General features: G+C 42.5%; 4 protein-coding genes across 9 annotated transcripts; 2 read left to right on the top strand and 2 right to left on the bottom strand.

Moving 5' to 3' along the window:
- The first annotated feature begins 32,871 nt into the window (after positions 1-32,871).
- On the top strand, positions 32,872-98,622 carry gmpr (guanosine monophosphate reductase). Of its 2 annotated transcripts, XM_083982553.1 has the most exons (10): positions 32,872-32,882; positions 92,208-92,544; positions 94,887-95,006; positions 95,496-95,579; positions 95,715-95,888; positions 95,989-96,070; positions 96,702-96,808; positions 97,314-97,356; positions 97,480-97,639; positions 97,728-98,622. In XM_083982553.1, the coding sequence occupies exons 2-10, from the start codon at positions 92,458-92,460 to the stop codon at positions 97,906-97,908; spliced, it is 1,038 nt and encodes a 345-aa protein (XP_083838679.1). In that variant the 5' UTR covers positions 32,872-32,882; positions 92,208-92,457; the 3' UTR covers positions 97,909-98,622. The 2 variants fall into 2 exon arrangements, with proteins under 2 accessions (XP_083838679.1, XP_083838678.1); XM_083982552.1 differs by lacking the exon at positions 32,872-32,882 and having other exon boundaries at positions 92,122-92,544.
- mylipa (myosin regulatory light chain interacting protein a) lies at positions 68,551-85,905 on the top strand. Its single transcript, XM_083982754.1, has 7 exons — positions 68,551-68,809; positions 70,107-70,297; positions 79,443-79,628; positions 81,128-81,325; positions 81,470-81,634; positions 82,753-83,176; positions 84,176-85,905. Exons 1-7 carry the CDS (start codon positions 68,723-68,725, stop codon positions 84,368-84,370), a joined length of 1,446 nt encoding a protein of 481 aa, XP_083838880.1. The 5' UTR covers positions 68,551-68,722; the 3' UTR covers positions 84,371-85,905.
- A 279-nt stretch (positions 98,623-98,901) lies between the features above and the next one.
- Positions 98,902-197,501, bottom strand: atxn1a (ataxin 1a). 5 transcript variants are annotated; one of them, XM_083982547.1, is made up of 6 exons: positions 197,399-197,501; positions 173,201-173,389; positions 157,347-157,399; positions 133,671-133,786; positions 110,804-113,197; positions 98,902-107,053 (listed from the first exon to the last, which is right to left on the bottom strand). In XM_083982547.1, exons 5-6 carry the CDS (start codon positions 112,667-112,669, stop codon positions 106,463-106,465), a joined length of 2,457 nt encoding a protein of 818 aa, XP_083838673.1. In that variant the 5' UTR covers positions 112,670-113,197; positions 133,671-133,786; positions 157,347-157,399; positions 173,201-173,389; positions 197,399-197,501; the 3' UTR covers positions 98,902-106,462. The 5 variants fall into 5 exon arrangements, with proteins under 5 accessions (XP_083838673.1, XP_083838672.1, XP_083838674.1 ...); XM_083982546.1 differs by lacking the exon at positions 157,347-157,399; XM_083982548.1 differs by lacking the exon at positions 173,201-173,389 and having other exon boundaries at positions 157,351-157,399; positions 197,399-197,455.
- A 19,056-nt stretch (positions 197,502-216,557) lies between these two features.
- fam8a1a (family with sequence similarity 8 member A1a) lies at positions 216,558-219,942 on the bottom strand. Its single transcript, XM_083981590.1, has 5 exons — positions 219,415-219,942; positions 218,995-219,115; positions 218,611-218,734; positions 217,831-217,970; positions 216,558-217,561 (listed from the first exon to the last, which is right to left on the bottom strand). The coding sequence occupies exons 1-5, from the start codon at positions 219,836-219,838 to the stop codon at positions 217,417-217,419; spliced, it is 954 nt and encodes a 317-aa protein (XP_083837716.1). The 5' UTR covers positions 219,839-219,942; the 3' UTR covers positions 216,558-217,416.
- Positions 219,943-228,941: the final 8,999 nt, after the last annotated feature.

Raw genomic sequence — 228,941 nt, forward strand, 5'->3', positions numbered from 1 at the left:
GTGAGGCCTGTGGCTCGTCCAGAGAAACCAGTATGTTGTTTCTTGTCAAATGTATCACTGTTGAATATGAGTTATTCATTTCCTGTGGTGATGTTTTAACAACTGTACAAATAACACAAATACAAATGAACGCTTCGCTGTAATCTGGGTGAACTAAGGACAAATTTCAAAATGCTGCAGTGAAATTATTATCTACAGGTAAAAGATTTAACCAGGCTGCACCATGACATCGTCCAGCTCCATAGGAGGCAGCAGCAGCAACAGCAGCAGCAGCAGCAGTGGAGGGTGCAGGATATTAGAACTGCTTTTCTGTTCATTTAACACAGGGCTTATCACTCCATTCACTCTCCACACATTGTACATGCAAACTATTGGAGTGCCCTGTATTTCCTCATAACCTTAATTAAAGTGCACTCGATTGAGTGTCACGCATCAACACCAGCCATTTACTATTCACAGAGAACACATGGACACATCCACTCTCAGCCTTCAAATGTCATTTACTCTCAGAAGAACACTGGTATTGCTTTTCCTTATTTTTCAGTTGGAAAAAAAAAACATTTAACTATAATAATAATTATATACATTGTAAAATATTCTCTTAGGTCCTGCAGACCCTCTCTCCACTGTTGAATCCATCCATCCATCCGCTCCCTCGCTGCGTTGGCTTTCCATTTGTAAAGAGCTCAGTCAGGACTGTAAATCAAGAGTGAGCACAGAGGGACTGTTAACATGCTCAAAGCCCTAAATCCTGCTCATATTTCACTCCTTAACTCGTTCCTGAAATGCTTAGATGAAAATTAAACAATGCTGAGGGAGAAACATTTATTACCAACAAGTCAGAAACTGTAGGCAGGGGAAAAGAAAGGAATGAGTAATGCTGTCACATTGCACAAACGTCAACATTTCTGTACAAAAAGAAAAGAAATGAAAGGATCTGGATATAGTTAAACCTTCTGAGGGTCGTCCAGTGCATAGCACACAGTCCAAACGTTGATTTGGTCCTAAGGAGAAGTTCACCCACCCAAATATTACTGGTAAAAGGAACCCCACCACTGCCAGGTGACTGAATGCTGTGTTTTTCGAAGCCAAGGGAAGTATGACCTGATAGTACACATTTAAAATACTGGCAGAATCTTGCACAGTCAAATAAATGCAAGAAGCTTTGGGGATTCAGCTTAAAGTCATGTTAAATTCATCCATGTGGCCCCAGCAGGTCATTTTATCAAGTGCCTCATGCTAACTGCTCAGAGTTTACTGCATTAAAGGATCAGTTCACCCAAATTCTGGATAATCAAGGTGGATTTTAGCAGCCCAGGTTTTGAAATTTCAAAATAAAAGCTCTGTTTTATTTGGTTGATTGGTTTCCGGGGAAAAATGGACACAATAGAAATCACACATGGATGTGTCAAAACCTAGGGAACTATCTGCACAACTAGAGCTAAGTGAGGTGTTTGATTAAAAAAACAGGGGGGGTAACAGATCATTTAACCAAAAACAAAAACAAAAAAGTCAGACCAAATTAGACATACATCTATCTGATGTTAATAAACTCATTTCAAACCTGGCAGAGCTGCTGATAGCCTCTTCATTTTGGCAAAGATTTGGTGGCTCAAAGATCCAGTCATATATTTCTCTTCTGCAGAGTGAATGCTAACATGTTAGCACGGAGCACGACAGGCAGGGGATACATGGATAATTAAGTGTATTCTTGTTTATGTCCCTGTTGCTCGACGTGCACAAACACAGAAACAGAATATTAGAGCATCCTCTGAATAATGCCAAACTATTAATGTGCATGTGAGGTCGTTCAATGGTATTATGCTAAAGGGAACTCAAACCTATTTTACAGGATTCAATTAGAATTGAAAGCTCAGTGGTGTTTTAAGGCAAGGTCATGTGGCAGTTAGTGCAACCTCTTACACGCACTCGTTTTTCAGTATGAAAGGAATTTGAGAAGGGAGCCAATGTTGAAATGTATCTGAGTTGGATTTGGCAGCTCTATATGTTTGTGTGTTTGTGTTTGAACCCGGTCTGACTCTCCTCAGACCTTCTGCCTGCTCTCCTCACAGTCTTTGCTGGTCTGCTCCTCTTGCTCCACCCTGTCCACCAACACCATGTCTGGGTGCACCTCCTCTTCATCAAGGGTCACCACCACTGGCGGTCGTCTCCGCCTCCCTCCTCCCCCTGGTCCTCCAACACCTCCCCCTCCTCCTCCTCCTCCTCCTCCCCCTCCCCCTTGCTCAGTCTCCTCCTCATCATCATCCTCGTCATCCTCCCCAGCCTCCGTGTCCTGGCTGGCTGAGTCAGTGCAGGTGGATGAGAGGGAGGAAAGCTTGTGGCGAAGCTCAGCCTGGGTGGGAACCTGGAGACTGATCTCTGTGGTGAAGGACTCAACATCGGGACCTGAGGGAAGGATAGCTCCATGTCAAATCTTACAAATCTTCCAAACTGAGATTTTTTTTTACCCAATAATCCCATTTTCCAGACAAGTCTTTTCTATAGAACATATTACATGGAAATCAGCACAGACCAAAACTGCAAATAGGACACGTCAAACACAAGAGCTCAAATACACAGTGAGAACCATACAGGACTAACAATAACCATAATAAACACAGTAAGGAAAGCAAATGGCTACCTACACAAAACACGTGTATGTGAATGAAATCCATGGCAACTAGCGAGAAAAACACCCAAACTTATGAAAACCATGTCTTTTATCTTAATAAATACACTTTGATTCAAGGTTACAACTTCATATTTTGTCCATATTCCAACTAAAACCATTTTCTCTCAGTGGTATGATTGTTTTAAAGGTAGGTTTTGCCATATGTATATACAGGCAACATGTACAATTGTGATTTTTTTTTATATATATCTTTTTTTTTATTTTTCAATACCTCATAAATCAGAAATGTTGCTTTTTTTCACACAGCGAGTTGGAAAAAAGTCCTTAATCATGAGTATAATATATGAACATTTTAATGATCTTGAAGACACAGTGGACAGTAGAATTTTTAGAAAGCTGTAATTTGGCAAATATGCAGCTGAAGGCCAAACATTTTAGAGGTTAAGGAAGATTAATAACATCTTCTAATAGTGAATAATTCAAGCATGTCCATGAATAGTTGCTTTTTTTTTTCTTTTACAACACCCAGCCATTGGAGCCACTAAAGATAGATAGATACAAGCAAAAAATGCTGCACGCTAGTTTTTGGGTAGAATATTATTTACATGAAGTAAACAAATCAAAGTTAGTCAGACGAACGTCCTCTGTTGATTTGACACTGAATGACCCTTTGTTTTAAAAAAGGTATACTCTAGAGAGAGATAGGATGGTAGGTAGGTGGATAAATAATTCTGCTGTTGTTCTGCCAGATCCACGCTGCACTAGTGTTAATGGTTTATACAAGTCCACAGGGAATAGTATCCTGTTCTCTTAAAAACCCCAAACAAATTCTATTATTTATCATTATTCATTATTTATTTGCTATCTCAGCCAGACGACTGCAAAGGGAAGCAGAGGTCTTTGGGTGTCCATGTTCTTGTAATTTTTTCACAGCTTTTGTTTCAAATTTGCGCAAATGTTGTCCAAGCTCAGGAAATATAGAGATGTTCATGAAAGGTGTGTTCTGTTACTTATAGGCAAAGATGAGCTGTCAGTGAGATGCTGCTGGTCTTTCACTGCAACGAGACGTTTCCCCAAACAGATGTGGACAGATGGGGCTGCTGCGTCCCGTCTGAACTTTATGCTTGTCAGTCGTCTGAGTCGTACAGTATATTCCTGCTTCAGCTCATTCTTTGATGCGACTGGAAGTAGTTATATTAGCTCTGTAATGCTGTGTGTGTGTTTGGTGTGTCTGGTAGTGTGTGTGTCTGCTACCTGTGACAGGAGAAGCAGCACTGTTGTCCTCTCCCCCAGAGTGCAGAAACACATCCAGGGCCTCGTGGTCGGACATGTCCATCAGATCCATCTGCTCCAGCATGTCCACGTTCACCTCCATCGACGACATGCTTCCTATTGGCTCTGGATACAACATGAGACCGAGAGTTATTACCCTCACATGAGACTGAAGCATTCAGAGGGCGGCAGCAAGGGGCTGAGTCCAGGTAGAGACGCACTGCTTTTTGTTTTGTTTTTTCACTCCAAAAATTGCCAAGCAGAAGCAAATGGGCGCATTGAAGCTGGATGGCATTTGAAATGGATATAAGCTCATGTAAATGGAACATTTTGTTTGCCTTATGGTCCCAAGCATTACCACAAAGAATGGATTGGCAGGTGTCACTGTGTGTAGGAAGCTGCGTATGAAGGCGATAAGCAACACCTACAATATCATTAAAGGATAGGTTCTCATTTATTTAGGCTTATGGTAATATCTCCATGCCCACATGTACACAGAAAGAGGAATTAGTCACTGTGCCGTCAAAAAGAAGTTGATACTATAATGTGATTAATATGACTTTGTCCCTTTCACTTACATTGATGTTGCATCTACAGTAAACATTATCTCTTTAGATGTACACAGAGGCAGGGTGAGCAGTGCTTTAAGACGGACATGAAAAAAACATGAACCCATCCTTTAAGTGGCTGAGATACAAAGAGTCGACTAGAAGAGAAGTCAAGTTGAAAAATAATGGAAAAACCCTTCAGTGGTGAATGATGTTAAATAATGACCCACCTGTCAAATTTCAGGCCTTGGTTTCTGTAAAACACCTTAAAATCCTTTTAATCTACAATAGAACGAAAGGATGAGCTAGGAACCCAACACTGGTCCACTGAAGGTACGTTAGGTGAGACTGGAACATTTAGAATCAATGACAATACAATACACACAACAGGCGACGACCAGACAGACTGAACTTAAACAAATGTTATATTCAGCATGACAGCGATTGTATTGTGTTTGATTCTAAATTATCTCCATAACTTTTCTGATGTGTAATGGAACAAAGTAAAAAAACAACAAAAAAAAAACGAACTCAACACAACTAATGTCGAATGTAGCTGAACTAACATTGATACTGGAAATTAAAGTACAAAATCATTGAAAGCTGGAAACTAACAGGTCAACTACCACAGTCCTGGATTCACCACCTTGCAGGAGTGTAACCCACACCCACACCCACACCCACTCCCACCCTGTTCACTATCATTAGATGTGCTGCATGCGTCACAAACAGCCAGTCAGTGCACTGTGGGGATGGAGGGAGGGGGAGAGCAGAGGGGATGGGTGGGTGGGTGTTTGGTTGGAGTGGGGGGGGGTGGAGGGGGTTAGATTTGCGAGCACAGGAGGAGGAAGAAGGGAAATGATTGGCCGGAGCGAGTCAGTGAGAAAAGATGCCATTGGCTACCATACCTCAAGGAAATGAGGAGAGCAGAGGAGGGCGGCACAGGGAGGGAGAGCAGAAGAGAGAAAGAGTGAAGAGAGAGAGAGAGGAGAGAGAGAAAGAAGGGGAATATTATTTCCCATGGAGACCACCCCCAAAAATCTCCCTGTCCTTACACTGACAACACACATCATCACAGAGATCATCACACACACACACACACACACACACACACACACACACACACACACACACACACACACACACACACACACACACACACACACACACACACACACACACACACACACACACACACACACTCTGTAGACACACAAATGAGTGTTATAGCTTAAGATGAATCGACTTTGGCAAATTCATCTCGACATCCAACAAATGTATTGTACACACATATAAACACATTCTAAATACATTAACACAACAAAACCTGAACGTATGAAATGCAAATACACCAACACCACCAGCGGGGATGTTGTGTATTTAACTTACACGCATACAAAAATCGCTCCTGCACACACTCTCTCCTCCTTCTCTCTCTTCCTCTGTGGAGACAGCAGTGGTGTTTTCTGTGACACTTTTTTTTTGGGAGGGGGAGAAACCAGGGTCTAATGCTCACTAATGACTCCTCAGTATGCAGCCTCTGCTCCTGTGCATTTCCATATCTCGCCTGTCAGCTATGCAATTACCACCAACACAGCAGCTATTCAGCCTCATAAAACATAGGATGGAGGATGTTGACTCAAGTTTTCAGCCCCAAATGGAGCAGTGTTTCCAGCACGTGAACAAAAATAAACAAATTTGCACTCACACACACACACACACACACATATATGTATTCACACAACACTGCGGTTGTGTTGTGAAAGTCTTGGTCCAGAAAGCCCTGCATTGAGCACATTATTTCCATGTGACTGGCTGCAACATGTTCTTCTTTTAGCCCCACTCTGACCTTGCCTAAAAGGTTCCCCTGCTGGGAAGGACTGTTTTTGCCTGCAGTGAGATTGCGGTGTGTGTGTGTGTATACCCTTGAGACTGGCTTTTGAAGACTCAGTGGCTTATGACATCCACAGCCCTTTCTCTCTCTTTTCCTGGTCTCATCGGTTTACTCTCTGTCTTTTCTCACTGTCCCCTGCTCTACTCTGTTCTCCTCACTGGCGCCGCCCTACTGTACAGATTTGCGGCTGCATGACTCAAGCTGTACTGTGTTACTCAGGTCTCTCACAGTAGCTCTTACCTTCATACAATAATGCAAACCTTTGATGTAAATGAATGTGCACCCTCTTAGAGCAATTTTGACTAATCTGTCTGCTGTGGATTTTTTGTCCCGCAGCCCACGCAGTCTCTGTTCTGTGAATCACATCGTTTGATATGTGCAGCCTAAATGTAAACATCTCCGCCGTCTTTTCTTTCCCGCCATGAATGAATGAATGCTGGACACGCATGATTCTGACAAGTGTCTGGATAATGAACTGTGGAAATGTTCTCCCGCCGCACCTCACTCAGTGCTCCGGTGATTGTTTCTGTCGTGGAAGTTCATTATACAAAAACACTGATTGATGAAAAGCCATTTTCTACGGTGGCCCTGAGAGCTCAACACACCCCTGCTTAAGAAAACAGGGGTAAATCACAAAACGTGCTGCAAATTTAGAAAAACATCTTCATCAGTTTGACAACACAGGGGACACAGGGTTTCCTAGGGGACGCTAAGGAGTGATGAAGCTGACTGGGGGCTTGTTCTTTGATGCCCAGTTGTGACTTTTGAAGATAAAAGTCTTGAATAACAAGTAAATCCCTGCATGTTCATCACTTTTTTTTGCCTTTAAAGTAATTTTTCACTTAATTCTGATAGAAGGAGAGAGAGAGAGAAGCAGGAAAGAGAGGATGTTATTGAGCAAAAGTCCATAGGTTGGATTTGAACCCAGGCCACTGAAGGTTAGGATTACGCCGTCATGGTTATCCCACACCCCCATGCTTGCGTGTACTGGAAACGCTTCCATTGTGTCGTTGGACTGAATTCCCAGGACCTTTTGTTCATCTGTGTGTGAACTTACTGCATTGAGCTCTCAGGGCCACCGTAATTTTCAGTGACAGTGAAGTCTCCTGCATTCTCTCCCCCTCCTGTCTTTTAAATCTCTTTCCTTTCGATCCGTCTCCTCTTCCTCAGTGCGCTACTATCCTCTCTAATAAGCCATTTCCAGAGGATTAAGTGAGCAGGATAGATGAGTGTAAGGAGAAGAAAAATCACATTAGAGTCCAATACATCTTGCAATGCAGGGTATATCTCTTATGCAGTCCCTCACTCCAGCTCATCCTTTGGGTATTTCAGCACAGACTTTTGGCAGCAATACATGAGGTAAACTGGAGCAGGAATCTATTACAGTCCCAGTGGAAAACTACATATGTATGGCGTGGTGGCATTTTTCAAAGTAATGGTTCTGCTTGTGTGTATTTAGTGACAGACTCTCGGAGTGTGGAGCCTCGCCGCAGAAAGCTATTACTGCTCAATCTTGTGATATGCAGCTGAAGTATGAAGGTTTTGGATGATGGTATCAGGAGTCTGGAATTAATTCATTTGAATGCCGGATGGCTTTGCATTCACCCTTGAATAGGTTAAGATACCATTGCCTAAACCTCAACCCCTCTACATTTTTTTTTTCCTCTGCAGGCGTCAGATCACAGGAACTGCTAAATCTCAAGCTGTTTGAATCTGATCACAGAGCGCAGCAGCGTCTGCTGTGAGGAACATCTCCCGCTCCTCCCTCTCACCTCTCCTCTCGGCGATCTGCAGGTAGCCAGTAGACAGGTATTGCTCCATGTCTTGCTGGAAGGCCTCCTCAAAGAACTTCTGCCTGTCTTTCAGCTTGACCTGGGGGGGCGGGACCGCTCCCTGCTCCGCCCCCGGGACTCTCTGTGGGTGCTCCCCATCCAGCTCCACTGTAAAGCACAAAAACATATAAAATAAAACATTAAAGCATGATTATGCAACCATCTGCTGTGGCTACAAGGGATATTCATGAGATCAGAATCAAAATACTTTATTGATCCATAGCGTGAAATTGTTACAGTAGGCTACTCCATTCTGTTATATACATAGTTTATATATACACACTACTATTTACATGGCCTAACAGTCAGTTTGAACAAATTGAATAATGTACAGAATTGTTGGTTATTGCACATTGCAGATGAAAAGAGATACAGAGAAATAAAGATAGATAAAGATAAAAGGTGAAACATAGTACAAGAGCAAGTAGAACAGTATAGTCAGTCTGCTGACATAGTTACGTCTATTTTACAGCATTATTTATCTAGTTGTGGATGTGTGTGGTCTTATCTGACCAAGAAAGGCTGTGACAGCAAAAGCGTTTTATGTCTTATGAATTCATCTTTTCTAAAAAAGTAGATTGTTTTTCTTCTGCCAAAAGTTACCAATTGTTTCTCTATATTGACACTTGGTCGCTTCAGAGCTCAGACCTCCATAAAAACTGAACAACAAGTGCACTTTAATAGAGAAGTTGTAATTAATGAAGCCCAAGCTCAATCTACATTTACCGAAAGGAGCCAAATGCTGATTCCACCAACTGCAGCATCATGATCTTGACATTAACGACGGATAGACGGAGGCCAAACTCCTACTCCACAGAACAGGGCCGATCTTTTCTGGAGCGAAACCATGTTGAGCTCAGCGCTCACACAGTCACATATTCTGCAATTCACTTGGCATTCAACAGCTCAGTGCTGTCTGTCTCTTGTGGGTTGCACAGGAGGAACCACGCTCGGTGAAGTCGTACAACCCCCTCTGCTGCTAACACTTCAGTAAACCATGCCTCATCTCCTGCTGTCAGGATCCTCAAGTCGTGCTGTGGCTTAAAGAGGCGGTGACGACGGATAGAAAAAACACTTGACTGCTGTGTTTGTTTTATTCTTTTTAGAAGGTCAGTCAGTAATTATCTGGTCACTGAGTTGTTTAAAAACGGGCTATTAGACACTGACTGTTTGGCTTTGCATTGTTAAATGGTGATTCTTAGATGGGACTGGCCTTGACAAAGCAGATACTGGATTTTAATTGGTTGAGACAGGACTCTGAGGTTGACTGACTGATTGGTCTCATCACTGCACTTACCCCTGACCTGGCAGTTTGAAGTCTGTAATGACAGGTCAGGAGAGGGGCGGAGCATATTCAAAAGACGGGGTGATAGAAAGCACGACCCTATAGTTAGTGTGTGTGTGTGTGTGTGTGTGTGTGTGTGTGTGTGTGTGTGTGTGTGTGTGTGTGTGTGTGTGTGTGTGTGTGTGTGTGTGTGTGTGTGTGTGTGTGTGTGTGCGTGCGTCTGCACAGCTGCAGCCTGAAGTCTTGGACAAGCTGTCTCTTCAGTTATCTCATCTCCCTCTGATAGACGACAGCATTATATAAAAACCACGGGCTGACACTGAGAGCCGGACCACCACAAACAAAACGTCTGACGTGACCCGCATCTTTGATCCTGGTTTAATAGGGACCAAAAAAACCAAAATATATATATTTATATAAAACATCCAATTTAGGGAATGATGGTTTAAAAAGATGCCTTGTCAATGTGATTCACTTTATTTTCTCTCAACAAAATGAGTCACGAATGTCACATCCTCTCTTCTTCAGTTTAAAGTTTATTGAAAGGCTGTAAAGAATTGCTCTGGAGGACTGTGGGTTTCTGCAACACTGACGTCAATTTGCAGTATTTCATGTAACTCGGTTATTTCCGTGCGAGCTGCACACTGTTCAGGTTTGACGTATATTTACTACTGCTCAAAAAATAAATGCATTTTCTGGTCTCGATAATCAAAACAATGATTAAAGAACGTCAGTTTACAGACCGCAGGGCAGAGCCACACACACACATACACATACAGTACACACACATGGGTTGCATTTACATCATAGGGTATATTGTGCTTGCTTGTCTTAGACAGCTCTGCACCATTGTCTGCTTCTCCTCTATGTACACCAGCCCCCCCCCCCAAAAAAAAAAAAATCAATACGCTGCTGGAGGAGTGTTAACTCCACTGGAGGATCAGAGAGAGTGGGCTCCCTCACACAGACCACAGGCCTGATAAAACAGACTGGGCCCTGAAGGGGCTTGCAGCAGATGGGCACGCACACACACTCACCAAGAACGGAACAATGAGGTCCCAACAGAGCTCACTCATGATGAACATCACACCAGCAGCCCTTGGTGACATGGAAAAGAACCCCCCCCCCCCCCCCCCCCATCTCAACCCTCTCTCTCTGCCATTCCTCACTCAGTGTCCAATTTATCGCCTTAATCTGACCTCCCAGCTTTTTCTCCATCACTCCCTCATCTTTACCCCCCCCTGACTCGGCCCCTCCCTCGCTGTGGGCTGGTGGGTGTGTGTTTATGTGGATGTCTTGTGTGTAGACTGCTCTATTAGATTAGAGGCCTCGGGGAAGCTCTGTTCAGGTTGTGCAGCATTGTACGGGGTTAGTAACAGGGGATGGAGATGGAGTAAGGGAGCGAGAGGGCAGTGGGCTTAGTTATAATTAGGGCTCTTGGACGGACAGCATTAACCACAGAACTGGATGCTGTCTTTGTCTGTAATTTAATTCTTAATCCATTATTAGCCTGTGCTGTCTATTTGTTTGGACTGCGTACTGAATGTGTGTCCATCTGCCTGTCTGTCTGCCTCCCTGTGCAAACCTGCCCTTCCTTTCTCCATAGAGAATTTTCAGATTCATCGTTGTAAAAGTTGCCATGAAAGTCATAATAATTTCCAAATACTGTATGTAAATAAATCCTAAAAGCAAAATGCCTCTTCATGTCAGTATTCCCCTTTGAGACTCAAATAAATAGGTTTCATAATGAGCACTTTTATCTCTTCTTTAAGACATAAAACCTGTCATATAAATTTCCCCTCTTATAAGCTACGTCTTCCACTTCTAATACCTCCCCCCAGCCTTCCTTCTCTTCGTCTTTTCTTCATCATCATCTACGTTACTGTAGCTACGGGGGGCTATTTTTAGCTCTGGCTCATATTTAGCCTGCAGGATTAAGTTTGTGCTGATGACTTAAGTATAAGAAGCACAAGTCATTAAGTCCAACGATTTCTACCCTCACAGGCCTCACGCTGCTTTACACTCATGCTTTCAGATTTCACGTGAGTGAGTTGTAAAGACGCTGCACTTACACACAGCCTCACAAAACAAGCCTATTACACACTTGTATGGCATGATTCATTCTGTGCAACTACAAACGTGTACTCACACACACAGGCACCCATATACACATCTGGTGGTTTCAGAGAAGCAAAAGCTATTGCATTATTAGTCACGAAGATGACGTCAAATCGCACTCGAGTAGAAAAGATGTTATGATCCAAAAGTGAACCGCCTCTTCTAAAAAGAGAGGAATTTCCTTCATGAGAAAAAGACGCATGAATGACAGTCACTAAGGCTCTGGCAGTAAATTTCCTGTCATAGCTGCACTTTCAAAATGAAACCTAAATATTTTCAACTGAAAACATTTTACAGGATCAACATAACAGTGTACTACCTGAGTTTGTACTTGGTGCATCTGTTCCTGCAATCATCATGTAGTCCATAAAAGTCTGACTGTCCTCATACAATTTTTTGTTTTGTTTTTCAGACGCTCAGCAGATGACAGTGTTGTGCTGTCTTCTCTCCTCCTCACCTCTCCACAGTGTGACCCCAGACCCCCGGGGAAATAAAAAGAACATAAATAACATTAAACAATCTTGTCCTGCTTGTTCAGACGGCTATTTGTGCAGACGGATCAATATGAAATGAGACTCTTAATGTAATTACACTCATATCTGTTTTCAGCAGCAGAGAAGCGTCTGATAGGTGGAGGAAGCAGAACCCACAGGAAAGGGGCTGGTATGTGTTTGTGCGTGTGTGTGTGTGTGTGGCAGCATGCATTGATGTGTGGGTGATCATGCACCTGTGTGTGCAATTTTCCAGCTTCATATACAGACATAATAAACAAAGAGAGTAGCATTTACCTGCTTTTGAACTTTTGCTTTTAGCCGTCATTAAATTATAGTCTGGATCTAATTTGCTTTGTGTTTACAAGGATGTGTGAAGCAGAACTGTGAATGTTTTTTTTATATGGCATGTAAATGTTTGTCTATATATAGAAGCGCAGACACCAAACCTGAAAGAAACTGTCTGCAGCTGAAAAGCAGAGAGGAAACTCGTCATTAGGGGCAATTCAAAGCTCCAGGATTCAACTGGAGTTTTAGATTTGACTAAATGGAGTTGATATCTCGCAAGAAATGCAAATCCTAGTGTTAAGTGTTCATCATACATGATTGGTCACCAGGTTTCTTTTGTGTGGGCAATGCTAATATGGACCTACTTGCAACAGGAAGTACTGATCTTATTGGAGCTTTTTCAGAATTTGGTTTAAGTAAAAGAAACAGTGCAGTCACAGAATTGGCCGACTCCTTTGAAATGACTGTAAATACAAGTTACACTAAAAGCCTCTCTTTCAAATGGAATTATATCTGTGAAGACGTTGTTCACAGACATTAAAGCCACTGCAGGTTCAGTCATTTATATGTGATTCACATATCCAACCATAGGCAGTGCCAGTGGATGGATGGATGGATGGATGGATGGATGGATAAATGGATGGATGGATGGATGAGTTTGCCTTCAATACCCGCCAAAAGCCTGGGACTAGAGCCAGTGTTTGTGTGCCTGTGTGTGCAGACAGTATTAGACATGTAACGGTCCACTGAGAGTGTTTGTATATGTGATAGAGAAGGACAGAGCTGTACACAGAACGAGTGAAAGAGAGAGAGAGGAGCGGGGTGGTCACTGATATGCAGGATGTGTGTGTGTGTGTGTGTGTGTGTGTGTGTGTGTGTGTGTGTGTGTGTGTGTGTGTGTGTGTGTGTGTGTGTGTGTGTGTGTGTGTGTGTGTGTGTGTGTGTGTGTGTGTGGGGTAAATGTTTCTTGGAGAAATAAATGACAAGAGGACGTGGACATAGTCAGAGGGCGTGACCTTTAAGTCAAAGCTGAAGATGCCACAACATCTCAAACACTCTGACATGCATTCTGAAAAACCTCTTAGCAATTCAATTACTTTGATATATTTGTCAACAAAGTCTGTGTGTGGTATTTTTCAAGTATGGCTGAAACTCTACTCCTCATTCCTCATGAGCCCAAATTATCGTCTTTCCCTTCCGCTGATTAAAGCTCAAACAATCCATCCACGATCTTGTTATAGCTGTTTCATACACTTTACATCACACCGACTCTCCAAACAGATCAAACGGTCGATATCTGATATAAAATGCCCCCCCTTGTTCGGGCCGTCACTTTAAATTAGCTGTCTGGTCTCAGATGGATTTGTTTCCGTTTGCTTATAAAGGGCCTTATATTTCATTCTGAGACAGCAGCGCGCAGCCTGAAGACCAAGAGGCAGGCTTGACAGTGGAGACAGCCACTGCTTCTTCTTCTTAAGCTCTGCTCACTCAGCCGTGGTATTTTTAGATTCTGTCCGCCTTCGCTGTATCTCTCAAGCTCTCAGGTTTCCGCCATAGGCAGCCCCCGTGTTGTAAATAACGCGCACACAATCGCTTGTTTCTCCCCAACACATGCACACACCAGTCACAGTTAGTGGCATGTTAAGTGACAAATATGCATGATACAGAAACTGTGTACTCCAGGGGGACTGGATGATCTTTGACGTATATGAAACACACTCAATCCTGCACCGGTGACAAGGCACATTACACATAAAAACAAAAAACAAAAGCAGGAGTGAGTCATTATTTTGGCTGAGGTGTGATTTAATGGTGTGATCTCCAGAATGAAGCATCCAGTCATTGATCTGCACCCCTGAGTGTTACAGTAATGACTCTTATAGGCTGCAGAGAAACACATGAGTCACTTTGTTAAACTTAAAATATATAGACTACACAAACAGCCATCAATACACACATGCGCACACACGCTCGGTTGGCCTTCCAGTGACTTCACACTCCTCGTCAAACCGATCACCCTCACGTGCCTAGGCTCAGTGACACGCACGCACACACACGCACAGAAGTGGCACTTCCTGTTCTTGCTTCATGGTCTCTAACACCCGTCTGTCATCGCTCTGTCTGCTGAGCTGCAGCAGCAGCAGCAACTTCCTGAGGTTCCTGTCCAGTCTTTTCAAGCTGCAATGCATCAGCTTTCAAGAGTTCAAGCACTCACGCCGTCGCTCGCAAGCTCCTGCCAAACTGGAAGACAGCTGGTGCAACATCTGAATCAGTATTCAGCTCAAGAAAAACAAAATCATCATGTTACCATATGTATTACTCGTCTCTCTAAATCTAAATCTTCAGCTTCCCACTGACTTCTAGCATTTCAGTGCTATTGTTCTACTTTGTACTATGAGCTTGTTCTTTTAAGAGTTTGTACTCTTGCCTTGGGGGTCTGAGATTTAAACTGCAAAGTACAGTTATTTGTCTCTTTGTTGAATAAAGTGACATTTTTGAGAACAAAACCCATACAGCATCTTTCTGAAATATTGAAAAACAATGTTCTGCACCGGTGGCTGGCTTTGCTTTGTTCTAATTTACACAGATAATGAAACTATGTGAAATTTATTGTACAATTCAGATTCAGGCTGAAACTATGTGTAGATTACATATTTTGGCCTTTTAAAACCCTCAAATGTAACTGTTAGTCTGTATATAATCATTATGATTGTGGAACTTCATGTAGAGGCTTATATATATTTGCAAGATAATCAGATACAGACAGTATAGGAACATCATGATGAGATGTGTTGCATGCAAACTAGGCTGTGAGTGTTGCAGCAAATACAAAACACAAAACATCAATTCACTTTAATAGCTCACTGCAACAATCAAATCATAAGATACAATAAGATAAGAAGCTTTATTGTCATTGTAAAAAAGGAATACAACGAAATTGCCAGTGGCCTCAGTGTCATAAACAATTGTATGCAAATAACATACACAACTAGACTGTGCTGGCTGACAGGAAAGAATCTTTTTGTGTTGGTGTCTCATTTCCAGTTGTTCCCTTCCACTATGTTAAAACGCAGGTGTCAGAACCAGACATTTCAACATTTCCAGTCAATCTGTCTCCACTAGTCGTACAAATCACAATCTTTAGTGCCAGGCATTCACAGATGGCAAGCGGGCAGAAACTAGTTTTCACTGGTCTGCAGTCAAGTGAGAGTTTGCTGTGATGTGGCTGTAACTTATCTAATGAGTCGAGCCGCAGTGAGAGGAAATGAATACGATAAAATACTGAGAGTGCTTAAATAACAGTAAGAGTTTTACATTCATCGTGGCCTCTGCTGAGCTGTACGAGTGATTAAAAGATGTCATTCATCTGTCTGTAATGGCGATACACTAGAAATGGTAAGTGGTGATTTTTAGTCACGCTTAAAACACTAAGACTGTCAGTAACCATCGTCCAGTTTGAGTGGGAGTTGCACATTAAACCAGTTTTACTAAACTAAACATAACCAGGCAACTGCACACCAACATGCAAGGCAGAGCTCAGTAGGTGGGCCTCTGGCTCCCTGCTAAGTCATGCACACAGTGGACACCACCAAAGGATGGAAACATTTTTCAACTTGAATGATGACTTATTACATGTTAAAAGACACCACACAGGTTCAGAGACACAAGACAAAATGGCCCATTAGGCGGCACTTCCTAATGTGTCGTCATCCAGCTTCAGCATCAAAAATAACAAGCTGCCAGTGTAATTTACTACCTGGTTTACCCTCTGTCAATTAGTCACACTGAAAGAACAGATGGATAGACAGACATAAATTGCTTAGACAGGCTGGAAGTGTGCAGACACACACGCACAAACACACACACACCAGATAGAGTGGATGGGTCACGGCCAGGCCTCGCAGCAAATCAGAGGTGTCAGCGAGCTGTCTGACCATTCACAGCAGAGGACTGAGGAGTGGGGATTAGGAATGTACCAATTAGATGTGAGTGGGGGGGGGGGGGGGGGGGTGAAGGTCATAACTATGTAACCAGTATGTAACCTAACTGAGATTGTTTAGATGAGAGTGAAGATGTGATGTGCTCTTTTAAAAATGATACTACTGTGTGATCATTTTATTTTGTCTAATATTACGTTATCATCATCCTCTTCATCATCTTTACTATTAAAATCCATGATTGGGAAAAATTAAAGTCTGGAAATTACTGAATATGTTAATAAATAATTCTAGTAAATCCTCAAAATATGAATTCAAACAGATCCTCACTGCAGAACCTTTATTCCCTGGCCCATTGATAAAACACTTGTGTTAAAACATTTGCCCTGGCCTCATCCCAGCTAATGTTGCTGATGCTTGAATCCCGGAGAGATTCTGGCAATTTTACAGTGAATGCACTGCAGGGGGATTTGAATGCAGCCTCAGTCTATATCATCTAAAGAGCTTAAAGCTAGATTTGATAAAAAAAAAAAATAAAAAAAAAAAACCCAGACAGCTACAAAGCATTTGCTTTACAGTAATGAAAGCACCAGCAGTATTGAGTGCATGCTGTCTTATGAGGCAGGAGCCTATAGGTGAGGGGAAAGAGGCAGTCATGACCTGAGCCGTAAGTGACCACAAGCAACCTCAAAAGAAAATCTAATCGGATGTGTGACACAGCTGAGAGGACTTCTGACAAATATGTTCAACTCAGTCAGCTGGATGCAAACACAGAAAAAGACACACATTACCACACAGAACCACGATTACATAATATGATGGCAACAGCTACATTCTGGTTCTCAAGGTGTATTTATCGTTCCTGCTGTTTTTAAATCAGATTTTACTAAACAATGAAGCTGGAAAAATGTACACTTATTATACTTTGAAATTGTGCAAGATTTCCATTCTTGTTGAACCAAAACTCCAGCAGCTGCACTCCTCCTCAGCTCTGGGATGTGTAGCCATGTCTGCTTGTTTGTTTTGCTCTGAAGTGAATGAGTTCTAAATCTAAATATTGTGGGTAGAAGAGTCTGCAGCAGAGGCAATGCAGAGGGACGTGAGCGAATGCGCTCTGTGGAGGTAATGCAAATATATATCTATATGTATTTTTCTTTAGCCTCCTGCTTCCCACTGCCAGCTGACATTTACCTCAAAACATTTCCACTACCGTAAGGCATCTGGTCTTTTTTTTTTTTTTTAATGTGTACATTCAACCGTATACAATGTGTTAGCATGCAGTCCCACAACAGACAGGCTGTGGGAAACAGCAGGGGCCGCATGGTTAGAAAGGTCAGCAGCAGAGGAAATAAAAGGGTATGGAACATACTATTCAGTTCATGCATTTTCAGACTCTGTAAATGTGCATTAACACCAAGCATCAAAAAAAATTACTTGGATTTTGCATCAGTGGATCAGAAACCAACATTTTTGTTTAAAAAGATGAATGTAAAGTTTAACGCTTTGAAATTTAGAAACTTCAGGCCAAAGAGTTTCTGATGTGTGCAAACTTATTCTCATCATATCTACATCTACATCACAGGGATGACTAAAGGTTCATTTTGGATGATACAATGGCTTTGTCCTTGTGGTAAAAGTAAATAGCCTCATAACCTCCAGTTACAACCAAGCCATTTAGTGTGTCTAATATGGTTCTTTGGCCTTGAACCAGCATCTCTATAACAGGTGACAGAGGAAGATGGAGGTGGAGAGTAGGTTGTTCTCTCTGACAGCACCTGGCAGTACATTGTCAAACAGAGGCTCCATCCATCAAGCAGGGAGGGGAGGTGAGGGGAGGTCTCCATGCTCTCAGAGGTCTCCCCAGCTCTTCACAGGCCTGTCAAGCTGCCCACCTTCCACAATCTGCTCAAAAACAACTTCCTCCTCTGCCAACAAAATGTACTATCCACCTGAACCCCCTTCATGTTCCTCGATGCCATTTTAGCAGACCGCATCTGGCTACGTTTGGTTACTGAATATGCCGTGCAGGTTTACATTGAGAACCCAGTGTAGCTAATGTTTGAGGCACAGGAGATACATGATGTTACCTAATGTGTGGAAATTGAATTCTTGGGCAAAATTAAAATTTTGCAGTTCCAGTCCTCCTTCGTTCTCCATTCAAATGCAGCTAAGCCCGTCCTTTCTAACGGGGATTAAACGTGCCTTAATGAATAATGAAAAATTTAATTTCCCATACGCTTCCCTGTAAATCAGCCTTCAACCAATGGGCTCTGAGCACCTGACAACGAAGAATCGAACTGAAGCGGAGTACAATTTATTACCTCCACAAAGCGCCCCTAACCATATGCACACATATAAGCTATGTCAAGCTGTACTTCTTGAAACAGATAAAAAAAAAAAAAACCCTGCTTCCCATGAGACAATTAAAAATGCTTACATCACCAGAACCTCTGTGAACTGTTAATTGAGGCTAAATGAGGAGGTAAAAAGAGCGGGAGTGGGAGAAAAAGTGAGGATAAGAGGCATTTTCTAACAGGTTAATTGCATGCCTTGAAGGGAGCCTTACTCACAGCGATATGGGTGATGTCTTGTTTAACGATGGGTAGCATGGTAATGACTGTGCGTTCATCTCTAAATTAGGAAACCTGGCCAATCTAATCCTCGCAACACAGCGGGGCAGTTAACGTTAAAAAAGGCCCCAGTGACACAAATACACGACAAAAGCAGTCAGAACAAGGAAACTAGAGTGCACACATGCCCTCCAGCGTTTGGTGCAATCTAACCCGAGCAGCTGGGATACTCCGAACCAGCAAAAAGCTCTCCATGACCGACATTACAGTGGCACTGCAGCTGGGTTGAAATGGTCAGCTGCAAGTGTTTAATATGTAGATTATAAGTGAACAAGATGTGCACAAATGAGGAGCTGCATTGATATACAGTATACATATTCCCACCCGATATGTATTTTGGACATGTGCACACTATGTTTGTTTTGGAGGATAAAAACGTGTGAATATTTTAGATATCTAGAACATTTCACATAGGCTTTGATGCATTATGCAGGAATCTCCCATTCCCCACCCTTTCTACAAAAAAATCTAGCAGACATCAGCAAAATCCACTGCGAATCCTCAGTTAAGATGTCTCTTGAAGAATGACCTGTTCTCTGTTTCCTTTATTGTTTTTTTTTTTACTTTTTTTTTTACAGGAGAGTGAAGAGAGAGATACAACAGACAGACATGCATCTGAGGCTTGTGAGCCAAACTCAAACTTTGAGCACTGTATAAAAACTCAGCTTCCTCACTAATACATTGACATGAATGGACCAGAAATGTTCACAATACAGCCTATACTGCATGTGACAAATGATATATCACATCATCTTGTCAGCATATTCTGTAATATAAAAACAAAAATAAATGTAAATAGTTGTTTGTACTGAAATACAAGGTTTCTGGCCATCAGGCAGGAGATGACGATGATGAGCAGAGATAACGTGAGAAACAGCATAAGTGGAGTAAAGACGTCTAACGTGGAATGACAAAATCCATAAAAAATGTAATCATCTACTTCAAATACCTCAAGTGGAGCTGGTTCATATTTTAACAACCTTCCTAAAGTTAAATGTTTCCCCGACTACAGCTAATATAAACTGAAAGGACAGCTTTCATTTTATAATCTGCGTTCATCTATGAAACATCACCAAAGAGGAGGATCTGCTCTGGAGTTCAGAGGCTCCTCGTACATGAATATCTCATCATCTCAGCTGAGAACATGTGTTTTTATACATACTACAGTAAGCACACACTGCGCATAACAGGCCCACACATGTTACCTTTGATCAATCTTTCATCAGTACTCATGTCAGAGCGAGAGCCGCAGGACGGGGTGTAAAGTACTTCATGCAGGTCTCTTCATTTAGGGAAGATGATAAATGATAGATTAGTCTGCATGCGGGGCATCACCGTGTCCCTGAACCAGTGAAAAATCTCAAGCAGGTGTTCTGACATATGTGCAACATGGTTGTTTTATTATTTAAAAGTTAATCCAATCAGGTTGGTTGGTTGGCAGCAAATGTATTTTTCAGGGATCATCTGGAAAAGGTAAGGGGAGTGGGGGGCTTTGGGGGCAGGTGGGAATTATCAGTAGTTTCAGTGCGGTGCGTTTGGGTGTTTGTTTACGGTTTGAGTGACAGTACGTGAGATTTCTTCATCTGTATTCTAAAGCTCACAGAAGACAAACAACGTGTCAACAAGGCGCAGATGGATCCAGCATTTAACTGAGGTCACATGTAGGTTAGCTCCATGGTTACCGCTGTTACTGCTGATACTGTGTATAAGCATTTATCATGCTGAGCCACCACTCATTAAGAATTGCACTTTCTCTCTGGGTTCGTCATTTTTATATACTCTAATCATTCTATAATTGGCTTATTTAAATAACGATCAGTCTACGTAACAGTGTTGTGAAACAGAGTGAGAGGAGGGGCACACCCTGGACATTTCATCAGTCCATCACAGGGCTGACTGTATAGATACACACAACCATTCACCACCACATTCACCTTGAGTCACTTGTTAACCTATAACATGCATGTTTTTGCACTGTGGGAGGAAGCTGGAACACGTGGAGGAAACCCACACAGGCATAGACGCAGCGTGTAAACTCCATGCCCAAAGGCCTCATCCAGATGTTCAAAACCAGAACCACGTTGCTGTGAGGCGACGGCGCTAACCGCTGCTCTGCCGTGCCGCCTCACTTGTGGTACGCTGCTCCCCGTGCCTATACTCCTCTCCCGCAGCAGAAACGTCTGCTTTCGTCTCACTCTTGGACCCGTGCCATCTCCAACCTTTGCCTTTATTTAGCAGCCTCGTTTCCTACTCGCTCGGCTCAACTACAATGGAGACGCTTCCAGCTGCAGGGGCTGGTGGGTATGATGTGTGTATAGACTTGGGTTAAGAGGCAGCCAAGTGAGATAATGGAACTACTGTATGAATCTACAAATATGATTCCTTCATATCCCCAAGAGCTGGCCTACTGTCATCCAGTGACCGAGTAAACCGAGGCAGATAAGCTGTGTTTATGTGAGTGAGGCAGTCGCATCAAATCAAATTAACTTTATTTATATGGCACTTTTCATACAGTGTAGTGTTCACAGATGTGTACATGGAAGTGGTTACAACTCCTATTTTTTATTTTTTACTTAACTTGTACTTCATGGATATTGATAAATCCATGTATTTATGGAGATTACAAAGCAGAGTTTTTGCAATTCCTCTGTTACTGTTCAAATAAACATCACCGTAGTCATGTTGAATAAATCACAGAATTTTTAAATTATACAGCTTATCAGAAATGAACACCCCCAAAAAAAGACAAACACATCCACTCTGTTCCGGTCTTGTGGGTGAAAATGTCTCATTTATGAGGCATGGCAAAGAATACTGAATAGAGCTGAAGATAAGTTAAATGAAGGCTGCCAGGCAGGAAATAACGCTGAGCCAAACAGTTAACAAACAAAAAGAGGAGAAAACAGCAAAAACAGGAAACTGAAATGCCCAACATCTGGATAAAAGTGTTCAACGCATCGTTTCCGAGCAGGTGCAACATTTACGGAGACTTTTTTAAATAGCTACCTCAGGCACATCTCTCCCATATATTTTTCCAGGTGGTTCCTGGGACATTAGAGTGACTTTATGTTGCTGTAAAGCCTAGCACGCTCACAATACATCATTACAACATATTGCCTTCGAGTGAGATTGGCACAGCACTATCAACAGAACATCAAGTGAAGATCCAGGAAAACTAAGCCCTGATTCATTCAAACTGTACTTTTATAGTTATTGACAACAAAGTGTCATTGTAACTATAAACATATAAATGTGAACTAACTCTGTCAGGCTCAAAGTGTTTCTGAAGACTTTCACCTCTCCAGATGAACTATCGGGCAGAGAGCTTGTTCTCCTTATCTGTGCTGAAGTCTTACACTAAATATTTCATGGGAGTTTCTGTTAGACCCTGACAGAGATATCAAAAGCTATCAGCAACATCTCTTTGTTTTGCCAAGCTCCACTTCTCTTCTCTGTCACTGTGCATTTCTCACATCTTTCTCCTCATCTCTCTTTTGTTGCTCTTCTTCCTTCTTTCATTCTCCCATCCTTCTGCAGTCATAGCGCGCCCCTGTGTTAGCCCCAGCATGAATTGTTAAAAAGCTTAATCTTGGCCAGGGGGAGAGGGAATCTCACAAAGAGCGTTCACACAGAGATGAAGCAACATTACACACACAGTGCACATGCATGTACACACACAGACTCGCTCACACAGGGAACCAAACCCCCCAGGAATCTGCTCTTTGACATTATATCATCTATAATTTTAACTGTTCCCTCTCCCTGCATCATGATCATGTGGCTCAATACTCTTCTACACCTCTATTGATAATAACCTTTGTATTTTAAAAAAACTGAAATACGATTACTTAAAACACGCATGATAATATTGTAATTGTAGATTTTAGTCATTATGGATCTTATGTTACTCCATTTGTCCAAGTGTAATTGATATTTTTGGACACTTTTGTACAATTATTATTTTTTGAGTCCAATTCATTTGTCAAAAAAAAAAAAGATGATAAAATTATATAATGACAGTCCTGTATATAAACCTATGCCCTTATCTGTACATGCTCACCTCTTAATCAGCAGCTTTTCACCACAGAACATTTTGCAGTTAAAACCATGAAGCCACAATCCAGGACAGAATAATACTGATTTAGTTAGTGATTTTAAATACTTATCTTTTACAGAATATCTAACAGTCAGTGTGAGGAAGTGTGTGTTTTCATTTCTCAAGACAGAAAGGTTTATTAGTAAAAAAAACACACACACACACACACACACACACACACACTTGATCAGTGGCCCAGTGATGATGGGGATTTTGGTTGGTCCATCTGTTGTTTTGTTGTATCTGACTTCTAGTTGGGCCACACACAGTCACCGGGTACACAGTGGGAAAGCCTTCCCTCCCCCACACCAACCTGTCTTGCCGTCTTCTTTTGTTTTGTGTGAAGCACCAACAAATACACGCGCACACCACCTACAAATCTGTGAATACGCAACGCCTGGCAAAAGAACAATGAACAGACACTTTCACCAGTAGGGGAAAACACATATAACATGCAGACGACATTCAGTCCCTCACACAGACGTGCTCATGGTAAAAGAGTTTTTCTTTCCGCTGAGTGAGGTCCAGAGAGTCACCACGAACATCGAGGAGAGGGAAGAAAGAAAAGATGTGTTCTGTGACCCCGGTCCAAATGAAAGGTCCTTGAGGGGTTTATCTGTCTTTGGCTGACCTGAGTAATATATCCTTACATAAGACAGCAGGCAGGAGGACACACAGAGAGACAGAGGGAGTGCAGGCAGTGGGAAGAGAGCTCCAGCTCCAACAGTAAGACACAGAAGCAGCAGTGTAGACGTGCACAGAAAAACTCTACAGTATCTGCGGCAGAAATGCAGGCACTCACTCAAAGAAACACACAGGCGTGATGCTGGCGCATGACAAACGTGCAAAGAAGTGGGTACATGCAAAAGCATTAAACTCGCAGGAACTGGCAGTTTTGCTTCTATAACAGACTCCCTCTCCATCCTCAGCCTGTAAATACTGTCTGTTCAACCATGGACCTAATTAGAGCAAATCTCTGGCTGTCTGACCACACTATTACTTTTCTCTCCATTCTCTATTTCTCCAATTCCCAGCGGAGTGGGAGGAAAAGGGAGAGAGAAAAAGAAGTGAGAACCCACCTGCTGTGGCACATCACACAGGCATGGAGAATGCAGTTTCCAAGCCATCTGTGGCCACAAAAACACTGATTATAAGCCTTTACTTTTTGACTATAGGAAGCAGATTTTGCATTTCGACAGACAGGCCTAGACGCAGGCATGAAAATACACTGCGCCCCTTGTTCGTCTATGCGTGAGTGTGTGTATTTCCGAATTTGTGAGTGTCCTTTTGTATGCCGTGTGCGCGATATAATTGAAGACAGTCTGTCATCCCGGCCCTTCAGTTTTACATCGTCACCAGGCACATTTGAGGGGGCGTTTGGAATCATCCGAAAACGTAACTTCAGATTTATTCCTCTCATTCTTCCTTTGCCGCTGATGTGACTGGGACACGCGGTTAAAACAAAACAACCGCCATAACTCTGTGTGTGAAATTACATACCAGTCACTATTGTCCCTTTAATTACTGTCATTATGCTCCTTGTTGATCTGTCCCAGTGTTTATTCTTGTGTCATGGCACACAGCCTTGAGTATAATTTCTCACCATGATGTGGGAGTTTATTTGTTGCTGTGCTACTAAAAAAAAAGGAAACATAACAGATTGTACAGCTTCACCATCATGGGGCTTTCATCTGATGGGTGACTGGATGACAGTGTATGTGTTTAGATGCAGCAGTTTTTCTAATGACTAAGCAGGAACCTCGGCATGCCAAGTAAAACTAACCCCGACTCTGACCTTATTCTGATTATGATGATTAGGAAAAGCATGGTTCGCTCAGTCCCACCCAGTCCCACCCTCCTTAGTTACTGTTGCTATGCCTGTCAAGCTTTCCGCTTTCACCGAGCACGTATGCAGTTTACAATGAAAGCAGCTGGCAGCTTTACCATTCAGATTTCTCAATAACGTTTGCAATAATGTTTGCTTTATGAGTTGGAAATCCCATCACTGATAGATTTTTCGGTGTTTCCTGCAAAACTCATATTCCAAATGATCTTAGACATGGGCTGAAGCTAACACATCTGGACAACAATAAGTAAGAATTACTACTATGTGGTTCCTTTTCCAACAAACATTTAACTAATTAAAAAGGATTATAGTACTAGAAATCCTGCCTATTAAATGCGATAATCTGCACTTAAAGCTCTCTGAGCACATGGAGCCAAAACCTCAAACAATGCACTCACTGAGACTCAGCTCTTCATGCTGCGGATTCCACAAGATGTTGAAAACGCTCCTCTGAGATTGGGCTCTGTGTTGACATGATTGCATCACATCGTTCCTGCAGATTCGTCAGCTGCACACATACTCGGGCCACCGATTTCTACCACATCCCACAGGTGCTCTCCTGGATTCAGAGCTGGTGACTGAGAGGACCTGTGAAGTATGCCGAATCTCTTTTGCATCCTGACATGCTGCATTATCACATTAAAGGGAGCTGTACACCAGCAGCAGCAGCAGCCTGGACTTTTCACACAGGCAAGCTTTTTCCCCATAAAGTCTGACTTCCTCAGTTTCCACTCCATCCCTGTAGTCAGTCTCTGTGCAACCTCTGCACCACCACCACCACCATCAGCACCAATTAGCAGACTCCACACAAATAGTGAGGAGGCCTGTCTTACTCTCCTACCTCCTTTTATTATTCTCTTTCATTATCTGTAATGTGTTTTTTTGGTTTGGCTCAGTCTTTTCAATTATTCCTCTTTACCAATATTCTCTCTCTATTACTCTCGACTCACTCTCATTCAATCAATCAATCAATCAATTTGTTTATTTCGGGCATGTCAATTTAAATCATCATCATCACACTTCATCTTGGTTCAGATAATACATACACATGGCCGAAAGGGAAAGCGGGAGAAGCAAAAGCTTATCTAGTCCCGCCCCCATTACACACAGAATAAAAAATATATTTATCATAATCTTTTCTTTTTCCCCTTATTTTTTTTTTTTTTTATTTATTTATTTTTTGCATTTTGATGTAACATTCTTTTACTTATGACATTTTGACATAGCATGTTACAGCAGTAAGTATTTACAGATCATATCATAATCTTTTCTTTTGTTTTTGCTTTTTTGTATTTTTGTATAACATACTTTTACTTATGACATTTTGACATAAGACATATGACATTTCTCCGTCTTCTCACCCACTCTCCTTTATCCTCCACCTGTTATCTTTGCCTTCACTATTTTACCCCTCCCCTGCTGCACTGCTATCTTTCTTATCTGCTCTCATTTCTTCATTCTCATCCTATTCATCTGTTCAATCATTTCATCAAATTTTTAGGCTTTCTTTTTTTCTACCCCTGTAGAAGAGTCTTTATTGTTCCTCTAACTCCCCTTGTCTCCTTCCCCTTTTCATTTTTTCTCCCTCTGTGGCACTCTTTGCAACAATGCTCAATCTGAAAAGCATCTCACCTTCGAGACTGTTCCTCTGAATCTAATTGAAGATGATCTCGGTGTAAAGACTGCGAGGAAAACCCAGACAATAGTACAGTTGAGTAAACAATATGGGTGTTCAGGGGGGTGAAAACATGCTCAGGGTTTGCCAATAACACCTGTTAAGCCAGGTGCACACTGCCACCAAAACAATGAAAGGGAAAAATGAGAGAGCAGGTGGAGGAGAAAGAGAGATGAAGAGGAAGGAGGAAAAGACAATAGGGTGGTGAAGTAGATTGAGAATACGGTCTCATCCATCTCAAACTCTGTAATTTCCTAATTGAGTGCTACCATGTCTGTGACCCAGAAGACTTAAGAGGTGACACAAACAAATGGATGGATGGATTATTTACCATCATTACAGTGGTGAACCATGTCACTGCACTGAATGATACTGTAGCTGTACTATTTCTGTGCTTCTGTGTGTATGCATGCGTGTGCAACTGTATGTGCAGGAAATGCCACATGCGCACAGTTATGTAACATGTGGAGCATGGTATACAAAGACTAGATTTTCAATGGAACCGAAATGATGACGCTTGGCAACTAATTACTTTTTCTTGTCACTCAGAACAAAGAGAAACAATGACGTGGAGTCAGTCTGGGTTAAGATGTGATGATTATGTCCTATGAAAATCAAACCGCTCTCTGTCCTTGACTTTATCCTTTGACAGCACAGATTCTTTCATCTCTTGAACAAAACTCATCTTTAAAGACAATTAGCAGCATCATCCCCAGTCTTAACCTTCGCCAGTGGCTTCAAAGGAAGCGTGACCTCCTTGAAAATGAACAGACAAATTAGGTCGCATCTGCCTGTGCACACAGCGCCTGTGTTTACATGCTATGTGAGTAATGTTTGAATACGCTAATTAGCAGGTTAATTGCGTTTCAGTTACATGAGATTGAGACGGATGGAGAAAAGTGTGCGCGCACACTCATCCTCTCACGCGGAGGTGACATTGGTTGAAAAGTCGCGGGATTCCAACATTTTCACTTGGCAACAATAGTGTCACTTCCACTGTGAGTGTTTATGTTCAAGCAAATATTTGGTTGTGCACAGAAACTGAGACACCCTCTGTGCTGCAGGCTGCTAAATGTCACATTTCACAAACCCCTTCCACCTTTTCTATTAATTTACTCCTTGCAAGTTTATAATGAGAGTGGCTGCATTCTAATTACCATTATAAAATGGTAGCCTAACACTGTTCCTCGACATTTCATCATTACCCTGCCAGCAAACGCATATATGCTCTATACTGATAATGTCATAATGAACTCATTGAACAAGGCTGAAGATGTATACAGATTTTTATGAAGTGATAGTGAATAGACTGGCAAGGCCATTAAACCTTCAAGAGTGAGTATATTCAAGATTATAGATGATCCTTTCAACATTTTTTTTTTTATCCCTGAAAACTTTATTCTTCGAGAAAAGAGGAGTTATTGTGGCAGCAGTAAAAGCTGAGTTTGCCTGTGGCTTTAGCCATCAGAGACAGTGTAGGAGCCAGCTACTGTACCATATTTCAATAGTCCAGACTCCACTCATTAAAGCAGCACAAAAGCCTAATCACATCTGCAGCGCTTTGATTTACATGCAATTAAAGTTTCATGTGAACCCAGATAAACCAGACAGGAGGAGAGCAGAGAACAGGAGGAGGAGGACACAAGAGAAAGAGGAGACGAGGAGAGGAGCAAGAAGAAAGGAGGAGTGCTCTAGGATAAAGAGGAGAAGGAACAGATGAGACACTGGCAGAGGAGAGAGCGGATGTGTGCAGCAAGCAGGCACAAAAAGAGAGAATGAGAGAAAGAAAGGTGGGGACAAGTGAGCGGGGTTGTCGGGATGAGTGGGAGAGACGAACAGAAAGGAGAGGAGAGGTGAGGCAAGCCATCATTTGGCAGGAGAAGTGATGACACAGCACATCCATCTCGGTGGCAGGTGCCTGCTGTTGCTCCTTTACAGAGGACACAAACTAACGGGGAGCGTGAGCTCTGCACCAGCATTACACAGTGATAATAGCACACTGAGTCACACTGCTCCAACTGAGACGGGAAAATGCTACTGATTGTCTTCACTATAAACATTACTGCCTTAAGAATAAAAAGGCTTTAACTACAAGTCTTTAAATAGTACATAACTATGCTCTATTTTGGTTTCAATAGGCGTAGCATTATGCAATTGTATTTATATCATATTCAGAGCAACTTTTAAATCAGTAAAATTAGCACAGTAGGCCTTTTATTTGATGCTTTAATGAGCTTTAATGAGAACTATCCAATCTAATCGGGCATGTCCCTTTGATTTTTACACCAAGAGACAATTCACATCTCATGAAATGGTAATATGGTTAGAAAAAATAGTTCAATATTCAACGTATCTATATTTTTCTTGTCATTAAAGCTGTTCTTTCCTCAGATACTGCATTTGGTTATGTAACGTTATGGTTAGTAAATCAGTAATCAGAGCCTGCAGCCACTTGATATTTCCACGTGAAGGCACAGCTCTATAAGAAGGTAATGTGATGGATATATCTTGACAAGGAACAAACTGGTCAAGTGCACAGCAAAGCAGCCAGGAACTACAGCAAAGTGAACGAATTGGGAGGTAAACAACCATAAGATAGCACACAATGATGTAATTGCTCAATAAAGGAACAGACATAAACATACAATAGGCGTCTGCTGTGGGTGGGTGTGTCGGTGTTTGATCATTAACACATCACCCAGACACACAAAAGGTTTCCAGGCGAGCTATGTGAAAGGTAGGGCAGTAAATAACGAGGGGGAGAAGGGGAATGAAAGCAAGAAGAGGGGGATGGTGCAATAATAATGAAAGCAATAAAAGGAGACCCATTTTCCTAGATGTGATGTGTGCCACAGCAGTCAATGTGTACGTGTGTGTGTGTGTGCATGTGTGCATGTGTATGAGAGTGAATTTCTGCATGTATGTATCCACAGAGCTCTCAGAGGAGTCGAAATGAGTCACATCATCTTATCAATCACCCACTTACAGTAGAGCAATCCTTCGGTTGTGTGAGTGTGTGTGTGTGTGTGTGTGTGTGTGTGTGTGTGTGTGTGTGTGTGTGTGTGTGCGCGCGCGCGCTGTGCTTGAGGCCAGAATGAAGTCAAACATTAAAACTGCAGAGTCCCACACAGTTTCACCCACTGACTAACTGCTCGACTTCACACTACAACAATACATACACATGCCATCATCACAATCGTTAAGCAAAGGGTTATATACATGCAATAGATACACACACTTCCAAACTGGCTGGACAATTAGGCTAAGTGTTGCACTATTCAATCATTACTTCACCCACACAGACACACAGACACTGAAAAACTGAAATAAAGATGTAGGTCTAAATGCTGCCATCAGTGTTTCCTTATATACCCATGAGTATGACATCAGTGACATCAGTGACATCAGCATCAGCTGGCCTGCCCCCCTCACTGAAAAGATACAGCTGGCTCCCTTGTCAATCGATGCACAGCACCTTTCCAATAGATCGACAGCTGGAGGCGCTCCAGGGACTATGTAAACACACTCATGCATGCTCCCACACACTCCCCCCAAGCTCTCTTTCCATCACACAAACATGTGCAAATATGCACACACAAGTGCACATAACCCCCCCCATGCTTACTGTACTACTGTGCATATCATTTTACTAACTGTACAGTGTTACACAATCAAACTCTTGCCATCTTCACCCTTACTCCCTATCTGTATGCTGCAAAATACACACACACACACACACACACACACACACACACACACACACACACACACACACACACACACACACACACACACACACACACACACACACACACACACACACACACACACACACACACACACACACACACACTATATAAAACATACTGTACACTTGTAAAATCTAAATGATTGATGATACATTGTTTTTTGGCCCAAACTTCATGTTCTCCCCTCTGTCTCAGCCAGGTCTGCCTTCAAAATAAAGACCCTACGGTATCTTTAAATGGACAAAAAGCTGGTTGATTTCAAACAAAATCTTCACCACACACACATCTAACATACTGAAACACACAGATCACCACTCCCTAACGCAACACAAGGTGGAAAAAAAAGTCACTTACAAGAGTTCCTTTGGCTCCCGTCTGTTGCACTGGGCGAGGTGGACATCCCAGCAGGATGCTTTTTTCCCCTCACTAGATAACCAAATGGGAGGGAGGGGGAGGCAGACAGCACGACGATAGTACACCAAAAACTCCACCGATCACAACAACACCTGCCCACCACGCATCCTCACACTGTCTCTCACTCTGCGCACATGCTCCTCCATACAAAAGATGCTCCAGAGATGCTCATACACACAGTCTCATGCAGATCAACTCTCTCACACACTCGAATGTTGAGCCAGCACCCAAGACACACACACGTGCATGTATGGATCAGCGCTAAACCAGTCTCTATAGCTCCGGTGTGGAGACTGCTGAGGCTGACAGTGGAGAGAGAGAGAGAGAGAGAGAGGGAGAGAGAGAGAGAGGAGCGAAGATGAGTGGAGCATACCACTGGCTGCTGCTGAGCGAGGAGGGAGGGGGACCGGAGGAGAGAGGAGAGGATGAAGAGGGGGTGGGAAAGAGGGTGTGTGCAGAAGGAGGCAGGGAAATGAGGAGCACAGATGATTATGAGTATGTGTGCACTTGGCTACGCATATATCTATATACTGTGAACACATTTACGTCTGGTTCTTGAACACACACATACACTAAGGCCTGTTAACCCAGTCGGCATACTTTATACACCTCCTTTGTTTATATGACTCAGCCAGTGGCTGAAGGAGCAAGCTATTTTCATAAATAGGGATGAGTACCTAACAAAGTGGATACCGTGGAAAGATGGAAACAAAACAAACCAGAATCACTTTCAGAAGGTTAGGCTTCTCTTTGCCGCTTTAAACACACAAACACACACAGTCAAAAAAGTGATACAGGCTTGTGCCCACACCCACTCTGTCTGCCTCCACTGCCTGAGGGGGAGGACATAATAATCCTCCTCATTAGCATGACGCTGTGAAGAGCATCACTGTTCCACCTGGCTTTGTCTCCTGCTCTTCATGTCCTTCACTTAACTCCTCCCCTCTCTCCGTTTCCCCCTCAGAGACACCCCCACCTCGCTTTTCCAATGCATGTTAAGTGCAATTGATGGAATGGTGCATTTCTTGCAGATGCGGTTGCTGCAATCCTGCTAGAGCCAGTGATTTTCAAATGATTGCTTTTAAAAATAAAGTATGACTGTTTTTCATAGCAATTTTGTTAATGTTCACTGTGGAGGAATATATAGGCCTGAAGAGTGCATATCTACATATCAAACAACACATGATTAAGAGTTAAAAAAAAAAAAAAGTGAGTGAGTCATTCTGAAGAGAAATTAAACCCTTGAGCTTAAACAGACGCGCACACACAGAGACACACTCCAGTCCACATAGTGTCATCTCTTGCCTTCATCTTTATGACACATCATAGCCCTCGCTGCCTGAGGGGCTGTTGTGCAGGAAAAAGAAGGTTCAAACACCAGCAGCTGCAATCAATAGCATTTGGTTATAGCTGCACAAGTCACACTGCAGGGAGCTCGCAAGAAATATCATAAGCTCCTTAATTAGCAATGGGTGATTATGGCTGTGCCACAGAATGGACTGTGGGAGAGGTGAAAAGTGCACCGGCTGGAGTTTGGGGTGAACTTTGTGGAAAATGACATCGTGCAGTGGAGGAAGTCAAATTATGAAACAGATAATTGGAGCCCTAAGTTCAAATTAAGACCCAGAGTAAAATACTGCGCTAAACAGTGTCACCACAATTACGCACTGCTTAGAAACGACGTTTTTAACTGCTGTATAAAAGGTAATTATTGCATAAAAACATAACTTACTAAACATTTCTTACATCTTATGATAACCTCTAACTGTGACGCTTTCCCCATTCACTGCCTGAATCCTGCAATGAAAGCGCTGCAGGAGAAATTGCCTTCATCCCCAGCACTCCTAATCACTGACTAATGATAATGTTTTGAGCTGACGAGAATGAAAATGTTAATCAGTATCACTGCATCGTCCACCGAGGAAGGTGGATGGCAATTGTCTGACTCATCGTCAGCCACGGGAAGGGTCCACTTTTCATAGTCTAACAAACAAGTTGATTAGTTTCAAACATTTGTTTTGTCATCATAACACACCAGTAGGTGAGAGATGCAATAACTGCAATCACAGAGAGGGGAAGAGAAGATGTTTTTAGCCTTGACAGCAGAGGTTCAGTGTGCTTACATTATAGAAACTGTTAGAAGCGGTGTCTGACAATTATGAGGGGAGAGAGAAGCTAATTTCCCAGGAGAGTAACCTTTCATATTTGCTTGCCAAGTGGTCTGAGATTGATGACGGAGATGGGGGGTGGCATGTAGACAGTAAAAACTGTTGCAGTGCAGGTAAGGTAGAGATGTGAAATCCTAAGGAAAAGATGTGTATTAGGCTGCTGTTGGCAATGCTTTATTTTACAGTTGCATGCGATTCTGCAGAAGTGACCATAATGCACATTGTACAGGGTTGCTGAACAATAATTATATTTCTTCTCAGTGGTCACTTGATCTGATTTGAAATGTCAGCATTTTAAAACCTCCATCGTTAATTCAGAGAGATGCAGCAGACAAGTTATTAAGCAGCATTGTTTGGCAGATAATGAGATTTTCCAGCTGTCTGCGAGCAACTCATACAAAGCAGGAACCCTATGGAGGATACATGCATGCCTACAGACATGCACACAAACACAATAAACGTTTTCTCTTCCTCCCCATCCCTTTTTTGTGCATCAGTGTTTTACGCTAATAGACATGGACAACACTTCATTCCGGCTTCTTCAATTTTCTGACTTCCTGTGCAATCACAGCCTTCATTAAACACGTTTCCTATTCGACTCTTAACCAACCATCACTCAAGCTAACAAACACACACAGGCCTCAATTCATAAAAACTGCCAAGAGTGCTGTGAGAAGTGACAGAAGAGAATGAGAACAAAGACTCACAAATACAGTTTCCCTGGAAACTGACATGCAGTTTTATACAGTTTTATGTAATCTATGCGGAGACATGCCAGATTCTCCAGGCCATCTCTAAACTTTTCAACTCTTTTGTCCAAACGCCTAAACAAAGTTGGGAGAGGAACAGAGCTGTTCTCATTTGCCATGTTATTTATGCCATATAATTGCCCAGGGAGCTGGCCTCATCTCATCTCAATAGGAAACAAAATAATCCAAAATAAGAAGAATTTACATCTATCTGTACTTTACCCAAATAAGCATTGTTTATACTGTATATAGAATAGATTAATCAGCACTTTACCAGTTCCCCACACACTATTATTTGGAGCCTTAACTTTTACCTAATCTCACCTGCCCTTTGTATTGATAAGGGACTGTATTGAAAAGAGATGTAATCTTCTTATCTTTATCTTAACTGAAAGATGGAGGCTGACCTCGCTGCCTTTTGATTGGATGCCGACTGGTTTACAGTCTACAGTGACTGACTGAGTGGTGAATGGTCAGTGTCAGTGATGGTGAAATAAAAATGTTTTTCAACACACAACAGGAGACAGAAGTGGGTTGAAGGATGGATATATGGATGGAAAGATTTGACGAGGTAATTCTATGACCACAAAATAAATCTTAAACCTTGGACTGTCACCTCTTGTTTTAGGAGTTTTTCCCCGACACAGCCAGTGAAGATGTTTTGCCTGAATGCTACTTGTTGTAGAGCCAAACAGGGCAGATTAAATTAGAAATGGGTGTCCTTGTAAAACTGAGCCATTTGGTTAGTTTGACACATTACAGGAACATAACTCTGACAGGCTTATGAGACAATATGAATAGTAACGACTATTTTTATAATCCTTTTGAAAAGAGGAATGAACGTAAAAGAGACAGATGTGTTCCACTAACACCCTTGTAACTATTACATTGACAATAGGCCTTTACTACACTCTTAATACATCTTAAAACTTTGCACTGTGTTTTTGTAGCAATTGTGTGTATCTTTGAACTTTAAAAAAGTCAAATAAGAAATATAAACCATTAAAACGGGATGTTTATTGTATGGGGATATGCAGATCATGTAAACACTAAACAGTGTAAACATGTCATCCACTATAACTGTACACAGTGACTTTTTTGTGGTTCCTCCTTAGGCCAGAGAGAGGCTACTGTGTGAATGACTGTGTAGTTTCAGTTTCATTAGTTTTGTCATAATTAGATCAGTGGTGTGGGAGATGGTGTATTGTGAAATGTAGATAAGTGAATTATCAGTGGAGTGCATCCCTTCGGCATGATCACTAATTTTCGAAAGTTTGATAAACAGGAAGTCTGATAGTGTGCACAGCGCTGTGCCTGGTGGCCCTGGGCTGGCAGGCTGAGAACTAGTAATACCTCACAGAGATAGAAAAAAAAATTAATTCTTCAGGATCTCGTTTGAAGATGAAATACATTTTCCCCAGGAAGAAAAGGGAAAAGCAAAAGTGGGTAAAGTGAGGATTGAACCTCTCCCATAAGGATTAATGATAAATTGTATGTTCTTCATCCAACCCCTAGGCCACGGGAGATGGAGATTTCCTGAGCCTTCCTGATCCTCCTCCAGATTTAAAATGGGGGGAGAAGAAACGACGACAGGCGAGGAGCCAAGAACTGATGCCCTAAGAGGACACCTCGCTCCACAGGGGTCCGACCCGGCACCTGATCTCACCTCCTTCATATCCATAGTAACTACACTGTGACGATAACCTGCAACATGACAAGCTCCTTGTGGATTCATCCACAGGGACTCTCTCTCTGCAGTGAACGGAGACAATATGGCATCTTAACTGGAAAAGTGACACCCAAGCCTGCAATATTACATAAATATGTATATCATATTTATCAATACTCACTTGCACTTTTAATGAGATGTTTTCATCTGAGACTTCTATTGCATTACTGTTTTCATTTATAGATCTGCTGCTGCTGCTCAGTCACCATAGTTTATATTTTTTACTGTCTTATTTCTTTGTTGCTATCCAGGACCTCAGTACTAAGTTTTGTTCCATTTCATGAACCCCATGTTTTGGAATGACAAAGATTTTTTCTGAAATCTGTGCTTGGTCAGAGGGTTAGCCATTCAGATAAGTTTAACCATTGATTATGCTAGGAAATAATTATTGTATGGCAGAACAGGCTGTGTAGAACTGGGCTAAAGACAAACACAGATGTATAATCATATATTGCTTGCTTGACCGTACTATACAACCACATTACAGTAATCTGCACTGATGTTTTTTGTTTGGTGCTTGAACACAGAATGGATATCCCCAACTATAACATTGATACATTCATCAGTGAGGCTGTGAGCACAGGAGGAAGCCATGATGCAAAATCCAGTCAGATTAATGAAAATATAATTGACAAAGAAGAAGTACAGTTTTACACTGTATGCCAAAACCCAGTTGTCAAAGTTGGTCACCTCACGTGGCAACACATACACTTACTTTTCTCCTACTTTTATGTGTTTCTAGAGTGTTTCTAGATGTCTTTGCTGCAATCTGATGAAGGCCAACTCACACAAAGGTGGGAAGTTGTTGCCAGGCAACTCTACACCTCAGGCAGTTCTCTTTATGTTCCCTTTTTCCCCAGTTGGATCACACTTTCTTTGACATCACCACAAAATGAGAGCTGTTTTATGCTGGTTCATACTCCCAGAGTATCGTATTGCCAGTGATGTCAGACATGAAAAAGTCAGAGGGTTTACAGAAAAGAAGTCTGGAAGGTCGGCGAGGACTGCAGGGATTGGATGCAGGAAAAAGTGGGTGGAATGAGAAATGACTGAAGAGATTGGAAAGAAAAGTGAATGACAGAAGGAAAAGTCGAGACCACCTTGATAGACTCTTTCATAAGTGATCAACCAAAACAAACATGTACAACATTCAGATCACGTTATCTTATAGAAAATACTACAAATCTATTTAAACAGCACACCACATCATCAAAGTTAAGTTTTTAAAAGCAGTGAAACAAGGTCAGGTTAAATTTGTTTTTTTAAAATGTTAGGAACTTTCGTGACTTTGAGTATGTGTGATATCTGGTTGTTCTCACTCTGTGAATGCTAACAACACAAATTCTTTCCTCCCAATTTTGAATATTTGTGATTCAAAGCAAGTCTTCTCTTTGAGAGGCCTGTCCTTCACCTCTGCATGTATTTCATATGTTTTTGTTTTTATTTTTTTTTAAATCTCTAGGCAACTATTCATTTTTTCACTATCCAGTGTGAATAGTATGTAACATACACATTTGTATGTGCATTGGTACATATCAGCATATACATGTGTGTGCGTGACAGAGTTGAAAAATAGATGGAGGCAACAGATGCCGTCTTCAGATGTCAACATTTTACCTTCTGTCATCATCTTGTCTGATATGGCTCACGTCTCCTCTTTAGGAGGAGTGGGGGGTGGGGGTAAGAGACGAGCTAGAGGCTAGAATGACACAGCACAACACCTGTAACTGCTCCTGACACAGATCTGTCAAAACCAGGACAATGGCTAGCAACCTGTGAAAAACAAACTGAGACATGGAGCAGAGGGAGACAGAGACCTCCCTGCCTCTTCACTTCTGTTTGATGTGGATGTTAAAAAATCTCTCTGACAAGAAGCACACACGGCTTTCCAGCGACAAAGGTGAACTCCACAGGTTTTAACAGTGGCATGATCACACACAGGCAAACAAACAGAAACTCCTACAACATGCAAACACACACCGGGTTTTCTTAATCTTACGTAACCACACTGGCTGACTAAGAGAATGATCTTATTTAGAGCATTGGCCTGCAGCAGCAAATGCTAGGGAAGAAACACGACACACACTGCGAACACGCAGTCATATGCACACCAATGTTCAGACACACACTTTTTTTCAAAGTTGTCACAGGCACAGTGAGCATGTCTGGATTCCACCCGTGGGGCCATCTGTTCTTGCACTGGCCAATTCGAGGAGACACACACTCAGGAATCATTAAGGATGCAATATGGCTCCCATGTTAATCACCAGCCTTCATCATTTCCATTGAAAATCAGCCACTGGGTGATGGGGAAGTGGGGACAGTTTGTTATTCACAATCTGTTCAAGAAAGCTACATTTTATGGATCACTTTCAGTTAGTAGGGTTTTTATGGGTTTTGGGGTATAAATAAAATATAAAAAGCTTTCATCTGCTTTCATCACACTATATTATATTACATATTATATTATTAACTCGCCCATAAAGCTCTGATATTTGATTTTAAATGCATTTCCACTAAAGCTGAGCAGCTGTAATGTCAACTGATGAAAATCCACAGGAATGTGCATTTAAGGAAAAGGCAAACAGATTCTTTTGTCACACAAAATATACATTTATTTATTTTTCCCTTTGTCTGGGTAATATAATTTTGGTCTTTATTCTGAACATCACTGGTGACCTGAATTTTGAATGATGGCTCTAAGATCATCCACCATCATTTGCACTGTATGTCTGGAGAGCTTTGATAAGAGCTTGAGTCTTCTCACGCCTCATGATTTGCTAAGAGAACAGATTGGGATTAAAGTTTTTCACATTAGCTGCTCCCACTCAACACGTCCCTACACCAGCCTGCTGCCATGTCCTCGCCAAACCACATCCTAAAGTCAATCCCACGCATGCACTAGCTTCCTCTCATGTTTTTTAAAGTGCAGTGACCCCATCTCTCTCTTTTGCTACCTGACAGCTGCTACAGGCCATAACTGACCTGTGCCACTACCCTTGTTATCACTTTGAATTTTCCCCCTTTCATGCCACAGGGGGCCTTTTTTTTGATAGACATTAGACTTTAAAATGTCAGCCCGTTCACAACTGGCTGGATTTTACTTCACCTTTGTGTTGCTTCCACTTAAAAGCTGCATGGTTAATGGCTCCAAGCCTGGTAAAGACTGTCTTTTTGGCTGTTAGATGGCATAGTCCTGTCATAGAAAATGAACTTGATAAACCCAGAGAGAAACCAGCTTAGTTACCCCGAGAAACGTTTGTATGACCCTGGCAGTATATCAAATGCGAGGGGTATCATTCTTGAGTATGACATTAAAATCTAAATCAGCTTGAATTGGAAGTAAAAACACTACGTTACCCCTCTGAACTGAGTCATCAGGGCCCAGCAATATATCAAACCATATTAACATTCAAAAACGGTCCTGAGCTCAGCTAGGGAAGGTGACTTTCAGCACAGAGCTGCAGTTTAGCCTAGTGTATTATATCTGAGTGATTCAAGTAAAGAGTTATTTACCCTTGGTTTTTTTCCCAGTATGTCCAGAAAACAGTTTGACTAAAATGTGAGAAAATGATATTAGCCGGTGTAAAATGCATGACCTACATTTTCTTTCTCTTGCACTGACTGTTGATAAAAACCTGAACAGACAAATGAAACCCCTGCAAATATCACAATCCTAAATATGTTGTGTGGTACCTTGAAAATTTGCTCTTTAACACGAGTCCCAGGTCGTCTGAAGAAAGAACGAGAGAGGAAAAAAGGAATTTCGTAATTACTCTTGTTGCACTGCTCACTGCTGAGAGTGTGAAAAACGAGCCCTAAAGGGGTTTCAGCAAAGTTCACAAGGTTTCCACTGAAAAACTGAATGTGAGAATTATGTGACTTAATTACTCTACTTTTTTACCTGGTGCCAAATATTCTGACTTCTAGAAATACAGTGCATCTAGCAGAGAGCTTGTTTGCTCAATAGTTTCCCCTCTTCCCTCTTTTAAATTGGCGTCTGACCTGCACAGTATCTGACAGGTTTAATTAGAAGTTAATGGCATCAGTTCTGGATGACTTGTACAGTAGCCCTGGATTAATGGTAGTGAGTTGGTTGGAAAGTCTGTTGTATTTTGCTCTTCCTATGAGGTTTAGTAAAAACACACTGGACCTCCAAACAACACAGAGGAGGCTGTGCGTCTCCGTGGAATGAGAAAAGTCTCACGCTGGGGAGATGATGACATAGCCCACTTAGCTCAGAGATCTGAACAACTGGAGCAGCTGTTTTCTATGAGAGGACTTCACCATCTTCTGAAAACAAAGAATATATATGCTCACATACAGTATGACATCAAGGTGTGAAAATAAACATAGAGATATTTGAAGCTTTGCTCAAGATAGATAATCCATCATATGTCCAGTTTCATTATTGTCAGAGGTTATGTAATCATTTGTGCAGCAACGTAGAGCGATCAAATCAGCCATGACATCTAACAGCATGCATGACTGTAATGATTGGTTTACTTTTGTCAAAAATAAAAGCAGACAGGAAAAATCAACACAAGTTATTTCTATTTGAAAGCATGTGTTAACTTAGTGCAAATTGATTTTCAAACTGTAATGAAATTAATAGAAACTCTATTCAGCATGTACAGACAGTCCAGTCAAAAAGCTGGTATGCTGTGAGGAATATGTCAGTTATTCCATGCCTATACTGTTTTTATTACATATTTGGTGGGAAAAACATTAAAAACATTACCTCTATTAATCAGTTTAAAGGCACTAATATGTTCACATGGCTATTCAATGGTATTTTTAATCAAAGGATAGCCCCATCTAGTGTGAGAAAAACAAAATACTTCAACATTAATGAGCCAGCTGGAAAATCTCTAGTGCAATGATTGGGTCTATTACCTTATGGAATTTTTGCCTAAAAATGTTTCATGCCAAAATCCTGTTGCTCAAGAGGAAGAGGAAAGAGAAGGAGGAGGAGGAGGAGGAAATGTCACAATGACAGATGGACAAGATAACAAGATTCAGCTGGATATAAATATGAAAATAGAAAGAAAGCAAATAGAAAACACTGTTTTCACATTCAAATATTGCAGTGGCTCAAAGGCACAGCAGACAGCAGATCAGATCACAGGAGGGTCATTAAGAAAATATTGCTAGTAGCTCAGTCAAAAAGAGGATTAGATAATGACTAGATTTGTGGCCTCAGAGCAACTATAGTGTATATTACACTATATAAATCTATATAGTGGGTACAGAGCTAGTTATCCTTGACCAGTTTACAGCTACATATGTATCTACAGTAACATGCACATGTTCTCCTCTGAGGTTTAGTGTTATGTAACATTTACATCTATCTGCAATGTAGCAGTATAGGTTCATTTAGGCTGGAGCAGAAATCTTCTGTTTAATATGCAAAGGAAGTTGACTAGATTGGAGGCACAGTGTGATCCAATCAGGGATTTCACCAGCAGAATTGTCTATTAAATCTACTGCAGACTCATATTTTTAGTACCAACTACCAATGGAGGTGACTCAGCATACAGTTTAGGTCTACTGATACGCAGCAGTTTGAAGGTATGGATATAACTGCTGGACTGGAGCCACGTGTTTGTTTTTTTGTGAATTGAGAAATGACAGCGAGTTCAGTACAGACAAACGGAAATCGGCCGTCTGCCTCTTCACTTGTTCCTCAACGTGACAGAACCGCATGTCAAACCCGGTGAGGCGTCAATCACATGTTGCTGGTTAGACGAACTGCCTACATAAAGGAGCTGCATGCCTCCACCACATGCAGTGACAGCTGGCTTTAATTTCCTCTGGATGCATTGATAGTCATTCTAATTTGATTCAAGGATAACGTAACATCCAGCGCTTTATTACCACATGTGGATCAAATATGATGAGGTTCCATCCATCTCTCCCTGTCTTGGTGCTCATGACTCATTTCTTCTCTTCAGACTGAATGTTTTATGTTTCACTTGTCAATGGTTCCGCACTTTTCTTCTTTTCAAGACTGAAGTGACATTTTCCTACACACCTGCAGCAGGGAACGTTTAGATGTGCAAATATCTTCACCAAGGAACTTGCCAAAGTAAGAAGCATCAGGCACAAGGAGACATATGGTTGTAAATGAGACAGGTACACACTGTCCCCGATAACTACCAGAGTAAATCGAAACATCAGCTTGTTAAATCTAACCAGACGGTCTTTTGCAAGACCCACGTCAACAACTGCCTTCAAAAGCTCCCAATTGAGGATTTTTCAAACTTTATACAGTGTAACTGTAGTGTAATATTTAATAAACCTGTGTTAGAAAAAAGTAATTCCCAATCCATTTCACAAGAAGAAATGTGTGAACAGAGTTGGTTAAGTTAAAGTGTGAGTAGGAAACCTGAAGAGAGAAACACAAAAAAAGCAGGATGTCGGAGGCATGGAGCGATATCCCCGGATTCATGTCTTTGGCTTATTGAAGCATTACACCCACAGACAGTATATTCCCCACTCACTCTGCCTATTGCTGTAGAAAGCTCAGAGGAAAGTCTTTCCTATTACCATCCCCACAAGACTGCATGCAAGGCTGTATAAAGATTCACTCACTCAGATGGGATAAAGTCAGTGTTCAAAGCAAGAGAGATTAGGAGAGGAGAGAGAGAGTGTGTGTGACTGTGCATGCTCTTTTTTTAGAAGAGGGGTGAACTTGTTATTCAACAGACTCTAGCAGAGTGTGTGAGCAGTATGACGAAGCAAAGTGAAAATGTGAAAAAAGTGACAGGCAGAATTGTCCCTCGGGCTCTTCATGCGTGCAGGCTCCATCTTTTCTTCAGCCAGAGAGCCTCTGTCACAGTGTATCCCACCGAGACTGCCCTGCCACAGCCTAAATCAAAAGGCCTGCATGTCCCTTCCAAAGGGCATTAAGCACACATGCCTGCATGCACACACACACACGTGCACAGGTATGTCTACGTGCAAACAACTACTAAGAGAAACAAGGAAAGGTAAAAGGAAGATGGGGTCTGGGGCTACATTACTACATACAGCACTCTGTGATCTGCAGGTACGGGTGAAAAGCACAGACAGGGGTTTTGAGAGTGCTCCGCTTGGAGTGATATTCGACATGCTCTGTCTAATCAACCCTGGTGGGATTTGGAGACGAACGGTCGCACAGATTTCCAGCAGTAAAAGAGAGTTAATTCAATCCATTATTCAACCATTACACTTGAGAAATATATTCTAATGTGACATTTTAATTGGTGCAATGTAATATTGGTCTTGGACATGACGACATAGTTACATTCTTGTGGGGAAAATGCAACTTGATTATGCTAGCATATTTTAATTTTGTCTAATATTTCCTGTCAAGCTTGATTTCTGAGCCATCACTCTTCTCCATAATTTGTTTTCCTTTCTTTATTAAACTAAGTAAGTAATTGTCTGAGTTTCAAAGATTAATTGAAGGAGGTGCATTAAAGGTTTCAGTTTTGAAAATATATATAGATTTCCTCTTAAACCCCTTACTGGGTAAATACAACAAAGCAACACATATGTGAACATTGTGATATTATCCATATATACTATGACTTGAGACCAAAGTGGTGATCACTGCTTTTCGATTAGCATTATAGTTTTGAAGTTACAGTGCCTTAAAACCAGAACAGTCATGTGACAAAGTCATGCACACCTCTAATATGGTTGTGTCTGTTTAAGTCTAATGTAAGAGATCTGGATGTTGAACATATATTTAAAATAGATCAATGTCTCCATCTAGTGGTTTGTCATTGTAGTAGTGCAGGGTTTTTTGCAAGTGTCAGGTTTCACCATCTTACAAGTTTAATTAATCAAAAAAGATGTTTGAGATGTATGAGGGTTAATGGAATCATTTCTCTTTACATCTTATCTTTCGGAAGAGGTAAAAATAAGTATGATATAATAATAATAATAATAATAATAATAATAATAATAATAATAATAATAATAATAATAATAATAATAATAATAATAATAATAATAATAATAATAATAATAATAATACATTTATTTTATATAGTGCTTTTCAGTGACCCAAAGACGCTTTACATACAGAATATAGAACATAGGGAAAGACAAATACAGGATAAGAACACACACAATCACAATCACACACAAGATAAAAACATGTGAACAGGTAGTGAGGGAGGGAGGGGCAGGTCCGTGGGAGATGCTTCGGGGTAGGGTTAGGCTGTAGGTTGTATGCTTGGGTGAAAGGAATGTCTTCAGTTGGGATTTGAAGAGGGGGAGTAATATGCAGATAAAAACAAATGTGTCTCTGTGTGTATTTAAATTGTCCAGTCACAATTCAGAGATACAGTCCAAAAGTAATAACACAAAAACCGGATGCTGTAACACTGATTTATTGTGAGGTAAAACAAAATCTAAAGACAGAAAATGAACTGAAGGCAACAGCGCCACCTACTGACACTTATTGTGAAAAAAACTCCAACTCACAACTGCAACATAACCTGCAATTTTATATTAAGTATTTAAGCCATTTGTCTCTAGAGGATGACTAAACAATCAGCAGAAGATGACTCTGTCCTTCTTCATAGGTCACATTTATAGAAAATATCCAGCTTCACTGTAAAGACGTACCAACAAACACATCATGTCACTGCTTTCAAAACCAGTAGAACATACCTCTGCAGTTTCATTATAATTAACAAAGCCCTTCTTACAACTGTGTCCGGCCCATCGAACAAGACCAATCAAATGAGTGAATACTGTTCAAAGCCTGCCCTGCCTCCGAATATGAGCAGACGAGGCCTTTGCTCTTATTCCCTGGTGAGGGCAGTATAGCTCAGTAAAGCATGTTCTCTAGAATCTTATCCACCTAGCTCCTCTTTCTGTTTCACTCTCCTGCCTCCACGCGCATTACTCAGAGCAAGTAATGCACGCACTTGTTTTTGTTCAGATCTGCTTGCATGTGAGGATATCAGCTTTGTATAGTGGAGCTCACTGAAACATCCTCACAGCCTCAGTGTTCCCATCCTACAGCATTGTTTTCTATGACTTTTAATTATAGAGCAGTAATATGTGGTGATGTTTGAATGACATAGTATTTTGACTTTGTATTTTAAATCCACAGAAATACTCCCCTCACCAAAGGAAATGCATATTTCAGCATGAGTTCATTTTGAAGAAAGGTGCTTCCTCTGTGTAACTGTTTCTTCCAGGGTAAAAATAGAATTCATTCTAAATTTCTCATTTACAGGATTAAACATTTACCACTGGCATGTTGGTTTCGACATGAATAAGAGATAACACATGAAACAAGGGCAAGACTGCTCCAATGAGCCGACAGATAACCTAGCTAAATAAAGCATAACACACTCTCTGCCTCTGAGAGTGGCGAAATCTACAGTACATCTGGAATGTATACTACTACTACTACTACTACTACTTGCCTGTTTCACTGACCTGGAAATATCCTCGTGACTCAGTGAACTCAGATCCAAAGTGAAGTTTACTCCATATCTGTCTGAAGGCACTTGTGTTTGGTGTTCATTGTGGGGAATGTGGGGCAGGTGTAGCCACTCAGCTGCAGTCACTCATGCTTCGAAAAGAAAAAACTTTGGGATAATGATGGTTGAAGCTCAGTAAATGTAACAGCCGCCTCATATTCTCAACAGAAAGATGTCAATGGCTCGACTTTGTGGTGACAAAACCTGAACTGCTGCCCCAGGTTTACCGTCAAAAATCCCTCTGTTATGCACAGAGTGTCAACTGTGACAAGGTGGTGGTATTTTTTTTTTAAACTGAATATTTATCATCATTGCAATTATCATGAAGATAGAGACCTAAATTTTAGTACACTACTGCACATGCTGCAAAAGGTGCATAAAGGTATAGGGGAGGAGATCTTTACTGTTTTGCTTGAAATACTCTTCACACCCCTATTGTAACCAATTCATTAAATGTTAAATGAAAAATGTCAGAATGGACAATCCTGTAAAAACACCAACCAATCATTCTGAATGGCAAACAAATTCATTGGATCGTGATGCGTCTGTCCATCTGCGCGCACCCCTCTTCGTGCACTAATCGTGTGAAAAAGAGGACGCCAGAGCCTATGCCAGCTTGCTACATTCAACAAGATATTTGCAGCAACAATATGGCAGAAAAGAACAAGCATTGCGCTGTGTGCTCTGGAGGCATAGCTTCGGAGAGAAGTCTGAAGAAAGGGGCTTGGACTTTTACAGTTTTTCTCAATCGCTTTGGTGCTTTTCTCACATCACTCTTAACATTTGCACAACAGTTAGTGCATTTCTCAGAACAATTATTGCAAACTGCAAAACCTAGTGGATGACCTGCAAAAGCGCGTCACTTGCTCAAAATGGATTGTCCATCCCTCAAAAGCAGGTACTCATGTCAATGAAACTGTCAGTGTCGTCAAAATGAGAAGTCCTTAAACCATCGTTTATGAACAAGATAGTCAAATGGCTTTGTCATGTTTTCATTAGGACACTTTATTCTCTAAGTGTTTTCCAATGCAAAAAGTGATGATACTACCTGAAAATGCTCAAGACAGCACTATACACTACTTGTACAGCCATGTGAAAAAAACATATCCATCCATCCATCCATCCATTGTCCGCCGCTTATCCGGAATCGGGTCGCGGGGGCAGCAGTCGGAGCAGGGATGCCCAGACTTCCCTCTCCCCGGACACTTCCTCCAGCTCTTCCGGGGGGACCCCAAGGCGTTCCCAGGCCAGCCGAGTGACGTAGTCACTCCAGCGTGTCCTGGGTCTTCCTCGGGGCCTCCTCCCGGTGGGACATGCCCGGAACACCTCACGAGGGAGGCGTCCAGGGGGCATCCTATACAGGTGCCCGAGCCACCTCAGCTGACTCCTCTCGATGTGGAGGAGCAGCGGCTCTACTCCGAGCTCCTCCCGGGTGACAGAGCTCCTCACCCTATCTCTAAGGGAGCGCCCCGCCACCCTGCGGAGGAAACTCATTTCGGCCGCTTGTATCCGGGATCCAGTTCTTTCGGTCATGACCCAGAGTTCATGACCATAGGTGAGGGTGGGAACGTAGATCGACCGGTAAATTGAGAGCTTTGCCTTTCGGCTCAGCTCCTTCTTCACCACGACGGACCGATACAAAGACCGCATTACTGCGGCCGCCGCACCGATCCGCCGCACCGATCTCACGCTCCATTCTCCCCTCACTTGTGAACAAGACCCCAAGATACTTAAACTCCTCCACCTGAGGCAGGAACTCTCCCCCGGCCTGGAGGGTGCAAGCCACCTTTTTCCGGTCGAGAACCATGGCCTCGGACTTAGAGGTGCTGATTCTCATCCCAGCTGCTTCACACTCGGCTGCAAACCGCCCCAGTGCATGCTGAAGGTCCTGGCTCGAGGGAGCCAACAAGACCACATCATCTGCAAAAAGCAGAGATGAAATCAAGTGGCTCCCGAACCGTACCCCCTCCGGCCCTTGGCTGCACCTAGAAATTCTGTCCATAAAAATAATGAACAGAACCGGTGACAAAGGGCAGCCCTGCCGGAGTCCAACACGCACCGGGAACAGGTCTGACTTACTGCCGGCAATGCGAACCAAGCTCCTGCTCCGGTCATACAGGGACCGTACAGCCCTCAGCAGAGGGCCCCCGACCCCATACTCTCGGAGCACCTCCCACAGGATGCCACGTGGGACACGGTCGAAAGCCTTCTCCAAGTCCACAAAACACATGTGGACTGGTTGGGCAAACTCCCATGCACCCTCGAGCACCCTGCGGAGGGTGTAGAGCTGGTCCAGCGTTCCACGGCCAGGACGAAAACCGCATTGTTCCTCCTGGATCCGAGGTTCGACTATCGGCCGAATTCTCCTCTCCAGCACCCTGGAATAGACTTTCCCCGGGAGGCTGAGGAGTGTGATCCCCCGGTAGTTGGGACACACCCTCCAGTCCCCCTTTTTGAAGAGAGGGACCACCACCCTGGTCTGCCAGTCCAGAGGCACTGTCCCCGACTGCCACGCGATGCTGCAGAGGCGTGTCAGCCACGACAGCCCCGCAACATCCAGAGACTTGAGGTACCCAGGCCGGATTTCATCCACCCCCGGTGCCTTGCCACTGAGGAGCTTCCGGACTACCTCAGTGACTTCAGCTTGGGTGATGAATGAATCAACCTCTGAGTCCTCAGCCTCTGTTTCCTCGACGGAAGGCGTGTCAGTGGGATTGAGGAGATCCTCGAAGTATTCCTTCCACCGCCCGACGATATCCCCAGTCGAGGTCAACAGCTCCCCTCCTCCACTGTAAACAGTGTTGGCGGAGCACTGCTTCCCCCTCCTGAGGCGCCGGATGGTTTGCCAGAATTTCCTCGAGGCTGACCGGTAGTCCTCCTCCATGGCCTCCCCGAACTTTTCCCAGACCCGAGTTTTTGCTTCCGTGACCGCCCGAGCTGCTGTCCGCTTGGCCTGCCGGTACCCGTCAGCTGCTTTCCAGGCTCGGTAGGACTCCTTCTTCAGCTTGACGGCATCCCTTACTTCCGGGGTCCACCACTGGGTTCGGGGATTGCCACCGCGACAGGCACCGGAGACCTTACGGCCACAGCTCCGGACAGCCGCGTCAACAATGGAAGTGGAGAACATGGTCCATTCAGACTCAATGTCTCCGGCCTCCCTCGGAATCCGGTCAAAGCTCTCCCGGAGGTGGGAGTTGAAGACCTCCCTGACAGGGGATTCTGCCAGACGTTCCCAGCAGACCCTCACGATACGCTTGGGTCTTCCAGGTCTGACCAGCTTCCTCCCCTGCCAGCGGATCCAACTCACCACCAGGTGGTGATCAGTTGACAGCTCAGCCCCTCTCTTCACCCGAGTGTCCAAGACATACGGCCGGAGGTCAGATGACACGACTACAAAGTCGATCATTGACCTCCGTCCTGGTGCCACGTGCACTGATGGACACCCTTATGCTCGAACATGGTGTTCGTTATGGACAGACTGTGGCTAGCACAGAAGTCCAATAACAAAACACCACTCGGGTTCAGATCAGGGAGGCCGTTCCTCCCAATCACACCTCTCCAGGTAACACTGTTGCTGCCCACGTGAGCGTTGAAGTCCCCCAACAGAACGATGGAGTCCCCAGTTGGGGCACTTTCCAGCACCCCTCCCAGGGCCTCCAGGAAGGCCGGGTACTCTGCACTGCCGTTCGGCCCGTAGGCCGAAACGACAGTGAGAGACCTATCCCCGACCCGAAGGCGCAGGGAAGCGACCCTCTCGTTAAGTGGGGAGAACTCCAACACATGGCGGCTGAGCTGGGAAGCTATGAGCAAGCCCACACCAGCTCGCCGCCTCTCACCATGGGCAACTCCAGAGTGGAAGAGAGTCCAACCTCTCTCAAGGAGTTGGGTTCCAGAGCCCAGGCTGTGCGTGGAGGTGAGCCCGACTATCTCTAGCCGATACCTCTCAGCCTCCCGCACGAGCTCAGGCTCTTTCCCCCCCAGCGAGGTGACATTCCATGTCCCTAAAGCCAGAGTCGTTGTCCGGGGATTGGGTCGCCGGGGCCCCCGCCCACGGCTGCCACCCAAATCACACGGCACCGGCCCCTTTTGAACCCTCCCGCGGGTGGTGAGCCTACGGAAAGGCGGGCCCACGTCGCTCGTTCGGGCGGCGCCCGGCCGGGTCCCGTGGGCCAAGACCCGGCCACCAGACGCTCGCCTGCGAGCCCCAACCCCAGGCCTGGCTCCAGGGTGGGGCCCCGGTAACGCCAGTCCGGGCGACGTACACTTCCTCGATGTTTTCTTTTTCATAGGGGCTTGGAACCGCTCTTAGTCTGACTCGTCACCTAGGACCTGTTTGCCTTGGGAGACCCTACCAGGGGCATTAAGCCCCGGACAACATAGCTCCTAGGATCATTCGGGTGCTCAAACCCCTCCACCACGGTAAGGTGGCGGTTCAAGGAGGAGCCTCTACTGCATATGCTCTTTGCAATTCTGATTTGTTCACAGCATTGTGCAAAGGAAAAATACACTACAGTCATCTACAACAAACATAAGAAACACTCTTTGGGTACGACTTTAAGTAAACAATGTTGCAGTACATAGTAACTGAACCTACAGAGTACTGTAAATCATTCCTGCACATCCAGACGTTCCAGTCACATTTTCATCTACATCACTCTGTCAATTGTAGCGATTGAAACAGATTCAATATTCCCAAAGATACAGTAATGTCATCCTTACATTGTATCTCTTTCAACCTTATGCCTTTGTTTGTAATCACCATTGCACAAATGTCTTGTTCTTGTAGCAGAGTAAAAAGGGCTCAGTCTCTTCCACCTCTGTGAGGTTGTCTTGTAATCCTATGTGATGCAAAAATTACAGTAATGTACAGTACATGTATTGCATCAACCATTATTACTGTAGTGTACAATACTGTAAAAGTGCTTACTTGTAAAATGCTGTAGTACAGTACCATACTGTAAAGATGGGAAATCTTTACTGTGGTTGCTGTAATACATCACAGTAAATCTGTTCTCTAGTGAAGCTGTAAGTCTAAATGTAAAAGTTCTTGTCCCACTGTATCTTACAGTAATGCCTGACACAATGACAGCAGTGCAGATTGTTTAGTGCTGAATGACTGTCCAATACCATACATACCTGTTGTTCCTTACTGTAAATGTTTGAATAATTGAAGTCACAGTGCTTTTCCCAACATTTAAAATTAGTTTGACAGATTTTGAAAACTAGTTCAACAATTTTGTATGTAATGACTCAAGCAATGAAATGAGGACTATTAGTTTTATAGGGAAAGACTATTCAGCGTTTGAAAGTATAGTTCATTTTGACTGACATGACATAAACAAATGATAATGTTGTAAAACAGCAGAGAATTGTATGAGAGCAACTGATACATGTCCAAAAGCATTTGCAATTTGTTCAGAGGAAGGAGAAACTGCTACTATGATGTGGACAAATGACTACATGTTGTGGAGGTTGAACTAATAGTTATGAGAACTTTCATTCTGATCTGAGAATAGCACCAAAGCGATTGAGAAAAACTGTAAATTGTGTATTTTCAAAATGTAGCCTGCTCAAACCGTTTTTCTAGGATCCCCTACTCCTAAAAATGTAACCATTTCACCTGAAGACAATTTTAACATTACCAATTATACAGCACATAAGCATCAGCCAGAATCCTTTTTTTTAAGGCAGCTTGGTAAATCCTGCTGACTCACAACAAAAAGCACTATGGTTTGATTCCTCATAGGTTGAAAGACACCAAATTACATTACATACAGTAAATGCAAGTATGAGACGATGGGGTATGAGTTTTGAGTTCACATGACACATTGTGTGATATACAAGTGTGACATACACCACAGCTGGTTGTTTGCTACTGTCAGTAACTGCATATTTTAGCAAGTTAGGTGACAAAACCCTGGATAAAAGTTGACTAAAATGGTCAAACTGAATTTGTCACTAGTTTATCAAATAAAACTTCCTCGGTCTAGAAAGGCCGACAGGGAACATTTTAAATACAAAGTGACTGGTTCTATTGCCATGATTTAGCTAATAACTTTGCCACATTTCCGTAGTCACTTTGCTCTCCATTGTTTAACAAATCCTGTGCTAGGAAGATCCCTAGTGACTCATTGAAGTTATTTATAATGGGAAATGTACTATGAGTCATGTTTCTAAGGTAGCTCTGTGATGGACTGACCTATCAAATATGTTTTCTGCCATTGTTGGACTCTGCAACAGTCAGTGGAGACAGTGTGCATCAATCACTCTGAGAAGGATCACACATTACAGGGAACATGTATTCACTGCCAAATCTGATTATCCACCCTATTACAGGATGTGGTGAAGCATTAGGCGGATGTATGAATAGTTCATTTGGTTACATGAGCCTGTGCATATTCTCATTTGTCCAGGTCATAGTATCTCAAAGGAATTTTAAATCGAAAGCAACTGGACTTGGTTATTTGTCTAGGAAGACGTTTCACTATCTGGTGTGACGTCAGATAGTTGGATCAGTCCCAGCCTGGTCAGATGCGAGCATGAACTGATGAAGCCTCTTGGATGAGAGGTGAAACGTCTTCCTATAGACAAATAACCAATTCCAGTTGTTTTCGATTTAAAATTCGTTTGAGACATTTGGTTACATGTGCACGACTTAGCATCAGATCAAAACAAGACAGTAAATATACAGCAGCTATGAAGCAGTCCTCCGACTAATATCACACACTTTATCTTACATTCATTATTCCATTGCCTGTAGTTTTCCAAACCTACATATTCCTAATTTGGATAATGGGAGTCGATCCCAGCATGCACTGGGGGATGGCAAGTAAACACAGATCACCCCTTAAGTCAGTTAAGTCTCTATATTTTCAGTTATAAAGCCATCAGTCTTGAAATCGAGCAGGGTCCACTTGTTTCATTACATTTCTTTCATTCATTTTTCAGTTGCCAGAGAATTTGCGCAGCCTTTCCACTTTAATTTGTAGCTGTGATATGCCAAACAATAGTGGCCCGTAGGGGAGATGTGCTCTGGGACTTTAACACAATGTGAAAAGATTGATATGTGGCCTTATGCTTTGTTGAAGTCCACGTTGCATATCACATATTCCTATGGGCAGCAGTGTTGGCAGCTGTCACAGTCGCCAGGAATTGTGCCAGTTTGGACGTGAGCCAACATGATACGTCAGACAGGCACAGGACAGCAGAGTATAGCTGTTGCTGCTCACACTATTATTATTAGACCTGATGCTTCCATCTTTATATCCAGCATATTTGTTTATTAGATAAATGTCAGCTGTTTTTTATTATCGCAGTGTTAGGTTGAACAGAATGGAATCAGTCAGGTTGCCTGAACATATTCATTTACATTCTTAAAACTAATTAAGAAATCAATAGAGTAGTGGAGTGAATCTTGTTCGGCAGTGTCCTCACTAATTTACAAAACAAAACCTTGTCTATATTTGCTAAATGCAATCTCTAAATGCTTTTAAAGCCTGACCCTAAAAAAGATGCACTGTATGAAAGTAGGAAAATAAAGGATGCATTATCGAATTATCGCCCTACTGCATAATACCTGTGACAGCCTGAGAATAAATCCTACCCTACATTACCATTTAGTGCCTGATTATACCAGCATTTATAACAGTAAAATCTTTGGACAGAACTTAATTCTTGGCTTGTTTAGAGAAGTTAGTTTGCCGAGTGCAGAGTTAAACATCTTGACAGTGGTGACCTTTAGGGAAAAACACCAGTCTAAAGTAGAAGAAGCCATTATATCAAGCTATGTGGTTACACCATGACTCTGCTCTACTGGAGTATGAGCTGCTTCACAAGAAAAATGTGTGTTTTGTGCATTGCTTCCAGCCACAATGAAAAGGTTGCTGTTTTGACCAGCATATAATCACCAAGAGTACATGGATAGTAACTTATCAGCAGATAAATATAGTTTAAAAACCATAAAACAAAGGAGTGTAAGCATAACAAAATTGCTTTAATCCTTCTTAGTTCATAGATTTAAAAAAAAATGTTTTACGGGAGTGTGGAGGCTATGCCCTGCCTCTCCCGTCTCTAATTCCTGCTCCATTTCTCCCTGATGCTCATCGAGTCATGAATATTTCTCCCTCTCTCTGTCTCACCCTCTCTGTCCTAAGGCAAGGTGACACAGAATGCACTGAATACGCTTTAATGTGTATCTAGACACAGCTTGGCAGCTTTGAACTGTACTTGTCTGACCATCTTTTCCATGCCCATCAGCCAGTGTTGGAGGACTCTTATCCTAAATTGATTCTGTGCTCCAAAGATCTATGGAGAGGAGTGGAGACAACAAAGCAGGGACTGACAGCAGACTTGAGAAGTACTTAGGGCATGTGAAAAGAGGCTAGAGAGGAGCGATAGATAAAATGGGAGTGAGATATGACAAGTGATGGCTTGTTTGGCTGCAGGGCATGGGTTCACATTATAGATTTTCCCAAGTGTCTTTGCACCTTACCCTGTGTCGAGGCAGTGCTTATGCTGATGTGTGCCTATCTCCTGATACAGCTAAAGCAAGCGATGATTCCCCTTTGGTTTGAGACCTGCGCCTGAACATTCTCGAGTTTAATGCAGAGATAAACTAATGTGACATGACAAGGTCCTAGAGCAATGCACTGGCCTGTTACCTGCTCACTCACTGAATTGACAGTGTCAGCTAAATGGCTAAAACATGTTAAAAAAAAGAACAGATAAATAAATAAAGCAATAGATGCAAATTTGATCATTTACAGACAAACATTATACTTCTCTTCTTGGATCTTATGCATTAGAATTTCAGAACCATCGAGGATTATGTTCATCTTATTTTTGGATCCCTGTATTTGGCTGCATGAATAAGCAGTGATATCCACTGGCTGTCCTTGAAAACAGCAGTGGGAGGGGGACTGTCCAGAGCGCACACAGTACGGGCTGAAATTTTGGCAATTTTGACCTTTTTTTGGAAACACACTGCTGTGTCTGGATTTGAGAAAAGGATCTATTCTGGCACTGATGAGTTTGTTCCAACATTCAAACTGTTGTAATGATCCGCTTCAGCCATCCCAGCTTTATTCCAGCTAATGTGTTTCTATGAATTTCTCCTTATCAATAAACCTCTTTTAAAAAGCAGTTTAAAGGGATTTCTGTCTGGAGATGGAATTAGATGATACTGATGCAAAACACCCATCACCACCACCACCAAGACTGATGCATCATTTGAACTATTAAGGTGAAAGGAAAAATTGTTCTATTTTCCCCCCATTAATCTTGATTATTTATGAATGCTGGATAATGGGCACAGTGTTAAAGATGTACATGATAATTACATCATGTGGCACATTATTATTAGTTGCAGTCTGTTGCTCAAGCAGTAAGCTAAGGTATATAAATCATATGACTATAATCAGCAGATAGAGATGCACATGCACACATCATTAACGTCTCTTTAGCAGGATTTAACATTTATCAAACACTATGGCAACACCCCAGATGTTGTTACATAAGTCATTGATGACATGAAATTGTCAATATGTCACTGATGCCACTTTATCTATCTAGGCTGAATTCAAATGGAGGTAGAAACACAAGAAACCACTTTAAAATAAACAACTGATCAAACATGTGATGTGATATTTTTTCCACACTAAAGATCCCATCAAAATATGAGCTGCTGTTTTAGACTGGTTGGTGTTCAGTGTGAACGGTAACTCAGGCAACACAGCGGTACATCTAGCAGGTGTCACACATCAGATTTTAACTCACTATTCTCCTCACAGACTGTCTGTCTGAGGCATGACAGCTCTGCGGGGTAAAGAAGCAATTAACAAGGAAAATGATTAGTCTGATTGAAGCGAGACAGAGGCAGAGAAGAAGTGAGGAAAGATAGCAGGAAGAAAAACTTCCGACAATGACACACACACACACCAGTGATGATTTCCCCCAGAGCCTTCGGGCTTGGACCATGGCTGCCTTTAGAGATAAACCACTCAGTTATCTCTTGGAGATTTCACTTTCTTATAAGTTCCATGAAAGCTGTCGCATTGCGTTTTTTTGAAGTCAGCATAATATGTGCCGCATGCTTAAATCTATCTTTGTAGTTCACACAGTACATCCATACCTGCTGTAATGACCAAAGTACTGCTTTTTTATTTAAAAAGAAAAAAAAAGTTTTAGCAAAGCTTTTCAATTACTGCACATGTCCAGGTTTGAAATGTGTTGTATACAGACAAAAACAAACAGGGGAGACAAAAAAGGCAAAATATGGATTGATGTGCCCACATCTTGCATTTATCTGCCTTGCTTTTAATGCTGTTTAGCTGACCGTATCCAACCTGGTGACAGCTGGTGACAGCCCATTCATTTCCAGATAGAAAATATACACCAGACAATTTATTTTTAAACTGCACACCTGGGTGAGGGAACATGTCTCCTTATGGACTGCATCAGCAAGAAAGTGTTAGTGCTGATTGTGTGGCCGTGTGTATAAGGGAGTTGGTTTGCATGCAAGCAATATTACAACCACATTTATCACTCACATACACTGATACTGAGTTTGTCCTGTAACTAGAATATCAGCGTTGTAACTGAACTTGTTGGTATCTGCAGGTGGCAATTTGCAACTCTGCTGTGCTAAATATAATTATAAATAATAATAATAATAATAAAACATGTTATCTCAAGTATTTATCAAGTGTCTTCTTTCATTTAGTAACTTAGGATAAATGGCTAGAATTTAACATTCAGTCTGAGTGCTATGGTGGGTGTTTGGGTATTGATAACCCATCTCTAGCCATCTGCAACAACGAAAAAACATGAGCTCGCTGACTGATCTGGTTTCCAGGCTACCCGTCGCCTTGGCAATTAGAGCAAACTTTGAGCAAGCACTTGTGTTGTGTATGAATCAGTATCTTCTTGGTTCTAGCCCTGTGAATCAGGATACACACTGATCCACGCCAACACGAGCATGCAAATAATAAATGATGATAAATGTCATAAATGTCAAGTGCTCATAAAAGCGAACAATTCCCACGCCTTGATAATTACAGAAAAACCTTAAGTTCACTTGGATCTTTCTAAGATAAACACAATATGACTCTAGTTTTGTCACTGGATGACTTTAGAGAGGGAGAGCATCTTTTTTTCCAGTAGAACACAACATGACAACATTGTCATGCATCTTAGCTAAATAAGGCACCAGCATATTCAGTCTGAAAGCTTCAAAATACTTTAAATTTGTTAATCATCAAAAAAATGTGCACCACTAATTTGTCTCCTGGTTTTCTGGGCAATCCTCACCAACTTTCCAGCTGAGTAAAAGAGTGAGTTTTATATGCACAGAAAATGCACCTGAAATGGACGAGAACAAAACACTTTGGAAGGTGTAGAATGGAAGCCAGGCGTAAAACCGAATAGTGTACCAATGTACCAGACTTATATTAATTATAGGTCTGGTACATTGATTTACAGTTGTAGATCTCATGTTGATTATTATTAATCTGTAAAGCTGTAATAATCTATAACAAGTTTTCTCATGTTTCTGTCTAACTATGAGTTTGTGAGAACTGTCCAAACCCATCTCTAGCAGACGGCGCTGCTCTGTCATTTGAGATATACGTAGGGTGTAGGTTAAACCTACTTGTCTAGTCCTGTCCGATTCCCTGAGGATCACACCTCTGTTGGCCACATCCTCGGAAGAGACGGCCCATGAAATGAGACAGCTCATGTCTGCCAGGCCGTTTGGCCCCATCTGGTCTTTTTCTTCTCTTCACTTGAGGACATCCACATGCTCCATCACTTCCGCTCTCCTCTGCCATTTGATCCTTAGTGTCCTAATGAGAAAGACAAGGCATTACACAACCCTGCCTAAAAATAAGATTAACCCGCTCTCACAACATTTCAGAGTAATAATAGTGAGGTTCCTGCTTATGTAATCAGATGAAACATGTTTTTAAGGCATATAAACAGAATAATAAGTGGTGCTGGTTGAAGTGGCATGAAACATTCTTTCATTAGCTCTTAGTCCTCACTAGAAGAATGTATCTCATTGTTGTGTTATATTTATAGCTGAGAGTTGAGAGTATTCTGCTTGGATGCCAGATTCTCCCTTGGGCAATCTATGTAACATACTTTGAACTATGCACTGTTCACTGAGGCGTACAGAATGAGTACAGTGGGGCAGATACGAACGTGTCTAAACAAGCCTGAACTGAATTCAGTAAGGGAAGCATGCACACACACCAGCATGAGCCCACTGAGGCAAGTAAAAGCAAACACATGCAGATGTGAACATAGGTACCGTGCTATGCCTGGGAACCTATAGATTTAGCCTATATGTGTATCTTGTACGGAAGAGGCAGAGTTCAAAGACCTTGTGATCCTCTGACACATCACCTACTGTACTCTCATGGATATGAGCAATGAGCCCGAGGGACTGAAGCACCATAAACCCACTGCCTGACTCTCACCCCATAGGGCAAAATCTATTTAATAAAGGAAATTTGACAAAATATCCAGTGCTCCATTTTTCAAGTCATCCATGGGTGTCTTTAATTAAATTCATTAATTAGAGTGACCCTGTGTGGCTTTGATTTAAGAAACAATATTTTTTACTAGTTATCATATCATTATTTATCCTCAGTTCAACACCCAGGGGTAGTTTAAGACGGTCAGACAGTGTAGAACCAGAGGCTGAGGCTTAGTATACTGACTTCTGGTGTTTCTCTACATGTGCTACAGCTGCTCTGTGTCACATTTGCTTCCCATTTTGATCACGTCTTTGCTCTTGAGGAATTCAACCTGCATGTTGTCCTACATATTGCTAAGATTCACTGAAAGATAACACTTGAAAAAGAGAAGACAACGAAATAATCAAAGGCCTGTAAATGTTTAAGAACTAATATTTACTTTCACTCTGTTAGCTTTGCGCATGTGCACCGCAACTCTAACCGTGTCACGTACAGCATGTTTACATAATGACCAAGTGACATTTACTTACGTCATATTTTATGTACAGTGTCACATTAAGAGTGGCATGAAGCTCCTGTGTCATGACACGCATCTGGCTCATCCCACCATTACATATCCCAGGTCGCCCTCGCAGAAGTGATGTAATCTCAAGGGACAACCTGGTAAAATAAAGGTATGTATAAATATATATGTTAAATATAACATATGCGCTGCCTTTTTAACAAATAACATAAATCTTCTGGAAATACATATAACCCAACCCATCCATTCTTAATGTCTCTTTTATATAGCACACTCCTCTGAAGCAAACAATTCATTAGAATTCATGCTTTTATAAGTTATTGCTGTAGCTACTTCTTTTTTACATGTTGCAAGTTTGGTTAATTGACAGAGAGAGAGCACTGATCCATCTGCAAGTGCTGCTGCCATGCAACTCAGTTTGGTGTCTGTATAATCTGAAAATGCCTTATTACCTCTTCACTCATCTTGATCATATTTTAAAACACAAAAAAACACACAGATGATAAACCTGGGGTGATTCAATGGACCAGGTTTCAGTTTACTTCAAAGATCTGCAATTGCTGTAACAATATGAGGATTGATGTATAACCTGAAACTACTTCGAAAACTAATATGCTGGCAAGACCACAGTCCACGAAATGTATTTCATGATATAATTCAGAGTGGTTTATGTGAGGCATGTGCTGAAGAAGAGACTGCAGGCAGCTCAACAAAGATGTGTTATGTAGCGTCGAGAAACATCAGACCCCTAAATCACTGCACAGGTTGCTATGACAGCAAATTTTCATCTGATTAGTTTCGACTGAAAAATACTTTTCCTGTGCACATGGCATTATTATTCTGTCTGAGTCAATTAAATAGAGATCAGTTAAACCTGAAAAACAAGGCACTGATTATGCCTCATGCATTTTGGAACATTTTTCCAAAGGTGCAGCCATGTCTAATAATGTATTTGCCAAGTGACACTGTGCTGTAACACAGCATAACATGGTCGATTTTTCACTTACACTGCTCAAGAACTTAAATCCCGCTCAAGGCATTTCTAAGGCATCTAAGCTCATCAACATAAATGACACATAAGTTTTTCGAGCTACCAACCACAACTACTTGTCATGGTTTGCCTCATGTTACATTGAACCATATAATAAGATTTGTGCCGGGATGTTTTTGATGCTTGAAATAAGAAAGCCCGACTTTGTTTAGCTTTTCCCCGATTTCATCGTTTTTCTTAGAAATACTAGAGTACATAGCACATCGTATTGTACAACAGAGAAATGTTAAGCATCTCTCATCTTCAGAAAAAGATGAAAGAAACCAGAAAAAAACATGAAAAGTAAAATGTAGGTTATTATAGCATATGTTACAAGCATATAATGTAGGCAGAACACAAATGTTTTAATCATGCTCTCTACCTTCATAGCACAAATAAATAGTTTCAAAGTTTTGAAGTTTCTTGTTCACCCAGTATTTAGTGGCACTTAGTTTCTGACAGCAATAACTTGGACTTAGATCAATGACTGAATTTCAAGTCTGACTTTCTCACATCAGAGCATCAGGCCTCCAGCTCTTTGTGGAGATATGGATTTAGTATGTATGAGATGTAGAATCCCAGAGGTGACAGCACACTTTAGTTCCATGAAATATCTTATAGCTTTATTAAGAGTCCAAATATGCAGTTCCCAACTCATGTGTAGAATGGAGAGAGGATAAACTTAAAGAGGAACTAAGCAGGATTTTTCCCGTGGCTATGCTACATTTTTAGTTACCTTAATTAAAAAGCTCTGGAGTAATTGTGAAAGTTAACTACATGACTTGTGACTTGTTACGAGTAAGAATGGAGGCTCTGTCTCATGGCTGAAAACCAACCTTGCATCATCAGTGTAGTACTGGGCCGCCGCCCTGGTGTCCCAGCTCTTGTCTGGGCGACACAAACGTGCTTGAACCCGTAATCTTTTGTTTATGACAGTTAAGACTACACAGATATACATGTCGTAACATTGTATGTTATATAACATTATCCACCACTACCATGGATTGATTTTTCGCCAGCTTCATTAAAAACAAATGCACATGGCCAGGTGAAAGGTTAGCAAAACAGCGGAAAAGCGCCCAGACTTGTTCCTCTTTAAAAGTATATGATTTATTTATTTTTATGTTTGCTCACTTTTTACTCTCCTGTGACAGTCCTATGGCAGTCAAAACATAAATATGACAAGCTACGGATTTCAGATTAAACTGAGAAGACAGTGTCATTGTTAGTGCTCACACAGTTTTTAAGCAAGATCCATCCATCCAGTAGCTGTGATGTTCATCCTTAAAGGGTTGAGCCGACCTCAGCTGAGACTGGCCGAGAGGCAGGGTTGATCACATCACCAATCTGACATATGGAGAGAAACATCGATGGATTCACTCATTCAACCCTACAGGCAATTATCAGTCACCAGTTAATGACACTAACTCTAACCTGCACAGGGAAAATATGCAAACTCACAAAGGCCAGCAGATGGCTGAAATGTTAAAAGTGCTGCCTCAAGTGAGCTCCATTTAACTCTATTACCCAATTATTGGGAATTAAAAGGTCTTTGTCGCCTGGGTTGTAAAATACATTATCAGCCACCTGAACAGTTTTATTAGTTCTGATGAAGAAACTATGAAGAAGCCACACGGATGAGAGGAGAAATCATCTTACAACACAGCAGATCCACTTGCTTCAGGCTTACCGGATTTTCTGGATGAGGATGGAGGGAGGGTAATATTAGTGAGAATTATTAGTGGAAATTAGTCATGCCCATCCCTCTCTCTGCAGCAATGTCCTATATGGCTTTGAGGCACATAATCCCCAGCTGGTGAAGCTCGATAATGTTAACCAACCAACCAGTTCAATGCATCCTCCAAGTTCTACTGTATATGGAAGGCAGAAAGCTAGTGCTGTACTGTACACTGCACTGCTGTCAGAAATGCATGTGTGCAGCCCACTCTACTATGGGTGCACAACACAGCATGAAGGAAAACTGAAGAGTCTCCCGTAATAATCTGTCCTATAGTCATCATGCTCAGTGCTGTAACACTGTCACACACATGGATGTGCATGCACAGACACATACACTCCAGCATACAGCAGACTATGAGCACAGGAGGACCAACACATCGCATATGAATCCAAAACAGCCAGTGATGTCACCAGAGCACTTTTGGCCATCTGCAAAGTCTGCTGGTGAGAGTTGTGCACATGTGTGTGTGTGTCCAGGGATGACTAATCATCACAAATGCCCTGCAGGAATAATCCATCACACTCTCCTTTATCCTCTGCAGACGCGCACCACACACGCACTATCGACTTCCAACTCCAATTCATCATCCTGAGTCAAGTGCTCAACTTGCCAAGTGTCCCCTCTGCTTCTCTGTGCCACTGTTGGTATTATTTTACATCTGCGGGCTCACACTTGAGTCTCATCTGCATGCTTTTTGCCACAAACACACATGCTGATGCAAAACATACGTAGGTAAAGCAAGCCAAGAGGGTCGGGACAGTGGCCCACAAGATTAACCTCACCTCCCTGATACAATTTTTCATGGTTAAAAAATACAGAAGTACAATTATGGAATAATGTGACAACTACCTGCCTAGATAAATCCATACAACATAGCTGATCACTCAAACACAACCACAGCAAACCAAGCAAAGATTAGGACAGAGAATCCAACAAGGTATGTGGCTGCTGTGAGGTGACGGTGCCAGCTGCTGAGTCACAATCATGGCTCCCATAGATTCACCTCCTAAATACTCTGCAATCCCATCTAATTTCCTTTAAGCCTGTCAAGAGGGACAGAGACCTTCAGATCTCATTCTGCATGCCTAAAGCAGTTAGGATTTCAGCAGCCAAATATTGGCTTAACAGTATGCAAGCAAGGCAGATCAATCTCTGTGTCTGCTACCTTTTGCTTGCATAGGAATAGGAATGTGGATATTATGTTAACATTTTGGTCATTACATGAGACAGTGTCTGAAATCTTAATTGTTGTGGGTTTTTATTTGGGGGAAGAGAATAATGGCTTTTCTAAAAAGCTTGAAATCTGATATAATATAAGGAGATAAAATAATTACTGTCTGGTCGGCCTGTGACAACCACAAACTTCCATGAAGTCGTATTTGTCCTTTGGCAACTGGAATGTGTGTCCTCTGCTGGGATTTACCATCCATCACTTCATTATGTAACTATCTTTGGGGACGGTTCCTTCCAGCACAGTTTACAAACACACTTGTTTGACAAGAGGATGAAACAGAAAGAGGGAACACGCTGTTCTAAACTCTGTCCCTCTCTTGAAGACAGATGAACGTTTTTTTCACTCTCACAGTCATGATCATTGCCAAGGAATGATGGAATAATCACAACCTGGAGTGCTTCCTGACCGAATAGGTCAGGCTATTAATAGTTTTTGCTCTGTCCAGCCAAAGACAAAGTCATGAAAACTTTGTGTTGAGGAGTAAAAGGAGTGGGATCAATAGTTGGCAAGTGCTGATGAAGGAAATACCATCTCTGAAACTGTAAATACTCTTCTCTGCCTATGCACAGGTGACCTTACATTGTGCATCAACCACCTGTAGATGCTCATGCTATCATCAGGCATACAACTTATTTGGTACTGTATTAGCACATTACTTGTTTCATACAATTCATATTGAAATTACTGAGTGCATATGCAGATAAAATGCAGATAAAATACATAAGCTCCTATGAGAAAAGGAACTTTTTACTAATTTCAGTTTCAGTTACGGTTAGGATCAGGGTTGTTAAATGTTATGGACCTTAAAAGGTTGACTTCTTTACATTTTTTATATGCAGAAATGCAGAATGAATTCTCTAAATATTGCTCCATTAATAGAGTATCAGCTTAAATAATTTGTAACTTGAGTTCGATAGCAATTGTGTATAATGCAGTGGATATGGGAAAACTTTAAAGTAACCAACAACTGCCTGAATTAATTTACATACATCAGATGCATTAATTAAACTAATGTTAACAAGTCTCACTGATGCTGTCTATTTGTTGTTATTGTTTCCCCTCATGTCAATGCTCTACATTGACTCATGAGGAGTCACATTTTCAGTATTTAATGATACTTTAGCCAAGAGGATTTGAGTTAGCACTGAATAGTTGCTACAATTCTGTGTTGTCATCTGTGGTACATGTATCATTTGCCTAATGAGGCAGTCATTAGTGATGATGGGTTGCCAGTTTTGTTGCTTCGGGGATGAAACTCCTGGCTCACAAAAGTGGAGGCTAATTTCCGCCACTTTTGATTTATGCAAATACTTTTTCATTCTCTTTTTTGTTTTCACATGTAAAACATGTGTTGTATTATGTTGTGCACACAAAGAGTGCAAATTTGAGGTGCAGAACTAGTACTTGAGGGCCAAAGTCCAGACTACTACATTGATGCCAAAGTGAAACTCAAGGCAAAAGCTTGGGTTGACCACCTGGTTGACTGTGGCAGTTTACCGACCCTTTTTTTCAGACTCCTGTCTATTAATTTTTCATAATTCATCTTTTCTTTTCCTTCCATTTTCCCAGCACTCCTGATTACAGCTCCACAGTACAAACATGCTCCATTTTTTCACCATTATCATAATCAGTCAAAAATATTAGAAAAGCTGAAAAAAAATAGTTGCAGTGCTATAACAATTTGTTGTGTTATGTTAGAAGACAAGATTTGCATGTTGTTCTTGTAGCTCTGCTGTTTCCAAAAACAGGATTTACAGAAGAAATGAAAACACCACAAGCAACGCATAAAATGCAATGACTGGCAGTGAAACTTTTACTCTAAGCAACTGCTCAAGGTTTAACAGGGTCAAAAATAGTCTAAGCGCTATATAAACCAACAGTTTTTTTGGAAAGTTAAAGTCTCTAGTGGCACATTCAGACACAATACTTCTGCTAGCAGAGGTTACATTTACAGGCAGTAGTTCACAACATACCCCTTGCCTAGTCATATCTCTGTTATGTAAAAATGGTTCAGCTGTGTGCATGCATGTTGAAAATAGCTGCCAGCTATACACAGAAACACTGAGGGATTCTTCCATTTGGAAAAGCAGAGATAATAATAGCACTTGTCTTGCAAAATCATAATTCTGCAGCCACACATTGTCATATTGCATGTGATGGCTTCAAAGAGCGAGGGAGGCTGGACTGTCGAGATTTGAGGAGACCACATTATTTCACATTTCTTTTGTCTGACAGTGTTGTAATGAAAGACTGTTAGATTTGGGCTTTGATTTTTTTTTTTTAAACACACTCCAGCTGACAGGCTGTTGTAGCACATTGGAAATGTAATTGCTCTGGCAGACATCTTGGACTACATTTAAATTCCATCATGTTCTTACTCACACAAGCCCCAAGACATCAAACTCTCCGTCTGAGATTTTTGAAAAACAAACAAACAAAAAAAAGAAAGCAGGTCAGTGGGATTTACCAAAGACTGCAGGCACACAGAGCATGAAATTTCATTTGGGCTTTGACAGTAATCTGTGCTAAATTTCCTTAATAATATACAAAGAATATTGTTTTACTTATGCAAAATGACTTCAAATCCTATTTTCCAAAACTGAGCAAGATATGACAATGTTCTTTGGTGTAGGGGACCACCCTATCCAGCATCATTATCCACAATTTACCTGTATTTACTACCAAATTATTTTTTCAATTTAAAACGCTGAATAAAATAAAACATAAATGACAAAAATACTTTTATTCATAAATGCATAACATGTTCCATTAGATTTTCCTTGCCTCCCACACATGGAGCCAGCCATGTATAAAATGTTCTAAGAGACCCAGAAAGGCAGAAAAATAAACACCAACACTAACTGCAGTACTGTGTTTCTGAAAATAGCATTTCTAATTAGTTAGCTACAGTCACTGCATTTGAATCAACACAGTCTGTAAAGTGGTTTACACAGGCATAATGTAAAACCAATCTGACTGATTATTTACTGAAATCTAGGCCATTCTTCATCAGCAGTTACACTTACTAAGATTAAAGTGATTGTAACAACCAAACTAATATGGCTGCAGTTACCAAGCCAACTTGATGGGTGCATGAAATAAAGTCTGCCCCATCCAAGGCAACCAAACCTCTAACTTAATAGGTCAATCCATCATTTCTTTTGGCTTCGAGAGAGCCACACTCCCTCCGCCAGTTCCTTAGTTCTCTCTGACAGCTTCCATTCTGCCCGGTAGCGTAAATCATCCCTTTCTTCGCCTGAATCTACCAACTCAACTCTCAGGAACATTTCTTTCTCCAAGACCATTGAAGCTAACAAAGAGTCTGTAGCTTGTCTGGCTCTTGGCAACCTGGGGGAGGACCGAGAAACTCCATGACGTTGAGGTGGACGGCTTTTAACCCCTCTGCTTTTGACTTGCTCTTCCTCGTGTTTCCTCGACGTCACTTCTCTGTCATCTGAGGTAGATGCACTCGAAGGGCTCTCATTGGTCGATTCAGAGCTAAGGGAAGACTGTGCGTCCTCTGATCGGTCAAGGTCCACTTGGAAGGCTAATTTCCTGCTGCTTTGTCTGCTGATGGACAGACAAGGAGGCCATCGCAGGGAGAGGCATCTTGTCACTGCCAGCCATAATTCTTGAGGCCTGAATAAACCTGACCTTGGCGTTTCATTTTTGCCACAAAGGTTGTCCTGTTTCTCCAGTCGTGTGCATTCTGCTGCTAGTTCAGTCTCCACCAGTGCAGTGACGGGTACTCCATTAGAGCTCTTTGGTGACGCTTCTTCTCTGTCCTCATTCCTCGACTGTAGCTGTTGATCCTCTCCAAAGCTGAAAGAGCTGCTGAACCTCTGACTCCTCTTCATCGCACTCCCTGCCTCCGCATCTGAATCTGACACCGAATCTTCATCTGATGAGCATCCATGTGGTGACGATTGCTCTTTGGGGTCCTTTAACCATGGTCGCTGATTCTCGTCAGAGTCAGAGGAGCTGCTTGCCCTCTGGCCTTTCCTCATCCTTGGCCAAACAAGTCCACTTCTTTTGCCTTATCTGTCAGCTGTCCAGTGTTGTTCTTCTTTCAGCTTTCCAGTGACAAACTGAGGGGGAGGAAGGACAGGAATCAAAGCTACCACCACAATAACAACAGCAGCAGCAGCAGCAGCCACGGCAGCTCTGCAAGCATGGCACTTTCTGACATAATCTCTGCTTCAAGAGGCACAGCTTTGGCTGGGGAGATGGGCAGTGATGATGCTGTGATGTCATGTGCCCACATGCACACACACAAACACACACAGAACCCCCTGCATGCCTATGTGTTCACGCTCCAGTCGAGTCAGCGGTGACTTGCCTCAGAGGGAAGTGATGTCACATTGCACGATGTCATACCTAGCCGCGAACCAGGAGTCTGCAAATGGTCTGTGTCTGTGCGAGAGCTTGAGATTGTGAAAAAAAATGTGCACAATGTCGAAAATTGACTTAGATGTGCAAAAGGGAAGTCTTAATAGATATATTTTGTTTTGAGATTCTCCCTTTTCATCTTACTTTAGTTATTCTTGCAGTTCATATTATACTGACATCCAGATCAAAAAATATTTTTCATAGAACTAACATCTTTTTCTGTTTGTGCGTACCAAAAAATGTAAACATACCTACATTTGTAAAAACAGCAGGTAAGCATCTAAAAACAGCAACAGATGCTTCTTTACTGTATCACAGCTGACTGCTTTTTTTTTTTTTTTTTTTTTTTTTTTAAGTTTATCTTCTTACATTTGCAACCATGTCTGTTGTTTTATTTTGGAGGAAGAGATACAGTAAGAGAGAGAAAGTCAGAAAGATAAATCCAAAAACTGATTCCCATCAGCTGCATACCCGCAGGTGCTTTATGTGTCGAGTACAAAGGTGCACATGTGTGTGTGGGTGTGTGTGTCTGTTATCTGCTCAGTGAGTAGCTCTAGTCCCACGTCAACGGTGGATGTTAGGTCACTCGCTATCTTCCTCGCTCTTCCATTTATGGCTGTGACGGCTGCTCAGACTGCATGTCCCTCCGTTCATTCAATGTACACCTTCTTACATCACCTCGGGGCAAAAGGGCACTAACCACTGTCGACTCCAGACTGGCTGACCTTATCACACACATACGTGTCCCAGCTGATAAAAATCTGTTGAGTCAATTTTGGTGCGTAGGAGGCTGCATATCATCCAGACTGAGAGAAAGTCACTGGAATGGTCTCAGAATAACTTCCAGAGCAGTTATTGAACATACTAATACTTGATGATAAACAATGTTGAATGCAAATAACTGCTAGCTAGATGATAACGATAACCCTAAACTTCTGGTGTCATGGTGTGGATGAATTACCTGCTTTTGATGTAAGTTAAATTTCCTCCAGTATATTTCAACATAATATTCATTTACTAGCCGATTTTTGTAAATATCTTTACACTGATACGTCCCAATATAATAAAAGCATTAAAATAATATCCTGGGCTCTGTGAAAATATGCAGTAAGCCTAAAGGCTTCCTTTTGTCTTAAGAATATTGAGTTTTTGGGACTGAAGCCAATAGAGTTACTGGTGCTCACTGGAAGCCAAGATTTATCCTTTAGTCAATAGCAGATCACTGGTGTTTTAGAGATTTTGATGTTGTGTGTAGGCTACCTTTAAAATAAAATAAAATAAATTATGGAGGATGTGAAATTGGATGTCATCTCACACCCATTCCATGTAAATGCTTTAACAATATAGTGAATCCCTTTGAATCAGAGCCACAATGTTACAGGAATGCAGTGGTGGGAGAGGACATAAAAATATTGGAGAGGCACACTGCCTCTACTCTAAAATGTCCCCTGGCAGACACATCCTGAGCTTGGCTTCACACCATGCCTCCCTGGTGGAAGGATGAGTGTGTGTGGCTGCAGTTTTCTGCAGCGTTTTCTGGCCTGGCTGTCTCCCACTGTGGAAATTACAGCATTATGTTGCTGAATAATGTATCGTAAAATACTCTAGGTTTTGTGAAAGAGGCTGCATAAATGCCTATTTATGAAATCTCTTTCTATAAGTCAACGACAGAGAAAGCTTTGCGTTATAATAATCACACCAAGGCAGACACCAAACATCAAAACAACCAATTTCAACCCTTGTTCCTCGTGAAAGTAGTCGAATTCCAACTCTAATTGAAAAGTTTGCGCTGCCATTTAAGCAAAGGTGCCCTCGGTTCACGGACACAAAGTTGGTTACATAAGCAGTAATACTATGGAAAGGACGAGGGGGAGTTTGCATCAACGGGGGCTGCTAGCATAAAACATTTATCAAAAAAGCTTTGGACAGAAACCGCAGACCAGGAAGGCGGAATGTTTTCCCGTTATCACGGCTATTTATGGACTGCTTTCCCATGCATAATTCACACAAAGCGAGGGGATGAACCGTATACAAGCCATTAAACTCACCCCAAGGTCTGCTGAAGTTCGCTGAAATGTCTAATTCATTAGGAGCAGGTGAGTTGTTGGGAGTCGCTCCAAGCAACAGGCGAGCCAGAGGATGGCGCTGCGGACCCCTCACACTTCCAGGCACGAGGAGTCGAGCTGGAGCCGGAGCACGCGGATGTAACGCCACTTCCGATTGGTTGAGGTTTCCCAGTGATTATGTCTAACCTGTTCAGATTGGACGGCTCTGGGTGGGCGGTGCTGTACGCGGCAATTCATTGATATAGCCTACAGCTGGTGGCTACGGCTTCGCCACTCGGAGTGAAAGGGGCGAAGAAAGTGACGAGGGCTTGATGTAGGGGGGTTCTCAAGAAGGCTCGAGAATTGTTTTACTACCGTATTTATGTTTTTTTAAAACAACAGAGTGGCACACCAAAGATTTACAGAAGACACAGCCAAAATGCTCTGCCACGTTACTCGTCCGGATTCGGTGGTGATGGAAGTGGAAGTTGATGCGAAGGCGAACGGTGAAGACTGTCTGAATAAGGTAGGCTGAGGAGGTGGAGGAGCCCAATACACACCACGTTTTCTTGTTATATTGTGTTACATTTTAAAGCACAATAGTGTCGCGGAAAGGCGTCGGCAACAGTGTTTCGTCTGTGTGACGAAAACTTACAATGTTTCAAGTCCTTAACTTTACCACGTCTCTTTAATTCCTTACGACTAGAACACGTTGTAAAATAAAACAATTGACGAGTAAAAGAGGTTTTAAAAAGTCGTTGACGAGTTGCATATTCAACGTGAACCAGGACATCAACAACAAAACTGCCGCTACATCTTCCTCATTGTCGCGCGCATGGGAGTGAGGAAACAAAATGTTCTGCTGACCAAAACGTAGCCTACAGGGGGGAAGAAAAAAAGACACATGTCATGTATTTGTAACAACGATACCAGAAACATGTCGGTTCACATCTGAAACATCTGACTTGTGCAAGGAAACTTCTGAGACACTGGTGGGAAACTGTCCGTCCGTCGCCTCTACCTGCACGGCTTAAGTCAGAGGCAGATGGCTTTGTCAAGGTTACTCGAGTTCATTCCTCTGCCTTCGCTCAGACTCAAACTGAAACTTCCGAGATACTCAGAGATCCCCTCTCTGAAGTGGACAACAGGGCGGCATGGGAACTTTTTTCTCCCTCTTTAATCTGTAGCCTCGAGTTGTTTTTTACTCTTCCTCTAATACGGCTATTTTATATGCAAGGCGTAATCCCAATGCCTTGGGTATGAATGAGTTTTATCTCAGCCTCCGGGCTCCCTGCAGACGTTCACCAGTAGTTATGTAATAACCCCATGGCCGCTGCCGCTCAAGGGGGGCAGGGGATTGTGGGTTTGATGAGCCCCTTTACCCCCGAGAGAGCCTCACAAGTTTACTCCTATCCCATCGTGAGCTGTGGAATATTGATGGGTTTTTATCTGTGAGGGTAGCGCTGGGGCAGCAGAAATCCAAATGAACCAAGTGATAAAAGCACTTTTCTTTCCTTACTCTTGTGCAGATTGTCTTGTGAAAACTATTGATTCCTGCTGAATAAGTCCTTTGGTTCTTACCACCTTCCACTGGGAGAGGATAAACCCACTGTGGATAGTCTTATTCAAGGACATCCAAGTCTGCTGACAAAAGTCAAATGTTAGGTGGCCCCTGTGCTCTTTGTGCTTTATAATGTAATGCTGCCAGTGGGAACTGTAAAGCTTTAATGTGTCCCCTATTACTCTTTTCAACACAGCCGGTTTTCAGATCCCTCTGAAATAACACTGGCTAAAATCGACCCTTGTTTTCATCTCTTTTACAGGTTTGTCGGAAGTTGGGCATAATTGAAGTGGACTACTTTGGACTGCAGTTCACGGGCAGCAAGGGCGAGAACCTGTGGCTGAATCTGAGGAATCGAATCTGCCAGCAGATGGATAATGTGACGCCGTGTCGACTGAGGCTGCGGGTCAAGTTCTTTGTGGAGCCTCATCTCATTCTGCAGGAACAGACACGGTATGTTTACCAACCCCACGTGCTTATGAGTGCACACCGTGTGCAGATCTGCTGCTGTGTGAAATTCATCAGCTTGTCACTAGCTCGGCACATTCAAATTAGATGTGATCTGTAATTTCATTTAAAATCTGTTTATTTCCATATGTCGGCATGCAGCAAGCACTGAGGAACACGTGCTGGAAAAAACAAAGCCGACCCTTAGCGAGCTCCCAGAGCATAATCTGATCACTTTGTTTCCAACACAGTGGAATGCCCTGTAGTAACCTCTTCTCTCAGCTCTTCCGGGGTTACTATAGGTCATTTTGGTTGAACGCCAAGCAGGAAATGTGATCCAGCAGCTCTGGGGGCTATGAGTTGCTCTGTGGCTGCCCCCAGGGACCCTCTGTGTGACAGCCTGGACCTCTGTCACTGCCCCCATTCAACTCGAAATAACTTTTGTTGTCCCTGTTGTTTTTCTTTTTTTGTCTGGATTGTTTTGCGACCACTGTCTGAACAAAAGCGCAGCCCTCGGTTTGACATTTGTGCAGATGCTGTTTAGAAAATGTGCGCCGGGTTGTCGGGTAGGTTTTGTTTTCAGATGAACATGTCATTATGAGTCACTGTTGCATCTGGTTTTAATGGTGATGTTTTATTGAAGGAGGATAGATTTTTGAATTTCATGTGTGCTTTATGCGATTTCTAGTTCCATGTGTCTGAAGTATCATTGCTTCATCAACATTTTAGAAACACAATAGTTCACTATTTCAAATAACATTTCATCGTGACATTTTTCCTCTGCTGTCTCTCCTCCTCCGCCGTATTTAAACAAAAAAGCTCCTTGTCAGAAGGGCACAACAAGCCTGTACAAGTCTAGATCCTGACTCAGTATTCCTCATCCCCAGTTCGTTTGAAGTTATAATTAGAAAGTGCATCTTCAGCCCTCGGAACCTGCCCATGAAACTTGTTTCACACGCAGCATCTAGCGTGATAGTGCAGATCTTACAATCTCTCCAGGCGGTGTCATGAGTGTTTGGTACTGCAGGATTGGATCTATGGCTCTGGAACGAGGGCACACCAGAGGGGAAATCTGTTTGGGGTCTTATTCAAAAAAAAAAAAAAGAGAAAAGCTGTGCCACACTGCTCCTCTGTCTTGCACACACAGCACGCCTCCGGAGCTGTTCATTAAACAGACATGTGTCTGCCTTGGCCAGCATTTGTTGGGCATTCCAGTAAGCTACCGGTTTCTCCCCAGTTCACCCACTGACTCACCATCAGCTCTTTGTCACTCCCTCATCAAAAGGAAAGACATTAACTGTGCTTTCTTCAATAGTGTCTTTTTCCATCTCAATCAGATATAAAATGTCCCTGCTCGCACTTCCGCTCTATCTCTCTAACCCCCCCCCCACACACACAGACACACTGGTCCATATTTGGCAGCCTTTGAAGAAGAAAGTGAAAGGCAACGGGGGTGAGAGAGGGCGAGCGTGGAGGACACTTGGCTGCCTGCGCTCTGACCTCAACTAGATTAGCAGGGGTTATCAACAGATGGCTGGCGTTGGGTGGGGGAGACGGGGGGGTCACAGGGTTGTGAAAAAAAAGGTGAGATAAAGACGTGAGGTGGCAGGCAAGGGTATGCGGGGTTGCCGTTATTAAATACTTGCACATGGCACACACCTCCATGCTGTCAAGTTGTGTGTTTAATTTTGGCTTGGCCTTGATGCCTTCCATCTGCTCACATGTGATATAATTTAAGTGGTGGGAGAGACAACACTGAGATCAGTTTTTAGAGATGAGGTGGAGATGCTGACAGTGTCAACATAGTAGAAGGATTTTTGGGGGCCAGTAGTTCTGGGAAATTAACATTACTGAATTCACAAGAGTTGTGAAAATGCAGACTATTTTTCTGTAAAGAAGTCGTGTTTAATGTTTTTAATGTTTTCATGGTTAACTGAAAATGTGGTATTCTAACTATTCTATATAATAGTTTTCTTTATTTTGTGAATCAGATTTGTGCTTTTACGACCTGTGAGGATGCCATACACTCATTTCTTGCGCTGTCACCTTTGACCTACTTAGGCTACCACGCATCACACACCCTGTTCTGTTCTGTCTGCAGGCACAGAAAACAGTCAGCTTTTACAGTTTTGTTTCTTGTATGCCTGTAGGCCTTTCCTTGAATGGACAGATCTTCATAACTAATTTTAGGAATGTGTGAAATTTTATGTCTGCAGATTTTTTTATTTTTTGTGAAATTAGCTAATAGCTATGCAGTATGGTTTCTGCATTTACAATGAAAACACAGTGAACCTATTTAGAATGTTATTGAAAACTTAAGCCCCTTGACACACTCACAGAAACATACTGTGTTGTTTTTCAAAGTAAGTCAGTAATTAGCAAGTGCATGTGGGTTGGCATAAATGTTAAGAGGCAAAAAACTAGCTAGAGACAGCAGATGAACATTGGCCTTTAGGCTAACTGGCTCATTTCCAGTCTTTTTTCTTTTGATTAATGAGCACTGTCCCATCAAGTAAAGTTAAAAAAAAAAAGGTCTTCATGGTACAAAAACTCTCGGCTGAGATGAGGGGTGGGCCTCTTCCACGTTGATGTTATAGGCCTTATTACATAACATGCAGTGGACTGAGCGTGCACAGAGCAGCTTATATAAGCTGCTGCTCTGCTGCCACGTAAAGCCTAGCAGGTCATTCTGGTGTTCTTGCTCACATCCAGCCAACTATTGGGATTCTTTGTGTGAATTCATTTTCTTTTTGCAGCAGGGTCTACTTGTGCAAGAAAATTTTCTGAAAACATCCAGACGGAAAGATGTATCTTAGTGTCTAAACATCAAAGTTGGTGCTGGCTGATTTTCTTACAATCAGTAATTGGTCACACATTAAAACCTTTATTATTGCACCAGCAATGTGCAGGCCACATCTGTTTGAGCTGAACGGTGTAAATTTGGTTTCATTCTGTGGCAGCAGTGTCCTCAGCTTTAAAAACTAATTTCGTTTTTATAAATCTCATTCCTTAGTTTCTCACTTTGCCTTCTCTCCCCCAGCCTTGTTTTTAAGAATTAAGTATTTCCCAGCTCACTTTGCAAATAGGGCACTTTTTGTAAATGGGTAAAATTGGCTCTTGGGGTAACTCCATTGCTTCTCTGAGCTTCTATTTTGAGCAGGAGATGGTGCTTGTACTGGGCTGTTCAAACCTTCCAGTGATTTGTGATAGTTTTGCACTAAAGCTGCTTAGTCTTTTTTCATGGCAATGAAAAAATAGAAGCAGTTCCTCAAAATAAAGTTGTTTAGAAGATATCATCTTACACATATCTGTATTTCCATGACGTCTCACTGATGTGGTGTTACTACAGGAAACTTTGGTTTAAGAGATACTAAGCCAACGGCCTCAACAACAGTGTGTCTTATCTGCATCATTTAACACTGTTTGCTGGGGGGGTTTCTGGTTTAAATATATGAATGTTTCCCCTTCATTAGTTGCTGTATTTAGCATTCTGATCAGGCAAATGTTGGATGCCCTCAAAGGGCAGAGCTATTAGCACAGGCTTTATCAGAGGTCTTGATTGTTAACCTGCTTACCCCCCTTTGAGGCTGAGCTTATGTTTAACTTAAATCCAAACCAAAATCCAAATGACTTTTAAGCCCAGGAGATTAATTTTAATCATTATGTCTTTTAATAATTATCTCCCAGGATATTTACATGCAAGTTTACTAGACAAACTGTCCAACTGTAAGGACTATGCTCTCTTTACATCATCACTCTGTGCCTGCACCTTTTTATATAAGCACTCCAAATGTTTGTCATGGGGGAATGCATTTGCCCCCCTTGTCTATGACAGGCTATTGATCTGTACAGGGTTTTTCCTACCTTTCCTCCAGTGCATGGTGGGATGGCTTCCAACTCTCTGTAGTGTTTGTGGAACGGATAAACTGAGAAACCTCTTGCCAAAAAAAAAAAAGTGCAAACACATTTACATCAGACTTCGGTCATACATTGCATAAGCATTTAAAAGCACAGTAAACGTTTTAACTTGACTGACTGCAGTTTGGACTTGCATTAGTTCACCCATGATGCAGTATCACAGCAGTTTCTCTGACTGAATGCCTGTACCACCTCTGTGACTAAATGTTTCCAAAAACAAGTTGAAGTAATTTATTCAGGTCACACACAAGTTATCATTTTTAGCTCACTGGCAGGGTACAGAGACAATCAAGTCAAACATCACACAAGATGCTTGTGGTTCCTGAAGCGTTCAAAAACACCACTAAAGCTTTTAAGGGCATGCTCTACCACCAGTAATAAGTCACTTGTACTGCTTGAGAGTCTCTTTCCACCTTCATTTGTTGTGCTCTTGAGTAACCTAGCCCTGGTTTGCACTGTTTGAAGTCATAATGTACGAACGACACTTGCCTAAGAATGGCAGATTTATTCATTTGGCAGCTGAATTTAGGATTGAAGCTGGGCTTTAATCACTATTTTACCATCTAGTACAGGGCAACAGCCTGTAATCCAAGGCATTTAGCATACAAACGGCTTCATTGTTTTATTGCTGTAGCTTTCAGTTCTGCTCAGCACAGAGCAAAGGCATCTATTTAATTCTCGCTATTATTGTTGTGCAAGTCTCTCCTAATTGCTACACAATTAAAACTTCACTAAGTGTCCAACTTTCCTCTCAGCCCACACCTTCGAAGATCTTGAACAGAGTTTACTATAGGTCATTGACAGCTAGTAACCCCACAGCACACGCAGCTTCTGGCAGTATGTTATTTGACTAGCTTACAAGCCACATTGTTGAGAGCCCAACCGATGAGGTCTGAAACTCCACTGGTGATTGGCTGAGCGAGTTGCAGTCTCCAGGCAGAGGTGTTAGGTTTCAGCTTGTGGGGACGTTTTGTTCTTCTGGGTAGTGAACCGGCTGACATTCTGCCTTCTGGGGGAACAGACACTGGGATGGGGGAGAAAAAAATTAAAATGAGACCGGTTTTATAGATGGGCGGAACAAACTGGAGACAGTCTAGGCAACTTGGTTCCCTCTGTTATTTGAAAAGATTCAACTGTTCATTTTTGCCAGTACATTTTAAAACTTGTAAAGATTGGCCAACTAGGAGAATATATTCCGAAAACTTAAAAATTAAGAGCACAGACATTGCATGTTGGGATATTTTTGTTTTTAAAATACATTGGGTCAAAGACAGGGTAGAACAAATCAGGTGAAAAAACTTGAGTCATCATCCCGATCCCCTTAGTTCAGCTCTGCAGCCAGTGACCTATTTTCAGATATTCTTTGTAGGTCTTGAGGCCTGCTTTAATTGAATTATTCCAGCCAGGCAATCAAGTATACAAACATTCCCGCAGCACCCCACCACCACCACCACCTCACCCACAACCACTGTTTTGAATTGCAGTTTATTTCTCCTGTATTCTGTTGGCATTCACAGAGGTATTAGATTGTCAATGAGAAAACCTCTTAATGCTTTCCTATCTTATCTATGAAGGACAAAGCAATGAAGAGGTGTATCCAATGTAATACAGGGGATGTAGGCCAGGAGACTTGGGTCTCGGCACAGACTTCCTGGCATTCAGTCTGTGTCTGGTGTGTTAGTGGGGGCCAGTCTAAAGAACAAGGCAATGACTCAAGTCTTTTGTTTTGTTTTTGTTTTTTTAGAAGAGGGCTTCACAGATGACTCTGTAATGATGCAAATGTGTCTGGATAGTGATGCGTATTGGTCCATGACATGGTGGACCAAACGAGCTGAATCATACAAAGCAGCGGGTCAAGCTGCTGATGGTGACTCTGATGCATCCTGGCAATCTGTCGCAGCAAGAGACAAAGTAAAGTCCAGTCGTTCTCTCCAGCCCAGTCACTCACACAGAAGTCAAAGTGAATTAAACTCCATCCTCTGCCCGGATGCCCTTTGGTTGAACATGCTAGTCATTTATACATTCTTTGTCTCTTGTCAGGCGCTCTTTGGTCACAGGCCTGTGTAACCCTGTTGGGTTTGTAAAGCTAATGGCTTCCTTTTTCTTATTCTCGTTTTTGTTTTTTTTAATACAGTGCTCTGACACATCAGTTTGCACCAGTTTCAGATGTTTTGCCTGCTCAGGAAATATTTCAAAAATGGCTGCTGTGCAAGAAAATTGTGGAAGTCTTCTTCAATTTCATCTAGCCTAGCCTATCCCAACAAATCAGCCTCAAACACCATGTCAAAGCCAACGTATGTGGATTTATGTACTCGTGTTTCTCCCATGCACCGACTGTAAGATAGACCTTGACAGGTGCTGAGGCAGCACATCACCACCTGAGCAGGCTGATCCTAGGACAGTCGTCTGAGAAGCTGTCGGCTTAACATACACAACAAGCAGGCATAGATAGAAGTACAAGAAAACACATTGGTAAATAGTTTCTAGAATATCCAGATGGTGTTGGAAATGTCAACAAAACATTTGCAACAAGTTCTTAGTGCCGAAAAAACCCGAAACAGAAACGGTGAGAATTTATGACCATAGAATGTCAGCGTCATGTTTTCATGGTGTTTGACAGCGTGCATATCTGATGCATCTCATTCGCCCTCTGGGCAGTCAAGCAGGAACAGATAGCATGAACTGTAGTTACCTCTGTGGCAGCCTTGCCAACCTGTTCTTCTTTTCCAGTGTGTAATGGGTGTTTTCCTCCACACTGCAGTCAGAGTCATTGGCTTGAGCTCAGCAAAGCATGCACACTTGTTGACACATGTGGTCTGGCTCATATGTGCCACCCATTAGCCAAAAGCTACATACCCAAGACTAGATAGTCACAGATGGTTGGTTAAGTGGGACAGTATTGATGTTCAAGTATTACAACAGGCCTTGACATGTTCTAGATGTTAAATGTCTTGCTCATTTATACAGTGACTTATATTAACCTCTTCCCAATCCCCGCCTGAACTGGAGTAACCTCCGCAGCTTGCCCTATAGTGACTCTTTGTCGGCACCCTGTTACAAACTCCCAGTCAACTCGGCCCTATTGTTTGCATCAGGCAGGTAGCTAACTAGCAGCGCTCCGTCACATGATGCCTGCTGGGCCTGACACAATAGAGTGCAGTGTTTGTGTGTGTGTGCGTTGGAGGGAATGGGATGTTTAACACCATATCAAAGCAGTGTTTGTTATGCCTCAGGCTAGTCAGCCATGGGGCTTCGTTGTTATGGTCTGGCTTGATCAGGGGTGGTGTAAACTGACTTTGTTTGAGTCCCTCATGGTGGCTTTTGCTGCTACGGATGCTTCTTGGAAGGACTGTGAACGTGTGCTGGGCGAGGCGTGTCTGTGTTGTTGCATACTGAAGCGGTTACAATACAACGCATGACGTATCCTGCAACCAGGTGTGCCTGGCTCCCTTAGGAGTCTGGGTTTTTAGTCCCATAAGATCACAGGAAACATCACCTCCAGCTCCCTCACAAGTTCCTTATACTTAGTTCCTATGAGACGTCTCGGCAAGATGCTCCCAATACCTAAACAAAACACAGTGGGTTTATGTAAACTTTTAATAAAAGGGATGTTGTGTGCTACCAACCCCCTCCACTCAAAATGTCCCTCTAAACCCTCTCAAATATCCCGAGGCCACAATGTGACCTGATTTGCACAAATGAAAAAATGTCTCTCTTTGCATCATGCCTCAAAGAGAATGGGTTGCTCTTGGGAAATTTCAGAGCGGAAATAACGAGCAGTTTGAGGCGCAATTTGCTTAAGTCTTAATATGTTGGGGTGTGGTAGGCCAAAAGATTCACAGCAAATTTTCTTCACACATTCAACAGCTACAGGAAGTCAGTGTTTCAGTTTTCGTATTGAATTAGTGAGGTATGTAAAGCAGTGTGTCATCAGTGAGGTTACTTTAGGTCACCTCAATGAGCCTGTCGCACTGAGGCTCGGTGTAGCTTGTTTTTACGCGGGAGGATGTTGGTTGGTGTCAAAATCAAGATGTTAAAACGAAAGAACCCAGGTTCCCAGCAACAGGATGAAAGCTGCTGAACCCGTTCACAGAAGCAGCTGACCTTAATCAGGCTGGGGCTTCAACAATCTTCTTAGGTGTTGCGAGTCTTGCGACAGGTCATCTCACAGAGGGATCTGTCAGGGTTACTTTAGTTCAACGGTCATCATGATGCAAAGAATGAGTCAGCCAGGGTGTTGCTCTTTTTGACGTCTTGTCTCTTGCTGTGAGGAGGAAAGAATTTCCTCACATCTTCTGGTCAAAACAATGGAAAGGCCCTGCTCGCCATGGCTTATTTTTTTGGAGAATTTAGCTGTTTTCCTTGGCCACGCCAGAACTCGGTGTTCTCATTTAACCGTTCAGCCCAAACAATAACAATAGTTGTTTTTTTGACCACTATTAATCTTTTGAAGTATTTTCCCTAACTATCATTTTATAAGCCCACCTCACGAATGGGGAGCGTGGGCTGGGAAAACAAGGTTATTGATAACTGGACTTTTCTTTAATACATTGTGGTTTGATCACCTCTAGCAATGTTGAGAATAAACCACAGAGTAAGAAACCCAGGCAGGATGCTGGTGGTTGCGACTCATATTAAGTCCCATTACTAATTTCAACATTTGCGAGTTGTCACGCAAGAATCAGTACATTACGTCACACAGATGCAACAAAAGCACAATTGCTCATCAAGTGAATAGGTTAAATGCTCCTTAAACTTCCTCTGCTAGAGAAAACTGCGGTTCAGTCCTCTCACATCCCTCTCTCAGCTTCCACATATAGTAAATTCACACTTATAGGAAGTTGTATTGGTGTGTATTTTGAGGAAGAGGTTGGGGAAAAAAATAGAAAGTGGGGTTCTCGTGACAACTGAACAAATGTCACAGTTGTCTTCTTTCTGCTGCAACACACACGCACAAAGACAAACACCTGCTGTCTTTGGTGAAACTCTAGCCTTGTAATGACCACCTGCTCTGCTCAGGCCTGTGTTTGCCTCAGACATCGTGACTCTTCAACCATCACACATGGAGCTCAGCTGTACAGTGAATATGTTTAAAGATCAAAGCAGAGATGGTTTGTGATGGGGCACGAATGGGCAGAAAACTCTTTATGTAGAGGCATGAATTGTTTTGATTAAATGTGCTCACCATCAGACTTCAATTTCAACATGTTCTCATTTCTTTTCTGCCCACCAGACATGTCTTCTTCACGCACGTGAAGGAGGACCTTCATAACGGTCACCTGCGTATGGGCTCGGAACAAGCAGAGGAGCTGAGCGCACTCCTGGCCCAGGCTGAGTTTGGCGACTACAACCAAAACACAGCCCAGTACTGGTACTCGGAGCTGTGTGGAGAGGAGCCCAGCACAGCCACTATGGACAGGTACAACACTCTCCAAGGGGCACGCAAATTAACTGGCAATTGAGAAATAGTTCAGTGCTGAACACAACACCATGACCTGGCCCAGGACCTTTTTGTTCCTGTCTGAATGCAATGAAAACATTTTGCTGACCCGGACATGACTAATGGTGTCGGAGTTTGGGGGTAATTTAGACAAATGAGCATTTCAACAGCCCTTATACGTGCTGGTTAGGATGTTCTGGCCAGTCACTGAACCTCATGACCTTTCCTCCGTCAGCTCTCAGCTCTGCCCCCTCACTATCGCTATGAGGTGGACTCCTGCCTCCCTCAAAGACATGACCAAACATAAATAATGGACCGTGGCCATGAGACAACAATGGTATAACACGTCAGTGTGTGTGTGTCCAAGGAAATGAAAGAAATCAAAATGCTATCTGAAGCAAAAAAGAAAGCTTCACTGATTTGAACTAATAGAAACTGTCTTTTATATTTTGCAGTGTTTTCCTTTATTGTCATGTCTGTGTTTAAGCCAGAGCAACTTTTTTTTTATCTGAGGTGAAAGACCTTTAGATAGAGTACATCAGACACAGCCACAATATGCGTGTGTGTAGTTTGACAGGTAACACAAACACACACACTCAGCATGTGTTTGCAGAGTTCCACTGACAGAACCTCCCACTGTACATCTTGAATGTTTTCTCCGTAAACACAATAAAGTAACACTGTTTCACTGGTGGATTTAGACTTTTTTCTTTTCCAAGCGGTGTCTCTTGCTCTTATGTAAAAGGGAGGGTGGGCTGTTACATGTCTGTGCCCTGGGGCTTTTGGCTCATCATTCAGCCATGCTAGTCCTGCCTTCAACTGTTGGGACTTTGTCCAGAAACTTCTGCAGGGTTTCCATTTTGTAGATAAAGCTTTTTGGAGTGCCTTCTGGAGACATTTGTTGTGCACATGGCACTGCTCCGCAAGTGTTCGCCCTCTTAAATTATACAACATCAAGATCCATCTGCCAGACCTGCTACATTAACCACTTTATCCATGTGTCATGTTGAGCCAGCAGGCACCGCTGTTCATCGCTCCACCTACACTTAACCCCAGCCTCTTATGTATGCAGGATGCACTCCAGCAGCTATTTTCTATACATTTCATAGAATTATGTTCCAACTGTGGATCAATATGGTGTACATATGCAACTATGCATTTCTCACCACAGTCTGGAAGAATTAGGAGGCTTCAGTGGCCAAAAGAAGCACTCAGCTGTGCCGCCTAAACATCGATCTCTTAAGTAGAGTTGTCAGAAACATAGCAGTTTAACATCAGAGCTTTTTGCCCGAAGGTGTTTTCAGCCTCGACTGATAAAACACATTCCAGTCTTACATTTACCTTGTGTGTATAATACACCTGTTACAGTGGGTGTTCCTTGATACAAGATATGTATTATAAAGCTTGTGACAGAAAATGTCCAAAAGAGCAAAATAAACCTGAATGGTTGTCCTCCTCTCCATCTCTTCCTCCTGCAGTATTGTCTCCAGACATAAAGCCCTAGAAGGTTCGAGCCAGGGCTCAGTGGAGTATCAGGCTCTGCAGCTGGTCTCATCTCTGGAGCATTACGGCGTGGAATGGCACTGGGCTCGCGACGCAAATGGACAACGGATGGCCATAGGAGTCGGCCCAGAGGGCATTGCTATTTGCAAGGAGGACTTCAGCTTAGTCAACAGGTATGTTCCACCTACATATGAATCTGTGTATGTTTTAGTGATGGCAGTTCTTATGCTATAACAAAAAGACGAGTTTCGTGCATGTTTTTGTCTTACACAATATTCTTTATGTAACCATTTTCTCCTCCCTTTGTCTTGTTTTAGAATAAGCTATCCTGTCATTCAGATTGCCACCCAGTCAGGCAAAAGCGTGTACTTGACAGTTACCAAGGACACAAATGACAGTGTGGTGCTTCTGTTCAAGCTGATAAGTAACCGAGCAGCCAGCGGTCTGTACCGGGCCATCACAGAGACCCACGCCTTCTACAGGTGAGTGCTAAACACCCTACACTATTTAATCCCAGCTCAGTGGCTCACATGCACTCTAAGGATATATACTGTAGCCATGCAGATGCATTTTATTAGAAGTGGATTCAGACCCTGTAATAACTTTGCATGAAGTCAATAATGCCTTAAATTAGTGGAGACAGTTAGGCAGCCACACACTGTAGCTCACCTCATGTGGTGAGCAAAGATAACAATTAAAATTAATTTGAAGCTCTGCTGCTCAGTTGAGTTTTGTGTTTTCTATATGAGTCTGTCAGCAGTCTTGGCTACAGCTCTTAATCATTGTACCACTATGAACTGCTCGAGAACACACCTCCAAGCCACATCATGTTATGATAATGTGAAGTAGTTTATTGTCCTTCACCAAAAATTAGCAGATTATTATGAGAGGTGAAGAAAAAACTGTTTTAACTTATTCTGCTCCACTTGACAAACTTCCTGAGTTTCTCCCACAGTTGTACACACTGGCCATGACTGCTCCTGTTCCCTTTTTACCCTTTTTTATGGTATAAATACATGCAAAGTGGGACACACAGCCACATAAAACATGTCCTTGACCTGAATGAGTGTTGTTGATGGAAACATGGATTGCACAGGGCAATCTTTAGTGGGCAGAAATGACATTTTCACTTTACAGATGTATTATTTATGTGTGTGTGCGTAAAATTTGCAATGAGCAGGGACAATTCAAATGGCTGAGCTATGAAATTGTTCTCAGTCAAAAAGTACAAAAGATGGCCCTGTCCTTTTTGTTTCAGGGTTGGGTTTTAACCCAGTCTGCAGATTATTTTATTCATTTTTTTTGTACCAAGCATGTCTTTATACTTTATACTAGTGTGTATGGCACTGTAGTAAATGTGCCATGTGACAAGATGAACATCAGGTGGCTAAATAAACAGCCCAAGGAGAAGACTTAATATACTCAGATGAACTCTCCTCAACAGTGACAGAAAAAAAGAAAGTTGTGAAGCAAAGGAGTTGGATTTTAGAGAAATCCATGAGTTGAGGTGGATGATCTAATCAACTTTGGATGTGTTTACTGTCAGAAGTAATCATTTCCTAAAAAAAATTTGTTCATGGATTTTTTTTTCCATTTGCAGGTGTGACACCGTTACAAATGCAGTGATGATGCAGTACAGTCGCGACTTCAAGGGCCACCTCGCCTCCCTCTTCCTCAACGAAAACATCAACCTGGGCAAGAAATATGTTTTTGACATCCGGCGCACTTCCAAGGAAGTGTATGACCACGCCCGACGCGCACTCTACAACTCCGGCGTCGTGGACCTGATGTCCCGCTCCGGCAGCGGGGAACGCTCCTCTCCTTCACGCTCCCCAAGCAGGGACAGCCAGCAGGACGAGGGGCTGGACTGCAGCAGCTGCCAGCAGAGCCGGGCTCTGCAGGAGAGCCTGCAGAAGCTCAGAGAGGCTCTGCTGTGCATGCTGTGCTGCGAGGAGGAGATAGATGCCGCGTTCTGCCCCTGCGGCCATATGGTGTGCTGCCAGACCTGCGCAAATCAGCTTCAGGTGAGGCGCCTCTTCTAAAAACTTTTCTGTGAAAGACTGATGAGTTCATTAGCCTCTGGAGGAGGTGAAGGGAGGATGGGGGGAGGGGGGAGGTCAAGTCTACCTTACAAGTATTATGTCATAAAACTAAATTGGAAAACCAGACACGTTTCCTTTTGTGTTTCGGTTGGTCCCTAGACTTGAGGCATCCCAGCATGCTCTGAGTTTGCACTTATAACGAAAGCTCTTTAATTATACTTTAGTTCCAAGTCCTCATCCTTTTATGGTCTTTTAAGCAACATCTAAAGCTTTGCTTACACTCTGCTGACCTGATTGTCCCTTCACTTAATCAGCTAAATGTTGCCCATCTTTGTGAAAGCAGATGGTGTGTGTGTGAGCGTGAGCGTGTGTGTGTGTGGGTGCACATGCGAGTTTGCCTTTATGAAGGGATTATAGCAGCCAGGCAAATCTCCCTTCCATTAACTCAACTAGGAGACGTGACCCAGCTAATAGACATGTGTGAATGACTCGGTAGAAATTTAAGACAAGAGAAGGAAGGAAAGTTCCCCTGATTTCAGCAAAGCTATGGAAACAGTTTTAAACTTGGCTTGGCCTCTCTACTGTATTCATCATAGTGTCTTAAAATCTTAACAGTGATATTTGTCTAATGACCGAAGTGACACTGACAGCTAATTAGTTTCCTGAATGAGAGAGCTGGTCTTTGTGGTTTTGTTGCATATTCCCTTAGCTTGCACCTGACCTTGCAGGTTTTGTGTTTTGTTATGGGTGTGTGAGCTAAATATGTTTCCACTAAATATGTTTCCAAAATGAAAGGTAATAACACTGTAGTTGGACCACTTCAGACTTGGCTCAAAGCTTTATTTTTCTGTCGTGTTATCACATCCAACCAGAGCTAACATGAAATTAGCCTTTGTTTATTTTCTGATGGTGAGCTGTTATTCAGTTGTGTAACACCAGTGCACAACGTGCTTCATCCTCTTCCTTTTCTTTTCCTCTCAGCTGTGTCCTGTGTGTCGATCGGAGGTGGAGCATGTGCAGCATGTCTACCTGCCCACCTGCACCAGCCTGCTGAACCTCACGCTGACCGACAACCACAAACACCACAGCAGCATCCCGGCGCCCATCCACAGAGACACGGCCTCCCCTCACACCTGCTCTACCACCGAGTACGAACAGAAGATCTACCACACATAAAGACGACTCCCACTAAAGCCACCAAACTCCATTACAAACACTTTAAAGCGAGACCAGCCAGATGACGGTTTTATAAAGAAGGAACATTTCTCGTCCCTCTGTGTTTCCTGCCTGGAGCTACCAAACATGGAAACTCTGAACATAATCAAAGATCAACACACTCGAACCACTCCCTCAACTTGTGTGTTAGTTTGTGTGTGTTTAATATTTATTTCTCTTTGTCACTTCGGACTGTCAGTTTTCTGGTTGGTTTTGAATAGTATTTGTTTTTCTGTGCATCATTCTGTCCAAACCTTGTTTGTTTTAAACAGATTTATCCCCTGCCACAACATGATTTTAGATTTAGCTCTTATGTCCTTGTTTGTTAAATTATTGCATCAGTTGACCTGATACACAATAGAAACATTCTTTTATTTTTTAATTATGCTTTTGAATTTGATGTTTTGCTTGTTTTTCTTTGGTCCATATCAGGCTCCAAGCCTCACAACCCAAACCATATGACGAACTGTGTTTTACAAAAGCTAAACACTGTACATAATGGTTGACTGTTTGTTTGTTTGTTTTTTGTTTTTTTTTCATTTACAAAGCATCCTGAAATTTTAAAACTTCTGTTTGAGAACTGAATTTTATGGTGTAACAGAGTGAAATGCAGTTTTTTTTATATATTTTATTTCTTGTTTGTTTTTTCATGTTCCGTGTGTTTCATGCCAATGAGGCTGTATTTAGAGGCTAAGCAGCTGCTCTGGGTGTAGCACTGCATCGTTCAACACAACAGCTCCTTCTAGTCTCGGGGTCGAGTGGGGGTCTTGAAGGTTTTCTTTAGCCCACCAGAACTGTATCTTACTGACACTCCCTCAACCTCTCACACCTCGAAACGGGTTTTGATGATTAACTGCCACTTTGTCCAAAACAACAAGCTTGGTTTGATAAGCTGCTGCACCTTTTTACATATGTGTCTCCATGCCAACAGAAAAGTAGAAAATTAAGAGCACCGAAGAGCTGTTTCTTAGCAGACACAGAGCTGCAGTTATTTATGGGAAAAAAATAGGATTTTGACCAGAAGCAGCTGCTTCCTCTGAAAACTTCAGCTATAAATTTCATCTCTGGGTGTACTAGTGACTTCCTTTTGATATTTTAAAGGGTACTAGGAGATCTGCCAGTGCAATACTTGCTTGCTTTTTGAAAAGCTTCTCACTTTCAAGTTTTATTTAATTTCAAAGACTATTGAAAAAGTTGAAAAACAAACAAAAGAAAAATACATTGTCACTTTATCACGGAGGTTTTCCATGTGTCTGTAGGGGGTTTGGCCTTAATGTAGCAGCAACACTGTTTATTATAAACCTTTCACAGACTTTTTTTTTTCCTGGCACGAAAAGGAAAACTGTTTCTTTTAATGCTGATTCAATTAAGCTCAGTCTCTGCAGGGGAAGGACTTTTTTTTCCCCATGTTGTACAAGTAGCGATTTGTTTCTGTTTTCTGAAGCAAAAGCCACTATGCTCTGTAAAATAACTATTTAGAATGGTATCCTTTTTTATATATTCTGCTTTTAACAAAGGAGAAAGTATTAATAAAGTTGTTTTTTAAAAACAAACACCCTGGAGATGTGGACAATCGTCTGTGTGCATCAAAGGTATTCAGAAAAAAACCAAATGAGTTTTGAGAACTGTGCTACACTCACTGTACTACTAGACTTGTCAAGGTCCCATCACTGTTTTAATGGAAATGAGATGGTTGTGGGGTCACAGTGGGTCAGTGAAAGGAATTATTGAATATTCAGAACTAACAAATCTAAAACGGAGTGTATCAGAAAAAGAAAAAAATTTGACAGCTGCCCACAAAGCATGTCCTCTGCAGCCACAACCTGTGATCAAGGTTTTATGAGGTAACAAACCAAAAAGGTTGGAAACAACTGCACAAGGCTGATAAGCCATCAGCCATTTACCTCATAACACTGAGGCATTCATAAGATCAGACCTTTGTTCCGAGGGGCAGATTTACTGACAATGACTGGAAAGTTTTACACGGCGAAGCCACGTGGAAGTCCCTTAAATTAGACCAATGTTAACATCAGTCATGAGACTTGTTTCTGGTTTGACTCAGAAAATTTACCAAGAATAAAACAGGGAACCTGCTGTGTTTAAAATAATCAGGGCCCAGACATTTCTGATAAGACATGCTAGGAAGACTAAGGGTGAAAAACAGTTTCTTTAGGACCTGTGATGCTGTGTGAGGTGGATACCTGCCATGGCCTAAGTCATCAGCGTCTACAGCACCCCAGGTGGATATAACACTAAAAGGTCAGTGCATCGTTTGTCACTGTCAGGCTGGGAAAAGCGAGCTGAAGGCTGCACAGTCTGTGGTGCAGAGACGCTCTCTGTGTTGATGAGAAACGACAAGCTCCACTGGACTGTGATTCCAAAGTCTGAAAACAAGAGTTTAGAACAGCAGCTATTTATTAGTCTGACTTTATCCCTTCTCTGAACCCCCTCTGTTTCCCCCCACGACCTTCTGCGTGAGAATGTTTTTTCTTCTTTCTCTCCCCTCTTATCTATTTTTCTCTTCCTCAAGCCTCGCTGCCATCAAATGAACTTCAAGGACACCGATGACAGTCAGCGGGGGGAGGGGGAGGGCAGGTATGGGTAAGGGTGGGGTAGCCATGCGGAACTCTGGTGTTTTTGTAGGTTAGAAAACAACAACACCAACGAGTAGCCAAGAATCAGCTAGAATATTATCTGGCTGCTGAGTTAAACTTTATCCTCAAGATACAAGGAAGTGAAACGAAAAACATATGTAAATAGGGACTCTCGCACAGGGCTGGCTTCATAACAGAGGCACATGTCGTTCTGGTGAGGTCACAAACCAGTTTTTTGTTGTTACCATCTGCATCTCTCACACAGACTCTTGTGTATGCACATGTGGACACGGACGGGGCCTTGTCACGGCCTCCGCACAGCTGAAGCATCAACACGTAGTTGAAGCAGAAACAGCCCAAAAAAAAAAGTCACGTAAGGAAAATAAGGTGGATGAGCTTATACATATTATTCTACATTTCCAGGGAAGCGTGAAAAGGGGCTGTGGACACATAAGCTCTTTGAAATGTGAAGATCTGGGAACATTTCCTTTGTCACACTAATCCTGAAATGTATCTAATACCACACACCAAGTGCATTAATCTCTTGTTGAGAAATATCCAACAAAATATGGATTTTGCAGTGGGTGGCGGCATGTGGAGCTGATGTCAGAGGAGAAATAGAAGAAGAAAACTAAAAAGGGCTTAGTGGTTCATTGAAAACAGAGGTTTTTTGGATTTGCCTAATCTGTTGTATATTTATGTTCAACTTGAATGGCGTTTCAATAAAAGGCCTCTGGTGTGTACAGCACCTACAGCCCTCTTAATGATTGGTTGAGACAGCTGAATGATATGTTCACCATTTTAATAGTAAATCTCTATTGAAAGCCCATAGTAGATTCTAACATGTTCTGCCAAAAAAATACTCTTTGCATTGTATTGTATCAGCTTATTAGGGGGGTGTACCAACATGGGGGTGGTTTGTGACCCATTTTTATCAGTAAATAATATGTGGACATGCTAAATTGGGAGTGGATGAAAGGCTGTAGCAGCTCATCTAAAGTAAACAGAGGCAGCGTCAGGTGTTTCCTTTAAATAAACCCCCTATTGTAAATGTTTTAATTTGTGGAATCACATCCAACAGCTAATCTCAGTGCAGATTCTTATCTATTTATTTTCTCTGCTGACTCCCAGTGTGTGTTTTTTGGCCTTTGCTCTTCGCTTCCTTCGCATCCACTGTCAAACCCTGGCAGAGATGTTTTCCAGTGGCGTGTGCTGCTGTCAGGGCTGAATGACTTCTAAGCTGCGTGCTGAGAGCCAATGTCACGTTTCTCGGAGTCTCTCGCAGAAACATCTGCTACCGGTTTTTACTCCACTTGCCAAAACCCAATGACACAGAGTTCAGTTTGACACTCAAGTGCGCCTCAAATTTTTACTTTTATTTTCTGCTAGTTTAGATAGAATGAATAAAGAAGCAGGCCTGTGTACTGTGACACAGCCCATCTCACTTAAGAAATGGGTTTATCATGTTGAGAACAATTATATAATATTTAATTCAATAGACAAGATAAAGTAACACTTATGAGACAATGAGCTCAAAGCTCATCTCTGAAGACTTTCTTGTTCACTGAAAATGACCTTTGACCCACTTCTCTGCAGTTTGAGCTTGTTATTGTTATTTTTACACTTGCGCCTATTTAAGTGTAATCCATGCAGAAGCCAGGGCCAACTGAGAGAAACAAAGTGCTGCGCATTCAGCTTGATGTTGCCTCCTGGATGTAAATTTCTGGTTCATCACTTCAGAATTTCACATCGCGGCACTGCGCATATTTCCCTGATGGAAAAGATTCTCCTTCATCCTTCGTTACCTGAGTCACTTAGATAGAAAACAAATAGAATTTTTAAGTTCTTCTCATTTCAACTCATGCCAGGAGAGGAACATCAAAGATTCTCGACATCTTCAAGCATACCCGCTGCCATGTGGTTTTCACATCTGCTTGGCCCAATGACACACACTGTCAAGGGAGACACAGCTCGTCTAAATGTGTTTGATGGCAGCAAACCATCAGCTGGTAACCAAGTATGTGATAAAATAGTCCAGTCTGTGTGTGTGTGTGTGTGTGTGTGTGTGTGTGTGTGTGTGTGTGTGTGTGTGTGTGTGTGTGTGTGTGTGTGTGTGTGTGTGTGTGTGTGTGTGTGTGTGTGTGTGTGTGTGTGTGTGTGTGTGTGTGTGTGGTTCGGTGGGTGGGTGAGCATGTATGCAAAGTTTTAGATCGGTGTAAACAGTACCAGGGTGCACAATGTGCTCTATGCAGAGAATTTTAAGTAGGCTATGTCACACTCTTCATGTATGGTATTGTTATGGCTCTACTGGAGCAATGTACAAGACAGAGGCCACTAGAGGCTTAAAGGGATAGTTTAACATTTGGGCAAATTGGCCCATTGCCATAATCCCCATAGTCATAGCAGTAGGTTCGTTACCTTTATTTGTCGGTGTAAGCTATTTTTAGAACGGCGGAGCAGAGCCGTGAGCTGCTCAGAGCTACGCTATGGAGGCTAATGGGATTTCTTGGCTTCCCTCATCAAATACACAATCCAACAACTCCAAAACGCTTTCGTGGACAAGTTGTGACCTGCACATTCACCACATAGCGTGGTGAATGTGCAGGTCACAACTTGTCCACAAGATCGTTTTAGAGTTTTTGGATTTTTTATTTGATGAGTTTGATGAGGGAAGCCAAGAAATCCAATTTCCCTCTGTAGCGTAGCTCTGAGCAGCTCACGGCTCTGCTCCGCCGTTCTAAAAATAGCTTACACCAACAATTAAAGGTTACGAACCTACTGCTATGACTATAGCGATTATGGCAATGGGCCAATTTTCCAAAATGTTGAACTATCCCTTTAACATTCACTATACACCAAAAAGATGTTAAACCTTAAGCCCCATTGTTTTAGGCTATGTTTCTCTTGATCATGAGGGACAGCACTGAGCGTGTAGACTTACCTCTTTATCAAAGTAACTAAAACTATCCAATCAACACAAATCTAGAGCAGGTAGAAAACAAATTCTGGGAACAATTATCTGGCAAGTATGAATATTTATCAATTATGGTAGTAGTTATACTGTCAATATACTTGCATAATGACCAATGTATCCACAGCCATGCTACTGTGTGGCTGAAATAGGTACAGCTTGACAGTGCCAACATGTTGATATTTAATTAGTACAAATAGTTGTTAAGACTTTAAGTCAAAAGCCAGAGGGTCACCAAAGTCATTAGGATGCACATTATGGGAACCACACATATCATGATCCAGCCAGATAATTCAGTCTGGACCAAAGTAGTTTTTCTACGTCTCTAGAGCCACTCCATAAAATGGCTAAAAATGAGTGCATCATGTCATATGACCACAAAAGTAACAAACAAAGCGTTGAACTCTGCAGCCTACAGCGCCAAGAGCTGTTAGATATAGGTCAGCTACTGGACATAGAAGTTGAGCATTAAGTATGTTAGTTTAAACAGAGAGCATGACAACTGCTATACAAGCAGTAAAACCTGTGTGTGCATAAACAGATAGCTGTTGTTGCACTTTCACCCACTTCCTGCATCAGACTCTTACTCAGACGAACACCTGAGGTTCCAGCTGTCACTGAAACAAGCTGACACAGGATTCACAGGGAACAGAGAGTTCAAGTCAAACTGTTCTTTCCTTATCATTATAGACACTATAAAAGCCTTTAAGGGTCTGACTTTATTCAGTGCCTTGTTATCAGAGCAGTTCAGTGTGACGTGCACAAGGGGTTAAAGAGCAGTGGGTTTATAGCAGCTGTTTACCTCAGAGATGTTTAATATACTGAATTTATCAGTTATAAATTAATGAGACGTGAAGTTGTAACATCATTGTAAATCATTTTTATGGTGTTATTTTGTTTTTTGAAATAAAAGTCAATTAACTTTGATGCAAGACATCAGTTCAGACAATACAGATTCAGTTAAATTAAATGTCTCTTATTTCTTGTCTTTACTGAAATGGAAAGGCAAAGTTTATACTGAGACGCTTTAAAGGGTAAACCCCATTCCCTTTACTTCTTTGTTACAGGCCTGTAGTGCAGGAAATGAGGAAATCATGCAGATTCAGTTTTTACAGTTTTTATGCTTTCAGGGGGAAAACAATGCTACCTGCATAAACTGAACACAAAGAAACTCCAGTTAAAAACAATATAAACATGCTGTAAAGGTACTGGCAAACAGACACATAAATAGGCTATAACAAAGGCACATCTAGTTGCCAGGAAACACTTTAATGAGTTTTGACCCTGGCACTCCTGTGCTCTTTATGTTATCGGCTGTTTTCTGTAACTCTGCTGACATCTACTGGTCTGACTCTGTACTAACAGCTTTACATGGATTTTTTGTTGTTGTTGTTGTTGTTGTTGTTAATTCCCTTTATGAATAACAAATAGCTTGATCACACTTTTGTGAAGCTGGTCAGACCCATTCAATGATTTCACTACAACCGCTCGCCAGTTTAAGTGTAACATTTTTGTTTTTAAGTGAATTTTCTCTCATGTCAGTTGCAAATTTGTTTGCTCCTGAATCTACAGTAGCCTACTTGTGTAACATTTTAGAGTTTCAGTTTAGCCTTCTTATCTATATTACATAATACACAATACACATACACATAACATAAAAACACTACAGTTTGGAGGCAATATGTAAATGTAGATGCAGATTAGACACTGAGATCCAAACCACCTATCCATTCATTGGCTATACCTGTCTGATACGCTGGTTTACACATGGGGGGATGGGTGGGGCCCTCTTGCTGCTTTTGTCTGTCTTCCTGTGTCTCCACATCCCTCCCTCCCTCTCTCTGTTTTTCTACAGTCTCTCTGTCTCTGTCTCTGTGTCTCCCTCCCTCCCTCCTTCTCCCTCTCTGCCCTCTCTGCTGAACGTTTAGGGAGCAATGCCCCAACTGGACAGCAGGTGTGCTCTTAAGCACTGCAGCATGCAACCCACTGCAGTGCTGCCATGTGTGTGCGTGTTTGTGTTTAAGAGAGAGAGTGTGTGTATGTGTGTGTGTGTGTGTGTGTGTGTGTGTGTGTATGCGTCAGCAGCTGGGACAGCCTGCCTGGCGCGCCTGCCAGCTTGGCCACTGCTGCTCCTGCCACTCTGCAGAAGGAGAGGGGGGAGAGAGAGGACGGTGGAGGAGTGGAGGGAGAAAGAAAGCAAGGGGGACAGAGAGGCATAGGGAGAACGAGGGAGAGAGAAAGAGAAAGAGAGAGAGGAGTCCAGGCCCAAATAAAGCCATGGGGGCTGGGGCTGGGCTGGGCCCCCCTTTGCTATAAATACGCTGGCCGCCTGGAGGTTCGGGTTTGGTTGCTGGGGTTTGGGACCAGCGACCACCAACACTACTGCTGCTGCTGCTGCTGCTGCTGCTGCTGTCTTCCTCAGGGGAGTCTCCTCGGCATACTCTTCATCCTCATCCTGGTCATCAGTGTTCTGGACATTCAAGATGCCTCGAGTGGACGCAGACCTCAAGCTGGACTTTAAGGATGTCCTCTTCAGACCCAAGAGGAGCAGCCTGAAGAGCCGCTCAGAGGTTGGTGCAGTTAATTACCTGTGCTCTGATAATGTATTACGTCTATAGTTAAATCAGCCCACGGCCCCTCTCAGGAGGAGCGTAATCTGTTTACTGTTGCATTCAGGAAGTGCACTTTTGCTTATGCCTCTATTATGGGTGACGCGATAGAGACATGTTAACCATTTATATATAGGGGTGGATAGACGAGTGGGGGGTGGAGGGGTAGAGGCAGCAATCTGAGGCCTTCAGACCCTGTTTGCTTCTGACACCGACTGACTGAATTATGTCTTGGTATAGCTGAAGAGTGCAGCTCAGCTCAGTGTAATTCTATATTGTGTCTCCTCGTTGTCATGTGTTAGGCAGCAGGTGTACTCTGTTGTACTGCATGGGCATGTAACAGTGAAGTGACCTTCTTAAAGGACATAAAACAAGGTTAGCCTGTGCCAGACTGCAGCATAAACAAAAAGAGACTGCCAGCAGAAAAAAAAAGAAGACAATAAAAGGAAAAAGTCAGAGTCAGAGATGAAACTGAGCAATTATTGTCATTTTGAGGAGGTTATCGAGGCCACGCTGTGTCCAGCACACACTGACTTAGCCCTCTAAGACAAAAACAATCACCTCCTTGTTTATACTTCTAGCTTCCTTTGACTTAGCTCTGTGTCACTGGATCAGGGGACTGGTACCAACCCAAGATCCCAGCGCCCGCTGTGGTGGCACAAGATGGAAGGTGGAAGTGTGTGGGAGTGGGCTTTTGAGAGGTGGCGAGCAACATGAGACACCGGAGACTTCTGCGAAAACATTTTTAAAAATAGTACTGTGTGTGGTACAGTCAACCAGAGCACATTCCATACCCCACCACCACACACACATATCAGGATAACTGACAGATAACAGCTCAGACAACGGCAGCAGGTACTCCAGTGCAGAGCCTCTACACTTTATCCCTTATGTTGAACGTCTCAGCTCGATCTTTACATTACATCAAATCATCTTTTCTGTCCAGATATTAAGGTGCAGTGGGGGAATCTTACAGAAAACACCGAACAGTACTGAAATCATTTCAGATGTCTGTGGTCTGCACAAAGATGATTGACTGCAGCACACCGAGTGCTGCAGCCAAATCTAATGGCCCATGCACTCAGAAATCATCCATCTGTTGACATTCTGCCTGCCCTTGTTTGAGTTATTGCTGCGTTTAACAGGAGCAGAAAGCAAACCTGCCAAAGTTAAGCTCAGCAGACATCCACTAAGTCGTTTTCAGCAGAGACAAGGGGTATATGAACGTCAGGGAGGAAGAACTGCACCAGAAACACAAGGCTGCACCACTACACATACCATCTCTTCAGTTTTGACCCTAAGACGTTTTCTGATGTTTAGTCCACAATATATAAATATTCAGACCATTCATGTGTGTGTGTGTGTGGATAACTATCTGTATCAGCTTAGCCACGTGTTTTGAGACTCCCAACCTAAATCTGTAAAAACCAAACATCCAACACATCTCAAGGTGACACAAACTGAAACCTGATGAATGACTTTTCATGTCTGTTACTTGGAATAAGTTCAGTTCATGTGTCATATCGTGATTTACATGGTGACTAGACTGGAACATCCTGCTGAGTCAGTGTGTTGCTGGGGGACTGAAAGAAGACGCCTGTATTGATTTGCTGCAGCAAGAAAATGGATACACACGACTGGACGCTCCTCCCTCCTCATCTTTCCCATCTTTCACCACTTTCCCCTTTCTCTTGTCATTATGAGTTATAGTTGTTGTGGCTCTGGAGGTCACTGCACACACTCTGCTGTGAGCTGGACCGGATGTACATACACACCGTGGCTCAATTCCACAAAAGCATTCAACTCTATGGAACTTTTGGAATTAGCTCTATAAGTACTCATTTTTGAAGACTAGAAAGTAGCTTTAAACACAATTTTTAATCAGTTTTTGAATATAATTTGTATAGAACATCTGGAAACTACTCAGCAGCTATTAACAATCCAGTTGTTGTAACTCACTGGAAGAGCATTTATTTATAGTTGAGGGAATCTTAGCTATGACTCGCATCAGGACTACAGACAAATACTTTCCTGTAAAAGGAGCAGCTGGTGTGAGCGCTGCTTGTTTCATGTAGCTTATCACATTACAGCCACCAGCGCAGGGCTAAGCTAACCACTGGGTCTAAATGATTCAGTGCATCCCCATTATGAACACACACAGACTCAGAACATGAGCCCTGTGAGCTGAACATCTGCAGCGTCAGCATAGGGGGGAAAAATAAAATAAATTGCCGGCCACATTAATAAATCTGTGCATTGTTCATACAATAAATGTCCAGAATAACTTGTCCCATCACCCACAGGTGGACCTACAGAGGACCTTCACATTCCGCAACTCCAAACAGACCTACACTGGCATCCCCATCATTGCTGCCAACATGGACACCACAGGAACGTTTGAGATGGCACAGGTCCTTAGCAAAGTGAGTTAACACAACTTGGATGGTTGAGAAATAACTAGCAACATTGTCAGTGTGCGTGTGTGTGTGTGTGTGTGTGTGTGTGTGTGTGTGTGTGTGTGTGTGTGTGTGTGTGTGTGTGTGTGTGTGTGTGTGTGTGTGTGTGTGTGTGTGTGTGTGTGTGTGTGTGTGTGTGTTTGTCTTTCCACCAAGATTTCTGTATTTGACATAGGATCACAAAACAAAAGGCAGATGCTGTGAGGAGCCCTGCATGGGGAAAACATGAATTAGCAACCTTGTCCTAGAAGAAGTGAAACATCTGCTTGCTTTGTTTTCTTTTGTATGACTAGGGACATCAAAATGTCTGTAATCTTTATTTCAAAAGTCTGGAAAGAACTGAATGATTTAGATTTAGATTTAGTTTTTCACTGTGGCTTATAGGAGGAAATATCAAAAATAAAAACTCTTGTTGCTGTTGTTTTATGTATTCCTTCTGTTTGTCTGCCTCTGTAGCACACACTCTTCACGGCTATTCATAAACACTACTCTGTAGAAGACTGGAAAAACTTTGCTGCTAATCACCCAGAATGCTTAGAGGTAAGAACACTCTTTGACGGTTTTTTTATTTAAATAAGCAGCTTGTGTCTCAATACCAACACAGTAAGATGATTACACACGTTTTATTGATAAGGGGCCCTTTGCCCGATAAAGAATTCTCACTCCTCCTCCCAGCATGTAGCTGCCAGCTCAGGCAGTGGCACTGCAGATCTGGAGAGGCTGTGTGCCATCTTGGAAGCCGTCCCTGCCCTCAAGTACATTTGTCTGGATGTGGCCAACGGCTACTCTGAGTACTTTGTGGAGTTTGTTAAGACGGTCAGAGGAAAATTCCCCAAACACACCATCATGGTAAGTGAGAGAGTACGCCTGCCTTTGCCTGGCGGTTGAGTCTAATGGTATGTTATGTATCCAAGACTGTGTGTCTACCTCAGTGTGCTCCGATTTGCAGGCTGGTAATGTGGTAACGGGAGAGATGGTGGAGGAGCTCATCCTCTCCGGAGCTGACATCATCAAAGTGGGCATAGGTCCAGGTGGGTGGCTGAGAGTGTCTGCTGATTGTTGCCCTTTTAGCCAACACGGAACTTCCCAGACCTCACATACTACAAGTGGCCGGAGCTGAGGCGAGAGATGAGCCAGAGGCAAAGAGACAAGCTGTTAGGATGATTTAACTTCAAATTGTGCTTGAACCTTAAACAGATTTAAGGTTTCTCCTTTTGGTGTGACTTAACTCGTATAAATGTTGAACAGTGGATCGCCTGGTTTCTAGTATACTTCTTAATGAATAGACTCAGAGTGCCTCTTGCTATCTATACATTACAGAGTCACTGTTTTCATTCAACCACTGAAGGACTTCTCGAGTTGCTGTAAAAAGACTAGAACATTTACAAGGTACTTAGCCTTTGTTAAAGCAGCAGAATGGAGAATTTAATAAAGCATTTTAAAATTGCTCAGTCTCCCAGTGAGCACCAGGCAAATTTCCTTGGCATTTACATACTTCTATTAAATAGCTAGTGCTACATGAGGCAGAAAATGTTATAGATCATCTGGTGCTAGTTTCTCCCACTTTGTCCCAGACAGCAGCAGCAGCAGCAGCAATCACACACAGATGATGATAGTTACATGAATATGGACTTAGTATGTGTTGTGAACTGTGTCTTGCAGGTTCTGTGTGCACAACAAGGATCAAGACAGGAGTGGGCTACCCACAGCTCAGTGCTGTTATTGAATGTGCAGACTCAGCCCATGGACTCAAAGGACACATTATCTCTGTAAGTCCCGAATAAGGTACAACAGAAAATAAGGGGTAGACTGAGTTACTGAGGTTAGTATTACCTGCAACACTGGTGGGTAACAGTCCAACAAAAATGTCATTAGTCATGGTCAAATTAGACTGATATGTATCGACAAAATATCTTTCCATCCCATCAATCCAGAATACACAAGGTAGTAGCAAACAAATAATAAACAAGGACACAGATCTGTGTGGTTAAAAATATAGCCTGAGAAATGTTATCTTTGATTTAATGTAAATAGTTGTAATATTTTCTAACATTACAGTAAAGAACATGAATGGACATATTTTTAGGTCATTTATCAACAGGAACCTAGAAATACAATGTTGATACCAATAGTAATACTGGGCTGTAGCCACTAGGGGGCATCCTCAGTCTTCACAGACTGGTCAAATGAACACTGAAGAAGCTTGACTTCTGACCTGTGATTTCATAGTTCAAAAGCAGGTGAATGATTCATGTGTATTTTTGTTCTCTACAGGATGGTGGCTGCAGTTGCCCAGGAGATGTAGCTAAGGCCTTTGGTAAGACACACACATTCACATTCACACTTCCTGTGCTTTTTGTTGTTGTTGTTTCCACTGTAAGTCTCAGATTCAGTGTTACAGATCTAACCACCTCCACTTCTCTACCTTTTCGCTCCTCAGGTGCAGGGGCTGACTTTGTGATGATGGGAGGAATGCTGGCAGGCCACGACCAGTGCATCGGGGAGGTCATCGAGAAGAACGGCAAGATGTACAAACTCTTCTACGGGATGAGCTCTGACACGGCCATGAAGAAATATGTGGGTGGAGTTGCTGAGTACAGGTGAGAGACTGAGAATTCATAATCTGGACAAAGAGAATAGTGCATAACTGAAAAAATAAATAATATTTTTAATCTGTTTGGCTCTCAGGGCCTCTGAAGGGAGGACAGTGGAGGTCCCCTACAGGGGAGATGTGGAGAACACCATCCGTGACGTGATGGGGGGACTTCGCTCCACCTGCACCTATGTGGGCGCTGCCAAGCTCAAAGAGCTGAGCCGGAGAACCACCTTCATCCGTGTCACACAACAGTCGAGCCAAATGTTCATTTAGTGGGGTGTATGCTTCCACACATATCACACACACACACACACAGGCTGCATAATCATACACATCATGCATGTGTTATGCAGATTCTAAATGTTCAATGGTGGGACATGGGTGTGACATATTCAGGAGGAAACCCACTCTCTCACACACACACGATCACCCAACCTGTTTCTCTCAGGATATCTTCTGTCAGAAAACTGTTATTTTCCTGCAGGTTGTGATTAAAGGCAACTCAAAGTTTGACTTGAAACATTCTCCCAGAGGCATTGCAGCGCTCCAGTCGACTTAATCCCACAGCGAGTGCGTTTACATGCTACACAGACATGATAATAGGCTACTGATTTAATTTTTGAATGGGCAATGTGCGAATGCCATGCTCCAGTTGTAAACAGTCTGGATAAATCATTCCCAGTTCTGGGAAATGGGAGTAGGAGAGCAAGACTACTGAGGCATGTGCACTTCAGATCTAATCTTTCTAAACACTCTTTTAACTTGTGTATTTCTACATAAACAGCACATCAAGAATGTGAGCTACGTGAAACACATCCTATGTAAACACACTCAGCAGGGGGGAGAGTGATGATCCTGCTGAGAACATTTTTGACTGAATGCGGAAAAATCAATATGCAAGTACCGGAGCTGATGTGGCCCTTTAATTGTCACTGGAGAAATCTTGTCGCAATAAACTGCATGCAGAACCCTCTGCTAATATCCTCACTGATGTCGATCCTTCTGTGAAGCTTCTCCATAACATGACAATCACAATGACATACAGCTGATGTACCTGCACTTTACATTTCCTTCATGCCTGCACACAACAAGGACATGAAGAAAACACGACTTGTGTATTTGAGATGGAACACTCTACTGTGTGTCTGTGTTCGAGTTTAGTCGCATCTGAGTCTTCTTCCTTGATTCCACTGTGCTTGACATTTTAAAATCAAGGACGTCTCAAGATGTGTGCCCTTCCCTGCATTAAAGAACAGCTCTCTTGTGCTTTAAATAAGCAAATTCAGGGAAAGGTCAAGTAAAGCAAAGACACAACTGAATCAACACAGTAAAAGAAAACTGCAAGTGTGAAATACAAACTAGACTTTAAACAACACAGTTATTTCAAACGAAAACACAAAATGGAGGTAATAAAAGCAAATAATCAGCTGATGATCGTTGTGTCTCCTCTCTCTGGTTTGCAAACTTTGGATCTATTTGAATGTGCACCTTTGGAGAGTGGATGCAGTAAAGTTTAGGTCACACATTAAATACAGTGTTGCTGTGCAGCTAATGACTTGCTTTAGAGAACGATGGTGAGACACTGAAACACCAGAAGTTCTTGGATTTGCTGCTCCACATGTACTGAGCTCCAAACACAAACCAAACAAAATCATTACTAAAACCTGGTGTTTACATATCCACTGCAATCATTTTCAAACTACATTCTGCATATGTCCACAATATCCGCCTTTACATCACACTCAACATTTGTATCTGTATGATTTCATTACTCCAGTGGAAAATGACTTGAGTTTCTTGGAGCTGTTCAGAATGATAAAATACAGATGTGCTGTTTTCTTGCACTCGAGTGGCCAATATATCCTCAGCGAGGCCAAGAGATTTATTTTCTCAGCACAAATTTTCATGTACATAACTATACATTTGAGAGCAACACAGAATTTCCATGACATTTGAGCTTTTCCAACCATTGTTCCCCTCAAGGTTGACGACACAGCAACGGTTTGTTATGCAGCCTGTTATTCACTAGAGGGGGCTGTTGTTTGCTCAGCTTCAGCCCTCAAACAAATGGAGAAAAAATCTCATAGTTAATAAGAGATAGGTTGTGAAATGAGATGGGCTTTCACCCATATCATAATGTGGTGCTGTGAAAGGGCATGCTGGGGTGTACGTTGGTGTTGGTGCACAAATAAAGACACTGTTGCCCATTTTCTTCCAGATATGTCAAGGTTTCATTTTCTTTTTTCAAAGAGGTGCATTTGTACAGTTGTCAAATACATACACCAACAGGGTTTCTCCATTGCTATAGAGGAAAGGGGTTGTGAGACACAGGGACTTGGTGAGTACAATATAGTACAAACAAGTTGGCTGGGAACTGCTGCAGCTCCCTGCAGGCCAGACTGTCCGTGCAGGTCTGTGTTGATGTCCGCTCTCTGCCACCATCCCATCGGCCACAGAGTTTCAGTTCGGTGCTTGGTGTTACGGAGATAGCAGAGAAAACATAAAGACAGCCTGGGGCTGAATGTTCAGAACAGGGGGAGGAATCAACTGAGCCACAGCTGACAGATAAGCTCCGCCCCCTCCTTGGCAGTGGGCAGGGTCAGAGGTCACGAAGCGTACAGCCTGTTCCCTGCTGAAGTGTTTGTTGCCTTGCACAGAGAGGCAGACTAAAGACGTTCAGTACACTGAAGAGAAATCCAAGCCATCTCCAGCATAATACACAGAATATAATAATAATAATTCATAGTTAATTGTCAATAATGACATTAGTTAATCATATCAAATTATATGTAATAAATGTACATATCTTATAACCCATATCAAACAGCCCACTTTGTAAATTGATTGGGGTGAAACTAAACTGTTACGTGGGCCTCTACAAGTTTTTTTTTTTTTTTTCTTTCTGCCTGAGTTGGTTATCCAGCGCTATGGACATTGACGAGACATCATACAAAAAAGAGAAAAAAAAAAGAAAGAATGAAAAATAAAGGAATCCTGATCGAATTCTGTTCACTTTTAAAACACGACAAAGTGCCAAAAAACACATCCTTTTTGCAAAATTAAAGTACAAACATCAAGAAACAAAGAGCACACATGCCTTTTTTTTCTGATCGATAAGTCAAAGCTCACACACCAACATTCATTTTTATTTGTCAAGTTGTGCAAGAAGCCAATTAAAAAAAAAGACATTAGCAGTGTTCCTCCAGTGAGGAAGCTTGTCATAAAAACTAAACAATGACACATTCTCTACATAGTTTTAAGTCCCCTGACATTATATTGAGTGCTACAAGGAGACCAAAAACACAGAAAAAGCTCCTGCACCAAGGATAATGCAACGACGAAGGCGACAACAAAGCAAAAAAAAAGAAAAAAAAAGGGTTTGTATGCACTGTTTTCACACCACAACCACACCGAGCTGTGCCGAGGTTCTGACAAACATTATCTGCCAAATTAGGAGTCAAAAAAATTTTGCGAAGACAAAACAAAACCCAATGAACAGCACAGTCCTGGTTAGGCGGTAAGTGTGGAAAAGACTCCAAACAAACCCGACACAACAAAAGAAGGGATGCATTCCATGAGAAAAGGTTTTCCTAGTAGAAAAGAACCAAGGAATCACCTAACACCTCGGCCCGTTGGACCCAAGAACGCGCCGGGCGCCAAGCGAGATGGAGCACAGACAGATGAACACAAGGTTTACGGCAAGGTGATGTGCAAAAACTTAAACTGAGCCATCTCTCTGTTTTCATCCTTATTCACCCATTTTTTTTCACTCTCATTCTCTCTGTCTGTTTTGAATGAATGTTACCCCTAGGGAAGGTATCGGTCTGAGACAGAGGGGTTAGACCAAGCCCATCCTAGGATTAGAAAGTGCTGAAACATTATCAAGTCTTTTACATCTACTTACATGTGCATCTCTGTTGGTTGGTAGTTTCGTTTTTTTGTTTTTTTTTGTTTTTGATTTTTTTTTTTACAAAAAAAGTGGTCCCCACTAGCAATGAGGTTTCTTTTTTTTTCTGTGGGTCTCACCGTGAACCATCGAGGGTCAGGGTTTATGATCTCACAGACAATTAGAGGAGAAAATGCTCCGTTACGCGCACACACACACACTCATACACACCTCAACACCTGGTGTACATAAGCACACATACTACACACATGACACATGGTGCAGACACACACACACACACACACACACACACACACACACACACACACACACACACACACACACACACACACACACACACACATACATACATACATAAGAGACGTGACAGTCTCCCACACACTCAAATTTAGGAAGGCCGCAAGGATAGAAGGGAAAGAGAGGTACGGACAAACTCTCCATTGGTTTTGTTTCTGTTCGCAAACATCCTGACTTGTTTTACAGATGTGACACACATCAGCAGACAGTAAAATACACAAGCCATTAACAAGGATGAGACACTGGAGAAAGACTATGCTACATACACTTGGCACAGCAATAGGGGAGGGGACAAAAACTAAGTATTGCACATTGTGGTAGATTTCAAGGGTTGGAACAAAAAAAGGTTCAACTTGGGTCATCTTAACAAAATTAAAACTACACCTAACCCTCATACGTTGTTGCTGTGAGGTGCCGTTCCCTCTCCTGCATTCAGAATGTGTCTACATGTCAGATTGCTTTAGTTTCAAAGTCTATTATTAAGCATGCATTTCCACTGAACTACTATAAACACACAGACCTGTATAAGCTAAGACCGAATATCAAAAGATGTCATGAGGGGAACAGACAGTCCAGGCCAGCCCTGCGATATCCAGGCCAGGCCACACTGAAAGGTAGCTGACGGTTGTTGAGGGTTAATCGATTGCTTTGCCTCAGGAGGAGGTGCTTGTGAGGCTGGCTGGCTATGACTGGGTACCTGAAACAAAGTTAGCGAGGTCACTACGGGAATCATGGCAACAAGGCAGGCCTGGGCCGAGTCGAGATGTCTGCTGGTTACTTCGGGTGCGTGTGACACGTGACATTAGCTCACCTCTAGCGTAACAACAGAGTTTCTGACTCTGACCGGTTCGGGGACAGAGGAGGAGGAGGAGGAGGTTCTGGGGGTTATGACCAGTTACTGCATATATGAGACACTTCCCTGAAAACTAGCAACTGCTGTTGCAAACTGCAATTTGTCTTCTTCTTAATGATTAAGGGAAATAGTGTTAACTGAAACAAAGTGTTTCATGTTTATTCGCTTCTAAAAACTTTTTTCTTGTATATGACAAAATTGTGTTTTCACTATGGTCAGAGAGGAGGAGTTTTTGGTTGTAATGCTAGAGGATTATTATTAGTATTGTTTATTGCAGAGAATTTCAGTGGAATTACTCGGCGAGCATATGAGTGTGTGTGAGTGTGTGTGTGTGATGAGAGTGCCTGAATATTGTCATACTATTGCTTTCTTACGTAACCAAAGCAACGACAGCATCACTTGCCTTTGGCTCATTAAGTCTTTTGTTTTATTTTGTTGTGTTACCTGACCGACAGTAAAAGTTTGGATGGTTTGAGTGGCTGACAGGTTTGTTTACATGTTGTGATTTTGCTTTTTTTTTCTCCATTTATTGGGACGGGGGGCTTGACAAGAAAGAAATAGGACAAGTACTTACATTAAAACACACACACACACACACACACAGACTGCAAAACAGGCATACACACATACTACTAATAGATGTTTCCATAGAAAAAAGAAGAAATGAAAATGCACTGCTGTGGTGATGTTGATCTGAGAAACCCTGTTTTATTATAAAAAATAAAGCATTTTCAAATCTCACATGGGGTCTACTCATTCACTCACCATCACCATCCATCTGCCCATTGATTCAGCCACCTACTGATCCATTCTGAGCACACATGCATCCTGCCATCACCCTGCTCAACTCCCACCACCTGAAACAGTGCTGCCCCCTGCACAGTTAGAACTTACTGCTCTGTATTCTCTTTTTTCTTTTTTTCAAGGGGGGGTGGGATGAAAATACAACCGATCCACTTTACTGCGGAGGTTATTACTGTGACAACACCCAAATACAGAGGCTGAGTAGAAAACTCAGCAGATGTGCCTGCAGGAAGTCACCACTTCTCCACACAACGTAAATCAAAGCGCAGTGCGTGATCATAGTGTAGTGTTGCATGCAGCATGAGAGAAACACTGACATGTGACATGGCACCCTAGCATCATGATGCATTTGAAAACAACCAATCTCATTTTGTTTTTCTGAATATATATCAAACTCGGGCAAAGAACAGGACTTAAATTTTCATGATTTAAGAACCTGAAATAACGTTCACTTGGACAAGTGAGAGCTCTGAATGTTGGGGTCTACCCAGCAAGCACATCTGTTGAGGTAACTGCTACATCTTAGCAAATTAGGGTTTCAGCTGGCTGACAGCACAGGCCGTGTTCAAAAGTGAACCCTAGTCCCTACACCCTGCACACCCCGGTCTCAACGGCAGGGAGAGAGTCTCCTTGAGACACACACTACAAATGGTTCATCTTCAAACAAATTCAGTAGGCAGGCACATGTTATAATTCAGCTATGCTCATGTTGGGAGAAACTCAATGTAATTTGACCTTAACTGCACTGATGGCAGAAACCTTTTTTCCCTCTAATATGTGATAAGTGCCTGTTGAGGAACTAAAGAAAAAAAAAGAAAAAAAAGAAAACCCTGGTCTCCTCCAGTGTGTTACACGGTCTAGGGCTCCTTTCAGGACAGGGCCGTCAAAAATCATGTCTCCACCTAACTCCCTCCTCCTGATGTGCAAAATGCAAGATTCTCTTAAGTAAAAGACTCCAAGTAGAAACACTGGACATTTAGCATTGTCTATATATCAAATGACTATATCCTTTTCCTATACACAGTATACATATACTCATACACAAACTCACACACATACACAAACACACCACAGAGCACTTTTCTGTACATCTGTACTGTTAGCAGTGTGCATTAATCCAATGTTAGTCCACTAGTGTCTTTGCAGTAGGGACAGTATGCACCAAAGAACATCTGCATTCATCGAAATGCTTACCAGCAAATACAGTACATATTATAGGTCATTGAGTCTTAGGGATGGTCTTAACTGTTTTGTGTTTGTGTAAGCATGCGTGTGTATGGACAGAAACAGACCAGCATCATGCACACTCGAGCATACACGCATACATTACAAATATATGACACCCTTCAAAATTTCTGGCACGAGCTTCTGATCGTTGCTCTCAGTCTTTTAGAGAATATCAGTGGGATATTCCAAAGCCTTCTCCTCGTTTCTCTTCTCGTGCCAGATCCTAAACTTTCAAAACACATTCCAATACTTTTCCCTAACTTTTGTGTGGCTGACCGGCTGTAGAAGCAAACATGCTAAAAACCATCAAATTTCCAATTCCTTTTTTTTTTAACCATCTACTAATTAAAATTTCCTCCAATACTTGTCACATTCATCCCTTTCTTTGTGATCCCATGGCACTTCCGCTCCCACGTTACCAAACAACCCCATCACTCTTCCAAAAGTTTCATCTTTCCAAAGTGCTGTTGCTACTTTCTACCCTTGTCTAAATAAAAAAAATCTAAAAACATACAGTACTGCGTAAATAAAGAGATTAAAAAAAAAAAATGTCGGCTGTATGGTGAGTGTGACAGGTGTGTTAAGTGCTTTGAAACATCCTGACCCTCTCAGAGCTGACATGCAGACTCTCTAGGTTCCTCTCACAAAGCCTTTCTGGAAAAAATATAAAGTAATTCATCAAAAAACAAGGAGGATTGTATGTAGTCATCCTCTTTAACATTTTCTCAAAGTGAAGTTCGCCAACCCAGTGTGTTTTCACTTGTATGCATGTATGTATTAGGTTAGGGTATCTCACATTTATACATTAACATTGACCCACCTAGGTTCAGTCTAGGACTAAATGACCCCTGATTAAGGTTTTTGATAATCATTGAAAACAAATAACTGCAGAGAAAGAAGACAAGGGGTTTAAGAAAAAAAAATTAAAAGAAAAATACAAAAGATGAAAGTAAAGACTCCACTGTCATCAAACTGAACAGAGTAAGTGTTGTTCCCTCTCTCGTGTGGCACACTGGCACTACTTGATGACATCACAAATCGGGTCTGACGCATTCTGATGACACTGTGAGCAACGCATAACGCTAAAGACATGGAGAATGGCATTTTCCCAGCACCCTCTCTGATTAAGCATATGAAAAATTGAATGATTTATCCACAAATCCTCCATGCTCAGGATCAGCTGACATTTTATTACTCCTGTGGCTCAGTGTAAAACCACTGGCATGGCAAGATGTGGTGGGAAAAGAGTTTCCATCCAGGCAGCCTCACTAGCAGTGCACAGAGAGTGAAATCACCGTCGAGGAGCTAACCATGCACTAATTCAATTTGAAATTTACACAATGTGTAAAGTGCAGCCAGCCAAGCAGAGTCATCAGGCGTTGCTCCGGTGTGCCACACAGCCACCAATTAACATTTAGCACACTTCACCACTCCCTCACCGTAAGCTATCTCATGAAAACCACCAAAACGGCATTGATTGCTTGTGTGATATCAAATATCCACCTATAAAAATGTGTTATAAACTACATGGACTTTAATGTAAGGTGATACCATGTAGGGTAAAATTTACCTCTACAGTACAGTATTCAAGATAGAAAAATAAAAACAGAAAACAAAACTTTAAAACCGAGACAAATGAAACATTAATGTGGGCATTCATGTTTTTTTTCTTTGTAGAATCCTTTTTTTGTTGTTGTTTTTCTCTCTCCAAATCCCTAGGGTTATTGACAGTCCTGCCTTCACTTGCCAATATTTGACCTTCCCTCGATGCTGACTTTCACCTCATGAGGGATGAAGGAAGGTTTGGGCAGGGTCAAAGGTGGCTCCTCTTCTGATTTTTCTACTTTTCGACCTTCAGGGGCAGACCACCTCCGCTTCCTACCTCCTGATGGCTTACCAGAGCCAGCTTCCGCGCCGCTGGCAACCTGACCTTTAGAAAGTGACCCTCTTTCCCCAAACATGAGATCTCCGTTTTCCACATTGTTTCCCCCTCCACTCCCACCGCTGCCACGCTGGCTGATGCCATTTTCCCGCTCGCTGTGCCGGGAGCCTCCACTGCAGCTTTGGGGAGCGTCTGAGACGGCTCTGGGGGGTTTGAGGTGCCCGTGGCTGGAGGCTGGGACAGAGGCCGGGGCAGCCAGCTCCAGGGGCTGAGACTTCTTCAGAGATCCATTCCTCAGGTTCTTGAGGGTGAGTGAAATACACACATCGCCCACGGAAAGCTTGGTGCAAGGCAGCTCCAGGAGCTGGGTGGTCCGGTCCGGGCAGCATGAAGACCAGCCTTGACCAAAGACGAAGAAGGGGTACTCCACCAAGACCTCCACACTCACCTGGAGGAGGAGGAAAGAGGGAGGAGGGGAGGGAGGACGTCAACACAACGACTCTGCAGTACAAAATCTTTTAAAGAAGTTTATGATGTCAGTCTGTGTTTCACAATAAAGTTACACCATAACTCTTTCAAGTACTCTTCCTCAGAACTAGGCTCAGGGGTAACTTGACTTATAAAGATGTTTACCAGGCAGAGAAGATTTAATGGAAGAAGTTGCAGTCAAGCAGTTTTTTGCCTTCATAAGACGGCAGGCAGCAGGAAAGCTGGAGCTGACAGGAAATAAAGAACCCAAAACAGGGGATGGACTGCAACCAAGGTCCCTGACCAGACTGGAGCTGGGGACATCACGGTCACATGGCCAGTGCCCTAAATCCCTGGGACATGAGGACGTCCCTTAAGGAAAGTTTCAAAGGATTTAAAGTAAGCAGTAGTCTTTGGAAAGGAAATGGTGACTGAGGCCCTGACAAGGACTGAGTGAAAGGATCTCTGGAATAACAAAGGTTAAAAAAATACAGTGGTTGAAAAGTGCAACACATAAATTAGTCTCTAAAGTGATCGAGGCGTCATGTTGACCCTGACCATTTTATAAGCCCGTCTACCATTCACCCAGTCCAATCAGGGACCTCTGTTGCACATCACTGCTCTCTCTCTCTCTTTATTTCCTGTCATCTCTGTGCTGTCTAATAAAGTGCCAAAACACCCTCAAATCATGTGAAAAACCGCGGTTTCATAAACTCAATCAATCCTGTGTGAGAAGAAGCAATCATGAAAGAAAGGTTAAAAGCATCACAAACGCATTCAGAATTGTCAGTGCTTTGGAGCGGCGGCACAGCTTGACTCCTGAAACCCTCAAGTCTTTCAAGGTAATTTGGTAGCATTTGTCATTCTCTCAGTATTATTAAAACGTTAAATTTATCAAATTTTGAAATGTATCTCAAGTGAAAGTCTAGAGCACTATTTCAATATAATGTAATACAATATGTAAATACAATGTCCAAAAATGACAGAGACACATCATTGTCCAAACAGAGACAATCATTTATGTAATATCTCAAACTCTGATGGTTATACTCAGCATAAAGTCACAGCTGGACATTGTTGGCACAGGTAGCTGGATGCCTTGGTAACCATAGGGACAACATTTTAAAAGAAAACATCAACACTAAAATTAAGGCGTTGTAACATTTTCAACACAAGGCGACGTCAGAGGCGTTGGATGCTGCTGCTTTTAGCAATGACCAAGGTCTGTACTGTCATTTATGTGTGACAGAAGAGGGACATGACAGATAGAAGCAGAGGAGGCTTTGAGAAATGATGGGCAGAGCGAGGGAGAAAATAAACCTGATGAGAAAGAAGATTAAGTGAGAGAAGCTCGTAGAGAGAATAAGGTGGGAGTGAAGGAAGTTACTGAGATGGAGATGAAAAGGCGAGTTTACAAAGGGAGGGTGGGTTGAACAAGAAGAGGAGAGAGGAAGTGAGCATGAACGAGAACAATGTCAAGAACGATACAAGTGCGAGAGACGCATCAAACGCTCTCAAAGCAAGCGTCAGGTAATATTTTCCCTCCCGTATTATATAATTTTTGACTTCTCAGAGTAAGTCCTCTGAGTGTGGACTCAAAGCTGCTACCACCTTTCAGAAAAAAACAGTAAGGCGCCACTGAGGGAGTACAAGAGAGGAGGATAAGTCTTTGAAAGATGGTCAGCTTTTATGGGGTACGCTATCAAAGAGCAGCCGGGGGTGGGAGAGATGGTTAGAGATGTGCAGTGTGGGCGGACGAGTCACAGCTTGGACAGATGAAATAGATTAACTGGCTTTAACGTACACCCTCAAAGACTGCGAGAAGGGTGTGTGTGTGTGTGTTTGAAGGAGCTGGAGAGAACCACAGACAGAAAACAGAAAGGTAAATTGTTTTGTGTCAGATGTTAGGAGATTACAGAGAGATCACAGTTATAACAGAGAGAGCTTTCTATGTGACCTTTCAAACTTTTCAGAACATTAAACTTTATCTGGAAATAAAAATGACTAACAGTATGCTTCTACCTTTTAGAGGGTTAGGGTTAAAACTCAACCTGGGTATTTTACAGGAAGACACTTGAATGACGCTCTGATTGCATGAAGAAATGTAATTACTAGGCATGTGTCAAACATGGAAATGATTATATGTAGGAGTGAAATGTCACGTACGCATTCCCACTGAATGAATACTTAATAAAAAACCTGACGAGTAGACTGTGACATGCAACTCTTTGAACAGGAGTCTTTGAAGATTGTACTCAGAACATGTTTGTTACATGACTGTCATACCATCACATTGAGCTTAATAACAAAGGAAGAGTCCTGTGAGATTCGAGATAACAGTGATTAATATGGGAGCAGCTCCACTGTCGTCATTTCATATTAGTAAATATACACAAAATGCTTCTGTTAAAAGTCACCCTCAACACTCACAGTGGAAAACTACAACTAGGATTTAGTTTGGCACTGGATTCAACTGTATTTTCTACAAACATTGCTAAAAGGCTTAAAGCAACACTTACCTTTCTGGAAATTGTACACCTTTCTTTGTTTAAGTTAAAATGCCACTAAGCTGATGGCACACTAAATAAGAGAAATCCACCAGGGATAGAAACTCATCATTATTCCATTCATTCTGAGAAAAGTCTGACCAATCATTTCCTTCGGTCTGAATGAAATGATTGGACGAGTATCCTCAACTTATGGAACCGCTCGTGCACTCCTCTCTACCCCTGACAAGGATATGAACTGTTTTGTAAAAGAGACTGACAAATACAAGGTTTGAGCACGGGGCAGTAAACCTCACTCTACTCACTGGTGTGATTATTGTCCACTCCTATAATACTTCATGGTGGCAGGCTGGCAGCTGTAATGATGAAAACGTTCATGAACGCCAGATATAAGCCTCCACATGCCCAACGATGTTCAATATATGACAACGCAGGATCCATTTGCTAACAGTTATTGTGAGCTCTGTAATAGAGTCCTCAATAGGCCTGAAAATTAAAACCTGACCCACAGGTGGTGAAGCCCAGACCCGACGCAGCCCGACTCACTGGCATTAATTCTCGACCTGAACCCGGCCAAGAAAGGAAGACCCCACCCAACCCGAGTCCTAGGTATATAGTCCTATGGTATATTCTTCGGGAGGAAGAGGTGGGTGGGACTTTGGAGGGAGGTGGAGTTGTTGATGTTCACATTTTTTAAGTGCTGTGTGAAATGCCAGAAAGGAAAGAGCGGCTTTTTCTTGTTGATATTCAGATTGATACAGTTGGAAACATCTAGCAGCAAATTAGCTTCGCTTACTATAAAGACAAAAGGCAGTGCAAGGCAGACCACCTAATTAGCATAAATTAACACAATATATCTTGTTTGTTTAATCTGCACAAAAGTCACAGTGTAAAAGCAACATTTCTAGTTACATGGGGACGTATGTGCACGGCAGGAGCATTGAATTCCTGGGGCCTTGCCATTGCCGTGAGGTTACCAAGCAACCAGAGGAAACTCCAGTAAGTGTTAATGCAAAGCTAAGCTAATTGGCTGCTGGTTGTAACTTCCTATTTCGGATCAAGAGTAGTCGGGTAACAACCTTTTAGTGTATCAAAGTGAATTAAAGCATGTCTTAAAATGTGAAACATACTAATTTGCTGTTAATGAATTAAGGTTTTCTGCACTGCCCAATCTATTAATGAAGCAAATGTTTCAGCACTGGTCATGGGGACTCATTTCTCACCTGTGCACGGTGCTCACCAACTGAGAACTGGACCACAGCAAAGTTGGGTGAGGTGTGGCTTCCTTCGATGCGTTCCACCGTGGACGAGTCGATCTTCAGCTCGCTGCTGATCTCGGCGCTCTGGATGAAGTCCTCCGTCTTCAGGTCCTCCACGCGCTTCAGCTCCCCGTCGGCCAGCTGGATGATGGAGCCCTTGATGAAATACGGGGGCAGCGAGGGAGGCACCGCCGCGTTGGATGGGGGAGGAGGAGCAGACGGAGCAACCAGGCCTGGCGGTGCGGGAACGATGGGGAGATGGAGCTGGGCTTGGACCACTGCACCCGGAGCGGCCTGGTGGTACGAGCCGCTCAGGGTTTCCAGAGTTTCTCCTTTGGGAGCAGCGGCAGCAATGTACGTGTGTGGGAGTGTGGTAGGAAAAGGTGCGGCTTGGGAGGATGACGTCACATGGGAGGTTACGGGTTCCAATGCGGTGACTCCACCTCCGCTAACTGGGATAATGACAGGTTGGGCTCCAGGAATGAGTAAGTGTTGTTGTAGGCTGGTGTGGTAGCCGATTGGCGTATGCTGGCTTCCACTGCTCCCTGCAATATAACCAATGATGGATGGCTGGGGGTAGATACTGGTGGAGGGGAGCCCCATCGACAGCGAATCTGTAGCACTGTGGGTCGTCTGGATAACTGTCTGGGGAGGCAGTGTGCTGACAGCGGCTTTCAGACTGTCGACACTTAAGGGGGGTGGAAATGTGAACGAGGAGGCGTTGTTGGAGGAGGAGGGGGTTCGATTGACGGGCTTGCCCAGGATGATGCCACCTTTCTCCAGGTGCGCGGGGGCAGACGTTGTCAACTTCTCAGGGCTGGCTCTGGGCGGTGCCAGCTGGTGGTCCCCGTGGCTGTTGGGCATTAGCAAAACAGAGGTTCTCAGCCCTGAGGGATCGTGAGTAGAGTAGTCTGATGGCAGAACCAGCTGGCGAGCCTCATAGGCGGACAAAGAAGAAGCAGCATCCCGTGACTTGCTCCCCAACTTCGAGTGGCTGGTTTCGAACCGCCGGCCCCTTTCCAGCTCTCCGTTGTGGAGCTCTCTGTGTCTGGATCCGCCGTCCTCTTTCCTGGTGGGTCCGTCAGTATACTGCACCACGACCTGGGACATCCCATGGCCCAAGGTGTGGTGTGGGTGCAGCGACTGGTGAGGAAGGTGCATGCCTCCTTGGTGATGAGGCGACGGGACAGTCCGCGGGGAGGTCGACATCTGAACGTGGTGAGGGGCGAGGTCTGTCGGGGGTGGAGGCATGGAGGTCCGCCCGCTGGATGCTCGCAGGTGGTCATGTTTGGAGGCCTGCGAATGAGCAGAGACCGTCTCTGTGTGCGAGGGTCTTTGTGCAGCCAAAGAGGAAGAGGAGGAGGAGGAGGAGCAGGAGGAGAGGGGGGGAGGCGGAGGGGGAGGCGGGAGCAGTTGAGGGGAGATGTAGCCTGTGTACGGGGCAGAGTAGGGAGAGGCTATGAACTGCAGATTGGGAGGCAGTTGGGTGTAATGGACAGTTCCTCCAACTGCCGATTGTGACAACGCGGATGTATAAACCGTAGAAAGAGATGAGACTAGCCTCAGCGAGGAAGAGGAGGATGAAGAGTCTGATGTGGAGGAGAGGGATTTATACTGGGGCCCATCCATCTGACTGGAGCTGTGGTGCCCACGCACGCCGCTCTCGTTCCCACCAGCCACGCTAGCGAGCCAGGCCATGTTCTCTGTGCGCTGGCTGTCGCTGGCAGGCGGCAGGATGTGCGAACGGGTTTCAGATGGTAATGTGCTTGAGGGGATCTCCCTCTTCTTTGGGGGCAGACATTCATTACTGCGTTCCTGGTTGGACTTCATGATTTCGCCTCACGTCCCTCAACCGTACTTGCGTTATCTTTCCTCGACCTTTGGACTTCTCTAGCTTTTTCCTTTCTTTTCTTTGTTGCCCCTCTCTCTTACTTTCTATTTGACTTCCCTTGCTCCTTCCCTCACGTTTGATGTGCTGTCCTTTGTCTCACTTTAATTAGCTATAAATTAACCTCTCTAATCTTGTCTCTCTTTCTCTCTCTAGCCAGTTCACCCAAAGCCGGCGTTGATTATCAGGTCTTTTCTTGATAACAAAGAAAATCCAGGCCCTAAGGAGCAGGTGAGGAAGGATTAAAGATGGAGATGAAGATATGGAGGGGTGGTAAGATGGGGAGGGGTAGGGCGGTCTGTTCGGTCCAGGGGTCTTTAGCGTCTGGAGGGTGAGCTCAGTGTGGTAGGGGAGAGTGACACGACATCACACCTGCTGCTGCCGCCGAGAGCGACGGGGGGCCGAGTGTGCCGCACTTCATGCGGAATCATTTCCCTGCAAAAGCAAGTCCGTCCACACACAGCACAAACCTGTGGAAGAGAGAGACGGAGAGACTTTAACAGTGCAGACCTCAAAGACATGAAAAAGTGAATGCAAACAAATTTAAGGTCACTGACATTGTGTGTAAAGTGGCTGATGTCAGTGTTGTCACCCTGACAGCAGCCATAATGACTGAGTTTCTGGCTTCTAACATTGCATGTGCATCAGCTGAAAAAGAAACAAGCTGACACCCTGAAAGTTATCCAGTGCACCCTGGTCTGGACTGCAGTGGCCTCACTCCTGTTGTGTATAAAACCATGTTTACACTGTCAAAGTTATTGTTCTTGTGTGTGGATGTAAATCTAAAATTATTGCTATTAGTTTAAAAATAATGTATTGATCTCAATCTAGCAACTTAAAATACCAGAGATCATGTATTGCGACTAGATGTAAATTCAAGAGAAAGGCTGGGGAGTTGGAGAACAACACATGGTTCTGGCAAAAACAGGATATCAATTTGAAAAACAAGACACAGTGGAGCACCATGTGCCAGCGAAGCGATGCTCTGCACGGACTCATTCAGGAGCACAATGATCAGACTCTGAGAAGAGAAACTATTGAGAAATACTTTCATGAATCTCATGAAGGTCAACAAACAGGCCATGAGCCAACAAAATGATGCCCCACATCAACAACCTCTAGAGCTCAACAAACAGCTCCAGAACAAAGAAACCAAGGCTGTGGACTGACACAAGGACGTTCTGTAACAAGACATTCAGAAAAAGAACAAGAATGTTCTGAAGGATGAAAAAGAGGTTATGAGTCAACATAATGCTGTCTGCAACACGGCATTCAGGAGGTTCACTGCTCATTAAAAGATGTGTATTCAATCTGGTTACTGCAGTATATTAATGGAAATGGTACTGGAAGCTTAGATAAAATAAACCCAGAAAGTACAGTCAAATAACCATTATAACACTCCATTCAATATTTTATTTACACTTATATCTCAAGACACCTTTAGATCAAAAGCAGAATAAAACACCTATAATCATAATACTGAACAGAGGAGGAGGAGGAGGAGGAAGAAGAGGAACTTTCCGACACCTGCGGTACTTGGACCTCCAAAAACGGACCTGTGCTGTACTCAACAAAGTATGTGTGAGAGTGCACCACGTATGTGTGCATGTATGCGTGTGCGCCATCTGTTAGTGAGGACCCCCTGCTGCAGAAGATGGAAGGCTTAGTGTGAATCTCATAAATAATGTAAAGGCATTTCAAGCACATGCATCCACCCACACACACTCACACCCTCACAGCCACCCACAAGCGCACACACACACACACACACACACCCAGACCCACACACACATTCCCATCTTGCTTACTCAAACACTGACACCTGGGTATATTCAATTATGCTGACACATGTTCTTTCCCTGACACACAGCACAAGTTCACACACACTCACACACACGCGCACATGCACACACACACGCACGCACGCACGCACGCACGCACGCACGCACGCACGCCTTGTATACAAAAGTATATTTGTACTCCTGAAAGTGGGCAAACGAGCACCTCACTTCTAAACTGCAAAGCACCACTAAACACCCAAGAGTTAAGAGAGTTAAGAGTTGATTAAATGAATGCAGCAATAAACAAATACATTTGTTTGATGTTTGTTTGTTGATACCTTCAACCTCCTATTTTATACAAAATACAGACTAATGTTTTCATTACAAACCATGTAGCAGACCGGATGCCACCACCAAGAACTTTCCTTAAGGAAGGGAGGAAGTCTTTTGTTAAAATACAATCTTAGTAAGTTAACCCATTGTTGCTGTAAAAACCCAGAACTAATTAGTGTCTTAACACTTAACTGTAGTTGCACTATTACCCATCATATAAACGTTGATTGTTGTGAGCACAATGATGAAAGTAACAGGCAGCCTCTTGTGCTGCTGATGAGTCGGACGATCCGATCTCTGGAGCTGCACAGCCACATAAGATTGAATCTTTCAACAAGAACGACTGGGTCAACACCTCCCAGGTTGCCTCAGGCTTATTTACTAATTCCTGCAGAATGACAACTGCCCCCACTCTGTCTGTGTGTGTGTGTGTGTGTGTGTGTGTGTGTGTGTGTGTGTGTGTATGTGTGTGTACGTGTGTGTACGTGTGTGTGGTCTGTAGGTTGAGGACATCTTGCAACTCAGGCAGACTCCTGTGATTTAAGAAGTGTCGCAGTGCTACTACAACACAACTACAGAGACGGGCGTGGGAGTAAACATGCAAATTCATGTGCACATAAAGTACGGGAGCACCTGCACACACACACACACACGCACACACACACACACACACACACTCAATGCAGGTAGTTTTGTGATCATGGAAACCCACACACACACACTTTATCAAGCACACATCATCTGTTCAATCAAGCGGGCATGACTCAGAGGTGTGTTGAGAGGTGCTGTTGATCAGTGTGCTTTTAGCACAGAGATGTACTCTCCTCTGTGTCTCCCTCCTCTCCACCCCTCCGTCTCCTCTCCTCTCCTCTCCTCTCCTGTCCTGCCTCAGCCTGCCCACCTTTCCTTCATAACTCCATTCTCAATTATCATTCTTCCGTCTAATGGTTTTATGTTCTTAAATCTTGGGTCTCTCCGTGTCCTGGCTTCTCCTCTTAAGGCATCCTCCCACATTGATCTTGTCTTGTCTCTCTTCCATACTGTACAGAACGTCACACATCATTCACTGTGCTGTACAGAATACAGTTGGTGTGGGGGGGAAAAAAGACTAACCATTCTGTTTGTGTTCACCAGGCTCTTCGCTGAATTAAAACTAGAAGATAAGAGGAATATTATGTGTCTCAGAGCTCACAGATCAGAGCCATTTCATATCAGCTGCCACATCAAACACTGACAGTCTGTGCATCGAGCCACAGATCTGTTCATGCTGCCGTCTATGGCCGCTTTTATCTTCAGAGCGAGGTATGTCGATTCTGACACTTCACTCTGGCATGTGGGGAAAAAAAAGTTTCTGAAAACTGCTGTAGAGGCCGTATGCATTGTGTAATGGGATATATTGTACCACTGTTGGATTCAGTGCGTGTGATACAGTAAGCGTGGTATGGCACTGCAGCTGCTAAGCAACTGTCTGCTACCAGAAAAGTGATTTGACTTCATGCATTAGTGCTGCCTTTTACAATTTCGGAAATAGCCGAGAAATATGGGAACTTGCTAACTAATACAAAGGAACACTGGGTGAGACACACACACTTTCACACGTGGTTCTTTGTCTTCTGCTTTATCCTGCTGTGAGAGAGAAAGAAAGAAATGTTGAGAGAAGGAGCGAGAGCAGAGACAACGACTGTGTGGAGTGAGGTGGAGGTGGGAAGGTGTGGGAGAGGGGAGAACAGGTGTATGAGAGTGAGGTGCAAGCACTGACCTACATTGCAAAAAGAGAGAGTACAGCTTCATTGAAACTGACACTCAAACACACATTCACTGAAAAGCTATGTCACCTTAATCTTGCTGAGCTTGCACTGTGTGTGTGTGTGTGTGTGTGTGTGTGTGTGTGTGTGTGTGTGTGTGTGTGTGTGTGTGTGTGTGTGTGTGTGTGTGTGTGTGTGTGTGTGTGTGTGTGTGTGTGTGTGTGTGTGTGTGTGTGTGTGTGTGTGTGTGTGTGGATATCAGATGACCTGTAACCCAAGCCATCCGTCCTGCATGTGCTTTGGTTTCTCTCTCTGTCTCTTTCTAACACACACACACAAACACACACACACACACACACACACACACACACACACACACACACACACACACACACACACTCACAAACACACACACACAGCCCCTTACCAAAGCCTGTGGGGATTCTGGTGAAAAAAACAAGTGTGTGTGTCTGTGTGTGTGTCAGTAACCTAAATCGTTCATTCATGCACTATACTATTGTCCTTCTACGGTCAAAACAGTGGAGGTGCGTATAAGTCACCCTCTCTCTCCCTCACTCTGAAAGACATTACACACACACACACACACGCATGCATGCGCACATGAACACACACACACCACACATAAAAACTGATCTTCCCCTCTGGGAACCTGATTTGAACTAATATTTCATGAACCAATGTGAAAGAAATGGTATGTCCAGAGATATACAGTACACACACTCACACACAACTTTCTCTGGATGATGCATTTAACTTGAATGTCAATATATAATTTATAAATCCTCTGTTTTTATTCAAGCAGTACTCAGGTTTTTTTGTAGTTATGGCGCCAGCGCTGCTTCTGTGCAGCCAGTACTTTAACTACAGTATGGTCATTTACAACAATTACAAAATGTTTACACTGACAACAGACGCTTAAAGACCCCCTCCCATGAAAATCATGTTTTTCGTGCTTTTCACATGTTCCTGTGGCATTTTTCTTGTGTTAGAGGACATAGCAGCAGAAAATTCAGGCTGTTACAGTATGTGTTGTGTCCTGACTGAATCACATTCAAACTACAGCAAATAAATGACATTACTTTATAAATGCAGCCATTAAACTCCAGTTATGCTCTAAGGCTTTCGACTTAAGTCATTAGCACCAAGAGTGTGATCTGTAATCAAATGCTTGTTTATGTTATCCATCAAAAACAAACACACAAACAAACAAAAAAAAAACACTTAACCTCCCCTTAAACAAGGACCTGAATGCAACATTGCATTTCATTGTTACTACTGGGAACCTTGAGCTGAATTATGGACCTGGAATTTTTGATTTATGTGTCAAGTGTCAACATAATCAGCAGCATCCACAGTTGAATCATATGAGCGTAGGTCATGTCATGTCACGTCATGTCAAGATGCAAACCACAAAGGGCAGCACGTTGCAGGATGTATTTACATGTGTCATATGTTCATTGTAATTTGGTGTCAAATCAATGAATGTTTACTTCTATGAGGTTGCAGTTCAGAATGTGCTGTAGCTGATAATTACACAAAAATAGCAGCTCTGTGTTGTTTTGCCGATCAACTAATCAACACATAACAAGGCTGCGGAGCATTTAGATAAGTGCTGCAGCATTAGAAAAACTGTGTGCATGGGCTACATATGTCTGTTCCATTGGAGTTTGTGTGTGTGCGTGATTGCCCAGTCATAATCATAATCATGATCAAAGGGATAAGTCCAACGTGATGTGTTATCTCACTGCTAAATATAGTTCAACTGGAAAGTACAGTTGCTGCAGGCTTATACTTCTCTGTCTCTCTCCACTTCTCCATTTCTTTCTTTATGTCTCTCTGTGGCTGTTTGTCTGTGTGGTTTTTCATTAGCGTGGGTGTGTGTTTGCATATGTGCACATTACAGGGACCCTTGCCAGACTGGGAACTCTGACAAGGCTGCCACTTTATTCACTGTCACCCTCCACTAGTGATTACACACAAACAACAACAAACACGCGCACACACATAGGGGGAGTGTGGTAAGATAGTGAGGGAGTAATGGAGGATCTGCCATTGACAGATGGAGTTAGGGAAGCAGGGGAACAGAGGAGGGAGGGGTGACGGAGAAAAAGAGAAGCAAGAGTGAAAAAAGAGAGAGAGAGAGAGAGAGAGAGAGAGAGAGAGAGAGTGAGTGGTTAAGAGTAGCACAGACAAAGAGAGACGGAGATGGAGAGAAACAAACGACTGTGAGAAAAAGAGAGAGCCTCTTTCAGAAAACAAACACTTAGGCAGCGTTGCATGACTTGCACTTTCTCACCCCTTGACAACCCTGAGGTTGGGTGAGGGGTGGGGGGTGGCGCAGGGGGGGCACACACACACACACACACACACAGACAGACAGTGAGGGAGAGCCTGAGAAAGAGGAGAGGAGAGAGGAAGGAGAAGAGAAGAGAAGAGAAGAGAAGAGAAGAGAAGAGAAGAGAAGAGAAGAGAAGAGAAGAGAAGAGAAGAGAAGAGAAGAGAAGAGAAGAGAAGAGAGGAAAAGAGAAGAGAGGAAAAGAGAAGAGAAGCGGGGAGGGGAAACACAGGACGATCGCCAAATGAGAGAAACGAGCGACGACGATTGTAGGAAAAAGTAGGGCAGACGCAGTACGCACTTACAAATGACATACTGTGATACAACAAGACAAGCGTTCAGGGCACACACACACACACACACACGCACACTAACTCTCTCTCGCTCCCCCACACACTTCATTGAGAGCGAGCGCAAAACTGTGTGAAGTGTACTTACCAGGGTAGCAGGAGTAGCCCACTTCTGCAGCATGCTCCCTCTCCCCCTCTCTCATTCCTTTCCTCCCTCAACTCCTCTCTGCTCCTGCTCTGCTGTGTCCCTTGTAAAGCACCCTGAGTCTCACTCCGTCTCCCTCTCTCCCCCTCAAGCGGAAAATCCCAGGCAGATTCAGTGTACTTGTGCTACAAACTGCGCTCAGCCTTTCTCACCCTCCACACACACATACACACACCGCAAACACACACATACACGCTCCCACACACACACACACACGCACTCATACACAGCCAACAGCTCTCTCTCTTAAATCTTGACAGCGAGGCAGGAAGCTCCCTGACTAACAGTGTCACACACACAACTCAGGTGATCACACACACTCACTCACACACACACACACGCGCGCACACACACACACACACACACACACACACACACACACATACACACAAAACTGGTAGCACACACTTGCACACGCCCACAGGGAGGGAGTCCCGCATGCAGAGCTCCAACGTGTATTATGCAAGGGGCTGAATGCGAGCCAGAGCTCTCACACTGTCTGCCCCCCCCCCCCACACACACACACACACACTGAGCGCACGCACACACACACACACACACACACACACACACACACACACACACAGACGCACACAAACACACACATTCGCACACACACACACACACGGGGCCCCTCCCACGGTTTGCTCGGCCAACTTCATCAGGTATTCATTCAAAAAACACACACACGCCAGCTGGCTGCACGCCCAGAGACCGCTTACAAGCAGAGACAGAGTGAGAGAGAGGGAGAGAGAGAGAGAGAGAGAGAGAGAGAGGGAGAGATGGTGGGAGGGTGTTACAGTGAGAAGGGCAGAGAGGGGGACTGTGGGAGAGATAAAGAGGGAGGGAGGAAGGGAGGGAGGGAGGAAGAGAGTGAGCAGTAGAGATTAGAGTGAGAGTGCATGAAAGAGTGACACATGGAAAACTCATGTACAAACACAGATATGCTTGAATTGAGGGGCTGGAACTACGATTAATCTGTCAGCGCTTTCACAATTTATTGATTAATCATGACATATCAAATGTCAAATGATAGATTAAGATGCCCATCACAATTTCAAAGGAGTCGAAGGTGATGTTTCTAAATTGGTATTTCTTTTATCCACCCAACAGAACAAAGGCCATACATTCAAAAATCTATCTATCCATCCATCTTTCATCCAGCCTTACTGATGTTTAAGTGTTTCCTGACTACATCAATACACTTACAGTAAAACCTGCTACAGCCCTACACATATACATTTACATTTATTCACGAGGAAACACCCATAAACATGGAGGTTTGTGAAGAACACACCACAATGAGATCAACGACAGTGACAAACCACATTATAACCACTGTCTACTCAAAGTTTCCTCTTGTGCAGATACAGTGCCGGTGGCTCGAGGCTGCACTTCCTACTTTCCACCACTAGATGGCACGACTGATTACCACACTGTCGGTGTACAGCAGTCTATTTCCGTTAGTTAGCTGACCTAGTTAAAAGACCATTTGGAAGTAAATATAGATGAAATGTGCTCCTCAATGCTAAGAGATGGAGCATGTACAGGGAAGAAGAAGTGAGCGCACGCTTAAAGCAGATATCAGTGGAATGTTTTTGTTAATATAAGTCCTAAATAGTCCTATTTTCCGTCAGCAATCACTTACATGAAGTATTTCAGCCTAAACACGAGTCTCTCCGTCACTCTGCTCTGCTGTAACCCGAGGAGAAAATTTTCCTTGTGGGATACAAGTGTTATCCAATGAGGAGAGAGAACGGCATGAAGGGCTGTGTGTGCAGCCAAGGGATGCGCGTGAATGTGGTGACGTAGCACGAGGACCAATTGATGCCTGACAAGGGCGGGGGCTGCTAACTCATGGTGCGTTCAAAGAAACTCGTACTTTGTGTTTTTCCTTCCTGTGAAGTCATACCAGTTCGATCTGGTACGAGTTCACGGGTCGGAAGTTACGAGTGGCCGTTATAGGGAACTTTCACAGACAACAGGATGGTAAAAACACGAGCTACGGGTTACCTGGAACGCTACCAAGTCGTAGTTGTGACTTGAAGCTGTAACTTACGGTTTCAAAAGCCTGCCTTGAACGCAGCATTAGCCGAAACGGCCGTGAAGCTGATATCTGCTTTAAAAGACATTCTCACTCACATACACACACTCAAAAACACACACACACACACGGAGAACTGTAATGAGTCCCGCTAGACTCGGTGGGCCTAAACATGCACTAAAAACACATCCTGTTTGTGTTGGTTGGTCTTCCTGTCAGCTTGATATCAGTCCTGTGCTAAACTGGATATTCATAGACTCCACTTAACGACTGCAGAGAGAAAACCACTGGTTTTACAGTCTAAAGTTTGGTTATAATGAGGGGGAAGGGACAAAGAAAAATCATACCCTGCTTTATTGTCTGGTCGAGACCATTGCAAAGTGGCAATCTTTAATGTGATTGGGATCGTTTTCTTATTTTATTTTGGAAGCTCTTTTGGTGGTAAGCTCTCCACACTCAATCAAACTGTGTGACAGTAGTGCCATGTATTCTCATTTTGGTCTTGTTTGTTTAGTTTGACTTTCAGGAGGTGCTGATCTCTTATTAGTTGTAAAGATATAGTTCCTGATTTTCTACAGCAATGAACAGTGACCACAAAATCGCAACATCTCCTTCCTGTTTCAAAATGGAACCATACATCTGTTTTGAAACATTACTAAAATATATTCAAGGTTTTTTGGGTTTGGAAGTTATCAACAATCCACTGTTGCAGTTGTAATGTTGCTGGCGAGACATGTCTAAAGTGATAAAAAAAAAAAAAGTATTAAAAGTAAGAGACCAGGAAGTAGGCTACAAATACAGAATGACAAGGACAGAAGTAAAGAAAAGAAAAAAAGAAGAGGATACAAATAGACTCCATGCACAAAGTTAAGTTACAGACAGAAAGTCACATCAACAGAGACAGAAAACCAGACGAGACTGTATTTGCTTCACAATCCATTCTGCTTCTTTCAGGTGACCTCAACGGCACAGAAACATTCGTCTGTTGCCCTGGCAACCAATTGGAGCCTCTTGGCATTTAATCATAATTCATTTGTGTGGGTTTGTTTACAATCTGTCGTCAAGTGAAAGCCGTACAAGAGAGAGAGAGAGAGAGAGAGTGGGGGTGGAGAATAAGCATAAGGAGAGAATCAGTTATGAAAGATCTCAGCTTTAGTTTGGTGATTTGAGTTCTCTCTCTCTCTCTCTCTCTCTCTCTCTCTCTCTCTCTCTCTCTCTCTCTCTCTCTCTCTCCCTCTCTCTCTCTCTCTCTCTTACATCTTCGCCTTTGTTCTCCATTTGAAACTTTCTCAGTCTGGCTAAGGTCATCACACATCAACGCCCTTTGATCATTTCTGAAAACACACAAAACTACTTCTCTCCACTTCCAAAACCCCGGCTACACTCCAGCCCAGACCCACATAAATATCAGTTCTCTCTGCCGCCCGACCGTGTCGATGAAGAAACCTGTTTTAGTTGGATGTCAGCAACAACTGGAGAGCCCGGGTAAATGTCTAAAACATCACCACTCCATCATAACTTGCTAAGATAGAGTGTCCCTCCTTCTGCAAAATATGTTTTAGTATCCCTGAGCTTAAATTCCTCGTTATAAAACTGTCACATCCTCAGAATTTATATCTTTTCTTCATGAGTGATGGATTTTATGTGTAACATGAAACTGAAAACGTCCCTTTGCTATTTTAGTCAGCTGGATATCAATTTTTTTTCTTCTTTTTACTGGTTAAGACCAAAGCGTTATTGTGGCCGACATATAGTGGGAATAAACGAAGATGAAACCTGCAATTTTCACTTTTGCAACGTCCTCACAGTCATACTTTCCAGACATGATGCAGATAGATGCTTCATTACAACTGACTCATAGCATCAGAACTCCTTCTATAATCACCAGGTAATAAGAATCAATGAAATGTTAAATTGCGCTGAAATTTTCCACAGCAAACACTGCTCCTCTCTCTTTCTCTCCCAGTCTCTCATTTCTTCTGTCTTTCTGCAGAGCACAGAACAGTCTCAGTCACAGTCAGTCACTAAGGAAACTGATGAAAAGCTTCTATATATACACACACCCATATACATATCACAGACTTCTCTGCTCTCTCTCCCCCTTCTCCCTGTTTTACACACACACACACACACACACACCAACTTTCGCGCTCTATCCATCGCCCACACAAACTTCACACACGCTGCGGTTATGACAACGGCAGCCCCCACCTTCCTACACTCTCTTTTACCCATCTACCCCCCTACTCTTCGTCTCCGTCGGCGAAAGTCTCAGCTCTCTTGTTTATCCATGTCTTTCCATCTGTCTTGGTGTGTATGGGTGCCTGCGTGTGTGTGGTTTTGTGTGTGTGTGCACACAGGAGCTTGGGAGACAGCAGGTGCAGAGCCATCTAATGGTCACACACACACACACACACAGACAAATGATCATTGCAAGGCTGGCGTTATGAAGGCACACCCTTATTATAGTACCTTGTACATATCATACCAGTGTTCCCGTCACAATCTAACATTCAAACCCTTTTTTAATTGTTACATAATCACGTTAACAGTGCCCTATGAACCATGGGACATTTACACACTCCACAAATACTTTTTTTTTCCCCCACCCCTTCATCTTTCTGTCTCTCTCACAAACATTCTGCCAGGCTGCGTTAACTTGCTGGCAGTGTAGTGCACTACTTCAGCCCAAGCCACATCCCATTCACAAACCTACTAATCCACACACACTATTAGATCCCTACTAGTCACACACACACACACACACACACACACACACATGCATGCTTCTTTGTGTGTGTGTGTGTGTGCAGGATTAGGGGGGAGGGGGGGGGGGGGGGGGGGGGGGGTTGGAAGGGATGGGCAAATCACTGCTAAGCTCTTCTATTGCTCAATAATCCCACTGAGTACACACACACATACACACACACAAATGCGGAAATACGCAAACACGCATGCTGCTGTGCACATGCACACACATAGGAACGTGAACTAATGCTCTCACTCTTTCATATTCACACACATACAAAGCATCTTTACGCACACGCCCACACATGCACACACGCACACACAATGAAAGCAGCAATCACAGGCATTCAGACAAACAAATTTGCAGGCAAAAGTCCAACACACTCATTCAAGGGCAAACGAAGACATAAACACTCGCATATTATTTCTAAGACAATATATAATCCTGCTCAGAGAATGTGTGTTAGGACATAAAGGGGAGTAAGAGAGAGACGTGGGAGGAAAGGCAGTTGGAGGGAGAAAAAAAAGACAAATAAGAGCTAAAAGTAATAAAAGAGCCCACTGATTAGAGAAAAGGGGAAAGAGAGATGTAAATGACAGAAAGGAGGAGTGAGAGAATAGGGACCCACAAATGTAATTCAAACTCCATTCATCATTACACCCTGCTTTCATTCATTCTACCCACACAACTATCACTCCTTTGTTTGTCCCTTCAACATGAGACCCTGCATTACACGCTTTAAAAGAGAATATCGCTCTCTTTAAAAATTTGAATATGGAAAACATGTGTTACTACGAACTACGACAGCTCAAACGGGATTTTAAGAACATGGAACAACGACTCCACGGCCTGTGATGTGAGATATATGTGTCTTCTCCATGGGCAAAGACAATTTTATTGACTTAATCTGCTTTTGCACTGGTGATTTTGAGCATGGCTAAACGGAAAACTAACAAAACAGATTGGCGGCTCAACAATGGAAGGTTCTGTGTTATCCAGATCTTTGATTTTATTTTGCTGAAGAGTGATTTGGCTCTTTGGATAATAAAGTGAAATGTGAACTTCATATTTAAAACCACTTGAATCTTCTTCTGGCAGAAAATGTTTCTGTCTGAAAAAAACATGGGGTTACATTCATTACTGATGGATTTGATGATCACATTCTCAATTTAATGAATCATTTGGTCTATGAAGCATAAGGAAATCGTGAACAATGCCCTGTTGTTGCCCAACTTGTCATTTGCACATGGCATCCTCTGTCTGACGGACAGCCAAAAGCAAACATTCACGGATGACTACAAAACACAAATAGGCAAGTATTCTCACCTCGTCAGCAAAACCCAGCTATTTTGGCTGAAGTTGTTGTATTTTTTGCATAGAAAAGTACACACATAATTCATTTAATATTAAATGACTCTCTGTGGACCATTTAAGTAATTGAATTTATATACTTTCAGCCCATTCATCATCTACTTGTCGTCAGGTCAGATCTGTTGAGGGGTAAACAGGCAGCAGCATGTGTTTCTGTTTACCAGTGTATTTTCTTTCTACCACCACTACAACCACTTTAAAACAATTTTTTTTTTACATACTATAGACTTGTATGTGCGGCGTGGCGCAGTGTACAGTGGTTAGCACAGTCACCTCACAGCAAGAAGGTTATGTGTTCAAACCCTAAGCCTGAAGAAGAAATACACACGGGCACCAGTTGCACGCAAACCTGCACGTAAAAGCAATATCCTGAGGATGGATGTATATACAACACTGCATACATACAGTGTCAGTTATGGATGGAGAATATTCCTCCCCCACTATTCAAATTTGTAATGCTAATTTCGAGCAAATCCTTTTTAATATTTATCACACATCATCTTTCATCCCATGATCTTCTCATGCGGGTGAGACATGGTGAGAAATCCAAGCAGGCAACTGGACTCGAACCGAAGTCAGGGTGAAGACAGGCTGACAGGTGCAGGATGAGTGACTCTGAGGGGCTGCAGGGAGCACGCTGCTAAACACAACGCCTGCGGAGACAAATTGTAACACACACACATACACACTATGGTACACTAAAGCTGCAGGATTTTCTTGTCTGCAAATATATACTTTATTGTCCCCTGCATGTCAGAATTGGAGAGACACAACTCAGACAAAAGTTGTTTTTTCTTTGCAATGGTGCCTGCATGTGTCCACATCTAGGCCAGAGAACCACACTGTTGTGTTCACTGAAGGTGAACCGTCCCTGCCGCAACAGGCATAAGGAGGCTGACTGGTACTAATTGGCATGAATGGGCATTGCAGCGGGCATTGTGTGGGTAACGGAGAGGTGTGCGACTGCTCAGCATGTGTCCTTGTCTGTGAATAATGTGTTCCACCTTTTCAAAGACACACAGACAGAAATGTCAGACAGGCAGCAGCAGCACTGGTTGTGCATGCAGACTCGGGCACATTCATCAAAGCCCTCTGCTCCACACACACACATCCAACACCCCTGAGACTCAACAGGACACACATGTAGCACACGCCGGAGCCATACACAACTCCCACCAGCATCCAAACAAACAATTTCACAGGCAGACACATACACACAACACAATCACATCACACGCCACAGGTGTCTGAATGCTGCCCAGCAGAGGGTCTCCTCCTCAGCCCAGAACACAACAATAAACACCACTAAAACCCCCTATGCATGTCCATTCGTGCTACTGTATGCAGTCAAATGCACGTAACCATGTTGAATAGCACTGCTGACTGCTGTGAGGCTCTAAGAAAAGGGAAAATGGCTCTAGTCAATTGAGCTATTACAGAGTGAGGCATGTTTTGTGTATCCTGTGAACAAAGAGACAACTTTTATGTTGCACGTCTGTGACCAGCTGGAAGTCCTTCACCATATAATAGAAAATCAAGACATCAATTTACCTCATCAGTGTTTTTGCTTTATGAACAACTAATACATAGAGACTGTGTATACACTCAGAGGGTAAAAATGACTCAAAATCACATTTCCTTCCTTTCACAGTCTCAACATGGCTTTACACCGCAGATCTGTCCATATGCAAATTGGACACACCTCTTCTGCTAGATAGTGAACGTTACACAATGATAAGTGGTAATACAGAAGTAATTCAGGCATAGATGGCCAAACTTGATTTTAAACAGAACCCACAGCAACTAATAGGAGGAAATGGGAGTTACTTGTGTATCAAATTCTGTATTTTTGAATAACTGAGAGTATAGACTTCCCGTAATACCACATGATATTCTCAGACTAACCAATTAAACTAGTTTCCAGTGCAAGGTTGTGCTTCACTTTTCAGTTTCCAGCCTCTCCTGACTTAACAAACCAGTTTGCATATGGAGGTGACTGCTCAAGTGCACACTCACACTGTTGGATCTGACCAAGAGCTGCTTCATTCCAACACAACTGCTAAAGATTTAGCAGAGACAGAGACAGACGGACTGACCACACAGGCTCCTCACTGCTTGCTTCACTTGTCCCACCAATCACTCGTTTTCTTTCAACATCATTATTTTCAGTAGTTTTTATGCACGCACACACTCACACTCGTGCGTGCGTTGTACACACAAACACAGATGAAAGGAAATTCCATCTCAGTGACATTCTTTGGGTGGGCCTTTTCAGACAAGGAAAGGCCAGCAACCGCTTTATCCGTGGGTGGGTGTGCGTGTGTGTGTGCAGTTACCAAAAAAAGATGCATTTTGTGCAAAATTTGTCTCCATGCATGCAACTGTCTTGTGCATTGAAAAAACATCTTAGAAGATTTGGCACACACACAGACACACACTTGTCTTGAGCGTGGTTGCACATATCCTTATGAGAAACAAAACCCTTGACCCTGGCGTGGTTTCAACATCAAAACGTACTCTTTTCTTTTTTTTTGGAGGACTACCGATACTGTGCGTGTTTGTAGTTTGACAGCAGTTATGTAAGGATTCAGAGTGGAGGAGAGAAATGGAAAGGAGAGATGTGTGAAGTAAAATGGAGGGAGGGAGAGTGAGAAAAGGAGAGAAGAGAAGGAAGGGCGAGGTGAGGAGGAGAGAGAGAGAGAGAGCAGGATGAAGGTACAAGTAAATGAAAAAGAAGCAGAACGAAGATGGATAGAGATTGCGACATCACCTTGCACTGACACTGCAGCGAGACACAACAGAAAAAGGGAGAGTCTGAAGTAGAGAGAGAAAGAGGGAACGAAAGAGGAGAGAATGAGGGACATTGTGAAAGAGACTTCAGAGATCTATTAGCTGATAGAAGTCATGGAGACAAACTCCCACTCCTTAGGCAATTGATTCGAGGATATTGTGCAGCGCGTGTGTGTGGTCCAGGTATTACTCATATTGCGAGGACCTAAACCTGTTCACACAGTTACATTATGGGGACATTAAAACAAGTCTCCATGAAAATGTGAAGGTGAAGATGTGTTTGAAGGTTTAAGGTTGGGGCAAATAGTCCTAATGAGTAAGATTAGAATGAGTCTCCAGGAAATTAATGTGTGTCAGTGTAATGTCCTCTGAAGTCATGGAGATATGACTAAGTGAGTGTATGTGTGTGTATGTGTGTGTGTGTGAGAGAGAGTGACAGTGAAACTCTGGCTTTGGGGCCTCAGGGCACGATGTAGTACTACTACTGTAGAAATCTCTCTTTTGAGACCACTCCTCAGTGTGTGTGTGTGCCAGAATACATGTGGATGTTTGTGTGCATACAGGTCTTAGTGTGTATATGTGTGTGAGAGAGAGGACAACAGAGAGAGAATGAAAAAAGCAACTTTGCAGTTTTGAACCAAAGGAGCATGAAAATGTGGGCTTAAGCCACTGTTGTGTGAGCGCGTGCATGTGGGTGTGTGCGCATGTGTATGTGTATACAGTACATGTATGTGTGTACTTCTATTACTCATGTTGAACCATTTAATTTCAGGGCAAAGTCTTGGTTTTTGGTTAATGTAAGGTTAGGTTTTGCATGTCGTGTTTATGGTTACGTCTCCAGAGACTAAATGTAAGTCAGTGCAATGTCCTCCAAACAAGTTTGTGTGTGTGTGTGGGTGTGTGTGTGTTTCAAGAGGACAGCATAATGGAATGCCTCGGTTCAAGACTTGCCAAGAGCACTTTTCCCATACGCCAGGGAGCCAAGACTTCCCCAACCAGCCAAGAATAGCACAGACTTTCTCACTCTCTCTCTCTTTTACTCTCTTTCTCACCCACACACCCCCCCGACACACACACACACACACACACACACACACACACACACACACACACACACACACACACACACACACACACACACACACACACACACACACAAACACTCACTCTGCACCAGCAACAGCCAGAGCCAGAGGCATACTGTTTTCTGGTTGTCCATCCATACGTCTGTACATCTACACATCTGTATGATTCTTGTGGACACTATTTCTCAGTGACGTCTTGACAGAATCATCTTCTCTGCCCAAATATTCACATGGGCAGATGACAGGGGTCAAAGGTCAAAGGTCAAGGTCACTGTGACCTCACAATTTATGACTTTGGCCTTGTGATTGTAATGTCTGTGTCATCTCCAACATTCACTTGGTCCGAAGGACGAACTCTTTGATGTTAGAAGTCAAATGTCAGAGGTCACGGTGAACTCAAAAAAAGCAGTTTTGGCCTTTCGAACTTATCTCAAGAAAACTAAAAGTGTTTTGGCAGAGGCATACAAATGCACAGCAGTGATTCTAGTTAGGTTGAATGTGTTGCAATGGAAACAAATCCAAAACAGAAGTATCTTAGTGGTCTCAGACTTTTGGACCCCACAGTGCACATGGAAACAATGATGTTTGGATGAAAATGTCACAAAGTTTCAATGACTGAGGAGGCGCAGTGAAAGTTAGTGAGAGAGGAGGACAGGGAAGACAAACAGCAGACGGACAAATAAAGAGAGGGACCTACTTTTTAACCACAACCTGTTCTATAAAAATATAGTCAAAAAGTTTTACTCAATGTTAAATGAAAGCACCATCGACCCACTTAAGGCTTGTGCTATGAAATGGATCAGGGACATCCATATAGTAGAGAATGATATTATTTCCCAGAATGACAAATGGAAAAAGTCTCTGTTTTGCACAAGACAATAAAAATAGTACACAGACTATTTCATACTTCATCATAGTGGTATAAAATGGGAAAACAGGATGATGATGAATGGATAAAGTGTGATGCTGCTGAAGAAACTCTGGATCATATGCTGTGAGACTGCATTAAAACAATCTTTGGTTAGGCATAACAAAGCCGGTGATGATCAACACTAATAGAGCCATCGCACTCACACTTCAAACATATTAATTGGGAGATTTGCATAACTTGAGTAGAGTTACTTCAAAGAATAAAGAGACATCTTCCTCCTGTTATGTACGGTCACAAGGAAGGTAATTATGAATAAATGGATTTCTTCAAACACACTAACACGGAAAGGATGGATCACTGAAGCAACAGAAATTATTAAGTTGAAAAAGGCAGCTTTCAGATGGCAAAATAATGAGGCAGAATATGATGAAACATGGGCTCCAGTTGGAAAGGTACCTCATGTCAATATTAAGAAGGAGGGAAGGAGAGGGAAAAACATTTTCGTTTTTATTTCAGTAGTAGTTTTGCAGTTGGTGTCATAGTTATTCTTTGGTTCGTCTTCTGATCTAAGCTAATAACGGCTGTTTAATTGTCTGTCAGTGCTGAATGTGAAGTGTGCTGGAACAAAAGTGTTTAGTCGAAGTGGAAGGATATCAAAAGGTGTTTTTGGCTGATATCGTTTACATTGGTTAATGGTTGGTTTAGACTTTAAATTGGTTTGGATGGATTGTAAATGACAGACTCGCTTGGCTGTTGATTTAGTACCAATGCTACGTAATCATTCATATTTTGTGAGGTAATAAAAAAAGAGAGGTGGTCCAGATTGCACAGCACCAAATGTTGAGGCAACAGAACAAAGGAGATCATAACTCCACCAGTGTGGGAAACATATTCAACTCATTTTCAGTGGGTTATCACAAAGTTGAATGGTACTTAAACACTCCATATAGTTTGTCTTCATAAATGGCTAAGAGCAGAGTTGAAATATGAATGAATTATCTCTTTCTCAGACTTCTGCATCTCGGCGGACTCCCAACAGAGCATCGTTTCAGATTTTCATTTCATTCAGTAACTGAATCTTAACATTTGCAGTTAGATTGGTTTAATGGTGTGTCTGAAAGGCACACTGCTAATATCTAGACTGCATCACTCATATGCAAAGGAATTCCAAAGTCAATACATTTTTTAGCTGTCATTTCTACACTTACAGCCAAGGCTGTTGTTCAGGACAGTGAAGGCTGCCCAGAATTACACTTTAATGTCTGCGCTGTTGATGCCTGTACTGTACAATAATGAAATGTTTTTAATTAGTTTGTGATGCATATTGTTAGCTCATTGCTACAGATATGAGCGCTGCCTTGAGACTTAAAGCAGAAGTAAGTGATATATTTGTGTTAATATAAGTCTTAAATAGTTATATCTTCCGACAGCAATCACTTACATAGAGTGTTTGGACTGAAACACGGGTCTCTCAGTCCCTCTGCTCTGCTCTGAGCCGAAGAGAAAACATTTATCGTATCCTACAGTTTTTATCCAATGAGGAGAGAGAACGGCATGCAGGGCTGTGTGTGCAGCCAAGGGACGCCGTGAATGTGGCGACGTAGGGACGAGGACTGTTATGGTGCGTTCAAGGAAACTCGTATTTTTCCGACCGTGAAGTGGTACCAGTTCGATCTGGTACGAGTTCACCGGTCGGAAGTTACGAGTGGCCGTTATAGTGACTTTCACCGGTAAAACAGGTCGGAAAAACACGAGTGGGTTGCCTGAAACGCTACAAAGTCGTAAGTTGTGACTTGAAGCTGTAATTTACGATTTCAAAAGCCTGCCTGGAACGCAGCATTAGCGAAAACGACCGGACCACTTACTTCTGCTTTAACCTGCCAGTTAGTATCCTGGCTCTAGTAAATTCAAACATTAATCTTCCACTCTGTGCTCAGCTTCCTAATAGAGGTCATTTCGTGTCTGTTATTAAACCCGTGTCCATTGTTTATTGCTAAGGACAGCAATAAACAAAGCATTCCCTCCTGGGTGAAAGATCATCTCTAAACACGCAACAAGACAATATGGGGGAGAGGATTCAAAAAAAAAGTTTGCTTTAATGTTTGCTCATATTGATTTTTATTGCCTCACGGGAAAAAAACAACAACACCGCGCAGTGAACTGAGAGCATACCCATCCAACAGAAGGCCTGAGTTCAACACCTTGACCTCACATTTGCTTGGCTGAAATGTCTGTGGGCAAGATAATCGCCAGCAGCCCTGACCCTGCGATCTTACCTCCCGGCGGAGGGAGAGAGTGAAAGAGATTTTCTCGACTGGGAATCAGTAATAGTATAAAGAAAAAATAATAGTACAGTGAGTAATTCAGAGGAAAATCAAAGGAGTTGTAGCTTGTGGTTGTGTTCTATCAATGAACAAGCATAGAAATCAGATACACAAACACACGCATAAGTAATAAGCATACCGGCGTGACAGGGACATTATTTATGAGGTGTGTTTCATACACTATTCTATTCTCACAGGAAGACCCCCCACTACCTGGTTCCTGAAGGTGTTATGTGTATTATACTGTGTGAATAAATATATCCAACAGATAGCTCGGATGCAGCCTCATACACAAACACCCTGTCACTAGGCAGACTGGCTTTCCTGTAGCCTAAAAATGCCTCTACTCCAATCACAGCCTGGGCAGGAAATAAACTTAGTTACCTCAGTTAGCGGAGGCCCACTGGCTCTGTTTCAGTAACCTCTTATCTTTCTGTTCCGAAAAGAGGCGGCGAGTGACTGAGTTATCTACCACACTGGTTGGTCAAATGAGAGAGAATGAGGGATTATAAGAGGAAGCCTCTAATTTGAGCCAAACCGTGACTTGTGAGCGGCAGAGAGGGGAAACTTTTGGTTTATTCACACTGAGCTGTGCATAGGATGAGCTGCCATTTCACTCACATTAATATCAAATGCACTTGCATCTGTGCTGTGACCAGGATGACAGGTTTATCAGCAAAACAAGGCTCGTGGCTATGAGGAAAACACAGGGGCTGGAACGTCCTTAATGTCAAAACTAACAACGTCAAATTAAACATGACAGTCAGACTAACAGCTTTTAGTTTGGAATAGCAACATGGTCGCAGTTGTTTGTCAGTAATGATTCAGCAGTAAGCAGTGAACCACTGACTTCCAGCTTAATAGACACAACCTTGATTCAAGTTTAACTAAAAAAACATTACGCAGGTCTCCATGTAAAAAATAAAAAGTCACTATATTTAAATACCTTGATATAGACATAGTAGTGCATGTTAACAGGAGGAACAGGAATATTCTCACCTCATTCAACACAACTCCTCCAGACCCCCCTGGTTTGTCAGCAGGTGGTACGGCCCATGGAGAGGGTTCCAGACTATCCCAGAATGCAGTGTGGTGACTCTGGGACTCAGCACTCCCTGGTGGATGGAAACAACAAAAGTTTAAAAAATCAAACTAGGGGATCTAGGATCTTTTTAAAATCGCCGTCAGAGATACAGACTGCAGCCTCCATGTTCGCTCCAGATCATACACACACATCAAATCAAATCAAATCAAATCAAATCAAATCAACTTTATTTATATGGCACTTTTCATACAATGTAACACAAAGTGCCTCACAGAGGATAAAAACAAAACAAAGCAAAACAAAACAATACAAAACACTGTGAAAACCCCAAACCTCCCACCCCCACAAATATACACACACCCACACATATACTGTACACTATCTGTCGCTGAGGAGACATGGCTGGGCACTGAGATCTGAGGTGAGGAATACTACACAGCAGCTTTTGTGAGCATAAGCAGGAAGTGCACATAGCAGGAGGGATTTAGACAAACAAGGTGTGATGCATCACACGTTTTACCACCGAGCAACACAAAACCCAGCTTTGATCCACAAGCAGCTAACCCATAGCTGCAGACAAGTTAACGTGCACAACACTTGAATCTCTCATTCTGGCCCTGAGTGTCTTGGCCCTGGTTTCTACAGACCTCACAGTAAAACACAACAAAAGCACTTCACTACTGATGATGATGATGGTCTATTTAAGTGAACCAGACAAAAAAACAAAGACAAACAATGGTGGAAGGAACCTTTGCAGAAAAGTGAACAGACAGTTCAATGAAAGAATTTGTTATCAAATGAATTTAATTGAAAAATCTGAATTGAGAATAGCACATACCACTCAAACATTACTATTACTGTTACATCTCGAAAATGAAATGGAATGGGCCGCAGCAGGGGTATGCAAGGGCAAATATCTTTTATATATTTTGTGAAAGACTAATGAAACTCTTCTGTTCATTCTGCAAGTTCAATATGCTTGAAATATTTACTCTCTTTAAACCTTGCTTGTTCATTTTACTTATTTATTTTGTGCATCTTTTCAGCTTTTATGCTCTTGTCTGAGTCTGAAAAGCATTTCACAATTGCAGTGCAAGTACAGGTCATCATCATAACAGGACCTGTCAAATTCACACAACTCCAGAGCATCTTTAAAGATATCATATGTGCAACAAGCTGACTTCAGCAGACACCCACGTACCGGCATAAGAGACAGGCCGGCTGATTGTCGACAATGTGCTCACACTCTGAGGGACTAATTAGGCAGGTTGTGGTGGAATGATGGGGATGTTACAAGAGATGTTTTCCCTGCTGGTAGTCAGATGTGTGTGTGCGTCTGAGTGTGTGTGTGTGTGTGTGTGTGTGTGTGTGTGTGTGTGTGTGTGTGTGTGTGTGTGTGTGTGTGTGTGTGTGTGTGTGTGTGTGTGTGTGTGTGTGTGTGTGTGTCGAGGTGTGTGGAATGTCAAACATCCTACTGACCCACTTCGTGTATGTTTGACTGTGAGTTTGTGAGGTTGTCAGAAGTGGTTCACTGCAGCTTATAGACGACTGAGGAGGGATTTATAGTGTAAGTCTGGTTTTGCGTGCTACATTAGTAATAGTAAAATACATCCACGCACACTTAATGTTATGCATGATGACTTTATTCTACAGGGGAATGAGAGCTGCGGTGAGTATGAAATAGGATAATGGAAGAGTGAGGGAGAGAAGGGGAGAGTGGATGTCTGGTATGTCAGACATGGGAAAATCAATATGTTTCAATGGGGGAGCTGTAGTGTAGTGTCAGGCTTAAGGTACGCATGTATACACATAAAAATGGCTGCATACAGCAGGCAGCAGGGTTTGTGAGCTAAAGATGTTTGTCAAGTGTATATGTGAGGGAGGAAGAGAGGAGGAGAAAAATAGATGTGTACTGAGGCCATGGATTAGCAGACACCAACTGGCAAAGGAATCCATCATATGGCAGTAAAAAAGGAAAGAGAGAAAGAGGGATGGGGATAAGAGAAGAGACAGAGAAAGATGACAGAGAAACAATGCATGAGAAAGTAAAAAAGAGGGAAGAAAAAGTGGAAAGAGGTAATCCAGAGGTGACAAAAGGGAAGACAGATGGAGAGAATAGAGAGGGCCGAGAGGAAGAGAGAAGCGACAGAGAGGCAGAAAGACAGAGAGAGAAACAGATGGTGGCAGAGAAGAGGCAGATAGAAACTCACTGGGAGCACAACACTGGCTCAGCCAGCGAGACACAGCAGGGAGGATGGAAAGCTGAAAAATGTCAGTGGAAAGGGAGGAGGAGGAGGAGGAGGGAGGACGGAGGAGGGAGGACGGAGCGGAGAAGAGGACCGATTCCAAAACTACTCCAATTTAATGGACGTTGCTGTGATACCTGATCGCCTTTACAGATGTTAAGTTCACATATACTGCCAGTTTTATAGTTAAAACTTTCAAGGAAGTGTTGTTTTAACAACTTATTTCATAGTGTCTGTCCGTTTATAAACACTCATCAATAATAAAGTGGTTCATCTAAAAGTGACTTATTAATTCAATTCATAGAAAACTTTACTTTTAAATGAAATATCGAGTTGACAGGGTATCCAGATTTTCAAGAATTTTTTTATATATAAAATCAGATAGCAGTGAGTATTCTATCATCAGATTGAGAATATTAATCAGACCCACATGCTGGGCTGTAATAGCAGTTAAGTGAATTCTTGACTCAAGCCGAGTTCAAAGGGTCTGAAAACTGGTACCAATAAAATTCCTTCACAATTCGTTCAGCATTTATGTAAAAATAAACTGAAAATTGGAAGAATAAGAAACAAAAGTCATGATGAAGTTGTAAAGATGACACAAGAGAAATACCGTCCTTCAGTCTAATATTATTCAATGATTGCTCATGAAGAGTGCACTGTAAATCTGATGTGACTTTAATGGCTGAAAGATGTGACGTGTTTTTCAGCGTGATTACAAGCGTCTACTCAAGAACACACACCACTCTTCAGTGTTACACACACACACACGCACACACTCACCAAAACTAAAAGACACTTTGTCTCGATCCATCATGTCCAGAATTCAGGCAGGCTAAATTAGTCATGAATGGTTCAGTGTAAACCACATTAAGTGAAAAGCTGATTGAATTGCAAAGCACAGTGGAGCAGACAGCTCCAGAAAAGACCTCTGTGAGTGTGTGTGAGAGAGCGAGAGAGTGAGAGAGAGAGAGAGAGAGAGAGAGAGAGAGAGAGAGAGAGAGAGAGAGAGAGATTTTGATTTTTCAAACACAACTTTATTCCACTTTGTGTTTGTTTTCTAAAAAACTAATTCTTCAAATAAAAAAACATCCAAGTACATAATTGCGTGCACACATGCACACAAACATACCTCGTAACACATATGCATACATGCACACATACACATACAGAAACATCATAACCTCAACACATCCCCAAACAACAGGTCATCAACTTCCACCTTACACAACACACCCCGATAACACCACAAGTTCCTAAAAGAGTCCAAGTCTCCAGAGATCCTGTAGAAACTGAAATCCAGTCTGATCCTGGCCCTGATCATCTCCACACACACAAGAACAGGGGAGATGGTTTCTCCCCCCTCCACCCTCCTCTTTCTGCTTACATACACCGCCATTTTAGCCTGGCCCAACACAAAGTTCAAGAGCTGGCTCTTCTCCTTCTTCTGGCGAGTGTATTTAAAACCACAGATAAAAACCCCTCGTGTAAAGACCTCAGTGAAAGCAGTGAAAACCCTCTGTAGGAACAAAAACAGTGCAGACAGTCGGTGACATTCAGTAAAACAATGAAAGACCGTCTCCCTCTCTGTGCAGAACGGACATCTATCCTCCACATCTTTGTTAATTACAGAAATGAAGGAATTCACAGCAATCACCCCGTGGAGGATCCTCCACTGTAAGTCCCCATGTCTCTTAGTCAGTGGAGGTTTGTAGAGAGACCTCCAGGCCGGTCTCGACCCTCTCAGGTCAAAGTGACTCCTCCAGGGAGTGTCTGTCCGCCCACTCAGCTTGTCCCTGTTCAGAGTCTTTACCACCAGGCGATACAAAGTCTTCCCTGAGGCCTCCTGCAGAGAAGCCTGAGGGCAGTGGTCCAGGTGAGGACCCGCACAGTCCTTTAGCTCTGGGCTCAGCTGGATCAGGGGGAAGGGGTCCTGTGTGTTGGCTATGGTTTCACCTGAGGAGAAGCTGTCCAACATCAGGAGCTCATGGCCACTCAGTCTCTCTTTCCAGTGATCTAAGAGTTGTTGCACCACTCTACTGGACCTCATCCCCACCTTGAACGCCAGAGCAGCAGAGTCCTGCAGCCGAGGGCCAGCCAGCTCCACCACCTGGCCCAGAGTGGTAACCCCTGCAGCCTGGAACAAGGAGAACAGAGAGGAGCCCACCCAACCCGGAGAATCCAAAACTGTCCCGTGGAAGACTGGCTCCTGCAACAACCAGTGCAGCGAGTCTGCCTGCTTCTGTCTCCCCTTTTTTACCAAACTCCAGACATTAAAAATGCTCTTATAAAAACTTGGAAGTGATGACCTGTTAAACTGTGTGCTGTTCATTAAAAACAAACTAAAATCCAAACCCAGGCTGTTACAACGCTTCAGGATGCAGCAGGCTAGAGCCCTCCACACAGTGTCCTCTGGTCCACTCAACAGTCTCTGAATAAATTGTAGCCGAAAAGCAGCACCCCTACTTGCTAAGTGAACCAGGCCCTGCCCCCCCTCCTCTTTGGGAAGGAAGAGGACACTCTGTGGGACCCAGTGCATCCTGTCCCAGATAAAATCTACTAAAACTCGCTGTACCTGGGAGAGGAGAGAGGCTGGAGGATCCATGCAGGCTAACCTATGCCACAGGGAGGATGAGACCAGGTTGTTGGCTATCAGGACTCTGCCTCTGTATGACATTTTAGGGAGAAGCCACCTCCACTTATTAAGTCGGCCTTTTACTGTTTCAAGGACATTGTCCCAGTTCTTCTTGGTCATGTTCTCATCCCCCAGGAAAACTCCCAGGTACCTCAACCCACCCTTCTTCCAGGTGAGCTCAGCAGGCAGGATAAGCTGACCCCCCAGCCTCTCTCCCACCATCACTGCCTCACTTTTTCCCCAGTTGACCTTTGCGGAAGAAATAAGACCAAATAATTTAACAGTGTCAATCAAAACATCAATATCTTTTTGTGAATCTACAAGCACAACAAGATCATCAGCATAGGCAGACATTTTAAAAGACACAGGACAACTGGGAAAAGACACACCTGTCAGCTTTTGCCGTAGTTGGTGAAGCAGAGGTTCGATGGCTAAAGAGTAAAGCATGCCAGAGAGAGAGCAGCCCTGCCTCACCCCCCTCCCAATGTTAAAGGGCGCACTCAGCCCGCCATTAATTTTTAGCACACTCGCAATGTCACTATAGAGAACCCGGATCTTGGCAATGAACCCAGGGTTGAAACCAAACCCTGCTAAAGTCCGCCAGAGGTATTGGTGTTCAACCCGGTCAAACGCCTTTTCCTGGTCTATTGAAATCAGACCAGTATCAAAGCCCAATTCACTGGAAATCGCCAAAACATCACGAATTAAAGTGACATTGTCACTTATGAGCCTGCTGGGAACACAGTAGGTCTGGTCCGGGTGGACGATGGATGCCATCACCTCTCTCAATCTAATGGCCAGAGCTTTGGAAAGGATTTTATAATCCGTGCACAGTAACGACACTGGCCTCCAGTTCTTAATCAATTGCAGGTCTCCCTTCTTTGGTAACAGGGTGATGACGGCCCTCCTGCAGCTCAGAGGGAGCCGCCCTCTCTGGAGGCTGTCAGACACCACCTCCAGCAGATCACGTCCTATAATGGCCCAGAAAGACTTATAAAAATCAATAGGAAGACCGTCAATCCCTGGTGCTTTACCACTCTGCAAACTCATCATTGCCGTGTACAGCTCCTGCAGCGTCAAATTTGACCCCAGCTCTGAGTTTACCTTTGAATCTACCTGAGGGAGACCTGTAAGGAAGCTGCTGTGCACATCTGGATTGTCTGACCATTCACTCTTAAAAAGGTTTTTGTAGAAACCTACAGCAAACTTTCTGATCTCAGACGAGTCTGAGACCTCAGAGCCACTATCCGTGCGTAAACAATGCATGATCTTCCTTTGTCCATTTTTCCGCTCCAGCCCAAAGAAAAATTGAGATGGGGCATCCATCTGAACCACATTTAAAAACCTGGACCTGACCAGAGCCCCCTGTGCTGACACACCCAGCAGGTTGGCTATGGCTGCCTTTTTGTGTTTGAGGGAGTCTAAATGCCCTCGATTTTCAGAGAACTCTGCTAAAGACTGCAGTTCTTCCGCCTCAAACTCCAGATTTTTTAAAGATCGGGTTAAATCTCTTGTGACATTGCGAGAGAACTGCTGGCACAACTGTTGGATCTGTGCCTTGCCAAAATCCCACCACTGCTGAATGCTGGAAAAAGCATGCCTGCTGTCTCTATGGCTCTCCCAGAAATACTTAAAAGCAGTTCTAAAAGCCTGGTTATCTAAAAGAACAATGTTAAAATGCCAATAAGCACTTTTTAAACGAATGTTCTTGATAAAAACAGAACAGGAGACTAGAGCGTGATCACTAAAACCCACAGGCTGAATATGACACCTTCTAAAAATGTTTAAATGGTGTGTAAAACAATAGAGGCGGTCCAGCCGAGCTAAGGATAAAAAATTCTCTTTTGAATGACTCCAGGTGTATTGTCTATGATTACTGTTAAAAACCCTCCACACATCAGACAGCTTATGTTCTTTAACTATCTGTGTGATCCTGCTTGAAGAAGCAGGATGGGGTTCTGTATGATTCCTGTCCAACAGAGGTGTCTCCGTACAGTTAAAATCACCTCCTAAAAACATAAAATCATTATCATCACAATTCTTAACAGTATCATTTAAAATGTTTAAAAATGCCATCCTCTCCAACGCATTTGTTGGGGCATAGACATTCAAAAACACAACTTGGACATTTTCAAAAGTTGCTTTCACTTTAAGTAAAACACCTGGAATTATTTCTTCAGAGTTAAAAGAAACTGGCAAAAAACTTCTTGAAAATAATATTCCCACCCCTCCACTACAGCTGGATTTATGACTTAAAACCACCTCCCCATTAAAAGCCTGCCTCCATTCACTCTCATTATCTGTCGTGCTGTGGGTTTCTTGTACAAACATTATGTTGATTTTCTTAATTTCCATGAGTTTGAACAGAGCAGCTCTTTTAAAATCAGCTCTTGCTCCATTTAGATTTAAGCTACCCAGATTAAAATCACACATGGATAAAAAGAAGAAAATAACACACCAAAACAGAATGAAAGAGTGGCAGATTTTAAACCTCATCATCTTGGCTGCTTAGATGGCCTTTAACTCTGAGAATGTGCTTCTTTAACCTATAAATCTCCTGATCAGACAGCACATCGTCTGCCATCCCAGATCTCCTAGTAGTGAGAGGTTTAGCTGATCTCAGGAACTGTCTCAGATCGGGGAAATGATCCTCCATTGCAATGAGCCTCTGACCTTTAGTTCGCTCTAAGAACTTTTTTATTTCATTAGGAGTATAGAGACTATGTGACTCCTGTGACAAGATAAAATCACTGTCTCCATCCTGACTACCTGTCACTCTCCTGCTCACTTTAGTGTTGCTGCTCCCTGAACCACTGCTCTTCCTTTTCTGTGAGACTCTAAAGTCGTCATCACTGACCATCTCCTCCTCCAATACGGCATTGACAATCTCTGCTGTCACGTGATCATTGTTTACACTTTTCCCCTCTCCAGACCCACTGGCTTCATCCCGCTCTTGAGCTCTCTCAGTGCCTGCCATCTCAAAACAAATGAGGGGGGCTTCCCCCGGGTCACTCACCTCCAGGCTTACAGCCTCCTGCGACCGGAGAGGCTCCAGACCAGCAGCTGACAGAATCCCACCAGCAGCGACCTCCGGCCGAACGCTCCGCGGCGGCTCCCCGCCAACGTCGCCCTCGGGCCGGGCTAGCTGCGGTGGTTCCCCGCCAGCGGTGCCCCCAGACGCGGCCAGCTGCGGCGGCTCCCCGCCGGCAGCAGCCTCGGACCGGGCGGACCGCGGCGGCTCCCCACCGGCAGCAGCATCGGACCGGGCCGGCTGCGGCGGCTCCCCGCCAGCAGCAGCCTCGGACCGACCGGCCTGCGGTGGTTCTCCAACAGCCGCCGCCCTAAACCGCGCACCCCGCGGCGGCTCCCCGCCCCGGGGTGCAGAAGTAGAGGCGGCGGCGGCGGCGGCAGCCGCCGGCTGCCTTGTCCCCCCCCTCTCCGGACAGGACCGGATAAGATGACCCTCCACTCCACAACCGAAACATTTCATTGTCTCTGACGTTGCGAAAACCATATAGTTGTAACCATCAACTTTAAAAGAAAACGACAGGTTGAGGTCATGAGCGGGATCCTTTAAAACCATGAACACTTGCCTACGGTGACTAACTACATGTTTCAGCCTGGCTGATTTACAGCCAAGCGACACCATCTTGATGGTTGAAACTAGCTGACCATAACGAGACAGTTCCTTAGTCAGATCCTCATTTTTAATAAACGGGGGAGCGTTGGAAATGACCACCTTGGCTGCCGGGCTAACGAGAGGGAGGACAGGAGTGAAAGTGCCCTGAATCACTACACCTTGCTCCACCACCTCGCTCACCTTAGCCGTAGCATCCAAAAAGATAACAATGGCCCCATTCATCCTGGAGGCCGACTTCACACACTCACAGCCCACCACCTCACCCACAGCCAGGCCGGCCTCCTCTACACTGCACGGCACTGAGGGCACCAGCTTAACGGCATGACGACGAGTTAAACGCTCGAAATCAGCCGCAGCAGCCCCAGACACCGGCATAGTGCCGGGTCAGTACACGACACACACACACACACACACAAACTCTCTCCCACACACGCACGCACACACACCAAACTATATTACGTTAATAATAAGCAAAAGATAAACAAAAGCACATAAACAGAAGAATTAGCCAAAAGAAATTTCTACAAAATCCTCACACACACTCCAAACATTCCGCTCTCAGCTCCACACACACTCCGCCATCTCAGAGAGAGAGAGAGAGAGAGAGAGAGAGAGAGAGAGAGAGAGAGAGAGAGAGAGTGTGTGTGTGTGTGTGTGTGTGTGTGTGTGTGTGTGTGTGTGTGTGTGTGTGTGTGTGTGTGTGTGTGTGCAAATCCACAGAGCTTTGAGTTTCCTCTGTATTGTACCCACATTACATTCATTGGCTGTGAGTGACTTATAATAGGTCATTTAGCCTCTAAATGAACTACAGAGAGCATGCTGGGTGCTGCAGTATTAGCACATAAATGACCAAAAAACATCTATTTGTACACTTGTATGTGCTGTGGGTCATCAGACAGAGAGTAACATGATTTAATAGGTGGGGGGGGGGGGGGGGGTCTGAGGTCTTTGCTTGGGGGCATTTTGCCAGTGAAGCAGAGTGTTGGAGCCAGTGTTCAAGTGACTAAATGAACAGTTTTTTACACTTGAAAAAGAACAAAGCTGCCGCCGTCCTTTGTGTGTCTGTCCTGCCGCTGTCATGGGGGGTGTGGGGGGGTGGGGGTGAATGGGTTCGTAACTTTTCAGTCATTCATGTGTGTCCTGTGGCTTTGCGTGGTGCTCCAGATCACAAGCCGATGATATTTCGACATGTCCAACAAGTGCTCCCTGTGTGAGTGTCTCTCTGTACTTGACCACACGCTGGCATGATTACACCATGACTACTTTGGTCCACTCAACTATCACTTCATCTGTTTAAGTGCCTGCATTCTTACCATTCCCTCTTTGCCAAGTGTATCAAAAAAAGTCATCCACCCACAATTGCCATGGCTGTTGCCAAACCCTTTGCCTACTGTATACGTTTTGCCGTACAATGCCGTCTTTAAAAAAAAAAGCGGCAGTGGCAGTGGAACCACAAGTACAGGGTTCAGGCATCAGATTTACCCAGAAATGCATCTGATAGTTGCTTCGCTTCCCCCACTGTAGCTTGGTTAAAGTGAAAATTACCGTGATGGATATCAAATGTCCAAATCAAGATGTTTTTGTTCTTAATAACTGTTCATCTCTAATTATTTTGTTAGCGGTATACAGAAAGGAACATCTGTGAGTCTTGGGCAATCATTCAAACCAATTACATTTTGTTGGAGTGCACGAGTAATTGCTTATCATAAATATGACACAATCACATTCACAGGAACACAAGACACATAGACAGAATACTTTCAGAGCTGACGTAGTGTCTGACAGCTGTTTCGCTGGTTGAGGCAGAAGAATGCACTGAGTCTTTTCTGTATGTGCACATGTGTGTGTGTGTGTGTGTGTGTGTGTGTGTGTGAGTGTGCGAGTGTGTGTGAACAGCGGCGGTGACTGACCATCACTGTAATGTAAGGGGAAATGCCTTCCTTAACCACAACCCCATTTTCCTAGACTCCCAACATACCACAAGTGAGAATCAACCGTCTGAAGGTTCAAGGTGCGTAGAGCAAGGGAGGAATGTTATCTCGGGCGCACACATGTCTGGAACCACCAGTGTCCTTTACTTATCGCCATCCTTTATCTACCATGCCACAGTCTTTTGTTACTCTGGGAGTGTGTGTGTGTGTACGTGGCAGCTGCGTTAACTCCGGTGCCATGAAAAGAATTCCTGTCACGGACCTGAACTATTCCTAATATCCAATTTTGTAATAAACTGCTGGAAGGAATGAGGGAGAATAAAGAGGGAGATCACAGGCCAGGAAGCAAATACAAATCATACAGCAAAGACAAACATAAAAGAAAGCCAATTTTTTTTCACAATACTCTCCCTCTCTCTCTCTCTCTCTGTCTCTCTTTCTTGTCTTCCCTCCAATTCCCAACTCTTTCCAATCGAACACCATTTATAGCCACTATTCCCTGCTTAGTAACCCTACAGTCTCCAGCTTAAGTCAGTGACAATCAGTGATACTTAAAATCAAACCCCACCATAACACGGAGCAATGCTGTTGTATATCTGAGTGTAATATAGAGCCTCGCTGAGTACATTTCATATGATTTTTACTGATGGAGGTCAGAGCTGTCGCCCACTCTGACAGACCTCATTTAGGACATTTTCTCAGTGGGCGTATTGAAAGAGCACAGAATCGTTGGGTGCTTCTGCACTGTGCAATAACACGGATAAAAGCTGGAACATTTCAGTTAGCCAGCTGTGGTGGGTGGGATCAGGCTGCAGTCATGACTCTTCATCGCTCATTATCAATAAAAAGACGATAAAGAAAGGGAACTCATTGACTAACTGAATCATTCCCCTGATGAGACCTTAATGTTTGATTAATCAGCTCGAGGTTATTTTTATGCTTTCTTTCCCTTTTTTGTTTCTTATTCACAGACGAACCAGCACTCTGTCAGCACCCACCAGCACGCCTGTCTTCTATATTCATCACAGTGTCTCCTGTCGTATAATAATGCAGACAGAGTATTGTGTGCTTTACTTTGTAAGGTTATACAACTTCACTCGTGGGTGGAGCATACACACACACACACACACACACACACACAAATGCTTGCACACAAACAAAAAGAAAGGACAGGCATTCATTTGTCCCAAATAAAGACAATGGGGTAAGACAAATCCAAGGCTGTGTGTGCGTGTGTGTAAGTGTGTAAGCTTCTGCGTTAAGAGGGCATGCTGAGAGAATAGGAAGCGTGCTTTCTGTGCCAACTCTCTCGTTGGCAGTCAAACAAGGACACTCACACTCACACACACACGGTGCTGAGCATTTTTAATTGGCCACTGATTTGCCAGTTAGTGTTCTTGCCACTCTCTTAACCTCACTGTGCTGGCCCCCTGCCCTAGAGCCTGGCACAGACACAGCTGGACCTGGAGAATGTGTGCATGAGTGGGCGTTTGTGTGCGTGTGTATGTGTGTGTCATCCAGAAGTAATTGGTTCACAGAAGTGAGTGTATCTGTGCATATGTGTATGTATAGGATAATAGGATTTCCAATGAATCTTCATATTGTTTGTGTGCATGATTAAAAGCAGTTGATTCTGTAAAGTCTCTTCATTTTCTCTCTTTATTCTATTCAAAATTCTAACTGTAATTGAAAGTTATGAATGTCAGAAGTTCACAGACACACACATGCACATGGACTGTGCATTGCAGCAGTGTAAGCTGCAGCTGTTAATCAGGGTTAATGCAGTATACGTATATGTTCTTCTAAATAAATTACCAAGGACTTGTTGCCCAGCTGTTCCAGTGTAGCTGTTCAGAGGCTTACAGACATTATCAAGCTGTGGTCAGTTGAACTGGGATTCTGTAATGTGTGACTGTGTGTTACCACACGAGTGTGCTGCAGAGCATTTCAAAAAGAAGTCATAAATAAAACAGAATGCACTCGGACAACCTTTCAGAGTTAAACTGTAGTTTAAAGAAACTTGCAGCGAACACTGAGCAAGTTGTGTGTGTGTGTGTGTGTGTGTGTGTGTGTGTGTGTGTGTGTGTGTGTGTGTGTGTGTGTGTGTGTGTGTGTGTGTGTGTGTGTGTGTGTGTGTGTGTGTGTGTGTGTGTGTGTGTTAAGAGCACATGATATATGTGATATTTATGACATCAGAAGTAGATTGCATCCTCCCCTGTGATATTTTGCAAGGCACTGACATTCACCACTCTAGCCTCTTGCACACAAACACACACACACACAGACACCCATTTACGAGAAACCCAAGGTCAAAATAAAGAGGATGAGATAAGCGTGGTGTGTGTGTGGCCATGTCATGCATGTGTGTGTGTGCGCATGGTGACATCATTACTAGAGAAGAGCACTCTGTAGCTGATTGATGGAGAGAGGGGTCGTTAAGGTCGGTTATGCTGTGAGCTCATTGCCCAGCAACCAGGCAGTTGGCCCTTGCCACTATTTGTATGCATGTCTTTACGGGTCTCTGTGTGTGTGTGTGTGTGTGTGTGTGTGTGTGTGTGTGTGTGTGTGTGTGTGTGTGTGTGTGTGTGTGTGTGTGTGTGTGTGTGTGTGTGTGTGTGTGTGTGTGTGTGTGCGCATGTGTGGTGTGTGTGTATCTGTGCATGTGATCTCAGTCTTTCAACTCACAGGACGGATGTGTGAACTTGTCTCTAACATAAAGCCTCATGCACATACACGTGCACATGTAATGTAGAACATAACCCCATGACTGTGCCGCTTAACATAAAATCAATCAGACCAGCAGATTGCTTTATACTCACTCACACACGCAACCAACTAGACACATGACAACATTCAGCCTCTCATCTTGACTACTAAGTAGCAGACGCTGCTGTGTAATTACTGCTTCTAATGCTGCCACAAAGTTAACTAGTCTTATACATCTGGCATTAGAACAGTGATTATTTACACAGTGAGACACTGTGTATTGTAGAAAAGATTCACTGCCATTCATTTTATTTCTTTAGGCACTTTCGGCTGCTGATTCCCTCGTTTTCTCCTCTACAGTAGTCTCTTTCCTTCTCTCCACTCTCTCAGAATAATTTGCATATAGTATCAGCCTGTGCTGCAAAAGTAAATTCATGACACAGTTTGTAACAATGAAAGCCGATTATTGTAATGACAAATAAGAAAGCAATAACAATAATGGGGCAGACAGAAAATATCCATAAATCCAAATATGCATATACACTATAGCGTGTTAATATGCACATACAGTATAGACTAATTTACATACCATGAATGCATCAACATGCAAATACATTATGTAATGCAAGATGTAGAGTGTATTCACAGAGTTGTGTGAGCTGATAGCAGAGGATGTAATATGCAGATGTCTGTGTTTTGTAACTGAATAAAGTGTTAAGAAGTAAATTCAGTAATTGGATGAATGGATAAGGGATGGAAAAAAAACATACTCGCTCTCTACAAAAGCAGCCAGTTCATAAACATCATGAAACAGTTTATTATTAATTTCCATTTCTCTGGGTGGTAATGATATGTTTTAGCCGGTGTTGGTGAGTCAGACAACAGGTCATACTCTGGGTTATGTTATGTTGGTTCCATAAAAAAGCTTGAAGTCTGGATCACTAGCTCTAGACTCTCTCTTCTTTTTATTTGCGGTACAACTTTTTGTCTTGGTAGTTTTTGTCTACAGCTTATGTCTGGGACTTATCTGAGTCAGAGTTTTGTTTTGGTTGAGAATTAAAAAAAAAAATCATGCTGCAGCAGAAGGAGGAGAGAACATTGTTTTCTTCGTAGAACAACCCTGACTGACTTGTAAGGAGATAGTCTGTTCAACGTCTTGCATGCGCCCTATCAGTTTACCAATCTCACACATCCACACCGGCGCGCTCCTCAGATGACTGCCCATTGAGAAGCGAATGGAGGAGACACAATACTTGCATCACGTCACATAAACACAATTGTGGCTCGGCTCGGCTCTGCTCTGATGTCACCTGAGCAGCCGAAACCTATCGGGCTCATCAGGCAGACTTCAAACAGAACGAGGAGTCTGAAAGGCTTACACAAACTGACAGTGACTAAACACAGCCTCAAAGAGCTACACAAATAAAACAGTGATATTTTTATTAAGGACTTGTTTTTATAAATAAATAAATAAAAAACCCAAATGTGTCAATGAAGGTAACGCAATCACAAACATCTGCTTTGTCATCCTCTCCTCACGCCTATGGTCAGACTTCAAGGGAGGAAATGTCTGTTATTTTGGCCTGTGGAGGATGAATTTTGAGGCCAGATATAATGGAACAGCATTAAATGCAGCTGGAGGCCCTGTGTAAGCGATACTGGAGACACACTCTGAATTTGGTTGCTTTCCAGACAGATTACAACAGAAATGCTGCTCTCTTACTTTGTGTCTTTGAAAAATGGATAAACAAGAAAGGTGCTTTGATGATGGCGACAGAAATTGGATGATTAGTTATATTTGACTCAAATAATAATTGTACCACCACTGAGAAAATGATAGAAACGTCTGAGGTGATATGCGCCAGTTAGTCACTGTATAGCAAATGAATAAAACATCTCACTGCTTTGGTTTGGGTTTTGTGTTTCCACTGAGATTGTGTAGTAACAAAGGGAATGACGACAAATAAAGAAAACAGGTATTAGTATTTAATAAGTTCCTGTTATAAATGGGACAGCAGTGCAGCCTGTCGGTTATACCATAGACTGTAGATGGGTTATACTGGCCATTTGTTAAGGGAAGATCACAGGTTAATGCAAGAGTCATGAGTCTCTTCAGGTGAGATATTCTCTTCCTTCTTTTCCTTTACATCTGTGAGTCAGCTCAATGGAAATCAGTGTTACTGCTTGTTAGGTGGGTCGGATTTTATCAATGAGTTTTTGTTTTTTTATTAACGTGCATGATAACCAAACTCAGCTTCTTGCTTAGGAAGTGAAAATATCAAAAGTAGTTAAACCAAGACTCAAACTAAGTGCACCGCCACAGCCGCAGAATGAAAACAGAGTCTCTTTGAACCCGAGACAGATAAAAAAAGAAGAGGAAGAAGAAGAAGAGATTGAAATGAAAAAAATGCAGTGGCAGATGAGGTTGGGATGATAAGAGAGAGAATGAATAAAAGTAAGAGACAGAACACAAAGGAAGGAGCGAAAAAACAGAGTTGTGGCTGAATATGATAAAGAAAAAGAAACTCGTCTGAGTCTCTCTCTCTCTCTCTCTCTCTTTCATTCTAAGATCTTCAAAGACTAATGCAGCACTCCTGAGACACTGCTACCAACACTGGTGGGACACACACATACACACACTAGTACGCCCTGCTGCGAGACAAGCTCTGTGCTACCCTCCTCTGAACCAAAGTAATGATACACTTGAAACTCAGACAGACAGATGAAGGGAGAAAAAGAGGCTGAGTCAGACAGAAAAAAAAACTGATGGCATAAAAGGAAAGAGGAAGGAATTAGATAAACTGTATTGAGGCTACGTGATGGGAGAACAACCGTGAACCTATAAAGCCAGTCAGCTATGTTTGCAGAATCAGTTTACAATACCATACTGTCATATGCACACTTTACAACAAGCAAGTGAAGCGGATAAAAGCCAAACCCTCACTCACACTATACTGTTTAACCTTATTACCATGTCATTAAAACATCAGTTAAAGCTGCTGAAATCAATATTTTATATCATCTGTGAATCTAATCACTGTAGTAAAGTGAAGGATTTCACTAGTATTAACAAACCCACACAGAATTATCACCCAACTTATTGTCTTTCAGTTCATCGTCTGTTTCTTACGACAGTCTTCAAGTTTTCATTCACACTCCAAATGCATCAGGCGACTACAGGATTGACAGGAAATCGGCTCTGATGAATCCCCTGTACACTATCTGCACAGGCAGCAGCTACAGCAACCAGCCTAGTAAGTCAACTAGCCTTACAGTAGTTGAAGATACAGAAGGAGTCGGTGGAGACCAAAACTGAGCTAAAAACAAGAGGAGGCAGGACTTAAATTCATCAGCTGAACAGAGAATGATGATCTATGACTGTTGGATGTTGCATTAACGACACATTAACGATAGCAACTTCAGAAGTTGTTGGAGAGAATATGTCACTGTTGTGTTCACAGATTCACCAAATGGTATTAAAAAAATAAATAAACACTTTTATGCATCACCTTTTTTGATGGTTTAATCTTTTTGAAAGAGAAAAATAATGCTTTATGTCAGCTGGAAGCCTCTGCATTAAGAGCAAAATCAGCTCTAATTTGGAATCAATTAAATGTAAAACAATTTCCATTATTTTCCAAAGAAACATCACAGAATTAAAAGCAATATAATATTAAAAGGAAAACCACCCTCCCCAGACAGCTAACAAATGTTACTCTTTTTCTGCATCTTTGCCCTGAGAGAAAATTGACAAACAAACCTAACATCACTGTTTCTTCTCTCAGTTTAGAAGATGAGTCTTCCTCGGCGGTGTGAAAATGGGTGCCACACATGGCTTTATCACCAATCTGCACGGCTGATAGAGTCGGACTCATTATTTGCTGTGGTTGTTACTGTCATTGCTTGGTCTGGGGAAATAATATTCCTGCACGCTTTGTTAACTCTGCTACTCTTCAGTTCTTTCACCCGTCCACATTTCCTCTGTGTCGCCGTCTTTCTCCTCTCAACTCGCCTAATTGTCTCATCTCCCTTGCCGCCTTTTCATTGCCATCGTTCAACACATCTTGCTCTGTCTCAGTTGACCTTCCCACCCCACCCCCCCCGCCACTTTCCTTTACCAACCACTCCCCCACACTCCCCGGCCTTATGGCTACAACAATACCGAGGCCCTCCAAGTCAGTTTACTCATGTGTGGCCTATTGCACACTGAATACACTTGTCAAAGGAGCACTCAAAAGATGCTTTATACACCACTCAATTCCACGCTCAGTTGGCTAACTGACAGGGCGTTAGCAACCCTGTTTGATGAAAATTAGTTTGTTGATGGTGACGCACAAATACAGTAACCTACAGAAGCAGCAGCAGCAGCTCAAGCTGGCTTATACAAGTGCTTCAAGATGTCTGGAGTGAATATGAAGTTGGTTTGAGCGTTAATGAATATGCAAACAAAAGCAGAGTGAAAAGAAAAACCTCTCCTCTAGCTTCTTCAATCAGAAAACAACACAAAAACAGGGGAGAGAGAGGAAGGCAGATATAGTAAAAAAGAAAAAGAGAGGTAATACTACAGAAGAACAAGGAGTGGCAGATAAGAACAAGCCAGCAAAGGCAAAAAGATTTGCTGATTTTTCAACTTGCTGAAACTCCACTTCAACAACCACCACACAACAAGCACCTGACTCTATTTGCACTTTTCTCTTCATGTTGTATGCAGATGAATAGAGGCAAATTAATGTGCGTCATATTCCTTTAAGAGTGTGGGTTCTTTTGGGCAGTCACACACTGAGCCACATCTATTTATAACCCTGCTGTTTTTGAGGACTCTGCCACATTAACATAGGAACTGTGCACACACACACACACACACCTATATATAAAGATGTCCACACACGTATTCTCATACACTCATTTGCATACACTCACACTGTTTGATACTGGGCATGCTTTTTAAGCAGCGTGTGGTCGTGTATGCATGTGTGAGCGTGTGTGTGGTTTGACATTGCTCTGACGGTAAATGCTACTCAAAATTAAAGAACAGTTCAGAGGAGTGTATGTGCATGTGTGTCTACTCAGGGTCCGTTCAGACATTGGTTGTGTGTGCATTGATGCTCAGCAATTACAATAAATGCAATAAGAAAATGAGTTAATATGTTTGAACTTTGGGCCCTTTTACACAGCAGATGTTTTAAATTGTTTCAACGGGTAAAGCATGAAAACCAAATGAATCATAGCTTGATTCCACTTGCAACAAAGCGTGTATAATTGGCCGTTCTCACAGCAGACATTTTCACTTGTCACTCATATAAGCGGTATGACGGGTTTAAAAATGGTAATGACTATGTTAATAGCCTTGGAATAAAGGGACAGAAATACAGCATGCAGTCATCTGTTTATCGCAGCAGCAGCATTATGACAACAGGTGCTGCTAAATTCACATTTACCATATCATCTGTATACTACAAAGGCTAAATACAGAATGTTACACTGTTTAAAAGGTATCACGCGTCGCACACCAACACAAACGTGGTGCATCTCTTACATCTTTATGGAGGCATGCGGAGCTACAGGATGTAAACAGTAAAATCACTGATAGCTTTGTTCTGTTCAGCTGCTTCAGTGTCAGAGCCGTGGTGTCGTGCACGTCGGCTTGCAGTCACACCGTCATGGCGCACACGAGCCTGTGCTTTTTTCTCCTATGAAAAGTCAAAATGTGATGCTGTGCAAAAGGCCTAAGCAAGTGTGTGTGTTTGTGTATACATCATTTTATGCATATCTATAGCCCTATTTGACCCAACATTCACTGTGCGTGACTTTAATTATAACAATGACCTTGTAAAAACCTTTTTAGTGAAGATGCTCTCACGATGTTAATCCCCTTGTTTTTCAAAGGATATTGCATGGTTGTGTTGCAAGATCCGGTGAGTGCTGTGAAAGACTGAAGTGCTAATATGTGTAATGCATTGGCTTCTATGAGACAGACACTGCGGTTGTGTGTGTGTGTGTGTGTGTATGTGTGTGTGTCAGTGTGGGTGTGCGTGTGTGAGAGAGAGGATGACATCATTACTATGACTGGGCGCTGGCTGAAGGAAGGTCGTTATGGCTCGCTGCCATGAGCTCTTAGTTTGTGGGCACGTGTTTGAGTGTGAACATCAGCGTGTATACCATTGTGCGTGTGTATGTGTGTGCATTCTGCCATTAGGATAGCATATTTTACTGAGTTCATAAACATAATGTACACCCACGCACAGTCTCTGCATGAAAGTCAGCACAACATTATGATCCTGTAAAATTCTGTCCTTTTCTATCTCCATTCCCCCCTCTCTCTCTCTCTCTATCTCTATCTGTTCCTTGTTTATTTACAACCATCACAACATCAATCCCGCTCCTAATTTGTCCTCATCTTTTTGCTCCATCTACTCTCGGTGTCATACCACATCCTAAACTGAATCAGACACAAAATTAACTCCTTTAATATTTGCTGGAAATATATCGTATTACTTTTATCAGTGGTGATTTACCAAGTAATTTAGCAGGTATATTGATGATGGATGTGTCGTCCTCTCATCTTTTCCTCTTTTCCTCCCATTTTTTTTAATCTCCCCCCACTGAGCACTAGTCTAAATGTTTTCCTCTCCCTCCCACAGCATAACTATCTCCCTTCCTCTCTCTTTCACCTCCTCCTCCTCTCTCTCTCTCCATCCCCTCCCTTCCCAGAACATGCTTGTCCTTCTTGCCACTTTCTTCCCTTCCTCCATCTGTCTCTCCCCACCCTCACTGTCCTTCACCTCCCTGTAGCTGCAGAGCACACCTTCCATCCACCCCGACTTTATGCACTGTCTGTCGCTCAGTTGGTAGGTGACGTAATCCCACTTGTAGTCATAAAGTCTCCCCGCACACACACACACACACACGTACACACTGTGAGAGCATAAACAGTGTGATCATAAAGCTGACACTGCTGTCATTCAGACTTATAGTGCTGGGGAGAAACACACCCAGAGATAAAGCCAAGAGTAAATGTGAGAGAGTTAGCTGTCTGTGAGGGTGTGTGTGTGTGTGTGAGTGGGGTGGGGGGGGGGCTGAAGGCTAGAGCACAGAGGGGAGCCACTACAACAATTTATCGCAGTAAATCCAATGGAGAGAGTGTTTGACTGGAGGGACTTTCCTATATGCTCCATTCACTCCTAGTACAACCTCAGTGTGTGTGTGTGTGTGTGTGTGTGTGTGTGTTAAGGGGATTCCACAGTTAGTTCTGCTCAGTGTCTCATTACATCATCACATGGTGCTCTGGGCTCACTCACACAACACACACACAGACACACAAAGAGACACACACACACACAGGCACAAGCTGGCGTACACACAGGCACAAATACAGACAGAGATAAAACGTGTGTTAACTGTGTGTGTTTGTGTTTATATGTCAGTGTCAATAAACTGCAATGAAGTCACATGACGGAAGGGGCACACTGAGGTTTTTTAATTCCTCTCTGAGTCTGTTAATGTTTGTGTGAGTAAGAGAGGGGGGGGTCAACCAGGAGGGATGGAAGGAACGAGAGAGGGGGAAAGAAAGAGGGAATGTGGGTAGAAGGGGAGATAAAAGAGGGAGAAAGGTGGGTCGGATACAATACAGCCATTGTAGCTCAACATCAGTAGAAAAACTATAACCTGCATCAGGTCTGTGAAACAGCGCAGAGCCAAATCTTCTGCGTTCCATTGAGGAATGGAATGTGCTTGACAAAGGTCAAGACACACACACACACACACACACACAAACGAGGAAACTGGCTGAAAAGGTTACATTCCTCCACACCTACTGACTAGATATAGACAGTACAACTCCGGTATCTAGGTTTAGACAAAACATTGACTAAACATGCAGTGGCAAAGATCAGAGTTTATCCCATTTAAGAAGGATGAGGATGGGCCTATTTCATGAAGACTATGGAGAGACAGAGAGCACAAAAGAAAGAGGAGAGAGAAAAGAGACAGGGTGAAAGACAGAGTGTAAACAAAGTGAAGCTGAGGGAAGCCAGAGTACGAGGTCTGAGTCAAAGTCAGACAGAGAAACAGACAAAGGCAACAGCTCACCTCATGTGTTGTGTCCTGCTGTCACATGACCTGATGTGGCTTCGTTAACAGCATGGGACTAAGTACAGTTTATTTAGCTGTTCGACTGACGTCCAATATGCAACACAAGCCTCAGAGTGAATCGGTAAAAAGTTAAGCCTGTAACATTTAATGTAAATGTAAATGTAAATGAAATCCAAAAACTAAATTTAACCGGCGCTACTTTGTTTGAAGTTATTCAACTCTCCAACACTCTGCAAAGCAGTCGCGCTGCACCTTATCTTGGCTGAGTGACTGAACGCGTCTCTGACTGGCTTTCTGACTGCACAGCTGTCTGAATGGCTGGAAGCTCGGTCAACTGAACAGCTGTCCTGACTGGCTGCACAGCTGTATGACTGGCTGACAGGCAAATTGATTATCCGTCTCACTGGCTGGCTGCCTGGTCACTGAACAGCTGTCTTTCTGACTGATCCAGCTGTTTGACTGACTGACTGACTGACTGACTGACTGACTGACTGACTGACTGACTGACTGACTGGAGGCGGTCTGTTGGTCTTGCCAACAAAGTTAGTATCTGAAATTCTTCATGTGTCTCTGAGAGGTTGACTTTGATGAGCTGACTGACCGGTCTGATGATGAATAACCGATGTACCTGTGTGAGTGCCACTGAACCAGACACACGCGTTCGGAGCATTAGGAGCATATATGAGGAAACTTTACATCACGTTTTCATTGCCAGTGTGTATTTTTGTGTCTGGATGTGAATGACTGGATGTACGTGTGTGTGTGTGTGTTGTTTCTCCATGCACAGGGAGGGGGCCTGTTGCTCTCTGCTGTTACACAATACATATTGTATAACAACTGGCAGTGTGTGGGCGGCTCCTGCCATCTGGAGAGATGCAACCCCTGCCGTGCCTGACACTACACACTGTATATGTGTGTGTGTGTGTGTGTGTGTGTGTGTGTGTGTGTGTGTGTGTGTGTGTGTGTGTGTGTGTGTGTGTGTGTGTGTGTGTGTGTGTGTGTGTGTGTGTGTGTGTGTGTGTGTGTGTGTGTTTGTGTCTACCCTGCAGCTACAAATAGATACAGCATCATCTACAGTAGTTGGGTTTCTGGGTTCATGTACATGAAAGCGAGGCAATCGAGTGCAATCCTATATGGTGTATATGGTCCCACGCTGTTCGCTCATCTTCATTAATGCTACAGATGTATTGTTGTAAAAGGACACGCATCAATAGCTGTATACACATGCAGGGATTCTCTTTTATACCTATGTGGTATTGTTCTCTCGGGGTTTGACAGCTGACAACAGATGGTGAAGACTTCATTATCTGTCTTAGCAGGAGCCAAAGTCTCGCTGTTTCACCACTCGTTCGAAGTTTCCACAGAGATGGACTCAACCAAACAAACAACGTCTTGGAACTCTTTGTCGACAAATAAACAAAGACTCACTCACAGGAGGACATACAGCGCACACACACACTTACATATACACGGAGTAAATAAGGTGCTGAGAGAATCCACTCCATCACCTCCAAGTTGGTGCTCGACACTGAACTGTTGCTATGGAGAGGAAAAACACGGCTTTCCAGTCTATTTTAAGGTAACTGGTGTTACTTTTTTTCACTGCATATATCAAGAGTCAAACAAACTGTGAGAGCGAGCATTGCCACTACATCGTATAGCAAGTGCGAGATGCTTTTTAATTGCCAGGCATCATTATTTGCCTTCCCTGCTGCTACTGATCTGCAACTAATCAGTCTCCCAACAGTGGAATAAAGATTTCTGAAGATGTTCCAAGTTATTAAGATCACAATCAGGTGACAATCATGCTACATTAGAATAAACTAAAGACAGTGCCACATACTGTACAACCATGTGTATAGCAGCATTGAAACAAGCTTAGGAACACTAATGCACCAGCTGTTCAAAGACCTGAACGGCCATATGAGCATTCAAGAGCTGAAAAGTTCCCTTTCTCCTCACTTCATTTGTGAGACCGCGGATGCTAACTTCCAGTTCATGTGTGTGTGTTCCTGCATTTTTCTTCATTTCAAGGTGAATGTGTGAGATCCACACAGTTAGAGGTGCTACATTGCCTCCATTTTTAGTCGATGACTTCACACCTCAATGGGAAGACACAGAAGCTCACATCCTGCTGTAGTGATGAACCCCAGCTTTTTTTCACCTAACCTAAATTATTTCCTGAATGTAAAACTTTAACACCTATTTAGTTGGGGGTTAACTGTGGTTTATATGAATATACAGTTTTTGAAAAGCAATAATAAAATAGTGTACAATAGGAGATATTTGCTGGAAAGTCTTTATGATGAGTGCACTTTATTCCGGGTAGCATTAATTTAAATGATTTGCTGTCTTGAAAGCCATAACAAAGATCAACTCACATACGGGAATGTCAACAGCAAGGTTCAGATGTCAAGGGTGTTCAATTTTATTCCTGTCAGAGGGGAAAAGCAGAAAAAGTGTAAACATGTGGATGTGGATAATGAATACAAATACCTGGGGTCTAAAAACAGATAATGTAACACCTCACTACATTTCTCATACCCTCACCTGCGGAAGCACCTGTGGGTGTTTTTTCACGCGTTCGCACAGATGCAAAAACACGAATACACGAAAAGGTGAGACAACTGGACAGAGCACAGGTATACATGCAAAAGCAACAGACTTTCTTTTCTTTTTTTTTAAGTATATCTTTTGGGTTTTTCCGCCTTTAATGGAAAGCACAGTCGCGAAAGAAACAGGAAATGGGGAGGCATGACATGCAGGAAAGGGCCGCTTGATGCGGGATCCAAACCGGGGCCGCCTGCAGTGAGGACTGTAGCCTCAACACATGGGCCCAAGCAACAGGCTTCAAACAATAATAAAACTGTGTCATCTGTTACCTTATGACCAATAAACTAGTTCAATAAGCCAATTTTAAAAGATTTTTGATATTTAAAAATATGGGAAACATTATAATACATGTAGCTGATTGATCACGACTGACCATCTGATCTCTCTTTCATGCTCCTTATACTAAATCAGTACTAAGGACACATTTCACAAATATAAGGAAATGACAGTAAGTGCACTAGGCCTTTACACACAACAGGCAGGCAAAGCTCAGTGTAGTGCACTATGAGATACAGCTGACCTTGGATCTGTTTCACTAAATGTGCAACATGTAAACTGCAGTTTGCACTGTGCTCACTGCAACTAACAAACTGATCTGCAATTTGCAAGTGACAATCCTTTGTGTAACATGACATTGCAGTCTGTGTGACCTGTGTGTGCAAACAGCTTTTATGAAACATGGCCCGGGATTACTGAATTCACTGTACTAATGGCAGCTCTACAAATGCTCCATTAACGACCATGGAAAACTAAACTCTGGGTAACACCCAGCCCTCGTAGAGCACACAGGAAGACCACCACTGTCGTTGCGTCATACTTCAATCTCACTACTTCCCCTTTCTCCCTAACCCCAGACAGGAAATAGTTCCTACACCAATCCCCCGGGGGCTGTGTAATGAGGCCTGTATTGTACAAATGTGTGTATATGTGTGTGCTCTCACGGGTGGGTGTGTGCGCGAGGCTTATAGTACATGCCTTTCGATCCGACTCTTATTGAGGACCTCACACACACACACACACACCCACACACGCATACACACACAGGTCTGAAAAGGTTATGGGAACAAGATTTTGGCTGCAATTCTTGTGAGTGAAAGAGCAGGAGAAGAAAACAAGAGGAAGCATAAACTAGAGAGCGTTCAGGCTGTGAAACGTACATACGTGAAAAATGAAAACATGCCATTCATATTTTTCACGTCCGCTGAAAGGCATATTCTGCTTATGACTCTGTTGTACAACTAAAAATCAGGCTGCTGTGGATTTGACCAGAGAAGAATTTTACTGTAGTGCTCAAGCCAATGGAAAAATACCAGGGAGGGGCCACATAAATAACTGGACCAATGACAGCTCATATCAATACTGAAGAGCAGAGAGGCCAGAGGAAGCAGTGGCAGGGAAGCAAAGGAGTCCCTCCAGGCATTTTGAAAGTGTCCAACACAATAGTGGAGCTGCAACTAATGATTATTTCTATTTCCACTTATTCTATTGACTTTCTTTTTTTTCTTTCCTTTTTTCTTTCATAGTTGATTATTGGTTCGATCTACGTAATTTGTCAGGGAAAAAAGTGAAATATCAAAATGTGTATCAGAATTTCTCAGAGAAAAAGAGGACATCTCTAAGTCTCTTATTTTGTACTAAACTTCCTTCCTCCTAATCAATTATGATTAATCATTTCAGCCCCACATTGAATAACTGTCTACCTACTATTCTGACCCACATAGATAAAATGTTTTCCATTCATATGAGTATCATTATTGAACATGTTGTAAAAATAAGATTTTGTGTTGTAATAAACAGATAAAATAAAGAGGAAGTCCATGATTAAATTAAAAAAATGCAAAAGGTGGCAAGCGTTTTGTCTCTGATCTGATTTCCATATAAACACAATTTGTATCAGCTCCGTGGAACATCTAATGTGACTGAATGAAAGAAAACATTCCTCAAAACGTCACTCATGCATCATCCGAGTGCAAACATTCCTCCGTCTCTATCTCCTTGTTTTTCCTCGAAGTGAACACATCAGCAGAAAAGAAACAATTGCTGCTATTTCACATGCTCAACATAGCATAAATTCCCTGTAGAGCCACACTGGTTATTAGTGCTCCATTCATCAGCTCCTGTCACACAAACAGGAAGGAGACTTGTCTTACTGCCAACACTGTATATAACACAACAACCGTCCGCCCCGCTCCAGCGTTCATCTGAGCAGGCACCAGGTATTGATACATGATGTCGAACCCTATACGAACAAAACACACAACTGTCCACCAGCTGTGAAGTCTGAGTGAGATGTGCAGGGAGAGAAAGGAGAGGGCACAGCCGCCGACGCTGATGAGCGACGGATGATAAACGACAGGGGGCGAGGAGGGACTGATATTATTTTCCCACATTGTTCCTACATTTCTGTGTCTGCTGATCATTCATTAGCAGTGGGTGGTACGCAGCATAGCAACAGCTAATCTGACCTGTGGTGAGTCTGTTTGAGATGATGATGATGGGAAGTAGCATCCGAGTGAGTGTGTGTTTGTATTTACCACTTCTTCAGTTTCTGTCTGCCGTTTCATACAGAGTGAGTCGAAGGTAAAACAAAGATTAGCTGACAAATTCTGTAGTCTCTCCTTGCAGTGAAATTTCAAAAGTGAAATCAGAAGTGGAAACCCTGCTGGGAGCTTGTCTTTTGGTTGTACTCCTATGAATCATTTTATACTGCAATGTGTTATTTTTTTATTTTTTTACACTGTTGTAGATTATTTTCCATATATAACTCATCAAGGGAGTTGCAAACATCTCTCAGTTTATTTTGTCTTGTCTCGGTGAAAGCACATGTGATGCTGGACGATAATTTTAAATGAAGGTAACAATAAACCTGATAGGATTTGGCTTATTAACAATGTTATTTTCCATTTAAATAATGATCCACTCAAGCTTTTCTAATAACATTGCATAAATTGCTATGCACTGCTGGAATGCAGCAAACTGTGTACAGTAGCCTGTATAATATCATTAAATACACGTGTTTTTTTTTTTTTTAACTCATCTCTCTCTCTATCTCTTGGTATTCGCTTGCGCAGATAAGGGTGGGGTCTTCTGAAGAAATTGCTGGTAAGGGGGCTAGAGCATTGCACGGCAGTAAATAATGACTGTCTCAATGCACAGGAGACTTTAGACACAGTAACAGCGGGCTGTAATATGGGCCAAATCTGTCCCCAAGGACAACACTGGATTAACCAACATCACTCAAATCACATAAATGCACACACACCCTGAAGTACTGATTCACGAATCAATCTCCTCCCAACCCTCCTCCAACTTATTTAATAGAGGATAATATAAATGGGGGGAAAAGAGGGAAAGGAAGATAAGAGTGTGTGTGTGAGAAAGAGGAATGAGGAGAAGGGGAAAAAAGGGAGATCTAAAGAGGGAGAGAGGAAAGAGAGAGATGGAGACTGAGCAGAGAAAAGAGGACAGGCGTTTCAATAATTCACAAACTCCTGCTTCATTTAGAATAGAATCAGTGCCCGAACTGGACCCATGTGTCCTCTACACATGACACATCATCCACAGTGGCAGACTCACTCATAAACTCTGCTTGTGTGTGTGAGTGTGTCCGAGTGAGAGAGAGAGAAAGAGAGAGAGAGAGAATATGTGCTTGCAAAAGAAACAACATATGTAAAGAGGTATGTGTGAGTGCATGAGTGCAGCGCTGCCGACTAGCAGATATGGATTTCTATTAAGGGAGTGATGTAGATTCATTAGTAGGACTGGTGCAGTGAGAGGAGAATAAGGAAAGGGCTGAGAGAGACGCTGCATTACATCTTTATATAATACCCACTTTTACCTCCATTCAACTTTAAAGATGGTCAGTATATGTGGTAGAGGTAGCACCTGGGAAAAAAACTGACAGCCACAATCCTACTACTACCAGCAGTCTAAAAATATTCAAAGAAAAAAAAAACTGATTTCCACAAATCTGGCAGCAACGTCACATCTCCAGGTTGTGTGTGTGTGTGTGTGTGTGTGTGTGTGTGTGTGTGTGTGTGTGTGTGTGTGTGTGTGTGTGTGTGTGTGTGTGTGTGTGTGTGTGTGTGTGTGTGTGTGTGTCTGTAGCAACAGAAGTCATAAGTCCTCAACTTGGATAATGACAGAAACAAATGGATCCCTGTGTGAGTGTATAAGTGTGACGGTGGACTGAGTTTATCCCTTCGCGTGTGTGTGTTTGACTTGCTGCTTCAGTTGAGAATTGTGTTTGCATGTCTGTTCTTGTATTCTCATGTGATGGGAGGATTTGCATGCACTGCCCCATGCTAAACACACACAAGGAGTTGTCACTGTCTCCGTCTCCTGGCTATCAGAGAAAATATCAAAACAAGAACAGTAATAATACTATTAGGCCTACTCCTACTACTACAACAACTAATAATAATAATAATAATAATAACGAGCCAGTCAGGTTGCAGATCAGGTGAAGAGGACAAAAGACACATGTGGGTGTGTGTCAGTGTGTACATGCAGCTATGACAATCTTTTGTATGTGTGTGTGTGTGTGTGTGTGTGTGTGTGTGTGTCTGTGTGCGCGCACTGTCATTCACTGTGACCCGCAGCAGCAGGCATCTCTGTTATGTAATCCTTGCTGTCAAATGCATTCACACACACCTCCGCACAAGCGCACACACAGTGCACAGAAACACACAAAAACACACACCTGCTAGTGCCTTCAAACAGCTTCAGAGGTTATTCTCGAGTCATGGTGAGAAAACCCTGTGTGGTTCCACGGTACAATCAGGACGGGAGCGTTCCTCCCTCCAACAGCAGGTAAATAACTAACTAGTGTAATTAATGGTTCAAGTCGGAGTTCTGCTGTGGTCCCATCTCCATTTATTCCCAGGGTTGAATTCTTTTAGGGACAACAAGCGAAGTCTTCTTAAAGTGAGAGCACAAATAGAATTGCTTTTGATTCACTGTCCCTTCTTCCCGGTCGCAAACTCTTCTGTTCCACATAATTATAAATGTGACATTATGGCAGTTCTTTCCTCCCTCACTGTTTATGTTTATGTAACCTCCCACGCACCAGTCGACACAGCCTACAGTTATGTACAGTGGCAGGCTCAAGGCATTGTGCTGCTTTGTGATGCGTACAACACGTTCCCAATCTAAGGCGATCACAATACAGTATGAAGTCCCTGCAGAGCGGAGCACTGGTCCAGGAGTGCAAACGCTTTGATGAAAGGTTTCCAGGGAGGTTTCCACTCCAACAAAAAGATCTTATTTCCAAAAGAAATGATCAAAATACAGTATGTAAAGGAATGTAATTCAGCTATTGTGGGCATGTGTACAATCTCCTCAGAGGCCAAATCAGTTATTCAAGCAACAAAGCGCATTATTACACATGGCAACACAGCAACATGTAGGTACCTTTCAAACACAAATCACAAATGTTTGTTTGCTTTATTCGGATTTTCAAATTTGCTGCTTTTCTTTGTCTTTCACATCTGTGGAACTGAACAATTTGAAGATGTTACTTGGATGGAGACATTATTATATATTTCTATAAACAGATTCCTGGGGGACAGCAGCACTTTGACTGCAGATCCAGTAGAGTGGTTGTACTGTAGCTGCTTTGTAGGCGGGTGCGAACATATACTATAAGTTTGAAAGTCTCTCTCAGGTAACAGCGTTGAGTAATGACTCCTGGCTATCACCCTGCACTATTCCATTAAAATCGCTCAAGCGAAGCCTATCTGCCATTGTTATACCATTCAGGGAACCGCAGGGTGCTACATTAGCCCCAGGTTCGCTCTGTTCCCCCAAGTGTAGGAAAACTAGTTTAGCTCAATGGGCTATTAGCCCACACCTCTCCACACATAAAAGGATTGAGTAGAGGAGTATATAAGTGGTGAGTATATAGGGATACTGGTAAGTGGCCATCCATCAGCACCACCGTACAGACCTGCGCCAACAATTTGGTGATGGCAGCGAGACTTGGTATATACAGCACTGCTGTGCGATTTTATTGACAGCCGGTAAGAACCCAAATTATGTAAAGATAAAAATAACTGATCATTCAGCCCCTGTGAAAAGAACTAAAGTAATCCTGCAGTTATTGTAGAGCTGAGAATCTCCAAAGAAAAATATGTGTAAACAATCCCCATTAATACATTGACAAAAACACACATGTATGTTTGTTGGACGTAATGATGCTTACTCTGTGTACGTGTGTGTATCTCTGTAAAACTGTGTATCATCACTATCTGGCAAAAACGCCGTCTTAAAATGAACTTTATTTGTCTCTGCGCTGCCTGTTGAAGCCAAGTCGACTGTTTTTCTCAAGATAATTATCACAGAGGGTGGGAGGCAGTGATTGGAGCTAACTACTCAGGTATCGTACCAGCGTCAGATCATGAGCATTGTATAAACTTGCCAACCCATTTGCCAATTAGACACACTCCTCGGAGTCTGCTCAGCCATGCCAACCACTTGAGAAAAAGGAAATTGACATAAATAACACTAATAAGCAGTGGCTGCTAATGTCACAGCGCTGTTAACTATTAAAGAGAGGAGGGAGGCGAGGGGGAGAAGGGGTTATGGAAGAGGGAGACGAAGAGGAGTGCGTGGCAAAGGCAACGTCAGGGAGTTAGAGAAAGCTGTGCGGCGAGGAGCAGAGGGAAACTGACAGAGAAATAAGGACACACGGCGAGATGAAAGGGAGAAAAATGAAGGGAACATTGGCGACGAGGTGAGAAAGAGAGCGAGATAACAGAGGCAACAAGGCACAGAGTCGGAGTCACACACAGAGAGACAGTGAGATATGGAGAGAAGATGGTAGGTGGGAGAGGGTGGGTGGTTAGAAAGATGACACTTCATCATACAGCTTAGTTGTAAAAGCAATAAACTCTCTCTAGGTCTCAGCATAAGGACTTCCCAGGCACCACAAAGGCCATCCCCATTCATCTCAATAAAAAAGCTGAAGTTGCTGAACTGAGCGCAACTCCTCCTGGGGAATACTGTTTGTCATCATGAACTCATGACTCTTTGAGAACATCCAGGCACACGATCCATAAAAATACCTGAGAAAAGGGAGCAATTTTAAAGTTAAGAGGCCACTTGCTTTAAGTTTATTGTTTGTTAATCATTAAATGTGCAGGTTTGATTTGGAGCTGAACTAAAGTTCTTCCTTAATCGCATGCTAAATTATTTTTATTGTACATAATTGGTCTTTGTGTTGTAAAACTAGGACCTTATGGATTTTTCTTTGGTCCAAATAATGATTTAAAGTGGAAAGTAAAACTATTTTGGAGTGCGGATAAGCATTTCAGCGAATCAGATACAGTCGGCTGAGCTATGACTGGTATTCACAGATTGTCTATGTGTGCCAGTAAGGAAGAAAAAAAAATCATAATCAAAATGCAAGTGCAAGAGGCTATTAGTAGTTCTGTGATTGCACAGATGACATTTGTAGCAAGAAACTATACCGTTACCATGACTGACAGGAAGACCTGTAAATTGTCTAATTTGCATGACTTGTCGGTTCTGTCTGGAGGTAATTATCATCCTCTGATGTGATCACTCCTGCCAGTTGCCACCCACCAGTCCCCTTCTGCATCTCCCCTACTTTTTCATCTCTCTTCTCATCACTCTCTCTCTCTCTCGCTCCCTCTGTGTCTAACACAGAGAGACGGTGCACTTATACTGGAGGTGTGATTGCATTAAGCCGCGGAGAGCGAGGGCATCCCCGGGGCTGCACTAATGTACAGAACAGAATGTACAGAGTAGTCGGTGTGAAAGAGAGAGGTTGGAGTGGTGGTGGTGGTGGTAAGGGAGGAGGAGGAGGAGGAGGAGGAGGGGTGGCATCCATTACTATAATCATTTTACCTCACTTGAAAAGGTTGCTCTTACAGCGGCTTCTATGAAAAAGAGTAAGACAGAGAAAGACAGACGAAGGAGGGGAGGTGGGGTTCTCATGACTGTTGGTAAATCTAAAGCACAACTTCATTTTTCAACCTTTATTGCTTTCCTGCACGAGCACCCAGAGCATCCACACAATAACCAGAGATATTTCAGCAGTATATTAGTGTCCCCATCGCGCGTTTGTAATTTCCTTGAGGCATCCTGAGACGTGTGTTTCGGATGATAGCAATTAACAAGACCAGACAAGGCTCACCAGCAATCACAGCTTTTAGTATTATTCACTTTTCAGGCTAAAACACACAAGCCATGAATCAAAAATGCTAATCTCCCGGACCCGCTTCCAACCAACTGCTGAATTTAGTTTGTTCCCTTCCTCTTGTGAAGCTGAGAGAAATGCCACACAACAGCAGATCTGTTGGTCCATGCAAACAATGCGGGATATCTTTCAAAGCGGGGGCGGAGGACAGGGAATACCCTAAAGGAATAACATCTAATGCAATCAGATCGCGCTGGCCAATTAGTCGGCACTAGCCTAGCCAGAGATGATGTCAGTCATCATTACTCATTGCTTAATGCTATAAAGCAGAGGAGAATCAAGAGCAAACAAAGAAAAGAGCAACAAAAGTGGGTCGGAGTTAGGAAGGACAGTGTATTAATCATGCAGACAGTAGACAAGCGTGTTTATGTGAATAATGGAGCCCACACAGAGCCGTATTAACACACACACACACATTTCTTAAGCTCTTAAAACACCCACTTCATCCAATTCTCAAATACATATTTAAGAGTAAATGCTCACAGAGATACAGTACCCAACACTAAAAGAAAAAAAAAAGCAGACGCAGGGCATCACATCCACACCCAGATACGCACACACACTCACACTCATGTTGCTGCACATGTACTGTATGGCTCATTAGCAAAGGCCTAGGGCGACGTGTTTTTCCCTGTGCTTATGGCTGAATTCCAGTCAATACCCCACAGCTGCACATGACATTTCACGTATATATGCGTTTGGCATGTTATAAAGCACACGGAGCACAACTACAGAATTGCAGGCAGTCACCCACGTACTGTACTGTACACACACACACACACACACACAGGCAGACACACATGCATGTAGGAAGATGTATTATTAACACAACAAACATGCTGACAGGCATATACACACAGTTTTAGACACACACACACACACACACACACACACACACTAATGTTCATCACAACAAAGTAACACCGAAACATGGTGGTAAAGCTGAGCAGACATACATACGCTGATTAGCTCCTATGGGGGCAGCCATTGGACCTCCTGTATGATTATGAAGCCTGACTTAAACATCGCTCCTTTGTAAACAGATGTCGACTGTATGGAGAGTGCAGGAGTTCACTGGAAAAGACGTATTCTGCTTAAATTGATTTTTTTTTTTTTTTTTTTTTTTTATTCTGTGACTGGATTTTTCTTTCATGATCGTATCAAGCACGCAAAGAGATTGCTGTTTTTATCAATGCTACGACATAACTGCTTTGTCAGCTGGTGCTTTTGGCAGAGAGAGAAAAGATGATGCATCGTGCTGCTGTTCCACTGAACAGCACAACCTGGCAGAAATGTTTACACCACAGTCCAAGGTCTAGGTCACATGACACACAAACTTATTTGGGAGAGATTTCAAAAAAAGAAATCCAATTAAAATAAAAAAAAAAAATTGTTTTTGTTTTTTTTACTGCTTCTATTAAAGCAGAAGTGAGTGATCCGGTCGTTTTCGCTAATGCTGCGTTCCAGGCAGGCTTTTGAAATCGTAAATTACAGCTTCAAGTCACAACTTACGACTTTGTAGCGTTCCAGGCAACCCACTCGTGTTTTTCCGACCTGTTTTACCGGTGAAAGTCACTATAACGGCCACTCGTAACTTCCGACCGGTGAACTCGTACCAGATCGAACTGGTACCACTTCACGGTCGTAAAAATACGAGTTTCCTTGAACGCACCATAACAGTCCTCGTCGCTACGTCACCACATTCACGGCGTTCCTTGGCTGCACACACAGCCCTGCATGCCGTTCTCTCTCCTCATTGGATAAAAACTGTAGGATACGATAAATGTTTTCTCTTCGGCTCAGAGCAGAGCAGAGGGACTGAGAGACCCGTGTTTCAGACCAAACACTCTATGTAAGTGATTGCTGTCGGAAGATATAACTATTTAAGACTTAAATTAACACAAATATATCACTCACTTCTGCTTTAAGTTCCGTAACCTTAAGTATTGTACTGCAAACATTCTTTGTTGCTCTTTCTAACCACATGGAGATCTAAATATGCTGTCAGTTACATAAAAAGCCAGAGGGAATTCAGCACTTGCTATAAGATTGATAGATGTTTTCATGTGGCCCTTTCTAGTTCAAATAAAGTCCCCTAACACTAGGCAATTTCCCCTTTTATCATAAGACAGTGTTTTCTAACAGCCATATAAAATTTGTGATATGTCCTTACAAATGTCTTTGTAGGGGAGACATGATATACGGCTTTGTGAGATTTTTTCATTTTCCCTAACAGAATGGCATTGGTTGAAACATTCAAATAAATGTTGTTTGAAAGTATCTCATTGTGTTCTTTTCCTCTCTTTTGTTCGGGGAATGTAGTACATGCACAATAGGCACTCTCAGGTCTGCTCCGCCGATCGAGAGCGTCTCTCTTTTCATTCATGCGCTCCTCATTTGCTCTGCCTCGTCTCCTCTCTACCTCTCTCTTCTCCTCTTGGTAATTCAGAAACGACCAGCAGTCTGGATGAACTCAGCGACACCGGGCAAGGTAATTATCTAATTGTTTTGGTGAGCTGAGACAGCCACGGTGTGTGTATGTGTGTGTGTGTGTGTGTAAGGGAGAGGGAATGTGTTTTAGGAGGTTGTCAGCGTGACAAGTAAAGACAGTGAGACAAAAGCAAGACCAAGTGAGAGACTCCGGAGGAGGGCAGGGCAGTGATAGAGAACAGCAGGGAAAGATTAGGAAGAAGAGAGCAAAGGAAAGAGAGAGAGGGAGAGAGAGAGAGAGAGAGAGAGAGAGAGAGAGAGAGAGAGAGAGAGAGAGAGAGAGAGAGAGAGAGAGAGAGAGAGAGAGGGAGAGATGAATCAATGATGAATTTAATTAGTTCCTCTCCTTGTCTGTGGCCAGTACCAAATTAAAAGAGAATACTTTTATTTTAAGATGCAAGTTGCCACTGTTTCCTCTTTTCCTAGTCTCTGTTCATTCCATCACTCCCTCTCTCCTTCTTTCCATCCTCATGTATCTTACTTTATCACTGGCCCTTTTCTCCTTCCCTCTCTGTCCCTCTCCCTCCTTGGTCTACCGCTGTTGCAGTTGGCAGTCCCAGGTGTGAGAGTGTGCATGTGTGTGTGTCTGTGTCTGTGTGCGTGTGTGCGTGTGTGTATCCCTTGCACTCCAAAACCAATTCAATCCTACTATGAGAGCAGGGGCCCAGATCAAATAAAGCGGAGCACAGCTATTACAAGGAAACAGAGAAGGGGAAATCCATGCTCTCTCTCTCTGTCTCTCTCTCTCTCTCTCTCTCTCTCACACACCTACACACACACACACACACACACACACACACACACACACACACACACACACACACACACACACACACACAAAGAATGGGTGACCTCTTCATTTTACATTTCTTACTACAAGGAACTTATTCGAAGTTTGACAGACTCTCGTATGTCTGGCCTTTAACTGATTGTTTATCTAAGTGATTATTGATACGTTATAAGCTTAACCAGGTAAAAGCGAACACTGTTTACTCTCCTGACCCCCTTACTGCAGCCTCATGTTCACTTTACTTTATACTGAGCAGCTGCTCACAGACTGATACCCCCTGGCAACGCTGGACATCTGAAGAAGCTTTATTATAGAGAGCATTGCTGGGTTAATTGGTAATTTCACAACTCTGAGATTACTGTGAGTCGTTGCTGCAGGCTGCATGGAGTATGAGCATGAGAGAGTGGGTGGGACTAATCTCAGTTTCAAATGAAAAAAAAAAAATCAATCTCTGAAAACTGATTGAATCCATATAAAGCTGTCAGATTTCCCTTCCAAGACGTAAATAAGTTTACTCTTTCTCCTGGCTCATAAAATGTCTTTCACAGACCAGTTCTCCTATAATGAAGTCAAAGCCAAGAATATTTTGCCAAACAAGCCCCAGGGATTAACTGAATTTGAAGTTAGCAGTAATGTGGAAAAAAAAGAGAGAAAAAGAAAGAAAAAAATGTAATGAGCACGTCAGTGTGATCCATGCAGTCTAGCATCGGCAGACAGACGACTAACCCTGATCCTGATTTCTGTGAATTGTGAACGGTGCCAAAGTCAGAGGAGTTTGAACTGTGGCGCTGATGGGACATCTCTATCTTAAACTGAAAACACTCTTATAATACAGGCATATCTCAGTAAATTTGACATATGCCTGTCAACAACTTTCAGGTCAGCAGACAACCCCATGATAGAGGAGCCTACTGAACCAGACTAAGAGTACATTTAAAGGCTCAGGAAACATTTGCAGTTGTTAATGAGTTAATTAGCTGATTAGAGTGTGACACTATTACAATAGTGATCCTTTTCACAATATTCTACTTTTTTTGAGATACTGAATTTTGGGTTTTCATAAATGTCATCTACAACCAATACAATTAAAAGAAATAAAGACATAAAATATTTCAGCTTGTGTAATGATTCTACATATTCACTTTATAGTAGTAGTAGTTCAAAGTACTATTTGAATTAAACTACTGAAGTAAATGAACTTTTCAATGAAATTACATTCTAATTCACTGATCTGCATCTGTAGAAACATCTAAAATATATTTTATTCTTTTTGATTTTATATGTATGTATATTCATTACTGCTTTATTTTATGTCCATAACCTGCAAATTATTTTACTGGGAGCCTTTTTAAAAAGGCAGATACTGTAGTGTATTAATAGCACAGAATGTGTGAATATCCTTGAAGGTAAATCTTCTGTATACAAACATGAATTATTTAAAAATTCTGTAAATTGCAGAGGATCACATGTTCCAGGCTTTAGATAAAGTCTCATTGATTAGCAAGCAATTCACAATAATTAATTAATAGGAAGTCCATTTTCCCGATGTTTAGTACAAGGTTACACAGTTCTTTCCTTTTTAATGAGAAATTATGGGGAAATTATTAATCACTGCACCTTTATACTACATTGAAGCATTATATCTTTAACTTAGTGTAGATTTGAAAGTTGTCATAAAAAGTTGTATTTATATTCTGAATAGTGATATTCTTACTGATATTTTGACCACTGTTTCCAAAGAACATAATCAATATTAGCAGAAAGTCTAAGGGCGGTGTATAGTGTGGTACCTTTCTTTTTTCTCTTTGCCTTGTATCAACTTCAAAGACCAAATCATATAATCAAGTAATTTAAAACACACAAAAAAATTGTGCAAATTGTTTGACACAGGTATAAAAATGGACACCTTGTTAGCACATTAAAGCAAACCAGAGGCCAAATTACTGTAGCGCCACTTAAATAACTCAAATGAATACAACATGTATTATGCTTGATTATGTTAGCTGTCTAGCAACATAAGCTTAGTCTACTGTTGAACTCATTGGAAGCCGCGCAGGATACAACAAAAGACTGTCTGCCGTGTGAACACAAATGTCATATCCTGAATTTTGACTCAACATCCTGAGCAGGCAGTGACACACACACACAAAAAAAGCCCAGATCCAGCCCCTATACAGCTGACTGACAGTCTGTATACGGTACTCCCATTAAGAGCCATTTTCTGACATGTGCTGATCACCACGACTTGCCGCCCAGCATCATTGTTTGAGCCCTTAGACTGTCAGCCCTCCATCTGCTCATTTCTGGGGCTTTCTGCTCAGAGAAAAGGCAACTGTCAACAGCGAATTTACAAAAGTGAGAGGAAGCAGAAAGAAGCTGGGAGTGAAATGTTTAATTTCCATTCAGCAAGACTGATGGCTGAAGAAAGGAGGAGACAGGGAGGAGAGAGGAGAAAGGGAGGAGATGGGGAGCAGGGAGAGTTTGAATCTCTGCAACTAAAAACAAGAGCACTTTGTTGCAGCATTGTTATATTTAATTATATACTTTTCTTGCATTTGTTTAATTTACATCTTACCTTTCCTTTATACTTTCTCTCTGAAGCTCTCCTTATTTTACCCCCTTCTCTGAATTGGTACAAAGTTAATTTAATAAACTAATTAGGCTGCACTTCAAAACATATTTGTATAGTTATGAGGCAAGTCCCCAAGCATCCTAGGGTACCTCACAGGAAAATCTAATGATGCTGTTGGTGAGTCGAGTATAACTGTATATTGCTGAAGGGTAGTAAACAAAAAATTGTTTAGTCAAAAGCTAGGTACAGAAAATACTTCTCTGTGGGTTTTGTCTTGTTTTTTTTTCACCAAATAAACTTTGAATTTAAATTGATACTAAGGAGAGGAGAGGAGAGGAGAGGAGAGGAGGATGTGTTCAATGAGTCGAAAGGCAGAGACTGGCTTTCCCACTGTTCTCAGTAAGCCCCTCTATTCATGCTGCTCTCCCTCATAGGAGAGAATGGAGCTTCGACACACAGCTGGTGAGACGGAGATAAAGGACTGACAGAGGAGCTTCAATAGATACAGTGGAGGGTGAGGATACAAAAACGAGGCAAAGAGGAGAAGGGGAGAGGCCGCTCAGTTGGAGAACGGCTATATAGAGGCGAAGGGAGGAGAGGGGAGACGGATAGAGAGGGAGGGAGTTTGGCAGAAGATAAATCTGCAGAACTGAGTTGAGAGACATCACGGTGGGAGGGTCAAAGAGAAGAATAAGAAAGAAAAGAATAAAAATCAAACGTCAAGTCACATTAAAGGAGAATAGAGGAGAAGGAGGAAGGAGGAGAGGAGCTCAGACAAGCCCGGAGAAGTTTATCCTCTGAGCTGTAGAAACATATAAACCCCTAAACACAGCTAAGTACATCTCTGCTACGTTACCACTGTATTACTGACAGATACACTCAACAACTCTGAAAACAACAAATCAAAGTCAAAACAACAGAAATAAGTGGTGAAGAGCGCGCATGGTGATTTGTTTTCAGGTTAGAAGGTTGGTCACATTAATCTAGTGAGTTCAAAGATTCGTAAGTGTCAGAAGAAGAAGAGCCACTTGAGTTGCAGCCACCATCCTCTCTTTGACACATTGTTCAGCTCTAAGGACCAGGGAAAGGAATGTATACGTCTGGTTTGTTATGCAGTCACATTGGCCTCATATAAAATGAACCAAGATGGGTAAGGATGAAGTTAGGGGGACTGACAAGGGTTTCAGTGAATGGACATCAGCAGCAGATGTGGTGACTAACACAGCAGCAACAGCAACATTACTGAAACTCTAAATAACACATAATGTATTGTGCACTATTAGTTGAGCATCTAAACTCCAATATCATAAAGGAATAGTTACTGTGCAGCTGATCCTTATTTTAAAAGGTGAGTAAAATATAATGACCAAAATAAGTGGTGGGGGTCACAGGCACTATTTCCTAAATCCCAACCCATTGAATGCTGATGTAAAATATACATCAGCATTCATTCATTGGGTTACAAACTCTTAAATCAGATTATAGCAGCAGATCCTGTTCTCTACTAGCAGGATTAAGCGGAAGTTTTGTTTGTCAGAGTCCGTCCTACCTGAGCTGACGAGGCGGAGCCACTTGGGCGGAGTAGGTGGAGCCTGCCTGCTCAGTTGAGAGCCGACACCCGACTGGAGCTGCAGTTCCTGGTGTGAAGTCTCGATCTCTCCACCAATGGGAGGGAAGCGCCCCGGATGTCTGCGCCGTCTGTCCACGTCTGTCTGTCTGCAGGTGCTGTCACCATTACCTACACACACACACAGACACACAGAGACAGAGACAGCATTACCAACAAGTGTTCCTTTTGTCTATTCTACAAAACAGCTGGCAACATTATGCTTCCTGATGATTATTGAGGTCGCAGCTATTGCTTGTTTCTAGCTCAATTATCACTGCATAATAACCAAAATTCATGCTATGTAATTACAATCGTCAGCTTAACCTTCAAGCCAAGTGTTATTTTTCCACCAAATGATTTCCTCTCTGCTTAAATGGCAGCTGTACAGAACAGCAGCATAGAAGGAAATGTCAGCTCGTGAGGGTCCTCAACGGAGAGGATCCTTTATAGCCTACTTGTTCATTTAAACACTTTTATTCAGGTTTATTGATCCTTATTTTAAATTTGGTGAAAACCCCCAACATAATTTCATATAATAGCACATCAAAACAAACAGACAGGGTGTTAGTTGCAGTATTAATCTGCTATTACCAAACTGAATCTCTATTGCAGTTGCCTTCACTGGTGGCCAGCGTCTCCCACGATAAATGGGTTTGCAAATAAAGTCAACCTGTTGACTTTGGCGCTATATTAATCACTTAGCCACAGTCTTTGAGTCACTGGTGTTTAAGTGTGTGTGCATCTGTTAAAGTCTGTGCTTGTGATTTTGTACACTGGCTATCACTGTCTCCCTGCTGTTTCCCTCTCTCTGTCGCTCCCTCTTAGGAGTATTCAGAACAAACACCCGTGCTATTTATACACTGACGCCCCATCGGCATGGCAACCACGCTTTGTTTACCCGCAAGAGACACTGGTTTGAGGCGTGTGTCCTCCTTTTTTTTTTCTTCTTCTTCTCTAACAAAAACATAGTTATTTGGAGGCATTTAGATCTCTTTTCATGAGCTTGGCTCTCTTTCTGGAGCGGACAATGTTTCACTTTGACCAAATGCCTCCGGTAAACTGGGAGCTATTATGATGAAATGGAAAGCGGGTAATAAAACTAGTATCTCTGAGGAAGCTAAATTTGTTTGTTGGTTTTTTTGTTGTTTTTTGGTTCTTAGCCTAACAGAGTTGTTGTTCTTAAAGTTTTTAAATAATGTCACCCTAATAATGAGGAGTGCTTTGTCTTTTAAAGCACTGATAATAATATATTTTTCAATAAATAAATAAATACATGCATTAATAAAAATGTTATGCCTCATAGGTCAGGACCCTAAACGGATCCAACACTATCCAAGCTTGTGTGTAAAGCTACCCGTGCCCAGGTGTGAATCTAACATGGAGACTGTGCTGTTCCTGAAAGGGAGCCATCTCCTCTGGGTAAGTACATGTTGTATAGTGTCTAATTTAATGCACAAGCACAGAGAAAAATACTTAGTGCACCCACCCAACGCACTCCTCTCATTTAGAGTAACCCTGGAGGCTGTTACCATAGCGACACAGACATGTCCCAAGGTCACGGGGCAGAGCTGAGCATTAAGTTGAACCCTGAAACAAGGCATCTCCTTGGCAACACAAAATCAGGTCAGTTGATCATGTGACAAACCAGGCCCTGGGGACAGATACTGATACTAAAGCACTTTTTTTTTTCTTTTCTTGTTTGTACTAAGTTGACACGAACTCAACAAATACAAACACACACACACACGCACGCACGAGCATGCAGGCGTGTGAAACCTGTAAAACACTGAGTATACAACTGTACTTACTGTATTTTGAGCCGCATACACACTCACAAACCCACAACAGAAAACACTTGCACAAGAGGTGACACAAAACACACGCGAGATGACAGATAAAACAGCCAGAGCAGAGATGACTTACTAAAAGTTTGACATATCGTGAGCAAAGAGTCTTTGAGAGTGTGTGTCATCTACCACAGCCTGGTCGATACACACACCAGCAGCTCCTCACGTGCACCACGACTGTCACACTCGTGCTTTTTATTTCTATGTGCATTTTTAATGCAAGAAGTGAAACGACGCTCACTGGCAGTTATTGCAGATGCATCTTTTAACATGCTTTCATAATCACCAACAATGCAGCAAAAACTTGTAAAATAATCTACAAGTCCAACACATTGACTCAAATCAAGAACCATCTGAGGAATTGCGTAGTAGAATGAGTCAACAAGTTTATAAATGTGAGCAGGCTTTCTCTGCAGTTGACAGTTTTTGATACTCTGTGCTACACAGATGCAAGTATTAAGGCTTTATTTACACTACGGCTTAAAACTGTTTACTGCAATGGCTGTCTGTACTATTAGCCTAGATTAACAGCTTAATCAGCATAGTAAACATACCTGACCCCTAACCACCAGCACCGTGAGCACTATTCCTCCACTCACTGTAAACTACACTGGAACAAACCAAAAAAAATTAATAAATGACGTGAAAGGTTTGCAGCCAGGATGATGATAATTCACAGGTCATTTCTCAGGCTTAGAGTTTATATGGAAGCCCTGATAGCAGATTTACATCCTGTGTGCCCCCATAAAATAAATAAAACACAAATATTTGCATTGAAAATATAAAGTATAGCACATACAGTGTACAAATGGCCACTATTTAAATTACAGATAAACCTCTGTTCAACAATGTATTTCAGTTGTAGAAGTTCCTCTGCTCCCATAAATCAATATCTACAGTGTCTGTGGTCAGTTTCAGAGTTGAAATCGGTATGGGACACAGTTTCAACTGGATTCACCTTGTCCGTCTGATTCATGGAAAATATTGTGAAAAGTTTACACACACACACACACACACACACAGATTTGTGAATACACACACTTTTTTTTCCTGCTACTCAGCAGTCTAGGATTCAGTTCCCTGTCTGTCACACAAGATACTCAATAATACTGGCAGCATGGGTGTATGCGTGTCCCGTGTGTGTGTGTGTGTGTGTGTGTGTGTGTGTGTGTGTGTGTGTGTGTGTGTGTGTGTGTGTGTGTGTGTGTGTGTGTGTGTGTGTGTCACCATGTGCACCTATGAAACTGTGCCCTGCCCCTTTCAGTCTGCTTTTCTATTGGTCCCCTGCCTGCTGTCCCTCTGTCACACACAGGGTTGGACACGCATGCACGGACCAACACACATACACACTCAGAGACACAGCAGGCACAGCTGTCAACAGAGAACACGGAGCCATAGGTGGGATGTGTGTGTGCGTGTGTGTGTGTGTAATGAGGAGCAGAGCAGTATCTGTTGTAGGATTACACCCTGACCTGTCTTGTCTGGCTAATTCCTCTGTTACCATCGACAACATCCACACTGCGACTAGGCAGAGGAGGACATGAGAAACTTGACTCTCTAGTTCTTTTCAACCTTCTTTATCATGTCTTTAATGCAGTCTTTATGTTAAATTGTGATCTATTATCTTTCTATTTCACGTCACATTCATTTCTGCTTTCACACCCCATTAGTTTTTTGCTTCTATTTACATGATTAGATTCATTTAATCTTCCTCAGGAGGCCAGGAGGGCACTCCATGCTCCCTTGTGGGCTTGTTTGGCTCAGTAACTATGTCCTTCCTTATGCTGCTTTTACTCTCTATTTGCATCTATGTAATTTGGGGGGGGGGGGGGTGAATTAATAAACTCACAAATAAGAGGAATGGATCAAATGCACCAGCAGGGAACTCGCCTCAGAGGGGAATTCCGCTGAAATTGTCTTTTATTTGGCTGTTCTGCAAAAGATGCTACTGCTACAAAACAAAGCTGTTTTTGTTGTTGTTGTTGTTGTTGTTTGTTTGTTTAAATGCATCATAAGTGTGGGCTTCCAAGGAATGACGAAAGTGCAGCGTTGCAATGTTCCAGGAATGCACTGCAGGCTCTGCGTTCACTGGCTGCATCTCACCAGAGCAGCCACCAACTGGCCAACAATAGGCTGGTTAGCTGAACCCAACCCAGTCTGCAGAGCGGCCTGAAATTCTTCAAATATGCAAAGGGTATAATTATGATTGGGAACCTGCAACAGTAATGCACCAGCATTTGAAAGTAGCTTTCGTTTACATCTTCTATATCAGGATAAACCTGTACATCTGTGTAGCACTAAATTGACAAGTCATAATACTAATATTAGTGATAGCAGTGATAGATTTGATAGTACAGGACCAGTTGTAAATGACCCATAAATGACAACACATGTAGTGTCTGCAAATGCCGTTTCAAGTTTAAAGGTGTAAAAACAAAAGTGTTGTCAGCACAGCGTAAGGAAACACCTGCTCCTCTAACTTGCATTCATGTTAAGGAACTGAACTGAACACTACCAACTATTGCAATTCATCTCACTATCTACAGATATATTTCCTGTTTATTGTAATTACTTAGTCTGTTGATCTGTTCTGTTGCAGACACTTGTTCAAACATGAAGAAGGCATCGTCATTGTGTAAATGAATTCATACACTACTAAAGTTCCCATTTTTTCAGTTTTTGAATTTCAGCAGCTGAAGTCCAGTCAAACACTTCCAAGAGCACAAAGGTCAACAGTTGTCAGAACTGCCTAAGGCAAAAAAAGAGAGAGAGAGATCAAGTAAATTTCATAGAAAATCTTTTCACTGATTAGGTAGTTTTTAACTTTCCTGCAGCTATGGAGGTAAATGAAGCCATGGTAGTAAAGTAACAACAATTCCTATATGATTACTTTAAAACCCACTACCAGTATATCAATACAAAGGTGTGTTGGTGGACCACACTGCATTATTACACCTTTTTATGTATCATTAAGACTATACTCAAAGACAAGCACCAAAAGAGAGCGGACAGGACAGTCAGGGGTTCATCCTACAGCAAAATAATGATCCAAAACATTAGAAGAATAGAACAAGATGTCAGGCTTCAAATGATGGAAGAGCATCCCAGTCTCCAGACTTACAGTATACCCCATGGAGCTGGTTTGGGATGAACTGGACAGAAGGTGAAAGCAAAGCAACCTGCAAGTGTAACACTTTCGTGAGAACTCCTGCAACAGTGTTTTGGGACAAACTTTCTGAGCACTGTTTGATTTCTTTATTGCTCTATGCTTTGCTTTCGGTGTACACCGAGACGTCACACTGTGCAAATTTCAGTAACAAATGGAGAGACGGAGATGTTCTAAAACTTTTGACCTGCAAGTGTGTTTGCTTTGGCAATACTGTTTGTGAACTTTTATGCGGGAAAGGCTTGGTAAACTGAAACTGAGAAGAAAAGAAAGAAAAAAGAGGGACCCACATTTACAGTGAGATGCAGAGAGAAACATGAACCACCTCTCTTGGTTATGCAACTCGCTCACTAACCCTCCGCACAATCAGCACGGGTCAAAGTTCAGCACTCTTAAAAGCTGCTTCTGTATACCTGGTGACCACACTTTTTTTCCTTGCTGATAAATATAGACACGTCTCCACAACCATTCATACCATATCCATGAATATCCAATACAAAAAGCATGCCTAGCAACCTAGATAGCGTAGATAGCACTGCACTTAAGATAGCACAATGACACTTTGAGCACTATTTAGATAAGGTCACTGTAAAGAAATAATAAAAGAAAAGAAAAACACACCAGCACATATATTGATAAGCACACACAGTGTCAAGGTGTCATCTAGGAAAAATGCTGCAGAGGTTTTGGGTAAAAGAGCCTGCTCACCCTCTGGCTGTCCTCTATCAGGCCTTCACAGGTGGGGATGTTATGTGAGCATCTCCTGATGTGGTTACACCTCTTATGAAATAATAACAGCTGGTAAATGCCATAATGTGATACTATTATTCCACGCAGGAATTTACTAGAAGGTGAACTTGATGTGAAAGTATATTATGTTGCTGCTGTCTTACAAAAGGCTTTTACTATATTGCTATTTCAGCTTTGAGCAAAAGGCTTTGAGTAGTAGTACTGTACATTTCTGAAATCCATCTTGATATATTTTCAGCTGCTTCCAGCTGTTTTAATGTAGATTAACTAGGTTTGAATCAATGCACAAGGCATCACAGCAAAACATCAGCGCGACATGTGACAGACATGTGAGCGAGGGGGAAATAAAACACAGGGCAGCAGAAAAGATACAGAATAAGGTAATAATTTAAAAGAAAAACGTGAGCGACAGAGAAATGAATTCCTCTATAACCCTCCCATATGTTTTCATATTTTCAGTATTAACCTGTGAATGTGCCAGAAGTGTGTGTAAGCAGCTACTGTAGCATGTCTATAAGTGACAGAATGCACTAATGCTGAACATCAGAGCACAAGCTGCCACCTGAGGGAATTACTCAGCATTCCTCAGCTGAGACAGCGTTAGCATATGCGGGGCCCCGGAGAAGCAGGAGTCGCGGGGAGCCCGGCTTTGATCGGTCCCCTAAGATCCCAACACTGGAATAAGGAGGGATATGCTTGAAGGGGGCCTGCAGGGAACACACACACACATACACACAATCAGATCTTCAAAGATATACACCACACATGCGCACAGGACACTCTATATCTTTCCACTTTCTAACATTCAAAAGACATACCGTAAATATGCTGCTGCCCATGCATGCATAGTAATAATCTACTGCTTTACCGGCCTCTCTTGTACATGCAGAACACATCCACACATGAAAAACTCTCAATGTCACCTTTACACAGAGTATGTTGTCTTTCTCATATCCCACTTTGCTTCAACACACATACACACGTACCTCCTGAGTGCAACAATATAAATATCACTGCAAACTCTCATCACAAGTAAAAATGAAACAGGTATTGAAATGAATTAAACAGAGAATAAAGTATAAAGTGTGTAAGTGTAGTAAAAGTCTTAATGCGACAGCAGTAATCTGACGGAGAGGCAGATGGCAGGTATAATAGCTGGATTACAGATGTTCTACCACAGCATTAGAGCGAGTGGATACAAGCTGTTGCTGCAAGAGCAGGTTTCATGAGACCTTATTCAACTCCCTGACACAAACTTTTAGTCTCACTCGCCCCCACAATTTCATTCCTGTCAGAGTGTGCTGAATGATGAGCAAACCTCTTTTTCTAGTCTGTCATGCTTTTAACTGTGGCAAGAGGGCTGTCTCTGTTTGAGGGCTTGATTGCTTCTGTAAGCAAAGTGATAATTCACCGGTTAAGACGGAGAAGGATCTGCAAATGCTGTAAAAAATAAAAAATAAAATAAAGTGAGCCAGAACTCAAAATCAAGGTGAAACCACTAAAATATCTTATTTTTCTGATGACTTTATGTTCCTTCATCACAGCTTTTTTTGTTTGATGGAAAATCCAATTTGACAAGGAATATCAGATCGGGCTACAAGTTTGGCAACATATCAGACTCAAATCCACACGTCAGAGGCACATGTCATGCACCGCAGGACACTGATGCAAAACATCAAATCACATTAAATATTTTACTTGCATGCTAGCTTGGCTGAGTGGCGATTAATAGAAAGTGGGTCAAACAGAAAACTATTGGCTGAGAGATTAACTTTGAAGACGTCCGACAGTTGAGACCCATGGCGGGGAAGGGGGGGGGGGGGGCGTGAATCGTCTTGTTTTTTTGCAGTTGCTGGCTTCTGTTTCACAAATAAACCCACAAGGTTTGAAAAAAAACGAATGGAAATGAAATAATGTGAATAAGCATAAACATTTGAGTCGTGTATAATTGTTTTTTGCTTGTTCAAGCAAACTGAAGCGCACAGCAGGAGAGTGAGTACAGGGCCTGCCCTAAAGGCTGTGCTGACACTGACACTTATAGAGTAACACTGAACTAGTTAGGAGAGTTCTCCTCTGAGGCTGGATCAACAACATAGAAAAAGCCTGTTTGACACAGTCAGGAGCAAAATAAAGAGTTAATTGGAATTTTAAATATCTTCATGACTATGTATGTATATAACGCACAATATACTTTCATATCCTCCATCTCCGATGAAGGTGAGTGGACTTTAAGAAGATAATAGTTATTATGGGGTTCACAGTACGACCTTAGGAAGTCACCGGCGTACGTCACGAAGCACCGCGGCTGTGGCAGGCTCCTGCTGGCAGCACAGGTGCTCACATGCACACACTAAATACACACACATGCACACACAGACACTTGGCTAGGACACTGCAGGTACCCCCTCCCAACCCCACTGATGTACATAGCCACACTCATAAAGATGCACACACACACACACACACACACACACACATGCAAACAAAGTGCAGGTGCTCACACTGCCCCACCAGCTGTCCCTAGAGATCCTGCTACAAGGTCTGATGACCAAGACAGAGAGGACAAAGGAACAGAAAGAGAGACTACAATAAAGAGGACTGACCAGATGCCAACACTGACAGGTGTGTGTGCTACGTACGTATACGTGCATGTGTGTGTGTGTGTGTGTGTGTGTGTGTGTGTGTGTGTGTGTGTGTGTGTGTGTGTGTGTGTGTGTGTGTGTGTGTGTGTGTGTGTGTGTGTGTCAGGTTGTGGCTCAGTTCCAATGTGCTGCACTGCCCTTAACCCAAATAAAGTCTGGTTATCTTTGTTTAACCTTGACTACTAGTGTTGTGTGTATATTGAAGTGCATATGTGCATGTGTGTCTTTGTATACCATGCCCTTGGTGACCTCTGGCAAAGTGTGAATGCAATATAGGTTCTCATTAAAATCTGCAAAATAATAAAAAGGTGTTGTCGTGGGAAAAAAACAAAACAAAAACAAAGAACAAGACTGTCTTCCTCAGAAATCTGAACACGAAACTCAAATAACTTAAGAGAGTAATGTGGCATTTCAGGTCAGCATGGTTGGTTCTTATGACTGGAGGTTATGTCATTGTCAGGTCACGTCAGCCTCATGACACATCATAAAGTTGTTCCTTCTCATTCCTACAACAGACTGACAATCAGTTATATAACCAAGGTCAAAGGGTCAGAGTGGCTACGTTAGCGTAGCCACACCCTGCCTGGCTGTTAGCATTCCATAGTGAGCTACACTGTCAATACTCGACGAGCTGGAGATGTACGGCACTGCTGTCTTGGCTCCGGGGTCCAGGCGTGTCTAGCGTCTAGCGTGACCTCTCCTCTCCCTGCAGCTACGCACAAATGAGCCATGAGCAAAAGCAAATACTGCAGGCGGATTGTAGTGTAAGATAACAAATACTAATAAACAAATTACAAAGTTCAGGCCCCGTGCTTGGTTTACATGTCACACAAAGGAAGAGTGAGTTTCTCCCCTCAGCCAAATCACACATCATTATTTCATTTTCAGTGTTTCTAAATGAAACTCTAAACGCCTTGTCCTTAGCTCCTCTCTCGGTGAGCCTGCTGGCCTGGTCAGGGAACCCATGGCTCAAATACTTCCATGGTGTTAGGATTAAATACTGCTCTATTTTTAAAGATGATTGCTACCTTGAGGTGGCAATTGTAACCACTGACACATGGTGTCACTTTTAACTAGAAATATCAAATATAATTATTGCATATGAGACAAATTTGTATTCTTAAATATATATTAGCATGTTGTACTGTACCTTACACACAGGGGAGGCATGTGGAAGCTTGCTGCCTGACTCTATATTGTGTTCTTGTCAAGTACAATAGAGCAGTTGCTTGTGGCAGCTTGTTAGACTGGGTGTTAGTCACAGGGATGGGCACCATTGGGCTACAAACTGCTACAAGGTCATACTGAGAATACATTGTTGGAGGGGCGAACAAAAAAAAAGTGCAAACATCAACATACACACACAAAATATAAATATCAAAATCTAAATACATATAATAAAAACATGCATCACAATCGAGGTACAACAAAATAAAAAGCAGAGGTCTGTTATTTTGTAATACTATTTGCATGTTGTGTTATTTCTCAGAAAATACATTTCAGATTGACAAACATATTCAGAGCAATGAATCACTGCCAACAAAATCGGTTGCAGCCCAACAGTTTAAATGAGGACAGTGATTCTGTAGTGACCGATCTGCCTCTCTGTGTAGAGGAAAAGACATATGCATTAGAAAGCACACACACACACACACACACACACACACACACACACACACACACACACACACACAGTACATACACACACACAGAGTGTAGTCGTGGATCAGGGAGTTCTGAGTACAATCTCTTCTGACACATACTGTACCGAAACCCTCTCTCATACTCCACTTAACACAGCTACAGTACACACACACACACACACACACACACACACACACACACACACACACACACACACACACACACACACACACACACACGTGTGTACACACACAGGAGCGCCCCAAGTGTCTATACATGATTAAAAGACTGAAAGTGGGGCAGGCGCACAGTTCTAGCTCTGTGAAATTACTGCAGGTCCTTTTCAGCTCACCTCCAAACACACACACACACAAATCAACAAACTCCATGTCCAATATAATAATAAGTGTGCACAGCCTCACACACGCACTCACATGTTCACAATCCACATAGCATTGGTTCAATAATTGAGTGATTCCCCCGATGAAGCAGCAGGGGAGAGGACGGCACAGGAGCCAACAACTTATTGGTGCTGGCCAGACAAGAGAGCCCCTCCCTTCTATTCATCTCCCCGTGAAAAAAATGTTTTCCTGCTGCTTTGCACTTGACAGGATTGTGGACATTTTTTATTTTTATAAAAGCATTCTGGATTCCCCAAATAGACATTAAGCTCCCGACCCTGGGCTCAGCAGGGGTCCAGTAACTGTTCAAAGAAAACCTCTATGTTGCACAAACTATGTGAATAGGACCTATGAAGTCTTTTATGAATTGGCCGAGGTATCAGCTTTTCATTTAAAGTAGTTAGCTGGGTATAAATTATGTTTCACAGCACATTATTGCACATTTGAAGACTAGCTTAAACAAAGCTTTTCAACCGAGCACAAATTAAACAATCAATTTAAAGGATTAAAAAATGATCCCAGGCAATTTAAAGGCCTCATTACAGTGGTCAGGAAACTTGCCCTGCTACAGTTGCAAAACACTGGTTACTGAGATGTTATACAGAGGACGAGAAGTCTGATTATTTGGGAAACTATGCAGAAGCACTTGCGTCATTATATTCTGTGCAAGACCAGGTTTTTTAAACTTTTTATTTATTTATTTATTTTTATCTCCACTGTTAAGGGATCATCAGTGCATTTGGTCACCTCTGAACCTCTCACAGAAAACATCTGCAAGCTTTGAAAAGTGCCAAAAATAGCTCTCACAGAATCCAAATGACAGTTTGCCTTTTCAGTATGAGAACAGCAAACATATTGTCTGGTCAAGTAAAATAAATCTCTTTATTTGGATAATCGACAGACATGAGGCAACAGTTCTCAGACAGCACTGGATTCTGTGTATTGTGATTTCTGATACTATTCAATACTCAGTACAGGTTTTACTTCTATAGGCAAATTGCCTTTAAATGTTACAGTATGTGTTACACTTTTCAAAAGAACAAAACAGTTTGTGGTTTTGAAAGTCAGTTCAATTAACAATAATTTCCCAAAACAGGCACCTATTACTTACAATTTTGAACAAAACATTTCGATTGACTTCAGCGTGTTCCTCTGTGCCTGGAACAAAGCTTAACGACTCTCGATTAAACCTCAGATATCCCTTTATATGCTTAGACGTGGACATATTTCAGCCAGACCCAGCTCACTCTGACTCATGCACTAATGTTAAGAAACTGGCTGGAAATCTTCCATGAGTCACAGCACCTTGGGTCTGGGAGCCATGGCTCGAATGACTTGTTATGATCAGTTACATGGGACTTACAAGAAGAGGTGCCCCGAGACACACTGTAGTGCTTACACTGCAAAAAGAAAAGAAAAGGGCATTCACGTGATTTTTCCCAAAGTCTAGATAAATATCTCTCACAGCTTTATCATAAAAACAATAGATAAATGCTCTACAGTAAAAAAAAAAAAAAAAAAAAGCTGCTGATATGAGCACAGATGAAAAAGTTACAATGGTGAAAGTTACAGATCGCAGCCAAAAGGTAATTCTCAGAGAAAACCAGACAGCCTGAGCTGATCCACATCTGGTCAAAACGTTTCTTTCTTCGTCTCATGGGGGCTTACAAACAGAAAGCCGCATACAGGACACAAGCTTACTACTTTTTACGAGGCATTACGAAACTGTGCCTCAGTTTTAAAAGATTAGAAGTAAACAACAACAATATAAACCCTAGAAATCTCCTCTCCAAAGCTGGACCAGAGAGAGAGGGGGGGTGGCCGAGGTGCGTTGCTATTGGCGGATTCCGATCATGTGCCGCACTTGGCAAACACACCTGGGTCGGAGTAAAAACCCTTGCAAAAAGTTCAAACAGAAACCTGCAAATCCAGCAACTTCTTAGCAGCCTTGTGCAAGGTTTCCGAGAATTAGATCATAGGGTGTTTGTGGCAGAGGGGACTTGAGCTGCTGTGTTGTGATTTGGGGATTGGAAGAACACTTTTGCAACGTGAATCTTTGAACTTGTGGATGTGTCCAGTTTTCGATTGATTTCGACATGATGACCGCCAGATAAACGGTCGATGCAATACGACAAATGATCAGTTCCGAGAGGAGCTTTTATGAAGTACAGATAACATGTGGGTCACACTGATAAAGCCTCGAACTTGTTGCAGGCCAGCAGATAGATGGGAAGTCAAACATACAGACACACCTGATAACACGCACACATACACATTTTAATATGCTTTTTTACTGCCTACAAGCATGCATATGTAACAAATAATGCAAAGTCTAACAAACTTGGGATTTTGTCATGTATCTTGTACATTAAGTTCGGAGGGCAAAGGCTGCAGCGTCCTCTGTGAATCGCACGGCTGACACAGCTGTATTTTGCAACCACGGCAAAATATCGCTCATCTGATAGTTCATCATTGACAGGTTCCACACTATCAATATATGGAGCCATAGCCTGGGGGGGGGGGGGGGGGGGGGGGGTCATGTTGATAATGTGACATACAGCAAATCGGTGTGTGCGCGACGTCAGTGATGAGTTATGACAGGCGTATTTTGTTCAAGTTTGACGCTCGTGAATTTTGCATGCTCTTACTCATAATGACCGAACCCACATGCTCAGACCAATCCCCTCGCCAACCCCCCCCCAACACACACACACACACAGTCCTCATGCTTTATGTAAGTGTAAATGGCATCCATGAAGTGCCTCCTACACTACACCACCTCTGTACTTCCACCCTGCACCCATTCAGCAGGAGTCTACAGTTAGGTAGCGTGTCCTGTCAGGTTGCAAATGCACTCAGCTATCCATCTCAGGCAGCAGCGCTAGAGGTAGTGTGGGGGCAAATCGCTGGCAGAGCTAATGGCACGTCATGTAGCATTAAACCAAGCTGACTGGGCGCTCGCCTCAAAAACCCAAAGCACTGAGTTGAGAGAGAGGAAAAACCGGAGCGAAGAGAGGCATCTTTTCACTCAAAAAGATTGTCTGTTGTTGGGTTTTGAGGCTAACTAGTGGTGAGAGGTTTGATAGGAGGCGGGGAGTTCCTCTGTCTCTTTCTTCGTCTTTTTTTTTAAGGGTTAGTGGTTAATGCTACATCTGCAACATCTGACAGGCAGGCCGTAGTAGGAGCCCATTCAAAATCTGTCTTAGTTGCAGGATGTCTTCGAGTGCTGTGGGAAATATTGTACTAACACTTTCAGAACGCATTACTGATCACACAATGCAGTAAATGCGGCACGGAAAAACAATTCTTTTTTTTTTCTTTATACTTTTTTTCATCTGAGTTGCACCGCTGTGACATTTATGGGGCATGCTATCAGTGAAAAAATAGTAGAGAGTACATAGCTGTGTCAACAACTGACAATAAAAGTTAAATCCAGTCGCTTCATTGGCAGCTGGGCCCTGAATCACTGTCATGGTCTTAGAAGCTTCACAATATCCACTCTGTTAGAAAAATGAAAACAGTATCTGAGTATTTTAGACCTTCAGCTGAGAACAAGTCAAACATTTTCAGCGAAATTTCACCATGAACTCTTTTAAAGACGGGCCAACTATAAATGGTGAATACACACACTGATAACGAGGTGAGACTTGCCACACACACACCACAACGGATGTAGGCTACTTATTACACAAATGTCACATATTTTGGACATTGCTGCCGGTAACCATCAGCTATTTCCTTTCAGACCATCAGTTCCTCCTGAGGTTAGACTTAAGAGATACCTTCGATGATGCTGATGATTCTAAAACCACCTGACAATCTAACTCTGGCTTACCGAGATCTGACATCTGGGAAGTTTAAAAGTTCCAGTAAGAGCCATTTAGGTTACGGAATGTACAAAAAAAAACAGAGTTATTTTTGGTCTGATGAGGATGCCTAGTAATTTCCCATTAGGTCAACTTTCTTCTCCTACCACAGGTATTTTCCCTGGGCAAGCCCCTGCAATGGGTGTGTACGCTAGCATAAGCACAGCTGCAACAAGTGTGTCCGTGTGTCTGTGTGTGTTTGTGTCTGTGTGTAAAAACATGGGTATCTTACAGGATGCATTACTCTGAACAATGTACGGTGCATATACATCCAGGGTAAGCGTGGCAATGAGCCATTTTGCAGCCAGGTTAGCTTCCCCCACTGTGGCAGCTGATAGTAGATGACAGTGTCAGAGAAGCAGCCCAGCCAGGCCACAGTGAAACCTCACATTAACCTCATTTATCCGTGTCATAGCTCTTCACCTGAACCCTGCCACACACTCACCCTCTGATCAACACACTGGCAAAAAAGCACAAGCTTAAAGTGTAGCCGACACAACCGCATACAGACGAACAACCGTAGCTAATTAAAGACACACACACACACACACACACACACACAGAAACACAAACATAGGCACTTTCAGAGTTGCACAAGTCCTATCTAAACAGCAATCTTATGCTGCAGATGAAATGCAAGATATACTGCAGTGTTTGTAGTGTACTTGTGGACATGGGCAGATCAACCTAACAGAGCAGAAGTAGTATATTGAATTTAGTGTTGTACCAGGCACAGCACTAGACAGAAATGAATTCCATTAGGTTATGTGCTGCCATATTTGTCTTGCACCGCTCTTTTGTCTCTACAATCAAAGTAGGAGTGATGCCGCCATCTTTGAACATGTCCCTGTAATTTATAGCTACAATTAAGTTGCCTTTCCGCGGCCAGCAACGTAAACAATCTAGTTACTCTGAACAGATAGCACTGTGCTGGACAAGCAATAGCAGCATGCCACTAGAGAAACTGTCAAAATACTGTATAATCTAATATCAAAGACTCCAGTCTAAGGGGGAAAATAGAGAGAGATATTCTCCAAAGGGGCCCCGATAGTGTACGTGATGATGGACTCATGAGGCTCATGTGCAGGCAGGGAACATCCTGGCTCACTATCGGTCTTATCTCTACAGCAGTGTATTAGCACACCTCCCTGACTGTTACAGCCAAATGTCCCTGTTCCAATGTCATGAGCTTACTACATAGCTAAGGGAAGGGATGGAAATAATAGCCGGTCAGTCAGTCGGTCAGTCAGTCAGTCAATCAGTCAGGCAGCCAGAAAGCTTGTCAGCTAGCTAGCCTGAGGCCAAGCATCCAGCTAAATGTCCAGCCAGATGAAGCTGATCCACAGCCAGGCAGCCAGTCAGTCATCCAGTAAAAAAGATGAACTGGCCAAGCCACAACTACCAGCCAGCCGGCCAGCCAGACAGACAGACAGAGACCGACAGAGAGAGCCAGCGACCCAGCCACGCATCCAGCAACTTACTCTATTCAAACCACACCACCGCTTGATTGGGGAGGGAATAGTTTCAGCCTTACAGGCACTGTTTTAAATATTCCCTGTGGTTTAGTTGCACAGGCCTGTCTCAACCTGTCATCCAGTGCCCACCCATGTATGCCCCTGACCATATGGTGACCCGTCCCGAGCCCTTTGTTTTCATTCACTGATGCATTGTCAGAAAGGCGCTGATGGCTAAGGATATGCTGGAGTTCAGCACATGCCACATCACACACCATCAATGTAATAAGATGTTCTGGGGTGTGATGAACTGACATGACCCAAAAATGCCATGTGCCGAGGCTTGACATCAGCATCCCAAGGAGTAAACAGTAGTAATGGAAAGCAAATTTGTGCCAAGAACAACATTGGTGAAGGGTGGGTTTTGGTATTCCAGGGATTGTTTCTATCACTGGCCATTTTCCTGTTATTGAATTCCTCTCTCTCAATGCATATCCTTCTGGCTTGAACTTAAGTTATTGTTGATACCCACACACCCACCTTGCAGCCGAGGGTCTAGAGGCTTTGCAACCCCCTGGGTAGATTTTTTGTTTGTTTGTTTTAAAGATACAAACTAGCCTATTGTACTGTGACTTCAATCTGAGCAAGAGAGAGAGAGACTGAGTTAAGTGTTTGTGGGTGGGTGGGAAGCCAGCCAGACAGGGACAGTGTCTTTGTTGCCAGTTTGACATTGTGTAAAGTAGCTAAAAGGTTTTCCTCAATATTAAATGCACATGTGCAGGACGTTTGGGCTACCAGAACACAAAAAAATGACGTGCAAGAAAGAGTGTTGTAATGTTCTTATTGTGGTGCCCCAGTTTTTTTTAAGAGTATTGTCAGAGCAATCCACTGTCTTCGGCTGCCAAGCCTATAATTTTCAAATCTCACAACTATACAATTTAGGTGCTTCACGAGAAATTGTACACTTGGGCTTCAGTACAGTATGTATGACCCCTAATACTGACATTCTTCTCTCATCTCTCCTCCACATCGCTATCTATGTGACTGTGTCCCAGGTTGTCAGCTTATCCCTGTCCCAGGCCTGGAGCTCTATGGGGAAGAGAAGAGCCTGCAGGAGCTGTCTGGCTGCCAGTCAGTGTCAACCTCCCTCTGTAATCCTCTACTGCCTCTGATAAGGATAAGGCAGAGAAGACTAGACTAGCAAAATAGAGAAGAGAAGAGAAGAGAAGAGAAGAGAAGAGAAGAGAAGAGAAGAGAAGAGAAGAGAAGAGAAGAGAAGAGAAGAGAAGAGAAGAGAAGAGGTCAACTGAAGGAAACAGCAGAGGAGGAAATGTCCATTACACAAGGAAACTGAAGTAGGCTGATGAGTAGAAATATTATTTAGAAAAGAAACTTGGAGAATAATAGTTTAAGCTGTAAAACACCCCATACCAACGCTTAAAACCCTTTCCTCGTCTCAGTCAGGCTTTACTTGGAATGTGATCAAATATGAATCAAAGCTGAAAGATCACAGGGGGAGCATGCTGAATTGACTATTGCATGATCATTTACATGAAGCATCACATTTGATGCATTAGGCACAGTATTTTTTTCTGGAGAGAGTTTAGGATCTGAAATGTTTTGATGAGTTACTTGGATTTCGACTTGACGCAGGAACTCGAATTTGCAGCCTGAAAGCTTGTTGTTTGCCCATATGAGCACTCTGTCATCGTTTAAACACCATACACTCTGGGGCTCAATCCAGTTTAGCCTTTTACAGCAACCTGCTTGGCGTATACACAACTGTATATCATGTCAGCTACACTGGCAGCCATTACAGAGCCAAAGCCAACACACGGCTGACTTAAGTCCTAAAGCCAGCTTCCCTTTTTCACATGGTTATTGAGCCATGCAGCGGCTTATCGACCCGACAGTGTAACACAAGTTTGTAGGATGGCTTTAGTCCTCCTTCTCTCTCTCTCTCTCCCCCTCTCTCATTCAGACACTGGGGCTACCCTGGTCATTCAGAAGATTGGTATTGATTAGACTGCCACTTTAAAATAAAGACGGTAAGTGCGGAAATAGAGGCCGCAAATTTGTGCATGCAGTGTAATGTTCTCACACGTATACAAATCAGGAGGAAATCCACAAATACAAGTACTAAACAAAGCAGCAACCCCCCTCTGAGTGTTATGACGGATGCTTTAATTGAATGATACAACTAATGGGACTTCCAGCAAGTACATTACAGAAGTTCAGTCATTAACAAGACCATTAACAAGGGGCCTTGTTGACCCTTACAATATATACAGGCTCATTTTCATGTTTTATAGGTGAATTGCAGACTTAAGTGTCCTATTCATCTCTAGTGAATTTCCACCTTCCACAGAGACCAAGAAGTACAAGGCACACACAGCAGCTCACGGTGGAATTTTCTCTCAAACAAAATACAAAAAAACTCCCATTGATCCCCTTTAGAAAGCCGTGTTCTGTGTGCGAGCGTTTCCTTTCTCTGGCGAGCATGCATGTGTACTATGTGCGTTCATGAATAGAGGAGGATGAAAGGAAAAGCTAAAAAAAAAGTTCCGAGCGCACTGCATGGTTCAACCAGACAGCTCAATCTCTTGATCTGCCCCCACCCCCACCCACTACGCTTTACTTTTTTCAAAATCATTTTCCTCACACGTTTTTGTCCCATACTACCTACTCTCGCTTCTTCTAGCTCATGCCTCTTGTGTAACCGGAGAAGACCAAGGATGAAGGATTAGCCCACATCAAAAGAAAGGGCTTGTGTGTGAAAGTAACATAAAACATGGAAACAATATCAGAAAGAGACGAGGTAAGGGAGGAGGAGGGAGGCACTGGAAAAGAATGTCTAATCAATATGCTGACCAGTTTTGCTGGAACACATATCTTTAAGATATGTGCTACTTGATGGTATGCATTGCTTTGGCTCTTGTCAGTGTGCAGCATCTCTGAAGACAGAGTGAGCTCAGCTAAATAAACTCCTATGTACGATGTTTACATTATTCTAACAAATGCCTGTGTTTTGTTACGGCTCCTTGCAGCGTTGCTTGTACACTGTGATGAGAGTTTACACTCTGATCTGTAGTGGCAAAAATGAGGGAGCTTATTTCTATATCATTTTAATGTTGCAGGTTATTATTTTAATGCAGCATGTTTGGCTGCCCTATTCTCTCTTGAAGAATAGGTATCTGGTCTGCCCCAGCACCACCTAAGGCAGGGTTTGTTTGTTTTAGTGAGCTCACAAGGAGACACCATGATCTGGCAGGGGTGATGCGAGGAAAGGCGTTCAAGAACATTTACTCACCCATGTAGACTCCAAACATCTCAGGGGATGTGAGCACATTCCATTTCAGATTTTGAAAGGTAGGTAAAGGGTGCTTACGTGCGTTTACACTCCACTAAAGCTCTGCTTGCAGTGTGTAACCTGTCAAAGATGTTCTGTGTGCAAAAGTTAAAGCGGAAAGATTGCTGTTCCAATTCATTTCTCCACAAATACACACACACACACACACACCTGTTTCATGTTGATTGATTTGCCCCTCCCTCCCACCTATCACTCACTCTGCCTCTATTTGCAGGTCTGAGTATAAAGCCATTTCTGTCACAAATTCATTTAACCCTGAAATGTCCGCCCAGTTATTACCTGCAAACCTCTCTCTGCCTCTCTAAACCACACACACTCACTAATGCACTGTTTTTCCCTTTTTCCTTACAAAGGCAGCAAATTCCAAAGACAAAGAAAAACACTTTAGTGTGATCTAGCAGATGTGTGTATTCATGTGTGTTTGAGTGTGTGGGTCGGTGTGCACATATGGCTCTGACAAATGAGCCAGGCTCAGTTAAATGGCTTGTGATTAGGACACATTGGCGTCTAATTGCCTCTCATTACCATTTGAAAGTGAGTGGCGGCTGAAATCAAAGGCTATGGTGGCAGTGGTAAAGTGCAGTGCGTGTGTGAGAGTGTGTGTGTGGTAGGTGGGTGGGTGGAACAGCATGCCTGATTCACAGCAGCATGACCGCACAATAGAGCACTATAGTTTGTTCGTCTCCTCTCACAAAGGCTGCATGTTCAACATGGAAATCAACTAAAAATATTGAACCTGCTACTCTCAGGGATCTTAAACCTTTGACGCCCCAATCTAACGCTCCTTTAACTAACACTCCTCAACTGGTACCCAACAACTGCTCCCTCTACTGTTCTCTGAATAAAGTTACTTTTTTTTTTTTACCTTTCACCTGAATTGTAAGGGATCCCCAACTTATTGTCCACCAATTACTACTGGCCGATTTTCAGTAAATAGATTGTTATTAATTCCAGCCAAATAAAACAACACAACAGTGTGTGAGACTGACACAATGTTCATCATGTCTGACACAATGTTCATCATGTCTGACACAATGTTCATCATGTCTGGAAGTTCATCCCATCAAATCTTCCCTTCATTTTAAAAACCCTACTGGACCCTTAGTTGATCCACTGTGTAAAAGTTGATCATCATTCTCCATCCTTTGTATTAACTTTTCTCCCCTGGTCATGTACGCTCCACCCTTCAGACAGTCTTCAGACATTAGCTGTCAACCTCCATCCTGAAAGCCCAGGTGCTAGAAATGGCTTAGTTGAACTTTTCTTTCATCGCAACCCTGAAATTCTTGTCTAAAATCCTGGAATGTACTGTTTCCACTCAGCTTAACTCACATCTGCGAGGCAATATCTGTCCAAGCACCAAAACTGCCCTATTCAAATTCGCAGTGCAGCTGACTTTGGCCTGTGTACCAGCCCCACTCTCCTCAGCCTGAATACAGCTTTTTAACAAGGTGTCTCTCATTAAATCCTCAAAAAATTATAATCCTCTATCGGCATGGCCAATTATGGACACCTTTGATTGTTCTTTACTGCAGAGCTGTTTCTCTCCATAAAGTTCAAGACCTTCCTGTGGTGTCCCACAGGGATTAACACTGGGTCCCCTTCACTCCCAATCATGAGACACCAAGGCATCTACTATTACAGAGCTGATCCTCAGCTACTCCTTCTTAACTCTGTACTTGTTTGCCTCTCTGACTCACTGCCTCAACAATACAAAGACTTGAACGAGACCAAACCAAACAGTTGCAAAACTGAAATTCTTAAAACTCCAGTCTAAAGTGTAATTTTACAAATACCATCATCTTAAAGCAGATATCAGTGGAATGTTTTTGTTAATATAAGTCCTAAATAGTCCTATTTTCCGTCAGCAATCACTTACATGAAGTATTTCAGCCTAAACACGAGTCTCTCCGTCACTCTGCTCTGCTGTAACCCGAGGAGAAAATTTTCCTTGTGGGATACAAGTGTTATCCAATGAGGAGAGAGAACGGCATGAAGGGCTGTGTGTGCAGCCAAGGGATGCGCGTGAATGTGGTGACGTAGCACGAGGACCAATTGATGCCTGACAAGGGCGGGGGCTGCTAACTCATGGTGCGTTCAAAGAAACTCGTACTTTGTGTTTTTCCTTCCTGTGAAGTCATACCAGTTCGATCTGGTACGAGTTCACGGGTCGGAAGTTACGAGTGGCCGTTATAGGGAACTTTCACAGACAACAGGATGGTAAAAACACGAGCTACGGGTTACCTGGAACGCTACCAAGTCGTAGTTGTGACTTGAAGCTGTAACTTACGGTTTCAAAAGCCTGCCTTGAACGCAGCATTAGCCGAAACGGCCGTGAAGCTGATATCTGCTTTAATATCTCTATTGATCACAGTTCCCTTTCTGCTCAAAATGAAATGAAATTCTTGTCAGCAGCAGAAATTCATTCATCTGAAAAAAAAAATCCAGTCTCTTATCTCCATCTGCTTTTTAGAACTTCCCTGCTCACAGTATTACTCACACCTGAGGATATAAAAACATCATCCTGATTCACTATTTATCTATTTCTTCTTTACCTTTAAAAAGACTGCACTGACTTGTCCCGCTCCCTGCTGTTATTGATTTATGCTGTGTAATACTACACTACATATTCCTCACCATGGTTGCCTTAGTCCTTGCAGGTACTGAAGAAAAGGGACACTTCAGATATAGCACAATTGTTCGTGTTGCTGCATCTGCACCTTAAATGTGACAGGTCATCATGTCCCTGTGCAAATTAAATTATTCACAGAAATATTCATATTTGTCCTTGCTCAAAAGAAAAAAAAATACTATTTATATGTGGGGAATCTCTATGAAAAATCACTGTCAGAAGAGCTGATTTATGACCACCACATAACATCACATTGGACTTCTTTTGATATAACTCAGATCCTTTCAGCAATACAAGTAGGGAGTGCAAATGAAACTCTGAAAAATAGATCTATTTAAATTAAAATTCTTCAGTTATGTTGTGGTAATGTAACTTGTATTTCATCACCATCTTTCCCTATCACATTAGTAGTGAAAAAAAAACATCCAAAGATGTGCACAAATAACAAAAGCCAAACTACACTAGCATCATAATCCAAGCATTTACACAAAATATTTACTTATCTAATAAATTACCATAGACAATAGTGTTTACAGGAGAAAAACGAATTGAATTCATCCATGACTCACAACAAGAGAGACTGACAACAGAGATTTCAAGATTAGTAGCCTACCCATTTCTGTTACAGTGACACTGAACCATGAAACCGGTGTTGATGCCATGCAAGGCAGTTTTTAATTGTCATGTGTGGACTATATTTAAAAAAAAAAAAGTGGTGAAATAGTCTTCATTTAAACACTCCAGCTGTTTCCTGACACACAATGTGACAAGCAGGTGAACCACAAAGCACCCACAAACAAACACCAACATAGTTGAATTTACATGTCCATCAGCAATTGGTGTGAGCACTTCCATCACTTATTTGCACTATATAAATCTAATATGTATTTTGCTAAGTAAACTAGTGTGAGTAGGATTTATGTGTTTGTATTCTGCAAATACTAGATAGATGGTTTTATTAGGTATTTAGATATTTCATGTAAGCTACAAACTTTTATGAAGCAGGTCCATTTGGGATGACAAGCAAACACAAAAATGACCAGTTTTATTTGAAACCTTCCTTTACTCTGTTGTTGTAAACATTTATATTGCCTGTTACACATAGTCAGTGTTATTTTATATTCCTTTTAATCCTGTGCTCAGATGTATTACTGGCCAACTATATGGTTGTCATATTGTGAGTAAAGCATGATGGCGTATTTGTAAGTGGATGACTACCTAGTTCATTCATTGCCTCACCAAGGGCTTGGGGGAAAAAAAGACAAGGGATATATCCAACAAGTAAAACTGACTGACAGGTTTTGTTCAAAGAGCAAAATATAAATGCACAGTCACCAACATAAAAGAGAAGCCTTTGTGGTGAATTACAACTTTTTTTTAATCTCAGTCACTTTGTACACGTATCTATCCACCAGGCCTTTTTCTTTTTTTTAAGATGCCATTTTCAATTCATCATAATGTGGGTGAAGCATAAGGCTACCACTTGGGACGCATAGCCTACTCTGAGTGCAACTCCGAGGTGTAAACAGAGTAAAAATAGCCTGCTATCACAGGCTTCCCTACAGTCCCGTTATATAATGGTCCAGGCTCGGATGAATGACATCACGGGTAGTCCAGCAATCACAAACCCTATGTCCTTTACAACCAGCTGACAGTGTAAAACACTGAAGTAACGTGTTACATACGCAAAAAATAAAACAGTCGAGAACATGTCAAACAGGAGGAACTGCGTTTTCGCAAACACCGGACAAATGATGTGCACTGTGGTTAGTTGTTCTCCGTCTCTTTTTCGTGTAGAGAAAACACTTCCGCGATGGTGAAACGAAGATAAAAATGTAATGCCTGCTTTTGACAGTCCTTGTCAGTGGGAAAAGAGTTCATAAGAAGACACATACGACATGAGGCAACGCTATTTAGAAATGTTTGTCAGTTTTTATCGCTGAGAAATAGTCTGCAAAAGAGCGAAATGACTGAGCCGAGGTCGAGTGGCGCAGTTAGTGGAAGTACAGCGCCTGCCCGACACCAGCTCGCCCGGCGGACGCGCTCCTCGCTCGGTCACAATCCGACCAAACCCCCGCTCTCTTTCGCTCCACTTAAACACTACTTTGCATTTGCGTTTCGAAATGACAAGAGTATATAGCCAGACCCCACACGCCCCTCTACTGTTTGGTCACTTAAAAAAATAGGTCAGAAGACGAAGTAAACATTTTCCAAGGCTTTGAAGTAAACCAGAGCGTCAGCGCCACCCTGCCCAGTTCTTCCAGCCATTTTCTCTCCACAGCTCCAAAAGAGGGAAAAAGTGTCACGGAGAAAGCGCTGTCAGGCTGCCGAAATGAGCTCTCAATGAATAGTTTAGTGTGACTTACTGTTGGGTGTAACGGGCTGCTGAGTTTGTGTCTCTCCTTGTTGCCAGGGCTCCCCTGCTCTGCTGTGACGGCGCTGACGGTGGAAAGCGTCTCCCCTCCTAATGATGTCTGCAGCGCACAGCTAATAGCTCTCTCTCTCTCTCTCTGCCCCCACCTTCAGAGAGAGAGAGGGAGAGAGAGAGAGAGAGAGAGAGAGAGAGAGAGAGAGAGAGAGAGAGAGAGAGAGAGAGAGAGAGGGTTCAGAAATGGAGCAGTTTGTAAGCTTCTCATGCAAAAATGTGAAAGGGCTTGGGGAAGAGCAAACAGGCCCATGTGAGAAAATATAAATGGTTTTGAGGTCCACTCATATTTTACTTGAGTTTGCATTGTGTGCTCCTCCTACACTAGCCTACATATGACAGCTAGAGCCACTGGCCCCTTATAAAAAGTGATTCATTGCCATAGAAGTCACAGAATTAGCTTCACATCCAAAATCTACAACATTAAATAGTGTCTGTTGCATTAGTGATGTGTTAATGCAATTAAATTAAATGATATAATACTGCAACAGACACTGGAGCCAATTTGAAACACAACATAGTTCTTTTTGACAGGTTTACATTCCTGCTTTTAATGAAGTTATGTTTTGAACGCAGGCCTGTAATTGAATGTTTTTATAGTCTAATATTGCACATTTTTAAAAGTAAGCACAAAAATCATAAAACGTAAGTAACTAAATATTGTAAGAACATCATTTAACAACATTAAAAAGAAAGAAAGAAAGAATATTTGAGATGTAGTTGAAAATGTATCTCTAATTCTTGAAACACTGCTGTCTATTGTTAACAACATGAGCGCCGACCCATATGATATCACATGCTTGTAATACCGTGTCATGTTTACATCCGATGGCACATTAAACCTTTGACTTTTCTCAAACTGCTGTTGTCAACAGGCCAGAAGGTCGTGGCAGGCTTCTGAAGTGCAAGAGCTTGGGATCTTAGAGAGAATCAGTTAAGCTGAAGGCAACGACTGATAGTCAGCTGACAGTGACAAGGTGGAAAATATCAGTTGCAACTGATTTCACATGCATAAACAACCATAAACATAGACACAGTCAGGGAGGAGTACAACTAGAAAACATGTTAATGAAATACATGTAGGCTACTCACAACATGATTCACTTATTGCTAATTCAGTTTAAGATAAGATGAATTAGATTAGGTCTATGTGACTCATCGTTGACCATTTCAGAAAAACTGAGGTTCAAACTGTTTCCATGTTGTCACATTATCTACTGAAAAGAAAAAAGAAAAAACATGATCAAATCAACCACAAAACTCAGATATTATTGCTGACAGTGTTCAACTAAACTGATATATAGTCAGCATTAAAGAAGTGTGTAAATACAGTACCCAGTTTGCTCCTCCCCTCGGTCTTTTATACAATTGACCTCTGTGACCTCTCCCAGATTTCCAATATGGCAGTGGGTGCCTTCGCCTCTTCGTCACAGGAGAGTGCAACCTGACACTGACCATGAGCCTTCGGGTGCACGAGGCAGCGGAGTGACAGACGATCAGGGATGTGTCCCACTCCCTGCCAGTCACTCAATAAGTGGCCTATTGTGCAGCACTCTATTGTGCCCGTGTCACATGTATGCTAAACAAAGAGACAGAGAGGTAGGCTGCCCTGTGTGCCAGGAGGGTAGCGTTACATTCATGGCCTGGATGCATAGAAATGAAGAGACACAGTCTGGTGGTGAATGGACTTTGATATTTGAATGGACACAGGAATGAAGAGTTTCGGTCACAACCATTTGTTATACACGCTACACAGTGTTATATACGTATATTGTGTGATACTAAAGTTGCCATGGTACTTCCTGTGTGTATGCGTTACCTTCATACCACATAGGTCAGCTAATGATACGTTTCTGAATAAATGACTGAAGTGCTGATGATTAGAGATGTAATAATAGGTTTGCCAGCTCACAGAACTGCACGCATACTGTATACATATTTGCATTCACACAAGCATGTACTTGCACAAGTCTACTCTCTTGTTCCATTCTGCGTGTACTTACAGGTTCACTATGGGCTGAGGCTCTACATATAAAAAGCTCTTGGATAGATTTTGTAGTAGTTGAACTAATTTAGGTAAAAAAAAGTCGGGTTACTGTAGCAGTAGCCCTGTCTGCCAAAGTCTTCACATGAATAACTTCCACCATACAATGAAAACATACTGTCATCGTGTGTGCGCGCATGTGTGTGTAGCACAGGGCCATGGCGTGCTTGAGGATGAGGAATAATAAAGAACTACTCCCAGAGGAGGAGCAGATTCTACGAGGTTTGGGTTACTCCTGCGCTCTTTGTAGGAAGTGTGAACAGTGTGCCGCCAGCAACATTAAAGGGCACCAGGTGTGGCCTGTTTAAAACTGCATACCTTGATGGCTCTTTTGTAAGGTTAAATGACTCATATCTTCAGTTTCCAATGCATCTTCTATCCTCTGCAATTAAATAGTCCTCTCGTGGACAAAGGCTGCTAAAGTAAATTAAATATTACAATCTGAATGAGACAAGATATCAAAGAAAGCGAATGCCAAAGTACTTGTGTCAGTTTTTAACTTCTCTCACGAAAAAAAAACTCCTCTCAACCACACACGTTCAACTAAATAAGAGTCATCCACTTTACTGACAAGTATACACAAACAAGGGATTTGACACTTCACCTGGGATATGAATAAATAACATAGTGAACTTAAAACACGTACTAAGGTAGATAAATTATTAATCATCACCAGCCTTTGGAAGCAGCTCTTCAGGGATTTTCAAAGATTTTAATGGTCATGGGCATCTCTTCTTTATTGGACCGCAGAGAAACAGAGTAACACAATATCTAAAGTGCATGCCACTTAACATAGCACACACAGCTATTGAGCATCCCAGCTCTTGAGGCATTTAGTTGACATCATTTTTTTATTTTTTATTTTTTATTTTTGAAACTTACGGTTGACCTGTCCAGTGCAAAATAAGGAGGAGAAAGTGCAGGATGATGCATTGGCACACCGGCTCTTGTTATTCCTTGCAAACCCCGGTAAGGACTTCCTTACTATAAGAGGAGCGCTCATCCTGTATGCTTTGAAAGCAGCTGTCACTTCACATTTCAAGGCTGCACTGTCTGCTGAAGTTCCCCCTCCACACACACACACACACACACACACACACACACACACAGCTGCTCACTGCTCCCCCTTTTGCTCAGACATGGAAGTGTTTACAAATTTCAGGGTCAGACACTAGACACAGTCCTATCAATCATTATGCAGGGTTTCATTTTATACTGTTACCATATACTCAGATAAGAAGAAGTTTACTTTGGAAAAATCTCATTCTTTATTGATCCTGACTGCTTTAATACTAAATAAACACTATTTTCAAGTAGTATATTGTTATTGGATGTACCCCAACAGCCCTATCAGATGAATTCAAGTCAACTACCATGTAGCTATATCATGCTTATCGTCGTCATTTCATTTTTTTATCCATACATTTTTAAAAATCTTAATCAATATTTTTTCCATTTCTCTTAGCTAACAACACATCACTTTTCTCATTTGCTAAAAAATCTTCAACACCCTCTCATCAGCTCGTGTTCAGGTGTTAGCTGGCTCCTATTCTTTTCCATAGTTTTACAAACTGTCTCCTGTAGCAAAGTTAGTGATGCTTTTCAAGAACCACATGAGATATTTTCATTGAATTGTAAATGTAGGAGGGGAAAAAACAAAACTTAAAACCACTTTCTGCAGCTTCTACATCAGTAAGCAACTATCACAAGCTCACTAAAATACCATCATTTTCACACCACCTCTCTAACAACCAAATTACACAGGCTTAAAGTTGCCCTTGCAAGTGTAATCCTACAGTGAATGCCTGCTATTGGCTAACCTGTTCTCACACACCTTCCCCATTCTGCGACAAGGGAGAATGAAGCAGGGAGGATTAGGATGCAAAGAGAGTTCCCTAATCTGTGTATTAACAGCAGCCAATTGAATCAGGCTGTCCCGGGCAGGCAGATTTTGGGAAAGTAATCTGGAGTGCCTTAATGTGTATAAAAATCCTAATTGGAATGAAGAAACGGGTTGCTCATGTACACAAATGTGTCTCATTCTCACACTTTCTCACAGGCGTGTGTGCACACGGTGTTTCAGCTTTTACACGTGCATGCACATGGAGAAAACTGACATGACCACTGCCTTCAGTATTGCAGCAGATCAGGAATGACATAACATTTTTTGCCTTTGATAAAATATAAAGAAGATTGGGAAGAGAGGCAGAGAGCAAAGAAGAGCATGGTGTGTGTGAGAGCGTGTGTGTGTGACTATCAGCCCAGCTCCCTCTGTATGAAAAAATAATTGGCTCTTAGTTCTGGACCTAGAACTTATTATTAGACTGCTGCCTTTGTAGATGAGGCTGCAATATTACAGAGACACAGAATGTTTTGATACTTCTTATACAGAGCCCAAACTCATGTTTTACCCTTTGCACTCACATTTTTGACCTCTTATGTATTATGGTAATAGGCTATTTAATTCCACTTTCACCTTTATTGTAATTCTCTTTGCATACGGTGTCATCTGTTTCCCAAATGTCTGTGTTGAAGGCCCCAAAATAAAAACACCAGCCCCTTCATGTATCCCTAGATGAGTACGGTTCCTCGGCCATCTTTTTCTGGCTTAATAAAGGCTTAAAAAATGTCTGTTATGCCTGAGTCTCTTTCCTCCTACAAAGCAGTCACTTTAATTATTGACCAGGTAAGGGAGGCTCTCCAACACACTTTTTGTACACATACACACACACACAAACACCCTGGCATGAATGCACACACATGCGTACAAACAGTGGTGAGTGATATCAGGACAGCTAGGTCTCCACAGTACACAGGCACCAGCCCCGAGGTCAGCGAGGAGTCAGCTGGATAATAGATGAGCTCGGGAGAGGCAGCCGACAAATCTGTGGCACTCGCCTCTCACTCCACCTGTCTGATTTTTCCCCTTGTTTGTGTTTGACAGCGTGACTGTGTTTGAGCAGAGAGGGAAACTGACAGTGTGAGGAGCCACTGTTTGCAACACCAGTGAGAGGGAGAACGGTACAGACAGCAACTGAGGACAGGAAAGTGGAACAACTAGTGTTCTTTTGGTCTGTTGTGAATCAGCAATTTGGATAAGCGATGAAATATTGAATGAAAAGTTTGACATCTTAGGAAATTGGACACATTGATTTGCTTTCTTTGTTAAACCTAGATGAGAAGATCAGTATCAATCTCATATTTCAGTATGAAACTATAGCCAGCTGCTAGTTAGCTTACACTAGCTTAGCATAAAACTAGAAACAGCTGCTGCTCTATGATTGTGTACACTCACTATCCAGAGACTTCCAGTATAGGACTCGATAGTGAACTGAGTTCACTTGCAAGATTTTTTAAAAGCACTTTTTGACAATTTGGCATATTTTCACTTCACTATTTCCTGTCTTCAGCACAAGAGCAATACAAATAGTACTGCTTGGTTAGTGACTATCGGTTGTACAACATTTTTCACAATGCATTGTGGGATACTAGGCCTATAATAATTTTCTCAGACAGAACTAGAAATTGGTGGTATAGAGGACTTTGTAGGGAGCAGTGAATGGTTTCAGAGCATGTTTACAACAGGAGCAATGGTTTCCTAGAGGCCTGGCACAAGGCAGTGGTACTGATCTGCTCATGTAACTCTAGAAAATATATCGACACACTCAATGTGCACAGTATATGACATACTGGAGAAGGGCAAGTAAACAAACAAACAAACTTGGAGCATGTGCATCCCAGTGTACGGTTAGGAGTGACCACCTTTAGTTTAGACCAATTCATTGGTTTTGTGAAATTTCAGATTTTCAAGTATTTGCATTATATTCTTAACACTGAATGAACATCCTCATACTCATATAAATGATCAAGTGATAGATCAATAAATGCAGCCGTATTGTAAATGTCGCTGGAGGACAAATGAAGGGAGAAGATAGCACATTTGTGCACACGCCCTGTCTTACCACATGCATTGATTACAATGCGTCATGGCCATCGATCGATGCTGCCTCTGTGGCTTCACCCTCTGACCGCCATCATTAGCACCCTCCCTCCGTCATGTCCCACCTCTGTGTCCCACCTCTCTCTGTAGCTTCCTTCCGCTCCCCTCTGCCTCCCATCATCTATGACTGTGCTTGAGCTTCAGTCCCTTCCCGTGTATATTGAGGATAATATTGCCTCTTCACTGCTGTTGGTACTCCACTCCAGGGCCAGACTGAAGGCCTTTTTCCTCAAGTGGCTCTTAAGGAAAAATCTCGGCCTTGGTTGATTTTACAAGGGTCAGTTTGAGGACCTAACCTTTAGTTTAGCATAGCTTTGTTTATTTGACATTTGGCAAAGGCACATGTAGAATTAGCCAACACACATCTGCACAGGTGAGGAATAACACAAAACCCACCATTACCTTTTAGAGCTTGTTTCTGCAGCACTCAGGAGGCCATCTGTATCATTTTTTCATTTCCTTCTCATCAGTATCGGTTAAAATGCTCTTATGCTCCCTACTTATGAAAGTACATTCACAACAGAAACTTTGCAGTGGTGCCTTAACTCAATAATAACACTTAAGCCACTACATCTGTGTCTGTAATCTTACTTATCCTTTCTCTCTACCGCAAAACCTATGTGAATGCTGCTCTCTTTTCTGTGAATGCACATGAGTATCCTTTCAACCATATTGTCCAAATGTTTGATTTCAAACGCCTTTTAAAAACTTGAATCAATAAAGTAGCTGTCACCACACAGCTTCCCTAAGATGCTGTGGCATGAGAGGCCTGAGAACATTTGTCCTCATCCAAACTCTGCGACGCTCATTAATTAATCTTTACCACAGTCTCTCTCTGTGCATGTCTGGGTATTATCATATAAGGAGAGAAGCTCTTAATGAGGGAGAGTCGCAGTATCAAGTTACTGCGTGGGTTCTGATTCCTTGTTTATGGTTGATGTTTGCATGTGATTATGTGTGCTTATGTTCTATCTTTGTATGGGGGGAATGTGGATTTATGTATTACAGTAAATGTGGGAAAATGTTCCAACTTAAAATAATTTTCCGAGAGTCAGAGCAATGCAACTCTCTCTCTCTCTCTCTCTCTCTCTCGTTCTCAATGGCCTATAGCTACATTTTGTAGCAGGTAATTATCTCCATACATAGGCCTATACCAGCGGTCTTCAACAGGCTGTGGGTCCCATGGAGGTACTGCCGAGGGGTCACAAAATCTTTGGTCAATTAGACAATTTTTTCATATTTTTTCGTTTCCACATTTATGTTTAAAGTAAATATGTCAGTTTTAATAGTTTCAATGCATGATTATCATGCAGTTGACAGATATTGTTGGTGATGGCATTGGTATCAGTTCACAATGTGTTTCACGGAAACTTCATATAAATGAATGGGAGAAAGGGCTCAAAGGATGATAAACTGCAGAAATATCAGACTCAGATTAATGGATTGGTGTCAGCTGTGGCTAGCCTGAGGCTCAGAGGTTGCCACGGCAATTTAAGATTACACTCCAGTCAGGGGCAGGTAGAAACGTAGGGAAAGAGGGCAATTTTCTGCCTTGGCGATGGTCTAACATTTGGGCTTACTGTGTGAATAATCTTGTACTGATGTGTTCTCGCCATGATTATGTGGGTAGCCTACATATATGCATGTTCATAGCATGTGTATATTTCTGTATGTGTATTGATATGCGTGTGTGTATTATGTAATTTTTCGTTTTTAGTTCTGCGCTGTAAAGCACTTTGGCTGACTGTGACAGGTCTTCTAAACGTGCTATATAAATAAAAGTGAACTTGAACTTGAACTTGATAAAATGGTAGAGCAGGAGGCAGACTGTGAGTGGCCAGATGCCTTCCTGAACACGTGTTTTGGGTGTTTCTTGAGTAAATATTTTTCAACCTTCGTGTGCTAAAAGAAAGAGGGACTTCTGCTTTTCTCATGAAATTGGCAAGATATTTTATATTTGAGTGAAAAGGCAGCTGGATGGGACTGACCTCCCTCAGAGACTCGTAATTCAAATTATCTAAGTCTCTCGGCTTTTGTGAGCATATTGTGAAAAAGATGATACGTTTGTGTACAACTGTGGAAAAAAATCATGTGTGTAGAGTGTAATTTGTGGCCAGGAGCAGAAAAATTTCAGACAATTTTAGACAAACTCTAGCAGATGATGTCACCCACTTCAGATGAAAGATTCCATGCAGCCATTATAACCTCAACATTGTACAGAAACGATTCAAATGACCTCCCATTCATTTTTATCCTCCTGAGACCCGGCCCATTCATTTATGTCCTTTATAATGGACATTTGTTCACCTGTATCTTCCTTAAGTATTTGAAATACCCTACCAAGCCTTATAGTATTCTGTAGGGAGCGTCCTGGGCTTTCCAGTGATGGGATTGCATGCTGGGAACTTTACTTTTTTCCTCTATCAAGATGGCCGCCATACCAAAAACTGCATTTTATGGAAAGAGGAGAGGTTAAGTCAAATATTCTTGATCTATTGCTATTTTTACCATGATAATTATATATTCTTGTTCATAAACATGTTAATAACAATATTTAAAATGTTGTTTTTTAAAAACAAAAGTAATAGCACACTGATCCCGATGGAGCTGCATGTTTTGATAAATAACTTGTCTGAGTCCTCTCAAAGCTGTAATAGGAGTAGCAAATCCAAATTTGGTACCGAAGAAGAAACACATAGGATAACAAAATAAAGTCTTCAGAAGAGTTGATTGGATTGACAGATACACATATCCCACATATGTACTGTACATTAAGATTAATACAAAGAAAAATAATGAAAAGATATTATACGTAACAGAAGAAAGGAATTCAGATGGCTTAATATAAAAGTTAGCTATTTTAAGACTTAGACTTCTCAGTCTGCTCTGTTCAAACTATTCAAACAATTAGTCTCTATTTATAGATGACTACTGCTTTAATTTCTCACTTCTCAGGATTTTTAATTATGCATATTCTTTTAAGTTGGAACAGGAATAACATATCTCACCCCTGACCATGGATCAGTAGCTGGCTTCAATACCCACAGCAGGCTTTATTTAACAGGTAGTTAAGCTGTAGAGACGGTACAAAATGCTACAACTCCACACAAGCTTATACTCCCACTCCCTTACATAGCATGTGTATTTGATATTTTGCTGATGGCTTATGTAGTGGATGGCTTCCGTAAGTGTGTGTGGGTGTATGTGTGTGTCTGTAAACCATTAAATTTTATGGTGAAGACATGTTTTTAGGTTAGGGTAGGAATCAGGGTTAAGCAAGTAGTAGTTATGGTTAAAGTCTCCGGGAAATGAGTGTAGTCATGGAGACACAACCAGTTTGTGTGTGTGTGTGTGTGTGTGTGTGTGTGTGTGTGTGTGTGTGTGTGTGTGTGTGTGTGTGTGTGTGTGTGTGTGTGTGTGTGTGTGTGTGTGTGTGTGTGTGTGTGAGGCACGCTGCATGACTCATTTACAGTGGAAAATGAGGGTTTTCCCAGTTCTCATTAATAGCCTGGCTCTGTACTCTACGCTTGGCAAAATCATTGCGTGTACACAACTGGGACAGAGACATTTTACCACATATTCAAATATCCAAACATGCTAGAAGATACATCATCTTTATAAAGCAGCTGGTTATGAAATGATGGACATTTTTGGATCATGAAATCTACTTTCTGTATAAACTTCTATTTATTTGCTCGGCACTGGTAGCTAAGGAGGGAATGTGGAAAAGAAGGTACTGTATGATGATCAAACCAACCATAAATGATAAAGAGCAGAGTTATTTAGAGGAAAATATTCAGACTTGCACTAGCGTCTAATGAGACAACTGACACAGCTCTCTGTACACTGTAATAAATTTCAGGGTGGTTTAACTTATAAATTTAAGTTCAAAAGCTGCCTTAAAAACATGAGTTAACTCAACTTTGACAAAAGCTTTATTTCAACTAAGGAATGTAAGTTATATAAATTGCTTAATTAATGACCATTTATTGTTTGAACTTGATACTCTGAGTTGAAATTACTTACAATGTTACATTGTACATTAAATACAACTTACTTTCTCTTGTTAACTTAACTTATGATTATATGTTGTTTCAACTCATGAAGTTCAGTTCTACTAGTTATTTAACTCATGATTTTGTACTACTTAAACTTGATGATTTTAGTTCAAACTACTTACTATATTGCATTTTAAGTGACTTTAACTCGTGTTTTTAAGGCAGCTTTTGAACTTAAAGTCGCAAATTGAACAAACTAATGTTTTTAAGTGACTTTAACTCGTGTTTTTAAGGCAGCTTTTGAACTTAAAGTTGCAAATTGAACAAACTAATGTCTTTAAATTACTGATTTTGTCTCGACTCACAATGGCAAGTTAACAAGTTTACTAAAGATCACACTGAATAGACTTACAGTTCAAATACATTTATTGAACAGAAATAACAACAATCTTGATGAATTTCTCCAGTCACAATAAAGGGTTATCTTATCAATAAACATTAGAGTGTGAGTGTGGTGTGCATGTGTGTGCGATGGAGAGTGAGTGTGAGGCAACTGAAGTGAGTGAGGGGCTCCAATGCATACAACAATCAAGAAACAGTAAAGACTCATCTTATCAATGCAGGTTACAGAGTGTGTGAGAGTGTAAAGTCAGTGTGTACAGGGTCCCGTTCCATAGAACAACAATCAAAAAAACAAATCTTGCCTGAGATTAATTTCTCCTTTGTGCAATGTCTTTCCGGCTGTGGAGAACAACAGTCTCTGCAACCACGACGGCAATGTCGAAAATGTTGTGTGGAATGGGCCCTTGTTCACTCCCTTCACAGGCGATCAGCTCAGCTGTATACCCTTCATCGTGCCATCCAGCATGTCAGTATGCACCTTGAAAAGAAAAGAAATAGAGTAAGACCATTTTCATAATTCAACACACTATATAGAAAAGAGAGAAGGACTGAGACAGGAAGTAAAGGAGGAAGAGAAGGAGGGTGAAGTAGACGAGGGGAAATTAAGTGGGAAGCAGGGATAGTAAAAGGAAATAAAGGAGATTATTCTATTAATAGCACACCTCCAGTAGCTGACCCTGCATTAACACATGTTGTCAGTCAGCAGGCCATATTATGATCCATCAGATTGTTACTCCACCACATGTAGCCTACACATTATACATGATTATTACTGTATATAATGTACATTACTTCAATAAAATAGGTGAGGAGGGTAGGGCAGACATTCTTGTTACAGTAAAACTATCATAAGCAGCGTGTAGTATTAAGTGTACACCTCACCAGAGAATGTCCCATAAATACACTATACACAATTGAATATGTTTTGACTTTGTGTATATTTTGACTATACAGTTATATGTGTAGGCCTACATTGCTTTTTAAATGAAAAAAGCAATCCACCCAAGAGTACTGGGTCATTGATGGAGGTACAAGGTGACTACAGTTTATGACTGGCCTGTGTTGCCTTACTTTTCATACATATACAATATTTATACAACACACACTCATATGCATAAATACTACCTGTCCACATACACACACACACAGCCAGTAAAGGATTTGTTTTTAGAACTGAGGGTCAGTGGGACTCTTTGCATACAGTACATACCTCCACCAGGGGGAACCAGGTGGTGAGGCCCCACTGAAGAGGCACTAATCCTGGGTCACTGCTGGTCGTTAATGGCCCGGAGCCTGAAACTTCTGTGTCAAACACATAACCTGCTGCCATGAATCAACACAGCTTTACAGAGGACACAAATGCAGCAGAGACAGTCTGCTGAGGGATTAAAATGCATGACTCAGTACTGTATGTTCAGTATGTTGATATCAATCACTCTCTCTCACACAAACACACACACACACACACACACACACACTTTGAAAGCTGTTAGGGAATGTCTATTTGGACATATAAATGATGAACTCTACAATATTGAGATATTATTTGCACTCTTGTCACGTTGCTCAGTTTATAGATGGGAGGGTGTGAAGTGTGGTGCTAAAGGTTTTTTGTTTAATTGCTCACAGGGTAAAGTTGTGCAAGAGGGTAGGCTACACGTGATTAAACAATGTGTTGTGTTTGTGTATGCATGTGTGTGTTTGCGTGTGTGTGAACTTGCGAGAGGGTGAGGCAGAGGGTGGGGTGCATTTGTGGATGTTAGGCAATGCAGAACAGCTGACAGTTCTCCTTTACACACACACACACACACACATTAGCACACTGCACAATAAGACTACTGCTCTGTCATCGAGTGCTTACTGCTTCCTCCTCCTCTCCACTCGTCTCCTCCCTCCATCCGCATATAGTATAGTACTACATGCTCTAGTTGACAGCTCATGCCGAGCCAGCACATTCCACATTATTACTACTTCAGATGTTTGTGGCCCAGAAGCTTGCTGATTGGCTGAGCCACCTCCGACACGGAGGCTATTGAGAACCAATGAAGAGGCTGCTCTGGGGACTGAGCAGACAGACAGTGAATTCAAAGGGAACTCCCTCTACTGGGTAATACAGATAATGTTTGGATTCAATGTAAACACAGACTCATGCATCTGTTAATGCAATGGGATGTAATATTCACATCACAGAGGATGCGGAATTGGTCTTAATAACATTTGCTCAGATTCCCATTGGCTGAACATAAAACATCATGTGCTCTGTTATTTCACACTCTGTTACTCTCCCTGTCTCCCTCCTCTCCAGCTACTATAATTTTACATAAATCCTCTATATATGAACATATGCACATGCAATTTTCCTTCTTTTCCTTCCAACTCACTAGAATAATTTCCTGCCTTGTCTTCGCTCTCTCATAGCTGCTCTTATGCACCGGGTAGAAGTGAGCTTTTGCCTTACAAATACACACACACAATAGAATGGGTTTCCTTAGTGACACACTGCTAATGCACAACAGCTTCACATTGTTTGAACAGACACACGCAGATGCAGAAGAACCAGCGTTCCAAGGACAAAGACCTGTTGCGGACTTGGAGAGCATCCAAAGGCCTGGACTGAGTTTCTGTGAGGTATCTGAGGGTGGAGTGTCCCTCTATTAAAAAAATACCCATGAAATCTGAGCATGCTGAGTCAGACGGAAAGTCCAGTTGTGAAATAATTGTCAACGGTGAGTCATGCTGCATATCTGCGTGCGTGCATGCAAGTGAGTGAGAGAGAGCTGCAATCATTAAACTTATAAAAACAAAAAATTCCTAAATGTCAATAACACTGCTGATTCACTGTACCTGGTAAATTCTACTGCATTTTCCTCAGTTCCACAAAACGTTCTTCAAGAAGTTGTTGTAATGACTGAAATCAGCAAAGATGTCATCACTGAAGTATCGTTGTTCAATGGACAGTGTGCGAAACGCCATTATGTCCTGATAATACACCCATCATTTGACAAATTGTGCTGTCTATGAACCCGGTATTCAATTTTATAACGTTAACTGATACTATGATACTAAGAACCGAAAAATACAACAAGTGGTAGGCAAGGTGTAACAGAAGTTCACCTTACTAAATCCAAAAGTCAGAGTCAAAACCAGGATTTCAATCTCATCAGGCAAACAGATCCGACAAGAGGGGAGGCAGGAACCTGAAGAACAAAAAGGCGATGAGCAGGGTCAGAACAGGTTGGCACGACTAGAAACACCAGAGAGCTTGGCTATAAACACACACAAGACAATCTGGCAGGGACCAAGTGGAAATAGACTAATGCACAAATTGACAGGTGAGGAGATGGGCAGGGAAAACCAGAGGAAGAGGAATGAGTAGATTGCCTGGCATGGGAGGGAGGCAGGATCTGAAATGACGGGAGAGTTAATGATGAGACATGGAAACCAATTCAAATGAAGGCAAATTGAGAATTACTGAACTACATTATAGATGATATACTTCCACTAAGGGGATTTAATTTTTTCAACCTAAAGGTGCTGTATCACAGTTTTTATAGCAACAAAGGGTAAAAAACAATATGTACAAATGTGAAAGGTGTCATTCACAGTGAACAACTCTGCTTCAACCATTACCTCATTGTTTTTGGTTTCAACTGTTTTCAGTAAATTATGATAATTACACTATAAGACACCAACCCAGCAGACAGACAAAGTTAGTGATTAGCTGGTGAACACAGTAAGAAGGATCTAAAGAACCATATGATTCCTTCAGGACTTATAAACTGGCCAGAGCCACCACTCTGGATAAATGATAGTTTTGCTTTGTGTCTGCTGGATGTGTATTTAGGCTAACACATTGTTTTCTAACACCTTCATAATATCGCCTTCACAAAAGGGATAATATGTCAGAGTGTTTAGAGCTTGTTTCTGCAGCACTCAGGAGGCCAGGATATCAGTGAATGCAGCTTCAATACAAAGCACAACCCTTGAAGGCTGCGTTTGAAGATATGGGTATGTTTGGTGTCCGTTTGTTCGCTGCCTGGTGTTTTCCTCTGTCCCTAAACTGTCACTGATTTGTGTTTCAGATGGTTTGAGTGAAGTTAACATTTCACTATTCCCTGAAGTTGGTTACAACTTCACAATCACAAGCCAGACTGTTGATTCAAATTCACTGAGAAAGACTAACTATTAAAGACGGGGCATAAAGCAGCAAATACTTGGTCAACACATATGTTTTACAGTTTTTGTGACAGCTTACCTTCAAAGCTGCTGTTCTGATGAAGCTGTCTTCACTGAAGTCGTACATATACGGTATATATACTGTAAATATAGGACATATAGTAGTATAGTATACAGTATACTGTATACTATCCTGTGCTAAGTGAAGTTCAAAGGCATTGTCACCTATCCTTAAGTGCCTTCCTCTGTCTTCCAGTGAAGACAACTTCGGTTGTGTGTGTGTGCACATGGGCGTGTATGTGTCTGTTTGTCTTTTGCGTGCGTGTTCGTGCTGTGTGTGCGCAACAGAGAGCAAACAGAGAAAGCTGAGCTGTGCGGGGCATTTCTTGTATAATAACTGAGCGCCTTATTGAGGCTGGTTGAATTTTAATAGAGTTCTGCGGGGTATTCCATCGCCTCTGGTCCCACGGCTCGAAGATCAGAGAGAATTTTCAAGCATGGTGTCCCTCAGCCTCTCACACTCTCTCCCTCTCTCTCATTCTTTCTCTCGTCCTCCCCTTTTTTCCCTCCTCTGCTCTTCCCATTTTTTGCACTCTCCCTCTTTTCTCATTTTGAACTCCCTTTTCCAATCCTTTCCTTCCTCTTGGGCTTTTGTCTCTCTCTTAATCCCTTTCTGTGTCTCACACTTTCTGTTGCTTTCTCTCCCCACTCTGTCTCCCTGTGAAATTTGTATTAGAGCCACTTGAGGCGTAATTATTGCTAAGCCTCTCTCAGCTCCCTGGCACAGAGAACAACTCATGACTCTCAGCACAAAAACTTGCTACTGAAGGACAAAATGCTGTGATGAACTTTTAAAATCATGCACAATGGCTGACAAAATGTTTGGATAGTTTTTTCCAGGCACAGAGATTATACAACAGAAAGCTAATTTTCTCACTGCCTCACAGCCATTTAAGGAGTTTAATACTTTTTTGCTCATATCTAAGTTCTACAAGCTCAAAATTTATGGTGGATGTTGCACATTTATAATTCAGATGTCGCATTTACATATGTTCTAATGCTCCACTCATGCACTATAGACCACGCGTGGGTGCAAGTGCGAGCTACAGATTGATCTACTGATCCTTGAAGGCCACAGCTTGGAAGTAATTAGAAACAAGGGGAGCAATGGCAGAAATGAACAGATGAAGACAACATGGTGCACAAACACACCAGAAAGAAACTGAAAAACATTAAAAAAAAACCCAGAGCAAGTAAAAGTCTTGAATGGTGGATCTGATTTGTGTTTTTTGTTTCATTTGTGTGCATGTTGGAGTGAGAAAGTTGGCAAGAGACTGGCGCTGATTACTAATTCATAAGGATTAATGGTTGCTATTTAAAAACCTACCATTCTGAGGAGAGCCGAATGAACGTTGTGTCTTCTACCGGGACCATAAGACAAAATATGCCCCTGGCTAATCTTGCATGAACACGGCTCATAAAAATTCAACTCTGCAGCAATTTGGCACTGGAAATGAGAAACTGAGAGGTAGTTATGCATTAGTCCGTGTCACCTAAATCAACTGTGCCTGTTTAACACAACTTGACATTTAGGTAATCTTAATTATCGGAGATAATTCATCAAACACAAAGGTCATTTGTCAGTGGTGTATTTTGCCAGTAGACTGGTATCTTGAGTTGTTAAATCGAAGATTGTTGGATTTAACATATGTTTCTTGAAGATATTTGTCCTCTGTCTATAGGTGGCATGGTGGTAAAGTGGTTAGCACTGATGCCTGTCAGTAAGAAGGTTCTGGGGTTGTGTCCATATGTCAGTCCTGCAATAGCCTGCATGGCGACCTGTCCAGGGTGTACCACGCCCTCCCCCATTGTCATCTGATGGAAAGAGTCTCTCTACCAGTTCCTTAATGTAAGTGATTGGATTGTGAACACACTGTTTTCTGTTAAAGCTGAAACATTTTTATTTAAATGAAGAGATTTTTGTCTTTCTTTTACACCTAAACTCTGGGGGAAAGAAATCCGATGTCAGATATTTCTGTGGTATATAGCCAGAAACGGATGACAGTTGGTGGGTTTGTTTGGTCCCAACTCAAATCTGCCTCCTACACAGTCCTGATGGAGCAGATTAGAGCTGTTGAGAGTTTAGCTCTCTCTAAATAATAATAACTGAGGATATTTTTGTCTTGTTGTTGGTTTTTTTTACTTTGATCCTGATTCAGTGATAAATATTTAATGTTACAGAGACATACAGATTTGACGGTTTGAAAGAAAAACCTGAATCAAACAAACATTTAGAAAAAGGAAGGAAAAAAAGGGTTGCTTCAGAATATTAAGGTGAGGCATTGTGTTTACCTATCTCTCTCTTTTTTATTTTGGATCTATTACACCCATTCCACTCACGCACAGACATGCACCCATAGGCTACTTGAGTTTTGCACCTGCCCTCGCTGCAAGGGCATGTGATTGTTCAGTCCTCACAATCAGCAGCTCTGTGTTTAATGTACAATTCAAATTTCTATTAACACTGTGTCCACAGCTTCTTTTCTCTCCAAGTAAAACTCCTTGCTGTCTGGCTTGTGGCCTAATCATTTCCCACACACTGATAGTTTTTTTTTTTTTTTTTTTTTTTGCTCTGGAAGTGACTTTGCAGATGTCAGCAACTGAAAGAAGGTTGCAGATGTCACTGAGGGGGGAAAAAAAACTTTCTGAGGATTAAAAGGAAAGCCTGATCATCACATCCTTAGCTGGTCAGGGATCAGGTTTGAAAAACACCTGATGTGACAGTAAAGTGCAGGAACTGTGAAGCGCCAAACAGACAGGTTCAAGGACAAGAGGTGCACTGCCAGCAATACATGTTTACAAGTCTATGTATGTTTTTACATTCCTTGAAGGATTACTAACATTATGTCACTGTGCTTTTTACACTTCCATAAAGATTATGTACAACATCCAGTACAGTCTGCTTCCACCTGCTGTATCTGGGCTACAGGTATTGATCTGTGCTGCCTAATGTCGCCCCCATGTGGCAACAAGTGTTATAGCAAAAGTTGAAAGTGACACTTTGGCAAAATAATGACTCTTAACTATCCTTTACATGAAGACAGCAAAAGTAATACTTAAGAAAGTGAACACAGGTGACACACAACCTATGACATCAGTCAGCCGACTTTATTCCTAGACATGATGGCAAACCTCTGTGTAATGGAGGCTGGATACTGGTCTAAAGATGCCTTCTGGTTGAAGGACAAATATTGCCATTAAGATGCATCCCACATGTCTATTATATCAGGGTGTGTGATTACCTTTACAGGTCTTTAAGTAGAAACTAATCCCTTTAATTTGGTATGTCTACTGTACAATAGCCGTATCATCCACGTTCTCAGGCGTGGGACAAAGAAAATTGATTTTCTTAATGTATTCTGAAAATCCTCTGTCAATTATGTTTAGCCTACTTCTTTTGCTGAATCAGCGAATTAGCAACTGTCTCTCAGTTCTGTCCCCGAGTTCATAAAGGATCCTTTCCTTTTTATACTGTAAACTCATCCAGTACTTAAGGGATCCTGCACCATGACTACGCTCGAAAGCTTAACTTGCTTGTTCTTTTAAATTCTATTCAACACTAAAGTATCTTCCACATTTTCCCTGTGCACAGCTGCTGCCCTCTGCCTACCCCTGTGAGCTGTACAGAACAAGGCTGTTAAGAGAAATGTTCCCTCCATTAATGATGCAGCAGCCCTTCGGACCAAGTAAGGACACCAATTGAATTCTTCCTCGCATGAAGCGAAAAGTAACAGGATAAGCTCCTTTCATTTACTGTAACCTCCTATGGCTACCTCCTCAAGGGGGGCAGTGTCATGTTGTAAATCTCAGATCAACAGTCTTTTCATTTTTGTCTTTATGTGTATTATGTGAAAAAAATAAAATAAATAAGTATTATTGGTAGTTTTATTAGGGATAAGCTAGTTGTACCAAAATGTTTGAATTTGTTTTTGTTTCAATTTGTAACCACAACTGAACCCACAACATACAGAGATGATCTGCTGATGCCAAATGTAACAAGATGCCAGTAGGAATGGACAGTTTTCAGATAAGTTACTCGGGTTTCAGGATTTACAACCATTTGGTACTCTTACTGTCCGTTTTAACAGCCTTGACACTAAATTTGTGTTGTTGACTCCTCTGTTTAGCAGTCAACATCCATTCACTCAGAAGCCTGCAGACCTAAAGGCTTACTGCTTAGCATGTTACAGAAAAACCTCATTCCAGATTTCAGCTGCATGGTCAACATAAGTGGCTAGACTGTGGGTTGCAGTAAACTTGTTAAACCAATATTATATTATGTGAATAACCTCTTAATAATTCTAAGTAAAAGACATGTTGGTATTGAATATTGTGATTGGGACCAACAGTGGTTCTCCTAAACAGCTGCCCTGAGTCACAAGAATAAGAAATCCGAAAACATGAGACAGAAAAGTTTTTACGTAGTGTCCTATGTTTGAACCTGATACACCAGGGAGAATAGTTATTGTTACATTTCACCATGACACAGAGAAAAACAAAACAATACTTTTATCAACATATCAATAGGCACAAATTATGTATATAAATGAGCCTGGTGTTTTCAGTGGTGATTACATGGATAATCACTATAACACAAGAAACATCTGATTCACCTTCGTTGCTCTGACGAAAAGAATAAAGTAGATCAGATATTCTCAAAAATAAAGACCATAGAAGTATTCAGTGCTGCTTTAAAGCCCCCATGTGTAGAAATCCTATGTATACATGGCATGTCAATTTATTCTGAGGTTGCAAATTTCGCTTCATAAAAAAATAAGACAATCGCTGTGAAAATCAGGAGGCGTTTTGGCATGTAACAGTCACCAAAGTTCTCTATTCCTGCACATAGGAGCTTTAAGATTCACAAAAATAAATAAACTATTGATTATGACATAAGAAACATTCAGATTCATATTAAATGAGAAGTTTCAAGACATCCTGGAAACATTGGGCAGCACCCTTCTCGGCTAAACTCACATTACAATCATCAAAAATCACAATACTTTAAAGGGTTTCCTCAGCTTATTGAAAAAAACAAACATCTCACATTAAAAGATGTGAAGCCAGATTTAGTTTCAACATGCCAGGACTATACCTATGCATCCCATTTAAGTGCCATTGAAGTCCAAGATTGATCTAGCGTGGAAACGGGCCACAGCATCAATCTTTTGTTGTTGTTGATTTGCATGTAATTTTTCAGGTTACACAGCAGCACACGAGGGCCTGTCACACACTGTCATCATCACCAAGTGTAAGAGAGTCTACTGCTTGAGGAGAGGCTATCTGCCCCCTCTGCGCTGGACAACTATGGTCCCTGCCACAATGTCATACACTGTCCTGTTGTGTTGGAAGAAGAGTAGAGTGATGAAGACAGGAAAGAGGAAGGCGATGGAGAAGTTCTTATTCAACGCCCGCACCGTGGAGCTGTGGCAACCAAGACAAAAGAAACGAGACAAAGAGGTTAGAGAAGACCCTCATAGAAGACTATTATAGACATGACATCACCAAAGAGTCCAACTTGGACAATCAAATGTTCATTTTAAATCTGGCCCAAATCAGTATTATGAATTAAAGATGGTGTTACACTCATGATACATTTACCTAAACACAGCACAAACATACCGTATGCCACTGAAATCAATACTTTGATACTTCTTCTCAAGCAAAAAGGAACTTAAACAGTGATCACTCACGCAGAGAGAGAAACATTAGACGCTGGAGCCACAAAGACTCGGTTGGGCCGGACCAGAGTAGATGTGTCACATGTCACCACCCGCAAGCCAAGCAGGAACTTTCCAGGAGTGGCACCACCAGCGCCCCAAATACAGATTATCTGATTGGACAACATGAATAACAGAGTCAAAGAACAACCCAGTGGACTCCTGACTATTTTATGAAAATGTATAATACAACAAACAGGAGTTAAAAGCCAAAATAATTAATTTTCAGGTTAACACAAGCAGGTTGATAAGCCAAGAAGGAAACATGCCAGATGGCATTAGTCTGCACAGAGGTGCCCCTGCTCCCAGTGCTGGTTCACACCTGGGAAAACAAGCCACTGATGCAGAAGTCAAACAAGAGGCCTGATGCATGACTTCATCTCCGGCAACTATGAACTCAACGTTGCATCACTGTCCTGGGAAACAGTGTTGTGTTGTAGAGGAACTCTGACTCTGCCTGATTCCTCTTCATTAGACAAGAGCATGTGGCAGTGAGGCAGCTTGAAATGAATGTGAAATGGACAAAATGGGGAATGTTATACATAATGTCTCCTTAGCATTTGGTTTAATTTCAAACAAACTTCTCTCTCTTCCTCAGCTGAGACAAACCTTTATGAAATTCTCACATGCCCTCCCTTTGGAGATTTTACAAAACAGTCTATGTAACTCAATGTGCAATCATGTTTTGGCACTATATCCATATCAAAATACATACTCTACCATTATCAAGGCTGTGAAAAAAATGTCACCCACCTCATAGACACACACTAGCACCCTGTAGACCAGAGCCACAGCCATCATCTTCTGCAGGTCCTCCATGGATGTGTTCTCGTCGATCTCCTCCACAATGAAGTGGGTAATGAATTTGGCAATGTCCCTTTAAAGAGGAGCATGACTGTGTAAGGAGGATGCATCTATCATAAAAAGCAACAATGCAAAATCTTTGGATGTGCAAACTGTTCTGTTTTGCATAAACTGACCCACACTGACACCACTGTCAACTGAGTCTGAAAAAACTAAAAGAAGGACTGACGGACTGGAATGGCTGATTGTGTTTTTTTAGGCTCTGTTTTCTTTGTCTTCATCTGCTTATGTTATTAGTTCAAAAGTTTGATTTCTCTTTGAAGCTTTACTCACTTCATCCCACTCAGATGCATGATCCACAGCACAATGGTGGCCTTCACACAAAACAGAATAAAGAAATCCACTGTCTCTGCCAGGAACCTCTGGAGAGGAGAGGGGATGGTGTACTCTCTGCCTGTGAAGCAAATAAAAACAGTATATTCTGTATTAGTCTAATTTATTCATGTTAAAAAATAAAGTTGCATCACTGTGCTGATAGTGTTTAGAAAGTTAGCAAAGGTTCCCAGAGGATTGTGGGAAATCTTAAGCATATAAGCTTGTTTTCACAGGTCCATACTCTTAAGCCTGCTTCGCAATAGACCCATGACCTGCTTATACAACACCAATCACACACATTACTGGAAGCTGAACAGTATTTCTAAAAGGATGTTGTGTATAATCGGCAGCTCATTGTCAAATACAGCATGAACTTACCTGCCTGAGGTGGATTCCCATTCTGCTGCTGAGCACCGGCAGCTGGGGCCGCGGTGGCGGCGGAGCTCTGCCCGGTCTGGGCGCCACCCTGGTGGGCAGAGGATACAGGGAAACTGAGGGGGTAGTAGGGGTAGCTGTACCAGTTTCGCGTGTCAACCGGCTGCTGTCCGCCGCCCGAGGTCGAGGCAGGTGTAGCCGGTGCATGAGGGCTTGTCCCCGGCGGAGGGAAAGCGCACGGCGGATGAAAGGGGAAGGCAGACAGGGCCAGCCAGCTCTGCCAGCCGGCATACCCCCAGTAATACTGCCACATCCACTGCTGCAACTTCGCGCAGTACTCCGTCGTCGCGGTCGCTTCAGGCTGCTCGGCCCCGCCGGTTTCACGGCCGTCTCGGCGGCTGTCACTCGTCGTCGTGGTCGCGAACATGTCTGACCCACTTTACTTTACAGGCTCACGTTAATTTGACATTCAAGTCATTTTCCTTGTCTTCTCGCCGGCAGGTAATCCTCCTTTCCCTCCGGTCATTAGCTCCCTGTTGGCTTGGCTACAAGCTAAGCTAAATGTGGTTGTAAATACAGGGATTACCTGAATTGCTAAACGTCACACGTAACTTTCCAAATCAACGCCATTGTATAATATTTCGGTAAATCATACAGAATAATTATATTTCGAGCTTTTAATACCATGCCTACTTTATCTATGCTGCAGATATCAGTAAAACACCATCAAGTTGTGAAATTGCGACAAATGACCCCCCCGTCTTGATGATGGTATGCTCCATTTAAAGGCTGCTGAACATTTCCCAAAGTTCAGGACTCAGGAGCTCGACCACCCATCATCAGACGGACACTATAAAAAAAACTTCTCATCGCTGCTTGTAGTAATAAAGCACAGGCCTTTTTATGACACAATTGTCAAACAATATGTATTTCTAATCTTATGTACAGTTTTATATTAAAGAAATATGAGGATTTGTAGAGCTTTTGTACCCTATTATAGGCTAACACCTTTTACCAGAATGTGCAGAAGACCTGTCTCTTCTCAGATAATCCTATAATTTGATGATATCAACCAATGTTTTAATTACCTCAATGTGCCAACTATGGTTCATTAAAGGGCCGATATACCATCTATTGTGGCCGGAACAGATTCAACACATCAATGAAGGAACATATTTGCAAAGATGAAATAAATAATTCCGACCATCAGGCTATCACAAAATTTCACCAGTTGCAATTTTGATGATAGTGTTGTATTTGTTAAATATTTACCTAGCTGAAGTGAAATCAACATGTGCTATAGCCTAACTTACAGAAACAATAACACCAACCTTGCAAATAAACCTAACTTATTTTACCAAGTTATAGTGAATAGCTATCTGCATCTGGGCTCATATTTCTATAATAAACAGGTGTGAAAATAGAAATGTAGGCTACTGCAGGTTGACACAAGAACGCAACCCTTCAATTACACCACAAGAGAGCAGCAGAGGCCAGTTGATCCTAATTCATAACACAACTTCAACCAACAGGACAACCTCTCCATATATTTATGGCAGTATTAGGCTATATTTGCTGTTATTGTATACAATACATGATATCATACAAAAATATGAGCTGAGGTTTGCAAATTAGTTACGTTTTCTGTGCACATTTCAAGATGCCTTGGTCTTCCCGCATCTTTTGACCATTTAGATTAGATGTAGGCTACATCCGAGGGGTGGGAGGTGTGACTTTTGGCCTGCAGCCCCATTTAGGAATCCCAAGCATCTGAGTTCAGTGACAAATCAGTCATCTGCCACAGAGGCCACCGAGGTCAAAAACCCTGAACCCGGTAAAAGCTGCTGTGGAAGTGGCTTTGATTAAAAGACCTGCTGGCCAGTCAGCTGATGATGCCCTCACTCTTTTCCTTTCTAAATTTAAATAGTCTATTTATCATGCTTTATTGGCATGAATGTCAGATGGACAGTCATTTCTCTCTGTTGTGCACTCTCTCTCACAGCCACACGCACACACACATACAAAAAACTCTTTCCTGCATGTCTTTCCCTATGACCCCAATATGAAGAATTTGCTCACTCATGACTTCATCACTTTCTTCCTCCTCAATCTTTGCTCTTGTTTCTGTTGTTTTTTTTTCTCAGTCTCCCCCTTTCTCTCATTTTACCCTCCCCTCATCTCTGATTAAAGGGGTGAGCTTTGGGGTGGGGAGGGGGGTTATATTTGCTGACTGAGCTGGCCTGACTCTGTGGGTTAGGTGTTAGGTCTGCCAGTTCTAAATGACCGAGCCTGGCCCACTGAATGGAGCCAGTGAGGCGGACACCAATCCGACCCCAATGGGCGTTATCCCTGTCGATAGAGGCCATACGATGACTGTGCCCAAAAGTAATCAGGCCCAAATAAAAGCTGTGTCCGGCAAACGCTGACCCCCATAGAAACCCAACAACCTGGTGGGATTACTGCTGTGGAGGTGTGTGTGTCTGTGTGAGTGTGAATGTTGGAGGACGAGTGAGTGAATAGGAGAGTTTGGTTACTAGACCGGTGGTAACATTCAGGCAGATGTGTAAAGTAACCAAGTACACTCACTCAAAACACTGAAGGATAGTTTTAAGGTGGTGATCAGGGTTTTTATTTTTTGTGAAATTAGTTGTTTTTGCTCAGATGGAAATGATCATAAGAAGAAAACACTTTCCATTTTTGGCTGCAGAATACTTTGCAAATGAGTTTGAAATAAATAGCTTATATTGGTTTCTATGGAAGTTCCACCTGATGGTTGTTTTGATATTTGAAATTAAACTTAACTTAAAACTTAAATGAATTTCCTTATTGTTCTTACAGTCTAAAAATTTAATTTTGACATTTTAATTGTCAACCTAGCTGACTGCTATTACCTTTTTTAAAAAAAATCTGGTCTATGCACAGATAATCTTTGACAAATGAAAGCAATAGCTGGAAAATATCTGCCAAATCTCTATGAGCAAATAATGAGCCCACTGTCACATCAGTAGAGGTCACATGAGTGTCTTATGGGCTGAGATCAATTAACTTATCTGTCTTTACTTTTGGGGTCAATGTACAAAGTTAGTGCAGAAATGCCCTTTAAAAAAAAAAGTGCAGCCAGCACATACTTGTGCCTTATTCTCATCGTTCTTTTTAGCTCTAATGTCAGGGGAGCATTTAGGCCATTAAACTCTTGGTCTATTTGGCAGAAGGCTCATGCTCCTCCAGTGGAGTCAAACTGACTGTAGAGGCACAGTAACGGCTACAACAGCCATGTTTTTTCATCTGTAGCAGCCTCATGATTGGACATTTGCACGGTTCATTTTTAGTCAGTGTCACAAGGAAAATGCTTCTTACCATGGTTGAACCAAAACAGATTGGCTGGTGGGTGATGAATGCACTCAGACGCACACATGCACACACACTAGTAACCGTGGAATATGTGCTCCTCATTCCATTCATTTCATTTTTACTCTTTCAGAAACTCTGTGCACACCACTGAGTGTGGGGCAGACAGAAAGGGCGAACGATGTGTTCAATGACCTAAAAGGTACACACAGTTCGTAGAGTTCCTGTGAATAAAGGTTGCTGTGTCTATACAGGATGTGTACCATGCCCCCAGACATACACTACAGGAACAAGGTCAACAAATAACCTTAATTGCCTGGAAATGCCCTTCATGGACTAATTTTTACTGTGTGTTTGGTCTTAATGTCGATTTTTCTTCCAAGATACAGTCCTTATTCCTCCTCTCATGGAAAAAGACTTAGTTTCACGAGTTGCAATATGTGAAAAATAACTCTTTTTTTGTCTTTTTTTTTTTTTTTTTGCAAATTTCAGGCTAATGTAGAGAAAGGATTATCTTTGTATGATCACTTAATGAGATGGCTAAGAAACGTGGAGTTATAAATTTAGTTGCAATTGCCTTTTAGCAGCTTTCCTATACAGTACCTTAAAACAAGGGATTCCCACAGTTGTGGAATTTAATCACATAAAGGCTGTATAGATAACAGCATATCAGTGGTCTTGGCCAGCGATTTCGAGAGAGGGGGGGGGAGCAGTGACTCTTGGATCTTCAAATGTATCATTCAGATAAGTTTGTCAGGAAGCCCAGTGGGAAATACTCCACTTGTGTTCATGTGGAGACTCAAGATTAAGGTTTCTGTAGATTTAGGCCTCATTCAATGCTCATGTGGATTTTGTGTTGGCATGTCGCCTTGTACAACCAGGTACTGGTCTAAGCTCTCAGTGCACAGTGATTTAGGCCAGTCTGAATGTGTCCAGTGTGTCGCAGGTTAAAGATTTGAACAAAGCGTTAGTCAGAGAATGTGGGGAACAGGGTCACTCACATCCTGTTTTGAGATGGTGAGCAAGTCAGCTGTCATGTGATTCATGTATAAGTTTGAAAGACTGTTTATGTGATGGTTTTAATCCATCAACTGAAACAGGCTATAATGAGAGCAACGGGGGATATTCAGGTTCCCAAGTAGTAATTACAGTCTCAAACAGGACTAATCTCTTTGATCCTAGAGTCTATAGTGCTCACATTGTCGGCCCTTCACTGTGACTTGTGCCTTTTCAGATCACCTCCTTTCATCAAATCATCAACTTTGTGGTAATAAATATAACGTTGTGCAGCTGATGCGTGGGAAATGTAACTGGACTAAAGTGTTGAAGGCCTTAAAAAAAAAAACCTACTTCATCTGCTGAGGCAGCAGAGGGAAGTCCTTGCTACCTTTGGCCCAGAGAAGAGAAAAATCCCTCTGAGATTCTGTGGCTTTCTCTTATATGTGTAACAGTGAGAACCAATTAAGTGAATTATGTCTGCTTCCCTGGAGCCCTGACAGGAACACCCAAGGGGGAGAGTGAGAGTACAACTGCTCCCCCACCGGCTCCTGCTGCAAGTTAAATTCCCCTCATCATCTTCCTCCTCCTCCTTCTCAGTGCTTTAAAGGTGAACTATGTAAGTCCGATTGCTTTTCAGCTGTTTTGCTAACCCTCCTCCCGGCCATGTGCATTTGTTTTCAACCAAGCCAGCGAGAAATCAATCAATAGAACCGTAGATAACGTGTGTATTTGTGTAGTTTAATCTGTCATAAACAAAAGATTACAGGTTATGGGGCGCGTTTGTGTTGCGGTGCCGCAGAGATGAGAGCTGGGACACCGGGGCGGCGGCATTGATATGCAAGGTTAAATTTCGGCCAAGAGACACTAGGTGGAATGCAGAGAGCCTCCATTCTCCCCATAACAAGTTACAAGTCATTTATTTAACCATCACAATTACTCCAAAGCTATTTAATGAAGGTAAAAATGTAGCATAGTTAAGCTAAAAAATCCTGCATAGTTCCTCTTTAACCCTCACCTAATTCTCTTTATTTCCTGCACCTTCAACATCTCTGCACACACTCACCTTTCCCCACCCCTGCTGTTGGCACACCGTGGTGAGGTGAGGGGTCTAAAATGTAACAACCCCACATTCCTTTACTTTCCCCTCTTCTCTTGCCAAAGTCCAGACCCCCACCCACACTCTTTTCTCATTCCTCTTCATCCTCATCACCCAGATATAACACAGTTAACTCACTGCATAGCACCAACAGCAAAACAGACTAAATTTGCAATATGCTATGTTGAGCAGAGTCGAAAATTTAGCTGCTTTAAAGCCTGAAGTTTCTCTCAGGAGTGAGTCGAGATCAAAACAGGCCCTACATCTCCAGAGACATAATGTTGTTTCTCTCGAATTTGTAATGTAATAATAAATCGATGTCGTGTTCACAGTTTATTGCACTGCCCCCAGGTGGATATGAAGTAGTACAGATTTATAAAAAGGTAAAATCTTTAAAAAATTTACAAGATTTAACAACTAATCAAGACTTTCGTAAAATGAGGTAAGATATTGAATGGTGACCTAATTTTACCACAGCTTCAGAATATTTGAGATGAAAAACATGCATGAAAAAATGTCATTTGTGCTGACAGTTCAAAATTGTTGCTGAAACTATTTAGGCCAACAGAAGTCTTCATGAAGTTGGCAGTTTTTTCTGCTGTTTCACCAGATTCCTCAACGGCAGCCCAAACGTTTGCGACTTCTGTGCTACAGCTTTCTCTGAATGCTTCACAGTGTCTATCTCCAAGATCGCCCTGTCTTACACTTTCTTACACTGCTGTCAGGATCTCTTGACGTATAGTCACATGCGCTCTTACTCTCAATTCTGCTTTTTCCCTGTCAGCGGTCCCTGACAAGACAAAGAGCAAACATAAGAGCTGACCCACAGAGGGTGCTTGTTTGTTTAATGTGCAGCTGTGCATTGTAGGGAAGGCAGCTGAGCTATTTCTTGCTAAGTTTCACATGGGCGTCGACTCAAGCAGCTGTAAACCCCTTGGACCTCAGCTTCATGCCCCTTTCGGCCCCGTGTGGGGTCACTGTGGGCAGGAAATAGGGCCCACTGTGGGTAGCCTATTGTTGGCCCACACAAAATGTAGGGCACATGTAGACTCCAAAATGTTGGGCGAACAACCTTTTGGGTTCCACAGTGGGCACACATTGGCACTACATATACAGTACTAAATGGGGCCCCAAAAGAGCAAATTGCTGTAGACCCTGCGTAGGCTAGTCCATGCCCATGTGGGCTTGCATTACGTATGTTTGCTTGGTAGTTGTACATTAGCATGTAGCCTAGCTTTCATGCAGCTCTAGTCTTACTGTACAAATATTGCATCATCACTATCTACTGATTGACACCTTGGCAGCAGACGTTACCGGAGATGTATAAAAATAAAACTTTGTGGTGGTTCAATTAATCTCAGGTTGGTTGTTTGGGTTTATCCTGCTGAAAGGTCTGTTTGTGAGGACCTTGGAGAAAGGTCAGCCTGTGACTAATGGCTTCCGTTTTCCTACGGTATATCAGAGACTTTGGTTATCTCTCCTGCGCATTGTGGGGAAGTGCCTGTTGCCTACATCTCAAAGTGTCTATCAGGCCAAATTTCCTGATGGCCTATTGTTTACTGAATGGATGTTTCCAGAGCCAAGTCCAAACTCTCTGTGGTCAGTAACTGATAGTGTAATGTATAGCCCATATGTCAGTATTACATAATATTATAGCTATATCTTTTTCTCGTGGCAAGGCAGTATGATATAGATGTCCATTACTTAATAACTCCCAAGAACCAACACATACACACCTAATGACTAATGTTATTGTGAGTAGTGTTGTCAGCGTTGGCTGAAATGCTGTGCTATTCAGTAAAAGAAAAGTGAGACATCTGACATACACCCACAGCTTCTGTTGTTGACAAACTCTTATCATTATTCTTCCATATTTCTCACCCTAAAATTCTTGTTGATGGAAACTGGGAGCCGTTGAAACCAGGGCAGACAAACAGTGGAGTCTGACCTTTAAAACACTGACACTGTTCAGCCACCTGCAGTAGAAGGTCAGTGTATCTGTGTATCTGTGTGTGTGTGTGTGTGTGTGTGCGTGCGTGCGTGCGTGCGTGTGTGTGTGTGGGTACGTGCGTGTGTGTGCTTAAGACAGAAACTACGACAAAGCATCACCTCTCCATGACCTTTATTTACTTAGATTCCTTGAAATCTTGTCCTGTTTGTGTAATCGTGTGAGGCACAGCACAGCTGCTGTACTGTCTGGCACAAGTTGTCCTTCCTGCCCCAAAAGTAAAGTCAGACTTCAGACTGTGATATCTGTTGCAAGCCCCAAACCCATTCCCAGAATGCTCCTTTAATGTGGCTTCATTTTCTACACACATGTAGAAATATATGGCAAATGTGTCTCTTGTGTCTGCATCTTCTTGAGTAGCTATGCAAAGTGTAAATATCTTTTGATATCCCTAATTTGATGATGTAATATCTTAGTGTTTGAAGCCAGTTTTCCCATCACAGAAGTTCCGCTCACACTCTTCACGCTGCGTCTATAAAATAAACTGCTCTGCATGTTGCAGAGTCAGAGGGTTCTCTCTGAGGATTGAGCACAAAGAGCTTAATGTGAACAAACAGGAACCATCTATCTACATTATGTTACTTCCCATCTGGTTCAACACACACACTCACACACACACACACACACATTTTAATGATCACCCCATTCCTTGCTCCCCCTATCACCATCGCCCTCCCTTCAGATTACAGATCACATGTCCTGTCGGTAGTCGAAGGAGGAGTGGGTAAGTCTGCACAACCCAGTGATGACTTATGTAAATGTGAAAATACCAACTCGTTTTTTTTTATTGCCAAGCTGGGCATTTCTCTATCTCCACTCTCAAAGAGAAATACCACAGCACAAACTCACAGACAAAAGAACAGGCTTGGAAACACACTTGTATATAGCATAAAAGCAGTGGCAGCGAGGTTGAGTTGGTGTGCTCTCTAGGGACAACCATTGTGTAGGATTTGGTTTGTATAGCCTCACTTTAAAGATTTCCACCGTCCTTCCTCTGAGCTATTCAATGAGTCACATGGGGCCCCTGCTTTGACAGGAACTCCTGGTGGGTTGACTTAAAAAACAGTGATTCTTTGTGGTCTCTTTAAAGGCTTAAAATGTACTTCCTCATATACAGTAGAGGTGCCTTTAGAAGTTATATTTTCAGCTTGCTCTACATCCTTGCTATACTTGGGATAAGTAGTTTGAAACAGTAGCTTTATTTAAAAAATATAAATGTATAAAGGTTCATACACTGGGGACATTTAGGGTTATTTAGGGTTGGATTTAAAATTAAATTTGAAGGGTTGGATTTAAATATTAAGTATGCTTAGCCTATTGCAAAATGGAAAGGCTAAGCAGTAACCATGCAGTCCAGTGGATCAAATATATTAATAAGTCTCTTACTTACTCGGCTCTCTGTCTGCATTCTTTAGCTGACCCTGACCTCTGACATCCCTGTGGAGCGGCCTTATTCCAGACCTACGAATCCCTGCACACATCTCAGACATTTTTCAGCATTTCACATATAATTAATAAACAAACAGAAAAGAAAATCATCATACACTTCTTCAATGTCACAGGCTCTAATCCCACATGCTCAGTTTCCACCTCACTGCGTACTCATTTTGAAGACTACTGTCTGTGGGGCTATTTAGCTGCATTGTGATATATGAAGAGAGGTTTGTTATCATCATTACAGCCAGTATAATACATAATTTATTACACTGCATTAGATTTAGTTGAGTGTAACACTTAAACTAGCAACTGTATTGTATCATTCTCAGATATATGTAAACAGTCGACCAATTATGCCACTAATCAGATGCAGAATTAAACAGCAATGACTGCTGCTTCATTGTATGCAAAGACGTGTGAATTGTTTATTTAAGATTGGTTTAATCCAGATGTTTACTCTGGAATCCGTGATCCAAAACGTCGGCCCTTCCTGGAATCACAGTCACGTCTCTCTGGGTGTTTGTAGAGATGATAGCACAGCCTGCCTCTGTGTGACCAGACAGGGCACAGCTTGCATAACCCTCAGACACTTGTTGAAGAAATCAGATTTCGCTCCGTAGTATAACTGGATTGCAAGGGTCA

The sequence above is a fragment of the Trachurus trachurus genome (assembly GCF_905171665.1).
Source record: "Trachurus trachurus genome assembly, chromosome: 11".
Classification (NCBI taxonomy): Eukaryota; Metazoa; Chordata; class Actinopteri; order Carangiformes; family Carangidae; genus Trachurus; species Trachurus trachurus.

Excerpts from the sequence above, each read along its gene's own strand:
- gmpr (XM_083982553.1), top strand. The coding sequence starts at position 92,458 with ATGCCTCGAGTGGACGCAGACCTCAAGCTGGACTTTAAGGATGTCCTC. Across the intron at positions 95,007-95,495 it reads TGGCACAGGTCCTTAGCAAA|CACACACTCTTCACGGCTAT; the intron begins GTGAGTTAACAC and ends CTGCCTCTGTAG. Across the intron at positions 97,640-97,727 it reads GGTGGAGTTGCTGAGTACAG|GGCCTCTGAAGGGAGGACAG; the intron begins GTGAGAGACTGA and ends TTTGGCTCTCAG.
- atxn1a (XM_083982549.1), bottom strand. The coding sequence starts at position 112,669 with ATGAAGTCCAACCAGGAACGCAGTAATGAATGTCTGCCCCCAAAGAAG. Across the intron at positions 107,054-110,803 it reads TTGGTGAGCACCGTGCACAG|GTGAGTGTGGAGGTCTTGGT; the intron begins GTGAGAAATGAG and ends CTCCTCCTCCAG.
- fam8a1a (XM_083981590.1), bottom strand. The coding sequence starts at position 219,838 with ATGTTCGCGACCACGACGACGAGTGACAGCCGCCGAGACGGCCGTGAA. Across the intron at positions 217,971-218,610 it reads TGCTAGTGTGTGTCTATGAG|ATAATCTGTATTTGGGGCGC; the intron begins GTGGGTGACATT and ends TTGTCCAATCAG. Across the intron at positions 217,562-217,830 it reads TCTAATGTTTCTCTCTCTGC|CTCCACGGTGCGGGCGTTGA; the intron begins GTGAGTGATCAC and ends TGGTTGCCACAG.
- mylipa (XM_083982754.1), top strand. The coding sequence starts at position 68,723 with ATGCTCTGCCACGTTACTCGTCCGGATTCGGTGGTGATGGAAGTGGAA. Across the intron at positions 70,298-79,442 it reads ATTCTGCAGGAACAGACACG|ACATGTCTTCTTCACGCACG; the intron begins GTATGTTTACCA and ends TCTGCCCACCAG. Across the intron at positions 83,177-84,175 it reads CCTGCGCAAATCAGCTTCAG|CTGTGTCCTGTGTGTCGATC; the intron begins GTGAGGCGCCTC and ends TTTTCCTCTCAG.